The 220,355-nt window shown below is 40.6% G+C and overlaps 7 protein-coding genes across 16 annotated transcripts; 4 read left to right on the forward strand and 3 right to left on the reverse strand.

Moving 5' to 3' along the window:
- Positions 1 to 6,015: 6,015 nt before the first annotated feature.
- BTD (biotinidase) lies at positions 6,016 to 15,712 on the reverse strand. 2 transcript variants are annotated; one of them, XM_079300151.1, is made up of 4 exons: positions 15,692 to 15,712; positions 10,293 to 10,527; positions 8,619 to 8,768; positions 6,016 to 7,470 (listed from the first exon to the last, which is right to left on the reverse strand). In XM_079300151.1, exons 2-4 carry the CDS (start codon positions 10,521 to 10,523, stop codon positions 6,286 to 6,288), a joined length of 1,566 nt encoding a protein of 521 aa, XP_079156277.1. In that variant the 5' UTR covers positions 10,524 to 10,527; positions 15,692 to 15,712; the 3' UTR covers positions 6,016 to 6,285. The 2 variants fall into 2 exon arrangements, with proteins under 2 accessions (XP_079156277.1, XP_079156278.1); XM_079300152.1 differs by lacking the exon at positions 15,692 to 15,712 and adding an exon at positions 15,342 to 15,461.
- HACL1 (2-hydroxyacyl-CoA lyase 1) lies at positions 15,454 to 36,354 on the forward strand. The gene is made up of 17 exons (XM_079300150.1): positions 15,454 to 15,613; positions 16,489 to 16,593; positions 20,095 to 20,135; positions 20,704 to 20,784; positions 23,428 to 23,500; positions 23,991 to 24,068; positions 25,059 to 25,153; positions 25,568 to 25,680; positions 27,285 to 27,420; positions 28,552 to 28,657; positions 30,013 to 30,096; positions 30,391 to 30,492; positions 31,389 to 31,543; positions 32,679 to 32,837; positions 33,126 to 33,233; positions 33,837 to 34,023; positions 34,427 to 36,354. The coding sequence occupies exons 1-17, from the start codon at positions 15,557 to 15,559 to the stop codon at positions 34,457 to 34,459; spliced, it is 1,713 nt and encodes a 570-aa protein (XP_079156276.1). The 5' UTR covers positions 15,454 to 15,556; the 3' UTR covers positions 34,460 to 36,354.
- An 8,784-nt stretch (positions 36,355 to 45,138) lies between these two features.
- COLQ (collagen like tail subunit of asymmetric acetylcholinesterase) lies at positions 45,139 to 85,587 on the forward strand. Of its 2 annotated transcripts, XM_079300162.1 has the most exons (17): positions 45,139 to 45,378; positions 57,408 to 57,520; positions 59,277 to 59,372; positions 61,961 to 62,005; positions 62,779 to 62,805; positions 64,169 to 64,240; positions 66,607 to 66,669; positions 67,575 to 67,601; positions 68,216 to 68,260; positions 68,985 to 69,020; positions 69,852 to 69,932; positions 73,060 to 73,156; positions 74,760 to 74,899; positions 77,555 to 77,674; positions 78,248 to 78,368; positions 80,408 to 80,510; positions 82,480 to 85,587. In XM_079300162.1, the coding sequence occupies exons 1-17, from the start codon at positions 45,273 to 45,275 to the stop codon at positions 82,547 to 82,549; spliced, it is 1,362 nt and encodes a 453-aa protein (XP_079156288.1). In that variant the 5' UTR covers positions 45,139 to 45,272; the 3' UTR covers positions 82,550 to 85,587. The 2 variants fall into 2 exon arrangements, with proteins under 2 accessions (XP_079156288.1, XP_079156289.1); XM_079300163.1 differs by lacking the exon at positions 57,408 to 57,520 and having other exon boundaries at positions 45,228 to 45,378; positions 82,480 to 84,421.
- A 14,888-nt stretch (positions 85,588 to 100,475) lies between these two features.
- On the reverse strand, positions 100,476 to 124,735 carry PLEKHA8 (pleckstrin homology domain containing A8). 3 transcript variants are annotated; one of them, XM_079300153.1, is made up of 14 exons: positions 124,509 to 124,735; positions 114,470 to 114,586; positions 113,706 to 113,861; positions 111,926 to 112,050; positions 110,350 to 110,508; positions 109,388 to 109,428; positions 108,536 to 108,693; positions 105,933 to 106,092; positions 105,435 to 105,520; positions 104,767 to 104,825; positions 103,393 to 103,523; positions 102,841 to 102,911; positions 101,542 to 101,603; positions 100,476 to 100,746 (listed from the first exon to the last, which is right to left on the reverse strand). In XM_079300153.1, exons 1-14 carry the CDS (start codon positions 124,546 to 124,548, stop codon positions 100,549 to 100,551), a joined length of 1,563 nt encoding a protein of 520 aa, XP_079156279.1. In that variant the 5' UTR covers positions 124,549 to 124,735; the 3' UTR covers positions 100,476 to 100,548. The 3 variants fall into 3 exon arrangements, with proteins under 3 accessions (XP_079156279.1, XP_079156280.1, XP_079156281.1); XM_079300154.1 differs by having other exon boundaries at positions 114,470 to 114,599; positions 124,509 to 124,732; XM_079300155.1 differs by lacking the exon at positions 124,509 to 124,735 and having other exon boundaries at positions 100,611 to 100,742; positions 114,470 to 114,599.
- A 291-nt stretch (positions 124,736 to 125,026) lies between these two features.
- FKBP14 (FKBP prolyl isomerase 14) lies at positions 125,027 to 132,447 on the forward strand. The gene is made up of 4 exons (XM_079300169.1): positions 125,027 to 125,433; positions 127,848 to 127,999; positions 130,699 to 130,826; positions 132,022 to 132,447. Exons 1-4 carry the CDS (start codon positions 125,042 to 125,044, stop codon positions 132,178 to 132,180), a joined length of 831 nt encoding a protein of 276 aa, XP_079156295.1. The 5' UTR covers positions 125,027 to 125,041; the 3' UTR covers positions 132,181 to 132,447.
- A 12,298-nt stretch (positions 132,448 to 144,745) lies between these two features.
- Positions 144,746 to 182,043, forward strand: SCRN1 (secernin 1). 2 transcript variants are annotated; one of them, XM_079300164.1, is made up of 9 exons: positions 144,746 to 144,857; positions 154,630 to 154,789; positions 165,560 to 165,741; positions 170,568 to 170,770; positions 173,604 to 173,798; positions 175,376 to 175,541; positions 177,437 to 177,617; positions 179,594 to 179,753; positions 179,991 to 182,043. In XM_079300164.1, exons 2-8 carry the CDS (start codon positions 154,631 to 154,633, stop codon positions 179,750 to 179,752), a joined length of 1,245 nt encoding a protein of 414 aa, XP_079156290.1. In that variant the 5' UTR covers positions 144,746 to 144,857; position 154,630; the 3' UTR covers position 179,753; positions 179,991 to 182,043. The 2 variants fall into 2 exon arrangements, with proteins under 2 accessions (XP_079156290.1, XP_079156291.1); XM_079300165.1 differs by lacking the exon at positions 144,746 to 144,857 and adding an exon at positions 153,823 to 154,014.
- A 2,860-nt stretch (positions 182,044 to 184,903) lies between these two features.
- On the reverse strand, positions 184,904 to 220,116 carry WIPF3 (WAS/WASL interacting protein family member 3). Of its 5 annotated transcripts, none has more exons than XM_079300159.1 (8): positions 219,997 to 220,116; positions 205,661 to 205,801; positions 191,686 to 191,818; positions 190,981 to 191,109; positions 188,796 to 189,521; positions 187,065 to 187,211; positions 186,264 to 186,365; positions 184,904 to 185,380 (listed from the first exon to the last, which is right to left on the reverse strand). In XM_079300159.1, exons 2-8 carry the CDS (start codon positions 205,745 to 205,747, stop codon positions 185,340 to 185,342), a joined length of 1,365 nt encoding a protein of 454 aa, XP_079156285.1. In that variant the 5' UTR covers positions 205,748 to 205,801; positions 219,997 to 220,116; the 3' UTR covers positions 184,904 to 185,339. The 5 variants fall into 5 exon arrangements, with proteins under 5 accessions (XP_079156285.1, XP_079156286.1, XP_079156283.1 ...); XM_079300160.1 differs by lacking the exon at positions 219,997 to 220,116 and adding an exon at positions 219,795 to 219,954 and having other exon boundaries at positions 188,796 to 189,518; XM_079300157.1 differs by lacking the exon at positions 219,997 to 220,116 and adding an exon at positions 219,795 to 219,954.
- Positions 220,117 to 220,355: the final 239 nt, after the last annotated feature.

Genomic DNA, 220,355 nt, shown 5'->3' on the forward strand with positions numbered 1-220,355 from the left:
ACTTCCATTTTTCTAAAAGGAATCCTCCTGATTTTCTACAGATGAATATTGCACAGCTATTCTTACAGCCTTTATCCAAACAATCTCTTGGATTTGCACCAAGGGAGAACAGTGAGCCTTGGCTGGAGTACTGAAGCAATATATTAGAATAAAAGAAACCCTTTTTTGTCCTGGGTAAGAAAAAAAATCAAATGGACTTAAGGAATGAGGACAGCTGGCTCTGCTCATCTTTCTGTGTACTCTGACTTCTGGGATGTTTTATGGGTTTTCCGTTCCAGGATAAATGTTCTGCAGGAGAAGATGCCAAGTCAGTATTAACCTCATAGGTTGAGCTCTTACTTTTAGAGTGTCAAGTTGCAGGATAAATGCTGGATGCTGATAAGATGATGAATCAGTCTGTCTCCCCCTAAGAGTGACCCTACTGCAACTGAGGAGATTTTTCCTGTAATTCCATATAAAATCTTGACTTCTGTGTCCTGCTTTGTATTTCCTCCTGTAAGTTTTTATTGCCTTCCCGTGCTTAGAAGTCTCCAATAAATATATGTGGAACAGTCAGAAATTTTATTCTAGGCCCTTTTTAAATTTTGATTGATTGGGGTTTTTTTCTGGTAATTTGTTTAAAATTCTGACTTGTCTATGTTCTGCCAGGCTAAAGAATTAACAAATGTTTGGCTGAAAAAGAAGTTCATTTCTAAAAATTATTACTTCAAAGTTTTGCTCCTTTTAACATCTACACAGATGTTAAAAGGAGCACTAAAGACCCCAAAGCTGTTACCTAATCTGTAGGAAAGATGACTAAAAAAGAGCATGAGATAATCTTTAGAGATTCTCCAACCCAATTAATTCTGGTTTAGAGAAGAATTAGCCTTCCTGTCTTGTCCAGACTGTACCCATTTAAAGACAACAACTGCTGTAGTAACCCAGAATAACATACTTTATTTTTATCTGCTGTGAAAAAAAAATGAGACAATGTTCATTAAATGCAGTTGGTTGGGGATAACACAAGTGTTTGGGTAACTCATATTCTCTTTTGCAAATAAAAAAGAAGTGTGGTGACCTTTATGCTGTTGATCCTTTGATACTGGATGAGAGGATCAGCATGTACAAAGATGGGAAGTGTCAGTGAATACTGCCCAAAGAACTGGTTAGCATTACTCGTGAAAAGTTTGTCACAATCAGTGAACATTTTTAACAGTGCTAGATGTCTGCAGGACATCCTAAAAAACTGTAGCCTAAATAAAAAGGGTAAATGTTTATGGAAACAGCAGTTCTGTAGAACTGGAGTCATTCTCTTTGGCTCTGTGTGCCACAGGGCAGGCAAGGGAGCTCCATGGGCTTCAGCTGTAGGAGCAGCAGGAGCAACTTCCTCATCCCCCACAACTTTGCACTGGGCCTCTGCTGATGGTATGTATCCACAGAAGAAATGCCATCACACTTTTGGTTAAAAAGCATTGATCCCTGCTGACAGTAATTTCTGATAATCCAGTCCTGTTGGAATCAGACTAACTAGACTTTGGGGAGAAGGGCTTTTTTGATCTCTTAATAATAAGCAGTTTAAAATTCTAACACAACTTCCATAGGTCTGAATTCAAACTTGGTGAAATTGATATTAATATCACGAAAAAGCAAGTATTTAAATTCTTAAAGCCTCAAGCCAATTCATACAAATCCTTAAATCCAAGATCAATAGTTATTGCCTCTTGCAGTAATCTCAGTGATTAGTGATGATTTCCTTATAATCCTCTTTAATATGTTGCAGAAGCTGGCAGGACAGTTGGAGTAGAATTCTGATTGGGATGGGAAACACTTTTTGTATATAAATGTGTAGCTGTGACTCTGACCTGGACAAGATAAGAATTTACAAAACATGGAGCTCCAAACTTTACAGTCCTGAGGTAGTAAATGCTCTTGGGAATGTGGTGTGAGCCTTGGGGTGATCACATGCAGGGCCAGGAGTTTGGCTTCAATGATCTTTGTGGGTTCTTTCCAGTCATATTCTATGAAATGAGAAGAGGCACAGCACAGGCCTCTTTGTTACCTGATAGCATTGGCTTTTTGCTTTTATCTGGAGTCCTTCTCTCACTGTAATATCTGTATGTTTTCAAATGTTAAGTGCAAAGGTATCACTGTGCATTCATTTTAATGATGAAACAGCTGGCTATTCTTAAGAATCTATCCTGTTACTGTATTTATGAGAATCTGTAAGCCTGAAGATTAGGTTATAGATGTGACTGCAATTTTCAAATTCTACAGCTCATCTCTGAAGTTTCCTGACAGGGAAAGATGACTGTCCCTGCTTACAGGACTTCAAGATTTCTTGCTGCTCATTACAACCTGGTATCTCAGTCTCTTTAGCACACTATTTGTCTTCAAATAAAGCAGTATTTCAATTATCCATGCTTCCCTGGTGTGCTGTGTGTTATTTTACATTAGGATAAATCTAGCTCACTCCATTCTATTCTTTGTTTTGGCAATTTTCAAGCTGAGGTTGGGAAAGAGATCTTGCAGTTTTCCCCCATGTAATTGCAAACATAGTTGAATAATAGAGAACACAAAGAGCCTTTCAAACTGTATTCACACTGATGGTGTCACTAAATATTTGAAGAGAAAAAAAAACACCTTACAATATTTTTTTAATTAAAATTGCAATAGATGCAGCCAGAACTCTTGGTATTCAGGTTTACAACAGAACAAAACAAAACCTGCTTTGAAGCCTTGTCAAAGGACAGATTTGCTGGTTTTCTTCTCTGTACCTGGGATCTGACAAAAGTCTGGTATATCAGGTGTTCTATGTTAAAAGAATAGATTAGATAGCTTAAATAGTTTTAAAGCAAAATCTAGTGATTCTTGTATCCTGTCAAGTATTTTCTGTCCCTCGCCAAACTTTATTACTCAAACTGTCTGCATAATTTTCTAAAAATCTTTAAATTCTTCCCAATCTATTAAAGTCTTAATGAATTTAACCTTTCTAATCTCTTCTACCAAGAGTTTGTTTCATTTGCTGTGGATCCCACTATTATCTTTGATTTCTGACCTGTGTTTCCCACACATGCTCTCCCAGCACAGGGAAAAAGGAGAGCACAGTGACTCTCTCAAGTATTTTCATTGTTGTTGACTTTTAAAAGCTTGATGGAGTGATAATTCAGTTCAGCCTGTGAATATTTGGGGTTTTCATTTCACTGGCTGAGATCTGCCTAAAGGAGCTTATTTCCAGTTGGGCATTGTGAGGGTCTCTGATTTGAACAGACTGTGTCACCTCAGCCTCTTCCCATGCCTTTGATTGCTCAGCTCCAAGGTCCTGTTTTGCAGCTGTTCCTTTCATGTGCTTTCTGGTGTTTCTCTCATACTAAGGAGAGTATCCTGACATTCACCTGGAAAAATCACTGAATCCTGAAGCAGCAGCAGATCCCTTAGGAGGAACCTTCCAACCCCTCTGACTCATGGACCCAGACAGAGAGTTTCTATGGCTGTTGCCTTTCCCTGCATCCTCCTAAAGGAGCAGTGTCCTTTAAGGACACCATCCCCTGCTGTCTCAGTTTCTCAGTTTAAAGGAAGTTTCTTTAGTGTCAGTACAAATTCCTAAATCCTGGTTTCACTTTGGTCCAGACTGAGAGGTTTAAAGCTGCTCTAGATTTCAGCTGTGCTTCCTCTATGTCAATAATCCTTGTGTCCTGGTTTAGTTTTGTTCCACTCTCAGACAGGAATGGCTCAGGAAGCATTAATAAATCTGTTCATATCCATTAGATGATGGGCTGCATTACAGTATGTTACTGGTGAGCATCAGCCTTGCTGAAGGCTTCTCACACCTCCTCAGCATGTGGGAAGTAGCTTCACTCACAAGCCTGCAGACTTGTTTGGGAACAGAGCAGTGCTGGGATTGCTGCTCCAGCACACATTTCCAGAAACCACCAATGTGTGGTGGTGTTGGAGGTTACAGCTGGTCACCCCAGCTTAGACACATCTGCAGCTACTCAAAGGCAGGGTGGGAGGCAGAAGTAGGTATTTCCTGCTAATCCATTGTGTCTAGCACTGCCTGTTCAACCTTTCCCAGTGTCCCTTTGCTACAGGCAGCTGTTTTGGGAGAAGGGAACAAGGTATGAGAACACTCTCTGGTACTTAATGCCTGCTCTTCTCAGGGAGGAGACAGGAATGTGCAAACTCTATGCAAAATTTCCAGGGCTAGAAGGTCTTGTTCTAACAATTTTAACATACCCAGAGTTAGAATAGTTCTTTGGGACACACTTTGCAAGTATTTCACAGATAAATAGCTCTTCTTTCCTTAAGCATAGCAAGTATGTGTAATGCTATTTATTTGTTTAGCCTGACTTACTGTGATAATGGTCTGCTCTGGAACTAAATCCCAAAGAGTATTTTAGTGGATGAAGCTGCATGTTTTTCAGCCTCCAAAGTGGAAGGTCCTGAGAGCTGAAATCTCCAGTTGTTCATTGTTCTATTCTTTCAGACTTGGTCATGTGGTACTAGAAGCAGAAGCACCAACAAGCACTGAAAATGCTTTTCTGTTCTACCCTGTACCTCCTGGAATTGCAGCATTCAGCAAGAACATGGTATGGGTGCCAAAGAATTAATAATCTTTAATAACCCTTTGGTGGAATGGCCTACTTTTATAGCAGCAAGTTTATGCCTAATGAGATACAGACATTCCTCTCTCCCTATTTCTGTCCAATATATGCTGTAGGATAAACAAACCTGGTGTACTGCTGTATCAGAGCAGTGTGCAACAAGGGCCTGACTCACAGGGATACAGACTGAGAAGGAAGTTTTGATAGAGCCCAAGATCTTCCATAATAACACACTAATTCTGTGTAAATATCTAAGAAACCCTAAGGTAGAAATCCAGCAATTTTTTGGTTGTTTTGCTTTCTGAAACCAGAAAGTGAGTTCATTCAAAGCAGGAGCTGATTGAGCACCTCTCAGGACTCAAACTTGTAGCTGTGGTGGTTTGAGTTTGGACCAACTCAGACCACCAAAACAAAGGGAGACTCCCAGCTGTCCTTTCTCCTGCTCCTGTCAGCCTGACTGACAGAGCAGCTGGAATACAAGGACACACCAAAGGAAGAGTTGTTTTATTATATATATATTTATATTTATATTATTTATTTTAATATATATAAAATTATATATATATTTTTATTCCATTACTCAACAGCCATTACCTAGATGAAGTCATAATAGCCAATTAGACCCTATAAAATTATAATGTTTGAGAACACATTAACTTGTCTGAATTTAACCCCAAATTAATAGCCTTTGAATATTATTTTCCCAACTTCTTGACTGCAGTAGAAGAGCTATAGCACTTAATCTAGTTATTGCTCTGGAAAGACTGGTGTGTTTTAATCAGCACACAAACCTGCCATCTGGGACATAAAGCACTGATGCAAAATCCTTGCTGTTCCACAGCTTCTTATGTGCTTTTCATAACTCCTCTCAAATAAATTAATGAGCAGCATGTAAGATGTCTTAAAGTTGAAATAGTCTTAAAATGACTTCTCTTTTAAACAGGGAATGGTAAATACTCAAACAGTACATAACATGGCCACTGATATTCAATGCTGATGTTCTCCTTAAACATAATTTCTTGTGAATTGTGTCTTGCTGCAGTCTAGATTTCACAGTCATTAATATCCTGTCCCCCAGACTAGCTATTCTGTAGATGTTTACAACTGTAACACTCAGTTAAATGTAACAGGATTACAGATACCCGAGTGGCCACCTAATGATTTCAGCTGGGAGTTTTTGACTCCAAGAAAAAAAAAATCAAAGAGTGCCAAAAATGGCACTCTAACCAGAAATCAGAACCTCAGCAGATAAAGGCTATATGTATGTATACATACATGGTTTTGTGTGTGTTATGCACAGTATTTTTGTCTTCCTTCCCTTTCTTTTGCTTTGGTTTTGTTTTTTTTTTTTCTTGCAATAATTTTCCATTCTGTTCATTTCCATATTCCTAGCAAGGACCTCCAAAAACCAAAGGATTAAATTAAAAGAAACAAATTCAGTTGAAATGAGAAGTGTTATTTTCTGATATAAAATATCCCACTGGATCACAGTAAGCCTTTACTTTGCAAGGCAGTTCTTTCATTCCTGGTACGACAATGGTACAGACTGTGCTTACAGACATTATTTCAAATATGGGACCTAATCAGGTAGTGATGGGACAAACACACCTGAACCTCTCAGAAATATGGATGTTCAACAATTTCTGTTAAAATGCATACTCTGAACATACAGGCAGTTGTTTTCTGACTCAGTCAAATACCTGTGTTAGTCCTTTTCATACCATCGTCCATAGATAGCAGCTGTCAGGAGGCCAGAAGATGTTCTATTTTTGCTGAGGAAATAGTGGTTGTTTTTCCAGCCCATGTGATCAGCAAAGTCCAGGGTAATACCAGATGTCAGCAGTAAAGGAAAGATGTAAGGGGTGCTCATATTTCCCCATAGCTGGAAATCTATCAGAGCAGTAGCATCTGTGACCTCCTGTCCACAAGTGCTGAAGCTGAGACCACCACACTTCACCAAGGCACAGGCCTGGACATAATATGTGCCATGCACTGTATGGAGCCCATCAAAAACTCCCAAAGCATATAATTCATCAGTTAAAACAGCTCTCCGATAGTTTAAGTAGCAACAAAGGGTATTGGCACAAACCTGGAGCTCTCCTTTTTCCCCCCAAACAGGAACAAAAGTGAAGTTGTCATACATCATTTCTGCATAAAAGGAAGGAGGTGACTGTTCCTTTCCTTTTTCAGGTACTCTGTCAAGAATCTCTTCTTGCTCCTTAAAGCAAACTTCATCATCCAGTGAGGTGCTCATAGAAGTCCTGCATGAGTCATGTAAGTTCTCTCTAAATCTTTCATTGCTCTCTGAATTGGTTTTATAATCTGCTGTAATCACCGGAATTTCTGCTACTATGAGCTTGCCACCATAACTTTCCATGTTGTGATAGATGAATGATTTGACTGGAGTGTATATGCCACTCCCGGTCATGCCCAAGGTAGGGTGGTGGATGTTGGCTGCTAAAATATTGACATTGAAAGCTGTTGCAAAAGCTTGCTGAAACTCTACAGCAGACAAAAGCGGGAGCTGGTTCATCCAGGCAGTCGGATAAACAATTTGCTTCAGATTGTATCGTCTGATGAGGTTCACTGCAGGCTCAAAAAAGAGTATATCAAAGCAAGTGAACATGCCAAACTTGCCAGCAAAAGGGGTGTCAAAGAAGGCATGGTCTGGCTCTGGAGGGGTGTCGAAGGCGAGCTCGAAGTACAGGTTGTGCTTGCGGTAGGTGGCCAGCAGCGTCCCGTCCGCGGCCAGCGCCACGTTGGTGTTGAACTGGAAGCGCCCGTCCGCCGGGCACCGCGGCTCCCGGCGCTCGCACGGCTGCTTGCTCCCCAGGTTGGCCACAAGGAATATCTTGTTCTTCAGAGCCATGCAGCTCAGGCGCTGAACGACCTGGAAACAGCGTGGAGGCATGGCAGTGCTTCAGTTTACTCCAGCACCCATGACTTGTTTAATACTTTCCAAATTACTAATTTGGAAATTCTAAATTGAACACATTTAACCTTATCCGTAAAATTTAAAAGCATTGATGATTTTGTGACGAGCCAGTAGCTTGGTAGGCAGAAGGGTATTTCAGTTGTTTATTTTAAAACAGCTCTGGAGAAAATTGTCTGAGTTTTATTTCCTCAGAAGGAAGTAAGTTAATCTATTCCAAGGGTGTTAGTTTTTAGAAATTTGTGACTTGTAGGAGCACCAATGGCCTCAAAACACTGTATGTCAGCTGAAAGCTTTGCCAATGCAGCACAACTAATCTGTGTGCCTTTAGAACAGCAAATGTCTAATAATGATCATCTCTACCTGGATGTTTTTGCTATAAAATTTTAAAAAGCAGTTACTTCCTATGATTTAAAGAAGCAGACGTGGAAAGGGATAGACCTTGCATATTACAGAAAAAAAATTGAAAATGTTGCAGACCACAGTATTACTGGGATATTTCTTCCATAACACAGAGTGCTGTACCAAAGACTGACATTACTGCAATCTCCAAACAGCATCTGAATAGCAAACTAAGTTCTTGCTTGCTTGGCCAAGATCATTGGTAACAAAGATTCATAGGCCAAAACAGATCATTGTTTACAATGTTTACAATTCATGTTCACACACAAATCCTGCTCACTAGGTACAGGCATGATTTTTTTCATTGATTCATTTAATTGAGTACTGGAAGAATTATCAAACTGTATTTACTGAGCATGGTTATATTCAGCTCAGGTCCAGAACAGTCCATGGCAATACTATTTCTGTAACATTCAGGTCATATCTATGTAATCACGCTTGGTCCATGTCAAGCTGTGACTTGTATTACATTGTAGCAGGTAAGTCTTGTTACTTGTGCTACTCATTTGGCAATGATTGCTGAGTCAGAATGCTGTGATGTCATTAAGAATGAAACTGGCATAGCTTGAGCATCCATGAAAACAGAATATGGTACTAGGAGTGGTTAAACTTCTTGCTTAGTTCCCTAAGCAAACCAGCTTTAACTATTTTGCAGTTGGAGCATTCAGTTATCCCACCCCTGCAAGCATCACCTCTATGTTTACCTCTGTGTCATTGAACAAATAGGGCTCTCTGCAGGGATTCCACTTCCCAGAGTGTGAATATGGAATGAAATCCAAGTAAGGGTAAATGGAGCTTCTGGTGAAGTTGAAGCCATGGATTCCATCTTCAGGAAAAACAATGATCTGTGCCCCCTGTATGTAAAACAAACATGTTTTGTAGGCAAAGCAAAGGAAAAGGGGGGATCCCATGGGTAAAAAGAGTTAAAGAAAGTTAAGGGTAACCCAATTATGTTCTGCCAATAACATAGCTTGAAGATGTCTTTTCTTCAACTTCATAAGTAGGTGTAACTATGTCGTAGGTGTGTAACAATGTGTAATTTAAAAAATCCAACTTATTTAACCTGACATATACCTTTATATTCAAAATTAATGCATTTGACATTAAGGGCATGCAAGTAAGAGCAGACGGCATCCAATTTCTTATCAAAGGTATTCTCCCTTCACACAAGTCATGAGAATGTCATCATTCAGGTTGTTTAAGAGTGATGATGTTAAAACTTGTCTTAATTTTTATCACAATTATGCTATTTGCAGATACACTTTGTCAAAGTTGCAGCATCACTTAATTAATTAGCTATTGGGTAACCTACAAGTCCCTGAATTTTTCCAAAGCAAGTACTGACTGACAGACACATGCATGAAGACACTTCTCTAAATCCCATTACAGTTTAGGCTTGGACAGGGTATTGGGAGTGTTGATTTCAGAAACAGCTTCACTGTGCAAGCAGTGCACAGTCTGGTAGAAATGTAGCCATGTCTGAAGTTCAGGGAAATCTCAATTGTTCCTAAAAATGAGGTGGATTTTTCTTAAATCAGACACAACACCACTTACTGAAATTCCTGTTAAGTTTTCAAAAGTCAGCTCAGATATGTTATCCATGCGATGGGGATAATTTATGTGTCTTGGGTGCAGAACTGCATAAAAATTGCTATTATGCTTCTGCCCAATCTGAATCTCTCCCAAAAAACCCCATCATGTTTTCAAATTATATAAAAATGGTAATTATTCTCTCCCAGAACAACAGTTCTCTGAAAATTGCAAGTTAATTCTTCTCTGTGTAGGGCCAGTAACACTTGCTTCCCATCACTAGAATCAGCTTGGGGTTTTTTTTGGGAGGGGAGGAAAGAGGGCTGCACATAGGAACAGCTGGCAATAGTCTCTCCTCTAAATATATTTAGACTGAGAACCATTCCATGGTGGGTAGGAGAAAGGAATGGAAAACTTTAGTTCCACCAAGTTGCTAAAGGCGGGACATTAATTTCCAAAGCATCTGACTTCCTTAATTTTTAGAAACATTCAGGAATTTCCATTGAGAGCACTGGAATAAAACCAAACTCAAGACAGCTGCCAGCAAGACAAACTTTCAAGGAAACCCTTCCATTTAAGAAAACAGGCAGGAGCTAGGTATTCAGACCAAAATAGAAAATTAATTTCCCTATACTAAATAACGATGGGTGTGTTTTTCCAAGCTTGGAATAGCCCGAGTCAGGCGGAATGCTAATTGGCCTGATTCTTTTTCAGAGTTGCTGGCAGGTCAGATCGTCTGAGAACCCAGACCACAGTTATGGATATAAATACGACTTTAGTTGCCTGGGAGCACAAATGTGAAAGATTATCTTCAAAGAGCACTTCCTCTATACACACCCAGGCCGTACCTGCCTGGCAGCAGCCTGCACCTGCTGCTCATAGATGTCGAGGTTCCTGCCCATGAGCTCCAGCGCGGAGCGCCGCTCCACCAGCGCCGCCGGGGCCGGGCTCAGGATGGACTCGTGCTCGTACACGGCCGCCACGTAGTGACCCTCCCTCCTCGCTCCTCCTGAGACCACTTGGTAGAGGAGAAAGCAGATGGGCAGCTTCCAGCACACAGCCACCATGGTGAATGCCATAAATCTGGAGAAGAGAAACACAGACAGGTGGGGTGGGGGAGATGGAGCAAAATATCATGCCTGGAATTTATATTTACAATTAAGTGTGGATGGTAATTGAGTGTGTTGGGCTGATGTGGGCAGAAATGTGTATTCTATCACCATCTGTTGAAGCTGGGTGGGGTAGTGACCCTTATTTCCATGGCACATACTGTCTGCTAATGGGCCATCTTTACGACTATGTGGGGCAATCTCTTTATCTTTTCTACAACCCATCCTCCCTCCAGGAAGATATCATCTGCTAATGGGCCATTAAGTCCCACTGTATGACTGATAAAATTGCATCATTCCATTGGGAGATGCTCCAGCCAGGGGAGCCTTTCCTACCTAGATAAAATCAGAGCTTTTGGACAGCAAGTTACCTTCTTTCCACTTTTCAGAGGAAATCTGGACCTTTCCAAATCATCCCTGGACCTTCAGAGGAAAACTGCACCATCTACAGGACCACTGAAACACACCTGCCACTGCAGGAGGACTGCAGCCACCATTTAATGGGACTGCTACCAACACCCTGACTGACAGGGTGTCAGGTTGTATTCTGACTCTGTTGGTGTTTTGGGGTTGTTCTTTGTAATACTGTATTTCTATTTTAATTTTCCTAGTAAAGAACTGTTGTTCCTATTCCCATCTTTGCCTGAGAGCCCCTTAACTTCAAAATTATAATAATTTGGAAGGCAGGAGTTTATATTCTCCATTTCAAAGAGAAGTTTCTGCCTTTATTGGCAAACACCTGTCCTTCAAACCAGGACACTGAGGCTCTCAACAGTGTGGTGCTTTTAAGTTCCTGAATGACCACATGCATGATTTTTCTAAACAAATCCATCTACACTGGTGCTTTAAACAACTGTGTCCAAAAGCATTTAAGCTTCATGTATAGTTCTACTGATCTCCTTGCTTGGTTTCCCTTAATAATTAACAATTCATGTAGAGATTGTTTCACTATATATCAGAACATCTTTGAGAAAAGTATAAAGCAGCTCACAAATTTGCAGTTCCTCCCCCATTCAGTAACAGGAGATGTATTTAAAAGCAGCATTTCCTAAAATTACTTGGAGACTGATATAGCAGTCAAGCAGAAATAGGACATATTTTATCAATACTAAAACAGATAATTGCCAAGAGAATTACACTAGACACCACTTCTGCATCTATCTAGCATAAAAATTCCTCTCCTAATGGATTATGAATTCACTGTATTTCAACTCCACATATGAAATAGGCAAATATTTCTCCTACAGTGCAGCTTTTTTGAAAACAATTTTTATAAAAATGTTGAGTGCAATTCAGATCCATATTCCTCCCATGCAATGCAGACAGGTAAGGTTAAAAATGCTTTCATAGTAATAAAAAAAATAAAAAGTCTATACAAAATGGAGAAAATTTGCACTAGTTAGCTTTTCTTAGAAAAAAAAAGAAGAATTATTGAGTCTGGAAGGCTGGGACATTCTCTGCAATATGGTTCCCCATGTAACCTTTCGATTTCCCAAGTTAGGAAAGGACTTAGAACAAGGAGTGACACAGTCAATGGTTGTGCAACACTTCAGAAAGTCTATAGAAATGTCTTTTTATTCAGAATTATTCTCACAACATGAGAATTCTGTATTTGTCACCACAGTGTCACTGGCATCATTAAAGAATTAAATCTCTAATATCAGTGAAGTTGAAAGAGCATGCAGGTGCTCTGTGGTAATAGCTTTAAGTTCAGTTACTGACTTTTTAATTGTATTTACTATACAAGAATTTGTATACAATTTGTATACAAGAAAAAAAAATTTGTATACAAGAAAAAAAATTATCCAAAAGACTCTTAGTGCCCTTTAGTCTTTGTGATCTACAACCCCCTGAATTTTTCCAAAGCAAATAAAGACTGACGACACATGCATGGACAGACTTCTTAAAGCCCAGCAGAAAAAAAAAATCAAACTAAACTCTAAAATAATCACAGTCTTATTTTTATTCATGCTATATTAAATGTAGTTTTGTACCTAAAAAAAGAAAGTCTATGGCAAGTTAACTGAAAATATCTCTTTGCTTGAATTCCAGGATGAAAAGCAGCTAATAACAATCCTCAAAACTGTTCTTTTTTCCCTAAACAACTGCTTAGTAACTGACAATGACTAAATGGGAAAAGCATTATGTAGAACAGCAATATTATAACCTTGGTGCCCATAGTAGGAGAATAATTGTTTGCCCACTCAAAAAGTCTTAACATGTAATAGTAACACTTCTAAGGGTACAGGAGTAACTTAATTGCTGAATTAACTGCTGCTAACCTGAACTACATTTTCCTATTTCCTTGAGCTGTAATTAGCCAATGTGTCCATACATACATGCCTTCAAGTGTAAATTTATTTAAAGTGTGATGAAAACTGAATAAAACCTTGGCCTCTCTGTAATCAGATGGATTAAAGATCCTACATTTATATAACCAGTTTTGAAAAGTGATGTATGACAAGCTATCCTTGCTATTCTGCATGTTGAGGAAAACATTTGGTACCTTTGGGAGGGTGATTTGGCAATGCATATCAAGAATGGAGGGGCCTCCTTGTCCTGTGCAGCTCAGCTTTGCAACTGAAATACCAAAGCACATGTGAAGATGTAAAGCAGTAGCAGGAGGAGGGAGTTCAGGGGTGAGAAACCTCTCACAGTTAAGGAGCATACTGAAAATAAACAAGCTGTGTTGCACTTCTCTGACAAAACTCTACTTTCTATTTCTTGTCACCTCTTCGAATGCCTATTTAGGACAGGAATGGGTTGTCAACTTGGATTGTTATTTGAATTGTTGAATAAAGTTGTCAACTAAAATGTAATTAAAATTCATCATTAATAGTGATGGAAAAAGTTGGAGAGTTTCAGATCACGAGGTGGAATTGCTATGCATTAGAAAAACTGCCTTTTTAAAAAAGCCAAACACACTAATAGAAAAGAAAATAACACGTAATGAGTCTCTACAAAATGTTGTATTTTACAAACATGCTTGGAGAGGTCTTATTTTTCTACCAAGTTTCATTTCCTGGTGGTCAGAAACACTCAAAAGTACTAATCTGAATCTTTTACTCATTCACATGCACAAGAGGTTTAGCACTGAACTTGCAACTACACAACCCCATCTGGCTGAACCTGGGGCAACTGAAATAATAGAAATAATTCATTTGAGTCCAGTCCTGGGTTGTGATTACTGCTAGTCCTACAGATGATGGCTGAGCATTTTGTGAGTGCTCCCTAAAGCCTTTTTCCTGTCTGACAGCTTAAACAACAGGTCTCTGCTCTCTCAGGGATTGCTTCTAACACGCAGAGCTGTGACAAGCCCCAAGGCTGGGCTTGGTGTATTAAACTCCCCAGCCAAAACAAGGATACCAACAGGGATTACTCAGCCCTTAGGCTGTTGAGATTCCAAATATGTCTCTGCCACACTATGGATATTTTTACTACTGTGAAGTGCCATACCATTTCATAAATCCTTTCAAGAGAAGTTGATTTGCTTAGGACCTATAGAGCTGTCACCTCACCTGAGCCATGACCTGAAATGCTTTTTAATTTTATCTCTTTTTATGTCCCTTTCCTGTGATTTATGTGGTCTTTTGCCTGACAGATAGGCTTCAGGATCATGTTGCTTAAATATAAACATAAATATTTCATAGCAGTATGTCTTGCAGTCAAAATATTCCAGTTATAGTTCCACACAAAGGGTAAGAAGACTGGTGTCCCAGTTTGGATGCCAAGTTTTCCCCCCAGGCAATTTTTTCTGTTCACCTTTTCGGAACCATCTGATCTTGCTGTGCTGTGAAGTACAGCATCCACTCACTTGCTTTTCAACACCTTTGGAAACTTAGAAATCTGTCACCTGTCACCACACCTGGATGTATACACAGGAAAAGCAGCATGTGCCCTCCTTCTTCGTCCTTCTACTCTCAGAAGAATTTAACAGACCTTGAAATAACAGCCCTAGTCTGGGTCTTCCTGAGTGGTTAATAGCAAATGCACATTAAGCTATGCCCAACATATAGTAACATAAATAGCAACATAAACAGTAATAATAGTGACATAAACAGTAATGATTACTAGGTAAATATTCAATTTGCTATGAAAAAATAACGTGGTTTTTTAGGTTGAATGATAACCATGGATTGTGATATTGCTGCCATTCTACTATTATACAACATATTTTAAAAATACATAAAATATAATGAAATTCAAGAGGTTTTCCACTGATACCTCCAGTCTACTGCTTTTAGTTGCTGCATGATATGACGGTGTTTTATAATGTAGGTTTCTGAAGGTTTTTTGTTATCTATGGGTTTTTTGTTCGGGGAGCGAGGGCGAATGGAGCGCGGCTATCGTCAGTGGCTTGCAGGACACCCCGAGACGGTGACAGGGACAAGCGCCGGGATGCGCCGAGCCGGAGGAAGGGGCGTGCGCCATCCTTCAGCCGGGATTTTGGGAGCGCTGCTCTGGCGCTTCTCCCGGTGAGCGCCGGCACCTCGCACAACCCCCGGACTTTGTCCCGCCCCGTGCTCGCCACCTCCGACCAGCCCCACACACCGGAGCGCTCGGGGCCCGCTGCCCCGGGTACGGCGCGGCTCGCGGAACCACCGGGGCCGCGGCCGGGCCTGCAGCGACCCCGCCCTGCCCGCTCGGCCCCGCTCCCGGCCGGACCCGGACCCGGACCCGGACCCGGACCCGGACCCGCTCCCGGTCCCGCTCCCGCTCCCGGTCCCGCTCCCGGTCCCGGTCCCGGTCCAGGTCCACCTCCCGCCCCCCGCGCCCCGCGAGCCTCACGCTGCACGGCCGGCGCCTTGCGGCCTCTGATTGGCTGCCCGCTCTGACCAATAGGAAACGGTTCCGGTCTCCGCTCGCCAGCAGGGTCAGGGGTGGGTCCCTCGGGCCCGCCTCCTCCGCTGTCTGATTGGCCGAGCCGCCTGTCAGTCACTGCGCGCCCTTCGCCCGAGGTGCCGGTGCTGTGCTGCCCGGTCCAGGCGGGCGGCGAGGCCGACATGGAGGACGAGGCGGTCAGCGGGGCGCAGCTCATCGCCCAGGCGCTCAGGGCGCAAGTAAGGGCGCGGGGCGGGGAGCGGCAGCGTGCGCGCCGGGATAGCCTGCAGCGAGTGAACGTGCGCGGCCGCACTCACCCCGACCGGTGCTGCCGCTCTCCCGGGCCGGACTTCCCGACTTCTCCCGGACTCGGCCCGACGCTTTGTGGGAGGGAGGGAAGGAGAGGGAGGTTCCGCCGCACAGCCCCGGTGCCGCCGTGAGCTGCTGACCCCGGGGCGGCGTTCCCCAGGGCGACACTGATTCCTTTCCCGGCCCCGCTCCCTCGCCGGCCGCGCTCTTTTCCCAGAGGAATGCTCTGTGTTGTCTCTCAGCTCGAGACGCTGCAGGCCTGGCATGGGGCTTGGGAGAAGGCTTTGCGTTTGGCCTGTGAAACGTAGAAAAGTAGTTCAGTTGTAATCCAGATACACGTAGTCTTCTGTATCTCTGTGTTTCTGTGGGCACCGACCATTTCTTAGGGGCTTTTTGCCATTAATTTTCTGTAGAACTGTGAAAACACAAGGTGCCATGAGGCATTTTCAGAGTAGAGGAAGCTGACATACTGAGAATCAGGAAAGTGACATGGCATGGATGTCCCAGTAGGGATTGCTTAGTAGAAAGCACTCAGCACACCTTGGCTGAGGCATGAGCCATTGTCCCACTGCTTGTAGGCTCCCAAAATCCAGAGCTTTCACAGCCACAGAGCGCTGAGCTGCAAACACCAGCTGATGCCAGCTCTGTTTCCACAGTGACCTGTCAGCTTCTCTGTGACTATATATGTTGCATTTTAGTTTTAGACTGTGTAGTTAGCATGTCTGTGTTTGGCATGTGATTACTAAAGCTGTCTTCTGGGGAAAAAAAAAAACAGTCTGACTTTTCCCTACATTTTTCTTTATAGAATATCGAATACATGTTTGGCATTGTTGGTATTCCAGTCACTGAAATCGCAGTTGCAGCCCAGGCGGTTGGAATAAAATATGTGGGAATGAGAAATGAACAAGCTGTAAGTATATATCTGTAGTGGGACCAACCCTTTCCTTAACTGTTTTGCAATGGAACAAAACCCAGTTTAAGTTTTCTTACTAGAAAGAATGTGATCTCTGAATTTTCCTTTAGAGAACATATCCAGGAGTAGCCACTTATTTTTGGAATAATGGAGAACATTGGTGCATTTGGTTGAGTGTTTCTTTGTGCCCTTCTTTCTCCACATCCATTTTAAAGTGGCCCCTCCTTTTCTGTTAAGGGAATTGCATCTTCCTTCATTTAAAAACATCATTCTCCAATAAGAGAACAAGGATAGGAAAAGGAAAAAAGTAATTTAAAGATAACTTTGATAATTTTTTGTTCTTTATCACAGGCTATCTCCTTCTAGTGACATTGTCAGATATTATCTGCCAGGTATTACTTCAGATGCTCATCCAGGGTTTTTTGTTTTTTCTGTAGCTTTCTACACACTTTCCAATATTATCATTCTGACTCCAACCAGTAGTATTTTAGTTCTTTTTAGGACTTTATTACCTACCCCTTTACTTTTTTTCCCCCTGTCTATGTGGTATTAAGTGCCCAAAGAGGAAAGTGTTCCTGTTGATTATTAAACTTATTATAAAATTTAAATAATTATAGGGTTTTTTTCCTAACTTTGTTTTCAAAAGCTCACAACCAAGCAAACCATAGAAAGTAATAATGCTTCCAAGTGCTCAAAATCAACCATAAACAAAGACTCTCTTATTTATGTATATTTCAATTTTACTATGTAGGTGTCAGAAATCAAGAGCCAAGCTCCTCAGCCTTTTAGTGTTATACCACTAGTTCTGTGTTTATTTGGTTTCCCACAGTAGTAACTCTTTAATCTCAGTAGTTTCTTGGGTGGTCTGAGGTTGGAGAAGATAACCTCAGGTTTGTATGTCAGGGTTTGCTGCACAAGATGGGGACCTGGCTGCTGAACTGGTGGCAGAGAGACCAGGTTTTACTGTAGAGCAGCTTTTCATACCTGATCTACAACTGTTGCTAGTTTTTCTTAATTTATGTAGTTAATAGCCTTTTGAATTGTCTTAGTCCTCAACAAAGTGTTGTTGCAGTATTTCTCCTAAATTGTGAGCTGCGTGTTTTTGCTGTCTAATCCTTACATTGTTACATTGGAATGTGAGAATTTAGATGAATGTGTGCCTCTGTGGAAAATCTGTGACATATGAAAGAGGCAAATATATACAAACATGTTTAAAAGGTGTTTGAGTTTTTGAAGAACTGGGAATTTGGACAATCTTTATATTCCTATAGGCTATTTACCAAATATTCTAGTTTTAGCTGTGATTACTAACATGATTAAAATTAATTTCCTCTGTAATTAACAGAGAAGATTGCTTTGCACTGCCAAATAAGATGCTGTTCTATTTATTACTTTTTACTGGATGAAGGAGGCAAAAAAAATTCTGCTGATAAATGATAAGCTGCTTTTGCTTAGTGGAATAAAAATAGGACAAAGACTAGTTTTAATGTCAAAATGTCAGGATTTCTCCTCTTTGGGGAGTCAAAAAGGATGAATGAAGCTGCATCTTGTAGTGAGTTCTTTATCCTCAGTGAATAATAATTTCTTGGCAAAGGGTGAAAGGTTATATATAGTATATTCAAGATATACACAATATATACATGCCATAGTTTTAAATGTCTCAGTTGTGTGGTCTGGCTGTGGAGGATGTGTATACAGCTGCCTCCTTTATTGGTGAAGGCAGCTGTATGTAATATATGGAAAATTAAGGGTTTGGGTTTTTTTTTCCAGGGGTTGAATTTCTACCTCATTTCTAGACCAGATGTAGCAAAAGGATTTCCCTGAAAAAGTGGTAAAATGTTAATTACTAGTGTTCTTAGGAAATAGGGCACATAAACAAGTTAAAATACAATAAAATCTCACCAGGATGAGGTGGAGTCACCATCCCTGGAGGTGTTAAAACATGACTGGATATGGAACTTGGTGCCGTGGTCCAGTTGACAAGATGGTGATTGGTCACAGGTTGGACTCAGTGATCTTGGAGGTCTTTTCCAACCTTAATGATTCTGTGAAAAGCTCATAAAAATGCAGAACAGAAATACCTGATGAAAGCATGAAGCTGAAAGTAGCAGTACCAGTACCCATGAGCTGCTCTCCTGTGGCCTGTAACATGGCATAAGTTTGCCAGAAGCATTTGACCTGCATCCCTATGCCCTTTGAACAGTGAAAACTGTGTTGCAACTTCACAGGGGTGTGTTTTGTGTGTCTGTCCTTGGATAATTAGAGATTGCTGTGATTGCTTAGAAGACTGATAACCCAGATCAGTTCCAAAATTCAAAACTATATGGCTATGTGTTAACAGCACACATTGTTTATGTTAGTTCTTAATCTTTAATAATAACTATCACTACATATTCAAAGCAGTCTCTTGATGTTTGTATCCTGAGTTAGTTGTGAGCACACAGCATGCTGGAGTTGGTTCAGCTGTCAAGGGAATTCAAGAGCCCTCTAATAATGGCAGCTGGAACCAGAGTACTCAATGATAACAAAAATCAAATCTCAACTCTATTTAAAAATGGAAGAGGCAGCTTCTAAGGCCAGAAGCTTACTTTAAAAAAATTACAAAATATTGCAAAATTAGTTATTTTTCCATGAAGTGTTAGAGCTAGCTGATTTCAAGGCAAGAGTATAAAAATATGAGAGAATGGGCAATGTCACATGTGAATTCTTGAGTTCTGTTGTCACCTGTAAAATTCTTTTTCACATACTGTCTTTTTGCCAGTGAAATTTATATCCAAATGTTCAATATCACTAAAGGAATAGCTTAAAAACATACTCTGCAATAATACTGCTGAACAACTGTGCCAACACATGTAGATGTTACTTTTGTGATTTTTATTCAAAATTGAAATTTATTGAAAATGCAATTTTTCTTTAAATGTATGGTACCAAAGTGGAGTGAGAAGAATTTCAGCAGCTCAGCTTGTAAAAGATTATCTCAAACCATCTAATTATTCTCTTCAATGTGAGATTTCAACCTCTTGCATGACTTCTGAAATACAGTATTTCTGAAATACTGTTGAGAATGGGTGCATTTCTGCTTGTTGTCTTTCTCTTGCATGTCCCTCTTCCATGTTCATCCAGAAGCTAGTGGAAAGCAAAAATTTAATGTTTTGTTGTATTTATTTTTCTTCCCTGGTTTTTGTTGAGTTTTTTAATCTGGTTGATTTTTTTCTTTTTCAAGTCCCAAATAATCCTAATGTAATATCTTGTAACAACAGGAGCCTGAAATGTGGAGAGAAGTGAAGAAGAGTCTTGAGATTTTTCACATTAATCTTCATGGGCACATAATGGAAAGGGAAAAATGGAGCTTTTACTTACATTTAAGCTCTTACAGTCAGGGGAGAATCTGTACTTGCTTATTTCCAGTATTTTTGTTGAAAGTTATGTATAAAATATTACTAAATGTATACATAATAATAATAATACTAGTGTAATTAAGTCCAATATTTTCCACAGGCCTGTTATGCTGCATCTGCTATTGGATATTTGACTGGCAGGTATGTAAAGAGTGTGCAAATCTATTAAGAAATGCTCACTAGTTAAGAATTACCATTTTTTATCTCATCACCTGAAATAATAAGTGTCTCTACCTGAATGAAATTTCAGTAAAATTTGTGTTGAATCAGATGCACTTCGTCCAATGTGAGCTTTCTTCATTGGTAACTGCTGATAAAAGTGCATTTGAGAAAACTGCAGACATAAGTTTACCAAATTGCATATAAATGTTAGATGGCAGAGCAAATGTGATAGAAGTCAGGAGCTGTGTTAGGATAAGCCTGTGTATATTGCCCATCTCTGTAGGGATGGCATGTAGTTGTTCACTTGCTTTTCTAATTGGATTGATACAGCTTCATAGCTCTTTTAGAAAACCTTTCTGATTTCCATGTCTATTTTTAGCCATTCATACAAATTCCTAGCCATTCACGAGTTTTGGTGACATGAGTAGACTTTAATATTCTGTATTTCAGTACCTTGCTAATTTTTGATGATTATTCATTTGGTGTTCCCTGTGCTCACTTTGCTTTTATCTCTTCCTCTTTTTTTCTTTTTGTATTTTCTGTGTAGACCAGGAGTATGTCTTGCAGTGTCTGGTCCAGGTTTCTTACACACCCTTGGTGGGATGGCAAATGCAACCATTAACTGCTGGTAATTTAACTGCATTTTTCCTTTAAAATTCCTGTAATTGTGTGTGGTTACTTGTTTCAGATGTTGAGCTACATGGTATTAAGTATTTTACTTTTTTCCCTTTCATGTGGATAATGAGAAAGGAGTTCTTTCTTTATCAACCTTAAAATTAATTTAGTTACATTTCTTTGTATTCTCATGGATAAAATTCTCCACTGTGTGTATATTAGCAAATTTATCAGTATAGCTGGTTGTATGGATGTGTTTGAAAATGAAGTCAATATTAGCCTGTACTGCTTTTATGATCATGGCAGGCATCTTAAAGGTGTTTCCTAAATTTAAATTCATACTGCCTATGAATTACTGTATTTCATATGTGAATAAATTGACAACTGCAAAATCCCTATTTGGTCCTCATGCAGACATTTAGAGCAGTAATTAAGTATTGAATTAAATGATGTACAAGGGGATAGTCTTTACTCCTATAAGCCTTCACTGAGATGTGACAGCTTTGTCTGGTCTGCCACTGAAAGCTGTGCTGAGGTATTTTGGGAGGAAGCTGTAGCAATACCAAGCAGCTGTGTTCACAGAACAGAATGTAATCCAGAACAGTGTGATCTGGAATGCTGTGGCTGATGGACAAGGGAAGCTTGTTAATGGGAACACTAATAAATCAAGTCTGACATTTTGAAAAAGTCCTCTTGTCTTCAAATTCTTTTTAAAAAAATCAGTTGTTGACTAAAGTTTTGCTGTCACTATTTGACCTTAGACTAAAAAAGGAAGAATATATAAAAACCTTGCTTTTGAACAGTCAGGAGTTTGGTTATGAGCAAGAAGTGTGCATTTAATTTATTTATGGATTTGCAGGAGACATTTTTGAGGATAAGCTGCATTTTCAAGGGTAAAACATCTTGATACTTCACACTGAAAATTACCTGCTAGGCTGCTGCCTCCCGTCCTGTCTCATTCTGACCAAGATTTTGTATCTCAGTCTGGCTATGACAATAAACTCCAAAGACAAGTGTGTGATAGTTTGTAAGATTTGGAGTAAACATAAGCATGCTGAAATACCATGCTCTTTCCCTGAAGTTGCAGTTAATTTTTTTTTCCAGTTTACTGAAGTTCTTCTGCAAGACCATAAGACTTACCATTATTAGTTTCATTATAGTCAAATGTTCTTTCTGCCTCGCTGTTATTTTTGCCTTGCTTTATAAGCACTGCTCTTCAAAATGTCTACAATATTCTGACAGTAGGACAATGATTTCCTTGAGGGTAAAACTTCTTTCTAGTTAGAATTATTTAAAACTTTGAGGCCAAAACTAAATCTTTTCAAGATATAGCTGTTGGAGTTGACTTTCTAAATAGTAGACCAGCTTTGTAACTGTATTGTATAATTGTATGAAAGCAGTAGTTTGTTCATTAAACTATTAAAATAAATTTGGAAAAAGCAAGTGAGAGGAACATAGGATTTTTTACTGTCAGACAGTCTTGGATAGCAACAATGATTTTGCTGAGGGGAGAGAACAAGGAGAATAAAATGTGTTGAGCAGTCACCAAGTGCATTTTTCCATAATGATTTTTCATAGAGGCGAGATACAGCCTGAAGCTGTCATTTCACTGCCCAAGGGGATTTGAACTGAGATTTTTGATGTATGGCAGAGAAATGGCCTGGTTATGAAGCTTGGATCTAGATACACATATCCCCAAGCCTTATGGGTGATTAAATTCAGGATTATGCATGGAATACACTGCAAATGTTTCAGCTTGATACATTGTATAGATAAATCTAGTCAAAGGAAAGGTCCTATCTGAAGAGAAATTGTTTAAGAGAAAAAGCCTAGAAAGCTACAGACCCAGCATTTCAATGTAGTGTGGATGCATAAGGAGATTAATAAGACATCTTCCTTCTGTTAATTTAGCACTTAGCCTTGTAAGGAGTTTGACCTACAATTTTAATAAAAGACAGGTTTTCATTCACTGTAGGAAAATAGTTATATTTTGTGGAGATAGCAATTAAAATGTGCTCCTGTGGAATGTATAACCCTCATTGTCAAGTAATACTGTCTTTCTTGCATAGCTGTGAGCTAATTTAAGTTCAGGATTGCTTGCAGGTGTGTTAATTTTTTGTTTGTTTCTTTCAGTTTTGGATGTTTTTTACTAAAAACAAAGTGCAGGGAGTCATGTTCTCAGCCAACTTCTGCTATGTTCCAAATTGTATACAAAGAAACTTTTTTTTTTTAAAGTTGTATCCTAGCTTGTTTCTTAGATCTAGTGCTTGTGCATGTTACAATACCTTTTGTAAACACACTCTTAATACTTTTTGGACCAATCAATACTTTTTAGCTTCTTATTAGGTGTTGTCATTCCCTCAAACCACTGTGTCACCCCTATTATCAGACTTGAATGAAAATTGCCTGCAATGGGATTTGGTTTTAGAACTTCTGTGATGCAAGTCACTTAATATGACCAAATTGTCTCAAAACTGGTGACCCAAAAGCTGTTGGCTGATACTTTGAATCCTTTTCTGTGTTCTGTATCTATTCTTGTAGAGATCTGTGGATACTGTGTATATATATATATATATATATATGTATATATATATAGATATATACACACACACACACAGGCTTTTTTTTTTTGTTTGTTTTTAATATACTTTTCTAGGCCTTTGATTGTTATTGGAGGTTCTTCTGACAGAAATCAGGAAACCATGGGAGCTTTCCAAGAATTCCCACAGGTACACAGACATACAAATTTCTACAGGAAGATTTTAGTTAAATGATTCTTGTTTCTTCATTATTGTAGGAAAAACAATCTCAAACACTAACATTTCCTGGCAGATCTTATAATGTTGATTTGCTCCATCTACTGGTTTAGAATGGACATTGTGTAAATACAGCAGATTGCCTGGAATTCCTACTCATGTTGGGATTCATACTCTGTTTTAGATTTTCAGCCAGTATAAATTACCTTTGTTCTGAGATAAACAAAAGCAAAATGTCCAAGAAAATAAACCAGTTTATGGGGGAGGGAAAAAAATAGCCAAAAAAATTAAACACTGAATGAGTATGGTTTTGACAGTTTTCACCAGGTGCTACTGCATTTTTCTGTGGGTAGATTTCCACCTTGTTGCTTTTCATCTGGCATTTCTTTCATTTTATTAATGTTGAATTGAGATGGAAATGAGCAAATCACTTTGGTAAATCAATACAATGGTTATTTTTCAGGTTGAAGCTGGCAGACTGTACAACAAACTGTCTGTCCGCCCAAGCTGCCTGGAAGTTATTCCTGCAGTTATTGAAAAGGTATGAAAAAAATGCATTAACAACAGAACATCAGGTAACTGTCTCCTGTGGAAATTTTGAAGGTTTATTTTTGTATTGTTGTTACTCTAAGTGATTTTCTCTGGCAGGTAGGAGATGATGGTTGATTGAGTAAATTAACAATTGGGGAGGTTCTGCCATATGAATAATGCTATGGAATAGGCTAGAAATAGATCCTAGTCCAGTCTGATCCTTACTGATCCCTGCAGTAGTTTTTGTTAGCTTCAGATAGAGTTGGAAAATTTTTGTGAAATAAATGCTTTTAGGGGTAGATGCAGTAACTAGAAATGTAATGCTTCTGCTGTTTTTCCACTGTCAGGTGAAGGAGATTTGGAGGGGGGTGGTGGAGATGGTTGTGTTTGGGATTTGAGTTTGGTAATTGCTTTGTTGATTTTTTTTGAGGGGAGTGAGAAAAAACACATCCTTATCTCAGTGCTTCAGGGAGGATTAGAAAAGTCTCTTGGTAGTGCTGTAGCAGCCCTTCAGCCATGTCAGCCTAAATTCTGCATACGGTCATACTGTTTCCAGAAGTGCAAATTCAGCACAGCATCTACCTGCAATAGAAGAACTGGGATCAAAAGTAATAGAAAATTGAGGCATTGGTTATCTCTATTTGTGCTACTTTAAGTAGAATTCAGCAGGAATGACATTTTATTTTGAATACATATGAATGACATTTAATTTTGTATCTCCAAACAACAGTTAATAATGCAGTTGTCTCATTGCAAATTACACAAAGAATTTAAAGTCTAATACTGTACATCTGCTGAAAGGCTCCAGCTGGTATATAAGAGAAAGTATAAATAGCTACCAAAACTTTATTTTGTTGGTATAAGAAAGCTTCCACTGTCATGAATCATCAAAATGAAACTATGCACCTTGTCTGCCTACAGAAGAGTTTTCTTGCTTTTTTGAATATAAATATTTGTAAAATCCTGTCAGTGATCAAAATTGTGATTATGTGTTTTTTAGGCTGTAAGAACCAGTATGTATGGTCGTCCAGGTTCCTGCTATATTGACATCCCCGGGGATTTTGTGAATCTTCAGGTGAATAAGAGCTCTGTCAAGTGCGTAAAGATTACATTCATTATTTTTCAAGTCACTGAATAAAAGATAATTCAATGATAGGCTAATTTCATTTTGTATTTTCCTAAAACAAGAAAATCCAGCTTCTAAATGTTGCATACCCTCATAACATGGTACAGATTACAGTTTGTAATGAAATGTGCAAGAAAGAATGAGATAATATGGTAATATAATTATGTTACTCTGTGAATCTCTGAAGCAACACTACCTACAAGATTAAAGAAACAAAGAGGGAAAATTTCAAAGCCTGTTTTGAAAAAAATATTTCCTATTATAATAAATCCTGTAACATGGTGTGTAGCAACTGCAATTTTATGCTAAACAATAGGTTTTGTCTTTCAGCATTTCTTGTTTTGAATTTTTTAAAGAGCCTCTCTTGTTTTGCTTGGCTTCAGGTATGTGGAATGCTGCCTGCCACCTCCCATCAGCGTGGCTGAACACTCTGCTGTATCCAAAGCAGCCTCTGTCATTGCTTTTTCCAAGCAGCCTCTGCTTATCATTGGCAAAGGTACAGTGCTTTGATGTGGCTTTGAACTGTGCATGTTCAGGACAAGAACAGTGCTTGCTTTTCCCTAGAAGTGTTACCCATCTTCTTTTTGGTCAAACAAACAAACCAGACAGTAGTAAAAACACAAAATTCTTTGGAATTTAGTGTCAAAATTTGCTCTGTTTTTAGAATTTTTTTTTCGTGTTCTGTAATGATTTATTTTTCACTTAGTTTAAAGAAAAATCAATTGATCAAATTCAAGTTTATGTAGGAAAAAATCAGATAACTGTTGTCTTTAATTCTAGAGCCAATACCAGGGGATCACTTTCAAAATTCCAAACAATTTAAGTTATTAAAGAAATTTTATTCTCTGTCTGTTACTTTGGCATATATAGCAAGAATCAAGAGTAACCAAAGGTCATCTTTCTTTTGGTTCTTACTCAAAGTGCAAGTCTACCTGTGTGGGGTAATACAGCAACACAGCAGATGCTGCTGCTGTTGCTGTTTTACAGACTTTTCATTGTACTCTGCCAGTGTAATCAATTGCTGGAGATGGAGGGTAATTATTCACTATGCTGGTTCACTTATTTTGTACCTCCTTGTGGAGTGTTAGCCAGTGCAGTGGTGTTTCTGTTGAGGGTACAGGTCAGCTAGGAACAGAATTAAAATAACCAGCTCATTTAACCCAGACTGTTTTCCTACAGATGGGAGGAATGATCTCTATCTATGTTTAATTAGGGAATGCAGTGATTGAAATGAGATGGATCTTACGATTGATTAGGTAATGAAATTGAAAACAGAAGGTAGATCAGAAGAGATTATGGTGGTTTTTTTCTCTCTAGCTGAAGAAAAGGGTTCTTTGAAAGGGAAAGGTGGGAAATTCACAACTGCTTTTTGATGTCAGCAATTGAGAACCTACTCAACTGTACCTGGACTTTGTGCTATATATTGTTGTTAGCAGCATTTTTGAAAGATTTACAAAAGTATATTCTTTGGGATTTAAGACTCACAGATTCAAGCCATTGTACATGGACCAGTCAGTTATTCCAGGTTGCCTGGGCAAGCTTAATTTAGCAGCCATGTACTGCTGTCACAGGAAATGTATGCACGAACACATATGTTTGCAAGGGCTTGTTTGTGCTTCTCTCTTTTCACTAAAGACTTGCAGTTGAGTCTTTGGGCAGGTTGTTATGGAGAATGTGGTACAGCAGCATGCAGGGGGTAAGCAAGAAATGGCATGACACAACATAAAGGTCTTTTCGTTTTGCTGCTGCAGAAGTCTCTGTCCCAAAATGCCAAACTTCACCCACTAAAAAATTGTCATTTTAAATAAACAAGATCTCCTGTTTTTCTCTGCCCTGCTTCATAAGAAGTGATAAAGTAGTTCAGCTGAAGTCTTACAAAAACACCAAGGAAGCAAAACTTCGTGTCAAAAATACGTGAAATTTTAACTGGATATCTGTGATTTGGCATGTTTGTTTTGAATTCTTCAGAATGAAAAATAGCAGGCAGCTTTCATAATGGGAAACAGCACTCTTTCTGCCATAATGTAATCAGCTTAATTGAAGTTCAAGCAAAGACAGTTGGTTTCTGTAGTATTAAGCAGTCTCTTTCATTTCATTCAGGTGCTGCTTATTCACATGCTGAAAACAACATCAGAAAGTTGGTGGACCTTTGTGGACTGCCTTTTTTGCCTACCCCAATGGCAAAAGGAGTAGTTCCTGATAACCATCCAAATTGTGTAGCTGCAGCAAGATCAACGTAAATATAAAACAAGGCTTCTAACCCTAACAGCTGAGAAACAAGTAGGAATTTTGATGGTCTACAGATTCCAGGGAAGAGAAAATTCATACCACTAAAATTTTTTCAACTGTGTTTTGCACCTCACTGTAGAGCACTGAAGATCTTGCTGGGAAAGGAACACTTTAGATCCACTTTTAGTGGATCACTTTAGAATGCTGACCAGGAAGACACTTTGAGATATATTATATTCTGTAGCTATGGAACCTATGGCAAGTAGATATATCAATGGTGCTAGTGTGTATTTTGTAATATAAAACAAAGCTGGCAAACAGTTTATTTTAAACATTTAACTTTGTGCCCTAGACAAACTTTATGCTTTAACAACAGAAGCTTTAACTGCCCATGTTGCAGTAGAAGTTTTGCCAGCCGTTGTCTCTGTGTGGTGTTTGCAATACCCTATCATGAAATTGCACTTTACTTGTAAAGAAGAATAAGATATTTCAAACTACACTGAAAGGGTATGTTTAAAATAATTTTTAACAGGTTTTTTTTTTCCATTTTGGCAAAATTAATGTGAATGGACTCTAAGAACTCTACTATGTATGAATATGCACAGAGTCAGTTTGCAGATGGAGCAGTTATGTACCCTGAAAGTAAAATGCTGTCCATTGCTGAGCACTTAGTTTTGTCACTGTTTAGCATGCTGCTAGGAAGAATGGAGAATGAAAGAATATGCCAAATATTGTCTGCCTATCTGAAAGATAAATTAGTGGGAGACTAAACCAGGAGGCCCATACAATTTTAATTTGGCACCTACTGTTGCCAGTGTCACAATAGTGAGTCTTTTGCTTTAACCTCAGCATCATTCTAGCATCTTGTTGGTCTCCTAATGTAATGATTCCTTTCCTATATACAGTGTAATAGGAAAATAGTAATTAATTTTCTCAAGTTCCTTAACTCAAGAATGACTTGGTGATTGGCTGTATAAAAGAATACAGGGTTTTGGGACTAAACAAGCAGCTTAGAGGAAGGATGAATTATATGTATATTGTGGGGTTTGCTGTGGTGGTTAGGATTGCTTCCAGTTTTTCAAAGACTGTTAAATGTAATAGTGATTCCTTATCTGATTCTGTCATTTCCCTTTATTAGGGCATTACAGCATGCTGATGTAATCATCTTGCTTGGGGCAAGGTTGAATTGGATTTTGCATTTCGGTCTTCCACCAAGGTATCGACAGGATGTGAAGGTTATTCAGGTAAGCAGGAAAATTATTATCAATGGAAGTCTTCTGTGTTGTAGCATTGACCAGAGCAATTACTGTAAATTATTTTGGTAATGTATTTCATGGGGCAAGTACTGCATATGGACAGTGCAGTATGGTGCATCTAGTTATGGTAATTCTCCAGAAATACTTAGGATCTCTTTATTTATTGTTTTTACTTCCTAATTTTTTTTCTAAGAATGATTACAATATTGTTCCTAGTATCAAGAGCTTGGTACTGCTATGATGAAGAGGGCAGACACTTCTATGCAGCTGACTAATGCAGGCTTGGACTCACAATAAGATCTTGCTTTTGTTAAGATCTTTGGATTGTTGAAATTTGTATGATTGAAAGAAAACTGTCTTTAAAATTGTGTAATCTTTCGTACTGCTCTCTTAGCTGAATTCTTCTGAAAAAGAAATGCTTTCAGGTCCTGTCATAATGTGAGAGCTCAGTCACTTGGAAATGTAATAAGATGAAGAAAGGCTATTTAACTAATTAATGCATTTGACAATCTGCCAGCTCTTAGAAAGAGAAGTCTTTAAATTGTGTCCTTAAAATCTCATTCCCAAGAGTCTCTGATCAAATGGTAGTAGTTGATCCAACATGTTGGCTCTCCAGCTTACACTGACCTGGAACATAGTCTAAAGTTCCAAACTTTGCAATAGCATTCATTTTTAAGCTGGATTTTTAAAAATAGACATTATTTCTGCAAATTTTACAACTATTTTTACAAATAATGCGTAATTTATGTTTCCTCTTCCTAAAGAAATTAAAGAAAATATTTTTTCATCTCACTTAATTTTTTTCACTGTCAGTGATTTGTATTAAAATACTAAGTCTGTTCATAGTCTGTGTGACTTGGTCAAAAGTAACAGTTTATGTAACCTTGGAGGGCTCATGCATCACTGATAGGTTTGCTTCAGTGCAATCTTTTCAGTGCAATCTTTTCAGTTTCTTCATGCTAACTAATTCTTACTGTCAGTGAAAAAACTGCTACTTTGTATAGACTTTATGGGTATACCTAAGCCTAGATTTTTAGCTCTCATACAATGTTGTAATAAAGTTCTACAGTGTCTGCAAGACTTGAAAGAAGCAAGCAGTCAACTTTAAGGATATGTATGACATTTTATTGAAATAGGTATGTACCATAGGGTTTTACTTTGTATAAAGCATTTCCTGATGTCACGTCAAGGAAAGGCAAAGGAAATTACCTGAACAGCCAAAACAAGGTATGAAGACACTGTTAGACATCTGCGTGTGTTAGGCCATTTTCCTCACTTGAACTGAAGGTAAAGTTGTCCTTAATATCCTTGAGCTAATGATTGTCCTTGTTTTTGAAATACAGATTGATATTTGTGCTGAAGAGCTGGGGAATAATGTAAGGCCAGCTGCAACTTTATTAGGTGACATAAACGCCGTGACTGAGCAGGTGCGTAATGTCCCGTGTCCTCTGGTTTTGACCTCAATTTCCTCTGATTCATGTGAAGCATATTGCCAGTGAAAAATAAAAAGAAAAAAAAAAACCCAGCTGTTCAAGGAAAATAATTTTTAGGCAGTATATCCATGTTGTATATCCAGTCTATTCTCAAATTATATGTTAAAGATTCTGGTTAGTGTTACTGCGATTGTGCTGGGATTGTTCTTGATAATGTTATTATTGATGCTTTTGTTGCCTTTTAAACCTGTTGAAAGACCCCTCTACAACATTTCAATATTGTTCCAGCTCCTAGAAGAATTCAACAAAAGATCATGGAAATACCCTTCTAATTCAGAGTGGTGGCAGAAGCTAAGAGGAAAAATAAAGAACAACGAGGAAAGATCAAAGGTAGTATGAAATTAAATAAATTAAAAGGTTTCTTTTATGCTGTAACAGGCATGGATGCATTGTCAGTTTTGTAACTGATCTATATCCAACCTCCTCAATTATTTCTCAGTTAAGTCACCCAGACCTTGAAAATTTGTGCAATTTTGGTACAGGCTTATTTTTCTTATGTTTAGGAACTGTAAGCATTATAGGTTAAGCATTCTATGGTTTTGTGTGAGTTCAAACTGGGAAATCATTACCCTTTGGGTTTGGATTCTTAAAGCCATTAGTAGAAGACAACAGCCAGAGCTGCTGTATTACAGGCACTGATATCTAAGCAATGGACAGATACTCCAAGTGGATACAGCTTTCTTCTAATTGTAATCACTGTTTGTAATTGTGCAGTTTATCAATGCTGGTCTAGGTTTAATCTATCCTAAAAGCAACTAGCTGTTAAAACCAAAAGACCAGGGATGCTTGGTATATACCTAACTTTATGTAACTCATATTCTGCAACTTCATATGCATGTTCCCAAGACTGGGATGTAAAATAAATTCTTTCTAGCAGATTGCTCTTTTGAATTACCTCCCAGCACACAGATGACAGCTCACTTAGGGTTGTCAGTAGTCAAACCTGGGTACAGAAAAGTTTAATGTGTCTCTTGGGCTAAACAAAGTTTTAATAGCTTCTGCTAATGATAGGCCATTGAATGGTGTCTGAGCTTGTTGAATCTCTGATAAATATTTGTGTCACCTGAATAGATACAGAGGGAGTGACCTTGATGTAGGGCGTGGAAAACCAAATACTCCAGCCTTACTATCAGAGTGTATTTTTATTTCCATCATTATTATTTTTGTTTCTCTGTTTTACACCTTAAATCTGTTAATGGGAATTACTAATATATTTTCTTTTAAAGGAATTAGCATTACAGAAATCTCTGCCTATGAATTATTATACAGTCTTTCATCACATCAGAGAGCTGATACCCAAGGACTGCATTTTAGTAAGTGAGGGAGCAAACACCATGGACATTGGACGAACTATGCTTCCAAATTTCTATCCCCGTCAAAGGTGTGGTTCTTTTGTTCTGACTCAACAGGCTACATTTCTACATAAATGTTTTCATTTAGCTAAGAAGTATAATGGTCTGGAAAACAGAATTATAATAGGTTGAGAGAGGGATTAAGGAATGTTTTTCCGCTCACATACTGGTATCTTGTCATAGGTTTTAACAATTCTCTGCATTCTCTGCAGCAGAATGGTGATAGTTGCTCTCTCTATCTTGTGGAAAGTGAGTGATGAGCATTGTGTTAAATTGCCTGACCTGGATGTTTGTTTCTGTGTCAGAGTCTATGATAAATATTGATGAAAAATCAAAACAATCATTGGGATTCTCATATTGAAAATAATTCATATGAAGAGTTTTTCTGTGGAACACTTAAAAATGGGGCAAACTTGAAAATTGGATTATATATTGGGCATGCTTTCTGTAAACTTGTATGCCTAAGGTGTGGGTGCTCAGAATATTGGTTTGTGAACAAAACAACCAACAATCAAGAAAACCCATGTACTTCCAGTAGAGTTGGGGGACACAGTAATGTTGCTGGTTGTCTCTTCAGACTGCACTGCACATATCTGAAAGCAAATTTGAACATTTAACCCTAGAATAATCTAGTGCTTTATGTACTTTTGTATCCATTATGTGCTTCTGATTAAAATGAACTAACTAAATTATAGCTTTCAATTTGATTTCAAATGGTTGAACAGAAGACTAAAATTTGGGCAGCAGTATTTAATCAATGGCTTTCAGACTAATATTTTCAAGGAATTAAATATAGAAATATTTCATGTTGTCTGTCTCTACAGTAATTGAATGTTTTCGAAATACTGTTACTATGCAAGCTAAAAGTATATGAGAATAGTTCTTTGTTGCAGCACTAGTGTACAGGAGTTTTTCATTTTAATTTGAGTTCCAGTATGCTTATATCATATCATCATATATATTTAAAACATTTACAGTTTTGTCAAATGTTTGGCTGAATATAAAATAATTCCTACATGTGGTATCTCTTTATATACCAACTATTTATAAAACAGTATTTGAATACTGTATCGCAAGGTATTGAAAATAAAAGTAAGGCATCATGGATTAATTGAAGAGATTGAATAGAAATAAATGGATAGTAATTCTGTATTCTCCCTTTAGGCTTGATGCAGGTACTTTTGGAACCATGGGAGTGGGGCTGGGTTTTGCCATAGCAGCTGCAATGGTAGCCAGAGACCACACACCTGGAAGGCGAGTTGTCTGCATAGAAGGGGATAGTGCTTTTGGATTTTCTGGAATGGAGGTGGAGACTATCTGCAGGTAACTGGTTTTTGTGGCTCAAAATGCTCTTCAGGGTCATTCTAATTAGAAGACTTTAAGTGCTGGTAGGTGGGGTATCCATAAAACACATGAAAACAAGTCAAAAAACATACATGCTCATTTTTAATATTGTTGTGATGCAGTGCTTTACCAGTGATGTTTAAATCATATTTCAGGTGGAAGTGATTTTTTTTTTTTTTAATTTGTAAATAAAATTACACTCTTAACATCTTACAGATGGGGATAAGTATTTCAGAATTCTTCCAAATATCTTTTGTCTTTTTATAGATACAACTTGCCAATTGTGATTATCATAGTAAACAACAATGGGATTTATACTGGTCTGGATGCAAATTCCTGGGAGGAGATGTTAAAGTTTGGTGACCCTGCTACATGGTAAGCATCTTCAAAGTATGTCCTGTTAACTATGGAAGAAATTACCAAAATGGTCATTCTCTTAATTTTTAATGCTTTGTGATCCAGGTTAAAATTACTTTTATAGTATCAATTTACTCCTGGGCTAAGCTCGTGTAAGAACCAGTTACCAAAAGCAAACAGCCAACCTAATTCCAGCCTGCTGTTTGCTCAACAGTGCAGCAGAGAGATGATTTTCTATTAGTTTTCTTAGGTTCTTGCAGCAGTTCAGCCCACACAATTCAGAGTTCACAGTGGGCTAACTTTCAGATTCCTGATAATGTCCAAAATTGCCTGAGACTTGAGTTCTGAGTTTACAGAGGACTTCTGCTTCTGAGCTGTGATCTCTGCACAGGGAGAACTAAGCTAAAGCTTTGCTGAGGCATGTCTCCACAACATAAAAATGAGAATGGTACCCTATAAACACATCTTAGGTGATGCAGGAGCCATAGTTCTTTGAGCCAGAAGAATTCCTCAGGCCAGCACAATAATCATCTTGCACTTTAAAATTGGTGCTAAAGTAATTGAATTAGTCAGCCTGGCAATTTTCCCGTGCCATTAATCATGTTTTCCATTCTGTTACAGTGTACCTCCTGTTTCTCTCTTGCCAAATGCACCCTATGAGAAAATTATGTCTGCCTTTGGAGGTAAAGGATACTTTGTTAAAACACCAGAAGAGTTGCAGAATGCTCTGAAAGCAAGTGTGACTGACAATCAAACACCATCTCTTATAAATGTAATGATTGATCCACAATCTGAGAGAAAGAAACAGGTATGTATATGTTTTCCTTCCTTTTTCTGCAAGCTTCATGGTGGTGAGCTTCTGAAAACCTTAGGGACTTAAAGCACAGAGGAGGCAGAGGTGGTTGCAAGGCAGAAAGATTGTTCTTGGATTTGGGAGATGGAGAAAACGGGTCTTTTTACAGGATGTCATCTGCTTTCCTTGCTATCTGCTTGTTTGGGATTTTCCCCCCTGGCTGTTGTTAATGTATAGTGTCCTTAATGACTGTTTCCAGAATTTAAGGTCATTCCTTTTCATTCTAGACCAAAGGAGATGAGACATTTTTGAGCCATCTTTATGTCCTGTGGATTCCCTCTGGTGAACTGTTCCTCTTACTGTTTGCCTATTTTGATGTGGTTTTTATTCAGTGTTGGTTTGGTTTTTTTGCTTCTAGGAGTTTCCCTGGCTGACTCGTTCTAGCCTGTAGTAGAAGAGGAAGATGATGGTGGTGCAAGGCAGCGTGTTAAACAAAACTGAACTGTTTTCTGGAAGTGGAACTGATACAACTGTATTTTACATGAGTATTGGAACAAAGTGGGGTTTTAGAACTGCTGTTAGAGGAATCTTTAAATGTTGAAATTAGGTAATTGTAAAATGAGAAAGACATATGGCTATACCAGGCCTTCTGGCAGGTTCTACACAAACACTGATGATAAAATTATGTACTTTTTCTTTTACTCGGAGTAATACCCATTATTTGTGAATTAATCTTGAATGGTTCTGGATGAACAGAATAAGGTGAGGGTTTTTTTGAGGGCTATCTGAAACATAGAAGTGTTTGACAGTCTGCAGTTATAGTAGCGTGATTCTTAACCAACCACACTACTGTTCTACTTGTTAAAAACTTTGTCCTCTAAGGATCAAACCAAAGCATCTTGTTGTGAATAATTCCTGATTGGCCTCATTATGCATCAAAGCCTGTTGCATTGGTAGTAGCTTCCTGATTTTACAGATTGATTTTTGAGCTCTTCTGAATGTAGAAGTAATGTATTAAAATACAGACTTACTCAAGGGCTAAGCTTCTGCCTACTGAATTTGTTTTTACTAACTGGAAATTGTGGTGTTTGTAGGAAAGAAAATCCTGGACTTTTGTTTGAAGCTTATCTCTCCACAGACACCACCATGTCTCTAGGCTGAAAATGTGGCCATATTTATTAGTGAGATTTACAGTATGAATAGATTGTAAATCTTAATAATCAGAAGCATTTTAAATAAAACATTACCACCACTATCACTGAAATATCAACAATGACACCAAAAAAAAAACCCAAATGAAAGCAAAATTTTAAAAAATCTCTCACCAGAGCAACAATGGTAAAAGCAGTTAGACTGGAGCATAATATCCATTTTGGCTGGCATCACAGAGCAACCACCAGTGTCTATGCTGTGGCTGGCTAATTGTCTAATAAAGGTTCTTCATGTAACTGTATAGAAATCTGGAGTCCCACCTGTACTGTGATGCAGAGGTAACATTTAAAGCAGATATTTGGCCTGCCTGGCATTCTGTCTACTGTGTTTTTATTTGTTGCTGCATCTGACAATCTGACTTAGAGTTCAGACTGTAAAAATGAAGTAGATCTTTGTCTATGCTTCTGTCATGACCTACAGCAGCTACTATGCAGGATACTCTAAACAGATTACTTTATATTTACATCTCATTTTAAATGTACAAGTTCTTTGTTACATGCACAAAAGGGAGTATTCTGTCTCTGATTTTGCTTTTGCTTGCTTTATTTTCTATAATTCCATTGTCAGTAAGTGTTAGTTATCTAGTAGAAGGCACTTGATGACCTAAGGAGAGAGAGGACTGGGCTGGCAAGGGACTGTGGCCTACAGTCAGGTTTGTTGCAAAAGGCCTGTTTTATTAGGTCTGGCACTTTAGTTCAGGTCTGGCCCAAGGCCATGGGTTACTGTTAGGCAGAGGAATGTAGAAATGTCTCTGCACACTAGTACAGGGAGATAATATCTGAAAGAAACAATATCTGAAATAATCTGAAGTGCAGAAGGATTAAATCCTAGAATGGATGCAGCTCATAAAAAAATGTAAGGCTGCTGAGTTGCTGTGTTCTCTGGGGTACTCTGCAAGGAAGGTGGAACAATATTGAATCTTGACATTTGTCTCATTCTTCTTGTCTCACAAATTAATTTTGATATTTTTCAGTGATTAAACACAGTCTGTTATTATGGTGTAAAATATCTCCAAGAGTTAATGCTGGAACTGACCTCAGGGGAGATAATTTGCATTGGATAAGCAAATGTAGAAATTACTGTTTTATACTTGAAAATTAATAAAAAGTGATTTTCATGCTGTTTCTCCTTTAATGAGAGTATTTGAATTATGTCAGCATTTGGTGTCAGCTGTTGGGAATCAGCTTATATCTGATTTCCTAAAGTGTTGAATAACTACAATAACATGAACAATTTATTTTAAGTCAAGATGTGGAAAAGTGGAAAGCAAAAAAATTGAAATTGTGGGGAGGTGATAACACAAGTGATAACATCAGTTTGGATTTCATTAAGCTTTAAAAAAGCTTAAGAAAGAATTAACACTGCATTTCTTGTTGCTTTAAAATAGACATAAATACCATGATATAATAGAATTTCTTAGGTTGTAATGATTCGGGGTTTTGAGATGAGAGAGGGCATGATTTCCATGTAAAACCAAGGAGAGTGAAATCTCTGTTCCTTTGTTTGTAGAGCTTACCTGCATGGTATTGTTTTACATCATAGAGTTAATCTAAGAGGAATATTAGGTGGATGAAATTGCATGAAAGAGAACAGTTTCAAAGATGAGACAGAAACAAGCTGTCTCTGAAATGTCCTAATTTTATTAAAAGGAGACAAAAATTACAGATGTAAGCTTGGAGAATGCTGTGACCCATGTGGCTTTACCCAACTGGAAGTTTTCCTTCAATGCCAGAATTTGGAACTAAAGATATTGAACACATTCAAGAGGAAGAAAATATCTGGGTCTCAGCTGAGAGAAGATGCTTGAAAGAGTGAGTGTAATTTACTGGGACATGCCAGGAAAAGTTTATGTTTAAATAAGATGCAGTTCTGACTCTTTCTTATGGTTTTCAGGTAAATCAAGAATATTTGAAATATTTGCTCTATGTGTTATGAGTGCCCTCCATTAATCATTAGTCTCATGCCTGTTAAAAGTTTTCTGACAAGGGCCCACTCAGTTCTTGGGGTTAGGAAGCCCAAAGTTCAGTCCAGTAGCAGCACTTGTCCTCTTCAAAGAGACATGAAAGGAGTTGAAACATGGGACCAACAAGGGGTACTGGAAAAGTATTACAGACATGTCCAAAACCCAATGGGTAATTTCATTAGGAGCCACAAAAGAATGGCTTGGTATGAGAAATAAGAACCATGGAATCACAGAATATTCTGAGTCGGAAAGGACCCAGAAGGATCATCCAGTTTAACTCTAAGTGGGTCCCCACAGGTATCAAACCCCCACCTTGGCATTATTAGCACCATGCTCCAACCACCTGAGGTAAGAGGTCAGGTTTGTTACTGTCTCAGCAAAAATACCTCACAAAATAACATAAGGTGTTGAGTGTGTTCCTGCAGCCCCTTGTGTGTTCAGCTTGCTAACAGGTTTAGTTTGCAATAATTCCAAACTGCTCAGTAACTGTGTTCCACCTTTAGTCTGCAGTTAATTCCATAGGCTCTGCCCTTTGAGCATTTGGGTGTTGCCTTCAGTTGCCATGGCCACATAGCACATACCCATTTAAATGGAAATCAGGTGTAGGTTTGGTGCGGCCAGATTTGATTTTAAGTACTCCTTCAAAAGCCCAAGTACACATAAAACAAGCAGCAATGCATCTTCAGGTCAGCCACTCTGGACCCACAAGCAGCAAGCACACACTGGCTGGAAGCTGTGGTAAAATCTTATTCAGAAATATGTCTTCTGCACTGACTATCTCTTGTTTTATATGTTGTAATCACATTTCCCCCTGCAGCTCTTTTTAGGATGTTTGAAGAGCTTGGCTGTGCTTAGAGGAAAGAGTGCTAGGCACTCCTCTACTTAGTAATTTTGTGATGTCAGACCAGGTGTCAGAGCTGCTCCTCTGTATGGCAAACTGGCAATGTGACTTTTGTCAATTGATTTACTTATAACTGAATATTAAAATTAGGAAGAAACAGCTATTCTGAAGGAGACATTTGCTGTTTCTTTTGATGAGGTGATTGAAACCAGATGGACAAGCTTTAAAGCAGACCCTTCCAGCAAATTATGGGGCACACTAATATAAATGAGTTATTTCAGTGTCTGTTCTTTCCAGGAATCTCTAAGATGACTGAAGTAGTGATGAAATAAGTGAGAAAAGTTAATAAAGTGACAGTCTGCTTGCTTGAGTCAATATACTTAAGAAATTTTGGGTTTCATCAGTCTTTTCAAGTAGGTGATAGAAAAAACAAGGAAGGATGCTACTGAAAATGTTGCATATTTTAATCTGGAATTTTTTTTCTTTTTGTCAGCTATAGAATGTCTGAGCAATCTAACTAGCAATTATTTGTACAATACCTTGGATCAAATTCTAGACTGATGCAGAGAAGGGATGCTTTTGAAGACAGGATATGAATTGCTGTACTTGAGAGTTGGAGAAATGGATTAGCATCTTATCTAGGATTGTATAAATGGCCATGATCCCATAAATGTAAGCAGCTTAGAACATCTTTGCACATAAGTGATGGGAGTTTTCCTCTAGTACTTAGTGCTAGTAATGCTACAACATGAGGAATTTAGTGACAGACTCACAAAAGCCTTTTTACATCTCCAACCTATACAGCAATCTAAGTTTCTGTGGCTCTTGATTCCAGAAAGCAATCACTGTTCCTGGGCATGAATTTTGTGCAGTGACTACCTGCAGCTGTTGCAGCATGAAACTTGGCTAATGCTCCTTAGGTCTTGTTTTGTGTAGTTGAATTCAGTAAGACCTTATTAATGATTTTGGTGCAGAAGCTGTTTTTTCTGTAAGTTTTTGTCTCCATGTGCCAAACTGCCCTTTGGTAAGGATGCCTTAAATACAAATTACTGAAGCTTCAAAAGTAGGACTTTATAATGGAAATTCTAATGCAGCTTTAATTGGAGTTTCCTGATTCTGCAAAGGGTGATAGGAAAATGCACATTTCTAATTTGATTAGGTTCAGTTATCCTGTGTTTGGAAGATGACAACCTTGACATCCCAGAATGACAGGGCAACAGGCAGTGCCCAGGCATTTTCTATGGCTGCCATGGTAGCAGTGTAGCTAGGCTTCAAAATCTGAACCACCTTTAACCTGAGCCAGCATCTTTTAAAGTCAGCCTGAAATTCATTATCAGCTTACAAAAACTGGGCATTTTTCCAACATGGATGTGGCTTGCCCAACAGCTATGGTGCCTGAGGACTTTCACTGAATCCTGCTTGCTGTAGTATCATGGTCAGCATTTGTAATCATCTGTTTGCTTAAAACACCTTAAAAATCAAAAATGTTCTGCTATTTCTTCTTGCTGTTCTACTGTGACCTATTTCTTTACCTTTCCCCAGCTTTATAATGTTGGTTCTTCTGTCAAGCCTTTGGGTAAACCCTTGGATGTTGTTCTCTGACACTGCTCCCCAAGTGTGCTTAGCAGCTCTTCTGCTGGTTTTGCATCCTGTAAGTCACAGGATCCCAAAACATTTAGTCCCCAGAGGTATCCAGGACAGAGAAAAATGAGCCATGGGAAAAGGAGGCTTCATGTTATTTAAAAGATGAGGCATCTGCAGCTTTTTCAGGCCCTGATTTGGCAAGGTTACCTATGCATATGCTTCATTTCAGGAGCACCTTCATTACTTTCACTTGCAAGCCTGTGGTTACACTCATGATTAAGTGTTTTCCTGAATTAGTGGTGCTTTGGCCACTCATGTGAAGGGCACTACAGCCTTCTGTAGAGGATTCCTGTGTCTGGGGGCATCTTCCTAGGCATGTATTCTCCTAGACACTGGTGTTTGGATCCATGTTTATTTGCATCTCAGTGGTGTAATGGGCTGTACTGCAGTCTGAAATTCAGGAGTAGGATGCTGCATTGCCAGACATCTGTGAAGCTCTTTGGAATTAAAAGTCCTGAGTCTAGTGTGAGCATTAAAATAATGACATTGATAATTCTTTTCTGAAAAAAATCACTAAATTTTTTCTGTTGACAGAGAAAAAAGAAGACTGTGCTTTGTGGTGTTTAATTCATTGGGCTCTTTGGCAAGCTAGATGATAAATCACTTAAATTAGGAGTTGTAGGAGCCAATTACTGCCAGGTATTCCTGTGTTCTGTGCCTCCAGCAGCACATCAGCAATACTGGTACAGGAAGGGAGTTCTGCAGACATTTACTAATAGAAGTAAATAGCAGTAAACAATCCAAATTTTCATTTCAGAAAATGAAAAAGATCACCCTGCACACTATTTGCATCTCCTCTAGTTGCAAGTACCAAGACCAGACTGGTCTTACAGCTGTGACTTGTTTGTGATTCACTGTCCAAGGATGTTGAAGACAATTTATTTACTTAGATACTGGTGATGTTAGACCTCAGTTGGCTGGGACTACAGCAGTTGAGACCATCTTCTTCATCCCTGTAGGACATTTTTCTGTGAATCCTTCTGAGGTTTTGCGTGTTTGCCCCAGATTTTCAAAAGCTGGCAATCCTGGATATATATCTTTATTCTCTGCAAATGTGTGAGCATGTATAATCTCATCCAGCAGGAACATTGTGTATTCTGCAGTTTGAAAACCAAGGTTTAAAAGAAAAAGTAAGTGAAAAAGAAGAAGATTGCTTTTATAAAGGTCAGCACCTGAGTTATTGTTTTAAAGTTGTTCTACTTAGTTGTGCCCTTCAACAATACAAGTCCAAAAGTGGGATTGCTTTGGTAGCTTTGATAGAAGTCACTTTGAATTATCCCATAAACTTTAATCATGTCCTTAACCCTTGTTCTGTAGTCTTCAGTAAAAAAAGAAATGTGTGTGTGAGGATTATTCATAAGAATGGGGAAAAAAAAAAAAAAGTGAAGGACTGAGCTTTGGAATTAAGTCTAAAAGTTCAACATTTAATGTTTAAAGATGAACTTTCTAAACATGGGATAAGAGCTGGGCTGCTCTGTAAACAAATATGCTCTGAAGAGTGTAAAGATAAATTGGCTTCCCTAGTGAGTTTTGCAGTTCTATGAACTATAGAGTACAGAGAAAAGAGGAGACCAGAAGGCTGCTGCTTGTTGTGGAATGTATAGCATCCATTAAGTGGCTAATTTACAAAAAGGAGTTGATTTAGGAAATTGCTAGTCATGAATGTCCTGCCATCAATGCCCTCCTTCACCCTGTTCATGCAGAGGGTGGCAATCTGAAGACAGACTAGTGCTGGCTTGCCTTTAGCCAGCCATCTGCTCCTGCCCTGTTATGCAGCTGGGTGACTGGCATGGCTGTGGGGTAAGCCAGAGCTTCATCAAGTGTGAATGTGCTTGGATTTGCTTCATTGCACGGTTAGTGGGTCTGTTCCTTTATGGGCTTCTGAATTAAATTTAAATACAGCAGCAAGGAAATGGTGAAGCCACTCACTGGCTTTCTGCACTTATTATCATTTTGCTTCAGCAGCTGCCTTTGTACTTTAGGTACCACCATCATCCAAGGTGATGTTAGCTGTGTTGTCATAGCACTAAATCTAAGTGTTGGACATAACCAATTCAAGTGTGCAAAACTGAATACGCATTTTTATTGTGAAAAACAATTGTTGCTAAATAACTGTCTCACAAGGATAATGTAATTATAAAGAATCTCTTCCAGCTCCTGCTCTAATTGAATGAACAGGATTCTTCTGTGCTACTTTGCAGACACAAGCTGTTATTGAATTACTGCATTAACTTGGGGTTGCTGTTTTACCTTTGCCCCACTCAGGAAAAGACCTTTCAGACTTTTGAACTAGAAAATCTCAATTACATACTGAGTATCTCAACAGGACAAGTGGGAATGGTTTCAAACGAAAAGAGAGTAGATATAGGCTAGATAAAAAGGACGAAATTTTTTGTGGTGAGGAAGGTGAGACAGTGGAACAGTTTGTCCCATGAAATGATGGATGCCCCTTCCCTATAAACATTCAAGTTCAGGTTGGGTGGGCTTTGAGCAACCTGGTCTAGTTGAAATGTCTCTGCTTATTGCAGGGGATTAGACTAGATGACCTATCTGTCCCAGATTATTCCATAATTATCTTTGTCCTTCTAACTACAATGGTGTTAATGGAAGAATTTGAGATTGATGGTATTTTAACTATGTTCATTTTACCTTGTCTAGTTGATGCAGTACCTGCAAACCAAAAGGTTTGAACAGGGCTGGGAAGAAGCCTTTTTACCAAGTGTTCATTAAGTCTTGCATAGAAAAATGCTTCTAAATTCTGTTTACATGGTACTGTCTATCAGCAGATCCCTCTGTGCCCTTCTGAGAGCTCAAGTTTGGGCTGAAAAGGTCAAGCAACAGCTCCTTGAATAGACAAACTCTTCAGATTATTTTTTTTCATTATGTGTTGGTTGGCTTTTGGCATTTTTAGTTGCTGTGGCATCTACCACAAATGAAAAACAAAAAAGAATGAGGAATAGCTGGAGAAATGCATTGCTTGGCTGAGCAAGTTCACAGGGCTCAGGCCTGGAAAGCACATGTTTGTCAAGTCCCTCATGCCTGACTCCCCCTGCTATGTGACACTTTCCCTCAGGATTCTCTCTGCCGTAGGCACTGATGCCATGAGGTCAGAAAGAAGCTGTGTGACCAGGTGTACAGCCATGTCATCCAGCCTGGAGCAGGGAATGTCAGTCTGCTGCACTGCCACCTGCCTAAGCCAAATCAAAGCTATTGTCCATTTATTTCCAATGGACTTTGTTCTTCTCTCCTGAAACCATTGCTAACCTTGCCAGCAGCCTCAGCTGGTAAAGCCAACACCTCAAAATTAGAGGAAACAGAGCACAGGACTTGCACTCTGACATGGCCCTGTAATGAGAGCTTTCCACTAAAATCTAAAGAGGAATACAACTACATCATGAAGAGGTTTCTTCAAACAAATGTAAGCCCAAATGTGTTCTTTTGAGTTTTTGTGGGAGATGGTGTATTTTCCACAGAAGAGGATGTGCCCACAGAGCTTTCTTCTCTCATTGGTTGAGAGCTATTTCAGGTCAAACAGGCTCAGAGTGATGGAGATGCTATGCTGAAAGAAAGGACAACATTGACAAAACCTCCATTTTAATCGGGGTTCTCCACTGCAATAAGTAGATTTAAAAGTCTCTATTGAAGAATTGACTGCAAAGTTAACTTTATGTGTTTTTCACAACTCTAAACTAGAATCATAGAAGGAGGGGAAATATATTGGTCCTACTGCATGATCTTAGTTCTTTCTAGAATTATTTGATTAATTATTTCCTTATCAAATGGAACTTGTTTTGTACTAGAAATTTCTACCAAATTTTCAGTTGATAAAAGGCTGCAGGAAAATTTCAGCAGGATTTGAAATTATTCGCTTGTTCCTTTGACTAACTATTTTGTTGATCACATATTTTCAGAGGTGAATCTTTTAATACAATCTTGACATTTTAATTTTTGAGCAATTTTTTTCCAGCCTCCATGCAGTCTTCTAACATGAAGATTGCAGCTGGACATTTATCTTATGTGCTTAGGGCTTGTCATGAAAAACTTCCCAAGAGCTATTTCTTTCCCTCTGAGATGTAGCATGCCAAGAGGACTAATGGCACTCACTTAATCCGTGGTTATATTGGTCAAAGAAGAAAGAAGCCCAGTTACTATCTTCACTAAGAAAAGCCAAATATTGAAAAGTAGCAGACAGTGGAATAAAGTAGATAAGATTAAATTAAAATAGAAACTATGTTATCCAAAATATTGCAGTACTGGAAAGAGATTTTAGAAAGCATTATAGTTATATTAAGCATGTCCTTTAGGGACAAAAATGTGTAAGGCAGATGTAATTCTTCCCATCTAGCCATTACATTTAGAAAGATTTTGTCAATATATTTGCAGTGTCTTGAAAGTAGCAGCCAAGACTGTTTGACCGGAATTGTGGAAGTATCTCATTTTTCTCTTCAGTGGAATTAACATCCAGGGAACATGTCACCATTTCTGTCCATGAGAACTCTTCTCAAATAGGAAAAAAATCAATTCTATAATTAATCCAAAATATTTTCACGTTTTTCTTGGAGGAAACTATAAACAGTGGGCAAAGAAAAGTATCTCCATCTGGGAGAGAGTAATGTTTTCTACAGCAAAGGATGTTCCTCTAATTTTCATGAAACCACTATCAGATTCTAGGCAGAGAGGAAGATCTCCCTGCTACTCTTGCAGAGGGCACAAATTAATCTGTAAAGCCCTGCGTGTTGCAGTAAAGCCCAAACTTGTGTGCAGGTAGTGAGGGCACTTGCTGCTTTTCAGAGAGTGGGAAGTTTGTTTTCTTCACTGTGTAGTGTGTTGACCTTCTCCACCCCCAGAGCTGATAGCATTTCATTCACTCCATCATGGCACATGCATTGTTTCTTCCCCCTGTTGCACTCCATCAGTGAACTCTGCAATCCTGCAATGTCTGGCACTGTCAGTGATGCTGCTATTCTCGCTTAAATCTAAAATAACAATAATGTGTTTGTCTGTTTGTGAAGCTTTTGTGGCATCCCTCACCTTGGGCTGCACTCTGTGCACAAATGCAACGCTCGTTGCTGCCAGGGATAAGCAGATGTTAGGTCACTGCTCATCTCTCTCATTAAGGCAATTAGTGACCTGTAGAAGATGATCAATCAGGGATTTTATCCATCTTGATGCCAGTGTCTGGTTGCCTGTACCGAAGGATTCTGTTTACAGTCCAGTTCTTAATTTCTCCCATTCCTACTCATCATTATTATTATCCAAAGTGCCTTTTTGCTTCTGTTAGCAAAACCAGAATCCCCCATGCCTCAGTTTTAGCAGCTAATGTCCACAATAGGGGCAACTGATCCAGCACAGGAGTTAAATATAACTGTGTCTAGTGTAAGGAGAAGATTTAATGGGAAATGGTTGGCATTCTTTCTTCCTAAAGGCACGGAGAGGGAGGGGGAAGAGAGAGAGAGAGAGAGAGAGACGTACACACAGAGACACACACGCATCCCATAGTGAGGGCAGAGGCAGAGAGCAGGCAAGGCAGAGAGGGAGAGAGGGCAGAGAGAGCCCCAAGGCAGCCCTGTGCCTCTGAGCTGGGATCTCCAGGGCAGAGCCAGCATGCTGCTCCTCAGCCTGCTTGTCCAGGGATCTTACCTGCTGCTTTTCTCCTGCTTTGCTTTGTCTCAGACCGCCTACGCTGACAATGTCTTCTCACTTTCAGCAGGTAAATGGCTTTAAGTCGTTACTTTTCCTTGCTTGGAGCACTCTGATTCTTGCACTTTCTGGTGATTGGGAAATAAAATAAAAAAAACAACTCCAAATTGCAGATCTCGGCTGAGGGATTTTGCATTGCAGACCTGCTCTGCCACACGCCAGAACATTTTGTTGCTTGGTCAGTTTTGCTTTTTGCTTTATAATTTCTGGTTTTAAACCCCTCCCTTCCCTTCTCCATGAGAAATAATGGGCGAGATCCTCAGCTGTTCAAAAATGCTTTTTTTCCATTGGCCTCTGTGGTGCCGTGCTAATGCGTGGATCTGGCCCAATTAGTTTATTACTTGCATGTCTGCATGTTTCTTTCTACTTTGGATGAGTTTAGGTAGAACGCAGCAAGGGGAAGAAAATGAATCTCAATGTATATCTGCTTCTATAAATAAAGCCCTGACCTCAATGAGTGCTGCTGGAGCCCGACTGGATGTTAGCAGAATAAACATCATCTGGCTCTGGCTATGACACTAACAAACACTCGGATGGCTTACATAGCAAACAAGAGTCCGCTGCATGGAAAATCCCTGCTAGGCAAAGACAAAACAAATTAGTTGCCAGCTGAGCCAGGGCACTGGAAATCCCTCTTAATAGATTTTACAGTTTCAGCAGTGAGACTTTCCTTCAGTCACATTCTGTGCAAAGGAAGGGGAAAGCCAGCTAGAGCTCTGACTCCATCTTCTTTGAGGAACTTTCACCAATTTATGGCAAACTGCAGTTTCCCACCTTCTCTCTGCTATTCTGTATCAATACAGAGGCTTCTAACTAATATCCTGTGCTCCTTCAGTGTCAGATTTGAGATAATTCAACTGAGGTTGGCCAGTCAGGGCCTGCTACACCTATAGATCCTCCCATGGCTTTCACAGTGATCAAAGGGGTGTGTATTTTAAGTCTCTACATAAAATCAACCCTAGACTGGACTTAAAGGCACATGGCCTTTCTTGCTCTCAAATCCCTCTGCTGTATACTCATGGAGCCAGATGGTTTGCATTCAAGCTCTCTCAGATGCTAAAAAGCCTTTAAATTTGTTGCCCTTTCTTTTTGATTGGGTTGTGCTTTTCCCATTATGTTGAGGGTAGTTAATGGTGAGGTACAGGAATGTCCAGGATTTCTTTTCCCTGGTGCACTCCAAATTGCTTTGCAATAAGCATCAGACCTCAAAATTGATGTTGCCTTGATGCTTGTAGATGCCACACAGACAAACAAGAATGTGATGTTTCCATTGCCTTCTCCTGTGGCGCATGCTTGTGTGTCTAGAGAAGACATTTGAGCTGGCCTGTTGAGACATAGCAGTTCAACAAATAACCTGCCCCAAAGAAGAGGGAAGATTTGCCATCTCTGCTGAAACCATAGCAGAAGAAGTAAACATGAAGGAAAATGCCAGAGCCTGCTCTTTGTAGTGGAGCATTTTCCACAGGGCAGTTGGGGTCTTGTCTGCAAAGACCCCTTTAGGCAGATCCCCACCCCACAGTCTGCTCCATGGCAAAGTCCACTCTCTGTTCTTCTGGCCAAGACACTGAAAATCACCTCTAAACCCAGCCAGCTCTTAGAGAGGCTCCTGCCATATATGCATTGTCAATGTTTGCTTGATAATATTTGGAAAAAATTGCAGTGGGCCAAAGATTCTGTCATAATCCCGCAGCCACAGGGCTGGGTTGAGACATATCTGTGTGTCATTATTAGTTGCTAATCAGGGCTATTTGGTGTTAAAAATTATATAATAAGGGATTCCTTTACTGTTTTGGTTGCATCTGCAATTTAAGAAACTTCTAAGAAAAAAGCAGTAAGTTCAGATTTTTCTGGTAGAAATATGAGAGTGGGCATGGAAGGTGAATTAATTCCACTTACATTCTCAGTTACTTTAGTGATTTTGCAAATGTTCTCTGACTGTCAGCTGGGTCAATTATTTGCATTTGGCACCAGGATGCAATTCCACATTTAAAGAATGAATTTCAGCAGTGCACTTTCAAATTCTGAAACTAATCCCATTTAGCAGACAGGATGTTCTTAAGCAATCACTTCTCTTTCCTGTAGTTGGAAAAAAAACATTTCAGTATCTTCCAGGTGTGTCTGAAAACTTTTCGCCTATGAGTACTTTTATTTTTGTCTTCACACATTTTTGCATAGCACCAGGTCACAATTATAAAGGCTTACAGGTCACAAAGCAGTAACTAGAAAGCAAAGGGGAAACAGCAGCCTGTAGGGTAGAAAAGTGTTTGTACAATAATTGGGGAAAGAAGAATAATCCGATTCTTTGTTTTCTGCCAACTCCACCTTAGAGTCCCATCAGCCTCAAGCAACAGTTCATCCTTGTTTCTAGAAGTATTTTGGGTGTCATGTCAGCTCCAAAGAGTTGAGTCTCATGGTGCTGAAGTGTCATTTCTGGGGAAAATATTCCAGGGAGTAATATTATAACACCTTAGAACAGCATGTGGCTGTGGTTCCACATGGCAGTGGAGAGCCCCAGGGTGGGTAGCTCAGCCCCTGGAGACAGCAGGTTATTTTCAGGGTGCTTGTCATATCCCACCCTTACACCACTTGTGTTTGTGGTGTCATTCACATCTATTTTTCAGAGCTCTGCCCTACTGAGGCTCCTGAGCTGCTGCACTCACATGATGAAGGCATGAGTTCTGTAGTCGTTTTTAGGAGGGCTACATGAACCAGTCTGCACCTTGTAAGAACCAGCCTGAAGGAAGCCACATTCCGAATTCAGGTAGTGGGAAGTCTTTCTTCTCTCCTCCTCATTCCTACTCCTCCCCTTTACTGTTCATCCAGGTCCAAGGTTTTGCAGAGAGATGGGACAGTATGTAAATTACCAGAAGCATCTGAAGAGAAACAACTGCATCTCAATGCTTCTTCTGGCCTTTTATGCATCCCACAAGTGCATCCCTTGATCCAGTCGATACTGATTCATAGTCCATTGAAAATGTTATGGTGGATCAGTTTAAAATAACTCAATGAGATATCAGAGCACTATTGGCACTATTCCTCATACTTTCTTTGCCTTTGTCCTGTTATTTTCCTGAAGAAAAAGAACATTATATCTTACTGGGCATTAGGTTCATCCTCTTTGAGTCAGGAAGGTGTAATATTTGCAACCAGACTTCATGTGGCAGAGCTGTGGTGATGGACAAGGTGGGCTGTGTGGGCAGCACAGAGAAGGAACCTTGGGAGCATCTGTGGTGCTGTGCTGTGGGGGGAGAGCATCTGTGAGAGAAACAGCAGCAGAGAAAGGACACAGCAGCAAGGGATGATTCCTGACATCAAGGGAGTTATGATCAGGGCTGTCCTTCTATAAAAGGAATATCTGACCCCCATCATCAGGGTTTTGTTTTCTTTTCCCTGCAGGAACCCTAACTATTGTCATAATGGACAGCAAAGATGTCAGGTGGATGTATTTTGTTTCTAAAGGGAGTAATTGTAAATATTTATTTATGTAAAATCACAAGAGAATGACTTATCAGAGTGTTTGCAGGACACAGAAAGTTGCAGAAGGAATTTGAAACAAGATGAGAAGAAAAAGCTTGAAAACTCTCAAAAGGCAGCAGTCAGAGTCTGCTGGGGAAATAGCCCAAAGAGTGACTAGCAAGCAAAAATACCAGATCAGGGAAGGAAGCCTGGCTCTGCTCTGTAAAATCAGCATGGGCCCAGGAGGTGCTGATCATCCTGATACCATTGGTTAGTAGGTTTCTGATGGAACAAACATAAGCAGGAAAGCTGTGGTTAGATTAAAATTCCTGATGGAAATGAGCCACTGGCAAAGGCTACAGCTTCATTAGAAGAAGAAAAACAATCTTTGGCCTTGAGAGAGCAGTCACCTAGCTTGGAGCTGAGTAGCCTAAGGTCTTGGGGCAGGATGTTTGAGAGTTTCTGTCTTGTTTGTGATTCATATGAGCCTGAAAGGGCCCCAAAATATTATTTCAGTAGATTTTCTGCTCAACTCCAGAGAAGAAAATACCCTTGGGATTAGCTGTTTTAACTTGATAGCCCAAATGGGTAGTTGAAAAGATAAGCCAAAAGGAAGGCAGAATGGATACCCTTCTCAGCTGATAAAGAAGACAGCTCCTGGCAGCCTCTGGGGAAAGGCTTGGACTGGTAGCAAATTAACAGCTTAGTATGGTGTGGTTACTGTTGCTTCAAGTTAATGGGTCTTTAAATAAGCAGAGTTTTAAAAAACACCTGATTTGACTTTATCTGTATATTCTCCCCTGGCAGATATGACCTGTGAAAATCCCAAACTGGCTGTCCTGCTCAGGTCAGTGTAGACGTACTCAGGAAAGAAATCACCTTAGGACTCACAGACCCCTCTGGTGGTGTATGCTGCAGCACCTGTGCTGAGTGAGGTGAGAGCAGAGCAGCCACACTGGTGACAGCCTGTCTGGGACCCTGTGCCAGCATCCACCTTCTCAACAGCAAGGGCAAAGGGAGCACTGATGTCACCCAGAGCAGCCAAGGTGCCCCAGGGATGTTCTGAAATTCACAGAGAACAATGAGTAGGAGCCCACTTGATCCTGTGGGTTAGAGACAAGGAAAGGACATCAGAGGCAGCTCAGGAGGTTGGGCATTTGCCTTGCAGCAGAAAATAAATATCAGAAGAGGACATAGCCTCTAGTGAGGAGCTGGCACTGTTTGCAGCAAAGGTCCTTGAGTACAGCCCTGGTCTTGCATGCAGGGGAAGAAAGGGGCTTCTGATGTGTTCATGGCATTACTGGTTGACATGGTGCTTGTCTTGTCAAAAGAGGTACAGGGATAATGCAGATGAAGGGAAAGGGGTCAGTGCAATGCTGTTGAAGTTGAATACCATGACATTCATTTGTTGGATTGTGAAGAAGTCTTCCAGCTGCCAGGGACAGAGGTTGGTGGAGGAGCTGAAGCCATGCCTGGTTGGCTTTCCAGCAAAGGAAACAGGAACTGAGGTTTTCCTATAACCTATGAATGCTTCTGACAGCATTTCCCAAATGGGAACCTCAGCTGAAAGTGATCTGCAGCTGACAGGGAGATCCAGCTGGTCCAAGCTTGTACATGCTGTACCATTGCCGTAATGAGGATGGCACTGCCTTAGTCCATGGGTATTGGACATGCTGGGGAGCACTGGATTTTTGTCATGAGCAGACTGAAAGGTTGAGGCTTAAATTCCAGCACAGCAAAGCAAGCTGTTTCAAAACCAGGTGTTTTCACTGAAAGGATAGAAGCTCCACCAACAAGCAACACAAAGCACTGCAAAAATCAGCTTAGTCCCAATGCAGAGTACAGATGGTGCTTGCAGGCCTCTGCCTTTAGTACAGACAGTTCATTTGGGGGTCTGTCAATATTTCCAAATCCTTGCACAGGAGGGGAACAGTCTGTGGCTTCACATTTTAGCCTCCTTGCACTTGACAATCTGTTTCTTATCAGACACTGAGACTTCCTTTGGGTGGGCTATTGGTACAGAAGCACCAGCAGTGTGACTGTAGCAAAAGAAGCTGCTAATCTTAGTTAAAACCATGGAAAAGCATCAGTTGTTTTAGACAGGACATTTGTTGTCACAATAGACCCTGCAGCCTTTAACTCCTGGTGCCAGGATGGTGCGTGGCTGCAGAATCAGCTGAGGTGCAGCACAGCACTCAGCCAGGACACAGTGGGAGATCTGTCTCATGCTGCAGCTTAGAAGATAGAAAAAAACAGGACAAAACCTTCAAATCCAGAGGGAATTGTTTGAGGAAGATCATAAATAAACAAGAGAAGAAAAACTACAGGAATGAACAGACCCCAACCTAGGTGTTCTATTTCTTCCCTTCTCCTCTCCAAGGAATTACACCTTTAATGGAAGGGAAATTGTGGGGACTCTTCCTATAGTCACACACCTGTGATGGTGAAAGAGCATCTGGGAAGACAAGATGGGTGTAGGAAAACCACAGAGGAGAACTGAGACATTGTAGGGAAAAAGGTTAACCATTTTCCTCAGGAGCTAGCAAGAGGGTATGGATAGATGTAGGCTTCTGGGGCAGCACACAAGCAAAGGCAGTGCTACAATCTTAGTTTTCTTCTACCCAGGGAAGTGATTAGGGAGTATTTTTATCAGCTTCTTAAAAGTGCAAAGTTAACAATTTTTTACAATACATTATAAATTTGGGGATTTTGGTCAAAGGCAGAAGAATAAAGTCGGCTGGCCAGGGAATCTGTTGCAGCAAGGGAGACACGAGGAATTAATCTAGTTGATGGCAAGAAACTTTCAAAGAAGAATTGAGAGGCTTTTTCTGAAGTCATTTCAAGCACACAGCAACACCCACAGCCTCATGGGGATTGTCTGGGGCTGTCTGAGCATATGGTGGAACAACATCAAAGTCAAGTACATGTTTGATCTATGCCAGCACTGACAGATTATGATCTTGCAGTTGCAGAAGGGTGGAACTGGTGTCTCTCAGCTTTGTTGCTACTGATCTTACACAAAGTGGGAGAGGACTGTGTGGCAGTGAATGACATGCAGAACTCTTTGAGGGCTGATGCAGCAGTCATCCTGCTTTAATCTTTAGGGCTTCAGGCTCTTCTACAGATTATGGTAAATTCTTAGGCTTTAATACTCAGAGTATTTATGTCATTGCTCTGGTGTGATGAGCAGTTGAGTTTTATGATCCGGGTTGAGATGAGATACTGAAGTTCACCAGATTGACTGGGAGTTTGTTTCTGGTACTGTAATTGAATTATCCCTGGATTTGGGGGACTTGCTTAACTCCTCTGTGCCTGAGTTTCTCATCCTGAGATGAGAGTGATGGGGAGTGCATGGAATTGTCAACATTTTTTAGCAGTGTCTAGAGCTCTGGAGCCCTGCCAGTGAAAGGCAATAGAAGGAAGATGGCACTGAATAGCCCTGTCATGGTTACTGGGATTTATAAGACAGGGGTTTATTTTACAAACCCATTTTATAATCCACTGAAGTGTTATACCCATCACATTTTACTGGGATTTTTCATTGTTTTGTGAAACAGAATGCAGAGCCAACACAAACAAATCCTCCTCTCTCTCTCCCTGCACTGATCTCAGAATTTTCCTTCCACAATCAGTCTGAGAGAACAGTATATAATCTTCTGGCATAGGTGTTATCCTCATACATGCACATAGACACAGAAAGTGTCCAAAATGTTTACATACAGGGAGTAAAAAGCCTTTTCTTTGCTTAAAAATCCCTCAGGCCCCTTTGCATTTCCACACCTTGCTGTGTCTGCAGTGTTTTCCAGGGCTGACCTCAGAGCTGCTGAGGGACATGGGCTGAATGTTGGGTGGGGGTGGAGGACAGAGTGTCCTGGCTCCTGTGGCCAGGTGAATATCCAGACCTGTCATCCAGGCAGTGTGCCAGGATCGTGCTACTGTCAAGCTTTGGGAACACTAACTGATTTTTAAAATGCATTTATTTATTTATTTATTTATTTATTTATTTATTTATTTCAGTTCCTGAGTGTGCATCAGCTGGTAAAGTACTGCTGCCACAGCCTGTGGCTCTTCAGAGATTAAAAATAAAGCACTTTCAAATTTTTATGAGATTTTCTTGACTGTGCTAGGTTAACCTTTAGAACTTAGTGGTGTTTTCAGCCTAAAGAATGCTATGAATCTATTAAAAGAAACTTGCAAGGTTTCATCTGGATTTCTTTATCTTTTAAAATTAATTGAAATGATTTCTGATCTGTTTTGTCCTGTTTCTTAAAGAGTCTGAAGCCCATCTTGAGCTTAGTAGCAGTGGAGAGCTGCAGCTCTGTGTCTCATCTTGTAACTCCCATGGGAATTTCATGGGTCACCACCTCCTCCACACAGACACCATTACCTAAGCTTGATATATTCCTTTGGCATATTTAATCTGGTCTGCAGGAAAGAATATATTTAGGCCACCAACTATAAAAGTCCAAGTTCAACACTGTGCTGAGAAATGCAGACAATTAGCTAACTTGACTGTTCAACCCAGCTCCAAACACAAGCTGTAGTCTCATCTCTGTTTTAAAGCACACTTTGGGTCAAAAGGTTTCATAAAACACACTTTAAAGGAGCATATATTGGTAATGCTGGCACTTATCTTTGGGATTTTGAAGGAGAGCTTAATACCTGCATCTGCTCTGTAAATAAAAGTTCCTTTAACAAGCTCTTTTCCTAATTTAAGAGGAAAATGTGCCCAAGTTGTTAGCAGTGGATGTACAGACTGGGGCTGGGTGTCTGTGGCACCCTGCTGTCCTTGCAAGGAGGCTGAGAGGAGCCTGAATGAATGGCCACAGAGCAGATGAAAGGCTCAGTTTCAGCTGGACAAGCCCACATTCATTAGCTGGCTGGTCTGCCCAGCTCATTTGTTATGAATTCTGAGTGCCCCCCGAGGGGAAGAAGCCTCTGTGATGGGTGTGAGCCATCAGAGGCTCCACCAGCAGAGCCCTGCCTGCCACAAGCTGGGCAAGCCACCAGCCCTGCTGGCAGGGTGAGATTTTGGATAACAGCTCGGCTTCCCATCAGAGCTTGCTGGATTCATGTGGTCATAAATAGGAAGGGAAACACATGCTGAGAATCCTTTACCTTTCTTGTCCTTTCCTCCTGGCGTTCAGCCTACAGTTTTGTGATTTTTAGGATGAAAGTCACTTTCATGGTTTCTTTATGATTTTTTGTTTTTCAAATAAATCCTGTAAATCTGATTTGAATCCAGGGCAGAATATTCCTGGTATTTCTATTGCAGCTGTGGGGTTGAAGATTCCTCTAGAATCCTCCCTAGGAGGCCTCACAGACCTCATATGAGCCCCACTCCAGGGGACTCAGCCTGGGTGAAGGCTCTTCTCTGGATCTGTGTGGTACCATCTTGAATAAGAGTTCCCAAATTCCAGCTATGGTCACAAGAAACCTGCAGAAACAAAAGGAAACATCACACTTTATCTAAAGTATTCTGTTTTCTGAAGATATCATTAGCAGTATACACATAGTTTTATAAAGTCACTTTCTTGAATTGGATTAATTTATAGCCTTTTACCATAAAAATAACCTGAGAATGTAATCTCTTTGATTTCAAAGGTGACTATTTTAGTTTTTATGTTCTCTGAAAACAACTGCCATTTGGACAAGTCCTAATAGCACTTTTTAATTCTGTCTTTTTTCTTATTGAATATGTTCTTTGGCATTGAAGTTGTTGAAAGAGCAGCTTCTGTATGAGATATGTGGACGCATGCTCTGTGTAGGCAGGGTCTTCATATTTCACAGAAAACTATGACAGCCTATTCTGGGGCTGAGGATTTTTTCCACTGATGGGGACTGGAGTATTCTGAAGCTGTGTTTAGCAAACAAAGCTAACCTGGAGCCTAAAAATATGCATTGCATTTGCAGAGGGCCTGCAAGGCTGCCAAGGTAACCTTTTTGTGATATAAATCAAGGCAATACTGTAATGGTTATACAACTTGGACCTATGGCAGTTACTGACAAAATCCATACCAAAGAAATGTGGTGCTTTCTGGAAGATCAGATCACAGCAGTCATACCTGCAGACCCTTGGTGAATCATCCATTTTTTTGCTCCCTCTGCTGTCATATCACCTGTCATGTCTGAGTAGGGAAAGTTGTTGGGTCTAAAATAAGTCTTTCCTTCAATATTTGCTTGACAAATGCACCTTCCAGAGCATAGCCAGGGTTCCTGATGGAGCTCCTGGAATATTAACTACCCAAGTCATTACATAATTGATACCTGTGCTCTATAGCAATATCTTTACTATTAATGGTATATAATTACTTGGTATATAATAATAGTGCCTACCAGAATTTAGTATCTATCTATAGTAATAGCATCTATTAGTAATAGTGTCTAATAATATCTGTAGTGATGGTATCTGTTGCTGTTACTGGTTGTTAGATTTTGCTTGTCTCCACATTGAGATCAGTTCTTGCTCTCACTGTTCATACCAGCAAACCCAGAGTGGGCTTCAGCCTAACTTGTGTTACAGTAGCACAAGATGATAAAGGCTGAAATCAGGGGCTATTTTTTTACCCTCTCTGTTAGGTGTAATGTTTTTCCACAATAAAGCTGTTCCACGGATTTTCAGGTTTTTCTTCTAAAAAGGAGGATTCAAATTTTTTTATAACTGGAATTTGCTCATGAGGATGTGATAAATATCATATTAGAACTATAGCCATACATCTATATTTAATCTTATATTTGCAAAAAAAAACAATACTTTTTTTTTTTCAAGTAGTAGTACCACTGCAGTAATATAAACCTTTTTCTGCAGAAAACTAAGCCACATCAGGCTAGTTTTGATATTCTTATTCTTGTTGAATGATTATAATCCTACTGAAATTTTATCTAGACTGTGAAATGAGGTGATACTAAGAAAGATTATATTGGAATATGGTTTAAAATAAAATAAGAATCACACTTTATGCCCTGTTAAATTACAAGCTGTCCATTACCTTACTACTGCACTATTTTGTTCCAATGCAATGCCTTCAAATACAACCCTGAAACACAGACAAGCACAGAAGTTGTGTGTTAAAAATTGAAAAACTTATTTACAGCTGCATCAGAGTGTCTGAATTCTGGCTAAGACTCTTCATATCTTTGTATTTTATTACTTGTAAGTTCTGGAGACAGGTGACTCATATCTCTGTTACTTTTTAAAGGACATAGGCGTTTTCAGTAGGTATTTAAAGCTTTAAATTAAACAATATACCTAATTTTTAATAAATCTTCTGCCTTTCTCTTAAATTGAAGTTTTTAACTGAGTTTCGAACTTGTGAGGAAAAGCTGAGAGAGAGTTTTAATTATGGACCCTTCCAGAATTGTGACTCAGATCTAAAGGTATCATCACAAATAGTGTTATAATAGAGAAAAAAAATCTGGATGACATGAACTATGCCTGAATGCTGCTGAGTCCCACTCCTCTGGGCAGCTCTTTTCTGTGCATCAGGACTGAGAAAATGCCATCTCCATTAATATGGGATGGTGGAACTGAGGTAATGCATTTTCTGAGACATTTGAAAAACAAGAAGTAAGTCTGTTCTTCCCTTACCTTGAGATGTGACTAATACCCAGCCTGCAATTGATTTGCACACAAATCTAGCAATTTCATCAGGTTTGTCTTCCCAGAAACTTAATTTAGAGATTTTCTATTAATACCAGATACTTCACCATAGGCTTTTCTTCTTGGCTCCTTGCCATCCTTCAGTTCACAGGCACCCATTCCAGCTGCCACTAGCCAGAGGAGGAAACTAACATAAATAAATATTTGCTACCCTTGGCAAAGCCTTTGAAGAAGGCTCTCACTCTGATTAGAGGTGTATTTCCCAAGAAGTAAATAAGATTCAGGGGGAAAAAATACAGTGTATAAATGCACCGTGTTAATATCTTCCTTTGTGAATTTTTGTCACAGCTTCTTATATTTTGATGGAGGTTTACCTCTTAGAAAAAGCTAAATACACTGCCAAAACACAGCTGAGGTCCTGTCTTACCAGTCAGTCAGTGACAAAGCTATCAGCTACATTAGGGCTGTGGGATATTTATTGCAAAAATCAGAAATATGGCAACCTGGTTGCAGTTCCAGAGAAAATACAAATAAATGTGCTGTGGAACATCTTTGCACTTCCCACTTGTCACAGAAGTGCCTGGAGTGATTCAGTTCACAGGGAAGGTGGTGGCCAACAGCACTGAGAGAATTCCTGGTGGCAGGTGGGCTGGAACAGGGACCAGAAGATGCCATCTGTAACAGACTGAGGGTAGAGAAAATAAAGAATTTTTGATTCATTTTCTAATGTCACCTATCTGGAATTTTCAAGATTCTACCTGTGTCAAAGCCACATTTAGAGCTTAACACTCTTCATAGCCTTTGGCACAAGAAGGAACTCAGAGACTTAAGGGTCCACCAGGTTTCTTAAATCCCTGCTTGGGTTACAACATTGTGATCAATGCATACAGGATATAGGACAACACTGTGAAAAGGCAACTTCTCTTGGCCTGTAAGAATGATTGTGCTGTTCAAGACAACAGATGTGTGTTTGTATTGAACAGATCTCCCCTGCCTGGAGCAGAAGAAGCAGCTCAGCTGCAGAGCATGCTGCCTCCTTGGCCCTCCTCCACCACCCCTGTTCCCACCACCCTACTTCAGGCACAGCTGGAGCACTGTAAGTGTGGCTTTTTCTTCTTCTACATGAGCTCTAATGACAAAGAATGGAGCATCTCAGCACTAATTTGTGGTGTCACTGAGCAAACCTGGCTGGCTGTGCTGATATGCCTCTGTGATGACAATCACACAACAGCCCAGACTGGGCTTGAAGTAAATATCAAATAGATCAGGGAATGAAATGAGGCTGGATTTGTTCCTGCAGTTAATTCAGTTAACTTAAAGTATTTTCCTTATTTTGTTCTGAAGTCTTCTTAGAGTAAGGCAATGCTGAACCAGAGGAAATGACCATGCAGTAAACCAGAGAGGACAGAAAGGCAATTTTCCATCCTGCACAATGATTTCAGACTATGTGTCCTGTTCTACATCACATTTGCCTTACCTAGCAGATGAAATGAAGGTCCTGAAATCCCCCTGTGGCATTTATTCCTCACCATTTCATTTTGCAGAAAAAAACTTGCTGGTATGCAGTTTTCACTCACCCACCTCTGCTCAACCCTGCCATGTGTGATTTATGTCCATACACACATCCTGACATATATGCACGTGCAGGATACAATGGAAATGTGGCATAGCAATTTGCCCAAGTATTCTTACTGCAGGTTCTGCTAACTGCAATATATTCTCCATCCCAGCATGAAGAATTTTTCTGCCTATTCAATAATACCTATTTCCTAATTTTAATATTCATTTACCATATACAAACATTGCAATTATTGCCAGTGTTCTGTAAATATTGATTAGTAAGATGTCAGGCAGGAAACAGCCCAAGAAAAAGTACAGTATAAAATCCTCCATTTCCTTCTGATTGATCAGGATTGAACTCAGGGTGCTATTTTTTCCAGACCAAAATACACTTGCCTTCACCTTCCTCATCACCTCCCCTGCCTTTGCCTTGATTTCCACAGAAATGAGATCCAAAAACAAGATCTCTTTAGGAACATTGTGTTCAGTAAGAGTAAGACTGGGACCAGGGTCCCTGAGATTCCTGCAAGCACCTTAGAGAGTAATCTGAGCCTAAAATCACCCTTCACACCATCTCCCCATAAAAACATGATATGAAAATAAACAGTTACAAGCAGGGTGGAGCCATGTGAATTAAACTATGAGCAGTTTGTTCTTTGGAGCCTGTAGCCAAAGCTTTACTGGAAAATGGCCTTTCTCTTGGAAGCTGAAGATCAGTTGTTTTAATCCAGTGTTTCTGTCTCAGTGTTCATCTGTTCTTCCAGGGGAGAACACTTTTGTCACAGGACATGAATAAGGCATTTCACTCATGAAAGCTTAACACTGAAGCCAAAAGATCAGACATTCATTGATCATTGAAGGCACTGGCTCTGCTCTGCAGTCAATGAATGCCTCTGGGTTAGTATCTTCTGGAGGGAAGCTCACACTGCCTGTGCCCTCTCTGAGTGAAATCTCTATTATTAGAGCAAAGATGCTATTCCTGGAGAGGAGCTGCTGCTGGCAAAGTGGAACAGAGAGGGCAGGGTCAGGCCTAAGAATAGGCCAGGGTCTCACACTGGCTCAGAGGGGCAGCCTGGCTGTGATGTGACTGTGAGAGGAGGAGGAGGAGGAGGGAAAGGAAGGGGCAGGAGGCTGTGCTGAAGCACTGATATTGAAGCATCCATGAAGATAACTTTGTGACAAGCCCAGACTTCTCCCAAAGGGGGCAAATAAACTCTTTTGAGGCTGCAGTGTATGGTGGCTGGATTTCTATGTGTGGCTGCATGTTCACTCAAATGTTTGATGTTTCATAGAAGCTGGATATGGAAGAGCTGTGCCATGAGCTCCAGATAATACAGGCTTCCTCTCTGCCTGAATCACACTGTTCTGCAGGGCCTCCTGGCCCCCAGGTGAGTGATGCATGTGTGATGAAACCACACCATCCTCTCACTTGCTCCAAACTCCTTAGAAAACTGTGAAACGTGAAAACACTTTTTATTACTCAGCATTCCAGCCTTAATTTCATTCTGATATGACTTTGCATAAATCATGTAGGCTTCTTACCCTATATTCTCATCCCTGCCTTACACACTTCATTCTGTTTCAAGTTCACCCTTCATTTTTGTGGAGTTTTACAGTGGGTAGCACCCATCAAAACCCACAGATGTGTCATCCCTTCCTTCAGAGGCTCCTTGTCAGTTTTTTCTTTGCTTTAGACTCTGTTCTTGTTTTTTGTGAGGACAAGAGCCTGTGGAGTGGATGTACAAGGGATGAAATGGATTGGGACGTTAGTGGAGTGCATCCCTGAGAAGGCAAACATCTACAGTAAAATCAGGGACAAGGAGGGGCTTAGCAGGGCAATGGGGTGGGATTCAGGAGGTGAATCCCTAGCTTGACCTGCAACATCTCTGCCTCTGACTTGCTGGATAGCCTCACACCAGTCTTTTTCTCACTTCTCATTTTCTACAATTACATTCTTTCAGAAATCTTCAGAGGAAGGTCAGAAATCTTAGAATCATATAACAGTTTGAGTTGGAAGGGACCTTTAAATGTCAACAAGCACAACTTCCCTACCATGAACAGAGACAATACAACTAGACCAGGTTGCTCCATCCAACCTGGGCCTTCTTCTTCTGAGGAAATGAACCACCTCTAGAGAGAAGTTTTTTTATTAACATCTCTGAATTTTTGAGAGGGTCATCCATTTGCCTTTCCATTCCAGTTCCCATAAGTCAGTACTTCAGAAGATAATTGGAGAGTCTGAAAATTCCAAGGCGAAAGCCACAAAGTCTTCATTTTATAGAATCATAGGATGGTTTGGGTTGGAATACACCTTAGAGATCATCTAGTTCCATCTCCCCATGAACTTTGTCTTTATTGTTTGGCCATTTTTTCTTTGCTGAGATGCAGGATGAGGAAGATTCATTTAGTTCATGAGAGTGGAAAAGCATGGTCAGAAGTGATGCCCAGTGTTTGCCTAGTTCTGTATTGAGGAAAGTTTGCTCTGCATTATGAAACAGCCTTGCAGTGGGATTGGCCATGATCCAGAGTTGATGTTCATATAAAAAAACCCACTTGTTATTCCAGTCTTTGCTAGACTGTCTTTAAAAAAATAATCCTCTTGATAGTCTCTCTGACTTGAATTGCAAGAAAGTAATTTTAATTCCATTGTTCTACAAAGTCCATTGCTATAAATAATATTAATCTCACAACCAAATGACCTAGATGACTCCAATAACATTTTTAAATAGGGCAGGCTGGCAGCTTTTATTATAATAGCAGACAGTAGGATGGGTACAATATGGCTTTGGAATTTTTAATTACAAATTACAGGGTTGTGCCTTGTACAGGGACAATGACAGAACCAGCAGTCTTTTGGGAAATACTTTTGTGACAATGGCTACCTGCAACAAAATACTATCATTACAAAGAGATATCTAGTAATTACTTCTGAGTTCTTCTTCATGGCTTTCAGAGGAGTTACAAAAGCTCCTACTGTTGAGTCATAGCTGAATTTTAATAAATTTTCATAACAAGGAGAATTAGATCTGTAATGGTATAATTTCAAGTATATTTCCTCTCATGTGTATCCTAAGGTAAAAAGAAATAAATAAAATAAATGTGGTTCAGACTCTTACAGGGTGCATTAATTTTCACTACTGAAAACCTTAAGTAACTCTACTGACTAAAATAGGTGGAATAATTTGTGTGTCATGGTAGATTTTACTCCTATTCATGTACAATCTGATCACATTTTGGACAGTGTAAGACAGGCAGAATCCAAACCTGGAGTGAGAGGTTTTTACAGTGAATCCAATGATTCTCTGATACAGGCTCATGGGATTCTTTTCCTTAGTCATTTAAAGGTGATCTGTGGACCAATGACTTCTAGAAACAAAACTATTTTCTGGTGTCTTTTTTTCTGGGAAAGGTGTTCAAGGTCTCCCTGGATTATGAAGTCTTCTGAAAGGACACTCAGCCTTGTTTGACAGAGAGAAATATTTTCAGAATGCAGAAATGGTGGCAATCTTCCATGTCCATCCCACTCTGCAGAGCCCATCCCACATGTTTTATGCCACTTCCCTTACCACTCCTTGGGCTGACCTCTTTTTCCAGCTGATGTGCTGTCTCCATGTCCTGGTTGCTAATTCTTCAGGACTCTGGTGACTTCTCATCTTTTATTTGCCCCAGGCTTGTTTTTCTCGCAGGTTCTCTTCATTTTTGAGATCCCCCTGCCCTCCCATGCCAGTCCAATGTTTTACAAAAAACGTTTTCAAAGAAGTGTTACCTTCTTGGACCGATGAATCTTTTTTATTTTGTATTGCATGAACTACCCTATATATAAGTGTAATGTTTCTTTAAATAAAAGCTCTCTTTTACTTCTCCATTACACTAAAAACTATGTTACATTGTCCTTTTTGCCACTCTCCTATTGCCCAAATACAACACTGATACCTCACTAATGCAGTTTGATAATCATGTTTATGTTCTTCCCTAGGGTCCACAAGGAATTCCTGGTATAATGGGACCAAAAGGGGAGAAAGTGAGTGTCTGTTGTTATGGAACTTATTGAGGTTTTGAGCAGCAGAGAAGCAGGGGATGATGTTTGTTTTTTACTTTGTCTATTTAGTGAATGGTTTTCCTTATGAATGGAGGGTTTAACTTTAATTTGAATGTAAAGCTATGAATGGCTTGAAGCTATAATTTGAAACTTAGCTTTTCTGTGTTCATTTTCTGCCTTGAAATACATTTTATGTCTTCTTGTGCCTGTGACCTCTGTTTAGGGTATGCTTTGAGAAAGCATCTCAGGTACAAGAGTCAGCAGTCTTCCTGACCCAGAGGCCTTTGAGCTCCCTGTGCCTCTGGGAGGATGTGAGGAGCAGAGCTCTCCCATGCAGTGTGAATTGAGTGGGACAGCTCAGGTATTGAAGCTGGCCTGTATGTTAAGATATGTTTTCAGATGTGCAAAGATTCCTTCCATAATGATGCTTAAAGAGCCTCATAGCTGAAGCTGAGCACCTAATTGTGTGGTTTGTTATAAGAGGAGTTGACTAGATTTAGGGCTGAGAACACAGGAAAGACCAAGGAGCTCTGATACACTAATTTTTCTCATTTTACCTCTGTAAGCACAGTCTTGAGCATGAAGATATTCACAGTGTTTTGTTTGGTTGTATTTGTTTATTTGTTTGTTTGTCTGGGGAGGGGCTTGTGGGTTTGCCTGTTTGTTTTTTAATGGAAATGCATGGAAGCATTGCCTTAAGAGCCACCGTGCTTTGTGTGGTGCCTACAAGACTGATATGTTCCTTTCTCTGGCAGGGGGAGATTGGCAGGCCTGGAAGAAAGGTATGAACAAAGGTGCTGTCTCAGAAATTCATCTAATATTTAATAGCAGCTGCCAGACAAGAGTTCAGGAAAAATTAGCTAAAGTGAAGTTTAGCCTGTTTGTGCTTCTGTCACTGGCACCCAGAGAGGATGGTAGGATCTCCAGGTGCAGGGCTGGAGAGCTGCCCCAGCTGTCTTGAATTTGACAAATTCTCTGAGTAAAAGCACAGGGGAGATTACCTGAAGAGTCTGTGTGGACAGGGGAAGCAGACTATGGGAGCTATTATAAAAGATGCACCAAAAAATCCCCAAAGCAAAATCAAACTTTTTACTCCTCCAAAGTCTAAACAAGGCTCAGCCAGCTACCCCTGAAGGAGAAACAGCCATTAATGATTACCCTTCCAGAGCTCTGGCACCAATGCAATATGCTGACTACAATCCTATGCTTGGTGACATATGAGCCCTGATATATTGTCAAAAATATGTGCCCCTACATGTGATGAAACAGAATATGTTATCTCAGTCACTAAGTACATCCATTTAATGTAATTAACTTTAAAGAAGACAGAAATGCAGGATGAAATCAGAGATATGCAGGGGGTGGTCACTAACTAGGAAAAGAAGTACCCTTCTAATAATATACCAAGGATTTTGACACCTTTCTAATAATATACCAAGGACTTTGACACCAACTACCAATCAGTAATTCAAATAAATATAAAACACATAAACAGAAGAGGCCATTTTCTTTAATCTATTTTCAAATGCCCTACAGTAAACAAAAATATTATTAATACAAATTAAAGGGTTCAAAACAGTAATGTGTTTGAGAGAGTAACATACCAGCCTACAGAAAGTGCTAAACTTTAAATACAGTACATCAACACTCAGTCTTCTGACAAAAATAAGTAGGTTCTGAAAGGGAAGCCACTCAGCTTGGAAATAAAACTGTACAACTCTTGTTAAAAGCTGTCTGGTCCCTGAGAGTTCACTTTTGGCCTTGAATGGTATTTCTGTCATCATATTACCAAGCAGTGTAATGCAGTGGAATAGCATTTATCTGCAGTATTTTAGGAGATATTCAAAGAGTGATTTACAGGCAGCAATTAAAACAGATAAATAACTGTATTTACATATGTAGTTATTGTCAGTCATATTGTACTTAATAAAGAGCAATTATAGCTAGCAATGTAGGAATGTTCAGAGTAAGGACCACAGTAACAGGAATAATTAGTTAAAGGTTTGGTTCTGCTCTCAACATTAATTGGATTCGTATGGATATAAGTATATGTTGGTATTTGTATCTTTTTCACCCTGTCTGCAGCAGTGACCTGTGCAGGAATGGTGTTTTGTGAATCATTGTAATCAATGTTTTCCCTTCAAGGGCAGACCAGGACCCCCGGGTGTTCCTGGGATGCCAGGACCCATAGGATGGCCTGGACCTGTGGGACCCAAGGTAAGGCTAAAATCATGGAACAAACTGTTCAACATCACAGTCTGAACACAAGAGTTGTCTTGGGAAATCTCTGAACAGCTGCCTGCAGGATGCTGGGAAGCTGTAGCAGTGCAAGGACACTGTGCTTGTCCCCTTTCTTACACTGCTCTGCAAGTATAGGGTTAGGTTACTCCACCTTCAGTCCACACCCTGTAGCACTTCTTATGTGGATTAAACATGTCAAAGGGAAATTGAAAATTAATACAGTGAAGACTCACTGGTGTCTCTCAATGACACGAACCAGTGTTTCTAAACTGATTGCCATTGTTATGACTATTCCTTGTGAGGATGACTTTGCCTGAAGGTGTACAGTGAGCTCATGTGATCAGAGGGAAAATACCAGGCTGATATCAAGGGAAAGAGATGACAAACCATGAGAATGGCTGATCACATCTCTGAGGTTCATTCCCATACAAACAAACATTATTTCCTGTTATTTCTATTAACCAACAGAAGAAATTATAGGACACACTTTGCTACTGTAGAGGGGCTGCTTCACCTGCATTTGTTACAAAAAAACTTCAGAATAGTCCTTTACTAAGTACTGGCTTATGCAAAAGGTGTAACAACTCTTCTCAGGAGCTGTGGTTTATGGAGCTTCTACTGGGACTTTTGAGACAACTTGCTTTTTTTCAATCCAGGATGCATGAGGCTACAGGACTGCACACAACACCTGTTTGAAACTGCTTTTTCTGTAAATCCTTGACTCTTCATTTGCTCTATGAAGGTTGATGCCCCCACCCCAGAGGATGTGATGCATTATCTCTTGATACTGCAGGAACAGTAGGAGGTGACTTGTGAATTCAGCCACATCTGGGAAGCAGACTCTCAAGATCTTCACAGACATGTTAGATGAAGAATATTGTATTGTTGTAGGTGGGAATGTAGGCAAGCAGCAAAATAGTATGTACTTAAAAGAAATCAATGTTCACTTTGAACTGTGAGATGGGAAATGGTTCCCCCCACAAACACATTGTGTGCTATGATTTCCCACAGCAGGAGCAGTGAGGGCAGAGGAAAGGCTCAATCAACCCCTTCCTTCATAATCTTAGTAAAGGAAGAGAGCAAAGCACACAGAAAACTCATACACTCAGTCTTTTCCTTGTATAGGCATTACTTTCATTTATATAATCTTCCTAATTTTGATTTATCTCCTTTGTCTCATTAGTCTAGATCAGTCTATTACTATGCTTTTTCATCTCACTTCTAGAAGCATCCCTTATATTCAGTAGTAATATTTCTCCCTATACCTTAACTGCAAGTCCTACTTGCTGTTTGATTATGATTCTTCTGCTTTTATTGTCCCTCTTGGTCTCTGGTCTTCTGGATACTGGTCTCCTCTGTTCTTTAGGTAGGTTCACAGTTTCATTATTTCTAGTCTTTATAAATTTTATTTTCCTGCCTGTCAGTGAAGGCTCCAGTTGAATACAGTGCAGATCTCTGTGATCACTTCAATTGGTTGTGTCTCTCTTTCCTTTCTCCCCATCTCTGATCTTCACCAAATTCCAATATTCTTCTTCATCATAGATATTTGCTGCATCCCCATCTTGCTGTAAATCTCCAGTAAGCTGATGTTTCTGGCTTTCAAACTCATATTTACCTCTGTGAATATTTGACATTTCTTCAGCTGGGTCTTGTCTTCTGCCACTTTGACACAGCCTTACTTTAGTCCTTATTTCTTCTTCTTCATTCCTTCAATTCTTGTCTGAACTTCTGCAGGGGCAGCAGCCAATGAGAAAATCCTCTCCATTTCTCAGACAGTGAAAGTCAAAGGAAAGTAAGAGCCAAATGTATTCTGCTAGTAGCACTGCTGCATGTCTGGGGGTTCACTCTGTATTTCACAGCAGATATGATTAGCTGACAACAGCCAGGGAAGTGCTTGTAAAACTTTTTCATGGTTTACTGGCTTCAAATGCCAGGGTGTCTTAGAATCACAATAACAGCAGTCACTGTGCCTCCACAAGCCATGAGACATGCAGGAAAATGCCTTTCTTTTCTGCAGCTCAGTGGAGGTGATGCTGGGTAGAGACAATGCACCTTCATGCAGAAAAGGATGCACTGCTGATGGTGGCTTGCTTGCATGTCCTTTAATAACATCTGGGAAAGCTGAAACAAACGTTACTCACACAAGAAAATGCAAACAGAAGAGTAGGATAACATGTGAGGGCTCAGGCAGAATATAATTGCAGTATAGATCCCTGTCCACAACCCTACACCAAGGTGAGACAATTATTTGATATAAAACCTGAACCACTGATCTGTCAGACATTCAAGTATGACCTCATCAGAGAGCCACATTCAATAACTCTCTTTATTGACCCCTTTAGGGTGAAAAGGGAGAGTTGGGTGTGATGGGATTGCCAGGTACAAGAGGACCAATGGGCTCCAAGGTTTGTTAACCAAACACTGCTTTTTCAGACGTTGGTTTCTAACACTCTGCTGACAGCTGCTTCCCTCACAAATTTTCTGGAAAGCATTTGTCAAGATATATGTTTCTAATAGAGATAAAAAAATATGTTCTACATCAAGCAAGGTTATGTTGTCTGTTTGGGCTTGGCTGTGTTTTTGGCTTTTCATAAAAATGCTTTGGTATAAATTTTTAAAAGCAAGCTCAGATATAACTGTATCCCACTAGAGAAATGGAGTTCTTAAGCATATCTGCAGCATTAAATCATGTCTGCAATGTTTTCCACTTGCCTCATAAGGCTGTGGAGATCATTTTGGTCCCCTGCTGGAAGTAGGCATATGCACTGACAGCTGAAATAAATTATGTAATCAATTTATTCAAACAAGAGATTGGAAAAAAGAGCTGAACACCTTTGTTTTCTCTGTTTCTTTAAGAGAAACTCAGTTTTATATTAGTGATCACATTAGATTACTTAAGTATGACTTAAGTATGTTCCCTGGGGGAAAAAACAACAACCAAACAAACAAAACTGAAGAGGAAGATTATTGTTAAAATAATTTTAGATTAATAATTGTGGCATCTAATGCTTTATTTACTGTCAGTTACATTTTATTTCACTTGTTTCAATTTCAAAGCATACTCAAAGCTGCTGGCTTTAACTTGGCTTTTCCATAATGGCTTTTGGGCTGAGTTGTCTTTTCTTTAATTCATATTTCAAAGTTCTGTTTCAGTGCAATTTTAGGAGCTATAAATATTCATTTGCCTTTACATGTTGATGCAATTAATTGTTTGTGCTTCGTTCTTTTTCTTCACTTCAAAGTTTCAAAGTCCGGCTTCTTGGGTGATCTTGAAAGCGAGAAGCATTAAAATATCTGTCATTCCCTTTAGGGTTTTCCTGGAACTAGAGGAGAAAAGGTCAGTGTGACAACAGAATAATGCATAATTTAACATTTGGAAACATGTTTAAAAAAAAGAAAAGTAACTGTAGAAATGAGGTTGGATTTTCATGAAGTCTAAAAGTCCTCCTGAGAAATGAAAACACGTATTGAGAAGGAGCACAGAAGGGCTTGGGCTGGGGTGCTGAAGAAGTGAGTTTTACACCCTGTATCCTCATGATCAAGTTGCTACAGGGAAACTCACTACAGGTTCCCCATCATGAGTAAAATAATTCCTAATTGTTGGTCTGGTTTAGTTAGGTGACACATGTTTTGGCACTGAGACACTTTGTACTCTAGGATCTTACAGTGGGACCTGAACTGGGGAAAGAAGCCAATTGGGGGCAAAAAAATAAAATTTGAAAGTATTATGCCAAGAAAACCATGTATTATAATGTAATTATCTGGGGAGAATGAGTCCCTACAGTCCTTAGCATCAGTTCTGTTATGATATCAGTAATGAAGTATAGCCCTCACTCTGAAGATGTTGCTGTATTCTGTTGACTTCAATAACTCATTGTATAGCAGAAATATTTTTTATTCTTCATGAAATGGTAGTAATTAGGCTGTTGTTCCCCTGTTATCTCTCTTCAGGGATCCAGAGGCGACAGAGGTGACAAAGGAGTCAAAGGAGACCCGGTAATTTTCTGTTCCAGATGGCTGTGAATGTGCATCTGAGGATCAGCGTGCTTCTGACAGGGGAAAACAGGAGGGGCATGGGGGAAAGGAGCCTGAAAGCATCTTCCAGGGAGGGCAGGAGTGGTGAGGGAGAGCAGTGGCTCCTCCTGCTGTGAGGGTGGTGGGGCAGATCCATGTGTGTGAGCTCCCAGCCCAGTGTTCAGGGTATTGATCAGTCACAGGAGCATTTCCCTGGAGAGCACCCTGCCCCTCCTGGGCTGTGCAGCACAGAACCATGGCAGCTCCCAAAATGCTTCCAGCTGGTGATACGATAATGCCAGCAGGGGAAGACATTTGTGGCTTGGGGACTCTTTTAACTATGAAAGAGAAAATAAACTGCTTTTGTTGCAAATGGAGAAATGCTATTCCCAAATGCAGGATTTGGGAGCTGTCCAGGTAGCAGAGCTGCCTGCAGACAAGAGAGCAATTGGGATGATTTTGCCAGAGAAACAGAAACTGGCAGCAGAGAATAAGACAGAGGAGTAATGGCACCATACAAGGAGCCTCATAGTAAAATTTTGCTTATAAATCTCCACCTACTGCATTCCCTGCAGTGCTGAGTCACTGCAGGGGTTTTTGACCAACAGCCACACGTGGCACTTGCCTTTTTTCCTTCCAAGGAAGGTGCAGCTTTGTCAAAGATCACTACATATTTTCTGATTATTTTTCTCCTTTGATTTTGTAGGGAGAAATAGGCTTCCCTGGAATGCTGGGACAAAAAGTAAGTGGGTGTTATATGTTGGGGAGTTGTGTTAAATGCTGAAAAAGGGTCAATGAGGGGATTCAGGGACTTCCTAGACAGTGTAAGACATTGAAGGTCTTTCTTGACTCAGTGACCAGCTCTGCCTGGACTTGATCAAATTCTTTAGGCTTTTTAGCTGAACAGGAAAACTCAGATTTAGCTCTTTGGTGTTGTTTCTCTTGTTTCTCCTCCTGTTTCCTGTTTCCTCCTGTTTAACTGTCCTTATTGCTAGAGTTTTATACATTTGAAACTAATAAATATTTCCTTCTTGATATTCTGAAACAAAATGTCACTACTGTATAGAGCAGTAATAACCCTGGCCAGTTTTTATCATCATTATTCTGTAGTCAAAAAACAATCAAAATGCAGGTGCTGGCTTATAGAAAACCTAAAGGTGGATAATTTTATGACATAATCAAATCAAGTCTCTGAAATGAGAAAAGGAAGTTGCTTCCAGAGAGATTAGAAGGAGTGAATTCACCTTCTTTTCCCTAAGTATTTTCATCACATCTTAACAGCAAAGCAAGATATTGCAAAGGGGTCAGAGAGCTTTCCCAGCCTTGGCCTCTCCAAATCCCTAAGTGTGTTTCTGATCTCATTTGGCCTCATCCTTAGGAAAGGATTTTTGAGGGGCATATGGGTTAATTGTATGAGCTTTTTTTCACTTCACATTTTGTTTTAAAATACTGTACTATAATTTTGGATTTCTACTAAAGAAACAGTGCCAGCTTTATCTAGAGGAATCATGTGAATGAAAGCAATGTGCATCATGTACTCACCTCCTGCTTCCTTCCTTCTGCAACCACCAAGGGAGAGATGGGCCCCAAGGGACAGTCTGGAGTGCCAGGACACAGAGGACCCATAGGAAGACCTGGAAAACGAGGCAAACAAGTAGGACCACGGTGTTTCCTCCTCCTGTGACTCATGGCATCTGTGTGATTGTGTGGTCTAAGCTCTTCTACCATGTGGACAGAAGCCCTGGAACACCTCACAGGCATGCACAGACTACACAGGAGTGACAACTTCAGCTTTAGGGCTGGGGTCTTGTCTGCAGCATCCAGCTCCCTGCCCTTGCAGCATGGGAAAGGTTGTTTTTATCCTGGATTGGTAACAAACTCTTTTAATACAATTCGATCTTGAAGTCTTCCTTTGAATCCTAAGCAGCACAAAGCTGTGATCCCAGCCCCACCTGACAGCTAGAGAGCTCAAAATTGTGCTAGCAGAGCTGTATTTTCAGAGTTTCAGGTGAATTGTAGAGACTTGGAATTGTGTGTCAATTGGATACACCAATACATTTCAGTGTAGAGGCTTAGCTGGAAGTAGTTTATTTGCAAGCTTGTTATGTCAGCACAGCAAGAAAAGGCACATCCCTGCTTCACTCCTGTTCTAGTGAGAGCATCTGAGGTGATAAAACAGCCAGTGTGGGGTAAAAAGAAGACTTGGGTGTTAGTGAGGAAATAATAGGTCTCCAAGTAAGGAAGATATGTGCAATGGAAGTCTGCTAGATGACCCACAAGAAATATTTTTCAGTCCTGCACTTGTCAGGTTTGAAAAGTTGGTGAGTGCTCTTTGCTGGTTTTGAGCAGTTTGCTTTTACTTTTTTTTTTTTTTTTTTTTTTTTGACTCAGTTAATCTGTCCTGTCTATGTGCTGTGGAATATCTTTGCACAGCATGTGGCAAGAGAAGATGCAGTGGCTGCAGATCAGCTTGATCACCATCCTCACTTGACCTTAGACATTTTGTCACCTTACACAATGGCTTAATAAAAACCTGGTGACATAAGCATGTCATAATTTAAAGCAACAATCAGTGTGACTAAAAGAACTGTAGCCTGGCCCTAGACTGGTGTTTCCAGTCCCAAGGCTCAGTACACAAACCCCTTTCTGGTGCACTGAAGGCAATCTTAGCATTAATTCAGCATGAAAAGAGAGGTTTCCTTCTCTGTAACTTGTGAACTTGCTATTTCCTTTCTTCTTTTCTAATCGTTTGAAAGAATTGGGAGTGGCATTTGAAGGCTCTGTGGGTCTGGCTGCCACCTTGAAGTGCTGTAGCTGTCTGGCTGTTTGCTCAGCTGAGAGGGTAATTTCCACCAGCATGGGGCCATTTCCTGTCTCCTGATCCAGCTGACATGCCAAGATAAAAGCAGCTAAATTAAGCAGGTGTCACTTCCACTTCCATTTTGAGATATGTCTTGATTAGCTCACTGACATCTTCAGCTCTCCCTGCCTCTGGGACAGGCTCTTCCTGAAAGGTGGCCAGGAGCTGGGGGTCACAAGTCACAGCCTTAGGCTGCTGGCTGAGATAAAACACCCAAGGCTTTATAACTTGGGAACTGACCCCAAGCAAACCCAGGTCTAGAGTTTCAGTCTTGAGAAGGAGGAATGACTTAGGGCTTTAGGTAATGCTACTTCGAAAGAAATACAAATATTGTCAATGAGAAAAGCTTCTCTCAATGTTGTGGGCACATGTGAAAGGTAAACAAGGCAAAAACATTAAACATCAACCCTTGCCATTATTATTTAAGCCACCATTATTTAAGCAGGGCAGCATTAAGCAGTCATCCCTTGTTTTCAACCAGCACACATCCTACTGGCACCATCTTGCCTCTGTCAAATTGCTGTTGTGTGGGAGATTTCCCACAGTCTTCTTTGGGGCTCCAAAATCTTGGTCTGCTAGTTCTGTGTTGCATAATGTAAGAAGCAATTAGAGATCAGCATCACTGACATTCACATAAATCTTGAAGTATTTTTATGGCTTAGAGCTTACCTAATAGAATTAAACAAAACCAATATTCAATTAGTTCTTTATAGGCCATGGCAAAATCAGCCCTCCTCTGCTGCAGTGGTGCAAATGGCATTCAAACATATCCATGGGATGTAACATATCATGTAACAACAATTATTTCAGCATATATTACTATATAAACTTTGCTACTCTTAAACTAGACATGCAACCGTTCATTGTATGATTCTGAATGCACATTAACCTGAAATTACACCATCTTCAAGGAAATAACATCATTTGCCATTAAAAGAAAGGTTACATTGTATACATCATTTTTATTATGCTAAATAATATTTGCTGTTACATAAAAATCAAGTCAGATATTTAAACTTGAAACTATGTAATACACTTCTGAAATATAAAGCTGAGAAATCCAAGCCTTGGAGAGTATATGAGTAGGAAGATAAATACAGTTATTTTTAATAAGTGTCACAGTATTAAATTCAGTAGCAAAAAATGAGAAGGTGCCAAAGAGTTCTAGGTTGAAACTTCCAAATGCCTAAGGGTATGGCTGCACAAACAAGCTCTCATGAGGTAAATTAGGGCTGATTTTTGAGAATATGAGTTATTGTGTGTTAACTGTGTGTAAGCCCCTCTCCCACAGGTAATTTTGCAGCATTTACTATTTGTTTGGCTGCCAGAGGGACACCATTTCTCAGCATGGTGCTGCTAAACATTAACCTGCACTTGCATGGCTGAGCTCTTGCCTGGCTTGTGATCATTTGTTATTGTAATATAGCCATTGTTATCATAGCTATACCCATGGTGAAAGTCAAGGAGATGCAGGAATCCAGGCACCCCAAACATTCTGAAAATAGTGTGTGTGTCAGAGTCATTAGTGATCCTGAAGGCTGGGACTGGGAAATGTCACTGTGGAAGCCCTTGGCAGCTCCTCGGTGGTTTTCCCCTTTCTTTCCCAGCAGAACTCACTCCTAGAGAGTTACAGGGGTTAAAAAGGCATCCTTATAGAAAAGCTATCAAATTATTGAAGTCAGAGCAGGGTGATTCCTGACTCCTCACAGGGCAGATGCCTGTAGCCATTCCCATTTGGATCAGAAGCCCTGCCTGGGCATGCCTTTCTGTCTCCATGTAGCAGAGGAGAGCCCTTGTTCCTGAGGAGGTGTCCATGAAGTTCATGCTTCTTCTGGCTTCTTTCTTAAATGGGAAGCCAGTGCTGGCTGGAAGAGGTTGTTTGTTACTGGCAGCTTGGCCAAGGATGTCTCTTCTCTTCCAGGGACTCAAGGGAGACATTGGACCTGCAGGTGTCATGGGCCCCCCTGGCAGACCTGGTCCTGTTGGCCAGCCTGGCCCCCCTGGACCCTCAGGATTAGGTAAGCCAAAAATGAGGTGACCTCCCCAAAAGTGTCCCTGCTCCCCAGCACCTCCTGGCTCATCAGGCCCCTCTGCACAAAGTGCTGCAGGACTTTGTTTGCTTCTCCTTCAATGGCAAGGAGAGGATTCCTCCTGAAGGCAGGTCATGCCGACCTCATCCATTAAAAGGACTCTACATCTTACTTTAAAGCCTTCTTTATGGCTTCTGATGTTTCAGATAAAACCAGAACTAAAGCCTATGTGGTCCCTGAGGGATTTTTGTAGATGGGGACAATGAAAAGCCATCTGGCAGCCTTGGAGAGACTAGGTAATCTCCATCATCAAAGGTCTGATTCTCCAGATATCCTGGTTTACAGTGAAAAACTGTGATTTCTAATCAGCCAGGACATGTTCACTCTGTAGAGCTCTGCAAGAGAAAAACAGATGAGATTCAAGTTCTAGTGTCATTACAGAAAGAAGGGAAGAGAATGGAAAGGGATAGGAGTCAGGGGGAAAAAAAAGCAGTGTAGAAAAACTCTCAATATAATTAAGTGCTTGAGATCTATGCTCACTCTAACTGTGTATGCTGCAGAAATGAGAAAACCTCATAATAACATAATTGTACATCCTCAGAGCTGTGCATGCACATGAACCCTTGGATATGAACATGAAGGACAATACATGACCCACAATACACAATGTCCCCTTCCTTTTTGCTTTCCCTTTTCCTTCCCTTGCTTGCATTAGCAGACAGGAGGTCTCTTCTAGTGGTGGTGTGGAAATGGAACATCTGTGAAGCTGGGCACAGCTTCAGAATCTTCATATATCTCATGTCTCCCATTAAGAAGCATCTTTGTTTGAGTAAATTAGCTGAAAGTTTTTATCACCATACTGATGGGAAAGCATCCAGGACCTTGAGATCACTTTTTCAAGGCTTTATTCCATCCACAGAAAGTTTATGTGTCAGTGTTATTAATCCTTTTTCCTCTAGAATATAAATTCTGGTCCTAAAAGACATTTCTGTAATGATGCCACAGCTTGCAGTATGACCACAGTGGCTCATAATCTAAATCTTCAGAGCAGTGCATCTTTGCCAAAGTTTGAAAGTCAAAAAGCAGGATTATGGGGTTTTTAATGTTTAATTAAAACATTTAAAAGCTCCTGTATTTTTAGTTGAGTTTTTACTGTACAGAAACCTGTAAAACAGCATTGCTCAAGTGGTTGTGCAGAGGTACAGGTCCAATGTGTTGGACATATACAGAGACTGATTCTACAAAACTTGGTGCTGCAGAGTGATCTGTGTGTTCATCTTGTCCTGAATTTCTGTAGCTTCAAACAAACTGACATTTGTTCTAAGCAAATGGTCTCTCTCTTCCTCTGTAAAACTGGTAGAAAATTTCAAAAGGTAATCTGAAAAAATATGACTGTGGTAAAAAACTGGCATCTTTCTCCTGAAGTACTAGAAGCCTTCTTTCATTTCCCAGTGGATTTGGTGGGAGATGTGCCTATCTAAAAACTTGGGTAAATGCAAATATCCACCTGACCTGTTCTTTTCCCACTAGGGCTGTGTTTGTGTATTGTGTGTAACTTCATAACAAGGCAAGCTGTTCCTCTGCTTTCTAGGGCAATTTGCAATAGGACCAAAGGGAGAAAGAGGACTTCCAGGGCCTCCAGGGAGATGTCTCTGCAGAAACCCACAACATATGAGTAACCCATCATATGAGGAATCTCTGTTTGGACAAGGCTACCCAAAAGTTCCTGCAGTAAGTAGGTTTTCTGGGAGGGCTTGTGAGCAGCTCTTAAGTGCTTTAGTTATGAAAAGTGTTGTACTCACTATTATTTCTTCATTTAGTAGGAAGATATGTGGGCAATGTGTGATTTCTAGTACCAAAAAACTTTGAGATCCAGCTAGTGCAAAAGAGTTCAGCCTCATGACTTGTTGTGTGATTGATGTGCTGAAATGCAGCTGTTCCAAAACATCAGTAAGGTAGCAGAGGTTTGGAAATGTTTTTCAAGCCTAAGGATGCTCTCCTTCATCTACTACTGACATATATCATCTTTTTATTTAATGCAAACAAAATTTATTTCAGATTGGTCAGTAAAGTAAGTATCTTTTGTTTGTTTGGGGCTTTTTTAAGATAGTGATTTCAGAATTCAATATTGGGATCACACATTTCACATATGCAATAGAGCTTTCTCCCAAAGAACAGACACTCAAGAGGAGTTCCCACAAACCATGACAATCAGGTGTCTGGGCTCCAGTCTGCAGACATACACATTATATAGCTAATTCCCACCTCCAGCCTTGAAAGCACTTTTATGAGCAAATTGGACAAAATAAAGGACAAGGCATTGATGAAATGTGACCAAGCAATTTTTAATCACTGGTTTCTTAGGGCTTTGTAGTGTTCATGTGCTTCTCCTTCTGCTGGGCCCTGCCTTATCATTCTGTGCACTTTAGCACTCAGTAATGAAGATGCTCCCTTGCTGCTGTAGCTCAGCCACTCTACCCATGCAAGTGGAAATGGTCTGGTGCCTGGCTTTCTGTGAATGTCAGTGAGCAGCACTTAGCTTTGTTAAAGCCACACCTGTCACACTGTCAGAAAGCTGTCACAGTGTGTGGAAGGGACACACAACACCATCCAACTGGGTTATTGAGCTCAGCCTTTTGCACAAGTGAGTTTCAGGTCTTGTCAGCTGTGTCAGCTGCTCGCTCATCCCTGGCTGTGGTGCATTAGAAAAAACCCTTCTGTTGTTTTGAAAACATAAGGTGAGAGATGAATATATTGAAAGAAAGGTGCATATCACACCACACTGTGTGCAGAAAAAATCTCATGTACTTGCAGTCTGGAGAACTCACAGGAGAAGCTTTAAGGCTCACCACATAATGTATAGGTCTTATTGCCTTCCTTCTCCTTCACACACAGTTTAATATCAGATCTTAAAAGAGAGTGTAAATATCTAAAATAGCATACACCATCACTATGAGCCCCCAAGTGCCATTTTGTTGCCAGGAGTGTGGGATGGCAAAAAGGCAAGGCTTAGCTCTGGAAACGAAGCATTTCCAGAGCATCAGTCCCTATATTCCTACCCACCCCATTTGTTTTACTCTCTCAAGTGAAAATAGCATTTTAACTTAAACTAGAGCTTAAACATCAGTATTGTTAATCCTGTCCATATCCCCAAGTAGCAGCTTTGAAACCTGTATTGGGCCACTCGAAAGCTCTTGTCAGAGTTCCATGGCTGCACATGGGTGAGATCCAGATGAGGTGCTCTGTGCCCTGGCCTGTGGTTTGCCAAAGCAGCACATCCCCAGTGCCATCACCCATGCACCCAGCAGCTCCTCCAGAGGAGAGCACAGGCTGGAAAACAAAGTGCTGGTTTTCTATCACTGGCTTAGATTCATTTAATTTTTTTAATCTTGTGCAATTTTAAAGGCTCCTATCTCTAATGGTTTGACACAGGACAGTTCTGTTACTGATTTCAAGAGAAACTGGAGCTCTGATGCTGAGCTCCTGAACACAATTAAAGAACCAGTTCTGTGCTGGCTTCCCATTTCTTTGCTTTCTTTCATTCAAGCTGAAGGCATTTTTATTCAATGCTTCTTTAATAAAATTGGCCTTTATCCAGGGTTATGGGAATACTCTGCTATGTAAAAATTTCAGGGTAACTTGTTTTTAAAAGAGCCAATTCTGTTTATGCTGGTGAGAATAGACTCAGCCTTAAATCCATTTTGCTCAGAAGCACTCCATTTGCTTTTTCTTAATTTAAAAATTACTGGAATCTTGCAAAAATTAAATCGATTAAGTTGCTGAAGGAAGATATTATTTCCTAATGCCTCTTACATCCAATTTCAGTGACCAAGGCATTAAAAAAATGGGTAAGAGAGAAGCTTGTCCTAAATTTTCCATTTTGAACTAATCTTTTTTTCAGTGTAATTGAAGACTTTAGACCACATTATATGTATAAAGAAACATGTATTTTAGTGCCAGTTAAATCTAAAGAAAGCACAAAGTGGTTAAAGTTGGGTGAAGTTGTATTGAGCCATGCATTATTTATTTTACAGCCACAAACATTCCTGAAAAGTTATAGTGAATCCATAAAAAGCATTTATGCCCATTTAGATTTTGCAATTGTTTCTGCACCAAACCATTTGAACATCAAAAAGTTCTTCTCACCAGTGATTGTGCACCAGTATTTGTATGATTTTTTCCTGACGATGTGGATTTCAAAATAGGGGTCCAGGAAACACCATTTCCCTGAGTGTAAGTTCTCATCTCCTCTCTTTCTGAAAACAACTGAACCATTTTTTTCTGTATTATTTACTTATTTGAAGAGATATATGCCAAACTAGATTCTGTGACAATCCAAAAATCTTCCTGAGAAGGTTACCAACCACCTCTTTTTCTGTGCCCCAGATTTTTGTGGTGAATAATCAAGAAGAATTGGACCGGTTAAACACTGAAAATGCATTAGCTTTTAGAAGAGATCAGAGATCTTTGTATTTCAAGGATACCTTTGGATGGCTCCCAGTCCAGGTGAAAATATGACTGTGGTCTCAGAAAACTTGTGAGTGTATGTTTCATTTTGAAATACAGAACACACTTCAGGTGTCATACAGAATCAATTAAGCAAATGGGGGGAATGTTAGTTTTTGAGCCCTGACACAACTGTACATAATTCTGTGAATTTTAATTACTGGGGAATTAACTCAGCAGTGTTGCAGGTTTTGCTAACCTCCCTGTGAACCAGGTTCCACTGGTGAGCAAACTGGAGCAGAGTTCAGGGAATTACGGTATAAAAGAGAGTTTTGATTTAATACAAAATAAGACAAAACTCACCAGGGTACAAAGCTGCAGAACTAAAACCCTGCAAAGTAAATTCATATATTTCCTCATTTATTCAAAGAGCTAAGATAAGTCCTGCTGAAATTAACAGCAGGATCCTTATTGTGTCTACTGGACTTTGGATCAGACTCTGTATAAAACCTCTGACCAACGAAGATATAAAAACCTGTTTGTGGAGTCTGCCCCCCCGAGCCCTTCACCCCTGCCTGCTCTGCAGGCTGCTGCTGGTCTGGCTCAGTAACCACTGTGTGTTTGCCTGGCCAGCTCAGCCCTCTGTACCCCATGGATTACCGCCTGGAGGACGGGGCTACCTGCGGAGACGGGGTCGTGCAGGATGGGGAGGAGTGCGACGACGGCAACGCAGTGGTGACCGACGACTGCATCAGTAAGTGACAGCACAGCAGGAGGGGCTTCTCCTCATTGCAGTGCCTGCGCCGCAGGGTGCACGGCTCCAAACCAAGGGGAGCCCGTGTGGTTTGTGGCACAGTGGACACGGGATGGAAACTGAGGCTTTGGCACATGTGGGTGGCACACAGCAGCACAGGACAGAGGTGGCAGCAGCACTTCTCTTGCTGAGTCAGTCACTGCATTTAGGGGCAGCAGCTGGTTTACACACACCTTTCCTGCTGCAGCACACCTTTGCAATGCAGCACAATCCTTGGGGTAGACACTGAACCTTACTGTTTTTTAGGGTAAAATAGATCCTGAGTCCAGAAACACCCCTTTGGATTTTGTTATTCACTTGCTTGAGAAAATGTCTACCCACTACCTTCACTATTAGGTTTAGATAACATTTAATTCATGTCTATTCCATCTTCGCTCCATTTTGCTGATTGTGAGTAGCAAAGAGCATATAAGCATTTGGACAGCTGTGGCAACCTTCACATCTCCCTCTCAGTTACTTTTAAAGCTTTAATCCTTCCCCAGAGCACAGCCCTACACCATCTCCACATAGTAGGTTTGGTGCTCTGCTGCTCCCAGCAAAGGGATACTTCTTCATTTTTCAGAATGGTATCAACCAACATTGAAAGATGCAATTTTTCATTCATATATACCCCCATTTTTCAGCCTGACTTTGAAAATGGGGTGTATGCAGCCATGCCCTATGCAAGTTTCTCCATTCACCTGTCCATCACCCCCATTCCCCTTATAACTTAGGAATCTCCACCAACTTCTCAATGACAAAAGAAAGAGATTTCAAAGGCAATCAGTCCCAACAGGTCTAGGGAGACATTTAAATGAAAGCCCCTCTAAGCTTGCCTGACTGCAGAGTGCTCCAGAGACAGCAGGATGTCTCCTGTTTCCAGACATGAGAAAACAATTAAATTAGAATTTGCAGTCAACTGTGGGGAACAACCATGTGGGAAGATAGTGTTCATTAGTTCTAGAGCCTGCAAAATTGTGCACTCTGTGCTATGCATTAGGCAAAGTCTCAATGGAGGCCTTGCAATACAGTTTGCTGAAACTGATGTGACCCATCACTGAAAATTTGGAAATGACCACATTGTCATCATTCTTCTCCTGGAAAAATCTAACAAAATGTTAAATGGATTGTATTGTAAAAAAGCTTGTTGGTCTCAGAAGCATCAATTTCTGACAAACACATCCTTGGTGCAATTCATTAATAATTTCTATTTGTAAATAAGCCACTTATAAACTCCCTGTCTGTTTAATCTTTTGCTTAACACCAATGCGTTCTCCCAGAAGATGTCAAAGGCATTTTAACTAAATGAATTTGTTCACTTTAGAAAGTCCTTCTCAATATGCTGAAGATATCAAAATCAAAGTCCAGTTGCTAAAATGACAAACAATCCCACAAATTACTGCAGCCTACATGTCAGTCACCATGGGAAAAAAGTGACAAGTCCCACTCACGCTCAAGCCAGTACGAGTTAGCAGTGGGAAGAATATGGTTTTGGCAACTTTTACTTATCTTATTTTTTTATAGACAGGCTGCATCATTCTGTTCATATGTAGCAACTCATGGCAGGCAAAAACAGATATTGTGCAGAACTGGGTAAAGGTCTAGGCTGGGAATTTCAAACCAGTCAACGATCCAAGGTTGTTTTTTTAAGATTATGACTTCCCCAAATCATTTATGTTAACTGTATTTCATATCACCCTTAACTTGTTTTGATGGTAATTGTCTATGGCAATAATAAGTTTTGAATAAGTGCTGTTTGACTGATCCTGTAGTAATTATTTTTATTAAGAATCCCTTATTTCCCTTGGTCACTGAAATTAGACTTTAAAAAAGCACATTCTTCATAGTGAAGAGTATTGTTCCTTTTAAGTTGGTCCTTACTGAATGCTTTCCCCAAAATATCTTGCTTTAAAATTAATCCTTAAAAATCTAGTTCTACTTTACTGTTTCTTTTGCAAACGAGGTGCCTGGAAGGTGTTTCTTTCTTTGTTTCTCACTAGGGTGCCGCCGTGCCTATTGCGGAGATGGCTACAAGCACGAGGGGGTTGAAGACTGTGATGGGATGGATTTTGGATATTTGACATGTAGAACATACCTTCCTGGGTATGTAAGAGGAGGTCTTCACTTTGGTTTGGTGGATTTTTGGTTGGTTTTTTATTGGGTATTTTTGTGTGTGTTTTTATTTTTTTTTTTCTCTTTGCTAGTTTTAAAACAGAGGAGTCTCTTAAACCTTGAGGTTACTTAAACCTTGTTCCACTGGGACCACTGCAAGTAGCAGGGAAGAAAGAGTCTATCAATTTTTTTCTGTATATCATTGACTTTAGGGCTAAATCTCATTTCACAGTACATGCCTCCTACTGTACAAAATGAATGAGGGTCACATAGACCTATGTTTACCCATTTCTTGCCAAGATTTCCTCATCTGGCCACATTTATGTCCAGCCATAACATAAGAGGAGTAGGAAAGACCATGAGAAGATCACACTGCAGGGAAAAAGCCACAACATCCAAAGCACAGGCTCCTACTGCCCTCCTGCTGCCCTTCCCATCAGTGGGTACTCTAGGGGTGTATTTGCTTCTGAATCAAGCAGCCATCTGTCAGCTTTTCCAATGCCCAGGGAATTCATTCACCAGCAGCATTCATCTGCATAGCAAAGTCCTTAATTTAAAACATCTGCTTACTGTTGGGTTGCCTTCCCTGCCTTGGCTTAGGCAGCTTCCTCTGGTCAGCGTTTTGCCTCCAGCAGCAGCACCTCTATTTAGCTGTCAGGTATTGTTACTGGCTAACAGGAAACATTTAATTTGCAAATTAAATTATGTGCAGAGCCCTCATCATTCAGGGAACAATAATGTGCTAATTGACAGGAATAAGAAACCACAGGATGTCTTTGTAAATCTAGTGATGTGCTAATCCTTCCACTGTAATTGTTGGAGCAATTCTGGAATAAGAGATTACTAAAATCCAGACAAAACTGAAGCATTTCACAGAGACCTCATCTTCAGACAGTGTGGAGTTGTTTTCTACTGTGAAAACTATTCCCTTCTAAGAGTCTGAAATTTAGTGCCCAAGATAGCACCACAAAAGCTTGAAGAAAATTTTATAAATTTCACTTTGCACGTATACTCAAGTTGTGAAGAGCAACTGAGATCTTTTATTTTTGTGTATAGTCTACAAATTGTCTGCCAAACTAAAGAAAAAGCTGTGAATCATGAGGAAGTGGGCTGAGTATGTGAGTGTGGCACCACCATAGGAGTTTTACCCCGAAGTAACCTTTCCTCCAAGAACTCTGCTGCAACTGATTTTCCCATTTTTCACTCTTTCCAGCCCACAGATCCCTCCTCCTGTTTCACACACCTTCTCTTCAGATTTTATGTTAGTCTGAGAATGTGGGTTATTCTAGGACGCAGTTTTAAAGCTGCTTAGTCCACAGCTTGATGTTGTGGATGGGTTATTCACTTAGACATTCATTTAGACATTCATAGCAATTAAAACTCATTTAAATTCTAATTAGCAACTCTGGTCAGGTCTTCAGTAGGTAGAGTCACTGCTCGGTTTAAGTCAGTAGAAAGACAAAATCTCTGTTCTCTTCAATTTACTTTTATAAAAATTATTTCAGATGTGGGAATGTGTCACTCTCATTATTTCAAGTACATGAAAAATAAGTTAAAGGACAGGCACAGTCACTCCTGCTGGAGCTATTGGGAGTTACTGGAAAAACATTTAACTTAGAGCCTCAGATATTTCATTGCACAGCTCCCGTGGGTGAGCGCCAGGACCTTTTCCACCCACCCCCATGAAATGCTCGAGTCCTGATGCCAATAGGGATTTTATCTTTTTTAATTGACATTACTGGGAGTTAAGTCTTCACTCATAGTTTGTCCTGGAGTCCTGTTTTGCTGACAGAAGAGAACACAGTGGAGCACTGATGAAAATCGCCCTCCTATTTTGTTTCCCACATGTTGCTGCATATTCATATTCTGAGGTTTTTCACTCCTACGGAAAGTTACACCCAGGAATGGTGCAAGTGAATATCCCATGCTTTGAAAACTGAGACATTCTCCTTTATTCTAGGTCTTACGGAAAATTGCGGTGCACTTCTTACTGCTACATTGACTCTACACAGTGTCGGTACTTCACTTGAGGGGAGCGGAGGTGGGAAGCATTCCACGTGGAGCGGGTGCTAGGTGCTACACTATCACCTATCCGAGAAAGACTGGGACAGAAAAACACCCCACCCACCTCTGGGAAAACAAACAGAGACACATCGTGCTGCTGATGGCCATTTTGAGATTTTTTTTTTTTTTTTTTTAATATGAATTTGTCAGATAGGGACAAATAGGACCACTGCATCCTGTCTTAATAGAGAAATAAATGTCAAACGGTGTGTGCCAGTGTGACTTCCATGCTGTGGATGTGGATTGGCAACTTGCTCTCCATCACAAAAGCAACATCAAACTACTGGAAACTGAGTTTCATTAACCAGGAATGTTGTGTAGCCATTACCTCGACTTAGCACTGTTAAACCCAAATATAGTCTCTTCAGGGGTTTTGTCTTTAACCCTTCTCTGCATAAACACTAAGCATGTCTTGGATGCAGTGTTAGAGGGACTATCTCTTTTAATACAATGTGAACTTAGCAAGTGTTGTATCCACAAGAGATGACTTCAGCAACTGTATGGTTACCAATGCTCCTTCGTTGGTCAAAGGAGCTGAAGTTCTTTCAGAATCAGCAAATCAGACAAATAAGCTGGTTAACATCACCTTCAGGCAAAGGTGCTGTCTGTGTGTGTCTGTGCACTACAAGCAGCCACAGGAGGCCTGCAAAATACACCACAAAGGACAGACTGGACAAATAAACTGTGAAATAGCCAAGAAGTTCTTTCCCAGGAGAAGTACAGACAAGGAGGGAAGATAAAGAAGGAACATATTTCTGCATTTTCCACCTCTGTGCTGAGCTGGCTGTGCTCTGCCTGACCCCAAGGGGCTGGGACAGCATCGTTTCCCTGCCTGAAACCATGGCCATGGACACATTGTCTTCTCTCTGGTGTCCACACTGGAAGGTCTTTGCATTTGCAGCCCCTTGTCCACCCCATTATTGTCATTCAATTCACAGTTATCCCCTGTGCTCCTTCTCCCTCTGGCTGTTTCCACCACGGTGTACCCCAGTGTGTGTGCTCACAGAGTAATGCATTCATGGATGCTCAGTCAGGCTGTGTAATGCACATGTGGGTTTTGGTTTTTGGGAAGGTCTCTCAAAATATCAGCTCTTGTTGGAGTCAGGGTTATTATACACTTATTTATTAGCAAGTAGTAAAGAGCAAATTTCACATGGAAAGCATATTATAAGAGTCTATAACAGAAAATGAAGCCAAGAATGTGCAGAATTCAGGACTAAAAGCCTTAACATTAGGCATTATTTTCATACAAGCCACTCTCTCTTGCTTTGTGGTAAGTGCTGCACAGGACTGTGTGAAATGTGTGAGTTATCTGTGCCAGTGACAGCTCTGCAAGGGCTGCACTGACATTGGCACTTCTGCAGAGGTTAAATAAAGGTGGATGTTGTTATAATAATGCATTAAAGCAATCAAGAAACATGCAACTTTTACCACCTGTCTTGAAGACTAACTATGCATGTATAAAGTGATATTGGAAATCATCAATTAGCAACAAAAAAAGAAAGAAAATTCATGTACTCTTCATGACTATCACTTACCTGGGCTATTTATGTTGCTATGAAGCCAAGTCACCAGCATCTGTAGCCCAGTTCAACAGTTTAATTTCTTTTTTTTTTCTTAACTGAGGTCTTAATAAAAGGTCCAGGAACCACTGGAACAATTACCACAAACTCTGGAAATCTGGGTAATAGCACCTTTTTAACTTCCTGTGCTTGTGTGAGCAGCAGGTTCCAGCAGCATCACACAAGGAGCAGGTTTCTGGCTGTTGGAGGCTCTTGAGGACAGATCTGCTCCCAGCAGCACATCCTGCAGAACATCCCTCCTGCTGAACCTCTGGCAGCATCCTGGGCTTGGAGACACTTCATCTGAGCTACTCACCTTCTCCCAGATCTCATCTGAACCCCCCAAAAGGCTGGAGTCTCTGAGTAGCTTGGTAATTCCAGTGGCCTTTCACCTTAAGTTTCCAGTTGGATTGTTTTTCATTAAAAGCTCCTACCTCCAAAGACATTGGGATAACAAAGCCATGTGCATGGATTGTAGAATACACTAAAGGAGATGTGATCACCCAGGTGAAATTACATGTTCAGAAAGGGGCCTGTCAGTCTGGGAACACCTGCAAAGCATGGATTTTAAATGGACAAAGCAATGAAAAATATAAGGAAACAAAAAAATTTCATACTACCATTACTGTCTTGTACCCCTCAGAAGATAAAGCATGAGAAAGACACCTGGGAATGTTAAAGTATATGTAGTTTAAAATGCTACAAAAGAAATCCTTTTCCCTCACTTTCAGCTGGGTGATGTCTGGTCTGCTGCAAATTGCCTTCTCTCCTTCTCTGAGTTTGGGAAGTCAGCACATTGTGCAGAGTCTGGTTCAAAAGTTAATTGGAATATTTCAGTTCATTGGACTTTTGTAGCAGCATATGCTTGTGGGAGAGTTTTCTAATGATTAGTATGCAACTCTAGGCAAGTACAAAGCATTGTGCCATGCACTGTATTAATGTACACAAAAAGTCCAGCTTGCACTTAATGTATGATGAGATATATGTAATTACCTACTGCGTGTATTAGCAGCTCATGTCAATAAATTATGCTACCTTAGTTCCCCTATGTCCTTAGTTTCACTTATTTAATTTTGGGTTTAACAGCACTATTTTAAATACAATTTCCTGGTTTAAGAAGCTGGGGAGGGAGAAAACACCTCTTTTCCCATGCCTGCTGCCTCTCCCTGCCTGGTGTGGGATCTGTGTGGGCACAGCGATGTGCTCACAGCCTGGGAGTGTGACTGTGCATCTCTGCTCCTGGGCTTGCTGCTGCCTCACCCCCAAACTGGCCCCTGAAACATGCCATGGCCAGAACAGCTCCACTTCTATCAATTTCTGACTGGAATCTGTGATGTATTTGTTTTTAATAAGGCTATGGTTTGGAGGATTGTCTCCTCTTGCTACCTGAGAATGTATTTAGTGGCTGCTTTGTGACTCTGTACCAGATGCTGAGCTGAGGGCTGTGATAATGGGAATGATGATGTTGGCATCCAGGGTTTGGACACCCCTGGAAACTGGCACCCAGGCTTTGAGGAGAGGGTCCTGCCTTGCAGTAGGAATCTGTGAGTCTGTTGTCCCAAGGCTTTTGTGTGTGACAGGGAGTTCCAGAGAGGGGCAGTCCTGCCTGTCCCCAGGGGAAAAGCAAGTGTATTGACAGACAGAGAATAAGTGAGTCTATTTTCTGCCTGTCCTTTCTAAAACTCAGCTTCTGTGACACTCACCTCTCCATCACCCAAATCCTTATGCCATTTCTCCCTTCCCTACAAATTGTTCAAAATCGTAGCTGTAAAGGCTATCCTTGCCCATAAATCTAGCCATGCATCTCATCTCCTTCTTTCTCTCTTCTTACTTCTTCTAAAGACACCAAGGTTCATATCCTTTGTAGCCTCTTGAAAACCCTGCAATGCCCTTGCTGCTCTGCTGTGTTTCATCAGCTTCTCTTTCAGTCTCTCACACCATCCCTTTTCTAACATCTCCTGCTTGTGACAGCCTTGCCATATGTCACAGAAAAACCCCTTGATCATGGCCCTTTCCTTCTAAAAATTGTAGGATGTATTTCCCACTTCAGCCCCACAAATTTGTACGAGGAGAGAGGGGACTGGTGGCTGTCATTAAACTGTGAGTCCCCAAGAACTGTCCTTGAGCACCAGCTGTTTATGAGGAATAACAGTAATTAGTCCCCAATTAGCTGCACTTGGGGACAATTCAATACACTTGGCTGCCACATACAATCAGGAGATGTATTTTAAACAGGTGACCAAAAAAACCCAAGAGAAGGAAATCAGTGCTGTGCTGTGGTTCTTTGATGATATTTAAATCTATCACACACCATGCTGCAAGGAGATGTTTAAAGAGCTGTTATAAAAATTATATTTTAATTCACAAAGGGTGAGGCAATGAGAGCACTTTCTAAAATGCTTTCAAGTTCCTTCTCTGATAGCTTTTGCCTAAGGAGATGGATATGGCAAAGTAAGGGTCCCTTCCCTGGAAACTATTCCCTTGCAAGGAAAGCACAAAATAATGGGCTATTGAACTCTGCTACAGGCAGTATAAGGAGCTGGCCAAAGGACAGACAACTAATGAATGCAAAATTTGGAATGGGAATTTGGATCAGAGTAACTGTTGTTTATTAATTTGGTAAGAGACCATACACCTTGTAGACCATTAGAGGACTGCCAGGCCTTAGTCAAAGAGAGAAAAGGAACAAAGCCTAAGCAAATGAGCCATTTGTGTCTTTAATGAACAGTCAGTGAAAAACCCCCACAACATTAATATGTCTATATCAGTTACATGCACAGCAATGTGCTCTATGCAGAAAGCTGCTATCACTCCTGGAAAGGCCAGAGCAAAGCCTGGACACATGCTTTCATTGCATCAGTAATTACTGGGGCATTTAGGAGGATGGCCCTGAACCAGCCCAGCCAGGAAAGGCTGCATTTGAAAGGATGGCCAGGCCAAATTATATTAGAGGAGTGTACTCCTGATGGAAATTGCATTAGTGGCTACTTCCCTCCCCCTGTCCCAGACAAAATCTTGGCACTTAAAAGGCACTGAGTTATAGCCCTGGCCTTTTACAGCTTTTAATCCACTCTGACAGTTTCCCTGAGCATCCGAGGGAGGGTCCAGCTTGGATGCATAATCTCCAGTGACAGAGAAGATGGTTTAAACAGACATGTTTCACTGCAGCCTTCCCACACACTACTGAACAAGTAGCCCTCCTGCATGGAGTGCTGCTCAGGGATTTCTTTGGAAAGGAGTGGGAAGGAGAATGATGGAGCTGAACCCCTCAAAGCCTCTAGATAGTAAAGCCAAGGGATGCAGCAGGGCATTGCATGCAGCAGGAGCCACTCTGGCCAGTGTGGCTGGGGTGGGAAGGGGCCTCATGCTGCCACATGTGCACCAGAACATCTCATGTTCTTCAGGAAAAGGTGCCTATGGTGCTGCTAATGCTGCTGGTGGGATCTCCTGCAGGACACAGGGAAGGACAAAGCACTCCCTGAGCTGTTTTGCAGGTGCAGCTGAGAGCCTGCCTGCCTGGTCTATGAAAACACAAGCACAGAGGTTCGACAGAGCAGGAATCTGAGTTAATGGCACAATAAATCAGCAGGAGGAAGAGGAGGTAACATTAACCTACTAACACAGCAGCATGTTTAGTATATTTAGAAACTTGGCAACTGATGACCCTCTCTCAGCCGGTCTAAAGTGTCACCATTCAATGAGTGAATAAACCGACATCAGCTTTAAATTTAAGCCCGTGGCAAGGTGTCTTTGACCCTTGTGCCAGGCATGGAGGAAGCTTTCGGAATTCATCTTGAAGAGCAGTCAGAACCCTGCTGGTCAGGGTCAGAAACGTCCTTTGTAGGGTAAACAGGGATGGTTATTCACGGTCACCCTCCCGGGAGGAAGAGACACCCAGTGGAATTCCCCACTGAGCCACTATGGAGTGCTGACTTACACCATGGAAATGCAGGCATGTAACACTTACTTCCCTTTGCCTTCCTAACCAGAACGTGCCCGGCTTGGTGGAGCAAGGAGAGAATTGCTCAAGAACCTCATCTGTTCCCTGAACCCATTGTGGGATCCCAGAAAATCTTTAGTGACTAATTTTGTTTGGAAGGGAGTTTGCTCCCTGCCTTGCTCATTTCAATTAACCACCTACCCCCGTAAAACTCATCATGCAAGAGTTGGGAGAGGCTGTGCTGAGCCAGCCAGACATTTAGAGCATGGTGTTTGGTGCTTCCCATGCTTTCCTCTCAGAGATTATTTGATGGACAAATGGGGATATAGAGGAGCTTGGCAGCCCTGATGCTTCAGAGCAATGTAAATTTATTTTACACATTTCTGCTGGGTTTGACATTTTACCTGCCTTACACTACTGCTGTGAGGACAGGATGTGCCAAGAAAGAGAACAGCGAGGACTGTTCAGGTTTTGAGCTGTTAGCAGATTTAAAGGGGAGGATGACTGATGAGAGGTGAGAAACAACAGTTCAGGCAACCAAACGGTACAGAACTGGCTGGTTGAAATGTGTATATTATGGGCCAAGATCCACAGGGAGACTGGTTGTAAAATACAATGAAATGCTTAAAAGGTTTAAACTTTGATGCCCCGGTCCATTCAGATAAACCATCATAAGCCACGTGGTGGCCATAGTGACAAGTTACTGTTCTGCTGCCATTTGAGCAGAGGTTGGTTCCAAACCCAGCAGCAGCCCCAAAGCAGAAGCATGGGACCAGTGGGGAAAAGCTGGCAATCTCCGTGGTCTTGGGGGGCCCAGTGAAGGACAGAGAGGCTTGCTCTGTGCCAGGACTTTTTGAGCAAGACAATATCTGGTGTGAAAGGCTGCAGGATTACAGCTTCTAAATAAAGCTCCGAGAGCTGTACCTGTTGCTGCCTGGGATCAGCAAGCTCTGCCTCACGCTGCCTGAGCCTGAGCTGTTGTGCTGACTTAAAGACGCCAAATATTTGTCCTCTGCTCCACACTATCACATTATTTTATGAGCAATTATGTTCTGTAGGTTTTTCAGGGAGTAACCCTGGGGCAGGGATGATTAAACTGCCGATAGGACTATGGAATAAACAGCTTGGCATCAGGGAGTTGGTACTGCGTATTGGCAAGGAAGAAGCGAGCCCTAAGGACATGCAAATAATGTGTTTATTCCTCCTGCATTCAGCAGTCAAGTATCTGTCAGGCGATTTGCAAGGGGAATGCCCTGCTCTCTCTACCAGTACTGCCCCTGTATTTTGCAGCCCTGAGGATGAAGGGGCTCCAGCTGCAGGGTAAAGAGAGCTTAAGCTTCCTGCCAAACCCCCTAAAAGGTGATCAGGGGGTTCCTGCAGCACTGTGGGGGTGATGCCGCGTGGCTCCAGTTTCTCTCTTTGCTTGCAACACTCACATCCACATTTCCCAGCAGGGTGGTCTGCTTGGTGAGCACATCTGTATGTGAAGGGTGATGACTCCTTCACTTCTGATGTGACAATAAACAGCAGATTAATTGCATGGGGATTTGTGAGTGGAAGGAGTTCCCCGGCACTCTCAGCACCTGTGGCTCAACACACACCCATCAGCTGTAATTTACCAATGTGGTTATATATGACTTATATTGATTTAGGGACATTAACAGAGCTTTCCAGACTCTTGGTTCCACCAAACTGTGAAGCTTATAGGAAACTCAAGACAAGAGTTCCTCAGCAGATTCTTTTTTGGTCTCTGTTCTAACAAAAAGGTGATAACAAATAGCTGGTTTTGAAAAGTTCAATTGGTGCAGTAATATCCTGGTTTTATGTGTTCTTAGGCATCTCTATCAATACAGCAGAAAGCAGAACTCTATTTGAGATGGTCAGTAGACATAAAAGATATTAATGTGGACAGATAAATCCTTTCCCTGAATAGATAACAGCTATATACTCACAGGCTGGGAACATTTCCTGATGGTACAGGGTTAAGAAAACGTAAATTAATATTTAATTACTTTATCCGAAGCGGAAGAGCTTGGACAGGAGGGAGTCATATTTCAGAAGGAGCTAGTCTGGATATATGAACTCTCCACACAAGACTTACATAAGTAAACAAAGTGCTATATGAAGAAACTTCTGGGCTGGCTGACAAGAAGCATGTCCAAGTGTTTTGAAATAGTCCAAGGTTTTCCCCAGATTCTGCCCAGGGGAGAGCAACCTGCTCAAGGTGACTGGTCAAGTGGGAGTGATTGGGGATAAGTAACAGTGACTATTTATACACTGAGGATGTACTGTAAATGAAAGTGAGAGAAAAGATCTGTAGGGAAGGAAAGGGAATTTAGTAAGCTAAACTTAAGAAAATAAATAGTGAAATGTCCTGGCATGGTCCACTGAGTGACTGGGATGTTCAGTACATCCTGACAAGGAGAGAAGCATGTGCAAGAAGGTTCCTGTGCCTGGCTGGCATGTCTGCTTAGGCAGAACTGTCAGTGCCTTACACCATGGTCAGGGTCACAGAAGGAAGCTGTGTTGGAGAGCAGGGGCTCTTGCTCTTGATGAGGGGGTTTTTGGCAAGAAAGCCTCTCCCAGGTCCCCCATGGCTCGGAGGGGTGCAGGTTTCAGACACCCAGAGCACCCTGCTGCACCCAGCCATGTCCTGCTCGTGGGGCAGAGCTGCTTGGTTGGCTTGGGAAAGCTGGCTGCTGCTCCCTTGTGTGCTACAAGGAGCTCTGGGCTCAGCCAGCGCCTGAGGCCACAGATCCCATGTCACATTTGGGAGAGCAGGGTGGGCGAGGGGTGGCAGCACAGCAGAGGCTGCTCTGCCCAGTTCCTCCTACTTGCAGAAGAGGTTGGGTACCAGCTACTAAACAAGAAACCAAATGGAAAACTGTGACCTATAGGAAACTATGTGAGGCACGTCCGGTCTCTGAAGACTACAGATGAGCTAGCAATACCAACACTGGAAACAGATGCTAAACTGATTGGAAATTATTTTGGCAGAAAGCCATAGCTGGAGCAGGAGCCCTGGTACAAACAAATTGATGCAAAATGCATTTCAAAGTCTCAGATTGGTTTGAATTTGGGAGAACATTGAGCTGTTCTCTCTTTGGCATTGCTGTAGAGCTTTGCATAAGCCATACATCAATGCATCTAGCTGAAAGCAGTGAGGTACAGCCAAATGCTGCTGGTTCACACCAGCACTCACTGGGGAAGCAGCATCTTAGTGAAGCTCCTTGGCTGACAGCTCTGGAAAGACACAAGTACCACCAATTTCAGCTCCTCCTGCTGCAGGCAGAACTCATGGTGACACCTCCCTAGAGTCATGGGCAAACAATGAAAGACCCTAGAGAAATTTTACCAGACCTTTCAAGCCAGCACACCAGTGAAGAAATACAGGCTGGTAAGAGGTGAAGACTAGGGGAATGCTAGAACACAACAAAAGCTGGAAAAGTCTTTTTCCCTAATCCCCAAAGTTGGGGGTTGAGCCTGTAGTGCCAGTAGTGCAGCTTCTCTGAGAACCATCCCCTCACAGGGGCAGGGCAGGGAAGCCAGAAGCTTTCTAAGGCTGTTTTAATTTTTTTTGTTGTTGTTGTTTGCAACACACAAGAAACAAATCTAAAACCAGTGTTAGACACAGGAAGAGTGGAATAAATATCTGCTCATTAGGAAATATATTTGGGTCCATGTATTGAAATATTAGGAAAAAGCACATGGTGACATCTTGGACAAAAGCATTCAAATGAACAGACAGACACTTGGTTGCACTAAGGTCTGGGAATGTCTGGAGTACTGCAGCATCTCCTGCAATTCCTCTTCTCAGTCATCATACTAGTGCTTGATTCTTACTCTACCAGTTCACAAATGATGAAACTTTTCTCCTCATGGCTAAACTTCAGAGAACAACTTTGCATAAATGTATTAAACTGATGTCTAATACCTGTACTCCAGGTTTTGCTGTACTCTGAATTATGGTCCCATATTGTGCATTTCAATAGCTTTTTATTTCCTAGAGGTCAGCAAAACTGCATACCAGCCCCATGCAGCCTGCAGGGTGGGCAGGGTTTCCAGCTGGGCTAAAAAGAAACCAGCCCACTGAAGGTTGCACTCTGCCTCATTGCATAGGTCATGGCTTTGGTGCTGTGAGCTTGCACTGTCTTTCCCTCTTAAAATCAAAAAACATGGTTTTTATCCATACACATGAACTGTACAGAAAAAGAGTATTTAAGGATATTTTGGTAATTATAGAATTCAATGTGTCCTCCTTCACCTTCCCATTTTAACAGCAGCACCTGTGTGTTCCTACAAACCCTACATGCTCAGCACACCAATTTCTTATTTTGAACCATGGACCTAGATTCCTGCAGGGACAGGAATTTAGCAGCCAGTATCATATCCCCTGACCTTTACTAACAAATATGGCAAACTGTCAAAGCTGGGGCTCTTTCTGCAGTTCATCTGGGATCCTGTAATGGCAACAGATTTGCTTTTCTAATCAGCTGAAGTTGCAGTGAGGTGACACTTGCCTGGGAGGTATCTTTTTGTGCATGGACTTTCTACCAGAACCTGTCTGTGCAGTGCTGCTGGTCTGTGTTTGGCTGTTCAGAACAAGGAAGTTCCTTGCTGAAACAAATACAACTCCTGGCCTTTGCAAGGATGATGCTCTGAGGCCATCTGCAATTAGAAGGGTTCAGAATCTCCTGTATCCCATGGGAGACAGCAGCTCTGGCTGAGCAGTGCTGCTGCAACAGAATACATGCAGATACATCCCAGGCCTGCCACAGGGCCGGTTAGGCACAGGAAAGGGCTCTTCTGCATCTGAGAAAATGCTTCTCTGCCTGGTTGCTGCCACTTAACAGAAGGACTTGCCCTTGCTGGAGACACAGGAATGGGTCTCACAGCTCTGCTGTCTTCAGATGGAGGAAGAAAAGGGAGAAGAAATGGACATGTTCCACCCACATTAAGGAGCACCAGTCCTTATCCGCATCTCGAGACGACCACACAGGACTTTCTGAAGTCTTTGAAATCTCTGTGGAAGAGATTTAAATCCAAGAACAAATAATACTTGAAATTTGAAAATACAAATTCCTCTCACACTGCCCACATGGGTTTTGTAACTACAATCTTCACATATTTACACTGGCCAAGGACCACAACCGTGTGCCAGACACAGCTTTTATTCTCACAGTCTAAACAGGCTTCATGTGTGTCAACATTCTTCATACAAAGATACATACAGACAGTTTCTGTCAACCAGAAACATACTGCTTCTGACTGTTCACACAGTACCCACAACAAATGGAGTCCTGAAGAGCACTTTAGGCCCTATATTGTAATAAAAGAAACAAAATCCATGCAAGGAGAAAACGAGATTTAAAAACATGCTTATTTAAAATAAGTTTATTATAATGAAATAATATAAAAGTCTGTCAAAGTCTTAACAATGCTCCAAGAGACAGACACCATATGATTTGAGAAATGATGCAAACTGGAAACTTCAGAGTATTTCAGACTGAACTGACAGCACAATTTGTGCAAAGCTTACACTGAGAGAGGTGATTTGAGGGGCACAAACAAGCCCTTAGAATTCAGTAAATTTAAAGTGTGAGGCAACATACCTTCTCTTTGTCTTTGAGTGCATTTCAGTATGAATATATTTTAGTATGCAATGTAAGGCTTACATTAAGCTTAGCTTGACATTGATAAAATGTATGCCCAAAACTGGCTTGAACAAAAGAAAATAGGAAAGGAAACCATAAAAGCAAGCTGCCTTGGTTTTCAGTTTAATTACTGTATTCTGGAATGCAATTTACTCATGTAGTTTCAAGTACACATAAATCTCAAACTTTCAACATGGCTTTAAATAAAGGAATCAATAACTTTTTGGACCCCTTGAATGCTGAAATGCAAAAGAAAGTTGACATAGTGTTAAGCAGAAATACGGAAATGAAAACAAGGAAGTTTCATATTTAAAAAATCCAGTTTTAGCACATCTGAAGTATGTGGGAGAGAAATCTTACACCAAGAAAGGGATATTAAAAATGTCAATCTAAAACTGCATTTTGAAGAACTGCATGCCAGTGGGATGGTGCACGTGTGTGTAAGTGAAGCATATGCCTATGGCAAAACTTCAAAGCAAGTGCTTAAATCCTTGTGTCAACTGTGAGCAGGATCAGCTATGGCCTGGGTTTGCTCAGGGCCAGTAAGCGCACTATGACACCCCTCCTGCATGAAGGAAGTTTTATATTGCTTGGAGCAAGCAAAAGTTTGCAGGGTTTGTTCACCAGGGGGGCTACAGAAGGTAGCAATGAGGCATGAATTCAGTTATTTCCACACTGCTTTTTTTTGGTTTTGTTATCTGTGCTATGCAGGCAGGAGAAGAGAAATAAGCAAACTAAAAACAACAAAATAAAACAAAAAAAAACCCCTTGTGCTTTCATTCCTGTGAGGCAGAACACCCAAGTCTGAAATGTCCCAATTTACACAGCCTGCCAAAGAATTAATTTCTGAAAATTCAGGTTTATATTTGCATGCCTTTCAAAAGATCCTGCTTTACTCTGACAGCAACAGCTTTGATGGCAAAGCAGATACCAACGGATAGAAAAGAAGGATCAGGCAGGAAAAATGGTCAAGACAGCCAGGTAGGAACATGTTAATGATCTTCTCTGGTGTCTGAAAGGCAGCTTAAGCTTCTCTAAAAGTTTTCACAAAAGCTGAAGTGACAATGAAAAGAAAGGGTTATAAGGTCCAGCATATGGACATACCCAGCACCTTTTTCTATCATGGCCCACAACCCTTTGCCAAAGCAGGCTGCAAACACCTAGGGCAGATTTTGGGCATACTTCTTACATGCCCAACCAACCAAGCAACACTTTTCAAACTAGGAAAGATTTTAAAAGCAAACAGCTGTATCTTAAATTCTGATGATGCTTTACAAAAAGCTTGTAAGTGGAGGTATATGGCCCTTAACTTTAAATACATCTGTTAAAGGGAGATCCATGGCACAACAGTGTCAAGTCAATTCCAATGATTCATTATGTTTTACACTAAAGCACTTGAGTATGCAGTTCATATTCTACAATTGTAATGTCACAGAACTTCAATATGGAACTGAGTATGGTGTCTTTAAATTGCAGAGATGGATCCAGAATATAGCTTGTTTAAAAAACCACAAAAGACCACAAAATAAATAAAATAAATAAAAGTGTCTGATTGCTAAGCAGAACACGACTGAAACTGAGAGCTCTGCTCCAATGACATATAACAAAGATGTGTTCATGAGCTCCACTCAAATATACTGACTGCAATTATTCAGTACTAGACAGCACTTCTATCAGATTGCTTTGGGATTTACCATGTCTCAGCAAGGATGCACACTGCCTGCCTCATATGCTGTATCTGAGTTCTATGCTCAGCTATACTACACAAAAAGCAGCCTTACTCCCCCCTAGGGTAAGGCTGTGATTACTCTTATTTCACCTTGGGTAAGTAAAATCCCTGAGAATATGCAACTGCTAGACATTGAAGGAAACAGCCAAAAGCAGTTTCAAAGGAAAGGAATGCAAAAATTCAGACTAGCACAACTTAAGAAACCAAAGTATACAGAGCCAGGGTGCTGTTATCTGAGAGTCAGGTGGATCTCTATCAGTGTGCAGGTCAGTTGATCACAAATGTCAGCTATTTAAAAAAAAAGACAAAAAAAACCCCAAACCTAACTAATCAACAAACCAAACAAATAAAACAGAAAATACTGACCTTCCCTCCAATTCCAAATTTGAAGGCCAAAATTAGTTGCTTGTTCTCTACAATTATTCTAACAAAATGCCATCCTTTCTGCTTGCCAAACTGACACCACAGAAAAAGGCAGTGAGTTGTCTATCAGTGCATTTGCTTCCACTTGGTCATCTGGTCTACTACATCCCTAGAGGTGTAACTTGGAGCTCAGCTCATGCTGCATGGGTTTCTTTCTCAGTGGTGGTTTGACTGCAAAGATAGCATTCAGAAGTCTTAGAAGTGCTCAATGCCCTGCAAGAGCAGTGCATGGTGAAGTGCAAGTTTTAAAGGCAAGGAGAACTTGCTCAATTCTTTCTCTGCAAGGCCCCTGTTTAACAACAAGCACAGAGGGGCCTCCTGAAGCCACAATCTCCTAAAAATGTTCTCAAGCACCAATTCCAGAGTTCAGAAAAAAACACCTTTACACAGAAAGCAAGACAAGAAAGCCTGCTCTGAGGCAGGTTGCCACACTGATTAGAGAATATGCAATGCAAAACGCTCTCCCTGCTTGTTGGATGACAGAAGGATGGTAGTAACTGGAGCTAGTGGCCCAATGAAGCTGCTCTCTGCCTACAAAAAAAAAAAAGCCTCCTGACTTTTTGAAACAAATATTGCATCTGATGCACACCTGACAAACTAGTGGTTCTCCTGCTAGTTTAAAAACAAACCAAAACAAAACAGAAACTCCAAAAATACCTATAAATACTCAGAGCTGAATATGCTCTCCTACTACTGGAAAAACTTAAGAGCAAAAAGAAATTCAATTTTTTTCATGATCTGACAGTTAATTTCTAGAGAACAGGAATCTCTTTCCTGGTCTTCCCATAACCTAGCTGATACTTTGTAGAAATGTGGTCTCTATTTAATCTTTCCAGATCATCCAGCTACAGTGAAGCTGTACAATGCTACAATTGTTGCAGTGAAGTTTCCCACAGAACGGCTGAAAACCCTGAGGAAACCACACAGGGTGGAAAGTTGGCTGTTCCCCCCACAGGAGTGGTTTCTTTGGATTCATGATTAGATCAGACAACTGAATCCCAAAGGCTCTCACCTTCATTTTTAGCACTGTGAGTAGTAAAATAATTGAACAGAGCTTTGGTCAAAAGTTTTGACTTTGTACTCACACATATACCACTTACTTTTAAGAAAACCTACAGAACTAAAACTCAATTCTTTCTGATCTCCCTTGAGTACCTAGGAACTACAGATAGGTAAAACTCAGGGAAGATGACAGAGCAAGAAGCCACACTACTTAAACCAGAAGTTCTTGGGAATCTGGAGAGGTCCCAGCTGACTGGAAACTGGCAAGCATTGTCCTGATTTTCAGTAAGTGAAGGAAGAAGGACCCTGGAAATTACAGGCCTGCCAGTCTCACTTCAGTGCCATGTAAAATCTTGGAAAGGATTATTCTGGGAGATATTGAAAAACATCCAAACGTTAACATAGTCATTGGTCACAGCCAGCACAGCTTCATGAGAGGCAAGTCCTGCTTATCAAAACTGATTTCCTTCTACAAAAGGGTAACTCACTTAGTTGATCTAGGAAAGCCAGCTGATGTAATCTTTTTGGACTACAGCAAAGCTTTCAACACTCTCACAGTATCCTTCTGGACAAGATGTCCAGTACACAGCCCAAAAACCATGTTCCATGATCAGTGAGCAGCTAGCTCATGGGCTGGGCACAAAGGGTTGTAGTGACCCATCAGGATGGTGGCCTGTCACTAGTGGAGTTCCACATGGTTCCATCCTTGGCCCTTGGCTTTTCAACATCTTCATAAATTACTTGGACACAGGACTGGAAGGGATGTAAGTTTGCCAACAACATCAAACTGGGAGGAGCCAAACTGGCATCCCTTTGAGAGCAGGGAGGCCCTGCAGAGAGACTCCAACAAATTAGAGATGGGCAATTATGGACACTGCTGAAGGCCTAGGCACATTTCAACCAGGCTTTTTTCCAGATTCTGAGTCTTTTTCTCAGGCCATGAAACTTTCTCAGCTTCAGCCAGGATTTTTCCCAGGCTAGAGGCTTTTCTCTACTGTAAACACAAGAGAAAGAATTACAACAAAGATAAACACCTGCTGGATCCGTGGGAAAGCCTGGGACAGGAGGTGTCTCTTTCTCTGACCAATGAACTCTGTGTTCTGTTTTTCACAAACTGTCTTATTTACAGCCATGGTTTCCTTCAATAAACTGCTCTTGCTTGCACCAAGCAAGACAGTGCCTTGTTGCTGTGTCCTTTCGCCACTCTGTAACCCTTTTACAGCAACAGGCAATCATCAAGTGCACAAAGTTTAGCAAGTGCAAGTGCCAGATTCTGCACCTGGGACAGGACAGTCCTGGTTTTGTGCACAGACAGGAATGAGATGCTGGAGAGCAGCACTGTGGAGAGCTCAGGGGGTCCTGGTTGATGGCAAGTTGAATGTGAGTCAGCAGTGCCCTGGCAGCCAGGAGGGACAACCCTGTCCTGGGGGCATCAGGCACAGCATCACAGCCAGGCAAGGGAGGGGATTGTCCTGCTCTGCTCTCAGCTGGGGCAGCCTCACCTCCAGTGCTGGGGGCAGCTTTGGGTGACACAACATAAAAAAAAGATACTAAACTATTAAAGAGTGTCCAAAGGAGGGCCATGATGGTGAAGTGTCTGACCTTATGAGGAGGTCACTTGGCCTGTTCAGCCTGGAGAAGAGGAGACTGAGGAGAGACCTCACTGTGGTCTTCAACATCTTCAGGAGGGGAAGCAGAGGAACAGACACCCATGTCTTCACTCTCATGACCAGTGACAGGACTCAAGGAAATTACATGAAGCTGAGTAAGGGTAGGTTTAGGTTGGATTTTATGTTGGGTGCTAAGCTGGAAACAGGTAAAATTTCTTCACCCAGAGGGTGGCTGGACACTGGAACAGGCTCCCCAGGAAAATGGTCACCAACTACACCAACTACATCTGAGTTCAAGAAGCTTTTGGACAATGCTCTCAGGCACATGGTGGGATTTTTGGGGTGTCCTTTGTAGGGCTAGGAGTTGGGCTTGATGATCCTGATCCCTTGGGTCTCTTCCAACACAGCATATTCTATGACTCTCTGAATGTCTAATTAGAGTCCTGGTATCTATCTTTATACAGTAAGTTTGATGTTGTTTTTTTCTTCAAGTATCACATGCTTTTCTTAAAGCTCACAATGCTAGGCTCTTTAGAGAGGATCAAGTATTCAGTGTGCAGGGCAGCAGGTCTGCAATACATTCATTTCACTAACAACACTGGTTTTAGCCTAGCAAAAGCCAGCACTACTTCTTTGAGTATGGCAACATTGCCTTCTGTATTTATGAAAACTTACAAATTCTACATCCCTCACTAGCACAGTCTTTTCTCTTCCCCTGCACAGGAGTTAAACTCAGCTCTTTGTACAAAGCCCTAGGTCAACAGTGAGACCTGCTTATGCCTTGAATTGGAGTCAGTAATTCACAGACAGCCTTCTGGTTGGTCATCAACACAACTAGAAATTTTGTCCCTAACCGTATCACTAGCAAAAAGGACTTATTCACTATTTTTAATAGCAGCAATGCTAAGGAACATGCTTTTATCTGCATCAGCAAAATGGGAAAAAGGAGAAATCTTTCTTAATTTTTAGTCACTTCTAAATAATTTCAAAATTCAAGATTTGTAATTGGTCCCATGTTTAACAGCTCCATTAAAAATTTTAGCTTCCCCTATACTTTACCCATTTCATGTCCACTTTCATGAAGCTTCTGCCCATAATGACAGTCTAGAAAGGATTTTAATGATATCTGCTTTTCAAACTGCTAGCTATATTTTACTTAAAAGCAAGTATTACAATTTTGCATTAATTTGACTCAAGAAACTCCTAAAACCACCCTAAACCTTAATAAGCTAAGATGATGGTTGTGATCTTCAAATGCTTGTGTAAAGTACTGTTGAAATTAGCTGGGCTGGGTCTGTGCCAGCAAATCTGTGATCCATTAGCAGGAGCTGGCAGGGAAGCCATAGCATGTACTGGGAGCTGGTCAGGGAACACAACACCCTGTTTCAAAGGCTAGACCTTGGGGCCACTCAGACCACCAGCCACATAAACCTGTGGTGAAGATCTTTGCAATATTTGGGTCAAAATGTTTATTTAACTTAATAAATACTTATGTCATGCAAATATATTATTTGCATTAAACAGCTTCAACCCAAATTGAGGGACAAACTCACTGCATTATAAGCTGGGTGTTTAGCTGTCCTATAGCTGCTACCAGAGTAACAACTCTCACTATCCTCCTACACCATGGCAGGGAGTGGGCACAGGGAATGGGGGAGTCAGAGGCAGCAGCACCTGCCTGGGTGCCATGCTGGTGACCCAACAGCTCTACTACATGAGCAGGTCTCTCCTCAGGTACAGCAGCAAAGGCCAAATTCTGCTCTGTTACTTTCATGAGGTGAAGAGGAGGCGCACAGGCAGAAGAGAAACAGTCAAAAACATTCATCACGGACATAGTTATGATCCAAAGAGAGACAGTACCTCTGCATTTAAATGCACCACAAGCAATGAAAAGAAAAATCACCCATATCCTTCCCCCAAAACACTCAACACCCCTCCCACCTGAAAAGATACAATGAACAGAAATGACATCCCAAAACCAAAAAGAAAGAAATCTTTGTTAACAGACACAGTCCCTGAATTTTTAAGATGTGGTCTTGTTGTAGTCATACCACCTCATCTGACTCCAAACCATGGACTTCATAGAGAGTGTCCAAGATATTTAGCTGCTTTTCCATGGCTGGTAAGTAAATGTTGAGGTCCCTCTGCATTCCTTTGTAAAATGTTTCTTCCTGAGGATCGCACTCATCTACAGACAGAGCTGCCACAAAATCTTCGTATGTTGGAGCTGCCCTTAAAGCTAACTGGGAGAGGAAACAAAGCTTTTAGATTTTCAAGACAGAATGGGAAAAGAAACACAACTAAACAATGAAAAACTTCTAAGACTTCCCTCTTTGCACTTAGCACAGTTTCAATTTAATCACATGCACATGCATATATTGAGAATTTCAACTAGACGAGAAGCTAAAAATATTTTTAAATGCACATCAGAAATTAATTAAATACAAACCCCAAATAAAGTATAGTTTGTTATGGGAGCTCCCAACCCAGTGTTAGACATCATTGCCAAATTCTCAACGTGCTCTTTAGAAAGCTCTCTCCAACAATTCTGCTTCTCTCAGTCAAAGTCATGATTGCCTGGATGTTTTCCTCTTTCCTTTTGTAATTTCAGTGACAATTTTCCAGTGACAGACACAAGGGGGAGCTGCCAGACTGGACAAAAAATTTCCTTAGCCAATAGATTCTACTTCAGCTCCCCACACACACTGTGTGTCTGAATACTCTCATATTCAAAGAGATCAATCTTCAAAAAAGCAACCTCAAATCCTCTTTTCTTCATTTAATAGCAATGCAAGACTGTGCTCAAAAGCACATAATTAAAAAATAGTGCATGCAAGTGCAATCTGTTTCATCTCTAGAAAGCAGGCTCGACCCTGAAAGTCCAGTACTAAGTATCATGAAAAACACAATCCAAGGTCTGGCAAATTAATCAATTCATTTTAATACTTAGAATTTTAACACAGTTCATTAATTACACACAACAAAAGATTCCATGAACAAGACCCTCAGCTCTATCAGCAGCCAAGACAAATACTTACTGCAAAGACCCCGCGGACAACCCAACCGTGGTGCTGCCGTAATGTCTTTCCATAGGCATTGTCTTAAAGGGAAAAAATAAATCAAGAAACAGATGCATGGCAGTTTTAAGTTTGCATGACAAAGAGAACTCAGAGCTTAGAAATGACTATTCAAGGGTATATTCTTGCCAGTCAATGTAAATAATGGCTGTTTCTGAGTACAGAAGTTACGACTGAAAGGAGATGACAGATTTGGGGTTTCTGCACTGGGTCTCAGCTCGGCTGTCAAATCTCCTTCAACTCATCCACAGCAAGTAAGTGTTCTAACAGACAGCAAGGCTAATGTAAAGTCTAAGAAAATACTGTGTGGAGTGAAACTCTGGAAACCAAAGCTGCAGTGGTGGTACAGATAGAGAAGAGCTTTTCAGGGGAAGAAAGAGAATGAAAAAGTAGACAAAAACAGCAGCATGACTCTGATGCAGACATGGTGATTCAGTGCTGAAGCTCCAGACTAAGAAGGTCAAATAAGTGCCTAAACACTTTCCATGGTGTTTAACACCCATATCTGGTAGCAATGTATTTACAGCTCACTTCCAAGAGCTGCTGTATACTTCAGTATAGTAGTTCTTGCTACTAATCCTAAAAGGCAACTGCTTTGCTGTGTAAAGACAAAATAAAAAGCTTTAAAAAAAGCTGTTTCAAAGTTGGATTAAAGGATTATTGCAACATTATACTGCATGCATACAGAAAGGGTCTTGCCCAGGAGTAACCAAGTCAAGTCTAAGAGGGGGCTCATATTTTGCTTTGTACTTGCTGTGGTCAGAAGTCTGATAAAGAAAGTGTCAGAAATTGTGTACTTGGAAAAAAATCCTTTGTTACAACCTCCCTTCTAATTGATGCAGGCAATTTACAGCCAGGTTGGCAAAGAGGTGATTTCAAAGAATAATGTCCAATCATACAAGGAATTAGAAAAGCAACAAAACAGCAATTATACATTTGGGAGTGCTCCCACTGCAAACCAGTACAGAAATTTGAATGAGTCAAAGTACTTGTTTCCCTAAGATATGACTGTCTCCTCTGCCAAAAGTATGTCAATTAAAATAATCTTTATTTGCTAATGAATCAACATTTACCAGTTATATAGTAACCCATCTCAAGGCAGCCATTTTAAAAAAATGCAGTTTTCAAAAATGTTATGTCTTAGAGATTACTTGCCTCATCAGTCACTGAAGAAAAGAAAACACAGATTCTAAACAAGGACAAAAGTAGCCAAGTATGTAAATTTAGAAGCACATGAAGAATGAAGCAATTGGCACTTACTCAGAGCTGTTTGGATATTCTTTTCCCCATTCTTCACTTCCATCAAAAACCCTTTCAAGAACTTTAAACCTCTGCCAGGATGAACCCAAGAAATAAAAAGAAACCATGTTTATAAGAAAGTAACTCAAAGTATAACAAAGTTGCAATACAACTCCAAAGTGCAATAAAACTCAGAATTATGGAGCCAATTTCAATCTGAACAAAATTGCAGCCACCTCCTCCAGCCTCTCTCCCAGTCCAAGGGAAAAACACTTGCTAAACATTTCTACTGCAGTTTGAAATCATCTGCTTCATGCCCTAGCCAAGTAGGGCATTCACTGTAATTTCACTTTTATGGGAAACAAGTTTGCCTGCAACAGATTTTTCAGGCCTTTTGGTGAAGTTGCAGTGATACAAACACAAACAGCAGATTAATTTGAAGCTGGCCAGTTTGGATTGATGGAGCCTATGGTATGTAACCAGCTTGCTTCATGCACAAAAGCCTGCACTGGTGAAAGGCCCCTCATTGCATCAGCAGCTCACAGTGAAGGCAGATAGATACAAGGCCATTACCTTTTCAGCCACAGGAGAGCCTCTGTAGCAGAGTTTCTAACTTGTGCTACACCTTCATTCACTTCATGCAGCACAATCTTCTGAAGGGTATCAAACTCTTCTTTGTTGGTTATAAATTTCTGATTTATTTTCTGGAAAGAATATAATAGGCAAAGCTTTAAGATCCATCAGGGGCTTATAAATACCACCTGTTTACCAGAACTACTCCTTGTTAAGAGATACCAAGGATGTCACACACTCCCCATGGCATGGCTGCTCTGACACTCTGGGCATGCCATCCCAGGGCACACATCCAGCTAACACAACCAAAATAAAACATCTCAGTCAAAAATTTACCTGGGACCTATAATTTCTGTCCAACAAAATGCTTGAGGTCCCCATGACATCCTTCCCACTGGAGGAAAGGAGTTAATTCAAACTGCTCTTCAGGCAAAGTCCCATTTGCCCAGAGCTTCAACTACAAATTTACCTTCTGACCACTGCAAACTCTCAATATTACACTTATCAGTGCTCAACATGCCTACAGTTTCAATTTATTCCCAAGTTTTTATACACAACTCCTCACACAAACATAAGAGACAAGATATAAGGGGCAGACAAACAGATTTTTCTTAAATTAAAGGAGTAACTGTCTATCTCTTGACAATAAATATTTTATGTTTCAGGTTTTTAAATAGCATTCTTGTCTCTTGCTATTTTCAGTCTTCCATTGGCTACCTTCTATAAGGTAAGCAACAAAACAAATCTGATTGTATACAGTACTCCTTAGCATACACTCAGAAGATGTTTTGCTTTTATTATTTTTTTCTTGAAAGAAAATGCTACGAAAAGTCTTGCTGTGAACATATTTTGTCTCCTAACCAGTATTTCAAAGGTTCTTGAAGGTTCTTCAGAAGGTACCTGAAGCTAGAAGAACTTACAGAAAAAGAACCAAGTCTGCAAGTTCTGCCCCAGGCTGCTGAGAAACTGCTTCTTCAAGCATTAACTTCCTCCTACTTCATTGAGCAAAGGGGTTTTTCCCCCACCCCCTCCATTTCTTTTACAGGTTAAAGTCAACATTGCTAACATCACATCATGACTTATAACCTATACAGCTCAGAATCAAAGTCATATTCCTTAGGTGTAACAGATGTTTTACTTGGCAGTCAATCAAGTATTTCGTAAGTTTGCACACAACTGGATTTATTAAACACAGCATGTACTATCAGAACAGAATTAGGGGCATTTCAGTGCTTTAATCTGACAGATGGTAACATTATCAAATATTAAAAACCTTCCAATATTGACTCCTACCACAAAGATTCTTGAGCACTAGTGTCTAAAGTAGATATTTTGTTCAAAAAACAAAAATCAGCATTAGAAATAAGTTATTACCTTGATGTTGCCTACAAAATCCATCTTAACTGGAGCAAAAACTGTTGGTCCCAGCTTGTCTAGGGGGAAAAAAAAGAGCTGTATTTTAAAATTGTGTCATTTTCCAGTTCTCATGTTTTATAAAAATTTCATTTACTCATTTAACAATCCTTCTAAATGGCAGGAAAATACTAAATGAACAACACCAATCCATCTCAGTTGCTACAAGTGTTAAAATACTCTGACCTACAATTCAGAAGTCTTCAAAAGGCAGCATTATCACAGGGCCACCACATTAACTAGATGCAGGGGTCAAGCTCTTGGGGGACTGTGCTAGGTGAAGATCAAAGTTCTTTGGAAAAATCAAACAGAATACAGCTGATGGTCTGCTGCCAGCTGTACTAGACTGTAAGGCATCTATGCTGTTTTTTTGGAGGGGGACAAATTGTTACTCCATACAGACACCTAGATTGCCAAATAGCTTATATGTGGGTCCCCTCTAAATGAGAGTGGATCCTCTTTAAAGTAAAGGGGTAAGAAACATGTTCTGGTACCAATCAAACTGATTTTGCTGATACTGGTTCTACTATATTACTTTAGAGAAGAAACAAATTTTCCAACCCAACTGCTCCACCTTTGCTTGCTGCTAGCAGCAGTCACAAGGAGTCAGAAGAAAAGAAGCTGCTTACCCAGAACTGGCACAATTGCATAACATGACTCCAGGAACTCCTCTGTTGGTATGCCCTCCTCCTCCCGAAGCTCAATGTCACTGAACCTGGCAGTAACAAGGACAAGCAGAAAATATTGTTACTGTAACAGTTCTTTTTTTATGTAACATCTAAAAGCAAAATTAGATTTCATGTCCAAGTCATTTGCATAGAGGTAAAATTTATAGATATGAAACCATCAACATGGCTTTTGTTTTACTATGTTAAAGTAACTGACTGTAGAGAACACACACTGGGTGGTTCACAAGCAAGGCCTGCAATTACAAACAAGGAGAAACGTCCCACTTCACTCTGTACAGATAATTCTACAGAAAATATCCTCTTCCAACTACTGTGCTGTAGGCAGTCTTGCTAAATAATCTAAGTAAATACAGTTTTACAGACAGAAGTCTTAAAAATAAGTCAATTAAAGGCTTAACATTAAGTTGCAATAATCCTTTAAACTGAAATGTGTACTACCTATTGCTCATGACACTGAAGAAGGTAGGAGAATCATTTTCATTTCTTTCTTCCTCACACAGAGTCAATCCACTTAAACAATTTGTGTCTGACTGCAGCAACTTGTGGGCACTACAGCTTTCTACAGCTTGCAGCTTGTCCTCTCCATCATCTTTAATGCCTAACATTTATAGAAAACAAAAGAAAAACAACAACAAAAAAGAAAAATGGTTACCTACACATATTGTTATTCCTTTTCATCAATGCCTTTCTATTTGAAGGAAGGCACTTGGATATCTGGATAATGCAAGTTTAAAAGCATCCCTGCTAGCACCACCACTCTCACTGCAGATTTGGTAGGTGCTTAGACCACATTTCAGTCACCCCCAAATTCTTTTAATCAGACAGACCAAGCACCAGGCTGCAGTATATAGGAGCCCACACAAGCAAGGACAGTCCTGTGAGAAAGAAGAGAACTGAAGAAGCAATTTAGTGCAGCAGGCAGCTGACTCATTTTCTTGAAAGGAAGATTACTTCTCACACAGTTGTAACTTTCACAGTATTGTTGAAGTGCCACAGTGCATTTTCAAAAGCAAAAGAATAATAGCAACGTTTACTCCTTCTGATAGGTAGGCAAAATGGCTGCTTAGATGGACACTTGTATGGTATCAAAGGTTGCTATGTTCTCCCTGATTTCTATAAATATCTTCACACTTTCCCAGAAAAAGATCCAGGTACATCTTCCCCACTGTGGTCCTATTTTATTTCTTCTATGGTATCAAGTACATCCGTTTCACACACGGCACAAGGAAAACAAAGGCAAGACAGAATTTTTCACATACATCCCATACATGGTAAGACCTTCTGACCTCACGGGGAACTTCAGAGAACAAGTAAAGAAGCAAAAATGATTCACAGCATCTGCATCATACAAGCCATAGCTAAGCACATCTTGCTGCCAGACTGTCAAACTAGCATCCAGGATTTCTCAGGGAACCTGTCTTTCCAGGAAAGGAATACTTTCAAGTGTCAGTGAGAATTACAGAGAGACCTGAAGCAGAACTGAGCTTCTGGCTGAAGGGACCAAGCTGCTTCCTCCAAGTGACAACTGAAAGCAGGCTTACAGCAGTTCCTATTAGTTGCAGAACCACTGAACAAACCTGGTGCTGGGTGAAAAGAAAACCCCTCATACCCAGACCAGCCATTCTCACATCTCACTGACATTCACAAGCAAAGTCTCTGCCAAGAAAAGACAGAGGTTTGAGTGATACCACTGATCTGCCCATCACCAAGTCACATAGGCTGGGGAGTAGAGAAACAGCCCAAGACTGCAGTGACTCTGCAGGAGTACTGTGCAAAAACTTCGGGTCCTCTGAAATTTCTAACTCAAACACTAAATGACAGAGAAATTCACTATGGGACTTAAGTGCTCAAGCATTTTTAAACACTGACTGCCCTTAAAAAAGGGGAGAGGGAAGGAAAAGTATCTGAGACAGGACAGAGCTCTTGGGGTCAGACGGAGCACCAGCTACAGCTGCCAGTGAGACAAAGCCCATGGGTTGGCTGGGTCAGCCCACTCTCTATGGATGACCCTGCACATCCTAACTCCACCCCACATTGACAGCAAAACTCTGCAGCCCAAGTGTGTGTACCCAACAGGGAATAGCCTTTTCTCTTTTGTGCACATGAACCACAGTAGCTAAATGACACCAACAACTTTAATTAGTTGGGTGTCCTTACTTTAGGGCTGTTTTATTGATATTATGCTAAATGGTGTCATATGTGTGTTATTCTGCAGGGACTTGTCACATGACATAGTACCAACCCCAAAAATGGGAAAAACTCCAAAAAAACCCCATAAGGGTAAAAATTACTATCATCATTAACTTGGACTCAAAAACTTCTGCAGATTCACTGACTGCATATTTTGGGTTAACAGCCCAGCAGAGAAAGCCACTGCTCAAAAACACAGTCCTTTCAATAGGATGTGCAAAAATCATATTATATGAACCATTATCCAAATTAAGTTCAGCAGTCCTTAACAATATAACCATATAAGAGGGAATTTTATACTGAATTAGTTAACAGTATTTCACTGAAATCACACACAAATCCAAGTTTCATCCTATTGCTAAGATAAAGGAAGAAATAAGATGCTTTCTAGAATACTCTCAGTTACAGAAAAAGGGTTAATTTTCTGTACACATTTGTAAGAGCAATCAAGAATGACTAAAAGTTCAAGCCTCAGACAGGCACACAAAGCTCCAGTGACCCCTTCTGACACTGCAGCCCACATACTAGCAGGGAATAATGTGTCTGCCCACAGTGCATGGAGAACCCAAGCTCTGCCAGGCTTTTTTATTCCACCCACGTCAGTCTGCATCTGGAGGTCCTCAACTTGTCCAAAAACAAATTTTTTAATTTCCTTCTCCCTTCAGCCCCAAGTTAGCCATCAACAAAGGCAGCAGGAGGTATGCTGAGAAAACTTGCAAGGGGCAGTATCAGACTAAAAGACTGATATTCTCTCTCCTGGGAGTCAGGGATCATCAGTCTCACAAGGAGCCTGTATCTTCATTAATTTACACCTATAGAAAAATCATCCTGGACAAAAGACGGATACTTACCTGCCAAATGCTTTGCTGCATGATCTTCAACACAGACATCACCAGTCCCCTGATTTGTTTCCAAGTTTAAACATTCCATACTTTTAATAACTGCTTGCTCTGGATGGTTCATTTCTGCTTTTACACAGCCATTTTCACAGGGGTTCAATTCCATCTGCCTGAAGAAAGGGAAAGAATAATATGTAGTGCATAAAGGATTGCTTCAGTGCATAAAGCATTCTTCCTGTGAACATGCAAATAACAAGAGAAAAATACTTGACAGAAGTTATAGGCTGCCACAGGTTGCTCTGAGCAAAGAGCTTGTCTAAAATAATAACAAGAATGAGGCAGCTTTTTGCAGCAAAGAGGATTAAAGACTCAACCTCAGCTTGCAGAGTTTAAGTATATTTGCAATGATCTTTATTAAAAAGGCACATAATCAAAAATATATTAGAGAAAATAACATTGCAGGCAGGTATTTTAATTTCTAAAATATCACCTCATTAGTACTTTAAAATATACATCCTTCCCACCTACTCCAGGAATCAGTCTGCTCACCATTAATGATTTTTATGAGCTTATGGAGTGTAACCTAAAATGCAGGAAGGAGCACTGAAGTGGGAGAGAGTTGGCTGGTGATTGAGCAGTAAGACACCAAGCGGACTGCAGAAAAAAATGAAAGAGAAAGGACTGATACAGAAGAGACATGAAGTGGGATGAGCCAGACCTCTTTTGTTCACCTGCTTCCAAGTAGGCAGCTCAGAGTGACACAATTCTGCCTGTATCCAGTAAGAATGAAGTAGCAATAAGGAAAGAACAGACATTACCAAACACAGATTAGAAAGACACTGACAGTAAATACTTCTGTTATACCTTTCTGTTGAGGTGTGACTGGACAAGACAGAGTGTTTTACCTGAAAGATATGGAGGGGGGAGAATATTGTTTAAAGCAAGAAGACTGTATCATGCTTCTCAAAGTCCACATTTTATTAAACACAAGTTGGAGTCAGCAAAAAAATCCTCCCTAATTCTCTGACCTGGAGGTAGTATACAAACAAATGTGAAACGGTGCTACATTATTATACCATTACAATATTGCAAAGGAGAAAAGAAAGACAATCAGAAGATTTCTTTCAGAAGCTAGTTAGCAAGTGTCAAGTGAGACATGAGACACCACACCCATATGGAAAAGAACCAAAGCAGTGAGTTTCCTTTGCAATGTTTTCTTTACTTAATAAAAAAGTTTTGAAAAAAAAACCAGAAGAAACATGAGGCTAGATATCAGGTATGGTGAAGCAATCTCATTTCTCAGATTCAGTCATGCATCTATCTTCCTACATAGCTCTTCCTGTTTGCCAGAGATGTTCCAGTTTTCCATATGTAGTTATGGATCCAGGATTCAAGAAAGTGTCCTTCTCATTAGAAAGCTAAACTCATCAGCTCCCACTGCCATATTAGCACATATCCAATACTGCTGTAGCTTAATAGAGTAATAATTGCTGTGACCTCCCACACGGACAAACTTGCTGTAGAACCAAGGTATTTTGAAACACTACTGAATGACTTTCTGTGAAAAAACATGGCATAACTTTCAGGCCCATGAAAGATGATGTTTAATAACTTTCACCTGTCACTAAAGGTTAAGAGATTGGTCACCACTTATCAAAAAAGTGGCTTTACCTCACTTGCAACCACAAGAAATAGTAGAGTATGTCCAGTGTAGGACCAGTAGCTATGATATGGGTAAAAAGACATCCCCTACTGCTACAACCCTACTTTTGACAAAAGGACCCATTAGCATCCCCACAAGGCTGAGAGAAGATACTGGCCATTACCTTGCTTGTTCTGAGAACTGCTAAGTTTGGGGATCCAGGTGGGGTCTGATGCAGTAACTCAGAAGTGAAGGCAGTATTTGCAATCTGCATACATTCTTCAAGAGTCTTCAGGAAAGTGTCACAGGTTGATTTCAACAGAGCTCCCATATCAATCTCACTCTGTGGGAAGAAATCAATTGGAAGAAATGGACTCACCACAGCAGATCAATTTGGAGAAACTAATGTCTGCAAAGCCCACAGCTGCTACAGATGTGATTTCTGGTTAGCATGAATTAAAACTCAGTGTGACAGCTGTTCAGAGAACCAGCATCACATATTACTGTGGCTATGTCCCCTTGCAATATTAGAACTCTTGTCAGCCTCTCAGTACAAGAAGCTTAGTACACTTGTGTTTTGAAATCAATGCCTCTTTAGTTACTTTCTGGTGTTAGAAGTGCATGAAATACTAAGCCTGAATGTATTCAACAATGGCATTCCAGGAAACAGCACTGACAGGAGATATGAAAAGTAAACAAATTAAAGAGATGCAGAATGATCTGCAGATAATCATTTCAAAATCCCACAAACAAAAAACTATTGCAAATGGCAAAAATACAGAATGAGGTATCACATTGCCTCTTCATCTCTGCAAAGTCAGTTATTATTGCTGAAATGCTTTTAGCAATAAATCTTTGCAGTTAAATGCCAGTAAGATCAGGCAAAGAGAGTCTTCCTCCAGATGCATAAAATATGAGCAGGATAAACACCACATTATGGGCCAACACCTGTGAGCTGCAAGTTCTAACAGTGCCTTTTAGCCATTTGTACATCATGCTTCTGCATTGTATTTTAATTCACCTTAAACAGTCTATCAGGAAACTTTACAGAGGTGGTTTGGACATAAAAATGATCAATCTTCAGGTGTTTTGCTTGCTTGTTCTGCACCTGAGGACCCATCTCTCCAGTGGGTGGCATCCTGGAACTCCACACCAGCTTCTCTAGCAAGGGAAGTGCATCCTTCTTCACACATTTCTCTCTTCAAGCAAGGAGATCACTGTCTTAAGGAGATTCCTCTTAGATGAGGCCTCTTTGGTCAGAAAGATTTGCAAGGTTTGAAACTTTAACTTGAATGAGGCTAACCAAGCCATTCTTTATATCACTTTTGCTCTTTTTTTTTTTTTTGTGGTCTGCAACATCTCTTGACCTTTTAAGGGTTTTGATGTGTTTTGCTGAGCAGAATATTAATGACTCAGGCAGAAAAATGTGCGCTTTGTGCAAATTATCTTTTTATAAAAGATCTTTTGCTTTTTTGATCTACTGTAAACACATGATCACCTAAAGAGGTGTCTAGGTCACAGATATCAGATGTAACCTCATTGCTTGCTAGCCCAACAAAAGGCAAGTAATTTGCAACAACACAGTAATACTCAGTTTAAACATGAACTGTTGTGAGAGCACTTTATTTCCCTCAGGTTCCCTGCAGAAGAAGGTTGCAACATTAAGTAACATAAAGTAACTGTGAGTGAATTGGATACCCAGAAAAGCTCATGAGCCCAGGATTTTACAGATACGACCTATAGCAAAAATAGGGCTATACCTCTGGTTCTGACACACCAGAAATGCTGGCTTCCTTTGTTTTATGCACTTGCTGAACAAGGAGGTTACAGTACAGTCTAAGTTCAGACATTTTAGTCTTCAAGGCTTCTGTGTTTTCAGTGAACTCTAAAAGTTAAACAAAAAAAAGTTAAATTTACTATATTCAATGCAAGTCAAGTACACAATATTTGGTCTTAACAGGCCTTTTAAAAAGGACAAAAGCCTTATATTCTTTGTTTTCACAAAGCAGTTTAAGGTGCATGTAATAGAATCATTTACATAGGGTTGTAGAAAACACTGGACCTAAAAGATGCATTCTGTCCAACAGAAAGGGATTAATTTAATATAGGTATCCTTGAATAATGGGATGGATGAGGTTGGAAGACACCACTGGAGACCAGCTAGTCCTACTCGCATTCCAGGAGAGTCAGAGTAATTCAGGCTTTGAACAATGCCAAGGATGGAGACTACATAACCTCTTCTGTGCAGCCTTTCAGTGTTCCCTCATCTTCACAACATAAGCATTTTCGCTTATGTTTCAATTGAGTGATTTGTATCAAAATTCATGCATATTTTCTCTTGTTCATTAAGACTCTGGCTCTTATTTTTATGCTCTCTCACTAGATATATCCTTTAATTATCTTAGCAGCCCTTTGCTGGACTCACTCCAGCATGTCCATATGTTTCTTGTAGTGAGAAACAGAATGCAGAACTGAGAAGACTAATCCAGATAAGATTAACAGCCATTCTGAGATTTTTCAGAAGTAATGCTTTTGATATTAGAGTCCCTGAATTATAAAATAAATTGCCTGTTGGTAAGACTAAGTGCAAATTCATCACTAGCTTTTCACCCTGTGCTACTGCATGTCACTTTACAGATAAAACTTTGTTCTGTTCTCTAGGCACTGCACATCAGATTCCCACCTGGTGAAGGACTCTACAGTAGCATTTTCTGCTCAGGTCTGACTCAGTTTGAACCAGTACATGCAAAGCCTGGTGATAACAAACAGAAGGCTAGGAGAAGAAGTAAATCCTTGCCTCAGGGAAAGGAAGTACTCACCACCCCTTGCATTTCCTCAGGACATTAATATTTTGCTATTTTCCCATCTTCTGTATAGTCACTGTGCTGAGGTTACACAAGGTTAAGGCATGAGGCCTCACAGTGTTCTGTGACTAATACCACACTTGTAAGCAAGAGGGGCTTTCACTGGGGGCAGGGGAAGAGAGATTGCTGGTGAAAGCAAAGTCATAAATGAATTAATTTTCATAGCCTGACCATGGTAAGATTTAAGTTTCTGAATACTAATAGATTTAGAACCCAGTGCAAACGTTTTCTTAATTGCTGAGACATTCTCAGAGGGCAGAAGACAGCCCAATTAGAAGATGGAAGGAAAGGGTGTGAGGAGCTCCAAAGCTGAAGAGACACTGGTGTGAGAGTCTAGGTCATTGTATTTAGACAGCTGTACTAGGTGGGGGTCTTACATTCTTGTACAGTATGCATCACAGTGACCCCTAGCCAGGGCCTATTTACTGTACTTAGAGAACCCATCAGTTTTCAAATCATTTTTATACACTCTATTTTAAGAAAAAAAAAAAAACAGTTTTCAAATCCCTGCCCTGAGAATTAATACCTGAGATTTCTAGTTAACACATATCTTAGCTTCTAACAGCACCAAAGACCTGAAGCACAGGCTGGACACTGAAGTTGTATATACATGCACTAGGGAAAGCATGGGGAAATATAAAGCAAACATTATGTGCCAGCAAAAGGGTGTTCTTGCCTTTTTCCTTCTGTGTCCTGCTGTCAGTCAGACAGGCTTTGGCAGTTCCTAGTGCAACCAGCCACTTTTGCCTTTCAACTGCATTTCTTGCCTTCAGATAGAAGTACTGCTCCCCTGGGATAATCAGGTCCATTCGTGTGTTATCTGCAGGATGAACTGAAAGCAACACAGATTTCAGACCAGCCCCTAGGCCCTTCCCAGCCCAACCAAACACGCCAACAGATGTGTCAGGTGGCAGGTCAAACATAGATGGAAGAGGAGGAATCTACAGTCCCCACTTCCCCCATTTTATGACTCATCTTCTGAGTTAGGGAATGGACAGGACACACGTGTACAGCTATGAAAGATGGTTTTGTGATTGCTGTAATCTGAGAATCATTATGGAAAGAGCATCCTTTACTGGCAAGCCTTTCTTTCAAGGCTTGAACCTCAAAAATGTGGCAATACAACTGAGCAGACCTAAGACTGAAGTTTATTTTTCATGTTTCTAGCTTTAGCTCTGTGCTCATGGGAGTAATTTGAAACAGTGTGATGTTCCACAACAGCTCATGAAAAAGTGACCCCCCCCCGAAAGTAGAATACCCATGATATTAGAGGCTTGCTGTTCTCTCAACATTTTCAAAATACTATGGTATAAAAATTTGCATATACATCAAGTATATGAAATCAAGCTGCCAAATAGCTCTTGTCACCTGAAATCTCATCTTGAATGCAACATTATTGGACAAACTTCATGCAGCTGAGTGTTACTGTATCTTAGTTACCTTGAATTTCACAAACAGCCATTTGGATGCTTCCCTTACAACCCTTCCAGGCATCTTCCTGAGAGTCATAATAGGACAGGATGCCACCACAGAGAAGGAACCACCGAGGCTGCCAGCCTGAAAAACAAAACTGCATTTCTCAATTACACTTCTCCCTGCAATTCCACCATCTCTCTCGAGACTTGCTGCAAATATGGTCCCAAAGATTCTCAATCCCCCTGGAAAACAAAACCCTTCGAAGTATTAAGATTTGTGGACAGACCTGGATGTCATACACCACAACCCTGGCTTGCTGGCACCTACACATCCATTCTGCACACAGCTGGATCTCAGCAGCATGTGTCTTGAGATGCCATATGCCATTTTCAGTAGTTTTGCTAACACAGCATCACTGACTCACTCTCTCTTCCAAAACCACCTTCACATCTCAGCACCCCTCAATTCCTTCCACCACTCCTCATCCCACCTCTTCACTCTTCCCAAAAGCCACCCCCTGCTGCCTTGCCTTACAAGTATTCCTCCCTTGAAGGAAGGGCTAGTCAGGTTATCATGAAAAACAACACAAGAATCTCTTGAAAATCAACAGAGGAACAGAGGCAGATCCATTGATTTCTGAACATTCTGAACATCATCTTTCAGTGAAACAGTTTTCAACAGCTCTTGAAACTCCCTGTACTGCCCACATAAAACATAGTTGTGAATTACTGACCTGCACTTCTGGATGCCTTCCAAGAGAAGAACCCAAACACAAGGCTAAACCCACACCAGTAGTTTTGGGTACACTTTTGCCCACCCTTCTGCCCAATTTAGAAGTAAATTATCCTTTTTTTCTACTCTTGGAAACATTACAGCACTATGAAAAGATAAAACCAAACATGACCTGACAGCCACTATTTATATCTAATTAAAAACTACAAGCTCATTAACTTAAGAAGAAATGAGGCATCAACGTCACTGGAGGAAAGCAGCTTTCATTACTGAGCTGCAGCAAGTTTCGCTGGCCAGGTCCAATGGATTGAGATTCTGACACTCCCACATTGTGCCAGAAAACAATCTCAGGAAGGAACCCTTGCACAAGACTGTGTGGGCCACATGGCTCTTAAATATTTTGGCAGAGCATCCTCACTTCTGCTGTCCCCTGCACCAGGGCTCTGCCAACCAGCACCGTGCTGCAGGAGCCCAGGCTGGACTTGGACTAATATCACATCAGAGGAATGACAGCTCCTTTCCAGCTAGAAATTGGTTTCTTAGACTACTGCTGAAACCAAGCACAACACAGGTTAAGATTAGAAAGGCCTAAAGCCTCAGGCTAACAGCAGCAGTATGGTCTGGCTTTCCTCCTCTTTTTTTAAAATTAAATCAATACCACTCCATCCAGTTCAACCCAGTTTATAGATTGCTGAACCCTGTGTGGTGGTTGGAAAACAAACATAAATATTATTTCATTCCTTTCCAGATTTCTTCCATTATTTCCTAGAAGAATATAAAAATATCAAAAATCTGAAGTACTCTCAACACTTCTTTACTTTATATGAAGGGGGAAAAAAAAAATCACAAGAATGAGAATTAAAAAAAAATAAATAAACCAGCAAGACTTGTTTCTATTTGTCTTGCCTCCAAAATAAAGAAACTATCCCAAAAGTCACTATTGATACGTGGGAACTCACAAAAAAAGGAACTGATTGTTCAGCAGAGAGAAGCAGTTAATTGCTTCAGACACTCAGTGGCACAGAACCAATTCTTTAAATAATGCACAGTGCCACAGTCAATACAAGCCTCTAATTCAGTCTGGAGCTCCTGCTGCTGCACATGAATCATTTCAGCCATGGTCCTACAGCTTACAATTGCAGCTGATGCTCAACCAAATTGCATCCCATCAATCAAAGGCTGTGCAATCAATTAGCCAACATACAAATCACTCTGCCTCCATCACTTTGGAAGCTGGTTAAAAATGTTATGAATCAATATATATTTTGAGACTTTTATTTGGTTGTTTTTTTGGTTCTGGGTCATGGGTTTTTTTTGTGGGGAACAGGGCAACTATCTGTATTCCTCTGCAGAAGCCAACTCTTCTTTAATTATTAGATATGTATTAAAAAGACTGTGATAGACAATTTTTACCTAAGACAATATACTATTTTCATAACAGAATTGTTACACTAATAAAAACACAGTTTTGGAAAAGGAAAACAAAACAACAACAAAAAAAATCCAAAACAAAACAAAAACAAACAAACAAAAAAAAGACTTGCAGCAAGGCTCTGTCAGAAGATGCACTAACCACCTGGTACTCACTGACACTGAGTCAGCAACCATGGGAAGGTTATCCTAAACAACCAGCTAAAAATAGCATTTGACTGAGAAATCACAGACACTGCACAGGGATATAGCCTTTAACTATAGGAGTTTCACTTCTGCAGACAAGTGAAGAACAGGGGAAAGAAAACACAAAAACCAAAGCAGCAAAAAGATACTTAGGCACTTCCAAGAACACAAGTCTTGTGTTTATTCAGTGTTATTTTCCTCCCATAAATTGTAACTGGAATATCGCAATTTTTGGAACCAAGCATTCAGATTTCACCTGATATGGAAAAGTAAAGCTGAACTTTTTAAGGTCTTACTGGTTCCAGCATTAACATGACTTTGAAGAAGAATTTTAGTCCATTACACTGGTGCTGCACAGGCGGGAAAAAATACAGCTTGAACTTCCAACATCTCATTTTAGAGGCACAGTACCATTAACAGTAAAAAGGTGTGTGCAAAAAAAATCCCCAATGAAGCACAAAGCACAATAAAAAGTGATTAGTAGTTTAAGGTGTCAGCCATAGAAGAGAGTGAGGATATTCCACACAACTTCACAGGCACTGGTCAAAGTACATATCACACTCCTGTGTGAAACCTACAGTTAGTGTCTGCAGTACCTGGAACATCTGATATTGTCCACTACTAAAACAGAAATGTAGTTTGTTAGGCACAGACTGTGCCTGCTAAGGATTCATTACTTCTTGAGAAGTTTTCACAGAAAGAAAGATCTGCCTACTTCCACCATTACACTTTAGGAAATCTGGATGTAGCTATCCCTAAGTATACTTGACATTTCTTGATAACACAGTTGAAATTTGGACATAATTCAAACTTTAATGTTATACAACTCAGACTCCAGACAGCATTCCTTCCAAAGTGTCAAGCCTGAAGAAAAAAAAAACAACAAACCAAACATTTGAAGATATGTAGATCATGTCAGACATCTACAAAGCCAAGCCATCTGGGAGAATTACATACCCAAGAAGTCAAGTTGATGACCTGGAAAACAAGCTGCAATTAAGAGACGCCAGTTCCTCCTGCATTTCTAAAATAAAGGCCAGACACCCAGGTTTTTATTTTTACTTGCTTTCCATCAGAATTATATAACACTTCAGGCTTATTAATTTTTTGAGCTTTAGAGTACATTTCTGGAAAACTTTTGCAATAGACAGTCCTTGGACTTCTTTGACCCTAATCCAGACTTTAACTGCAGATAGGAGATAATTATGAACTTTCCATAACATCTGTCTAATAGGAGGAGCTAAAGCCACCATCACCTCCCTACTGGTTATAACAAGGGCAAGATCCAATACTTAGCTGCAGGCAGCACAGCAGGACAGATCCCTGTTTTTCTGTGCAGGGTCACAAAAAAGTCCCATAGTGGGAGTCCTGACAGTCAGAGCCATCTCACAGTGAGAATGAGCAATATCCATCATTTCCTCCCACCCTGAGCAAATGTAAACTATGCCATGTGCTCACTGTCCCACCATCTCCAGCTTTATCTCCCAAGGGCAAAAGCACCACATCATCTGCCCAGTGCTGTGTCAGTGACTGATAACAGCACAAGAAGTGCTGAAAACTCAGCTCTAGCAGGGCAAACACACTGTCAGTCAACCAGGCTTCTAGTCAGAAAAAGCAATTAGCAAGAAAGTACCTTACACAGATCAAACATGAAACTTTTCCCCTTTTTCTCATTCAAGGAACAGAAGTAAAAGATTATCTTGATATGAGCATTTTGCACTCAAAACTGGTGCCTACTTTTTCCATACAGCCTCCTAAGGCTACCCATTATTTTGAAAAGGCTTCCAGGTGCTGGAACACATTTTGCAGCCTTAATTCCACAGCAAAACAATTTGACAGGATAACAAAACAGTGTATATCTATGAAGGACAGCAGAAAGACAAGAGTGTGTGGCCATCTATGCCTCTTCTCTAAACTATTATCCTATCATCTAGAGGGTAACTTCTGGAAATAACCATATTGCAATTTTATTCTGATTATGTGCATATTAACAGCAGGAATCAATACAAAAATGCCCTAAAGTTCAAAGATTTAGTGCTTTTACAATGCTATCACTTCTTAAAGCACTTGTTTGAGGGATGCTAGAGGTTCAAGTGAAGGAAGCAACAGCTGAACAGGCTTTAACACAATGACCTTCTCCCAAACGATTTTTCTCACATGGGTTCCATAAAGGTCACTTTAGTTTCAACCACAACTGTGAGGGCAATGTTAGCAGCACTGGAAAAGCATCCTGTCATCACAGGGCAACGGGGCTTGCTTTCTAACGATTTTAGGCAGTGCCCAGCCAAGGCACAGAGAGGATAATGTACCATCCGTCAGGCACTTTTGAAGGGGATGCACTGAAAGGATGAAAGGCAGAGAAGGGATTGTGGCAGAGGCAGAAGTTCAATAACACAGTCCCACTGCTCAGACACACTAATTCAAGTCATACTAAGCTCCTGGGAGCTTTCCTCTGTTTACACTTCCCAACCCCAGCAATCAAGCTGCTCCTCTCCCTGACCCCTGGGCTGGTTGGTTATCAGGCCAGAGTGTCAACACACTGTATTTATGAAAGCACATACAGATACCCCATGATGGTATCTCTTCACCATCAATCTACCACACCTTTGGTTTCTGCCCTACCCTTCCAATCCCTGTGAGCACTTACTCACTTCAGTGCAGAGGGACTGAATGCAGAGGCACCGGTACTGCAGCATACCTGGCAGGGAATGCTGCACCAAGGAGGCTCTGCAGCACTGCTCTAACACCTACAGAGGAGACAGGGGACACCGATTTCCATTCCTGCAGCCTCATCAAACTTCTCTACTGTGAGCACATTACACAATTCCGAAAAGGTTGGACAAAAGCAAGACTGCTGCATGAAGAAATACAGAGGGAAAGGGAAGAAAATCATGATAAAGAAGGTCAAATCACACAAAGACAATTCAGCAAAATCCAAAGAGAATTAACTAATCAGTCTCTAAGTATCCTGCATGAAAAGCCTCATCCAGCCAAAACTAGCTGAGAGCCAGGCATTCATCTAAACCAACACCAGGATCCTGAGAGCAGCTACAGCCAGTAATAGAAGGCAGACCATTGCCCTGAAGGCAACAGAAACCTCAGCTGTCTAGGTCCACCTCCACAAAAGCCAGACTTCTAATTTTATACAAGCAGAACTTGGACTATACCCAGAGGCTAAATGAAGGGGGAAATTATAAAAGGCTTTTTAGAACCAAATCTTTATGTAAGTGTGAAGTTTTTGATTAATTCCTCCATGTCTGGAAACAAATGAGCTTATTTCCAGAGCTTGATATGAGCTGGAAGTAAATGTGTCTCTCATCCCAAAAAAGGTCAGATTTCTTAAACTCCCAAAACAAAGACTTGCTCTAAGCAATATCATGTGCATCAACATCCAAGAACTAATGTTTTTTCACATTTTCTTGAGCTCTACCCCAAGTTTATTAAGGAATTCTGAATCATTAGAGACAAGAGTAATTAAAAGTTTTATGCAAAAGCTGAAATGCATTTCTTGGTGCTAGCACTTGGTATCATGGGATAAACTGAAAAGACTCCAAAGTACAACAATAAACAGAGGGGATGATTACATACAGGTAGATGGGGAGAGATAATTGAAGTATGTGGCATGACGCAGTGCCACTGGTGATGGCATGAAGGTGAGTCTATCATGCCTTGAGGAAGATTAATTACTTAGAGTTAGAATTACTCAGCATAAATAAGTAAATGAATATTCAAATACTAAGAAAAGCTTAGCTTCATAAAGGAAAGCCATTTCATTGGGCACATAACAAATACCAGGCAAGCCAGTAGAAGCAGTCATTTTTCATCTAATGATGAAGCTGCCTTTGAACCCCACAGCCAAGAGCTGATCCATACCATCTCTTCCAGAGCTAGCAGCAACCCTGCCTGTGGCCAGCAATCCCAGGTAGGGTGTGTGCCTACATCCAAGATCTAAACTGAACTGAATTTCAGCAGAAAGAAAACAAACAAAAAAAAATCAACGTGAAAGTGCTAGGCTCTCACACACACCACTCAAGAGAGGTATTCCCCAACTCCACACTGTTTCCCAAGCAATAGCTTACTCATTCTACAAACCTAATGAGAAAAAAAAATCACAACGCCTTTACAAGGCAAACTCCAAAGACTAAATCAGTTTATTTCATTAATCAGAAGTTATGCTCAACAAAGAGCACGCATTGCAGGTTAAATTCAGTCAGAGTCCCACGGGAAGCAGTTTCCAAGCAGCAAAGAGCAGACTTCACGTGCAGCTCAGCTCTTTCCTCCATCCTGCAGGCAGCACTCCCCAGCTGGAGATCAGTCACGCTGTGACACTGCAGCCAGGATCTGCCTCTGAGGCTGCCCACACCAGAGTGGTTTGTGCTCTGCCGGGACTGCAGGCACCGGCAGCCCAACAAACCGAGGAGCATCAGGGAAGGCACACGGTGACATTTTCATCATTCCCACTGCTTACTACGGTAAGTGGCACTGAAGCAATAGTTACACACCCAGCCCCCACCAAACAAAGCTAACATCAGATAGACACTTTTGGCACAGGATGAAATCTAGGAATTTTTTAAGATCATGTTACATGCTTTGACCATAAGCTCAGCTGAGGCCAATTTACATGCCTGCATGATTTAAGCCACCCTGGTCTGGATTTTGAGGATTAATAATTCGAAGTTTGCAGATGCATTATATATTTGCCCAAAAGAAAAAGTGCTGTCTCACTTTATATGATGGTAATTCTGCCTACAAAGTTCCCTGCTCTCTTAAGGTTTTAACCAATTTAGTGGGGGAAGCACAGACGAGAACAATCAAAGGACACACACTGCAAACACAAGATCCCACCAGATTTTCATAGGCTAGAACTTAGTGAATGTATCTGATTTAAAGTTGGCACACTTCACTTAAACAAAAGCAACACACTGAGAAATCACTATCTGATGGCCATTGCATTAGGAGACAGAAAACCTCTAAAAATCTCAGTTTTCTAAACTCAACAAATTTCCAAGGTAGCACTGGAGCCCTGAATACAGAAACAACAATGTGAATGCAGGATCAAGACAAGAGGAAAAACCTTACCTCCAAGCAGAAACCAGGTAATACTGATTTGATTTATTCTAATCTATATAAAGCAAACAACTGCATTTACTACAAACAAGATAACCTGTTTAAGCAGTAAGGCAAACTGATCTCTCTTTCAATTGGTGGCAATCATGGTGTGCTTTCTTTGCCCTTTGCCCACAGAAAACCAAACTGGTTTCCTATTTCTGAAACGTTCTTGGTGCCAATAGCTATGTAATTTGCAACACACATCTAGCTCCTGATCCAAGAACTGGGAGGAAATGGGCTGATGTGGACTTGACCCCTTATGATTGCAATGACATAAAACATTATGAAATCAAAATTCCCATAAAAGACTCAATTACCAACAAACTCCAATCAGCTCCTCTCTCACAGCAAGAAGGAAAAGCAGCTCTTTTATGCTTGTTCTTTTTTGAATGTCTTATCTTCTCTGACTGTGAGGGATCCTCCTCATTCTGAGGTACATCAGCGCTGTGTTATTAGCACAGGTACACCCCAACACAGAGAGATAACACACAATTTCCCTACTTGTTGTGTGTATCATTTACTATACAGCACCTGATTCATCAACCCTGAGCAACAGGAAAAACATACTGGGGGCAGAATACTGGCAGAAATACTGCTCTGGATGACCTGTTGAACCTTCTTGCTTCCCTTAATCCCTGAAAGGAGGCTTTCTCATCTCTCACTCTCCAGCTCTTTGTTAATGCTACAATGAACACCACATTCCAGAATGAATTAATTTTTTTGCATCTCTGCATAAATTTTATAACTTAATGGCTTCAGGGCAGGAAGTCTTCATTTTATGGCAAAAGAAAGCACTAGTATGTACAGACAGCTTGCAGAACAGCAAATTTACTGTTCTCAAACACACCATGGGCCCTCTACAACCTAAGGAAAAGGCATAGAGTGACCTTGACCACCACACTCACTAGAAGAGTCAAGTTTCAACCAAGAAATCAGAAGGATGCTTCAGTCTTCCATCACAGATTTTCTCTCACTTGACAGCAAAACCTCTTCTAGTTTTCAGCCAGTACAAATCTTACATATTCAAGGAAAAGTTTCCTTCAGTCTGCACTCACTTACACTGAGGTTTGCAAAGTGTCATCCTTCTTCATGAAGGGTCATTTGATTGGAAGTGCGTATCAAGGTGCTTAGCAAAAGAAAACTTAATTTTGATGAAAACAGAATACTTCTTAGTCTTCATTTTACCATCAAAACAGAAGCCCAGCTGATCCTACCACAGGCACTAAAATGTCAAATGCCAGTCAGTTATCTACAACATGCATTGTTCCTCAGACACACATACCCAGGGGTCTCATAGCACAAAACCAATCACAAGAGTTCCAGACACACCCCAGCATCTCAGCAATGCAAAGAAAAACATGTACAACTTTCAATCAGCTGAACCATAGGTGTTGTTAGTATGGGGAAAAGACTAATATCACTACCGCAGTTCTGCAATTCAAATGAAAAAGGCAAGCACGGCTTCTCCTACTGCCACTTCATAATTCAAGAGCATTCACAAATAATTAACAACCAAAAGAAATCCCTGCCTGTTCACTGAGACCTGACAAATTTTGATTCTCATCTCACAATACCTATTGCCTAAAGGGGAAAAGTCACAGCAATCTTGTAGCGCGACAATAAATCCAGCCTCATGCACCACTCCTGCCCCCCCCCAGTCCCTATCACACGAATTCAACACCCGCTTGTGCTTCAGCTTTTTCTTTGTTTAATTTCGATTTCCTACACTTTCCCAGCTAACCAGAGAGATGCAGCTGTTCCAGCCTCTCAGAAAAAACGCAAGAAAGGCGGCAGCCCTTGCACATACCCCGCTGAGCAAAACTCACACCTGGCAATGTCAAGGTGGTCGTGGTTACTTTTCTCTGACCTTCAAGTTTCCAAACTGGTCCCACAAATCACAGAGAGGTCTGCACCTGGCAAGACCCCATCCACATCCCCAAATCCCACGCCTCTGCCTCGCCGGTCCCGAATCCCATGGGAGCACAGGGGGCTTCTGACCCCACCACCTTTAACCTCCCCTCAGCAAACTGGCCACACACGGCAGCTTCCAACCCTTCCGTAGCACGAGAACACCAGAAAAATTAAATTTTAATTAATTTAAATTAAAATTTGGGCCTAGAGCAGGACAACCCCCCTACACCTATTTCTTATCCTTTTTTTTTTTTTTTTTTTTTTTTTTTTTTTTTTTTTTGCATACCTTCTCATCCGAATCCCCCAAGCGGGACTGGAGGCAGCACCTTTTCCTCCTAGCTCTGGGAATGCCCCGAATCCCCGACTCGCCTCAATAAAAGTTCCAAGGGGATGTGAGGAGAACGGGGAAGTTCACTGTTCCAGCTGTGACCCAGGGCATCCAAACTATCCCAAATCCCAACCCAGGACCCGGGGAGGGCGAGGGGCGTCCCGGACGGGCACTGGCACCAGGATAAACGCCGGGCAGTGACAATGAGGCACACAGGGGCTAGTCCCGGCATGGCGGGTCAAGGGGCAGCTCTGACCCGCACGCAGCAAACACAGTGAATACAGACATGTATGTACTTGTATAAATACATGTACGAGAACATGACGGCGCCCGTCCCGCAAAGGCTGAGCGCTGGCAGGAACTCACCGCTCAGATAGTTGGTCCACTTGTACAGGACCCCCTCCATGCCGGCCGGCCCCCGGCCCCATGCAGCGCGGTCGCCCCCCGGCGGGGTCACGCCGCCCGCCGCCGCCGCCCGCGCTCCGCCGCGCCGCCGCCACACAGCGCCATCGCGGGGGGGCGCGCGCCCCGCCCGGCCCGCGCCGCGCCCGCCCCCGCCTCTGCCGCTGCCACGCTCCCGGCGCAGGGAGCGCCGGAGCCGCGCAGTCACAGCACTGCCCCGCGGCGCTACGCCAGCGCAACCCGCGCTGTGAATAGCGACCCGCGTGACCGGCGGGGGGCGGGTAGCAGACGCGGAATGCCCAGAGCAGGTGGCCCCTCGCGGCCAATCGAAACGCGCTCTCGCTGCCGCCGCCGCCCAATCAACGGCCGGCAGCGGCCGGCTCTATTGTGCGCGCGCTCCGCGGGCCTGCCCCGCTCGCCGGCGCTGCGACTTCCAGGAGCGCCCGGACTGCCCACCCCCCATCGCTGTTCGGGCTGCCGATTGGACGGGAAAAGTGATGGACAGGGACGCTCCCCAATGGGAGACAGCTCTTCCCGAGCTCGCCCTGCAGGGAGCCAATCAGCACGCGCGCCGCCGGTGCCGGGCCGTCGGGAGCCGGGGGTGGCGGCGGTGCGCGCCGCTGCCACGTCGGACGGAGCGGCCGCGCTCGGGATGGCGGCACCGTGAGGGCAGCGAGGCGGCGGCGATGGCGGCGGCGCTGCTGCTGCGCTCCGCCTTGCTGTGCGCGGCGCTGGGCTGCGTGGGCGCGGCGCTGATCCCCCCCGCGGACGTGAAGGTGGAGGTGCTGCACAAGCCTTTCCTCTGCCACAGGAAGACCAAGTGGGGGGACATGATGCTGGTTCACTACGAGGGCTTCTTGGAGAGGGACGGCTCCATGTTTCACTCGACGTAAGTGAGCGGCGCGTCTTCTCCGAGCGAGCTGCTGGCTGAACTTGCGTGGTGAAATATACAGATATATATATACTTATATACATATGTGTGTATATTGAAGTAATAGAATCATAGAATGGCTTGAGTTGGAAGTGGCCTTACAGACTCCTTGAGCTTTCCACAAGATTAAGTTGCTCAGAGCATCCAGGTTGCTCAGGCCTGGCCTGGAATGGGTTGTCAGTAGCTTCTCTGGGCAACCTATTTCTGTGGCTTACCACCCTCACAGTAAAGAAATCTAATATCTAATCTGAGTTTACTCTCAGTTTAAAGCCATCACCTCTTGTCCTGTCACTATACACCCTTTTGGATTGTCTCTCTCCAACTTTCTTGTAGGCTCCCTGAGGTACTGGGAAGGTGCAGTTAAGTCACCCTGGAGCTTTGTCTTTACCAAGCTGAACAATCCCAGTTCTCTCAGCCTTTCCTCGTAGGGAGAGGTGCTGCTCCATCTCTCTAACAGTCTCGGTGCACTTTCTCTGGCCTTGCTCCTTTATGTATATTTATTTATTTATTTATTTATTTTAGTATAGGCGGTCTCTTCTGGTCATGCTTTCCTGATCCTGACCTCTCACAGCAGTCTGCAATCCATCTGCAAGTATCTCTGTCAGGGGCAAGTGGTTTTTTGTTTGGTTGGCTTTTTTTACTCCTCCCTCCCCAGACACCCAAAACTTGCATGTGCAAGGAAACAAAAGCAATACATGAATGCCTTATTTGTTTTGGGATAAAAGGGCTTAAATAACACAGCATAAACTTGTCATTGGGGCCACTCCCACTGCCACCCGTTCTTAGGAAGTTCGGTGTGAAGCAATGTCTCACAATGCTGTTCAAGATGAACACCAACAGTAAGGCTAGTCTCCTTTCCCAAGGTTATAAAATAAATCTTACTTAGCATTTGTTTTCTGGTCGATCTGTAGGAAGTAGAGCCGTGTGGTGTTTTGTAAAAATGAGGATGTTGTGCGTGGAGCACCTATGTGGAATGGCTGAGAGAACTGACATTGTTCCGCCAGGAAAGGAGAAGGCTTTGAGGTGACCTAATTGTGGCCTTCCACTACCTGAAGAAAGATGAAGAGAGACTTTCTGCAAGGGCATGTAGTGACAGAAGAAAGGGGAATGGCTTCAAACTTAGAGCAGGTTTAGGTTAGCAGAAAGAAGTTTTTACTTTGAAGATGGTGAGACGCTGGAACAGCTTGCCCAGGGAAGTTGTTGAAAACCCATTCGTGGAGGTGTTCAAGGTCAGCTGGCATGGGGCTCTGAGAACCTGGTCTAGTTTAAGGTGTTCCTGCCCATGGTATAGGGGGGTTGGAGCTGAATGATCTTTAAGGTCCCTTCCAACCCAAATCTTTCTATGATTCTGTGATTTAGGTGCAGGTTTTGGTATATAATCTCAGTGGTTTAATAGGTCTTGTGCTATGCATTAATTTCTGTTTGGTTTCTAAAGCAAACCATTATTAAAAAGAAGAAAAAAAAAAAAAGTTATATATGCCCTTCCTAGTGGCAGCACAGTCACAGCTTTTCATCATTCTTTACCTGCCCCTGACCAGACCAGTCAACATACCAGAGCCACAGAAATGCAAATAGGAGGAAGAGCCAGAAATTCGAGGGAGTCTGCTAAGAGCCTGCAACGACTTGCTAATGCTGAATGTCCTGTAAAACATCCACGAAGTGTTAATCGTGGGAGACAACAAAATACTAAAGTCTCTGCAGGCTGCCTGAAAGCTACTTTGTATAGTAAAAAAAAAAAGACAGTTTTGCATGTTTATGCTCTTGCAGACGATTCAACTAAAATCTCACTAATTTTCTCTTGTAGTTAACCTGCCTCTTTAAAAGGACTTCTAGTGACACATTAAAGTTTTTACTGCTGTCTAACTCCTGTAAGTGTTCTATTTTCTTCTTAAACACCTTTCCTGCATGACTAGTAAATAGAGCTTACAAATTCCTTGTCTGTTAGTGGAGTGAAAGTAGTTCGGGTTGTACCACCTCCTTAAATCAGAAAAGGGTCTTGTCTCCCAAACCGAAAATTGAATGTTTTGCATGCATTTGTTTCTGATTTGTTTCTGTTTTGTTTTGGTTTTTTTTCTAGACTGTTATGTAGTTGTTTTTTTGTTTGTTTTTGGTTTTTTCCCCCTAACAGCTTCTTTTGAAAGAGATGAGGCTGATTGTTCTAAGCATGCTAAAATGTATATTGCTGTCATGACCATGCTGGGCTGATATTTGCAATTTACAATAGCCTTGACTGTAGATTTTTAAGAAATTTCTCTTCTAGTCTGATCAGTTTCCAAGTGGAAGTAGGTGATCAGGGAAGTGAAGGTGCTGATCTGGATTGGTTAGTGTTGTCATAAGCACACCAGGTAAATGTTGTTTTATTCCTTTTCCAGTCACAAGCATAACAATGGTCAGCCTATGTGGTTTACACTTGGCATAAGGGAAGCTCTCAAAGGCTGGGACAGAGGGTTGAAGGACATGTGTGTGGGAGAGAAACGGAAGCTAACTATTCCACCAGCCCTTGCTTATGGAAAAGAAGGGAAAGGTAAAACATGTGAAACACTCCCCTTGCTCTAATTGTCTCTAATCTCTGTATTTTACTGTTATTCTTGGCCTAAGAGGTTAGCAAGCTTTCCAGCTTTCCAGGTTGATTCCAGTAAAGAAGAAAAGTTGAGGGAGTCAGGTGTTCTTTCTCATAAATTTGTTTCCTGCAGTAATATCCATTAAGTGGCTATGTGGTGAATGCAGGAAAAAAAAAAAACCCAGAAACTGAAGTTAGCTGCTGTGCTGTATGTTCTAAGTGTCTTTTTTGTTAGTGCTGTGCTCAACAGTGTCCTGCTTTTTATTTTTTTTTCTAGTTTGTTTTTTTTCCTCCCTTCTTTTATAGTCAAGTGGAGGTGGTTGCTTAGGTAACAGTTGGCTTTTTGGCTGTTGGATCTGTTTTTGTGGTGATACTTCGTGAATGTACATGTGCAAGCCTCATTCTTGCTTTCAGGTTTCTTTTAAAACCGTAAGGAAATCATTTTGTACTGCTGCCCAACCAGTTCTTAGATGATACTGTAAAAAGTCACTTTTTGTTTCTCCATATAGGGACGTTCATTCTTTTGCTCTTACAGCTGTTTTCATTTTGGGCAGTGGTCCCTGTTATCCACAGTAAGATGTGCATGGGCAGTCACCTTGTTACTACTGAAAATGCACTGACTTCTGTGCAGACTGTTATAAACATTGTTTGCAGGTTTTTCTCAACTTGTCTACTACTGAGGGTGTTTGGGGCTTTCCTTTCAAATATTTCCAGATTCCTTTAACAGAAGGGCCAGATTTGGAATATGCAGTTAAGCAAGTGACAGCTTGAATGGTTCTATTTCTGTTTTATGGGATTAGTTTTAGTTAACTTTTTTTTCCAGCAATTATTGTGAGTATTTATGACATGAGAAGAGTTGCAACAAATGACTTACAGTAGTGTAAGGCTCCAAAGCAGAAAGGATAAATATCTAGGAACATACAGTCCATGCTGCTGATGTTCTCTGCCATCACTATGAGACTGTTTTGCAAATGAGGACTGTTTGCATGTTTGTATTTTCTGGCAAGTAGGGCTGCACACAGGCTTAGGACTCCATATTACCTCATGCCAGCTAGTATTCATACCTACAGCATACTTCATACTCTCCTATATTAAATGTACCTGTTTGACACATATTTTTCTAGAAGCCTTGGTTTAGGGTTCAAGACACAGTATTAGAAGTCACAATGTTTCTAGAGAACGGGAATCTTGTGGTCGTCATTTAGTTGTCTTTGTGCAGGGCTCAGCTGTAAATTTTTCCACAAAATGATATGAAATGCTGCAGTGCTCATGTAGTCATCACAGGCCTAATTGTTTGGTTAATATGTAAAGCACTACAGTTGTTCTTCAAAGACTTGCAAGCCTCACATCTGTGTTCAGTGCAAGAAGGTTAAACAGCTAAACACTGCTAACTGCTGTAAGAAATTACTTTCTTTAGGAAGACTTAGAAGTATTTGAGCACAATTATGTTGCTGTTTTCAAGTGATGCCCTTGAAGACAGAATTATTTCATTTTCTTCATGCTTTCCTCCAAATGCATATAGTTTCACTAGCCTCCCACCTTGGTTGCTGCCTGACTCATCAGTTGAGTCAGATGCCTTTTTTCTGTAACACTCAAAAAAATTACCTGTATTCCAAACCCTAAACAGGGCAATGTGCCCTGTATTTCCAGAAGATTCTGCATGTTTATTCATCCCAGAAATCTACAAGCTTGTTTCTCACTGCAGCTCAGGATGTATTTACCACCATAGCTCCGAAGTGGTAGATGTGGATTATTTTTCCCTGTCTTCTCAAGGCACAGAAATATTTTTTGGGTGCTGCCATCTAATATGAAGGTTTATTTGGTCCTATTCAACATCTCTCTGTATAAAGAAGCAAAGTGATGTGCTAAAAGGTCTTTGTCAGTAGCTTCAACCATCAGCATGAGGACATATCACATCTCTGCAAAAGCCAGTGCCTGATAAGCTGAAATCCTTGAGGTGTGGTGGCGTGGGGGAGTGCTCTGTGGCACTATTAGGAAGTTACCAATCTGTTCACCTTCATCAAAAATCATGTTGTGGTAACACATGCCTTGTGGTCAGGTTTGGGTACTTAATTTCTGCTGTGTGTTTGGAAATAGCTCAGTGGTATGTGCCCTGAGTCCAGAGACTGCTCCTGGAGACCATCATCATCCCTGCCCTTCTGTCTTTCTCTACAAAACATCCCCGTGGCAGAACAGCAGATACAAGGTATCAGCTGGCAGTAGAGAGGAATTTGGGGACTGATGGGGTGTCCAGAGGACTAAATTCTCCCTTCCTGCTCCCCTGTACATTAGTCTTGGCTGTAGCCTTTCTGACTGTACATTCTTCTTTATGGTTTCCAAGTTTTTCTGGCTCTGGCTAGGAGAAAAAAAAAAGATTCAAGGACATTGTTTGATAAACTTGAATAAGAGTTTGCATCAACACTTACTAGTCTCCAACAAAACTAATTGCATCTAAAGTCTTTTTTATGCTGTAAGGGCTGCTCATAGTCTAGGCTACAGCTGAAATGGTTGTGGTCATCACTGTTACAGATACTTACCCTTACTAGTTCAAACTTCAAGATGCTTTGAAATGACTAGGCTTACTGGAACATTGTTCTGATGCATATGGCTTTTGTGTGGCATCTAATATATAGTTGGTTTTAACTTTTCTCCATTTTGGGCAGGAAAAATTCCACCTGAAAGCACATTGATTTTCAACATTGACCTTCTAGAAATTAGAAATGGACCAAGGTCTCATGAGTCATTCCAAGAGATGGATCTTAATGATGACTGGAAACTATCCAAGCAAGAGGTGAGTGGGTTACCCTTCTCTTGTGAGCAAATCTAACAGGATGGGAGAGTGGAAAAGAATGCTGCTGTGCTCTGAGCTTTGCATGGTGAAAATTCTGGACTGGAGGTTCCAGAGAAGCCTTGGTAAGCTGAGGAGAGGCTTGTGACTCGTGCTGCACACTTAAGAAGGATTTGGATAAAGTAAAGCATCTTAGAAATAAAACCAAACTTCAGGGGTTTTTTTATTTAATTGCTGATTTATTAATAAAATGGGATTTCTTCTGCTGTAGGGCAATCCTATTTCATAGCATTCATTCTGTGAAGAATGTGTATTCAGCATCATTCACCATCTGTTTGCCTCTCATTTTCAAATTTTGCTTTTTCAGCAAAAGTGATCCATGAGAAGCTAGTATAAACTACTGAGTTCTTTATGTCTGTATATTAGGAATGTAAGCAATAACCCTAACAAATCCCAGAGACTGAAGTGACTAAAACAGACCTGAAACATGGTCCATGACTCTTATACAAGTGGTATCTGTTTAATAGATGTGTATGTTGGTATTGTGATTTTTGTAGAAGGCTCTGCAATTCAGAACACTTGGGATTTTCATAGTTAACCCTTAAAAACTTATTAAAACCAATCTGATGTTTTTGAAAATGCTGCTTGCTATTAATATCTAGCTTAATGTAAGTGTTCCAGTGGTCTGCTTAAAACCTGCCTTGAGTCTTTGTCCTTAAAATTTTTTGAGTTATCTAGAAATCTTTTAAGGTATTTCCCATTGGAGCAGCAGACACTGAGATTATGGACAGATTTCTGTGTATATCTGGAGTGGCTGTTTACATGTACTGGGTTGTCAAGGTGCTAGAATGTGGAAAAGCTGTCTCTGACCAACTGGTAGCTAGTAACTTCTGCCCAGCTATTTGTGCTTTACTGTATAAACATCAGAAGAGAAGCTGTCCTGACTCATTTTTTGAGTCAGATACCATAAAGGTATGGCAACAGCTTTGCTGGTTTTACTGTCACTTCTGTCACTAAAGACCCTTCACTCAAAGGGACTGCAGAATCAGTTAGTCAAGTGTTATTCTGGCAGTGGCATAGGAGGGGAGGTATCTATTATCTAACACCACCATCCTGAGCATAGTGTCCCTCTGTTATGCTGCAGTAATCAATTATTTCATATGTCTGAAAATGTACACTCTCACCTTTTGTCTAACAGGTGAAAATTTACCTGAAGAAAGAATTTGAAAAGCATGGAGCAGTGGTAAATGACACCCAGCATGATGCTTTGGTTGAAGACATATTTGATAAAGAGGATGAAGACAGTGATGGGTTTATATCTGCAAGGGAATTCACATACAAGCATGATGAGCTATAGAAAGAAAAGGGTGGCATAATGTTTTTTGACACAAATAGCAGTGACTTAGACTGTCTGGTTCTCGTGTCATCTTAATTCTGTGTTTTGGAATTGACAGTTGCTGTTGGCAAAGAAACACTTTTTTATATAAAAGAGAATTTCTATTCATTATGTACAAGTGTTTTAAACTATTTTGAAGTGTGAAAATGTACCTCCTCTTATACAGCGAAGACTTGCACATCAGTGTTTTTAAAATTTTGTATTAAATTATTTTTCAGAAATGTAAAAGACTTTCCATCTATCATTTATTATGAAAATCAAAATCCAGTTCAGTGACTTTCTGTGATTTGTTTGTGTGCCAAGATCACTTTCAGCAGCTGCCTTATGTACTCCTTGTAGTCTGTGGCTTAATTACTTGACCTTCCTTCTTGAGTGTCACTGCTTAAAAAGCAGTGTGCTGACCTGGGGTTTTTTTGCCTGCAGATTTTTAAAGGATGTAGTAGAAGGCATCAGCATCTCTCTATACAACTGAGAAACTGATACAAAGCTGAATGAGAAGAATGATTTATCATGTGCTGATGTTGCCCTTCTAAAGGGAGAGTGTTACCACCCATGCCAATAATTGTCTGCATTTTTCCTTAAATTTTGTGAATGAGGCAGGAGTTAAATTTCAGCCTTTCACTTCTACTGCCAGCAACATTATAGGAGACATCTGTAATTTGGAAAGCAGCAAGTTGTGCTGCAGTGCAGTGGTGATGTCCTTTAAATGTACACATATTTTTGAAACTCGGACTTGGCATTCATCAGAAAAGCTCATACATTTCTCACATTTTGAGGGGGGGGATCTTGACCAGGATGTTAGAAGTCTTAAGTTTTGACTCTTTGCAGAAGGCAGAGAGTGTACTGACAGGAGGATCAGTATGGTCTGAAGAACAGTTTCCAAGGGCTTGTCTGCTTTTGTAGCTGCATGAGTTGCAGAACTCATTTCATTGCCCCTTTGCGGCGTTTTTTCACAAGTAGCACACAAGTGATATGAATTTTAAATAAAAAGGTGAATTTTTAGAAAAATAGAGGTAAGTGAGGTAAGTGTTATGGTGCTGTGTCTTTAGAGAGGTGAAGATCATTAGGATTTCAAACACAAAACTGGAATTCAAAGAACTCTTTGGAGAGGAAGAAACATTTTGCAATTGTCCATGGTTTCTTAAATGAGAGGGCAAGGTTTCTCAGGGACAGAATTTATTCTGACATGACTAACCTATGGGTCTATGAACACAGCATTGTACTTGAAAACTGATGCTCAAAGTTACATAAGGATGCAAAGCAAATCCAGTTGTGGCAATTGAGATTGCTACATTGCACTAACCTTAACTACCACAAGCTCAGACTCTGCATTCAAGGTTCTCAGTGCTGTAGGTGTGGTAGATGTTTCCCTGCCACCTAGTGTTTCAACTGAGGATTAGAGAGCTGCTTCATTGAACTGAGTTCAGCTGCAGAGGGCATCCAATAGTGATGATTGGGGGAAAAGGAAAGTTGTAAATGAGGGTATGCAGCGCTGGGCTGTTCTGTTTTGGTTTTCTTCCAGCATCTGACATTTTGTTCTAAGTGACAGGGAATTACAACCATAAATTTTGTTTTCAGTAACCTGGGGTCTTTCTCTTCGGTGATGCCATCTGCTTTTCTTTAACCCAATAAAGCTTCTGCTTCTATGGCTGTGAGTTTCAGTAAAACAGTGTAGAAAAATATTTCCCTTCTGTTCTTGGCTCATTGCCTGCCCTTATTCTTTGATTGTGAAGAAATAATGAATAATCATTACCTGTTTAGCTATTCTTACTGGTCATGGTTTTACATATTGATATTTTTTTCTCATCATTTACAAAAAATCAAGCTTGTCTGACTTCAGCTTGCCCGAGGCTGGTTGCATGTTCTGTGCTGGCAGTCTTGATTTCCCCTACAAGAATCTCCCCAAAGCACTGGGCATCTGAGGGCAGCTCGTTACACATGTGGTGTTTGTCTTGTATTGAGATAGCTGCCTTACCAAACAAAGTATCTCTCTGTTGACTATGGGGAGCCTAGACAATTAGTATAGCCTAGGCTAAGGGAGGATAATAGGATATGAAGCTGATCTTTAAGCCAGTCTTGCCTAGATGTGGAAACTGGCAGGTAGCCAACCAACCGAAAGGATTTGAGTGCTGCTGGGAAGAGCAGAACTGAGACTTTCCTTGGGTCTGAGAGGGTTTTAGGTTTGCAGTGCTTAGCATCTTCTCAAAATATTTGGCTGGGGAATGAAAGCATAAAAACATGGGATAAAATTTGTCCATGTTACTGACCTAATACATTAAAAGTTAAGATTAAATATTGGGGTGCGAATGTACCAGTAAGGGCCAATTATTTATTTTGTATTAAATAGGAATTCATAGTCAGTGACTGTTGTGAAATGTCCATAGGCATGATCTTCTGCTTGGATTTTTAAAACATTTCATAAAAATAACTTTCAGTGAACCTGTTAATGCCAGCAGTGTTAAAGCTGTGTGGTGACCAAGGTGCCTTGTTTAGTGTTTTGTATAGATTTATGCCAAATGAGAGTATAATTTTTCTTAGTAATTTTCTTGAGAGCTATGTTAAATTCTGAAATTGAACTGAAAAGGTTTTTTTAAAAGTGCAGAATCAGCAGCAGTTTTGAGAAGTCACATCAACTTGATTATCATTTGCTACCATTAAAAATCCTCCTGTGAAGATGAAAGGCTTTCTTAGATAGAAATAGCACTGCTTGTTTTAATCTCAATTGCATTTGCTTGTTAATCCACAGAGCAAACTGCTGCAGTACCAGCAGGAGCCAGCCAGCAACCTGCAGGACACCAGAGGCAGGCAGTCTCCTGCCTGTCCTCCAAAGTGGAGAGGAATATTGGAACTTCAGTGGCACTCAGGAACTTCTTGGCTGATTTGTGTGTGAAGTGTGAGGTGTATTTCCCCTGAAGAAACAAACCCTCACTGCATATCTGTAAAACATGGCACTTGAAAAAGTGGAGAGAGTTCGAAACAGAGCACTTCTGCATCTTACAGCCTTTTTCAAACATTTCTTGTTGGTTTGTGGTTATTTGGGAAAATATATCAAATATATATATTTTAGAACTGCAGCCTGTCATTCACAGCCAGTACCTAACAATTACAGTGGGAGTTGCTGTCTTCTGTAGGTACAGAAACAGCCTTCAGAGCACATTTTATTTGGAAATTCTTGATATGCAATGCAATGACACAAGAAAGCTTTTGGCAAAGCTTCAGGAATGGTGCTTTAGTCTGAAATGTTTTTTTAAGTTTTCTTTTTTGAGATAAACTGACAAGGCAAGCAGTACGAATCACTTTATTTGGTCTTAAATCTTTTCAGTAACTTATGTCATAGAATTACAGAATCATTAATGTTGGAAAAGACCCTTTAGATCATCCAATCCAAGTGTTAACCCAGCACTGCCAAGTCCACCAAGTGTCACTTCTACATGTCTTTTGAATACTTGCAGGTATTTCAGTGGTTCCTCCACCCCATTCCTGGGCAACCTTTCCCAGTGCTTGACAACCCTTTACAGAAAAGGAATTTTTCCTAACATCCCAACGATACCTCCCCTGGCACAACTTGAGGATGTTTCCTTTTGCTCTGTGCCTTGTTACTTGGGAGAAAAGACCTACCCTTATCCCACTACAGCCTCTTGTCAGGCAGCTGTAGAGAGTGAAAAGGTTTTTCTCCCTCAGCCTCCTTTTCTCTGGGCTAAATACTCCCAGTTCCCTCAGCTACTCCTCGTTAGACTTGTGCTCCAGACCCTTGAGCAGTTTCATTACCTTTTCTGGATGCATTCCAGCACTTCAGTGTCTTCCAGTGAGAGGCCCAAAACTGAACACAAGATTCGAGCTGCAGCCCTGTCATTGCTGAGTGCAGGGGAGCAATCCCTGCCCTGGTCCTGCTGGCCACACTACTGCTGACCCAAGCTAGGCTGCCATTGGCCTTTTTGTCCACCTGGCCTCACTTCTGGCTCATGTTCAGCTGCTGTTGACCAGCACCCCAAGGTCCTTTTCTGCTGAACAGCTTTCCAGCCACTCTACCCCAGCCTGTAGCACTGCCTGGAGCAGATGAGACCCAACACTTGGGGGCTGAATCTTGTTCAGTTGGACTCAGCCCATTGATCCAGCCTGTCCAGTTCCCTCTGTAGAGCATGTCCTTGTGCTGCCAGGAATATCCCAAGCATAGGGCATGTTTTGGTATTTTGGTGAGTATGATATGTTATAGAGTCATAGAATTGCAGTGTTAAGTATATATTGAACAAATTGCTGCCATGATTTCCTCTTCATGATCTCTTGAATGAAAGTAATACATGGCTTGTTTCCTGAGCACTTTGGTGTAAAAAAATAGATTGTACAGATCAGCCCTTAAATTATCTTTGTAGTGCATGTTCCCCACATCCCATAGTTTATGCTGTTAAATACAAGGTGTTCTATCTATGTGGGAAATGCAAAAGATTTTATTTCCTAGATCCTTTAGCATCTGCTTACTTGGAAGAAAGAGCACTGGCAGTCACTGATGCAGGGACTGCAAGTAGTAAGGCTAGCTCCTGATTTGACTTTGATTAGAAACCACTGCTTTGGACAGTTCTTATATGGATTTTAAAGCAAAATTTAAATTCACATTTCCAAAGTTTGTTAAAGAGTTTTCAGAATAGGTATGTTGAGTTTACTTCTTGAAAATACATTGGCCTCATCATAGAGTTTTTGCAAAAACCCCCAAAACACAGCCCAAAACACACTACCCCAAACCCCTTAATTTGTCTTCAATGCAGAATTGGTTTCAGCCAAAGGAAATAAAACTGCTTATATTTGTATAATCCTGGATAATTTTAGCTTCTCTTCAAAGTTAATCGTAATGCTTGCATTCTGTGTCCTAGTTTTCTCCTGGTTCATAGGAAAAGCAACTCTCTGACAAAATAAGGATCTTTCTTTAGCTATACTGCTTCTGTTTTCATGCCTGTGCTTGATTATGTCAACAGTTTCACACAAGAAATATAATTGACAATCTCAGTGGGAGGCTGTATAGGGACAAAAACTTGGTTATCATCTCTTCCAGCCTGGAGGGGATTCGGATGGAGGCTCCTACTGCATCACATTTCTTCCTCCTGGGAATTTTTGTTCCAAAAATGGTTGGTTTAGCTAGGGGTTGTGTCTGGTCAGAGACCATGTGGTTTTTCTGTTGAATGATGTAAAAAAAAAAAGTAGGAGCTTGGTTTATCTGAAAAAGTTGCTGTGACAGAGGATAGTTTCAAACATGACAAGTAAATAACTTTTTGCAAATTTTCTGAAGGTCATGTTCCTTGTAGACTTGAGTTTGTCCAAAGGGATAATATTTTTCTTTTTCCATTTTTTTTTCTTCTTTTCTTTTCTTATAACAGCTTTGCATCTCCTTGGGTAAACAAGGATGAACCCACTTTTAAAATATTAAGGTCTGACTGCAGAAATTCAGTGGAGCCAACTCTTCAGAGCTCCCCAAATCTTAGATATATTTTCCTCTAAAAATCTGAGGCTGATGCTAACTACCATTAAGAGCTGTTCTTCATTTTAGACACGATGCTTCTAATTTCTAGTTCGTGTCATGACCTGCATAAGGAGATTAAATGATGCAGGATAATTGATTCCTCATCTGGGAGTCAGACTGGAAGTATTAAATCAATCCTGTCCTCTTTCATGTTATAGCCAAAGCAGCTATGTTTCCTCTTCTGCCACTTTCCCTGAGTAGTGAACTAGATGATTCCTATTCTTTTGTGAGCTTGGCCTGCTCTCTCTCTCTGGGAGTAAATTACAGAGTTTAGCTCTGCTCTCTCTAATCTGTTGGGATGCACCTTTAGAGAATAGGTTTTCATCATCTACTGGATTTTACTCTTAGCAATACTGACCACAATACTTAAGAGAGACAAGACTGGTGGTGTTGCTTCATTTTTGCAGAAGGTGAGAATTTAACTTTGCAGTATCCAGTATCTCAGCCCCTATGTGCCATCATGTCTGTACTGCTGTCACTGCCAGCAGCTGGGTTAAAACCTGGGCTTCACATCTTCACCTGGACATCGTGATGTGCAGTGCAGCCTGATGTAATCCAACAGTCCATCTCTGCAAAACAGTCTGAAGCAAACTCTCTGACACGTGGTGCTCATCCTGCAGCTGACAAATGGGCACAAACTGCAGTGGGAGCACGTGTGGAGCAGAAGCAGCCAATGTTCCCTGTGTGTTTGGTACCAGACTCTGTTCCTGCCAACCTGAGCCAAGCCCAGCTCACCACAGAACCTTTTGAAACAGCCGCAACCTGCACCCACCCAGCGTGGGCTGTGTGGGGTGGGCTCTAGGGCACCAGTTCTGCTCTGCCAGACCTCTGCTGCCTTTGGACCTTCACACCTTGTTTCCTGAGCAGGCAGCTGTCAGTGGGATGTGTCAAAGCCTCAGGACAGACTGGAGTGGCACCAGGCTGGTGCTGTCACACCACTCCTTCACAGCAGTAAAGCTACAGACAGGCTTGGAGAAAACACCAGGGTTCTTGGGCTGACAGGGAACAGCAGAGAAGATAAGCAGGGGAATATCTCTCCACACCATCCAGTTTTTCTTGGCTGATATTCACAGCAAATATGAGGAAGTTTAAAAACTCCTGGGTAATTTATTATTCACATTTCTCTGTTAAAATGTGTACAGGAGGAATAACATGCAATCAACATGGAACTTACAAAACAGTGTGAGCTTTGTAGTTTTGCCCATCTATTAACTAATATCTCCAGTTGTACCTTGTGCATAAGGCCTTTTATATAATAAACATGGACTTTTTTATGACAGAGATACTCAGTTGTGAACATTTAAGGGAACATCTTTCCTATCCTTTTGGAAGTACAGAACCCCAAAGCACTCCTTTTATTTTAGTTAGAAATATTTCTGTTATCAGTGATCTCTTCCCACCTTGCAGCACCCCTTTTGTGAATAAAGAGAATGGCTAAATGATGGAGAGAGATTTTGGAGTCAGAACTCCTTGAAGGCATATTACAAAAAACCAAAACAAATCTCTCCAAGTTTTAAGTCTCCTGAAGAATGTAATACTGGAAAATGCTGCAGCAAAAACATCTGTAGCTCAGGAAGGACACGTCACTGCTCACAGTCCCCAGTGAATGATGTGTATGGGAGGAGAGAAAAGACTGCTGACACATGCATAACTTTCAGGAGTACTCAGCAGACCTGTTGCTGTGGTTACTAACCAGAACCCCCCCTGAATGAGTGCTGTTTGCACTGCACCAGATGGCTGATAAATCACAAAGGGGAATTTGCTGTCCCTTGTGTTACTGTCCGATCTTTTCTCCAAGTGCTATGATTTAATTTGCAGCAATTCACACACAGATTATTTAGTCATGGCACACTAATATAAGACATGAAACTGCTGCAGATGTGTAGTTACTTTAATGAACTCCTGTATCACCCAAAATGATCATACCAAAAATGTATTTTGTCTTATGTATCGATGTTGCAATTTGATGAAAAATGCTAAGCTGAGAAAAAAACCTATGCCTGAATTTTAATATAATTTTAATAACATAGTTACAGCAGCACATTTATTGCAGAGGGAAGTGAGATGCCTTTTGGCATTTCTGTACAGGCAGCATCAAAAACCATGAAGCACAGATTATTGCATTCTTCTCAGTTTCCAGGGTTCCAACAATAGATGGAGATTAAACAGTCTCATTGCATAAGAAAGTAATGCTGTTGCCTCTGTATTTTCTGCTGCTTTGTTGTCATTCCTGTCTTACCCTTCAGGATGACAATCTGCCTGCCTGGCCTATTTATTATTATGAGTCTTTAGCTACTGTCAAGTGCTTTAGCCTCATTGTTACAAGTGGCGTTGTAATGCATTTAAAAAGCCAATAATAATAAATGTGTCTCATAATACATTTTACAGTCACAAATATAGATATCCTGTCCCAGATTTCTGTGAATTAAAATAAGGAAAATGACAGCATTTATGAAAGCAAAGCAAGGGACTGATGACTTTTTGATATAACATTGCTCCAGAAGTAGCTAACCTTTTTGGCTGGGTGATGGAGCAGCTTGGTTGTGTGGCTCAGTGCTGTTGTGCCTAACAGGTTTCTGGACACTGAGAGTGACTGCAGCATGCCTGGAGTCCTTGAGCACTCTGTCCCTGTCACACTGAGGAGTGGTGTTCTTTTATGTCACTTGTGTAATGGGGATATGAATCACCTTCTGTGGTGCATGAGTAAGAGCTCAGCATCTAAGCCTGCCATTGTGCAGTCACATTTTATGTACAGCTGCAGCCATTTCCATAGATTAATCTTCAGTGGTATAATTGGATAAAGAGGCTGCAGCCAGGATTTATCCTATCTTTTTCATTTTGAGCATTCACAGAGCTCAGCAAGTGACATCTTTATTTTACATCATAATCCGGCACCTGCAGTCCTTTTTCTTTGTTATGGATGGAAGCCACCTTTAGTGTGGGAGAATTACTCTCAATTCTCTGGTCCAGTCTTCTGACTATTCAGAAATACCTCAAAACACCCAAGTGCCATTGATACCTCTTGCTCTTTAGGTTCATTCTATGACATCAACTGAATTTACTGGCCTATGATGTAACTATCATCTAGGATCCCACAGGCATTTTCAACATTACTTACTCTTCTGTTTATAAGGAGCTCTTTTCTTCCTGTAACTCGCTGTAAGAGGAATCATTTAAGTTTAGTGGGATACCTTCATGGATATAGGCTTAGATTGCCTTAGCAATCTAATACATTTCTTTTGAACAACCTAAGTTCATCTGATTTTTAGCTCCTCCAAATCTACATTCCATCTGAAAGAGCATGACTAAGATGGTGCCCTGAAATGGCAAAAATGAATACCAACAAAATGGGGTTTTTTTTGGCTGTACTACCCTTTCACCAAAATCTAAAATTTTAAGCCTTTTAATATAATTTCAACACTTAAATGGTGTTTTCTATCATCTACATTAAGTCAACTTCTCTCCTAAACATAGTTTACTGAGAAAATTAGTCCCATCTATTGTATGCCTGCACAGATGCTATCTTGAACTTGCAGAGGAAAGTATTTTGGAAATGATGAGTGCTGCAGTGTCTTGATGATTTTGGGGTTCTTGTTCTACTGAATCAGCTTTGATCTCCAGCTAAGGAGTTGGTTAAAGAAAACCAAAAACCCACTGTCACTTAAGCTGTATACTGCAGTGTCTGTCTTTTGTTTTCTTTCTTTCACATATAATAAATAATGGAAAAATATTATTTGAAATTCTCTTTTCTGAAGAGATGCCCTTCCTGCTCTTCTTTGATTTTGCAACCCATTGGAAGCCAATCTTTTACAGGAGAAAAAAACATTTATAAAATCCATACATTCCGCTGTTATGTTTTTAAAGAGGAAATAATCAATAAATAAGTATTGTGGCTTTGTCCTAACTATTGTAATTTTGTATTTTCTGCTTACGCAGCAATCTTCATTCAGAGATTTTAAAGATGCAGCTCTGAGTAAATTCTCTCCCCATTTCTTGTGTGAGGTAATCTAATTACTGTGAGGCTACAAGATTTATCCAAAGCCAAGCAGCAAGCTTATGGCAGAACAACATACACCCCAGGCTCTCCTGATTCCCAGTGCTGTGCTCTGACCACTCATCCTTGCTGCATTACACAGTTCATGACAGCTTACACAGAAAGGAAGCATCAAGGATTTCTGTGGTGACAGTATGTAATCATTCTGTAGACAGCCTAATAATTCTTAGGTAGATTATACTCAGCCATAATCACCTCCAGTGTAATTAGAGAAGAGACTTAGTCATCTAAGTGAGCATAATATAGGTAATATAAGTGGTGTGTTATAGGATAATCTAAACCCATTTCTAAATTGCACCTGCTCTTTTCATCAGCTGTCTTTCTGATTCTAAGAAGCAAGCTGCAACTGTGACGCAGTTCATCCTTGATGTAACTCCAGAGCAAGAATTTGGGTCGTTATGTTCAACTAAACTTGTTACAATTAAATTGGTATAAAGTCTCAGCTTTTCAGTGATTCAGATTACCTTTCAATAATATATCTTAAGCAGGAGATACACAGTCTTTTCCTGTTGTAAAACACATTGAAATGTAATTCTGATGACGGCAAAAGTGATAGCAGAGGAAAATGAAATTCTTGCTTAAAATATATAATGGAAATGCTTAGAGTATGAAGGGCCCCATGTTGCTAATGGTCAGCCCTGCTTTTTGAACAAAAGCATTGACCCTAAGTAGTCCCCATTCAGGCTACTGACATACCCCCAAAAGGTACAATGCCAGTATTTCACATTCACTGAGACTGGGAACAGCAAACTGTTTTCTCTCTTAGTTATATAATGAAGCTGCAACTTTCTGTCTGCATTTAAGTTTGACAACAACAGAGTCCAAAGCTTATCCACAATTTCTGAACAGATGCAGACCCATGGTGCTGTCGTGGTGATGAGAGGAAATTTTTTTGGCGTATACAGTTTCAGAAGTCTTCCTTCTATTTTTTCTTTAAGTGTAGGGTCCCATGTGCAGATTCTGTCTGGCTTTTTGTTTTCTCTTAGCCAGGTTACCAAACCATATCTTCTGATCTAACAGAATTTAGATATTTATCCATATTTAAGTGGTACTGCTGTAGCAGCCTAATATATTTGCTTATTTCTGCTCTCATGGTTAAATACCCTAGTTTGTAATGCTCTTTAATATCTCTACTGGCTCATCTTTGCCACCCTGACCTTTTCCCCTACTCTATTTTAACCTGCTATCTTCCCATCAAACATATTTGGCAGTCTTTTCTGCACATTAAATGTCTGGTTTAAGGCATGAATTAGTGGAATGTGCAGCAATGTTTTCTTGAAGACAGAGATAGAAACATAAAGGTGCTGCCTTATATCAGCACCATATAACTATGTGTTAGACCATATTTAGCAGGTTAACTATTTATGCAGGGACCTGCATGATTATGCTTAGCAGTTAAACTATTTTCACCTCTGTATGGAGGCACAGGGTGTGTGCTGAGGATGGAGCATAGAGGACAGCCCCATTTGGGCAGGTTTGGCTGCTCCACATGCCATGGCTGAGGGATGCTGTGCTGTGGATGGGGCCTCAGAGGGACAGCAGGTACTGCTTTGCTTTGGGTCTGGTGCTGCTGGTGCTGCTGCATCCAAAGAGCTGAGAGGTCCCTGAAGGTTTAGCAGCTGGAGAGGCAGGAGCCCATTGTGACACTTCTAATGAAGCAGCAGGGAATTCCTTAGTCATGAACCACAGAATCATAGAACTAATTAGGCTGGAAAAGATCTCCAAGACCATTGAGCCCAACATTTGACCGATCACCTCCTTGCCAACCAGAGCATGGCACTAAATGCCAACCCAGTTGTTTCTTGAACACTTCCAGGGATGGTGACTTCACCCATTCCAATCCTCAGTAACCCTTTCCTTGAGAATACTTCTGATGAGATCATCCCCTGAGCTTTGCAAAGTTTGGAGAACTTCTTGCTCAATGGTTTGATGGTTAATGAGGTAGCAGCCATATCTTAAAACACCCACTTCACTCCCTAGACTTACCCTCTGTGTGAGACAGAGGAACACAAGTTAGCTTAAGACTAAAACTGATTTTAAAAGCCCCCAATGCGCTCTTGCTCCTCAAGACGGGCTGAGGGATAACACGCTGAACGCTGATGACTCTACAGCATCGATGAACAGGTCAGTGGGAAGGGACCACAGCAGAGCAGAGTCATCCCAAATCACGGGCTAGTGTCCTGCAGATGGTTCTAGAGTGTTATAAATAATAAAAAGATCAAGCTGAATTAAATACGATCAAAAAGCCATTTTTATTTCACGACTGAAATACGGTCCTCGATAGCCACAATCACAAAGGACAACGCCGAGCCCGGGATCGGCGCCGGGTGAGCACACTCTGATCCGACCTCTATCACATCGCATCCCCCAGTGCTCACAAATGCCAAATGTCTTGGTCAGTGCTGTTTTCATATAGTTTTTTCTAGCCCGGAGCAGAGGTCTTCCTTTCTTTTCGCAGTTTTACATATTCATGTAGTTTTCTTTCTCTTCCTTGGGCTGAACAAAACCATTTCTAGGAAGCCACGAATTTCGGGCGAATGCAGATTTTTGGATTAGGGGAACCAGGTATTGAGATGCAGTTTTCCCTGACGAATTGTCTTGATTATTGATACTTCTCAAGTGTTCATCGCCTGGGTGTTCCCTGGACAGTTTCTGAAAGGCCATCTCCGCCAGAGCCACTTCTCTTAACTTGTTAATTTAGGTTCTTCAGTTTTTGCTGGCAGCTGCAGTGTTGCAATGAGGCAACCCCTGTTCTTCCCTCTGCAGCTTTACGTTCTAAAGTTTCCTTATTATTTTCTTTATTTATACAAACATGATTTATTTCACATTAATTACAAACCAACATGAATTATTTTATAACATATATTACATAGAGCGTCTCCGGTGTGGGAGTGGCCGCAGCGCGGTGGGTGCCGCGCCCTCCTCCGCCGGGAGCGCGCACTCCAGTCCGCCGGGAGCGCGCCCGCCGCCGGCCGGGCTCCGGTGCGGAGCGTGCGGCGGCGGCTGCGCGCGCAGGGGGCGGGGCCGGGGCGCCGCGGGGCCGAGCGGAGCGGGAGGAGCGGGAGCGGCGCTCAGGTACGGGAGCGGTACCGGCAGCGCCGCGGGGCAGGGCGGCAGCTCCCCATCACCCCCCCATCACCTCCCCATCACCTCCCCATCACCCCCCCATCACCCCCCCATCACCTCCCCATCACCTCCCCATCACCCCCCCATCACCTCCCCATCACCTCCCCATCACCTCCCCGTCCTCTCCCCGTCCCCTTCCTGCTGGGAGCGGCGCGGCGGGGCTGCTGTGTTACTTCTCGTCGCGGGGGAAAGTGCCGGGGTCTCTGGGCAGCGACCTTCCCGGCCGGGCTCGCTCCGCCAGCGCCGGGAGGGAGGCAAGGAGCGGGGAGGCAGGGAGGGATGCAGGGAGGCAAAGAGGGAGGGAGCCGTGGGGGATGTCGCGGGAGGGGAGCAGCCGTGGGGATGTCGCGGGAGGATGGCGCAGAGCCGCTCTCCCGGGGCCGGGCGATGTCCCCGCCGCTCCGCGCTCCTGCTCCGCGCTGGCGGAACGCTCCGGGCCGGGCGGGCTCTGCCCCGAATCGGGGCTGCGGGAGCGCTCGGTGCTGGGAGCTGGCATCAGCAGATGCTATCCCCGGCTGTCCTCTGCCTTCCCGTTTGAAGCAAGGCTCTCCCACCTCCCGTCCCTCTAGTCGCTGCTGTTTTCCCTTCTGCTCTTTAAGGACCAGGCGAGCGTTGTTCTCCTCCCATCTTTTTCTTGAAGGTGCCTTTTCATATGGTCACCTTGAAACCTAGATGCCTTCATGTGCCTTTCTAAGCATATTGTTACGCTTAGGTAGCCATGTGCTGGTTTCAGACACTGATGAGCAGATATATCTTCCCGCAGGAGCCTACAAAACTGACATCTCTATTTGTGCTGCTACAGTAATTCTACAGGCTATGATTAATCTGCCTTAAAAAGAAAATTCTCCAGTGCTGATACTTAAAGGGGAAATAAATCATAATCATATTTAACCAGGTTCTCAAACAGAAGACAGCTTAGGGCCTTGACCCTGTGAACACACGTTTGTAAATCTATCCCCATGAAAAAGTGATACAGAACTGAGAAAAGCCATCCATACCTGTAAGATATGAAACTTTAATAAACCCAGAGAAATTATTGTGCTGCAGTAAACTTGGTAAATTTTGATGTAAATTATGTGTCTATGTTAACTAGCTGAAAAGATAGTAAGTTGTAAGAAGTGGAGAGACTGGCTTATTTGGTTGTACACTACTACAGTTTCAACAATTCTCTAAAAGCTGTTTTAGAATTAGTGATTTAAGGCCCCTCCAAACATGCTGTTTTCTTCATAATATACAATCGAAATCTTCCAGCCAGGCAAAGCAAAATCTCAAAAACCCTCCAATCATATTTCTACTAAGGGAGTAGATCTCTGTGAACAGAGGGCTTTCAGTCTTTTGAGGTGAACCAACACTGAAATTGACTTAAACCATTTATAATGCTGTGGACTTTTGCAATTAGCTTATGTCCCAGAGCTTACATAAACAGTCTAAAAAGGCAGGTGCTGTATTGAGGCAAATGTGGTGGATGAAAATCCTTTATTGGTATCAGTCCATTTTGTCCTCCCCAGAAAAGTAATTTCAATGCTTATAGCTTGAGATTCTTAAAGGTCTCTTCCAGTTTTGAAAGACATGTGGAACTTTTGGTTGGCTTTATTCTGGTAAAGTATGGCATGATTTAAGTTCCATTTATTTACTTGTGCCAAGGTTGGTATCTTTGGGAAAGGGTGCTGAATTTGGCTCTCCATCCTCTGCTTCAGAAATCAACTGTGAATGCTTTATGTTTGCATGTTTGCAAGGTGCTCGAATCCTTTAGTAAGAATTTCTTTATTACGAACTTGAAGAGTTGTGAAGATGGACATTGTCCCCACAGTGCATTTTTCTCTTTGCTGTAAATCCAGCAGATTGAGAAACAGACCTGCCTCTGCAAAGTCTCAAACGCCGGGTTTCTGACAGAGCGATGCATTGCATCCTTAACTTCCAACGAGCTACTTTGATGCCTTTTATTTGGCTCCTTGTTAACAGAACAGTGTTGCTAATTGGAAAGGACGAGCAGTCAGCGTGCATTAGGCAGCTGCTGGTGTGAGGAGGTGGGCAGGGATGCGGACCCGGCTGAACCCAAAGCGACGGCGCCGCCTCTTCACAAGAAGCAAAAGCTGCACGGCCAGGAGTCGGGCAGGAGTTAGCAGCTTCTCGTGGTACGAGCTTGGGTGTTGTACAAAGATGCTTTAGGCAACCCCTAACAAGGGTCTCTGTCCCGGTGACAGCAGCAAGAAAACAGGTGCTTCTCTACAAAATGGGGAGTGTTACAAAAATGACCTTAAACTGCGGGCTGGAGAAGAGGCACAAAAGGGATAGAGTTCTGTGACTGCTTGGAGACTCAATTAAGAGCACTGACACCCACGCAGTGAAAAGTCTGTGTAAATAATGAATTTTCCCTGTATGTGCTGCCTGTGATGGAAATGAGTCTGAAATCTGTTGTCTTCTGGATGACTGACCCTGATTTGTTTTTAAATAGCACTATGTTTTCATTAACATAATTCAGATTACTCGGGGCAAAAAATAAGATCCTGTCTAATTTTGAAAGATGCCTGCTTTGGAAGCAAGGACATACTTTGAACAAGGGTGTGTTACAGATTTAAAATAGAACCGGTTGGTCAATGGATTGTAAACTTTTATAACAGCTGAAGTCTCACCATTTCTTAGGACCTAAAGTGCTGAAGAGTTTTAGAATTCTGATTTCATGGCCACTACCTGATATTTTTAAGACAGTCTAAAGCAATCTGGCAGCTGTTGCCAGGAATATTCCAAATTTCCCCACATACAGCAGGAGAAATATTTTCAATTCCTTCCAGGCCTATTATGCCTTTGTTCAGTTAAATGACTGAAGGGACCATACAGCTTAGCAAAGCTTTGAAGTGCAACTTGATTTTATGCCTGTCTATGGGATCGCTATTTTTCATAATTCAAAAATAAAAGTAAATTTACTGCAAAAAAAGGCCATTCCAAAACCCTGACTCAAAGTTTGAGGTGTTGCCTATTTTGAGTGAATCTTAAAAAATTTTCAGTGTGCAGTTAATGTAAAAAAAAAAAAAAAAAAAAAAGTTGAGAACGGCTTGCTAAATTTCAGCAAATTCAGCAGCTGATTAAACTTCTCTTGGATATCTTGTCAGGCACAGCTTGGAGAGGCAGAAACAATCACAGTGGGATGTTGCACCTTCAAGCAGTAAATTGGCATCATCATCCATTTCCAGTTAGGAAAGAGGCAAACAATTTCACTGAGGTCTGATAATGGAATGTCCAAACCATAGGGACACAGGGATCTGGCATAGTTTTGTGCTTTATATTCAGGAACAGTCTCTGCTTTCTAATTTCTGAGTACATGCAACCTTCCTCTCTCCTGATAAGTCATGCATTAAAACTGTCCAAATTGTCAATAAAAAAAATATCCTTTCAGTGTTTCCTTAGATAGGAACAATATTATTATTGTGCCTTTCAGTTTGCTGTCTTTGTTCTGTGCCTGCAGCTGAATGAATTTTGCTTTTCATTTCTGTTTTTGGAAGCACTGCTTTTTTGCAGGGTGCAGAGATCACATGCCTCTATGTGCATAAGATGCTGGGCTGGATTTCTAAATGGAAATACAAGCTTGTCTCAGGCACAAGAAACATCTTAATTTGAAAGTTAAAACTGAGGTTGAAAACCAGCAACTAAACCCTGAATGAAGTTTTCACAATTGTAATTGACTTTTTTTGCCATCCCATTTAAAATATGGAAGAGTTGAGAATAAATGATGCATGACCCCCTCCATATATTCTTCCTTTCCTAATGAGACAGCCTTGATCCAAATCTGAGGACCCTTGTTCATATGCTCCTCCCTGTTTTTTATTGTAAATGTTTCTTGCAGATTAGATCATTACTCTTTCTGGTTGCAATGAAAACAGGTTTATTGAAATCTTTAAATGTTACTGAAATAGTTCAGCAGTATTAGCACAGCTGGATTTCTGTTTTATGAAAGCACAGAATGTAATGAGATATAGTCATCCTTTAGTACACAAAACCACATTATATGTCTTCATAAAAGGTTTAATGTGCTCTCTGGACCTTAAAAGCAGCTCAAATCTTTGTAAGATAAATATTAAAGAAAATGCTGTCATCCCCAGAGTGTAGTCCAAACTTAGCAGCAAGGAGTTTAGCAGCTTCTGTGTTTCTGCTGCCTAAAACACCTGTTAAAGACCAGCTTTAAATTGAAGAAACCAAAGAAGTGAGGGTGTAAAGATCAGGCTATATGATCAATAAAACTGATATTCTGTGTGGAGGTCTGAGATGAAATCTACTGAAACACTACCACACTTGTTTTTGTAGACATCTGTACTGTCTGGAAAGCATTATGTTGATTACCACCAGCATTAATATTGGGTTATCTAGGACAACCACAAGTGTGCTTGAAAAACTGGGAATTAGGAGAGGTTTAGTTTTCATCCTGTACAACACTTTGATCATGTCTGAGCTTCAGAGAGTTTGACAGCTAAACCAACAAAGCTGTTGAAGACAAATAGAAAATGTTTGAAAGATGAGTCTGTGTGATGTACCTATGCAGCCTCACTAGGGTGAATGGAAGCAAGGTGTGCTGGCCCTTGCTCCATCCATGCTCACTAGCATAGCTATGCTGAGTAATGAACACAGCAATTATGCTCCTGGGTGAAGGTTTGGCTTGATCAAGCTGAAGTTTTGCCAGCTTCTGAGTCAAATCAATACAAGGCAAATTTTACAGCTGAATGCTACTCATCACAGCATGAGGTGAGTGCACTTCTGGTGTCAGGCTGACTGCTTGGCCTCATTGAAGTTTAATATCCTTAAAATCTGCTTGAGAGTTGCTTCAATTTCTTGTGAAGAGGTTCTGTATTGGTGGCAGCTGACTTCTCATGTAACACCTTTTACTTTATACATGGTAATGACTAGATATTATTAAATTTTTGAGCAGGAGACTACAAAGTGTAGAAAACTGTGTAGTGTGTTAGGGACAGAACTGTTTGTAGATGTACAACACTCACAATGTCTTCATTGGTGTGTTGCTGGGAAAGGACTTGATCTACACAGGAATAGCTGCTTCAGAACTTTGGCATCTGGTATAAATCTTACTTGAGATTAATGACAGCTACTGATTAACATTTCAGAAAAATATATTAAACCCAAAGGGTTTTTATATGTGATGTTAGTGGCATCTCTAGTTTTTTCCTGAGAAAAAGCTGCAGGGCATTAAGTGAACAGCAATTAAAAGGAGTGTAAAGAGCAAATATTGATTTAGTTCTATAAACATGAGTTAAATTTCATGACAGCCCCGTACTTTTACCCTTTCTTTCTCACACCAATCCTTTTTATCATCTGCTGCTATAAACCTATTGTTTTGTTTTTCAATTGACAGGAAAGAGCAAATCCAGTTGTACTGTTTTAAGTTTTGGAATTACTTGAACAATAGCTTGTTATAAGAGCTTCAAGATCATAATAGTTCATAAAATTGAATGTTTATTTTTGGTAACTTTTTTTCTTACTCTGACAGCAACTGAAAGCTGCTGGTGGTGAGCCAGTTTTCACATAATTTATAGCTTTGTAAAACTGGTAATTACTTTGTGCTTAATGTCTTCAGGTTATTTTGACAAACAAGGAAAATCAGTTGACTTTAAAAATCAACATCTATTTGATGTGGGATGATAAAGTTATTTTTCTGAGAAGTAGTTTTATTGTAGCAGTCAGATTCTTGAGCTTTATAAAAGATTATTGCAGTACCAAATTACAGTTTTCAGAGAAGTACACAGTGTTATTCTGGAAAAATAACAGAATAAAACCCCAAGGAATCTAGAGTGAGTTCCTATGAAAATTTTCCTTCCTTTAGTTTGGACTCTGTCATGCTAAGCTGACCGTGCTTTATTGTGGATACATAGTTATTTCAGTTTTCTGGGGCTGGGGGAAGGAAGCCTCCAAAGCACACTGAATTATTTATACCTGTCTCTATTTTCTTAAGAGTGTGGCTTCAGCCTCTGACACTAGTGTTCACGAGGTGGAGGATGGGATACTGCAATCTCTATTCCATGTGCTAATCTCTCTTCCAGCATTATTTATCTATTCATTTTTTTTGGTAAGTGAAAAATGACACCTAAACAATGTTTCCATTAGATTGTCACAATCTCTAGTACAGATTTAATAGCAATTTTATTCTGTGTTGAGCACTTCAAATTTCTGATTGTGGATATTTACTCTAATAGTACAAGTTGTTCTAATTGGAATTTATGAGCTTTAATATGTGTCAGCATGTGTAAGATGGATTTACCATCCCTGGAGGTGCTCAAGAAAGCCCTGGACATGGCACTTTGTGCTGTAATTCTATGATTGCTCAATGGTTGTTACTCCTTTCTTTCTGCATTAAAGTGCTTATGAACTCAGTGCTGTCTGTTTTACCTCTGGCAGTAGTGGTGATATATTCACACAATTAATTTGGCTTGTCAGGTGTTAAATGGGACTTATCACAATGAGAAAAGATCTTAATAAAGGAATTGTTAAGTAAGTCTTCTTTATAGTGTCCAAACACAGGAGACTGGAAAAAAAAATGACTAGGTGGAATATTGCATCCCTGCTGTAGCATGTTTTTGTCAAATAAAAAAAAAGATAGCAAGTGGAGTATATTAACTTGTGGCTGCTGCTCAGAACTCTTTTTTTACCCTTTGTGCCTGCAGTGGTTTGAGGTTGACCAAGCATGATGCCTGATAGCTCCCTGCAAGTGCAGCAGTGATGATGTAGTGACACAGCATAATGTACAGCTCTACTTCCAGGGCTTCCAAGGGCAGGGGGATACTGGATACAGCTATAGGGGTGTGCACAGTCCCTGTTTCCCTGAGCTTGCAGGGGCCCATCCATGACTGCAATGGTTTGCAATTGAGGCATGGGTCTGTCTACACCAGAATGTAGGTCTGAGGTATGATCTGCTGAGAAAATCAAGCCAGCATGCTGAACATGCTCTGTGGTAAAGAGCTGTGTGAATGGGCAGCAAGCTGTTCTTTGAGATCTATTTGCAGTCATTCTAAGGTTTTCAGGATTACCTTTCACTGGAGGAACAAGCTCTCTGTGAAAAAAAAGTGAAGGAATTATAACAGTAGGTGGTTTTACAAGTCAGGCTGATTTATCAGAGATATTATGAAGGAGTATTCTTTCCCTCCTGTGGGTGAAAGATGTTTGTGTGGTATTGAGCCATGTAACAGGGCAAAGGTGTGGAAAATATGTGAAAATGAGCATGAGGGCAACCTGAAGCTGAATAAAGAAAAGAAGAACATGAAGTAGGCAAGTAGAAGTGTCCTGCTAACAGACTGAGCTACATGATGGAGGAAGACAAAGTACAGTAGAGTTCTGAACAAGTAGAGGTTGTGGATATATCTGAGAAACGGCCATCCTTGTCATATTCAAAATGAACCAAAAGAGGTTCAGGGAAAATGTGCCACCTAGCAAGCAGAGTAGATTTAAACTGCAGTAGACACCTAGATGGCTTCCTTCTCTAAAAAAGAGATCCTAGTGCAAACTCCTCCACTGACAGTTGTGTTTTCAGGATAAGGCTGAAACATTTGACATAGTGTTTGGCTGTTATTTACTCCCCTGTGAGAAATACACTGTGTAATGACCTCTAGTTACTGGGCAGCTTGCTCTAGCTTATGAAATACACTGTGTGTTGAAGGGAACTCTTGTTATAGAGGAGCTTACTCATACTTTCATGCTTCAAAAGCATTACCAAAATAGCAATTTGTTTTAGGTTCAGTAACTGTTGGTATATTTAAGGAAAAAAAAAAAATTCTCACCAATACACTTACTCATACTTTCATACTTAAAAAGCATTAACAAAATGGCATTTTGTTTTAGGTTCAGTAATTGTTAGCATATTTAAGAGGGAAAAAAACCTCACACATACAGTTGGGACTGTTTATTTCAGGGAGGTTTCAGGATTCTGAAGGACATTATATTCCTACAAGCTTTTAATTTTTTTCCCTATCTACTCAGACTCTAGCTATGTAAATGTCTGCATTGCATACCTTCATGTTTGTTCAGTAACAGAATGTTGAAACTTTTCCCATCTTTTTAAGCCTATCTGCAAATATGTTTAGGTATTAATTTAATAAAAATTAGTATTATATACAATACTTTTATATGCATGTACATTAGTATATGTATTTTGCTATGAATTGCTCCAAGTATGAGCATTTCTGTGTTTGTGATGTCAATGAAACTGTTTTCCAGCACTCTGAGACTTCCCATCTGCCTCAGGTAACTCACCTTATAGCACACCAAATTTGTCTTCTGTTTGTTTCCTAATGCGTTTTCAGCTCAAGTGGATGAATATAATTTTACCTAAATGGAAAGATTGTGTGAGTTCCCTGGACAATTCATTGCCTTACATTGTGTTGGTAGAGGGCACTTCTAGCATGGATCTACCTGACCTTTTTTTGCAAGGTTGAACATCTGTGTGACCTGTTCATAGTCCACAGGCAAGCAATTACCATTTAATGGATTACAGTCTTTATACAAAAGGAATTTGTCCTCTCTTTTATTTTCTGCTATTCAGGGAGAAGTATGTATTCAAGTGACACTGTGAAAAAAAAAAAAAAAGGAAAATAAAAAAAAGAAAAAGTGAAATTTGTATGGTTTGAAGCATGTACAAGCTGATGGTAAAAAAGCAGCTTTGCACACTCCCCCATGCCCAGCATTGCCTTGCAGATGAATTTGGGGGGAAACTCATGTGCTTTCTAAGGTTGTTTCTAAGGAGTGTGAATGTGTATAAGTATATTTACTTCTTTAGGATATTGTGGAAAACAATATTGTTTATTTGGGAGCAGAGTTTCTATTGCTGTGGTAAGAACTATGAAGAAATATCAGATATCTGTGTTGAGTACTTTTTTAACAAGTGATAAACACCCTACACTTTTCTTTTGCAGGCATATGTGCCACAAGTTTTCCTGAATGGTGGAAAAATATCAGATGTAGCAATGTACACAAGACCAGCTACAGTAGTGTAATAGTCCTGAATAGTTTGTATTTTTTCTTAATATGTTGTCATTGCAAACACTTAAAATTATCCTATAAACATTTCACATTAGCCTACATAAACAAGCAAACAGCAATCAATTAACTTCAGGTAAGAGCAGCAATGCAGCCAAACCACAGAGAAAATAAAGTGCAATTAGGGCTTCAGTCTCTCCCATCTGAGTAGATAAATTGACTGACAGTTGTTGATGTAATTGTGCTGTACCTTTGTTCTGTTTCCAGTTATGCTATTGTCCTCTCTCAGGAATCCCTCCAACACGTTTTATATTTCTTTTTTAAAAATATTGAAGTGCATGTGCGCAGAGGGAATGAATTATTTAAAGTTATTGCATGTCTCTGCACTTGTCTGAGTCAGCAGAATACATCTAGGTCATCCATTCCCAAGCAGCTCCAGTGCAGAGTATCTTCTTTCAGTGGGGACTAAGCAGACTTATTATGGCACAGTTCTCTTGCCTTTTTTCCTATTTATGCCTTCATAAAGCTTGGGTGAAAAATGATGGAAATTATTATAATTTTAAAATTAAATTCAGATAAACTTCCTTTGTGCTGACCTGTTCTTCCCTCATCACTGGACAATCAGCTGGCAGAGGGAATGCATTCCCTCAGCTACAGTTAGTACCAGAAGACTGAATGATTCCCTAATGTATGCAGTTGTAAATTTAAAAGCCCACTGGTTTTCTTTGTTTATGCTTTCCTTCCTTTCTAGGATGGCTGCAGCTCCTCCAAGTTACTGTTTTGTAGCCTTCCCCCCGTGTTCTAAAGATGGGCTGGTGGTATTTGGGAAGAACTCTGCACGGCCCAGGGATGAAGTACAGGAGGTGGTTTACTTTGCTGCTGCAGAGCACGAGCCAGGGAGCAAAGTTGAGGTAAGGCTGAGTTATGGCATGCAAGCTGTGAGAAATCACTGTTATTGGAAGAAATGAATACTGCCTTGTTTCCTCATCAGCCTGTGGAGTCCTTGTTGGCTTAGCTCAAATCTCTTGAGAAAACAAAGACAAGATTTTTTAAAAGTCTGAAAATGAAACAATATAACTTTTTAAATTGGGGAAAAATCCATGACGTCCACTCTTTCCAGCAGTCAGGCACAACTGTTCACCTCTCAGATTCCTGCACCATGTAGTCAACTGATTTCCTTTTAAGGGAAAAATATCCTGGCAACTGGAACTAGAGGAAAATTTTTGGAGTTTGCCACGTGCCAAATGAATCATTCTCATTCATGTTTGTTGTTTGGCAGTGATGGGGCCTGACTATGCTACACAGGTTGAAAAACAGGTAGCCAGAAATCTGGGAATTGAGGAACTTGTGCTCTAATAAGGGAATGTGAGAGGACAAGAATGAGAGTGCACAAGCCAGACTGAACTCTTGTTCATGCCTTTGGCCCTGTTGGCATGTCTGCAGCTGGGCACCTGCATCATGGGCAGTTTTTAGTACTGTGGTTTTTCTCTGAATCCAGGCTGGGTGTGGAGTCCTGAAGCTGGGCACTGATGCTGCACTGCCAGGAGCTTCTAGAGTCCAGAGGTTCTTGCTCTGACTGCAGCTGGGAAAGCAGAATCTGTGAGGTTCCCTGCATTCAGCTTCCTCCTGCCCCTGTGGCTGTGCAGAGGGCTGAGGACAGGAGCTGTTCTGCTGATGTCTCTCATCCAAACAGATTCTTTATGCATCTAGTTGTCACTTACCCAGAAGATATCCAAAGGCCAGGGCTAGTTTTAATTCTGTTTTTCAAATGGGATGATTTCCAGATTTCAGAGGTTTTGGTGCTCTTCTTTCTAACAGTTAATGTTCTCTTAATTCTTTTTGCTGCCAACATCTAGTACAACTTATGCGTTATTAAATGGTTTAATTTTGGATATAAAGAAATCCCCTCCCCCAGGAGCACTATGTGCAGTTAAGTGCTGTAGCACCTTGTAGACATGTGCTGGCATATGTAACACAAATGTGACAATAAGACAAGAAAAAAGCTTCAGAGCAGTTTGTTTTAAAACACCTCTTCATAGAACTGGAAATCAAAAAAAAAAAAAAAATTCTGTTACTGGGGAAGAAGAACTTTGGAAAGCTTCTTTGTTTTGTACCCTTAATGGAGAATAATTTGTATGAACTCACTATAAGAGCTCTTGATTCTTTTGATGTCTTTGTCCCATATCTTACTCTCTCATGAAATCATCATAATTTGCTAAAGCATACAATTAAGCCATATAAAATCTATTATGATTCCTCTTTCACACCATGATTAACCAGTTTAATGTCTTTTTTTAGAATTCATTCATAGGTTTAACTCTTTGGCCAGACCTTTTAGAAGGAGGAAGCATAATTCCTTTGCATTGCACAACACACTTTGTACATTTAGTCTGCCAACAAGGCATTGCAGGCCTTGGACAATGCAAGCATTCTCCTTAAATGCTGAATTCTTTGTTTTAAATCAAGGTAAAGTTTGTTGCAGTGTGGTGAAGATGCACTTTTAGATGATAAACTGGAGTGGGCCATTTTATTTTTTTCTGAAGTAGGGCCTTAAGGCCTAGTTAATGGATACTTTGGTTTCTGCTGGTCTGTGCTACTACATAATTCTTGATTAGCTAGTCTGCAGTTTTTCAAGTAAAGATGTTTACAGCAACATACAGCCTCCAGATGTTTTTCAAAATTCATCCTAGCATAGGATAAAAAGATCATTTTCTCTGAAATAGTGCAGGTAATTACTTCTCACTGCATCTTCATCACACTCAGCACTTAGTATTGTTAATGCATTTTCCTTTTTTTTTTACTCGTGCATATTTTGAGTAAGCTGGTGAAAACACAGAACTGATTTTAATTGTTTTGTTAGGTCTAAGGGCTGTTGTGTATTGGTAGAGAGTGGTACCTCACAGTCAAGAAAAGCTTTAAGGAGAGGCTTGAATTCAGCTGCTTTGCCTTGCTAAATACCAGACATGCAACACTATCTCCCTTTTAAGCAAACTTGTCAGAGGTAATTAACTGATGTGGAGAGGAGTGTCAAGGCTTCTATAGGTATAATCAGGGTTAATACATTGCTCTTTAAAACTCGTGAAAGCTGCCAACACTTCAATTGTTGTTGGTGTAGGTTTTATTTTTTACTACAGCTTTCCTTCCGCTGCACTTTGTAAAACTAACTAAACAGCACTAAGAAACTAAATGTATGATATTTACAAATGGAAAAATGTGGTTGATCAATTTCCCACTACAGTTTTTCTAAGTCAGTAATCCTTTGTGCCCCTGATAACATTTTTCTTCTCATACATCCTAGTGTTTTGGGTTTCTTTTTTCCAGATGAGCAGCTTTTCCTTCCATTCCATATTGTATATTTGCTTTGGCTTCTTTACCTTCACTGGACAATGATAGTGGACTCGATTTTCATTATGTTTTATTTTTTGCACATAATGTGGTTCATTGTGTATCAAATTGTAATTACCTGTTTGTGGCTGTCCTGAATTTCTGTTAAGAGGTGGTAATGACAGGGGTTGCTCTACAGAACTCTGTCAGGGAGTTTGTATCCTGTTTATTTCCTATTTCTGTTCTGTGCTGCTCCTGTTTTAATGCACAGTGTAACCAAAAGTGGCACAGTAATTCAGTGAGAGCCTTGCCATAAAGGAATCAGGCAGGCTGTGCTATACAGCTCTCAGCTGGTTGGTGGCAGGGTCTCAGAGGAACTCAGTGAATACTCAGCAAGTCATTTTCAGCCTGGTCTTTGTGTCCAAGTAACCCTGCAGCTAGCTCATCAACATAATTCCTTCCCTCCATGTCAGCAGGTTCCCAAGACCCTGAACAATGGGGCTTTTCATTAAAGGTCCCTTCTGTGTATGTGAGTGACAACTTTCTCAAAAGTTTGTTCTTCCCTTGCATTGCAATTTTGCAGTGGCAGATGCTGATCAGCCCTCTTCCTTTTTACTATTATCAACCTAGTGAATTTGTGTGTGCAGGTGAAGTATTGCTTCCCCAAGCATAAATAAGGTCCTTTTAAAAATTCCTCTGCTAAAAAGTAAGCACATTCTTTTTTTTTCTCAGATGTGATTTTAGAATTTGTCACATTAGTGAGAATTCTTTCCATATGCTCTTTAAAATTAAGCCCCTCTATCTTAAAGGTAGATTTTACTTACTAGATTTCTTTCATTTTCTATTAACCTATTACTTGCTGTGGTTTTCCTTGTCCTGAAGAAGCCTTGGCTGAATGAGTTTTGTGGATGAATTTCCCATGTGGATTTTTTTTCCTTTTAGATCTTCCTTCTTTAACTTAGCCTTATATTCATGATTTCAAAATAGTCATTGTTTCTTGCTTCACTGTAGAGCTGTAAAAGCTCTTTTATCCTAGCAGCATGTAACTTCATATGGAGAAATGGGAAGGGGAAAGTAGAAAAGGAAGACTAGCAAAGAAATCCATAGAACTGTAGAATATTAAAAATTTTTCTAGTATGTTGGTATTAAACACAGATCTGGGCTAAAAGCCAGCCCTCTGTGGGGTAAGAGGAATTTTTTTGTTCTCTAAAACATCATGCCATAGTTATGCCTTAGTTACTCTTTTGTTTTATCTGTTGTTTCTTGGGGTTTTTTTAAGGGATATTATTCTATCTCCCCTTGCTCTGAGTTTTCAGAGGAGCAGCAAGATTTTTTCTGTATGTTGGTCTGAGGACTGCAGACATAAAATCTCACATAAAGGAAACTGATGGGTCCCTGCCTGGGGTTGCATGGCAGTTTAAAGCTTGGAAGGCAGACTTCGACTGTATTAAAGGTGGCTTTTTGTCACCTAGTGTTCTTAATCCTGGTGTTTGTAACATAATCAGCAGGCATCACATCAGTGCTGCAGTTCAGTTCTGGGGTACTTTGTTCCCTTTTTTGCCAGCTGTTTGGGCTATCTGCATTGTATCATGGGCAAGGTGCTCAGAATCTGGTGACAGAGGTCAATCAGCAGGGGGATCTACTGGGAATTTGCTCAGGAAGCCTCCAGGTCAGACTGGCAGTGCTAGCTCACATTGCTGCAGGTGTGGGTGTAGACCTGAGCACCCCCAATGACACTTCCATGGGGAAATGGTGCCTGGCAGGAATCCTTGATGAAACACTCTGGACACTGCTGAAGGCTGGAGGAAAAATCCAACTCGGATTTTTCCCAGGCTGTTGGCTTTCTCAGCTCCAGCTTGGATCTTTCCCAGCCTGGGGATTTTTCTCAGAGATAAACAAGAAAAAGAAGAATGAATAACATAGATTGACACCTGTTGTTGATCACAGGGCTGTGTGTGTGCTACGTGCAGAAAGCATGTTTTCAAAGAGGTGTTGCCTCCTTGCACCAATGAGCCTTTTCTTTGCTGTATTGTACAATCTATCCTGTAAAAGTGCAGTGGCTTTTCAATAAACTGCCTTTTCTTGCTGTTTTGGAAGAAGTTGTGTGTGTGTGTGTGTGTTGCTGCATTAATTGCCATTCCTAATCAGGACAAACCACAACAGAGTCTGTACCTATGATGGAGCATTACCTTATTCTCTGTAGATAAATGAGGTTGTAGTCTGGAGATTTGCAGTTCAGAGATGGTTTAGGAAGCTGCATTGTTGCATTTGTGCTGGCTGGTGGGCAGCAGAGGTCCTCACATGCAGGGCTTTGCCCAAGCCACCTTGCTGGGGCTCACCCTGAGACTTCACACAGAAATAAAGGACAGGCACTATGCAGGCAGACAGCAGCTAAGAAAAGAAACTGGTTGCTGCCTTCAGCAGTCTATGGCTTGGCTAAGATGAGCATTTTCTCTCTTCTGCTCCATTGCAGGCCACTGGCCTTTAAACTAATGTGTTTGACTTTGCTTTGTAGCACAGTGCACAGCCCAGCAGCAGTTCAGAGGCAGAAGCCATAATCTCCTGGATGTTTCTGCCCTCTCAAAGCCTGTTTTTACTGTAGGAGTGCTGCTTGTTTGTTCTCTTCTGCTACCAGGGCAAAAATGACTAGCTTGAGCTATTCTTTTTTGTTCTTATCTTTATAATTTTCCTTTTTTATTGTAGCAAACAGGATGAGAAGGGGAGAGTATTAGAATTGTATGGGGCAAAAATCTACCAAGTCTTCCATCTTGACCCAAAGCATGTAATTGTGTCAAAATCTATGAGTGTGCAAGTATTTCAAATGCCCAGGATATCCAAGAGTTCCAAGGTTATCTCTGTGATGGGCTCTTTGTGGCTTCTTTGAAATATGTTTCTTACTGTTTTAAAACATTAAATTAATAAACTCCATCCACATTTCAGTTTAACTTTTGCTTATCACCTGGGAGACTTCTAAATTTGTGTATTGAAAAGCAAGAGCAAATTTGCAAGAGCAAATTCTTGACTGCTAAATCTCCTCTGACATATAGTGTCTCCAGAGAGTATTCCCAGCCTTGGGTGCCTTGCTGCACTCTGTGGTATTTGTTTTGTTTAAAGATATTTAAATTTCATTTTGTGGAACACTTTTCCATACAGTGGCTCACATGCCTGAGGCTCCTTCATGGCTTGGTAGAGCAGGTTAGAGTCAGTCAGAGAGTGCAGATAGTTTTGCTTTTTGTCAGGGGAAATGTTTGACTTTTTCTAGCTTCTCTAATTATTTTTTTCCCCCTAGATAAGAATCTATCATCCTTACACACTGCTAGAGATAAGATTCAAATTTTATAGTTATTGGTTGCAATGAATACAAACAGCTGGGAACAATATGCAAATATAAAGCATATGTAAAGTGCATGAGGATCTTCATAAAGAGAAAAAAAAAATCTTCTTAATAAGAAGAGACACTTTACTGTGGCAGAAAATGCCTTTTTTTCTCTCTTTTTACAGTTAGTAAATGGTTTTATATCTGGCTAGAATGTGAGGATACAAGCAGTAGCACAGTGTGTGTTTCTAGAGCTGGCTACCTGAGGATTCATCCTGCTGATGGAGAGACTTCTGCTCTCTGCTCTGGTTCTACTGTGTGACCTCTGGAATTGGGGCTGACTACTTGAGGGATACCCAGGATTTATCCTGGATTTGTCCTGGTGCTTGGCTGTCCCCTTCACTGTGGCACAAGTTTTGCTGCTGGGGGAGATGTCATGGCTTTGTTTAATGGGTGTGCTGAAGTCATCCAGGTGTCTTCCACTCTATACTTAGTTCTGCTTACTGTGCAAGCAAGCAGTGGTAATAGCACTGGCTAACCACCTCTTTTGTATTGTGTACTGTTGCTTGTGTGTTTCTCTTTCCAAGTAGAGGTTATTCCCACTTCTTTCAGCTCTACTAAATTTGCTTCTGTAAATAAACAGCAAAAGAATTGTCTGTAAAGTTCATTGCTAGGCACATCTGCATTAGATAGTCTGAGGGGCTTCCTTGAACTGCTCTGTTCTAGTTTTCCACTTCACCATGATGGGAAAGCCCAGGCAGCCCATGTCACCTGTGGGATCATCTGTCTCAATGTCTTGATGGCCAGGGAGGCAGCAGGCTGTGAGGCTGCCTCAGCACATTTTCTGCATCCCTCTTTTGGAAGGGCTTAAAAAACCATCCATGGTGCAATTTACTGAGTTGTTGCAATCATACAAATATTTCACCTATTTTCAGATATGTGCTATGGCATGGCAGTGCTTGAAGTAGTGAAGCAAAGAGTTAATGCCAAGTTTGAGCCTGGATGTGATGGCAGGGAAGGGGGTTGGGGTGGGATCTCTTTTGTAATCTGAAATCTTAATGCCTCTTTTCAAAGATCATTTCTTTCCAAAGCATTCCCTGACTATTGCCTTTGTTATCCAGGGCTGAAGCCTATGTGATTTCATTGATATTTCATAATGACCTGACTGACAGTGCTAGGAATTGGGCTTCTGCAGCCTTAGTACAGTAGAAACTGCACAATAGTTCTTTTCATTAATGAAAGAAGAAATCTCTTGTGCTTATAACTGTGGTGTCTGGTTTTGGAATATCTCCAATTTATCTGCATGCCCTAGCTAGGCTGGTGGATACATTTGTGCCTTGTGCTATTCTTAGAACTCCCTTGATAAGATTCTCTTCTTGATACTGCAAGTGAAATAAAAGAAGTATCATTAGTTCCCAGCCTGCACAATTTTCTTTAAAGTTGTTGTCTGCATCTCTTGTGTGTGAGATCTCTCTTCTTTAGTTTTATATTTTCTAATGGGAATTGACTGTCAGAGGGCAAGATGCCAGCTATGCCACTTTCAGGGCTTGAATTCTAGAAAATCAATGGAGCCTGACACCACACACTCTCAGCCTTTGCCACCAGGTTTATCGGTTTTCTTCTGTTTTTAGCATTCATACTCAAAGAAAAATGTTAGTCCATCTGAGGCTGGACATTTCAGGAATTTTGAAGACAGGGTTAGTGGCAAGCAGAATCACAGCAGTACCTGATGTCTGTTTTATTTGTCATTGCCTGGTTTGGCACAGTGCTCAGTGGAACAGGCTGCTCTGCTGCTGTGCTGGAGGGATTTGCCAGGTCTGTGGGGGGCAGGAGAGGGAGACAGGGATGTTGGAATTTTTTCCTGGTTTTGAAATCCTGTCATCATCCGAGCTCCTGTTTCTAGGGATCTAGTGGCCTGTGAGGTTTTTTCAGTGGATAGTGTTGTCTTTCCCCCCTCTGTTTCCTTCTGTGCTTTAGCTGTTGCAAGGCTGTGTCCTGGTTTCTGTGGAACAAGCAGCAGAGGTTTGCTGTGTTGCAAATCCAGTGTCTGGCTCTAGTTGACCTACCTTTACAACGGATGTGTCTTGGCTAAAGTGGATAGCCCCAGTTCCTCATGTTTCTTGGGAAAGAGTTTTCTGATGTTATTTTAAGGAGTGCATAGTGAAGTTATGAAGTGAGAGCTTTATGTTGAAAATTAATTACCTACTGTCACCTCTGGACTCTAGGTTTTTGAGAAGCTCATACCTGCTATTATAAATATGAACCATGCTCCTGCCTTAATACATCAATCCCTTTGAGTGCTTACCTTTATGCTTACTGGAGTAAATAATTATAGTGGGAAGGTAAAATGTCATCAAGACTTATTCAGCAGTGTCAATGACCATGACAAACAAATAAGAATCAAGTCAATAGTAGTTTTACAAGACGTGTCAGTGACTGTCAGATTGAAATGGTTTTTCTGTTATTTAGGTCTTCTGAGGCAATTTATATAAATAAAGCAAGGCTTGAATATTGTCTATATACCTGAGTTATTGTATGGAAAATGAATACAGCATGAAATATGCTCCATGTTCACTTTTTTTTAGGGTTGGGGGACACAAAGAAGCAATATTAAAGGGGCAGCTGTATTTTGAGGTGTGTAGTGTTGCCATGGATGTTTTCTTTGATTACATAATTACAAAAAACCCCAGATTTTTTCAGAATGCTCTGGATTCATTGAGCAGGAGCAAACAATTTCCCCTTTCCCTTTTCTCAACTGCTACCATTGACAATAAGATCTTAGCAATGAAGAGCAGCTTTGGTAGTGCTTGCTTTTGGAACGAGGCAGTGGTAGTTAGCAAGGATAGCCTTGCAAATATGTTTTGCAGAGGAAAGGCATTCAGCATCTTTTTAGCTTAACTATCACTTTTCAGAGTGTTATCATTTTTCCTTCCAAAAAATCAAAGAGTCAGTGTAAGCAAGCTTGTATAATAGGGCTATTCAGCCAGAAAATGCTGTGCAAGTGTGGGTGTATGGAGTACTGAAGTCTCCATGCTGTGTCTAGGTTTTTGCTTTCTGCTGTGGGATTGAGAAGGTTCATGCATGGCTCTGCAGGATGGCTGCAGCCAGCTGACCACCTGTGACATGCTGAGGCTGCAGACTGGGGCCTGATTGCTGCTCTGGTGTTGTCTTCACATATAATCTCTCTTCCCTTGCTGCTCCAGCTGCTCCTTTGCACACCCAGCAAATACAGCTATTCTCTGTTCACACACATGCTTATCCAAACAGCACTGACCTGAGGCTCTGAAATGAGACTGTGCAGAATGTCAGAAATGAGATTTGTTTGCTGACAGCTCAAAAGGAGAAGGGAGAGTTTTAATAAAAAATGTCAGTTATAGCATGGCTTGGTTATGCAATGAAACAAAGGGTGAGCTGTATAAAGAGTTTTATTAGTCAGATCTTAGCTCCTGGCCAGAGCCAAATGTTGTTGCACCTTGACAGATGAGAAATTTGCCTCTAAAAAAATCACAGCATATTACTATAAAAGCAATTTGGTCAAACAGCCAGTCAAATATTAGGGATGTTCTCCTACAAATACAGCAGGTATTTGTTCCTGACTGGATCTTCTTACCTAAGTCTGTCCTTAGACTGAAGGAGTTCACTGCCCCTCTGCTTTGTAGTGTTTTGGTTTTTTGTTTTGTTTAGTTTTGACCTATTTGTACACATTACCTAATGAAGGTGGCAAGTTTATTTCTTGTATCCCTCTTGCATGGTCAAAACGAAGTACTCTGAAAATCCCATTTCTGAGCAAAGATAGTCTATTATATGTTTTAATTGCATTCTAGAGGAGCTATTACTGTAAAAATCATTGCTCAGGACTGGAGGCTGAAGGTGATCATGCTGTATAATCTTTAAAGGCAGAAAGAAAGGCTAGGAAAAAACAAAGCTTCTCGATGCTCTGATAATTTTGGACTAATTTCTTTGGCTTTAGATTTTAATGTAGACACAGTCAAGCAAACAAGGCAAATATCTTTTAGTCCACAAGTCTATTCTGATGATCCTGTTTACTTTGATATATCTGATCAGATATTCCTTAAAAACATTGTAGCAGATTTCTTCCTGTAAGGAAGATGTTACAACAGGAATGCTGGACCTGTCAGAAATACAGACAACTTTAGGTTTCTCAAAAGCAAATTCTGCCAAGTTTGATCCATTAAAATCTTGATGTGATCTCAACAGCAAAATGTAAAGTCCCTTTATTTGGTTTGCACAAACCAATGGTGAATCGAGTCCTCATCTATGCTGCCTGGGAAAACAGTGCTTGTTTTGAAGGCAAGTAGATATCTTTGAAAGGTACAATGAAGTTGAAGTTGAACTTCCTTGAAGTTACAATGACTTCTCTCCAGCCTTTCTTTTATTTTTGATGAGTCAGAGTACATTCACAGGCATCTAATTAAAGAGACCATTTGAAATAGTAAAAACAGTAATTTAAAACACAGTAATGCCCATGTTTTATTTCTGTGACTTTATCAAAGTGGTTTATTATGCCACTCAATCTTTTCAAGGCTTGTTTTTTTGCCTCTTTCTGCCAGTTGCCTCTGTGCTGGGGGCAGCTTCAGGAGAGGAGGAAGCTTTCTAATGTATTCTGTCCCAGTTACCATTGTCACACAATGTATGTAATAAAGTACTGGAGATGGTGCTTAGGGGAGGTGCTGGAATGGTTTGATGTTGTTACTGTGTACAGGTATGATCTGTGTTCTATTAATATAACAGAGCAGTCTGTCTCCTGCTGTCTTCCACTGATTCCAGCATTTGGGTCCTGCTTGTCTCTTGGAAGCCTGCAAGCACCAGCACATGTATTTTCCCAGGCTTATGCAGTATAAGGATGAGAACGTTCAAATGTGGCACTGAAACATTGTTTATAAAAGTTCTTGTTCATTGACAAAAAACCACATATCTTTTAAATAACATGTGTCCTTTCTGAACATTGAAGTCTTGTGTTGCTTGAGCCCCAGCAGCAGAGGAAGTGCTGGTTTAACCCTCTCCCTCCTGCTGTCTGCAGTGCACGTACATTGAGATCGAGCAGGTGCTGAAGACTCACGCCGTGGTGCTGAGCAGACCCTCCTGGCTCTGGGGGGCAGAAATGGGAGCCAACGAGCATGGAGTGTGTGTAGCCAATGAGGCTGTCCTGACCAGAGAACCAGCTTCTGAGTCTGAAGCCCTGCTTGGCATGGATCTTGTCAGGTGGGTGTCCTGCTGAGCTGTGACCAGCCTTTCATCAGCAGCCTTAGGTGATGCTGGTCCCAGCTTTGTGGTGTTGGCACAAGGAGATTTTAAAATTATATAAGCAGGCTAGGTAGGGCTCCAGATGCATCTGAGTGAAGAGTTAAAACACTTGCAATCTGAATTTAGCTACCAAGGATGTACCAGTCTGTTGTGGGTTCATTCCATCTTCCTTGTCTACCCGCCCTACAGTGCACCACTGGCTATTCTGACAGGGTAAGAGATATGATTACATTGTTAGTCAGGAACTGCTAACTAATTTGTAACATCAGCCTACTCTGACCCAAAAAGCTTATTCTGGGCTTATAGCCAACTGTAGGCATAAGCAAACTACTATGCCTTCCTTCAGCCCATGCATTCCAATCCAAACACTGCCCTTATCCCAGTGCTGGCACACCAGCTCCTGTGAGTCTGTCTGCCCAAAAGGCTCGTGCTGCACTGTAAGGCTCAGCCTGCATGCTGACCTTGTAGTGAAGAGAATTTAAAGGAGGCTTGGGTGAGGGATGAAAGCTGAAAATGAAAGAAGAGAGGATGTGAGAACTTATTACAAAGACAAATGATGCAAATGAACTTGATTTAAAGACTGAAGAGGACAACAGCTGCATGTTTAAGTAAATCAGTCTTAGACAAAATAGTCCTACTAAACTTTGCCCTAGGATACTTAATGAGCTGACTGAAGCTCTTACTGGTGAATTCTCATTTTTCTTGACGACTAATGAAAAATGGTAGAGAGTTCAGTTGACTGGAAAAAGTTAAATGTGGCTATGCTTAATATAGTTAAAAAGAATTGTTGTAAACCACCTTAACCTCAGCTCCTGAAGGGGAAAACCTCAAATATCAAGGAGTTGATAAATGCACAATAGTAATTGGTAGTCAAGAAAAATCCTTCAAACCATTCTACTTTACTCCTGCAATGAGTTAACGTATTTTTAACATATAAAAGGATAGGAATAGACACCTTGATTTTTAAGAGGATGTTAAAACCTTAGAAGTTATTTCATGAACAAGCTGGGAAGCATGAATTAGAGGAAGTTGTTGCTAGGTGCATAGCTGCCTGTTCTCCAAGATGTCTCTGCAGAAATAGAATGTCTGCTTCCAGCTACCATAAATCAAAGGAAAATGGGCCATTTGGAGAGAATGCAGTGGAAATTGGAAATGTGATCAGAGAGCTAAAGAATCTGTCCAATGGGAAAATCATGAGGGAATTTGGGTTATATTTCTCTTTGGTATTTTATCTAAGCCCTGTATATACTGAAGGAATCTGTGGAGGAGCTGTACTTGAGGGAACTAGAAAATTTATTGCATCAGGGGAGGCTGAGTAGATGTGAGGGGTTGTTTAAGAAAGTATAGAACAACCTTTTGTGAAGAAAAGGACATAGATGACTTTCTAATCTCCACTTTCATTTTTTCCATCCTACCACAGTCCTTTTGAAACTTTAACAAACCTTTGGTTTAAATGTCAAGTTCTACTTATTTCTTACTCAGCTATTGCAGTCTCAAAGGACTGGTTAGCTTTCAAATGTATTTGTTATCCACCAGCTCTAGATTTACCCACACTGTCAAATCAGGACACACCAAAGTGAGGAGGCAGTGGCCATAAACTACAAGTAATTATCAGCTGTAGATGCTCCCCTCCCTCTCCTCCTTCTCACCTGCAGAAGAAATTGTAGCTCAGATGCAGAGAGAGGGTGATTCAGGCAAGGAGAACCAGAGATGTGTTGTTACCATCTGCTGCTTGTTCCAGCCTAAGTGATTCTTTCTCTTATTGTGAAGATTTGGGCAGTTGAATTGTGTCTATTTCATGTCATCTCATAGACATGAGAGATCAAGTACAAAATCAACCTCCATAGGCTGCAGTGAAGCAGCTCTGCCTCTTTGATGGACTATCACAGCATGTCAGAATGCTTGAATGATTCTTAAGAAACTGATAAAGTTTGTGTGATGGACTTCAGGGTTGGAAGTTGGTCCTATTCCATGCAGGCTGGTCCCCATCCCAGTTAATCTAAATGGAGAACATGGACCTAGTCACAAACATACAGAAAAACAGAGGGAAAATATGCTCCAGCACAAATTACTAAGGAATCTAAACTAAAGTTGACAGCATTATCATACAAAAGGTAAATATGGAGAAACCTGTAAATTACACCCTAATTTTTGCATTTTTTGTCTTAATTTTAATCCCTATGTGTTTGTATTGTTCATTTGTTCTTTTCATCACAGGTGCAATAAGTTTTTCAGAGCCACACAGAGATGCCAGTCTTGGCAGGGAGTCAAGAATGCTCTTTAAAATGGTATTAATTTGTTTACCAATTTCTTTCCTTAGAGACCTCAAAACTGAATAAAGTAGGATGTCATCAAGTATGTTAATTTGGAAAGCCTGCATTATGTAATTGATAGGTGAAGTTGAAAAGCTTAAGATAATATTGTTTTGACAGTATGATAGCACATTGGAGGTACTTAGGCAGTGGATTGTACTAAATCACTGAAATTTTATTAACAACTAATTCAAGCTGTCATCTGGGGTTGAAATTGCTTCTAACTGTTCTTCCAGCTCACCTTGAAGAGTACTCTGAAGTGTGTTAGGGAGAGAGTTATGCTGTGGTTGCCAAGGCCACAGATGTTCAGATAACTGACAAGACTTAATTTTGTGGAAATGAGTGATGTGGTCATTTTGTAGGATGCAGTTTTTTCCCCTTGGGTTTAGTTTATTTTGTTTGGCTTTTTTTTTTTTTTTTTTTTTTTTTTTTTTTTTTTTTTTTTGCTGTCCCTTGTGACTGACAGCAGCAGCCAAACAAAAGCAGAGCCTAGACCTTTACTTAATGGAAATAAATGTAACACTGGAGCCATTTATTAAAAAAAAAATCCCTAAAGGATACTTCTTCAGCCTGAATCCCTGCTGTGGTTTTGACAGCAACAGCTAGACTGTAACCACCTCAAATGGAAAATTTCAGGGAGACATTATTAAACTTTTAGTGGGATGTTATGTCTCTTGGCAGGTTAGATCTAATTATAACCTAATGGTTTTGGTCATTGACTGGGGAGAAGGGAGCAGATTATCACTGAATCTAGTGGCTGTATGATCACCAAGGTAGTTTTCAGTCCATTCCCTTACTTGTGGCAGGGGCTGCTCCTAGGGAATAAATAAGACATTATTTTGGACTGGCTTTTAAATTGTCTGTGGTATGTGCATAGACTGGCATAGCTGTATTGGTCTGAAAAATCAATTGCACCAGTGATGAAAAGAATGAAGGAAAAACACAAATGCAGGGGGTCTAAAAATGGGGTCACCAGTACAAAACAAGTTTCAGCTAACAAGAAAGGACGAGAGGAAAGACCCTATGAATGCAAAGTGACAAGATGATGGTGGAGGAACTGTCACTTTAGGTTAAGCCTTATCATTCTTGGCTCTTCTTTGTCAGTAAGTGATAAATTGATGCTGCTGAGAGAGATGAAATCACTGCTTTCAATAATTCAGCCTAAGCCAAGGCTAATGCTAGCCAGGTATTTAACAAAGCAGAGCCAGTGCAGAGATCAGATTGAGAAGTACTGAGATCAAAAACCTGTATTCAAATTACCAGGACCTGATTTGTCTACTGTAGTTTTTAGGAATAAAACAGAGTAGTGTTTTCTTGTCATTTGATTTCAAGAGAAATGGAGAGAGCTAGCACAGATAGTACTCATATCTAAAAAAGTGATTTTCTTGGAACTATCCATCAATCACAATTATTTTGTCCATAGAGCGGTTAGAGAAAAGACAAATACAAGGGAAAAATATTAAGGTGACAAAACAACAGAGAGAAATTTTGGACTGATCCAGGTAACTCTCCCAAAGGACAGAGACATGGATATGCTCTTTTTTGAAACACTGCATTTTCTGATTACCAGTAATTGGATTTTGGAACCAATGAAATTGTTTGCAGGTCTGATTTCAACTTCTGGTTACTGCTTTTGTGGTTGATTCAATTAGGGCTGTAAATTATATCAAGGGATAATTTAATGCCACTTATTCAAGGCAGGATACAGTCGTTCCCTAGGGCTTTGTAAAATTTATTACCACACCTCAGTTTACTTTTCTATAAACTCTTGCTTTGTTTGAACCTCCTTTTAAAATTCTGTTCTTTCAGACACATGATTGCTCTTACTTCTGACAAAAGCCATACCTGGTATTTAAATAGTTTTTCAGGGAAGCCTCTGCAGGAACTCTGAAGTATGACTGTGCAGAAATGCTTGTCTTTACAGTATGTAGTTTGCATCTAAGGATAACTTCTAATTTCCATGGCCAACCAGAGCATTGGGAAAAAAAAGGTTGCAAAGAGGTTGTAATATTGAATACTCCTCCCCTTTTGTGATAGCTGGTCATCTTAATTTGCAATTTCCCACCCTTGTACAGAGTTAAAAAGTTAACTTGGTACAGCTGTTACTTAAAAAAACCAAACTTGCAGATTGTCCTGCAAATGTATTCTGCCTGAGGAGGAGATAAATAGAGCATTGCACATTTACAGTGCACCTGAGACCATTGGTTGGTAACTGGACTCTTAAAAAAACTAAAAGCTAACTAGGATAGGCTTGAGAGTAAAGAAGCAGTGTAGAAAATCAAGACAAGAAGCAAATAATTCAATATCCCATCCTTTAATTCTAATAACTAATTAAAGCAAGAAGTCTCATACTAGGCATACCAGACACTTCAATATTTTAAACCCAGATGAGTGCAGATGTTTAAAAATAATAACTTAAGGAGAATTCACTGTTTCATTCCTCTCTGAATCTGTTTCACCCTTCTCTTATAGACTTGGCCTAGAAAGAGGTGCAACAGCTAAAGAAGCATTGGATGTAATAGTTGCTCTGTTGGAAGAGCATGGACAAGGTGGAAATTATTATGAAGATGGGAGTTCATGCCATACTTTCCAAAGTGCATTTTTGATTGTGGACAGAAATGAAGCCTGGATACTGGAGACTTCTGGAAAGTATTGGGCAGCTGAAAAAATCACAGGTTAGTTTAGAACACACAGCAAATGCTATTAAAAGTAGCTGTAAAGAGCTGTCTTGCAAGAATTGGTCTTAAAGTAATTAACTTTAAATAAGTGACTAATGAATGCAAGTGTTTGATTAAATCACCAGTTTTAGTTTTCTATATTTGTACTACTCTGACTTTTTTAACGTGTTGATTTGCATTGGCTGATGTGACAGCATTTTCTATGGAGATTGTTGTCTTTATGCATAACTATGTAATAATCATAATTTTTATATTTGATAGGTGTATTTTCCAAGATTTATTTTCTGTTTGGAACATGTCAGATTTTTTTTTTATGGAGTTAATGCCCAAATTGTTATTTGCAAATCTAAAATATTGTGAGGAATAGATAAACATTGATAGTTTTGACAAGAGGGCTTTTTTTTCAGGTGATAAATTGAATGAGTTGCTGGTGGTAGTTCCTTTACTGAAATAGATATACTCCCTTCATATAACTGTTTTTTAAATGATAGTGCAAAACAATAATTTTCTGCTCTTTAAATTTGCAAATGGTTTATTTTCCTATATGTGCAAAGCCAGAGCTGCAAAACTAACTTCTGGAATTCACTGGCTCAATGGATGAATTTATTTAAAACTTTTCCAGCATATATGGGCTGCCTTAATGTAATATGATTGCTTAAGGCCTGAATTTAACTTATTCTCATTTTGATTTTGAGGGGATTTTTATTTTCATAAGAGTAGAACTTTCAAAATTGTACTCATGTTTGAATGAAGTCAAAATTCAGAGCATTCAACACGACTTTTGTCATCTGTGACTTGAGCTCGGACAGATCCATGCAATTCTCTCCTCATTTCCCCCTGAATGAAAGGTAGGAGATAGCAGATATGGGAAGGAGCACAGAAATAACACCAGGCTGTGCAAGTGTTGCCTCCTGCCAGCCCTGCCACCTAACAGGAACAAGTTACCCTCACAGAGGTGGTGGTTTCCCAAGTAAAGCTTGTGTTTTAAGGATACCTGCAGGTTGTCTGGCACAAACAGACACCAAACAGAGAGAGAGGAGGGCAGGCTGAAAATGCTGTCCTGATAAATCCCCAGTTCTGGAAAGCAGCTGACTCCTGAGGTTCCTGGGATTATGCAGTGACAGCCTGCCTTCTTCTCTTGACCTGCCTGATAGTTGAAGAGCAGTGGGTTTTATTTATCAGTTTTAGCTGCATCAGCAACACATAACCTTCATGTCCTCCTTCCCAGCAAATAAACTGTTGCCTTCATTTGCTGCTTGCAGCTTTTTGAAGTGAATCTGCAGCTCTGTCCTGGTTTTTACCAGCACTTTGCTCTTCAGGAGGTCCCTGTGAGCTGCAAATAAGTAGTTTCCATCTCCTGCAGCCTGCCAGGAGGAAAGGCTGCTGGCTATGTAAGAACTCAGTATTCCACACTTTTTTCAGGGGGTTCTTTTTTGCAACCATAAGTGTGCCTCTTAAGCTTTCAAATGAATGCACAAATGCTGTTAAAAAGGGGAAGATGTGTCATTCCTCAGTGTGAAGGCGTATTTTTTCCTGACTATCCTCAGTATTCTAATATACTGCTGCAGGACTGTAAAGCTTACAGTGAGTATTTGTCAAGCAATTCTCTGACAATAATTTGAGAATAAGCACTTCAAAATCCTTTCTATTAATGTTCCTAAGTGGAAAAAATTATTTGATTGATAATTTTATTTTTGTGGTGGATCAAACCCATGAAATATTATTTTGCATGAGTTTATAAATGTAATATTTAAAGAGCTTTTAAGGAGTGGCATGCCTAGCTGGACATGAATACAAATATTCTCATCACTCTGGTTAAGAAAATTCCCTGCAAAGTATGCTGCTTGAAAGTGTGAATTAGAATAAGCTGTCAGGGTCTCTAGTGTAAGTCAGAACTGGATGACAGGGACTTTTTTGCAGAATGATGCACAGAATTTCTTGAAGTTGTTACCCATAACTTAAATTGCATGCATGAGGCATTACAAAAGCAAGCTTGCTTTTTTTGGAAGGCAGTATTAAAAATCTTCCACAACTACTGGTTTTGCTTCTGTCTAGGAAATGATTTGTGCCAAATTCCAGAATCTGTGTTTATTTTAGTTTATAGTTTCACTTTATCAGCTCTTTCTCTGGCTTCCAATACATTTGCTTTATTCTCTCTGAGGATTATCTGCAGCAGCCACTGCCATGCTGTGGATATTTGGTTGTAAGCACTGCAGTATTTTTGATAAAAGGAACTTTAAAAACTGTTTAGTCTTCTTTGAAGGCTATTTACACATTCTTTTTACTTCATGCCATTTTAAAATTTAGGATAAAAAAAATTTAATTTAAACCTATCTTGCAGCTTACAGTGAAACTGCTTCTCAACTGGGAAGCCTAAAGCAATTGCTAAGATTTTAAAAACATGTTCCAAATTCCTCATTTTGAAGGGAAAGGCAGGTTCATTAAATGCAGCTCTGTGCTGAAATATATTTTGAAATCAAGTCAGATCTCAAGCCTTCTTGTGTCTGTGGAATATGCCATTGGAGAAAAGATCAGGCATGTGCCTTTGGCATTTGGACACCACTATTGCTTTGTGTGAGGTGAAACTGGCATTCTGTCTAAATCCCACTGTTAATCACAAGTGTGTCTCAGTAGGGCACAGAGGATTGAGCTCTGCAATCTGCAGTGATTGGTAATTCTGTGTATGTGTAATTATATAGTTACACAGTCATGCCAAATGTACATGCTAACCAATGGTTTAATTTGTTTCCTAATTGATATGACATTTTCCTCTCAGCTTCTCTCAGAAAAACTGTGTTAATGCTTTCTTTTAATATGTGTCTCTTTCTAGAGGGAGTGAAATGCATTTGCAATCAGCTTTCATTAACTACAAAAATTGATGCTGAGCATCCTGAACTAAGGAATTATGTGAAAAGTCAAGGCTGGTGGAACGGAGACTCAGACTTCAATTTTTCTGAAGTGTTTTCTCTTGCTGATGACCATTTAGCCTGTTGTTCTGGCAGGGAGAGCCTAGAAAAGCAAGGTGGTAAGTGTTGAGCTATCTTTCTGTGGGCACACTGGGTTTTTCTAGTCACTGCTGCCTTCTTTTTAGGTATTTTGTCCAGAACTACATGTGGTTGAGAACACCTCTACATAGAAACCCTGTAGGAAGGAAGATCAGTACTAAAGACTGTCCCTAAACTTGCCACAATTTAGGATGAAGCCCTTAATGTCACCCTCAAGGTTTCAAAACAGCATTGCAATTGCTAAATAACTTCAGTGTTCTTATGTGCCTTATGTGCCACTGCATTTGTGCTTTTCTTAATTTTAGTGGCCCTGCCTAATATTAAAATTATAATATTAAAATAAAAAATGGCCTCACATATCAAAAATTGAGCTCAGTGGACTCTGCATTTTGGGGAAAAATGTAGATTTAACCTTTTGGGGAAAGTTTCAAGAGCATAGTTTAAGGAAGAGCAGTTGCAAACTGAAGTCCCTTTTTCTTTGTTGAGCAGAACAAAGGTACTGGAACATATCTTGTGCCTATTCTCTGCAATCAAAGGAAAGGTTTATTTCCAGATCCAAATTTATTACTGACTTCAGTTCACTATAGCTGGCCAAAATACCTCTGAAATGGCCAGCCTGCAGCAGTGCATGGCTGACATATATCTGCTCTTTCATGCATGAAAAATAGCACAAATTATCATTTTCTAAACAGCCCTTTACTACAGATGTGAATTGACTAGACTGTTGGCATTTTCACGTGTTGGTTAATGTTCTGAAGAGTGTAGAGGTGAGATTATTTGTTGCACTGCAGAGTTCTTGCTCTTGGAGAATTGCAGGGAGCGTGGTTTGTGTCTGAGGCACATACAGTAAATGTAAAGGACCACAGGTAAAAGATCTTAATAAATCTGGATTATGGCTAAAAACCCTGAGGGCCCCTACAGACAGATGGCTATGGCTGAAAATCTTGCAGGCTGCTGAGTCATTCTGTGTCTCCTGGTGTGTTGAGGCACCTGTGCAAGGAGGTTTGAGTCACTGCAGAGTCTGAGAAGGTGCAGGGGAAGAAGCCTGACCTGCCAAAGGAGCATGTGAGAAAACGTGGAGGGGCTGTGGGGGAAAAGCTGGGATGAACACAGGCAGGAAACATGGTGAGAATGGATTCTTGAAGACAGGAGTTGGGAGAAAAAATCCTGGTGTCTCGGGCTGCTGCTGTAACATTCTGTGACTGAGAGATGGTGTTTCAAAATTTTGACCGAGAGAGAATCAAAATTGAGAAGTGGAAGAGGAGGGTGCTCTCATTCTGCCCTGCCTGAGTAGAGGAAAATGGATGTTTTATGTAAGTAGTCTATCCATAGTGCCTGCTAAAGCAGTTTTACAGTCTTCTTCCAGAAAAAGTACCTTTTAAATAGCATTTCTCCCTACCTGGCAATTGCCATGCCTAATTAATGCTTCGTTCCTTCTGAATGTTCATTGTTTAAGTAGAAGCTATTAACTGGGATTTGTGACATGCTCATGTCAAGTATCAGTAGCTGTTTTAGGCCAAAGCTTGTTCAGACTAAAATCCTTACCTGGGCTCCAAGCCATTGAACACTCAGGAATCTTTTCCCCCCCTCCTTATAGGTGACGTTTCTGCACAAGCTATGATTGATGTCCTGCGTGACAAGGATAGTGGTGTCTGTGTGGACTCTGAATCTTTCCTTACTACAGCTAGCATAGTGTCTGTTCTGCCTCAGGACCCTAGTTTTCCCTGTATTCATTACTTCACTGGCACACCAGACCCTTCCAGGTAAGCCACAGCACTGGGGTCCCTGGGGTGCAGAGCAGGTGATGGGAAGAAGGTGATAAACAAACCCTGCCACCCAAAGTGGAACACACTTCAAGAGCATGTTCTAACCAGAAATGCAGTCAGTGCTCTGTGATGTGCTATCTGACAGTCCTGTGTTACTCAGCTTCTAGGGGAAATGCAGTTTAGTTAGGAGACAGGAATTCCAGTGTAGCTGCTTTCCAGCTGGAAAGTTGTTGAGATGATAAAATTGAGGACTTCCCAAGTCACTTTTCTTGAACAGGTGTGTGCAAAACTCAAACAAATGAAGTGTTTTACCTATCAAAGAGGGTTTGTGTACTCTAGGTAGCTTCATATGATATAAAAACATTACCACAGCAAAATATCAGCAAGTTGCTGGGATCTCACACATGTTTTTTATTGGAGGGGCAGTTTCCAGTTTACATGGTGTCCTCTCTAGCTGAATGTAGCTGAGGAGATTAGGGAATTCATGGGTCAGATCATCAAAGAACTAATGAATTATCTTGTGTTTTAAACAGAATCCACCTGGGATTCACAGAAATTAAACTAAACCACTTGCAGTTATTCAGGAGATCAGCCACTTGCATTGAGGTAAAGAGGTTTTGGGGAGAAGAAAATGATGCCCTCGAACAGCTGACAGTCATTCCTGTAGAAAGACCAGTAGTAATCATAAGGTTTTACTGAGCTATGGAAGTCATCCATGCCAAAGGGACTTTCCACCCACCTTGCATTATGCAGCTCAGACTTTCAGGATTAAGTGTCAATTTTAAACTTGCTAATGCAAACTTTTCTTTGACTAGATGCAAATCTTTTGTGATAACAAGGAGAAAGACTTCAAATTATTTAGTTGGGATTTCTGTCCTTTTGACGGTGGAAAACCTGGTTTAAAAGCCTTGTTTAGAGACATTTTTTGCTTTATCTTACAGTGTAATGCATTAAGTAAGAATTATTTACATGTGGCTAGTGAGTCATATAAATTCTTAGTCAGCAGGGCTTTGTGACAGTGATGGAAAGGGTAGCAGCACTGAACCTGCTGACTGTCCACAGGCAGTGGTTATTAATTGTGTGTTGCAGAAGTCTTGCACTTTTGGCAGGTTCTTCACTGCAGAATGAAGGGTGCTTTTGTTGTTCTGTATCTAAAGGGAAGGAATGCAGTTGTTCCATGAACTTGCTAAAACCTACTTTCAGCTTCTTAGGAATGAAGATACTGTATTGACTGGTTTTTTTTTGTTTGTTTGTTTGGGGTTTTTTTTGTTTCTTTGTTGTTTGATTTTGTTTATTTTTTGTTTGTTTGTTTATTTGTTTGTCTCTGTTAGGAGTTTAGGTCCAAACTCAGTGTTAAAGTTGTTTGAGGAATGTCACAATATTGGTAGCCATGTCTTCTCCCAACTCATGAAGTAAAATTCTAAAGTGCTGCTCTTTATATGCAAAATCCACTGATATTGAGCAAGGTATCTAATCTTCCCTGTGCCACACAAATGTTTTTTCTGATTTTAATAAAAATTAAATCTGGAAGGAGGAGGAGAGATGCCAGTGGGAACATAGGAGAAAAACTGATGTGAGGCCAAATGTTGAGGTTTGTTACAAAAAATTTGGGAGGAGGAAACCAGTGCTACTTTTCTAAAGAAGTGGCAGAACTGGCATGAGGACACCAGAGAATCTTATAGATAAAAATGGTGATAAGCTTTTACAATAATTGCCAAACCCAGATTTGTTTTGCTTGTGACCAGTACCAAGTCTCTAACCTCACCCATGCCTAGTGTAGATGAATTACCTATGCTGCTCTGTATGTGTTTCTTTGAAACATCCTGGTGAATATTTCAATAACACATGAGATCTCTCTTATTACTGCAAGCAGTAATTCTCATTTCTTTCAGGTCCATATTTAAACCCTTTATTTTTGTCGATGATGTAAAATTAGTACCAAAAGTCCAGTCTCCTTCTTTTGGCAATGATGATCCTGCTAAAAAGATACCTCGATTCCAGGAGAAACCTGATCGTAGGCATGAACTGTACAAGGCACATGAATGGGCCAGATCTCTCCTGGAGAATGATCAGGTAAGAGCTGTGGGATCTGGGATTAAAGAATTGAAGTCAATGTAGGTTCCTAACTCCAGAACTTAGTTCCCAGTCACTCATTGGAAAGCATTCTCTGAATATTCTTAAAATCCTTGTAAGTTTAGCTTGAATAATGATGCCCTCTGAAGGACAAACTATTCTATGTAGCTTTTTTTATCCTGAGAGTGTTGCTCTGTTCCATTACTTTTACAAAATGAAAAGTCAAACTGTTAAGCTGATTATCTTGTTCAATCCCCACTGTGCATGTAGTCTTTTTAGTGATTAGAACACTGGATACTAGTACAACGTGGTATCAGAATTATGTGCTAGGATAAGGGCAGGAGTGTTGTAATTTAAATTATATGCTGGATTAATAGCTATACAGTTTGGAAAGGTACTTTTCTTGAAGTAATAATTTGCAGGTGACAGTTTTGGAAACCTTGCGTTTTGCAATTCAATGCATTTCTGATAATTTTTAAGATTTTACTGAAAATGCCATGTGAGAAGGAACAACACTTAGCAGTGCCATGCAGTACATACCTGAGGGCTGAAACCCCTCCCTTGTATAAACTTAGTGTTGAGGATCTCTTATGCAAATAATTTTGGAATAAGTGAAGTCAGGAAGGGGATTATTCTGTACAGCTTTTCCAAATGCTTGAGATGCAGCTTTTGGAATCATTGGGCAGGTAGTTCATTAACTTTTCAACATTTGCAGTTACAACTACAGCAGTAAACTGGATAAGTGTTTTTGAGGAAGTGAAGCAGAAAGATCACCAAGGCACACCTGTCAGGCTATTATTGGTATTCCGGCAATTTGTGGAAGACCCTCACATAGTTGTATTGAACTTCCTCAAAAGGACTTGCTTTTCTACAATTTTCCTCTGTGTGTATTTGCATGGGTCAGAGTCTTGCTATGACCATAACAACATCAGACCAACCCATTATTGATTAAGGAAGCTGTGATAACCTTTGCTAGTACAGACATTATTTAAATGCAATTTGGGCTAGATTTTTGATTTCTTTGAATTGAGTAATTTAAAATCTGTGGCCTCTGCTAACATAGTTTTAATGTGCAGCTGGCTCTCATATCATTGTGCAAAATGTTGATTTAGGAAAGACCTAGAAGAGGATCTTAGCATCTTGTGGACTCTTGCCTGTTAAAGTCCCCACAATGTGACACCCATAGTTGTGGTAGAACAACAGTAGATGCAGGTAGATGCAGTTTCTACTCAGGCTTCATGCTGTAAAAGTTGCTCATCCAAGACCCTAAACCGTAGATGAGATGCTCTACTCTTTCTGGACAAAATGCTGAGAAAAATCCTGAAAAACTCAGGACCACCACTCATTCTAAATTACTTTTTTCCCTCCTGAAACTCAGTTTTGAAGGCTGCAAGCCAAACAAGCAGCACTTCTCAATTAAAAAAAAAAAAAGAAAAAAAGAAAAAAAAAAAGGTAGAGTTTAAATAACATTTGGATAAAATGAAATCACACCTTTTCCAGGAGTAAATTTTCTGGAAACACAAAGAGCAGTAAGTCAGAATGGCATGCAAAGCCTCCCTGGGATCTGGAGTCTTAATACTGTTACATGACACATAATTTCAAATTTCTTCATCATCTTGCAGGTGTTGATTGGAGGGATGCATATGCAAATATGACAAACTGCACAATTCTTAGGGCTTCTAGTCTTCTCTTATAGTTCTGTTAGTGGGATCACAAAATTAAGAGCATGCTTTACCTCTGCTATATGTACAAGCCTTATATAATTTTCCTGTATCCATCTTTTACCCTTTGCCTTCTTTGCTTTAAATTTGGCAACTCCTTTTTTGTTCTTTTGCTTTATGCACAAAGTGTCCAGGACTGTTCCTTTTAGTTCCTTGAAAGATATTTGAAAATATGTCTATAACAAAGAGAAACAGTAAAATGTTTTAATGAGCCTGTTTGCTGGTTAACTGAATTTGGTTGTTTCATGCCTTTAGGATAAGGGCCAGAAACTGATGAGGATTATGTTAGACCTTGAAAAACAAGGTTTAGAAGCAATGGAAGATATCCTTTCTCGTACAGAGATTCTGGATCCAGCTGAAGTAGTGGATCTTTTCTATGACTGTGTTGACACAGAATTAAAGTTCTTCAAATAAAGTAAGCAAACAATTTTTAGGTATTACTCTACCAGTGAATGTGAAATGTTGGATCCAATTCTGAACCTCCTCCTCTTTTACACTAAGCTGAGGATGTTAAGAATTGGGTTCAAACTCACCTTTCTACCTGCTCAGCTTGTCTCCAAAGTCCCTTTTCCCTATGCTACATTGCAGGCGATTTTTTTTCAATTTCACTCTTGCTTGGACTGGATTTTCAACAAATTTTATCTCATTTCAGCTACAATGGCTATTGTTAGCCTTTTCACTGGAAGACTGCAATATTCTTCAAGCCTTGAAAGAAAGTCTTCACACTTGTGACTTTGCAGGAAAAAAACATTTCTAGAGGAAAAAATGTTACTTGCTAGCTGTATCCGGTTAACAAATTGCTTTCCTTCGTCCAATCTTGTGGTGTTCCCGTTTGTGTATGTATATAGTGAAAGGAGAAAGTCACTGACTGGTCCAATTACTGTGTGCATGCTGGCTAATTTAGTACAGAATGTTAAAACATGTATGTTGGGCAACCAATTAAAGTAAAGATTTAACTTCATCAGGCTAATTGCCATATTGTCATTGAAAGCAGTCTGGTTTTCCCTCTGTTGCTCAGGACTAGGTTTGCAGCAAAGCTGACTTGCATTTTTCTCTTTTTGCTAATTGATACAGAGTTGAAATGGTAGAGTTGAAATCACGGTTTGAGATGGCCAGGAAGGTAAGTCCTGGTTCTTGTCCTTGTTGTGCTGGCCTCATAGGCTGTATATGGTTGCAGTAACTCAGCACCTGACACTATGCCTGTACAAATTATCACAATTAAGTCCCCAGGTTAAGTTCTGCCTTTGCCTCAGCCAACTTGTGTTTGTAGTGCACCTGGCTGCTGCTCCAGACCTGAGTACTTTAGTGCAGAGCCAGCCTGGATGCTGTAGAGATCTACACATATTGGCTCTTGAGATGCAATTAATAAGTGTCTGATTTATATACAAGCTACAGATTTGGAATTTTTTAAAGGAATAGGTGCTGGACATTGATAAATGCCTGGTTATTCTCCATCTTTCTGCCTTTGTACTGCTGAGCAGTTCCTAGTAATCTCTGTTGTGACATATGTGGCTGATGAATCCTTTAAGTACCAGCGAGTTGCTGGTGGGTGTGGCAATCCAACTGGTTAGGCTTAGGAATGGCTGTCCTGTGCTTCCTTACATTCAGTGCAGTGCTGCAGCATGCTTCCCTTCCTCCACAGCCCTACAGGCAGGCCTGCTTTTCATTGTAGTCTCTTCTTGTGGAATGGGATAGGGCAAACACTGAGAATTAAACCAGTAAACACTGTGTCCAGTGAAAATGGTTGGTGGGTTTTTTTTCATACAGGAGGATGAAAGTTGTCCATGTCTTTAATAAGTGGAAGTTAACTTATGGAGTTAAAATCCTTCACTTTTTGGGAAAGTGGATGGTGAAGAATCACATGCTTTTGTATTGAGGAAGTAAAAGCTCTGTAGAAAGCAGAAACAACTCAAGTTGAAACTGTAAGAGTTGTGCATCAGGAAAATAGTCATTGCCATACTGGCACACTTCATTCTCAGGATTTTTTTAATGAAATTGTTCTGTTTAGACTCATTACTTTGGTATTGCCTTATATAATGGTAATTGGACAAGAAAACATGGGGCCTTTTTACTTACTGAAAACAGGAAGAATACATTTTCTCTTATGGCCTACCTAATAACCTCTCATTCACAATAAAATCTTCCCATGCTATCTATGATAGTACCAACTCCTGTGTCTGAGTATTTTAAAGTGTAGACAATAGGAGAAGAAAATATTCAAGTAAATCCTGAAAATTAGCTGCTCTGTATGGTAACCAGAGGAGGGGCTGACTGCAAGAAGCACATTTGATTTCAGAGAACATTGTGGGGGATGAAGCCTGTTGAAAGAGAAGTGTGCTTTTTCCAGCTGCCCATAACTGAAGTAAATGGATTTCCCATGAAATCACAACTCCTGACAGGAGTAGATAGGTATTTCTGAACAACCAGGGAACAGAGATGAAAAAATGATTGCCCCAGCCAGAGGACAAAAATTGGGAATTACCACTTCTCACAGCTATTTTGCACAACTTGGATCTCTAATCTTTGAGAGCTGTGAGGGAGGCAAGATGAAAGAAGTGGGTGTTCCTGTTAACAACATCATATATTTTATTTGCCTTTTTCTTAAGAAAGAAGAAAGCAACACTCACAATTATCTCATGGGCGTTTATGTCCTTATGTGAAACTGCTTATATGACAGAATGAATAAATTGTTTTGAGCACAGTGATCCAGGTAATAATTTTCTAATAGTATGTTGATGTTGCTTCAGTTATATAGTGCATTTAAAAACAAAAATCAGCTGTGGTACAGCAACATGGTTGGGTGCAGTTAGTATAAACCAGAGCAACTGCATGGTCTTGATATTTGCAGTGGTCTTGAACAGAGGTGTGTCTCAGTGGAAGGACACAGTGGGACTTGTGGGATCAGCTGCCTCAGGGTGACAGCCACTGTGATGCTCTGTATCTCCAGAAGCTTCAATGGATCTTGAATGACAAATGCATGGAAACATTTCAGAAATGCTAGCAAATAGAGGATTTCTAATTTCATCCCTGAAAGATGTTGTTTATTTCTAAAATACCCAAACCATGAATAAAAAATGGAGCAAAATTTTCCTCTCCTTTATATATCTGCTGGCAGGTAGTCCAGCATTAGGTACTTTTAAAATACTTAGGAAGGTACTTACTATAGAGCAGTACACAAATTTCAGAATAAATGAGAGCCAACAATATGCCACTTTTAATGGTACTATAACAAAATAGTTTTAAAAACAGTTTTCAACTTTTCCAGTTGTTTGAGTAGCAATGTAGATTCTAGCTTGTTACTGTATTCATGCATATTTATCAAGTAACTACTGACAAGTATTGGTCAAAGTATCACAATTTTTTTTTCTTTTTTCTTTTCACGTGATGTACAGCAAGTTATAATAGGCTAGGAAAAGACAAATGTTGTTTTCTTGGAGTCCTGTGGGTGAAGAGCTTCTTACCCCTACACCATCTCACACCATGAATCTGCCTGTGTGTGGGAATAGTTACAGCATAACTGAGCTGCTGTAAGAACAAAGAGAAAAGCAAGGATGTAAAGATGCAGTTACCTGTCTTTTCCAAATAGTTTTGTTCAAAGGCACCACCATGGGGCAAGATCATCAGTGATCTATAATATTATTACACCTCAGGGGTAATGTAATGTAACTGAGGGGAAATTGATGGCAATTATATAAATTATTGCCATAACTGAAATAGCCTGGCTGTTAGCACCAGACTCATCCTGGAACAGCAGTATTCTTTTTCAGGCTGGTGAATCATGAAATCATTTATATTGGAAATAATAGAACTGTTAACCCAGCACTGCCACATTCACCACTAAACCATGTCCCTGAGTGCCACATCTACAAGTCTTTTAAATACCAGTAGGTATGAAATGGTGACTTCACCACTTCCCTGAGGAGCCTGTTCCAATGCCTGACCACCCTATTGGTGAAGATGTTTTTCCTAGTACTGAATCTAAACCTCCTCTAGCACAGCTTGAGGACATTTCCTTTTGTCCTCTGACTTGTTACTTGAAAGAAGTGACTGACCCCCACATGGGTACAATATCCTTTGGGGTTACAGAGAGTGATAAGATCCTCTCTGAACCTCCTCATGCCAGGATGTTGTTGGCTTTCTTGACCACCAGAGCACACACTGGCCCTTGTTCAGCATGTTTAGCTACTGTCAGTCAGCACACTCAGGTCCTTTAGTAGCAGGCAGATTTCCAGCCACTCTGCCCCCAGCGGTGCCTTGAGTTGTTGTAACCCAGGTCTGGGAATGCAGAAAAGCTGTAAAAGGGGAATCAGAGGGTGGTTGGGATTGAAAGGGATGGCTACAGGTCCTGTGGTCCAACACCCTTGGGCAAACAGGGTCACCTAGAACCAGGTGCTGAGGACAATGTCCAGATGGCTTTTGAGTATCTCTAAGGAGTGAGACTCTTCAAGGTCCCTGGGCAACCTGTTCCAAGGCTCAGTCACCCCCACAGTCAAAAAGCACTTCCTGATGTTCTGACAGTGCCTTCTGTGTTGCAGGTGCCCATTTCCTCTGGTCCTGTCACTGGGCACCACCGAAAAGAGTCTGGCTCCATCTTTAAACCCTCCTTTCAAATATTTACTTACACTGGAGAGATCCCCTCTGAGCCTTCTCTTTTCTAGGCTGATCAGTCCCAGCTCTCTCAGCCCTTCCTCATGGGAGAGATGCTCCAGTCCATTCATCACCTCTGTGGCCTTTTGTAGGACTCTCTGCAGCACAGTCATGTCTTTCTTGCACTGGGGAGCTCAGAATTTGGACACAGCACATGGGGCTGGCATATCAGGTGTGGCATCACTAGTGCTGAGCAGAGGGGAAGAAACACCTCCCTGACCTGGCACCACTCCTCCCAATGCACAAGAATAAGGGTAATTCTTGTTAGAAATAGATATCTTAGGAGCAGATCTGAAGATCTGTGATCTGAAGACCTTACTCAAGGTCTGAATATTAAAAGCAGTAGTTCAAGTCTTGTTCACTGCTAAGTAGTTATTCTCTACTCTATTCTCAACTCTATTTGAGACAACAACCACTTTGGGGGCTGAGTGTTCCACGTGGTGTGTTTTGGACAATGACCCTTCACTGCTGGTGAATAGCAGTTGCCTGTTTAAAATGTAGGCCCCTCATCCAAAGGCCTTGTAATTGCTGGGTATAGGCAATCTGTCACAGAAATGGTAAATATCCACTTTGCCAGCAGGAAAAGACAGGACATGTGTCCTTACACACACTCAGCACTGTATTCACACACACCATTTCTTTTTCTTGCTTACAATATAGCAACTTCCTTTTCCTCAGCTTTGGAAAGGTTCTGTCATCTTTGTGAAGTCCATGACCACCCTACACAGCTGGGCTTCTTCAGACACTATCCTATAAGGATATGTAATCTTTAGGAGGTAGGCTTATTAGCAGCCACAGCTCCTTGGCATCTCCTCTTCATGCTTCATGAGAAAAGGATTGCGGGCCCATCTCTTCATGAAAGGGACATCCTGCTGCAATCTGTGGCCAGGCAGAATGAAAGAAGTGAAGAAACATAAAAACAGACTAAAGAGAATATATTAGTTTGACAGTTCATTGAAAAAATGCCTCAATAATAACTAAAGAATTTCCAAAAATTATGATGGAAGGGGGAAAAAAGAACTATGGGCACATAGCACAAAACATTCTGAGGTAACACTGCCAGCACAATAAGAATTAGAATTGTTTCAACACTACAAAGAATTTAAATTTTATGCTGCTTTGCTTAAAAAATATTCACCTATATACAGTAATTTAAAAGCCTGTACTAACATTCCTGTAGTATGTAGGCCAGTTCAAAATGTATCATTGATATTGTTTTACAGTTTATAGAAATAATATTGCAGTACTTGTGACTCAAGTACAATCAATCACTGCAACAAGAACCCCTTCTGTTTTATATATTATCTTGATCTTCTTTTTTAATACTAGTCCAGAGAGCATCAGAAGACTCTTCTCATCTCACATGTGTTCTTAATGGAGGATTTTTAGAGGGATCTGTAAATAGATAGGACAGATTTTAAAAAGGTGTTTTGGATGCAATTATATAGCAGAGATGCTGCATTTATCTGCTACTCTGATATATACATACATATGCATATATATACATGTTTACATACACACAGGTATTGCTTGTGCTCTGTAGCCCTTCAGTAAAAAGAACAATACAGCAGACAATTTAGCCTGAGGCTGCTATGAAAAGTCATACAAAGTACCTTAGCATGGAAACAGAACTTAAGGTTAATTAAAGTTGGACATATAATAATACAGAAAATTGGGTTTTATAAAAAAGAAGAATATGAGCATGAGATTTTTTTCCACTTTTAACTACTCATTTTCAAAACTGGATAGGTGAACTGCTCTTACAAGAGTGACCTCATTCTAAGTAAAGAAGGGAGAAAAAAAAAAAAAGCAAGGTTCAACCATTTATCACTTCCCTGAGAAGGTTCAGTACTAAGTCTCTTTGTTAATTCAGGTGTGTGATAGGATTGAAATAAAAATACATAATGGAAGACATGGATCAAATAATCTTTCTCTCTGATTTCACAAATTAGTGAATAAAAACCATCAAACTCAGTAGCTACCCAAGTCTGTTTTGCAACATGATTGTTTTTAACATCACAGGTTTTGCAAATTTAGCAATCTAATCACAGGCTGCATGTCCAGCCACATAATTTGTTGTTAGCTAAGACTCTAAAGTAACTAAGTGATTTTCATTATATCTTTGGTCCCTGTTGTCCTGTTACTGTGACAAATCCCATTCCTCTCTGTGCCTATGCTAGCAGACCAGTTATGCTAATGCTGGTTCAGCTCTTTATTTTTCATCTCCATTTTTAAACCTCTTGATAATGATCAGATCTTTTAATGTTTACACACTTACCTCTAGGTATCTTGCTGGGATATGTTTTCTGAAATGGTTTGAATTCATCAGGTGGGGGGAAATCTTCCACAGAATGGAAAGTAAATTTCGATTCAAAGTCATCTGAGAAGTTTCAGGGAAATAAATATTAGTTACTGCTAGAGAGAAACTAAAAAAAAAAATAAAAACAAAAAAACCACCCAACAATGTTGCTGCAAATAATTCCAATTAAAAATGCTGGTTTATTTTCCCCTGGAATTGATAGTGGCTCATTCCATATAAATCATCTTGATGAACACTTCAGTGAATCATTCAAGTTTTTTGCATTAATTGCAATCACTGCCTGCTATTAAAACTGAAATTAAGCTTCTGTCTGCCATTTCAGTTTTCTGCATTGGTGGTATTGTGGTAATAGAGGTATTCTCTGATCATTTTCAAGACATGTAGCTGTAGACAAGAATGAATGGCCAATTCACCAGACCACAAAAATAATTCTTAATGGTCTTTGCCCTATAGGAGCTTCTAAATGTCCATGATCTATTTTTAAGAATGGTAATATAAGCACACTATGAAAACTTCTCATTTTTTTAAGTAACTCTGCAGGTAGTGCATCCTTTGCTTTTCTACTGACTGAAGTTAAATCCTTTGTGAAAAAGACTTAATTTTCTATCATTGTATAATGTTATACAAAAATGTTTCTATTATACTACCCTGTTTTTGCTAGGACAAAGACCTGAGTGAGCTTTTGAGGTCTGGGACATACACAGGGTTTTGTACTAACATTATTAACTAAGGCTAAGATATTTAATTTAATTATATTACCAATGATGTGCATATTTCCATTTTTAAGTGGTGTGTAGGGGTCATGAGCTGTAGCCCAGGCTGAGACTCCAGATTTGCTTGTAAGTTCAGTTGTTGGGGATCTTGCTGGTGGCTGTGGAGGTGTGACCAGCTTCCCAGCACCAGTTCCTTTAATAAAAAACAGGAGACCAGCATATAAACATCATCATGACTTAAACCCAACAGTAAACTACACACAAAAGTGGAAAGAGTGTAGAAAGAATGCAGTATTTGGGGCAAACATACCCACAGCTGTTGTTTGCCAAGCCTGACCACAGATTTGTAGCATCAAGGATTAAATTCAAGTCACTATGGGGATTGGCTGGGGCTTTCCATTTCCAGTTCTAAGGAAAATGTGACATCCTGAAGTGTGGAAGGAAAGATTATCCTTCCACTTTCACAAGAACAAGCAGTCTCTTTAAAGCAAAGGGAATCAACAAAACAACCACACTAGGTGGTATGTCTAAAAGAAAATTTCCTGACACTTTGGCAGCTATGCAATGGAATTACCATGTCTTGTGCATTTCCCTGAGGAGTTGCAAGGAGTTGCCATAAAAGTTTACATCTGGAAGACCTCCCATAGGAGCTGTGTGAGGGGGAGGGAGCCCAAGGCCTCCAAGTTAGCAGCCTCTCAAAACTGCTTATCCTCCTACATAACAAGGGACAGGCAGGGGAATTTTATGGAAAACATACAAATTGAAGTACCTTGAGAAATGGGCATCTCGACATAGTAACAGTTCATCAGAGAGTTCTGAGCAGCATTAATCACCACCACAAGGCACCTGATCTGATCTGCTGTACTTAGATGGCCTTTCCCCTGGCTCTCAAAGGGAGACAGTAATCTTTCTCCTGACATGTGGCTGCTAAAATACAGGGTACAGAACATTCTCTTTCAGATGTTCCCTGTTAAGTAGCTGTCTCCATTTCTCAAACCCACACAGGTCTAGACTAATTTTTTTTATTATTTCGATTACATTAGAGGAGTCTAATAAAATTTCCTTCTATCATCTACTCAAGGAAATACTGGATAATACCCCCACTTTCTAAGTAGCTGGAGAAACCTTTGGCCCAGCCACCTTGATCACAGGAGGCACTGGCTGCTTCTCTGTTGAACAGCGGAAGACTGCAGCCAGATTTGTTTTTGCTCACCTATGGATGGTAGCTGCCCCATCTCTATTTCATTAACTCCTGTAGTGTTTCCCAGCTGTTGGCAATATTACCCCTGCATGGGTACAGCTGTAGAGGGATGTCCTGGGCAGGCTGGCACATGAGTAGATGATGACCCGGCTGTGATACCCAGCTGACAGGGTACCACACTGCTGGAATACCAATAGTAGCAATACCAACACAAAAGCAAGAAGCAGCCCAGTGGTCCCAAGGCTTTGCCTCCACTGATCAGCATGTTGCTTCCAAGAGTGGCAGCTTAATTACAAGGCATATGTGCCCCCTAAGATCTGCCTGACATCTCAAAAAGTGGATGTTTTGGGAGTTCATCACAAGCCGCAAAATCTACAGGCATTCCTCCCATATGTGCTCTTCATCCCTGCCCCTCCCTGCTCTCCAGTCACCAGTGCAATAGAACGGTTTGGGTTGGAAGGGGGCCTTGAAGAACTAACTCATCGTCAAGGTCCCATTCCAAGCCAAATCAGTCTGTGATATTCCCTGCTAGCCGAAGGGTGGGAAAAGCCTCCTTCCTTCAGGTGCCGCTCTCACCTGCGCCTCGGCCGGGTCTCTTCTTCCTGGTCTCCAGCACGGCTGCGGGCTGGGGCGGCCCGGGGGTGGGCGGCAGCGGCAGGGACTGGATGTTGCTTGGCTTGTGCAGCTGCGGCAGCGGGTGGGGGGCCTTGGGGGGCAGCGGCGGGGGCAGGTCGGCAGCGCTGACGGCCGGCGAGGGGGGAAAGGAGAGCCTGCTGGGGGCCGCGTGTGGCGGAGGAGGAGGAGGCGGCGGCGGCGGCGTGGGGAGGGCAGAGTCCCGGCCTTCGGCCGGAGCGGCGGCGGCCGCAGGGGGCTCGGCGGCCCTGCCCGGCAGCCCGCTGGGGGCCACGGGGGGCAGCGGCGGAGGAGGCGGGGGAGGAGGAGGAGGAGGGAGCGAAGGGCCGGCTTGAGGCTTGGGTTTGTCAGCCTGAGGGGGCGGCAGCGGGGGCGCCGCGCCGGGGGTCGCCGCCTTGGCAGGGCGATCGGCCGGCGGGGGCAGCGGCGGCGGAGGAGGGAAGGTGAGGGAAGGCTTGCTGGAAGCGGGGGGCGGCGGAGGGGGCGCGGGCAGGCTGGGCCGAGCGGGGCCCGCTGCCGCCGCCGCTCGGGAGGCGCCGGGAGGCTCCGGCGGGGCCGCGGCCCTCGGGCCCTCGGGGCTGCTGCTCGCCTTGGCAGCGCCGCCGCTCGGCGGTGCCGGCGGCCTGGGGGATGCTGCTCGGGCTCCGGACAGCTGCCCAGGCCTCCCTGCTGGAAACCAGACACCACATGTTACACACCGGCATTGCGTTCCCACTCCTCAGACCGAGCAGCGGACACAGCAAATAATTCGTGTTCCCCTCCCCAGTGGGATTAAACCCGGAGGGATTAAACTCATTCACTCCGAACTCCTTATATCCAACAGGTTGCCCACGCTGTAATGGGACTTAGGAGGTGATGTATTCCAATGGGCACCAGGGATTCTGCTTAGTTATATGAAGATACCTTACTCCCTTCCCCTTTCCTCAGCTTCTGCAGAATGACACAGTTTAAGGAGAAGGAACTTTACTGCAGAGCCTGGAGCCCTTCACACCTGTATCCGTCCTGCCGGGTACAGCCCGCTGAGCATCGAGAAAATGTACCCGTGAAAAGTACACGAGCAGTTTGACACACTTGCTTCAAGTTAAGTACTTGAAGTATCAAAAAATTCACACAAATGTTACAGAAACCTCAACTCCATGGATAAAAGCCAGGTTTTAAAAAGCAATGCCTCAAAGGCTTTCCAGAAGGCACAGGTTCTGCTATTTCCTTTTTAACAGCAAATGCCTGAAGACTCTTGAACTTACAAAATGTCTTTTCCTGAGTAAATGTCAAGAATTTATCACAAAGCAAGATGTCAAAAAAGGCATCTCATTCGACACTCACGTAGTCTGATAGGCATGGCCATAGTTTTAAGAACAACTCAAAGTAGTTACTGAAGCTATATCAAAAGCCCCATCACACAGTGCTATGCATCTTTGGCTTATCTTTTGGGAGCAAAAAACCTTCAGGTGGAGCCAAGTTCTGTCCTTCCCTTCAAAAACCGACTTTGCTCTGTGCTGAGAAGGCACCAGCTGCCACGCAGTGCCAGAGGTCATTACTGTGACTATAAAAGTCATCCCTCGCTGATTCTGGCACTTTCTTGAGGTGAAAGCAGCAGTGGGGCTCCCACACATGCCTTCCTCCTGTCATTGTGAAGCAACAATACCCTTCTTTTTCAGATCAGTAAGTTATCTTGCTGGATCAAAGTGATACTCTATAAGATCCAAAGGGCAAAAATCTTAAATATGAATCTTTAAAGTAATACACAAGACTATAATATCATAGAAATATACACTTGTGGTGGGAAGGAAATATAACTTTGCCATTTGTGCTGAAACTGATAAGCTCAGATTTCAATACTGTATTCAAGGTACAATTAAAACTTTTCATTGAAACAATGCAAAAAGCTCAGTTAAAGAGATCTATTTAATCTTTCTTAACAAGTGTAGAGATAGCTTTTTATTTATGTTTTAAAGGATTAAGGCACCTGAGATCTAGAAAGGTGACTTCAATCACATTATTTATTGAGCCCTTCATGGTCACATGATGAACTAAGCATCCAGAAAAACAAAACAAACAAAATCAATCAGTAAAGTAATCCCACATTTCTGCCCACCAAGCTATGCTTTCATACAAATGAAGCCCTTACCTGTCATGTCCCTCTGGCCTGCTGGTCTGAGAACAGGAAAGCCACCAGCAAATAAACCTCCCAGAGGCTGCTGAGAGCCCCCTTTATTAACAGCTGTGTTACCGCCATCTCTGTTTGCTCCTTTGGGTTCTGTTCAAAAGAATGTAAAACCCAGGGTATATCAGAAAATCATTTCATCCTTGCCCTGAGACTGCTAAGGCCTGGTGCCAAGAAACAGCCCAGGCCAAGCTTTTCCCTGTACTGTTACTAGAGGAACTGCCATCCCTCTCTGACCTATACACTGGAGCACAGCACCCTCTGGTGCTCTTCAATCTCACACAAATTGTGACATCAAGAAATAGTTGTGTTTGGCCTAATATTGAATTTATGTTTCCAGAATTTTTCTGCATTTTTTGTTCTTTTAATCTAATGAAAAACAATTCTTCTGCTAGAGCCAACAATTCCCATTCATTCATTATTTATTTTGGAACGAGGAATGCCTGTTAAGGTGATAAGCAGTTGGAGACGTTCCAAGAAGCGTTAACAGTCATTGATCTCAGAGCAGGATGCACGTTTAGAAAGTGTCCCCTCTCTGCATCCCAAAGCCATGCAGACCTTTGCTGACCTTCAAACCTGCCCTTCAGTTTGAAACTGTCCACCTGGCCTCCACCCACACCCGAGGCTTCAGCAGAGCTCCCCAGGCCTTGCTGAGGAGCACATGCTCACTTTCAATCTGTGGCGCGCTGCGGTCGTTGATTTGGGTCACTTTCCTTAGGCGGGTTCCCTGCTGGATATCAGCCAAGAGTGCGCTTCGTGCTTTTTGGTCTTCCTTTCGCAATTTTGGTATCTCCGAGCTTGCCTGTTGACAATAAGAGCTTTAGATGGGTGGTGCAGACAAAAATGCATGTTTAGAAAGGATAGAGGCAAACGTGGGATAGAAGATTGAAATAAGCCCTCTTTGGCAGCTGTCACTCCCAAGCCTTTGATTCAAATCAACAGGAACAGCATTTGGTTGTGCAGGAGGAAGGAAAGCTGAAAGTTTAAATATAACACAAATCTAATACTAGTTGGGCTAATGCGGTTAAAAGGAAATTATAAGGCACGCTTAAATGAAATCTGACCTCATTTGGCCTTTTATGGCCTCTGTCCCATAGCTCCAGCACCAACTGCCTCAGTCAGCTCTTATCATGCCATTTACAATGCTTTACATCAAAATTTTTATATGTCAAATTATAATAAACATCTGTTTTATCCACTTTTCTTAGGAAAACATAGAAAAATGCATGCTGCATGTATATTTGAACGTGATCATTAACGTGATCTCTCTCAGCAGTTTAAGTAGATACCTTTAGAATAATGCTTTCATATTTTATTAACATTTCTATCCTAACTAAGCTTGGTAGATATAAAGTCAAGTTGCATTTTGAAGTTTTGTAATAAAACAAACGAAACTTATTCTTTATTCTTACTTCTTCAAGTTTCTTGCTATATATATTAAAAAATATATATTTTAAAAAATTGATGTTTTACTTTTTAAAAGCAGATGATAAACAGCAAAGCTGTTATTCCAAAACCTATCGTCATTAACAGAGCTGCCTGATAGAGGGGAATCTTCACATCAGAGGAGTAATGGTCTGCTTGCTTCCAAAATTCCCAGAGGTTTGCTAACTCTCTAAAGAGAACGAGTTCCAGAAATGTTTCCACAGCCCTTAATTTTAGTATCATATTTGTAATAAAGCAGAACAATACGGTCACAGTTGAAAAACTCCCCAAAACCAACCCAGCTTGGTAATGGCATTCTGAAAGCAAAACAGGAACTTGAAAACACTTAACCAGCTGCTGAATTAATAATGTGCCTAACTCGCTAATCCCAAGTGAAGAATTCTATCAGTACGGTATTATTCGTGGTTATTTTCGTACTTGCTAAAAAAATCCAAGTCCAGCCAGCGGGATTTGCAGTGCCCCGCTAGATGGAGCTCCAGACCGCCCCTAACGCCGCCGCATTCCCGAGCCCTGATGTAAAAACTCAGAATTACAACCTGGCTATGTAACCATGTGTTATTTTAAAATATTAGGAAAACCTCCAGTCTAATGCTTTTCCTCATTCGAAATAGCGCTGCGTGCAGACCAGGGAGTCCCACTGGCCATTAAGAGGTCCAGAAGAGTGGCCCGTGTCAGCAGCGTTAGACCATGCACCAGCCACAAACCATTTCCACTCCCCTTCTCTGGAAGCTGACGGTACTTACTGTGAAAAATGGAAATACCATAACTTGAACAAGGGTGATTCCCTTCCTCACAAAGGTTCTTTATCAGTATCTTCAACTTCTTGTCTCTCTACTCCCACTAATGACTTACTGTAGCAGGACAAGCAGGACACAGAGGGATCTGGTCAAGAGCTATGTTTAAAATTAGATCCAGCAGCTGTCTTTAATTTCCGGGTTCAAGTGTCCATTTATTATGCCAGCTGTCCACTTCACTTCCCAAATCTACTTCTTTGGGCAGACAGGCTATTAGAATATAAAGTCTTGATATCCAGACAGCTGTTAGGCTAAAATAACCCACCTGTGGCAAGTGAACGATGGTTTGATATCAATGCAACACAAACAAGACAAAAATTTGTCACATAAGCGAGCAGGAATATTGTTCTGCCATTCCATAATACCTCTCTTTTACAACAGATTCCCTTACTCTAAGCAGAGCTCCATTCCATGCCCCAGCTGTTTCTTCTTCCTCCTCATGTATGTAATCTTCATGCCCAGCCTGGTGGACTCAGATGATTGATTAGCTGCTGATTAGTTCGATATGGATTCTCTTTTTCCACTACAAAGTCAAGATGGTCTGGGGTGTAATGTTGCTTGGTTGCACAGCAGTCAGAGCTCCTTTGGATTTCTTGTTTGCTGCCTGCACTCCCAAGGCCAGTGATAATCCTTGCCAAGAATCATTTTGCCAGGTAAGTATCGCACCCACTTATCTACTGGTGTCTAGCATTTGCAAATTCCTGGATTTACCATATTGTTTTTTGAGAGAACCTTCCTTTCTTTGATGAAGAAATAAATCTTGGGTTCACACTCATGCTGTGCTTGCAATCCATAGCCCAAGCACAGATAATAAACATGTAAGAAAAACATCAAGAGAAAAACAAAAAGAGGAACTCTTATGGCTGTTAAATCTTCAGCCCTGATCACATGCAATAGTGTTTCAGCAGGAAGACAAATACATTTTAAGTCTCAGAGGGAAAACAGCTGCAAGACAAAAGATGTAATTCTTAGGCTACTTTCTACTCCACCATCAGCAGGGCAGCCTCATTTATTTACAAAAAGAGAAACATCTCAGTATTTCAATGAAAATCAGAAGGGAAGTGGAGAGGAATGTGAAGATCATTTGTTTTATCAGATGCCTGATCTGCCTCAGGTAACACAGAATGAAATTAAATTCCATACTTTATTTACAAGAACTGGAAAGGGAATGGTGTGTTCTCATTACCTTAGCAACCACTAGGTTATTCTGCTACTATTTCAGACACAAAGAATGTCACGTTTAGTATATACTTAGAATGGAACAAACCACACATGTAAATAGCCTGAAGATAAGAATTACTTCCTTTTCATCTCACTCAACTCCACCACGTTTTGTCTTCAGTATCCTAAATTACACACTCAGCCACGATATGCAGTAAAGTATAGGACTAATGTTTAGGCTATCTGTCAGGTCTTCAAAATACCTGTAAATAGGAAAATGCCATCAAATAATATTTTTTAGACTGATGTTTCAGGCTATAAATCATCAACGTTGGAAATAACTTTTCAGAATTTGAAACTGGCAACTTAGAGTAGTGGAGATATGAATGAGGACAGCATGAATATAGAGAGATCTAAATCACTGCAGCTTGAGGTTATTTGAAAAGAACAACAAACCAAAACATGTTTCCCCACTGCTGAGGTGGAGGGGGGAAAGGAGGGAAAAAAAAAAAAAAAGCACCATATAAAAATGTCAAATGTCAAACTGAAAGTGACAGGATTACCAATAATATCTCTGGAACTAAAGCCTGCATTCTGTCCCCAAGCCTGGACCTGGAAGGGGGCTCCAGCAGCAAGCCCAAATTAGCAAGTATGGCAAGGAGGGATAGTACACTCCTCCAATGTATCTCATCCTTTTAGAAAAAGCAGTGTGAACAAAAATGGAATCACAAGCTCTGGTCTGGTCTCCTGATATTTAACATTACATTTGGACCAAAGCAGTGTCCAAAACACTGGAGGCAACAGCTCAGACTTCAGCAGCTCTGTTTGGATTGTCAGCCCTGAAGTCTATCTGAGGGGTGATCTGCCTGCACACGACAACCTCTACTGGGAATGGTGGTGAGGACTCAGGCAGCAGAGACAGCCATTTGGTGAATTAATGTGAGATGCAAACAGACAAGCTGCAGACAACACCAGATTATCAGTCTCTAGATAATACTTCAGATCAAGGCTGGATCCTCTCTGACAGAAGTGCTTTTTGTGAAGGACAAGTCACCAGGTCCTGTGCAGAGCTACTTGGTGATGTGCAGTAAGCTGTGGTGGAAGGACACAGCCAGTGGTTTGTAACAGCTTCTTACAGTTATGAGTTCAGTGAAAGTGGATTGCTTAGTTTAGAAGAGTCTATTTTTACACTTACTATATATGGACCACTCCAGGTTTGACCCTGAATAAACCTAAATTGAGTTGTACCAGAAAAATTAAGAAAGGAGAGACTTTTTCTAGGGAAAAGTGACTGAAATGCACGGCAGTGAGCTCCATTTCTGGGTACACTCTGCTGTGATATTTGCATCACCTTCAAATGACACATTACATCCTGCCAGACAGATGGGAGCATCAACCTACCCTCTGGGCTCTTACAATACTTAAAATATTTAAGAGGTAGACGTGCTCAGATACTAAAGTGATGTAAATGCAGAAGGCATCAGCCATTTGAAAAAGTTTATATTAATTCTAATTATAATATTCAGATTTTAAATAGTACCCCTGCACACAGAAAAGGGGAAATCCTGTGGACTCTGGACAGGTAGTTCAGTCACAGTTCTTACATACTGTCCCATAAATAGCTTTTACTAGTATTTAATAGTATTTTAATAGTATTTATTCTGATTTTAAATATAGTCTTTAATGCATTTGTCAAGTACTTCAGGGTAATATAGATTTACATAAACAGGACAGCTGCAGGAAAAATGAACCTCTAGCCTTCTGGACAACCCAATAGTCAGGGAGTCATGGGCCTTTCTTTCAGAGTAAACCCATCAGGGAATGTGAAAAGATGATGCAGTACTAAAACTCTAAATTAGATAGGAGCCATAAGTAAGATAAAATAAAGCATTATTCCATCTAAAGGCACTACATGCTTTTACTCAGAGAACTTACTAGTACTGTGTATTTACACTCTTAATATGCAATGAATTGTATCATCACAGTAGATTCCTTCTCCTGGTCACGTTTTATAGGAAAAGACACCTGTGTAGAAAATTATTTATTTATCTGTACTAGATAAAAAACTAAAACAAAAAAAGAAAAAATATATTTAGCTTTTCCCTAATTATTTTGTGAGACATATAATGATAAAGACCAGTAAATACATTTGACATCAGACTTTTATTATGGGCAGAAGGAGAGCTCTCTCTTTTGCTGACAATATAAATAATTTCTATGAATCTGGTGGAAATTAACCTTCGTCTCTCCCATTACCAATTTTTCCCCCATAGACAAAATCCTCCAGATTAAATGCAGAGACCAAGCACAGATACTGGCAGAAGGCATGAGCAGCACATATTTTAGTGACAAAAAAGTTTGAGGACACTCCTTGCTTTCTTATTTTTCTCTGTCTTGCTCAGCAAACCTGCACAGATCCAGCTGGGGCAAGCGATTTTCACCACTGCAGCTGAAACACCTCAGGTTTGGCTTTTAAGGAAGGCAAACAGTGCAGCAAGACAAAGACTGAGAAGAAAGCTCTAGGATGCAGGATATTTGATCACAGAGACAAATATTTATGGGGAAAAAAATAAAAAAACCAAGTTCCTGAGCTAGTCCTGGCCTTCTCTGGCATTCAATCTGTCATGATTCAGAGACCCAACTTAAAAAATGCAAGAGAAAAAACCTACAAACATGGAGATGGACAATTAAAACCAACATCTAAAACAGCAGGTAGGGAAAAATAAACAAGAGCTGTGGAGGCAGTGCAGTCAGTCATGTGATGGTGCCAGGTCTGGTCAAAGAAAATGTTTGTCAATAATGAGAGACAACTAAAACATCTAAACTTTTAAGAATCTATAAAGCATTAAGAAAGAGCAGAAACCACTGGAAATACAAAAAAATTCTCCAAATAGTATTTCTATATTAACAATAACTGAAAGTCTGGTGTAAACAAATACAGATTTTTCAGAAAAGAGGATCAAAAAGGTGAAGCTAGCTGCCTAATGCTGTATGTGCATCATGTCAGAGATAGCTGAGAGTATGAGAGAAAAACATAGCTTGTTTGTGGTTACTAAACATCTGAGGAAGGATGATGAGTGTTCTTACCACCCATATGGTGCCACAAGACTTTCCAAGCAGGAGAGCATGAAGGGTAAGATGATGACTGGGTCCCCATCCAGCCATAAATCTCCTACTCCTTTGAAGGAAAGTCAGGCATTAGGTTGGTTCTTGCAACAGTTTGTAAGGGCACAGGCCTTGAGTAAGGGGCCTCAAAGGGCAAGAGTCTGTTAAAATGCCCTTCTGGGACCACTGATGATAAAAAAAAGAGTGGAGAGAGAACAGGGGAGACCTGCTTGCAAGCAACTTACTCTTTAGCTTCCTTCCACTTAACTACAAGCTGCTGACCACAAGTGTTCCATAAGGAGATTCCTGTAGTCATCAGGACTAAGGTATTTAAATGAATTCAGCTTCCCAAAGACTGCATCCTTTTCAAAAGCAGAACTGACAGAAAAAAAGTAACATTTCCAGTAAGATGCCAAAACAGTCTAACAAATTACAATGTAATAACTTTTTATTAAAGGAATGAGGTTGTTTTGGGACAAAGTAAAATATGGAAGTTGACCAGAAACCTCACTGTAAGATGATCAGCATGTCCTTCCTTGACATAGCACAAGATTATAGAAGTCACCTATCCATTTGTAGCTCAGCAGGAAATCTGAAACCCCAGAGAAATTTGGAACTTGATTCCAAGATCAATCCACTATTACTAGTTTAGAATTATGCCAGGAATTAATGATTTTACATTTGCAGCAGAAACAGTTTGCCCAGCAGGCAAGAGCATTGCTTCTACACAGAATTCTCAAACCAGCTAAAGTGTCCACCAGGAGTGTGCCAAAAAAGCAGTAGTAAGAACAAAAGGAGCTTATTAAAATAATAAATCCTGTTTCCAGCACATCACAAGCAGAAGTATCACAGAGAAAAACATTGTCATCCTTCTTGTATTTTCATTACATATGCATCAGGTGTGGTTTCACTCATGCACAGTCAAATACCAAACAAAATAATCAAAATAATGTCCACTTCCAGTTTAAGGAAAAATCCAAGAAATATCAACAGGAAAGTAGATGTCTTCTTTTATTTTAAATATTTTAAACTGCTTGTTTCTAAAGAAGCTTGGGAGATCTGGTTCCTGACAGTTTTGGTTCAGTCCACAAGAGAGCTCTGACCTCTGATTTAAAGCTTTTTAAGTATGGAGACCCCACCACAGCGCAGGACTCCACCTGCAGAGTCATTTGTGAGATCAGAGCCCCTTCTTGTGTTTCTGCTGTGTTGCATAGAACAAAACTAATTAATTCTTGGCACTTGGTCTGCCTGGGCAAACATGGCACTCTCTCAGCCTTCTAGCAAGCTGAGCTTCAAATGCTTCCCATGCGAGGGTTCACTCTCCAGCCAACATTTCTGAGGGAACCCACACAAGGGGACCTGCCAAATAGCTTCTTGGCAGCTAATAAAATAATTGTTTCAAGAGAATGACAGGACCAGCACTTGACAATTCCACCTACACCCAGCTCAGTACTGATTAACCATGATCTCAGTCTCCATCGCACAAAGTTCTGCAGTCTGAACCTGCCAGGTTGAAAAGGTCATCAAGCAATGTGTGTACTTAGATAGGCTGTGTCTACACTGACCTTGTTTTTCAGCTCCCAGCGAGGGAAGTAGTGGAAAAGTTGTTACAGATCTCTTCCTGGCACTACTGCCACCTCCTAGTCCTGGCTTTAGTCCCAAATCGTGATGCCTTTCAGTGTTAGCAGAGCCTGGTGCCTGCTCTGCACCTGCTTGAAGTTACCAGCACACAATGGCAAGGAACAGAACACAAAAACCAGCATAGCAGGAGCAACTTTCTTCTAAATGTGTTCCCAGTGCTCATGTCAAACACTGCCAGAAACCAATGCCACTGCACCCAATAAGCCCTCTGCACCTTATGCTAACACCGCTGTATCAGAGAATATAAAAATCTTGTATGCTAAAGGATTCAATTGCTCCTGCCTCAAATGGAGCACTGGGCTTATTCACTAGGGTGTACTTAAGGTTTTCCAGTGTGGGTTGCTGGATTTCTGTACTTGAATACAAAAAATACAACAGAATAAGTAGGATCATTTATACCTGCTGAGCTTTTCTGTAGGCATTTAACTTTCTGACACCCACATTTTAAATGCGAATTCTGACTGTTCTCATACTAAAAGAAAACATGCAGTAACAGAAGCCACCAAAGTGGAGGCAGTATAAAATTTAAACTACTCTAAAGTGTTTCCCAGCAGTACAGAAAGGTCACAAGTCAAATACCAAAAATACCCTGAGACTGGCTTCAAAATAATTTTGAACTTCATCTTTTGATTTCTAAATTTTTGGGATTCAAAGTCCCATGACTGCCTCTGCATCAATGAAAAGAAAGGGAAAACTGTTACATAAACAAGAAAATCTGAGGGTCTGGCATTGCAATGAAAACATCAAACACCACAAGGCTGGAAACATCACAGTGGGATCTGGTGACACTAGCACTGTTTATTCTCTCTGTCTACCATAGCAGAGTCCCCAGAATGACAAGGGATACCAGGAGTAGTGGCAACAAAAATTTCAGTATGTAACAACATATACATAAATAAATCTCTCTCTGAGAACACTAGACTATTTTTCATACCCAGTTACCTGGGTGGAAGCTATTGATCATTCTGAAATGCCTTTGAGCATCCACACAAAATTATGGTTAACCCAAGAGAGAATAGTGAGAAAGTAGCATTTCTTGCACTCTCACTTCCAGTCATTCAGAGAAGTCCTACACAAGCGTTACTATAATTTTCAGTTCTCTCTTAATTAAAAGGCTAAAAGTATAATATTAATTGACAGATGGAATTTAATGTACAGCCACTGCATACATGAGAGATGGAGTACTGACTTTTAAGGGCATTATTACTTTGTGATTAGAATGGTAAATTAACCTATTAGTTGTCTGCAGCTAGGCTGCTTCTGGTACCTGGGCTGGATCATTTACAGCTGGTAACTCTACTCTGCAATTTCCATACTTGTATATTATACAGATGAAAAACAAAGAGAGAGAATGCTCTTCAAATGTGTTCCACTCCTTTCAGACATGTAGAGCACAAGGCATTATGAAGAAACCAGCAAAACAGAACTCATTATCTAAATACATTTAAAACAGTGACATAAGAGTTCTCAAGTGAAGCATTCAAGAAAATTAGCACTAGGAACTATATTCAGCCCATGCCTCTGGACCTGTCCAGATAAAACAGAGCAATGCTAGCCTAGTATTTATGTTTTCTCTTCATCTTTCCCACCTTTCACAGATCCCACTGACCCTTTCTGTGGTTGCTGACTACAAGAGTTGAAGGCTACAGCAGCAATAATTTGAGATGCCATAGCTATGCAACCCCAATTTTCCAACAGCTGAAAATTAAGTCAAATAAACCACACAAAGAGAATTTTTTTCTATGTGATTGCTTCTCACTTCTTTATGAAAGCAGACTGGTGTGAGATATGATATATTATTAAAACACTACAAATCAGTATCCTTTATTTTGTCTGGAACAAAGCACTCAAAAATTTCAGTTGTGCTTTGTTCAGCCCTTAGCACACTCTGTATGATCCAATCAGTCACCAACAAGATTACCAAGTCTGCACTTCTTCTCACTCTGGTGTGTGCTTTACTTATCAGCAATAAATATTGTCCTTCAGTATCTTCTGGCCTAGAGACTCATGACAAAGTACAAAATATGACCTTTTAGCTCAGATAAAATTTTAATAAACATATTCCTACATAATTGGCACCATGAACAGTTCTGTTTTTCTGGTATTACACTTGCATGTTTAGGGAATCTGAATAGAAACTTGAGAAATTATTTTAATTTTTACAATAAATAATTAGCAAGCATGACCAAAAATTTATGCATGTGAGTGCTCATATGCACATATTCACTCATACTATATTGGGTAAGACCAAATCAAAATACCATAAATCATCATTATCTTCAGCCAAGATGTTTTACATATGTTGTTTGTTCTCTTTCCAAAGAACAGTAGTGCTAAATGTCATAGGAGCAAAACCAACTCCTACACAACTTCAGATGAACACTGTAGCTCTCTGAATTTCTTGTGCAGGCTGAAGGAAACTGCTCAGCAAGGTTTTCAATCTAACAACTGCATGAAGGAGGGGAAAAAAACGTCCCTCCAAGAAAAACTATCAGGTTATGTTTTTCTGAACCTTGGAAATCCTTCTTCTGTGTAAATTATGCTTTTATCACAGCATTATATCATGAGAAATTGCTTTTCTGAGTTTTCTATTACAAGAGTAGAAAATAAAAAGAGAATAACAAACTTGGTAAACATTGACAGGCTTATCTTCAACAGTAATTCTGGTTTTGTTTTTAAATTTTAAGTAAATAAGAATAAGATAATCATTATGATTAATTTCATGTAGTCTAGCATTCATCATTGTTTGATGTTTCACATTTCTGTCACCAAAGTAAGCATATTACTTTTTCCTCCTGCTATCCTAGTTTCTAGTGTGTCACAAGGCAGCAAATAAACACCTGGTACTACTTTATAAACTTTAATCATATAAACCATTGTGATTTTGGGGGTTAATTTCTATGCTAAGACTTTAATCATAACAATTCTAAAGAGAGCAGAAGTATTTTCTTAAACTCCACAAACACATGAGTCATTAAACAAACATCTCTGAGTAAGGCACAACCCAGCAGGGCCAATACACATCCACACTTCCTCCAATATTAACATTTTAATAGGTGATGACTGATTTTGACATTATAAATCCATATATATGGAAGGTACACAGCAGTAAGCAGCCTTCACTGCATGTAATAAGTGAACAAGGTTTATCAAAGCAAAATTCTCTCTTGATTCTTTTCTTGAGAAATTAAGTAGAGAAAAATTTTAACCAGTCTCTGAGGTGACACCTACTCCAGAAAATACCAAAACTAACCTGGTTGCCTCATATGCCGAACTTAAAGGCAAGAGTGGTAAAAGAAATAAAGGGAGTATAAAATAAAATTTTTCATGAGCAGAAAGCTTTATAAAATTCCAAACCTACCACTCTCTTCATCAAGACCACCAACAAAAACTCTATGAAAAATCTCCACCTTACATGACATGTACATAAATTAAAAGAGCTTTAGAACAAACACCCTATGCCTCCTATCTAAGTGTGCTTTGTTAAGGCGTAGAGAAAAAGGCAGCAAGAAGACAATTGAATTCTGTAAGCCAATGCCAGAAAATACATCGGGGCACAGCTTTATCCTGCCTACTCACCCCTCTCATCTCTATGACCCCCAGAAGGCAGGCATTTGAAGACATGCTCAATTAATCTAATTAGCTATATTTACATTTTGACTCAGCCGCCTACATCTGCTACAGCAGACACTCCTCATGAGAAATCCAGGAATTTGTTTCCTTTTAAGTTTGCTCTAACAGCCAGTAGCTTTTTAGTTGTTGGGCACAGGTAGCTTGTAGCATGTGTTAAATACCAGCTCCAAATCACTTTGTATTGTCTTGTAACAACTTTTGTAAACAAAATTCATTACAAGTACTTACAGAACATCAGCAAGTCCAAAAGTCATAGAAAACAGTAGGAAGAAGGCTAAAAACCACTAGGAAATAACTTTCTTCTGCATTAAGAAGGAGTTAACAGGACAAAAAGCTATGAAGTAAGGTTTTTAAAATTATTTGGGATCAAGGCTCACAATATTTGCAATGGAAGTGTGCAGAGAAAAAGATAATGTGGTGACTACTTCTGCAAAAAAATCTCTTGGTAGTGAAAGCAAGAGGAAAGTATGGCTCTCATCCAGAACTAGAAAAGCAAGACAAGTCCATGGTACCCCTGCAATAGCATCCTGAAAAACAACAGGATTCTAAAATTCCCACCTACACACAGATATTTTTCTTTAAACATAAATCACATGAGGTGGCTCACCTGCATATCAATAGCAAAATGAAAACCTAACTTTTAATTGCTAACATGCAAATCTTACCCTGGTTTAATCCTACCAGTATAATAAAAATTACTGTGCTGTTTACTTTGGAACTTTTCCAGCTGTTGGCCAAATAACAACTTATTTGCTTTGAAGGTTTTCCTTAAAGCTATATGCCTATTAAAACTTTTCCCTCTACCATCCCCCAACTGTAGATCTGGCAGCTGTAACAACAGCTGGGCAGTTTAGCAACTGTAAAAGACAAATGCCAATTTCTAGAAAAGGGCTTTCTAGTAAAAGAAAATAGGGTCTATAGCAAGTTTCTGCAGACTCCTGAGCTCAGAGATTTTACTCTGTAACTTGGCACCAGCTGGAGAGCTGCCTCCTACTCTGCGCTTTTGCTGAACTCACCAAGCAGATTCCTGATCTTGTCTCTTATTCAGTTTTGACAGAGAAAAGTAATTTTGCTGTTGTAGAAAAAACAATGTCCTGCCACCTATTTTATTAATTATTTGTGCTGATTCATATACCCTTTTTAGTATCAAGACTTACTAAAAGCAAGACTTCAATATCAGACATTAAATAGAAACACATCTAGCATGTTTTGTGTCACCAAGATTGAGCTGACTCTAAATTCTACATATTTTATACAGAGATCACCCCATTTGAAACACAATGATCCAACTACAATAGGAAAACAAACCCTCTTTTGTCAAAACCCTATCATGGTAGTGGGTTAGTCATCAGAAAAGGGAAGGCAAAAGAAAAAATCCCAAACTTGTTCATAATGATCCTTTTAGCTTTCTCAAGTCATTTATAACTGTTGTACGTTAGAGGAGTCTAAAAATGTTTCTGGATACTTTACCGATCTAAATTTATTAGGATAAGAACATTTGTAGCTTCTGTTGACTTTAATTGCAGTTGTGAACATTAAGCTGCTCACAATATGCAGCCCACTTATTTCAGCATCTAAGTATAGGTTGTGTACCAGCCCAGAAGAATTGCTAATTGGAAACACTGCTCATGGTGCTCAAAGTTGAAACTGAATGCTGAAAATAATCAAACATATTTGCTGTCTTTATCCTCCTCCTCTTCATCTCCACAACTCATGGAGAGTTATACAAAATGGTTCAGCCTATAAAGAAGCAGAGAGAAACTTGCAAGGAAACCTCCTTCTGGAAAAAAGATAAAATAAGAGCATTATGAACAATACTAAACAAAATCAACCAACCTTCCTGGGAACAAAACAGGCAGGGGTGCCAGGGAATGCAAGGGAGAAATAAAATAAAAATAAAATAAAATAAAATAAAATAAAGGGGGAAAATAAAATAAACTTGAAGTACTTTGAAGTACATTTGAAGTACCATGTACTGTTTTGCTACAGAGATGACATACTCTGCAACTAAACATAGCAGTGACAGAAAAATACATGAAAAAAAATCAGGAGAGATTTTATGACTTGAACACAACCGTGCCAGGTTCCACTCTTTCAAAAAAAGTCTAAGAATTTCAATGCAGAAAAGGTTATGATCAACTAATCACAAAATTCAAGAAATTACTTAAACAGGTTTTACCACAGGTACAATAATTGATTGTGAAGGTATGAAAATGTAATACCCTGAAAGTTCACCCAGAGCATCCTCCTCATATTGCAAACATGCTGGCAAGGCACATGTTCTACTTCATGACACACAGTAATGATCTGTTACAAGCTGTAATTGTTCCTGCACATGTACAAAAGAATATTGTGCTGTATCCCCAGGAAGACACAGTGTGCTAGAAAGGGCAAAATGTACGGCTGAACACTGTGAGTCTTAATAGGAGCTGTAAGAAGGATGAAGAAATTAATACTTACCATCTGTATATTACCAATGCAAAAATGAATTCCCTTTGGCTGGAAAAGTATTCACAAATGCTATATTCTCACCATATGCACTCTAATAATCTCAAAACATTTTCATCATGCACTCCTATCAGTAACAAAATTTTTTAGCATGCATACCAATATACATAGGTTTATTTCTTTATGAAGTACACACATGTGTGACTGAGGTTCCAGTATTTTCAACCCACACACCACTGGATCATCCCACACACCTCACTTTGGAGACCACTGCTGTAATGAACAGAAGAACCAGTGCCAACAAAACAAACATCTGCCCCAGATATTTGCTATGAATATCCATGCCAAAATCCTGTGGGCTCTAAGCTGACTGCTGCAGCTAAGCTTTTCCCCATAGAAATAAAAGCCAGTCTTACCAGTGGTGGTGGTGGTGGAGGGGGCCCTCCAGAAGGTGGTGGAGGTGGAGGTGGAGGAGGTGGAGGTGGTGGTGGTGGCACAGGCATCCGCTCGGATTTCTAGCTTCAGCAGTTGTGAAAAATACAGCCAAAGTCTATGCCCTTGAGGAGAAAGAAGGGAGGACAAGGAAAAGTGGAAGAATAAAAAGAAAAAACAGAGAGGAATATGTTTATACACTGCAAGCTGAAGATCGGCCAAATATCGAGCTCTCAGCAGACTGAAGACTTTTATAGTGCATGAACAGCCTCATTACAGTTATGATGACAACATACATCTAAGAGCAAGCTCATGGATCTGGACCAGTGCCATGAGTACCAAAGCATAGATGCTAGCCTGTCCAACTATTACATCTTGCCTTAACCTAGCCCATAGCCCTGAAATGCAACTCTGCAGAGAACAAATCACAGTGGACCACATGCAGACACTCCTGCTGGGACAAAAAACTCTGTTGACTTTAAGCCAGAACTTCGCTGCTCTAAGGAGAGAGTAAGGGACTTTTTAAGGTTCAGTGGACTTACTCAATGTTTAAAGGGAAAAAAAGTGGGGAAAAAACCCTTCATGATTTAATAATAAATAAAGAAATAATTCCACAAGTTAATTATTCTGTTACCAAATGATATATGAAGAATGAGACATCTCAAAAGTTAAAATCAAGTGGTTTTCCTGCCATTTTTAAATGTTAATTTTCGCAATTCTTTAGTAGTACACTGACAAAAAGGCACATATCTTCCAACAAAAGCCATATGCTTTCTTTAAATAAAATCTTTTGCAGAATTAGAGTGCATCACTAATTTTCATAGCCAACCCAGCCCTCAGCATGACTCAGTCATCATTAAAGTTAACAAGAAACCCCTGTATTTCATTAGTAAAGTTGCAAATGAAAGTACTAGGCAGTGCCAAAGAGAACCCTCTGCAAGCCATGCTTGAAATCTTTTGCTAGTGACACTTGGATAAATACTCTGAACACATCTAGTTTTACATCTTGTTCTACATCCATCATGTCATGATTATTTTCTGAGACTCTTCAAAACATCATATGAAATAGTGTCAAAAGTCCTACAATAACACAAAATATGTCATAAGCTTTGTCTTTTCTTTCTGCAAGGCTTTGTCTTAATAAGAAATCTCATTGGTTTCTCACATTTACTCATTATACATCTCTCTAGGTAATAATTTGTTTCCCTGACTCCTGAAAGGTCTTAAAAACATTTTTCACATTTTAATGTTTTACTAGAAATTGATGTTAAGTTGAAAATACCACAATTCCCAGGCCCTATTCCCCTTGTTTCTCCCTTCATTTTTAAAAGCAGGCACTCCATGCTTTTCCAGAATCATCTGTGTAGGGAGGAGGCGTGACAGTTAAATCTGGGAAAGTTCAGGAGAGAAGACAACACAGAAATGAGGCGAGTTACAGTCTTGAGGGGAATATCTGGCTGTTTTGCTAGAGGGTTAGATTGGAAGAGGCAGTGAAATTAAAACGTACATACAGACTTATTCACCTCTTACCTAGTGTACATGAACAATATCCTGATAATATCTGAGTATTTTGCTCCTTTTCTATCTTGTAAAATATTTAATGAGAGACCAGTCAAAAATTAAACACGCAGAGCCTCTGAAACACTCTCTCCTTTGAGAGATTGCTATGCAAAGGGCTGGCATAGCAAAGCACCCTGATCTGTAAGAGAATCGGTTCCAATCACTTTAATAATCTCTTAATGAAGCTTTCCAAGAAAGCTGGCATCACAGCATCTCCACCATTCCACCCTATTCAAAAACCCATTTTCAGAAGATATCTCTTTTCCTCAATTAAGCCATTCAAAAACATGGACATAAGGAGAATGAGTCTTCCCAGCTAATAATATGTTTCGGGTTAGTATCTTCCTACCCTGCAATACAGGCCTTTTGTCTTCATTAAGGATTTAGAATGGGGAATATGCTCTTAGTCAAATTAGGAAAAAAAATACAACCCACGCTCCTGTGGCAGACCACATGAATGGCAGCAGGAGGTAGCAGCAGTGGGAGAAAGGAAATGGGAATCAGCTCCTGCTATTTAAAAGTCACAATCTGAAATGCCATCAGATGACTTTTCTAGCTGCCTCTCCACCAGTCCCTGCCCCAGCACCTGTTCCTCCAAATGATGCAGCCTTAATTCAAGGACTAGAAACTGTGTGACCATCTACAATCCAAAACTCAGTGCAGAGGAAGGGTTTACCATGTATCCCATTCCCATATCCTCCTATCCAGTGGCATCAGGGAAAAATGCATTATGTGGGGCTATAACACACAGCCCTTGAATGAAATACTGAAGACACCATATAGCTTTCCTCCCACACAGTTTCAAGCCCTCCATGAATGAACCATCTTTCAGAAAATCCTGCTGACATGCCTTCTTTAGTCTCTTACCTCCCAAATTTTTATTTCACAAATTCAGAGGTTGATGTCATGGCTGTGGCATGGTATTGTGTACAATACCAGCAGTATTTGTTACAGGGTAATGCCTACACAATGAAGAACCATTCTCCACACATGGACTCTGTTCCAGTGGGCTTTGAAAGGAGCACTGCTGTCTCACAACTAGGCAGTGTAGGCTGATAAATGCAGGAATCTTCAAGCTAATTTACAATAAAAAACATTTGGCTCTTAACATAATTTCACAATCTACACTTTTAAATATGTAGGATTGGCTATGATAACCTCTTTTGTATTACTGCAGCAATATCACATGCACTGTATTGGAAGAAAATTATGGAGAAGGCTGCAAGACTTTCAACATAACAACACATATTACAAGGAACACATTGTTCCTTGGTTAAAGGTTGTATTTCATTTGCCTCTCCTTCATTATATTACGTATATACACACAAACATATACATACATATATATCTATGTATATAAACCATGTTCAGTAATTTCACAAAATAGCTTCAGAACATGGCAAGTTTATGGATTTTCGCATAATAATCTAAATAAATTCCAAATTAACAACAAAACAAAAAAAAAGAGTATCATATTGATCAGTTCTAGAGTCTGGCAAGAGCCAGGCAAGAGGGAAATGCTACAAAGGATCCTTAAGGCACATGTGCCCTTTCTCCACTCCTCTAAATATACATACCTATAATTGGAAGAGAGGGGTCTGAACTCTCCCTAAGGGACAGAAATAAAAAGATACTGTTCAAAAGGCTGGCAACAGGTGGAGAGCGCAAGCCTATATCTTTAAATCTCAGTTTCCTAAGGCAATAAGCAATGTAAATCTTACCTTGATTTAAATATCACAGAACAGAATTAAGCCCAACAATTGTAGAATTTATTGCAAAAAAAAAAAAAAAAAAAAAAGAGAAGAAAATCCCAAACCCTGCCTTTTCTAGTCCATCTCCCTACCAAAGCAAGGTTGCACGTTTTTTTTAGTGCTTTCTGAAGTCTAATTTTAGGTGTCCCAAATAATGTGGCTTTTATTATTTCCCTTGGGAAGCTCTTAGTTCAGATTACTTGACACCCAGCCTAATTTCTCCTTCTCTTAGTTTGTTCCGATTTGCATTCCACTGCAGATGACTCTACCTTGTTCCAAGCAAAATAGTTTCTCCTACTGCTTAGCATCAGCTTTGTGGAATATAAGCACTGTAATTCAAAAGTGCATTTGCAAGGACTTGTTATACTTTTCGAGTTGTTTTACTTTTCACAAGGCAGTGAACTTCTTATCAGTCAAAAAACATTATTACTCTTCTCTGATCTCAAAATGATTGGTCTTCTTTTGTTCTGTTGGTAAGGATAATTCTGAACCTGGTAATTTCAGGTGTCACAGATTGTTCTCTGCGTGTTCTCACAGCCTGTGCTTGAATAGCAGCTGGGTTTAAGAACAAGACTGCAGTCATCAATGTAAGAACTCAAGCTCCAGATTTCTGAAGGCCCAAATAAAGTCTTCACCCAGACTTTAATTTCAAGTGTCAGACAAGACAGAGGAGGTGCAAATCTTTCTCTTCATGGACTGTTCTCTCAACCTTGTGCTGGATTTGCCTGTGGGAAACTCAAAACCTCTGCCTAAGCTTTTCTGCCTGAGCTTTATTCTAACTTTATTCAGCTACCAGACATGCACCAATTCTGATCCAAGTGCTTCCCAAAGGTCTCTTCCTGAAGCATCACTGCCACAGCCTCAGTGCAGGGCTCAGACTAAAACTAAATCCTGCTGGGAGCAGAGAGCCACTCTAAGAAACAGTGGATTTTGGACAGCAGTTCACATGTCTCCTGACACACTGACATTCAGCAGAACCACCACATGTGTGCCTGCAAAAATTGTTCTAAAATATCTTCACCCATCAAGGAAAGGGAGGGCATGAAAGAGCTGTACCTTTAATTTAGTGCAATGTCTAGAAGGGGAAAAGACAGAGGGAAAATAATCACAATTATTTAAATGTGCATAATGTGTATTAATGCACTAAACTCTAAATAGGGGTGTATTTTAAATGGACAATATCCTTAGGTGGTATAGTCATGAAACAATACAGCTGGAATTGAAAATCTGACCCTTGTAAACAAATTGGAGAAAGGACTGCAAAATAACAGGTTCATTACTACTGCACTTGCAATCACTGCAGCTGCACACTCTGAAGTAGGTAATTCAGCTTTGAGGAAATGTACAGGTTTTCTTCCTTCAAAGGAAAGGCTGGGGTAGATATTTCAAAGGTGTGCAGGAGAGATTATCTTTAATATTGGTCTTACTTTCTTGATGAAAAACTGAAGGAGAAAAGTAGACCACAAGCTGGTTTTATCTTTTAATCAACTTTTATATAATCAAATATGATTTCCTCATTAACTGTACTGTTCTGAGTTATAGCTTTTAAGTCCTTAGATTTCAACAGAAAAGTCAAATAATTTCACAATTACCTGTGAAAAAACAACATCAATAAGCATCTGCTCAATTTTCATGATCTCAAAAGTAGAAAATTAGCATAATTGTGTGCCCATTTGCCCTGCAAAACATCACTGAAGAACAGCTGAAATCACTGGTATGAGAACTCCACAGATCTTTTAAAGACAATACAATGCATGTAGCTACAGACAAGATTAAAAACAGAGAACAATAGTTGTGTGTTACACAGATCAACTTTCCTGCTGTCACTATCACACAACTGGAAGACTTGGAAAAAAAACTTCTGTTTGGAAGGAGCTTGTATAGATTCAATTTTAAGAGAGTAAAACAATTTGATATTTAAGCATTGGATGCTACATATTTTTATTATTTTTAGAGTGTGAATGACTTTTTGTGTTTAGAGAACCCAACAAGAAAGAATCAATATCCTGTCTCTTTTTTACCCTGCAATAACCTCATTCACAAAATAACTGTTAGTCTGCTGCATTTGAAACTTTTAAGAATTGTGCAAAAGTGTGCAACTGTTAGAACCTTCATTTACAGGAGGAAGGCAAATACTCATATACATACCCATCTTACTAATACATAATGACTTTCACATGTATATTCCCACAGCTGACTAAGAAATCTCCAGGCTTTCACTATCTCCTAACAGCTGTACACCTGAATTGTGTACAACTTGGGAGAAATTTCTGCTCTCAGTCACCATTTACATTACTGTAACTTAAGGCAGAATCTGACTTTTTCAATTCCATTGGAATATGCAAACCTTAATGAAGGACTCTTTCTCCATTAAAGACCTGATGAAACATTTCTAAGCAGCATTTGTCTTCTACAGGGTCTGTAGGATTGTCTCACAGCACATAACAGTATCCTGAATTTAAGCCAAGGACTGTAAGTTCCCCTCAGCTTGGACTATTTCCACCAGGCTTAATGCAGTTAAGGGCTGTTTCCCCTTTCTGCCTGAAAAAACCCCACTATGATTCTTATTCTGTCAGAAGCCTGATAAAATTGTCACAAACTGTCCAGTGCTGACCCAGCAGAGGCTACAGGAATTTGAATTCCATGTGTGTTGTGGGCAGATCTCTGCTGGGTTCCTTATGGTGCTGAGGCCAGAAATTACATTGCTATGCCTTGACAAACCTCCCTTCAGAGGCAAAGCTGCACAGATGACTTCACATCCCTACATATGGCTATTTCAGGGTGTAGCTTCCTCTGCTCCATGGGGATCTGTCATAGAAGACTGATGGTAAGAGAGCAGAATAAGAGAATTCATCATCCTCTTTTAAATAAGGAGCGAGAGAAAAGAACAACACACACCAAGAAGAAACATGTTGTGCCTGTAGTACTGTTAACCTGAAGTTAGAGAGTCAAAAGACAAATGAGGTAAATTAGAAGTAATTAGGACTTGCACAAAGACATAACTTTTCAAAGGAAACAATTTATACAAAGGGTTTCCCTGAAATGAATACCTCATCATCCACACAAAGACAGACATGGCTTGTTTCATTGTCAGATATACAAACAATGGTGAATTTGATATACAGCCAATAGCAAAGTTAGTCATTAGCCTAAGCCAAAGAAAGTGCAGCTCAGTAGATGCTCAAGGTCACGGCCAGATTCTGAAGACAGCTGTTTACTCTTATACTCCTCAAGAGTATCAGTGTGAGCAGCATTTGAACTCTCTATGTAGAGGTAATTTCAGGTTAGCATTTGCAAGTTTTGCAGCCTCTGCTAAGAAGCTACTTGTCTGTTTTCACATCATTGTTAATGATATATTCCTTTATAGTTATTCATATGTTTACTGACTATAATTTTTTACAATATACAGAGTTATTTGAAAAGTATATCTGTACACAGAAAGGTTTCCACAAAAAAAATTCCAAACATTGTTTAACCAATTCCCTTAACAGAAGAAAGTTTTGCTTTCCAATTAAGTAGCTGGCATAAAATGGAAAATGCAAACAAGGCAGTATTCAGCATCTTGCTTTTCAATATTTGCTGCAGACAGCTCAAACCTTGTTTTAAAATGCCAGTCAAGTGAAAAGAATTTGCAAATGTGGGTACTGGAAGACTAGAGGACTTTAAAAATCCAGTTCTTAAATAATCCTGAAATTTCCACTTTCAACCATATGATATTTTTTCAGAGGTCCTATTTTCACAGCTTTACATTTTGAAAGATAAATTTATAGAAACCTGTATGCATGCCATGTCAGGCTGATAGCTATCAGCTTAAGAAACAGAATAATACTGGAAATGCACGAACCATAAATTTTGCAATTCAACATGCACCATGCTTTCCTACAATACAGGCCCCAGCATGGACTGTGGTCACTGCATGTGCCAAGGAGAATTGTCTTTCACAAGGGATGTAAAACACAATGATCTGGTCACTTGCAGCAATAAGTTGTCAGAAAAATCCTTACCTCAAAGAAAGAATGGGAAGCTTTGATCCTGGTTTCCAATGAAACTGTGATTACTTAAATTCCATTCTAGTGGTAAAAATGTTAGCCCTAATGGCCTAACAAATTAAACTGAACATTCATTTTCACTTTGATGCCCTTTTCTGTCAATCCTGTTGAAGCTGCTGTCCCATTTCAGTGACACAATTGATAGCTTCATTTCAGATGTTGTTTACACCAGGGTAAGGCTTCCATGCTTACAAGTACATAACTATAAACCCCTATGTTATTAAGAATGCCTTGCTATGATACCATAATATCTCATCTTTGTTTTTTTAACTAACTCACTGCTCTGAAAAAATAGTATGCAATATGTTCTTATTCTCCCTTAAGTGTCAAAGCTCATATCAAACTTCTTATGTACATAAAGGCAGAAGTGCTTTCTTGTACAGAAAATTGTTAGCTGTTTTTAAAGGCAGTGCACAAAGTATCTAGCTCCAATCTTACATCCATTTACTCAGGACAATGATTTTACTTTGTACAATGAGCAACAAATTACAGTCATTTGCAATTGCAACAAAAAAAAATCCTGACAAAAGTCGTTGTGATTTATAGGCCTAGTTGTGAATTGCTAATAAAACAAAGTGCTGAGAAAAAAACAATATGAGTTTATTAAATTGAAGTTTCAGCCCTTTGACTTATTAAAGGTCTTCATTTGTAATTCCTTGGGAGAGGCATTATATTTCGAGAGAGAATTGCGATTGATACCTACCTGTACACATGGCATAAGCAATGAACATCAGGGATTCAAAAATACTCAACTAACTTTGCTGCCTGATGGAGAAGGAAAATGATTCTAGGGATTAAATGGCAATAGAATTTTTTTTTTTTTGCATTTGTATCTATCATAGGTACAAAGGAGAAAAGTGGTTTTCTTTGAACAGCTCCCAAGTATACTTTCAGAAAAATCAGTGTCTGCTACCATCAGACTAAGAAGGTTAAAGATGAGGATTTACTTGTTTCCATGAATTCTGGAAAGTTTTATGCTAGCTTTGGACTTCAGCTTTCACATTAACCAGGCTGGATCTGGCCTATCCTCTTTTTTTTATTTCCCTTTGTAAATATTTCTCCCCTTTCCTAGTGGTTTACCAGCCTCTCCATTCCCACTCTCCACTTTTTTTCCCTTTTCCCCATTCACTGCACCTTTTGCCTGCTGTTGATGCAAGGCAAGGAAAAAGAGTAATTTCATTTAAAATGTAGAGCTGTCTGCCCTGGGAAAAGAAATATTGCACATGAAGCAAAAGTAAGTTACTCTGCATGATGATACTAAAGGTTCAGCACAGGCTACCAGTACTGAGAAAAACAGAAGAAATTAAGAGCTAGGTTAATCCAGCTCTGAGAAAACATAGAAAATGTGATTCTAAGTGGTATCAGGATGTATATCCTGACTAGAACTGGTAAGTATTAGTGCAAATGTACAAAGTCCCACCTGATGGATTGGATAAAACATTGAATTATTGGAGAACTATGGGCAGGTCAAACAGGTCTGGGCAGAGGAAAGGAGCAAAGTAACCACAACATACTCATTTTGCAACTACTCCAGGCCTTTGTAGCTCTTGGTACAGCTTGTTCAGAGCAAGTCCAAGTACCCCCACATGGGACTGCATCATTTATCCTACTGTTAAATCAATGTAAACTCATGATCACTTGATCCAAGGATATTTTTTACAATCCGCTTTTGCATAATTTCCTTGCTACTTAGTCATTTCAAGGCTAAAAAAAGGCTTTCATTCTGCATTAAATGCCCTGTTAGGCCCCACATCTATCACTCACACAGTATATTGCAGAGATAGTCTCCACCCCCTCTGCCAATTTACTGATCCAGGGATTAATCAAACTATTTTTTAAATTTTTATGCCAAATTTTCCTTTGTTTTCAGTAGAACTGCAATCAGTTATTTAGGGTTTAACTCTAAAATATTCCAGGAAACACAACAGAAGTAACATCACTAACATGTTAAGCTGTTCACACTCACACAACTGACCAATAAAAGCAACATTCTGTCCAAATCCCAGGCAGAATTTGACAGATATTTTTGCAGTGATTTACATATCCCCAAGAGAAGGAAACATTCCCTCTCAAAGTGAGTTGCTAAAACCCCAGTCTGTTTTCCTGGTATGTAAGCTTGGCTTGCCTTTTATGTGCCTCATGATTTTCTTTATGTGTCTACTCACCTAACAGCAGATCTATAGATTTTGAACAGATATAGCATTATTTTTTCTTCTTTAGCATATAGAAAAATGTGTAACTGATTTGGACAAAAGCCAAAAACCTGTCAGGACTACTTTATACACATCAGTACTGTTGCTGCATACATATTTTTCTCTCACACAAAATGATGCCAGTTAGAACAGCAATAACATAATGGCTTTAAAACAACAGGGTACAAAAGAAGAACAAAAGACCCCAAGACCTGCTTTTGTGATGCAGTACCATATTCTGTTCTCCTCTTTTTTTCTTTTTTATGGTTTTTTTTTCTTGTTGTTGTTTTTCATTATTTTGTTGGGGTTTTTTTGTTACTTATAATGAAAAGAGGAAAACATGACATAGTAACTAGAAAAAGTTAAATGGTACAGCAGTCATTTAGAGACCTGTGTATGGCTCATGAAAGGGACCAACACAAAGAGTCACTATCTCCAAACCTATTCATTCACTTTGCTCATTTAACCTCTCCCTTATGAATGAAGCAGAAGCACTGCAATTTCTAGCCAACACTTCATTTATCAAGGCAGGCACAGAAGTTGCCACCAGTGTAGATGGAGGATATAGAACATCCATTAGACAGAGTCTGCAGAGCAGACACAGTTTGTTTAGTTTTCTGACACACTTGCAAGAGCAGAGTCAAGACTGAGCAAGCACTTTCATGCTGAATTTTCTGTTCTTATGCTCAGTGAACTTAACAATGTAGGGACTTTTGGCCCAGTTTGCCTCCACTTTTCACTTTAGCCCTTGCACTGCAGCTGTAACATAGCTGCTATGTTGCTCTGCTCTGCCTGGGCTGGCTGCAGAGTGACACCATTCACACCACGGAGGGTTATGTATCTGTAACAATGGTGAAAGATGACACAGGGTCAATGCAAAGAAGAATTAGGCTCTCCATGCATGATCTTATTTGAGACAGAGATATTTCTGGTGATGAAATCAGTTTCAGCTGTTGTTTCAATTACCATGGCATGAAAACATGCTTTTTGAATCTTGTGAAAACCCTTTAGCTGTTTCACATTCTTTCAAAGCAATCAAAAGGCAGCTTTACAGATGTCATGTATGTAATACTGAATGAGTCCACTTCATGATACTCAGAAGTCAAATTAAGGTGGGGGTATTAAAAAAAATAAAATTATGTCTGAAAATACAGTTTCTTTCTTTCCAATTTGGACACTCCAAGGACGTTTTATTCTGTTTGCAAATATTGTACTCTTTATATCTCTGTTCATCCTGGCTACAAAGCCACCAGACAACCCTGATGCAGAATGACCACAGATAAAAAAGCAATTGTGAAGTACCATTAACATTTTGCTACTATAAGTCCATTTTCAGAAAGCTTCAGTCTTTCAAAGACAGTAACTACTTTGTGTAAGAACACAGACTAATTGAGGAAGATCTATAAGAACAGTGTTGAAGGCAGTCCAGAAATCTGCACCTCAAAACTGCATAGCAGCCACTGGTAACTCAGTGTAATGTGAGTACTAAAGACTTGTAGATAAAAGACTTTACTGGGCATCTCACTTGATTATTATGCTTATTTAGATACTAATTTAATATAAAATCTGAAGATGGTAAGAATCTTTATTCTGGTGCAGGAGAGCCTAGTATTATTTCCCCAGAGTTTCAACTTTTCATCTGTGATCTCATTTATTAGAACTTAAATAAACTGCATAAAATACCCAAATAATAATGCAGCAGATGCTCCCACACACGCAGGATCAGTAACTTACAGGGCAAGAAAGCTGAGCTGAGCCTGTCCAGTCTCACCTACTTTGCAGGACTGAACAGAACTTGTCCCAGCCCCAGAACACAGAGCAGAAAAGCTTCCACAAAAGCAAATACCTCTGAAAATATAATGTAATTCTTATGGGTGAGTTATGACTTACAAACAAAGAGATTTGATATCAGACTTTTCCTTTGCTTCTCTTTGGAGCTAAAATATTTTAAATTATTAATATTAAACTTCTTAATACTTAACACAAGTTTATATTTATTTTAGATGTGAAATAGTAAATTGTGTTACTCTATTGTGAAGTTCTCAACATCTGTATTAAAATGTGCAAATATTTTTCTATTTGTTATGACTAAGATATTATTTTCAGTTCAAGGTCTTCTTTTCAGAGGATGATGAGTTTCCCAAAATACCGACCTCATCAAGCAATAAAATTACTAAGTATAAAGATCATCTATTAGCATCTGGCTACATCATGTTAGGACATTCAACAAACACTGCTGACTTTTATGGTGGGATTGCTGAGAAGTGACACTGGTATGTTTTGATTTACTGTTAAAAAAACCAAAAACAACTATCTAAATACTGTCTGCAATTTCAGATTTAGTAGTTGTTATGTACAGACTCCAAACATTGACTGTACATTCCCCTACTGCAGTAACAGAAATCAAGATTTTTCAGGATCTTTATTTATATTTCCTCTTGTAGGTGTGGAAGGAGTAAGAGAACAAAAAGAGGAAGTTGCTTTGTATTATACTACATGATTTGATAAATACAGTCATATGTTGCCCTTTCCAGTGCAGTGCAATCAAAGAATCTGAATTTCAAGTGCATCTCAATTATTTTCAGGCATAGATCCAAACCAGCAATAACTTGAGCACTGCAGCTAATGAATTAAACATTGCATCTGCCCCTAAGCAACCAAAGTCTATATGCAAAGCTGGTCAAACTATTTATACACCCTTGTCTTCAGAGAATATATATCCTTTATTAAAAAAGACAATTTAAATTTTTTTTTCTGCTTAAAAATCCCTAACCTGCATCTTCTACAGGAAAAACATCAACTCCCACAGCATTCTTTCTGGTTATGAGTCTAACCCAGATTTTGTCATCATATGCAGCAAAACAGCCAAAGCAGTCTACCAATTAAAAAAACCACACTTACACAATCTGCTTTAAGGGTCCCACACTGAGCTCCTCATATGTTGTCTTGCCCATGGAAGCCTGAGAGCAAAGCAGACTCAACCTTTCCTGTGCACGCAGGGCAATGTCCCGTGCGAGCCGCGGGAGGTGGCAGCAGCGTCTGCACCGCCCGCGCATTCCAGCCGGGACACGGTTTTGGGTCGCAGGTTCACGCAGTGACCGGGAACCATCCCCAGCACACAAGTGCCTAACAAGTGTCCCAGCCACCACGCGGTAAAGTTGCATTCGTTTCCTTGATCATCTGCCCCACGGCTCGCCCTTCAGTACAAAGCACGCGAACTGAAGATGCTAACACTGATTATACAAGCACACGTTGTGAAACAGACAGGAACTTGTACTGCATGTGCAGATGGAGAAACTGAAAGCACTGATTGTATCACGAAGCAGTTCAGCGACTTGGTTCGTGCAGCGCGCACTGTAACAGGTATCACTGCTATCGCAGTTTCAGCAATATGTCACTCTCTGAATCAGCAGGAGCACTTGCAGACTTTAGCCATATATCCAGACTGCCCCGAGACCGTTCTGTGTGGAAAGCATCAAACTTTGTCTTATACCAGTTTTTCCTCTCCTAAATCAGACTTACTTTTCCATCTTTCAGAAATCTCTCTTAGTAATATTCCACTTTCAGGACCGAACAAAACAAAGGCATGCTCGACTCGTGTCCTCCCTATTCTCAAAATTCCTGAATTTCTTGAAGGAGCCCAGCTTCCTTCCACAACCCCAGAGAAGCAGTCTGTCACTTAACCCATCATCTCTATGCCTTTGCAAACTCCGAGCATATCCAAAGAGAAATAAAAAACCCGCACGCTACCCTTTACCAACACATTCCCTGTCGCTCTGTATTAGTTCCAACAGGCTGATGAGAAAGTCACTAGATTTTAGTCTCAATTTTATCCATGTTAATTATTATAAAAGCTTTAAGAGCTTTTTTCCAACATTTCTTCAGCATTCCCCCTCCAATATGCACGTAAGTATTTAGTGCGCGGCACTTTTCACAATCACTCAGCCCCCTTTTCTCAGCTGCCCTATTCCAGCGCATATACTTCAAGGACGAGGAGTAGGGGAAAAAAAAACTTCTTGCTATCCACGGCCGCCGGAAAACAACCCGTGCTTGACAAAACAAGAGGAGCAGCACCGCGCACACACCGCCCGTGCCTGACCTCAGCCACGCGTGCTCCTCCGCCGCCGGCAGCGCCCTCATCCCGGGGGTGTCCCGCCCGGCCCCCACATCCCGGGGGTGTCCCGCCCGGCCCCCTCATCCCGGGGGTGTCCCGCCCGGCCCCCTCATCCCGGGGGTGTCCCGCCCGGCCCCCACATCCCGGGGGTGTCCCGCTCAGCCCCTGCCCTCGCTGCCCGGGCCCGGGGCCGAACCGCGGCACCAACTTTGCCCGCCGAGTCGTTCCTGCCCCCGCGGCACCGGGGCAGCCCCAGCCCCGGCGGGGTCCGAGGGGAGGCGGCGGCCGCGCTAAACCCGGCGCTCCCGCCTGGCCGAGGCCGTGAGGGGAGCCCGGGGCACCGAGGACCCCCAGCCCCTCCGCCGCGCCCCGGCCCGGCGCTCCCGGCTGTGAGGGGAGCTGTGAGGGGAGCCGGGGGCACCGGGGACCCCCAGCCCCTCCGCCGCTCCCACCTGCTCGGCGCCGGTGCCGTCGGGGCCGGGGCGGCTCCTCCCGGGCCCAGGGCGCCAGGTACGGCGGCCGCCCGTCTGCCCTGGCGGGGGGGCGGGGAAAGGAGCGCAGCGATCTCAGGATCCTGAGGGAAAAAAGCCCGCCCCGGTCTTCACCAGGGAATAAAAATAAATCCATATTTTTAAAAGTAGTAATTTACCTCACAGGCGCGCACATGCACAGTCCGCCCACCCCGGGCCCCGCTTTCCATCCCCACCCCGGGAGCGCGGCCGCTTTGGTGCGAGGGTGAAGTCCAGCTGCAGCCCGGCGCACCCTCCCTCCCACATGCTGCTGCCTCGGCAGAGCCAAAGCTATTTTTAAAAGCCCGCCTGGATGCCACAACTCTGCCCCACGGCACGGAAAAAGGTGGCACTACTCCGTCCCCCTGCTCAAACACGGCCACCTGCCCAACCACCTCTGCCCTGCAGTGCCCTAAGGGCTTTGGAGAGGGCTGGGTGCCCTTGGCTTTTGTTCCCCCGATTGTGCACCAGAAACATCTGGAAAAAAAAAAAAAAAAAAAAAAA

Source organism: Erithacus rubecula (assembly GCF_903797595.1).
Source record: "Erithacus rubecula genome assembly, chromosome: 3".
NCBI lineage: Eukaryota > Metazoa > Chordata > Aves > Passeriformes > Muscicapidae > Erithacus > Erithacus rubecula.

Excerpts from the sequence above, each read along its gene's own strand:
- WIPF3 (XM_079300159.1), bottom strand. The coding sequence starts at position 205,747 with ATGCCTGTGCCACCACCACCACCTCCACCTCCTCCACCTCCACCTCCA. Across the intron at positions 189,522-190,980 it reads AGGCCAGAGGGACATGACAG|CAGGGAGGCCTGGGCAGCTG; the intron begins GTAAGGGCTTCA and ends TCTGGTTTCCAG. Across the intron at positions 185,381-186,263 it reads TCCCAGCAAGATACCTAGAG|ATCCCTCTAAAAATCCTCCA; the intron begins GTAAGTGTGTAA and ends ATCTATTTACAG.
- PLEKHA8 (XM_079300153.1), bottom strand. The coding sequence starts at position 124,548 with ATGGAGGGGGTCCTGTACAAGTGGACCAACTATCTGAGCG. Across the intron at positions 102,912-103,392 it reads GCTCTCCTGTGGCTGAAAAG|AGGTTTAAAGTTCTTGAAAG; the intron begins GTAATGGCCTTG and ends TCATCCTGGCAG. Across the intron at positions 101,604-102,840 it reads GAATATCCAAACAGCTCTGA|ACAATGCCTATGGAAAGACA; the intron begins GTAAGTGCCAAT and ends TTTCCCTTTAAG.
- HACL1 (XM_079300150.1), top strand. The coding sequence starts at position 15,557 with ATGGAGGACGAGGCGGTCAGCGGGGCGCAGCTCATCGCCCAGGCGCTC. Across the intron at positions 27,421-28,551 it reads GTAGCTGCAGCAAGATCAAC|GGCATTACAGCATGCTGATG; the intron begins GTAAATATAAAA and ends TCCCTTTATTAG. Across the intron at positions 30,097-30,390 it reads TAAACGCCGTGACTGAGCAG|CTCCTAGAAGAATTCAACAA; the intron begins GTGCGTAATGTC and ends ATATTGTTCCAG.
- FKBP14 (XM_079300169.1), top strand. The coding sequence starts at position 125,042 with ATGGACAGGGACGCTCCCCAATGGGAGACAGCTCTTCCCGAGCTCGCC. Across the intron at positions 125,434-127,847 it reads GGCTCCATGTTTCACTCGAC|TCACAAGCATAACAATGGTC; the intron begins GTAAGTGAGCGG and ends TTCCTTTTCCAG. Across the intron at positions 130,827-132,021 it reads GGAAACTATCCAAGCAAGAG|GTGAAAATTTACCTGAAGAA; the intron begins GTGAGTGGGTTA and ends TTTGTCTAACAG.
- BTD (XM_079300151.1), bottom strand. The coding sequence starts at position 10,523 with ATGGCATTCACCATGGTGGCTGTGTGCTGGAAGCTGCCCATCTGCTTT. Across the intron at positions 8,769-10,292 it reads TGCAGGCTGCTGCCAGGCAG|GGGGCACAGATCATTGTTTT; the intron begins GTACGGCCTGGG and ends TTTTACATACAG. Across the intron at positions 7,471-8,618 it reads ATTTGTTCAATGACACAGAG|GTCGTTCAGCGCCTGAGCTG; the intron begins GTAAACATAGAG and ends CGCTGTTTCCAG.
- SCRN1 (XM_079300164.1), top strand. The coding sequence starts at position 154,631 with ATGGCTGCAGCTCCTCCAAGTTACTGTTTTGTAGCCTTCCCCCCGTGT. Across the intron at positions 170,771-173,603 it reads GGCAGCTGAAAAAATCACAG|AGGGAGTGAAATGCATTTGC; the intron begins GTTAGTTTAGAA and ends GTCTCTTTCTAG. Across the intron at positions 173,799-175,375 it reads GAGCCTAGAAAAGCAAGGTG|GTGACGTTTCTGCACAAGCT; the intron begins GTAAGTGTTGAG and ends CCCTCCTTATAG.
- COLQ (XM_079300162.1), top strand. The coding sequence starts at position 45,273 with ATGCTGCTCCTCAGCCTGCTTGTCCAGGGATCTTACCTGCTGCTTTTC. Across the intron at positions 69,933-73,059 it reads CTGGAAAACGAGGCAAACAA|GGACTCAAGGGAGACATTGG; the intron begins GTAGGACCACGG and ends CTTCTCTTCCAG. Across the intron at positions 74,900-77,554 it reads GCTACCCAAAAGTTCCTGCA|ATTTTTGTGGTGAATAATCA; the intron begins GTAAGTAGGTTT and ends TCTGTGCCCCAG.